Source organism: Misgurnus anguillicaudatus, chromosome 16 (assembly GCF_027580225.2).
Source record: "Misgurnus anguillicaudatus chromosome 16, ASM2758022v2, whole genome shotgun sequence".
Lineage (NCBI taxonomy): Eukaryota > Metazoa > Chordata > Actinopteri > Cypriniformes > Cobitidae > Misgurnus > Misgurnus anguillicaudatus.
The window spans coordinates 19,177,828-19,440,840 of record NC_073352.2 but is presented as its reverse complement, the minus strand read 5'-3'; the positions used below and the strand labels follow the sequence as shown (position 1 = coordinate 19,440,840).

General features: G+C 37.8%; 12 protein-coding genes and 1 long non-coding RNA gene across 40 annotated transcripts; 4 read left to right on the top strand and 9 right to left on the bottom strand.

The window, feature by feature from the left end:
- Window positions 1–29,461: 29,461 nt before the first annotated feature.
- Window positions 29,462–59,908, bottom strand: LOC141350050 (uncharacterized). The gene is made up of 3 exons (XR_012357970.1): window positions 59,639–59,908; window positions 59,394–59,456; window positions 29,462–29,678 (listed from the first exon to the last, which is right to left on the bottom strand). It is a non-coding gene; the product is annotated as an uncharacterized lncRNA (long non-coding RNA).
- Window positions 43,551–48,146, top strand: adrb2a (adrenoceptor beta 2, surface a). 2 transcript variants are annotated; one of them, XM_055178042.2, is made up of 2 exons: window positions 43,551–43,831; window positions 44,007–48,146. In XM_055178042.2, exon 2 carries the CDS (start codon window positions 44,010–44,012, stop codon window positions 45,252–45,254), a length of 1,245 nt encoding a protein of 414 aa, XP_055034017.1. In that variant the 5' UTR covers window positions 43,551–43,831; window positions 44,007–44,009; the 3' UTR covers window positions 45,255–48,146. The 2 variants fall into 2 exon arrangements, with proteins under 2 accessions (XP_055034017.1, XP_055034015.1); XM_055178040.2 differs by having other exon boundaries at window positions 43,556–43,812.
- A 1,462-nt stretch (window positions 59,909–61,370) lies between the features above and the next one.
- On the bottom strand, window positions 61,371–76,454 carry sh3tc2 (SH3 domain and tetratricopeptide repeats 2). 8 transcript variants are annotated; one of them, XM_073854299.1, is made up of 19 exons: window positions 76,258–76,454; window positions 72,412–72,829; window positions 71,850–71,948; window positions 71,025–71,141; window positions 70,548–70,675; window positions 69,849–69,954; window positions 69,631–69,774; window positions 68,604–68,799; window positions 68,367–68,440; window positions 68,063–68,258; window positions 67,614–67,747; window positions 67,455–67,505; window positions 65,660–67,378; window positions 65,397–65,574; window positions 65,129–65,279; window positions 64,829–64,947; window positions 64,181–64,335; window positions 62,486–62,682; window positions 61,371–62,149 (listed from the first exon to the last, which is right to left on the bottom strand). In XM_073854299.1, exons 2-19 carry the CDS (start codon window positions 72,434–72,436, stop codon window positions 61,691–61,693), a joined length of 4,248 nt encoding a protein of 1,415 aa, XP_073710400.1. In that variant the 5' UTR covers window positions 72,437–72,829; window positions 76,258–76,454; the 3' UTR covers window positions 61,371–61,690. The 8 variants fall into 8 exon arrangements, with proteins under 8 accessions (XP_073710400.1, XP_073710399.1, XP_073710401.1 ...); XM_073854298.1 differs by having other exon boundaries at window positions 72,518–72,829; XM_073854300.1 differs by having other exon boundaries at window positions 72,412–72,517.
- Window positions 76,455–81,831: 5,377 nt separating this feature from the next.
- ablim3 (actin binding LIM protein family, member 3) lies at window positions 81,832–150,762 on the top strand. Of its 7 annotated transcripts, none has more exons than XM_055178942.2 (23): window positions 81,832–82,392; window positions 94,783–94,920; window positions 110,631–110,814; window positions 117,616–117,725; window positions 119,918–120,044; window positions 120,390–120,483; window positions 124,160–124,247; window positions 126,774–126,832; window positions 126,902–126,973; window positions 128,253–128,408; window positions 128,871–128,900; window positions 134,767–134,896; window positions 135,801–135,899; window positions 136,199–136,249; window positions 141,846–141,959; window positions 143,650–143,720; window positions 144,662–144,815; window positions 147,218–147,244; window positions 147,604–147,659; window positions 147,837–147,897; window positions 148,005–148,012; window positions 148,546–148,626; window positions 149,384–150,762. In XM_055178942.2, the coding sequence occupies exons 1-23, from the start codon at window positions 82,380–82,382 to the stop codon at window positions 149,495–149,497; spliced, it is 2,037 nt and encodes a 678-aa protein (XP_055034917.1). In that variant the 5' UTR covers window positions 81,832–82,379; the 3' UTR covers window positions 149,498–150,762. The 7 variants fall into 7 exon arrangements, with proteins under 7 accessions (XP_055034917.1, XP_055034916.1, XP_055034915.1 ...); XM_055178941.2 differs by having other exon boundaries at window positions 148,002–148,012; XM_055178940.2 differs by having other exon boundaries at window positions 141,828–141,959.
- Window positions 150,763–151,025: 263 nt separating this feature from the next.
- afap1l1a (actin filament associated protein 1-like 1a) lies at window positions 151,026–186,076 on the top strand. Of its 9 annotated transcripts, none has more exons than XM_073854290.1 (20): window positions 163,672–163,865; window positions 163,957–164,001; window positions 170,221–170,346; window positions 171,364–171,447; window positions 171,538–171,626; window positions 172,190–172,316; window positions 174,092–174,190; window positions 174,288–174,496; window positions 174,585–174,764; window positions 174,940–175,023; window positions 177,264–177,339; window positions 178,322–178,471; window positions 178,671–178,882; window positions 180,282–180,427; window positions 180,524–180,581; window positions 182,324–182,432; window positions 183,138–183,305; window positions 184,755–184,930; window positions 185,008–185,124; window positions 185,358–186,076. In XM_073854290.1, the coding sequence occupies exons 2-20, from the start codon at window positions 163,965–163,967 to the stop codon at window positions 185,382–185,384; spliced, it is 2,274 nt and encodes a 757-aa protein (XP_073710391.1). In that variant the 5' UTR covers window positions 163,672–163,865; window positions 163,957–163,964; the 3' UTR covers window positions 185,385–186,076. The 9 variants fall into 9 exon arrangements, with proteins under 9 accessions (XP_073710394.1, XP_073710396.1, XP_073710395.1 ...); XM_073854289.1 differs by having other exon boundaries at window positions 163,948–164,001; XM_073854293.1 differs by lacking the exons at window positions 163,672–163,865; window positions 163,957–164,001 and adding an exon at window positions 151,026–151,182.
- Window positions 186,077–186,412: 336 nt separating this feature from the next.
- On the bottom strand, window positions 186,413–189,064 carry pttg1 (PTTG1 regulator of sister chromatid separation, securin). The gene is made up of 6 exons (XM_073854297.1): window positions 188,967–189,064; window position 188,789; window positions 187,260–187,409; window positions 187,065–187,137; window positions 186,832–186,984; window positions 186,413–186,558 (listed from the first exon to the last, which is right to left on the bottom strand). The coding sequence occupies exons 1-6, from the start codon at window positions 189,059–189,061 to the stop codon at window positions 186,473–186,475; spliced, it is 558 nt and encodes a 185-aa protein (XP_073710398.1). The 5' UTR covers window positions 189,062–189,064; the 3' UTR covers window positions 186,413–186,472.
- Window positions 189,065–190,220: 1,156 nt separating this feature from the next.
- gabrp (gamma-aminobutyric acid type A receptor subunit pi) lies at window positions 190,221–194,318 on the bottom strand. The gene is made up of 10 exons (XM_055178946.2): window positions 194,068–194,318; window positions 193,113–193,189; window positions 192,922–193,034; window positions 192,301–192,368; window positions 192,002–192,219; window positions 191,803–191,885; window positions 191,589–191,726; window positions 191,250–191,402; window positions 190,985–191,178; window positions 190,221–190,906 (listed from the first exon to the last, which is right to left on the bottom strand). The coding sequence occupies exons 2-10, from the start codon at window positions 193,163–193,165 to the stop codon at window positions 190,595–190,597; spliced, it is 1,332 nt and encodes a 443-aa protein (XP_055034921.2). The 5' UTR covers window positions 193,166–193,189; window positions 194,068–194,318; the 3' UTR covers window positions 190,221–190,594.
- An 18,465-nt stretch (window positions 194,319–212,783) lies between these two features.
- On the bottom strand, window positions 212,784–214,946 carry foxi3b (forkhead box I3b). The gene is made up of 2 exons (XM_055178294.2): window positions 214,077–214,946; window positions 212,784–213,946 (listed from the first exon to the last, which is right to left on the bottom strand). Exons 1-2 carry the CDS (start codon window positions 214,672–214,674, stop codon window positions 213,387–213,389), a joined length of 1,158 nt encoding a protein of 385 aa, XP_055034269.1. The 5' UTR covers window positions 214,675–214,946; the 3' UTR covers window positions 212,784–213,386.
- Window positions 214,947–215,429: 483 nt separating this feature from the next.
- syce3 (synaptonemal complex central element protein 3) lies at window positions 215,430–216,308 on the top strand. The gene is made up of 3 exons (XM_055178300.2): window positions 215,430–215,579; window positions 215,807–215,915; window positions 216,002–216,308. The coding sequence occupies exons 2-3, from the start codon at window positions 215,807–215,809 to the stop codon at window positions 216,181–216,183; spliced, it is 291 nt and encodes a 96-aa protein (XP_055034275.2). The 5' UTR covers window positions 215,430–215,579; the 3' UTR covers window positions 216,184–216,308.
- A 604-nt stretch (window positions 216,309–216,912) lies between these two features.
- lcp2b (lymphocyte cytosolic protein 2b) lies at window positions 216,913–224,766 on the bottom strand. Its single transcript, XM_073854286.1, has 15 exons — window positions 224,380–224,766; window positions 222,073–222,135; window positions 221,910–221,956; window positions 221,610–221,675; window positions 221,247–221,275; window positions 221,126–221,160; window positions 219,959–220,151; window positions 219,795–219,880; window positions 219,637–219,700; window positions 219,418–219,513; window positions 219,027–219,090; window positions 218,889–218,946; window positions 218,576–218,650; window positions 218,265–218,420; window positions 216,913–218,100 (listed from the first exon to the last, which is right to left on the bottom strand). Exons 1-15 carry the CDS (start codon window positions 224,452–224,454, stop codon window positions 217,975–217,977), a joined length of 1,233 nt encoding a protein of 410 aa, XP_073710387.1. The 5' UTR covers window positions 224,455–224,766; the 3' UTR covers window positions 216,913–217,974.
- A 2,132-nt stretch (window positions 224,767–226,898) lies between these two features.
- wnt8-2 (protein Wnt-8a ORF2) lies at window positions 226,899–240,628 on the bottom strand. Of its 5 annotated transcripts, none has more exons than XM_055178298.2 (7): window positions 228,808–228,931; window positions 228,668–228,687; window positions 228,529–228,562; window positions 228,206–228,341; window positions 227,999–228,124; window positions 227,705–227,847; window positions 226,899–227,566 (listed from the first exon to the last, which is right to left on the bottom strand). In XM_055178298.2, exons 3-7 carry the CDS (start codon window positions 228,556–228,558, stop codon window positions 227,012–227,014), a joined length of 990 nt encoding a protein of 329 aa, XP_055034273.1. In that variant the 5' UTR covers window positions 228,559–228,562; window positions 228,668–228,687; window positions 228,808–228,931; the 3' UTR covers window positions 226,899–227,011. The 5 variants fall into 5 exon arrangements, with proteins under 5 accessions (XP_055034273.1, XP_055034274.1, XP_055034272.1 ...); XM_055178299.2 differs by having other exon boundaries at window positions 228,839–228,931; XM_055178297.2 differs by lacking the exons at window positions 228,668–228,687; window positions 228,808–228,931 and adding an exon at window positions 240,493–240,628.
- On the bottom strand, window positions 229,074–233,426 carry wnt8a (wingless-type MMTV integration site family, member 8a). The gene is made up of 7 exons (XM_055178293.2): window positions 233,309–233,426; window positions 231,351–231,484; window positions 231,012–231,045; window positions 230,756–230,894; window positions 230,462–230,587; window positions 230,222–230,364; window positions 229,074–230,081 (listed from the first exon to the last, which is right to left on the bottom strand). The coding sequence occupies exons 1-7, from the start codon at window positions 233,327–233,329 to the stop codon at window positions 229,515–229,517; spliced, it is 1,164 nt and encodes a 387-aa protein (XP_055034268.2). The 5' UTR covers window positions 233,330–233,426; the 3' UTR covers window positions 229,074–229,514.
- tmsb2 (thymosin beta 2) lies at window positions 236,892–240,633 on the bottom strand. Of its 2 annotated transcripts, XM_055178302.2 has the most exons (4): window positions 240,493–240,633; window positions 238,533–238,635; window positions 237,719–237,823; window positions 236,892–237,213 (listed from the first exon to the last, which is right to left on the bottom strand). In XM_055178302.2, exons 3-4 carry the CDS (start codon window positions 237,816–237,818, stop codon window positions 237,176–237,178), a joined length of 138 nt encoding a protein of 45 aa, XP_055034277.1. In that variant the 5' UTR covers window positions 237,819–237,823; window positions 238,533–238,635; window positions 240,493–240,633; the 3' UTR covers window positions 236,892–237,175. The 2 variants fall into 2 exon arrangements, with proteins under 2 accessions (XP_055034277.1, XP_073710388.1); XM_073854287.1 differs by lacking the exon at window positions 240,493–240,633 and having other exon boundaries at window positions 238,533–238,683.
- Window positions 240,634–263,013: the final 22,380 nt, after the last annotated feature.

The following is a 263,013-nucleotide window of genomic DNA, read 5'->3' as shown; positions in this document are numbered from 1 at the left end:
TGCAAGAAGATAAAGTGAGCTGTTTTCTGTCGGCACAGACGCACATACACACTCAAATGCACAAACGGAGACTTGGCACGTATTCTCATAAAAACAATCAGTTATGTCTTAAAGTGAGTGCCAACAGTTCAGAGAGAAATCAGATGTGTGTGTCAGTGGTCTTAAAGTGGCAGTGTCTGAGTACCCTCAAGAAATTTGCTTATTTTTGTGTCGCTATATTAATTCAACAACAAACGACAAAAGGAAATCACTTATGTTGCTTTAGATTCATTATATTTAATTTATACAATGACGAAAACAGTGTTATTATTCATTTGTTTCTATTTCTGTGCCTAAATACTATTATTAGATCTACTCTATTTGTAACTTTGTTCTTTTCTATTTTTATATATTATAATTTTTTATTTGTTTTTATTTTATTTTCCCATCCCCAGATTTACTGATCCAAAGATTATTTGATCCATGACTCAAAACGTGATGTAATCCATTTAACCACTACTATGTTGTAAAATAATGTAATTTAAGGGTGTTTTCACATACAGTTCATTTTAAAAGAACTAAACCCAGTTCACTTAAAGTGAACCAGAAAAGGAACTAGCCGAATGTGACCTCAGTCCTTTTGGAGTTCCCAATTTAGTGGACTCAAAAGAGGACCCAGTTCTTTTTTTTTGGTCTTCTTCAGAACTGAAGTCATCTCAGACCCTTTCTTGATCACATCACAACTTCATGGTCTGAGTTCAGTTCACTTTTGGGTCCTTTTAGGGGGGTCTGAGATCACTTGGTTCGTTCACATATACACCCTGAACTGCCCCGAGAGTGTTTGGAGGGCTCAAAGGAACTAGGTGTGAAAACACCCTAAGGGTAGGCATTGAAGTCCACCTCACCAAGGTCCACTCAGTTTAAAATTTTTGGCCTCACCAGAGCTTCACACTGAGGGGTAAAAAATGGTTAGGGTTTAAGTTAATTTGGGGTGCATTTGATTAAAACCAGGATTACATCTTACTTTCACTCTATAATGATGGGGGTGGGGCTTAGCTAGTAGACCCCCTATAAGCTTTGACATAATTCAAAACTGACAAAAAAGTTGTGTTGACCCTATTCACTACTTTGCAGGCTCGTGATTATGTAATTTATTGTGCAAAAATGAATGGTTTAAAGTATTCATTCTGATTTACATGCTTATCACAGCTTCAATTTACCAAAATGTACTCCAGCAATGCTAAATGAGATCCATTAAACAAAACAATACAACATTTTACAATTCCTTTGTTCAGACGGCGTTCTAAATCATTAATGCTATTTTAATTGGCACCTTTACATAACCTTTCTCCAACCGGGACACAAAGCAATACAAACGCTGCAAAATTTGCTCATATCCATCCTTGATGATCCTCTCTGCATTCAATTTGTCTAAACAATATTGAAGTAATTTAACCTGCAGATAAAGCACTCGCACGCCCCCTCGTATTAGCAACCTACAGCTTCTACATGCAACCTGATCAATTGCGTTCAATGACAGGAAGTAGCGAATGGAACCATTTCAATTTGTTGTTCCTTAATGCTTCAAACAGGGGGTAGGGATGTAAGGCAACTTGCTGAGATAGTATTAATTATGGAGCTCTTTTATTGATGAACTCAACAGGCCATTGTTCCCTGCGAAACTAAACAGATAATGTGCTCCGAGGAGCACAATGTTCATAAAACGGCTTTGCAGTCGGATATTACTTAGCATTCAAATTGGCCTTGTATCCATTTGCCTTGTTAAGGAGTCTTGGAAAATTGCTCTAGGAGGAAACCTTCTGCATGTCATTACAGGGCAGTTCTAATTCAATATTCATTTTCTTTGGTAAATTATGGACCATGCACAAAAGACAGAAAACCTTTGTGGCTTAACTGTCGCTAAAGAGGAGAACAGACTTAATCTTATCCGTGCCTCAGGTAGAATAGGTGAGGCCAATTACAGAACATGACACATATATAATTATCATGACAATATGCATTTGCAATTATTGAGTTGTACAACTTTGAAAACAAAAAAACTGGATATTCTAGGCCACTTTACATTTTAAGTCCATGATCAAATGAACCCCAGCTAACCACATAATAGTTTCATCGGTTGTGCTAGATAAGACATGAACAAGCATGAAAAAAGTATGTGGTATGTCCTGATCTCATTTCCACAGTATGAGTCTATATTTATATTTAACCTGGGAGGATTCGCCAGAAATATTCAATTGGAGTTTTTCAGGTTGCAAAATGACTTACCATAAATCTGAACATTTAGACTGATCATGTGATCAGAGGCTTGGTAAGTAAAAGAGAATTTCACTTGTGTTTTTTAGCTAACAAAGCAATGCCTTCAGTTGTAAGGCAAGAAGATAAAACTATCTTAAGTTGTGTCTATTTGTGTACATGACGCTTGCAGTGCAATGTATGCATACATAACCTATATAAATACACCAGATAGAAGCATAAATGAAATGTAGTAATTCTTTACAGCAAAGCTCTTTTATTTTTCACACTTGAAATAGTATTCTAAATGCCGAGTACACTGAATCCTGGGTTATCCGTTTAACGTTTCACACTGTTCATACTTAAACAGCGGTTAAGAAATAACCCTGGGTATTAATACTCCACATTTCACATTGTGCATTCCTAAACCCTATATTAATGTTCTTATTTGCATATGTGACAAAATAAGTCAGAATGTGTGTGGTCTAATTTTGAGCTACAGGCAAAAGAAAGTAAAAAAGTTTAAGAGTGAGGTTTTTATCAAAATAAGTACATTAAGCCCTCGTCTAGTGATTTCACTGCTCTAAATATTCATTAAACACCTAAAATGATCTGATGAGGTATACCTTCCCAAATGCTTAACCTAACAGAATGCGTGTACACAGATATATACACAGAATTACAGTTTTAAAAATATCTGTTTTGAAAAGAATTCACCCAGATTTAGGGCCAGATTTTAGCCTGGGTGCCAGCCAATCTTAGCCCCGCCCACAAGAATGTGAAAACGGGAAGATCGGTCTGGCGTTTCTCCGTTGAGGAGCTACTATGCTTGGACAAATGCTGGTCGAACCAATCAAATTGTGAGGGCGGGCTTTATACGATGATGGACAGATAATCAACAGTAACGTAATGAACCACGTCACCAAAGAGCGCGTGTGTTGAATGGCTGCTGCTGTAGAGTTCAGATGTGTGGATTCTGACATTGAGTCTGTTCTAAAATATATCGACAGAGCATTGATTTTAAAAGAGGAACAGAGAAACGCGAGCAGGGCATTTGTTGATGTTTTTGCCGTCCTTCCTATTCGGCAAAAGTTGGTCGCAACTGAAATGGCTAACGTTATCACGGCGATGCAGCTCAGCGTGCACGACGAGTTGGATATAATTAGCGGTCGTTGCCAGCTTCTTTTCGGAAGCCCGGAATCGTGGTTGCTGAATAAGTGGAGGGACATGCTAGGCTCCAATATTTTCAAGCAAACGTAATGGGTATTGTCGTGGATGAAGTTCACCTAACGTACAAATGGTAAGAGATAGTCTTACTTTATGACTTAGTAAATACTTCATGTTGTGATATAAACGAAATGTTGTAAACATAATAGGTGTTGATGTACATTCGCTAACTCAGTATAATCACAATGTTAGTGTCATTGTTGCGAAATAACTAGCAGTTCGATCAGGCTGTAAAAGACGTAACGTACGTCACACACTCTGTTGCTCTGATTGGTCGTAGGTCTATCCAATTGAGTGCAGAGGCATTTTTCGGTTGAGACACGCCTCATAATTATAGCTCAATGGGGACTAGAATTGAGTATGACAACGTCAGGCTAGCCAGATTTACTAAACGGGGCAAATTAGTGGCAATGAATTAGTGGGAGTGATAATATCTGCGGGTTATTTACTAAAAAGCCGTACATTAAATAACACAGGTGCAACAGCTGATTTCCAAAATGACCAACACAATCTACTAAGAGCAGCACAAATTAGTTCAGGGTCCCAAATGAGCAGAACTGATGAGGTGCGGGTAATCTACTAACGCCTGATGCACTTGAGTTTAGCACCACGGACATCAGCTAACGAAGCCATTGGTACGGTGGCATGATTTCACCAAGAGGATGTGATCCTGGATCAACATTTTTTGTTGATCCTGGATCAACGTTTTAATCAAAGATACCCCGACCTACCCTTAACTCAAACCCTAACCATTTTTAAACCCTCAAATTAGTGTGAAATAATAGTTTGAGGAGTATTTCTTAAAAGCCCCTAACCCAATCCTTAACCTAAATCTAACATACACCCTAATCTTGCAATCTGATTGGTTAATGAAAATGTTGATCCAGGATCAACAATGGTGTTGATCCAGGATCACATCTTACTTAGTGAAATCACGTTCACCCCATTGGTCCACTGAAAAGATCTGGAGGACAAAAATTAAGGTTTACAAGAAGCTTTAAACCCCTGGTATTTTGTGACCTCACTGTAAAATATTTCTGTAGAAATTACAGTATTACTGGGTATTACTGGCAACTAGCTAGTAACTTACTGTAGATTTTACATTTATGTTATTTACTGGCAACAGTTTGTTCAAAGTTCAATGAACATGAAACATTTTCAGTCTTTATCTTCTACAGCAAGTTACTGGGAACCAGCTGAATAACTACAGCTAATTTTTTACAGTGCTCTCCTAGTGTGTGTGTGTGTGTGTGTGCGTGTGTGTGTGTGTGTGTGTGTGTGTGTGCGTGTGTATCTGGTAATTATCACGTTGTGGGTACCAATTGATAGGAATACCAGTATTTTTATGACCCCGTGGGGACATTTTGAGGTCCTTATAAGGAAACAAGCTTATAAATCAAACAGAATGATGTTTATTAAAAATCTAAGGTACAAGAGAGTTTTCTGTGATGGTTGGGGTTTTGTTCAGTATGGACCTGCAAAACGTAACTGTAACACCAGTAGTAAAACTGTAGCCTAAATGTTAGCATATAGCATTAACTAGCATATAGCACTAACTCTATAGCAGTCACAACTTTGTTTTTAGCATTGTAACAACATTGTAATTAAATGTGTAATTTAATGTTTAGGGCGTCTCGACTGTAACGTCACAGTTGGTGTTATGTTGAGATAGGCCTGATTTCCAGGGGTCTTTTGCATGCACGAGGTTTACATGAGGAGGAAACAATCGCGTTTGAGGTTCACGATATTGTCATTACCATGTACAGAGCTCATATTATTCATCTATGTCTAGGTAAATACAGTTTTACATTCTACGGCAGCTTTAAGCCAGGATTGATTCTTTAGTAAACCTACAAATGAGAACTTGTAAATGAAGAGTTTGGTTCCAAAACGCGATAAATGCCATTTTTGAAAAAAATGAGTTACTGCCAAAATCAGTATTATATCAGGTCAGTATTTAAAAGTAAATTCTTAATTTAACGCAAAATCCAATATCTGCAGTGTTATTCTGTCATCTTTTCTCCCTTTTTTCCCAAAACGCGATATACGCCACTCCTCCTTTTCTACAGAACGCAATAAATTCCCTCCACATATTACAGCGCACCATTCCACGCATTGTAAACAAACAATGGCGGCGCGTTGAGTACACGGAATCCTAGTTTTCCTCATCTACTTCCTCATCTATATGTTCTTCGTGATCAACAAACAAACAAAAGCAAAATAATACTTTAATGGCATTGATAAACCTGTGGTTGTTTTCTGTGACGGGAAAGATTGTAAGTCATCAACATCCAATGCGAGAGGCACTCGGAAGACGGGTGCTTGTTCTCCCAACAGCATCTGTGAAGTTTATGTGATTCTAACACATTGACCCCAGGGGATCTTATGAAAACTTTCCATTATTTTACTCAAAGTCAACAAAAATCGAGCAGAACCAAAACATTTAACAGCGGATCGCTTTGAAAAAATGTTAAGCGACGGCGTCAAGTATACCGCAGCAATGACAGTGTCATTAATATAATGAAGTAAGTGTTTTGATTAATGACATTAATGTTTATTTTTTATCAGTGTATACCACTGTTCAACTAAATATATATATATTATGGCAAAGATGAATGCACATTTACATTGACTGAATAGATTTATAGCATTTTGAAAAAAAACGTATTTATTGCATTTTGTGGAAAAAATAATTCGTTTTATAATAAATCTTTGAAAATCAAGTTATGGATTTGAATTTGTAATGTTTTTATAACCTAAAGATGCTATGTGAAAGTTTGTAACAGAAAATAGTGGTTTTCATCTTGTCACTTTCTTGGTATAGAAAACACGTTTTTACAGAAATTTGTCAAAATGGATTTATTGCGTTTTGGAACCAAACTCTTCAAATATACAAGCCAATAAACTCATCCTAAAGCCTGGTGCTTTAATGCACCCTAAATGTCATTTAGAAAATACTTTCTGTGTCTATTTCCAGCCACTGATTTTATATAAATATACCTTAGGCATGCACTCTACCTAATGGTATGAAAATAAGAGGGCTATTTACAACTATATACCTGATGCTGGTCCTAAATGGCAGCCTGCCTCCAGATATGCCAGCCTGATTAGCTCGTCTTTGATCTTTGAAAGGTGGTTTGTGCCTATCACAGCAGCATGTCTCTTAACAATAGTGATATGACTGGAATGTTCCCATGCCATGACCTCAGATACTTCCAGGACTGCTAGCTGCCCCATGACAGAACCCATACTGTATATATAAAGAGTTTAGTTTCAAAACTTTTTTTTTTTTGATTGTGCATTCCAATTAATATCACTCAAACTGCAGCAAATACAGCTAAGTAGCACAATAAAAACATGATTGCACAATAATAAGCATGTTTTGACAAAAATGGTAAATTCCTAGTTTTGGAACCATACTCTTCATATGTATATGTAGATTGCGTGCTACTGTATATGCGGCCAAAGGGGCCAGAATGGTCTTTCTGTACTAATGTCATCACTTAGATGTCGCTTCTGAAGCAACACTCGATACATTACATACATGGAAAGTGTCATTAAATCATGCTTCCTTAAACATAGCCCACTGTAGGTCTTTCCATGGCCGGAAGGTTGAAGCCTTGTAAGATTCACAGTGTCGTGTCATCTGTTTAATGTTCATCTGTAAACACTGATACACAAATGAAGGCGTGTTTATAACGTTCACATTTATTTCCTTGAAACATAGTTGTTGACTTTCTCAAACATAAATCATTTGAAAATGAAAATCAAAGCGTATTGATGACGCATAACGAGCATAACAACCACACCTCAGGCATGTTTCGGGCTTACTGGCAAGATCTCCTCTTCAGATATTTAGCATAAAAATCTCAGTATTGCCAAGAACAGAGTTCTCCTTGTAAAATAATCTAATCTAGTCACAGAAACGAGGGAAAACTAAAACTTGTGACTCACCACTTCTACAGTCTTTTGCTTGGACAACAAACAAAGGGAACGTCTGTCTGGACCACATCTATGTATCTAATATCTTTCTAAACAGTAAAAACAATGATTTAAAAGGCTTTTCTTTCTTTTGCATAGCCAAAAGGCAAATACTGTATCCAAATAAAATTTGCATGTGTAAAATGTAACCATATTTGCATAGATTAAATGTTATTTTCAGTTTAGAAAGTTGATTTGCATAGTTTTAGGATATACTGTACGCACATGGGCCAGAGATGTTCTGCATTTCCGTTTAATAACTTTGCTGAATACAGCGACTGATACAGTTCACATGATCCATGCTCCAACCAAACTACCGAAACCTTAAAAAAGCCTTAGATAAAATCTTGCATGAATTTGGAGGTTAAGATCTTCCTCGAGGGCACTGCTTACAAAGGAGTTATTTTACTCTGCACGTCACTCCTTAACAGAATATCAATAAACTGAAAAGCAAGCACAATGCACCATTATGACCTTTGGAGCACGAGTGACCTACCAGCCGTCTGTCTCCTATAGCGTTGGTTCAGCTCTACTGCCATTGTGAAGTGAAAGCACAGCTTCTGCTTTATTAGACACTTCCTGCATCCATCCTTATTATAATAAAAATGGTCACCCAACAAAGGTCTATGACCCCTGCCTTTGGGTATGCTCAGTGGTCACAGATCTTAAAGACAGAAAATGCTAATTATAAAGATATGAAAGAAAACAGGATTATAAGGTTCTGCATGTTTGGGCCTGTCTTCATGTAGAAGTTTAAATGATTGTTTGTTGGTAGAGGTCAACAAGCTTTTAGGTGATGCATTTGCAGGATTTAATTTTTTATTTATTTCAAAGATGTAATCATGACGATGGACGAAGCATATTGTAGTCTTGCTCCAAAACGTATAACCGTCTTCTTTTTTACTTGTAAAACTTTCTACAACACTGTCCAGAAAGTTTATGACCTGAGCCATAGATGGTGATATCCGACAGATGGATTATGAAAAGCAGAACAGACTGCTTAAAGATTTTGGAACGTGTTTGACACAGAGAGCAGGCCGGATGGGGTTCCGGTCACTTGCTTTCATGACCATTAAAGGAATAGTTCACCAAAAAAATGACATTATTTGCTCACTCTCATGTTGTTGCAAACCTGTATTAATTTCGTTGTTCTGCTGAACACAAATAAAAATATTTTGGGCAATGTGAAATTTGAAAAAAAGTTTAAAAAACGTGGCCGATTTTTCTACTATGGAAGTTAATGTTGCTTCTGTTTCCTGCTTTATTACAAATAGATTGCATTGTATTCAGCAAAACAAAGAGATTAGTATAGGTTTGTAACAACATAAGGGGGAGTAAATGATTTTTGGGTGAACTATCCCATTAAGGGTGTCTTTTTCACTGGGCTCGTTTGCTACGATCTGAGCCTGACTGCGAATGTTCCCCTGGTGCCCCCGGTGCAACATTGGTCTGGTTTCACACTCACTTGATTCTATCAAACCCCGGTGCACTTGAGTTAATATCACGTCATCACCAATGCGCACGTATAAGAGGATGTAAAACACAACGCGACTCAGCACAGTTTTAGTTTGATCCTGGACAAAAAAAAGTCAAAACCGTTTGCATGTGTATAGAAAAAAAGCCAAAAATATATTGCATGACAAAAATCATTAATATAGTATATAAGATCGTGTTCTTTGAAGGCATTTTGTAAATTTCCTACCGTAAAAATATATAAAAACAAAAACTTGCCTACAAACTTGCTCTCTTTGCAACCTGCTATCTGGGGATTTCCCATTCAAGTTTGTTTTTTGCATCCTCATTCAGTCCACAACGTCAGTTAAAGGGTTTGCCAGTACCTTTACAAACCTTTAGTAATTAGTAATATTCGTTGCTAAGGACTAGGCATATCATACCATCCATGATAACACCGCTATAATTTTTACATGATAAAAAAGTCATTTCACAATATAAATGATATAGCATTGCGATGATGTATGGCGCATTTACATTCCCTAACGTGCACAGCAACAACACCTGAGAGCAAGAGCAGCATGGTTAGCAACACGATCACAACCAAGCTGTGTAAAGACCGGGGTATACCTTTTTCCACGTCCGCGCAGCTTTCCAAGTATACTCCCCGCGGATGGCCGCATTCGACACTATACGCAATTCAAATTATTACTCTACCAGGCCATCGGGGTAGCACTAATGTGACATTTACAGCATTGAGACATTAGGATAGGTGAAGAAAAGTAACCGATCCACCATTGCAAACACAGTTTAGAACAAACATCAAGACAACAAAGAACAGGAATCAAACATTATGGTAACGAACATGCTCCACGGCTTTCTGTTCTTGGAAGAAGTAAAAATTAAGAAAAACAATAGTGTGAGTGCAAATGCTGTCTATTTCCTTTGTATAATTGTTTTTGTAGTGGAGTGTCCTGTCTAAATATTTTCACGTGCATGCGCTGTTGTACGCGGACTGTATGCGCACTGTCCGCGCGGTCTCAAATTTTGGGCTGCACACGGACGGTCCGCGCGGATGACGAAAATGACATCATGCGGATGGCGCGCATACGTGGACGTCCCTAGTATACCTTCGGCTTAAGGTACGTGTGGAGGAGATACAATGATGTCACAAGTCGGGGTGGACCCAGATGTAAATAAGGTCACGCCCCTTTTTCCACCTCGAGGAGATTCCCAAAGCCACCCCAATGACCAGACACACAAGGTAAGCATAAATTAAAATGTATTTTATTTAATTTACTTAAAAATAATAAATAGGGCAGGGAAAAGGGGAACTTAAAATATCGGCCCCTCTAGGCTCTCTTCACAGTTCGGTATCTCAGTGCTCACGCTGGCTCCCTCTCTCTTTCCACAGATGACTGCTGGGACACAAAGGCACAATGAATCGGTCTCCAATGGTTCTCTCACCTCTGCGCTGACTACAGCGTTTGGTAGGTAAGACTCTCTTCACAGTTTGGTCTCTCAGTGCTCACGCTGTCTCTCTCTCTCTTCCCACAGAGGACTGCTGACTACCGCTTCGGGGTAGGTATGGCTCTCTGCACAGCTCTCACACACTCCTCTTCCCTGTTGATTTAGCAGGTTTTAACAGGTTATGCTTTACTTAACAGGGTGGCGGACTTACGATGGCTGGCTATGCGATGTGTCAACTGGACAGTGGTTTCCTAGGTGGCGCCGGGGGCCAAAACCCTCTCGGCGAGCTCGTTTGTATACAGAGGGGTGAGAACGTCACGCCGGCACACCGGGTCGAGCGCTGCCCTTTCCTCGAGACCCGTTGGTCGATCGAGACTGGACCGGGGCGCCCTTTCGTCGAGACCTCGGGGCGGCGGATCTCCTTCACCTCAAGCTCTGCGATGATAAGAAGACACAAGTAAGGTAGCGATATTCTAGATAATACTCACGCGCCGTCAATAGCACAGTTCTTCACCGCCACTCCTAAACTCAAGTCCGCCGAGCGTTTAGCTGGGAAAATACTTCGAGATGCCACTTCGTGATTCTAAGACTGAAACACACTCACAGCATAATCATGTACAGGTCTTACTCTATGACCGTTTTTCTCTTCGTCGTCTCTGGAGCGAGTGACTGGAGGCGGGGGTACGTCAGACACGACAACAGCAATCCCACTGCAATACACAGCATTACACAGCACCACTTCAAGTGAATATTTCTACATCCAAGACTCACCCACCACTCAGTGCACACAATAGACGCCCGTCTTCCTTTCCTTCGCTCTGGACGGAGAGATGGAGATGGCAACTCGGCCTAGTGTTTGCTTTTCGTCACTGGAGCTGTTTCAAAAAGACCCTTCGGCTCACCCACCGCGCTGGCTCAGGGGTAACAGTTAGGGCCGCCCACTCTCTTTTGAAAGACACTCAAAGAGATATACAGGTCAAACATATGCACAATACTTCTATAAGAAGATTTCGTTACTCACAACTGTTGTACTTCCTTTGTCCTAGGTTGACTTCACGCTGTGATAATTCCAGATGCACAGACAGGGCGTTTTTCCAGCCGCCAACACTACTTTTCCACCGTCATATACTCACAACGGGGCGTCTTTCCTTCCTTCGTTGCTTTCATCCAAGGTCAGTATTCGTTTACCTCTTCTACCTTTAAGGTCTTCGGTATTTCCCTCCACGTAAGTCTATAATCCAGACGAGAGAGAGAGCAGTACAGCAATCCAAAATAGCGTACCCGGTGAGCCCAACTCAGCGCTACGACACACACCAACAACAGGAATAATCGACACGACTTCGGGGTGCTCCTTGTTTAAGATCCACGGCCTGCCTTCCTTTCACCTTCCTTGGCTCTGTCCTCTTTCCGCCCGCTTCAGCGATCGCCGGATCAACAGAGCCTTCGGGCTCTTCAAAAGGAGCGTGTCTTCGTTTGCCTTTGGCAAAGGAGCTTCCCCCGTGTCACCCGCTTCACGTGTACATCGCTCCGTGTCAATCGCTCTTTCGTGCCCGACTCCCGAACTGTGATCTAACTGTGCTTTTTCTACTCCTCCATGTACTCCAGTTGTCCAATTGCCCGGCGATCTCTTTAACTAGGCACAGCTGTGCTCAATCCGCTGATTACAGCCTTCGCAAAACTGCCGGATGTCCGGTGTTTCCGTTCTCCGGTCTGGACGGAAACATCCGGGCGGAACCAAACTTTCCCAACTTTTGGTTCCGCCCCGAAAAGATCGTCACCTTGTGACATCGACTCAACAGAGCATCACTGTTCAAATTACTTTAGTTGCTGTTAAACTGAAGTGTTAAAGCAATATTCCATTTTCTTAAAAGAAAAATCCAGATAATTTACTCACCACAATGTCATCCAAAATGTTGATGTTTTTCTTTGTTCAGTCCAGAAGAAATTATGTTTTTTGAGGAAAACATTGCAGGATTTTTCTCATTTTAATGGACTTTGATGGACACCACCACTTAACACTTAACTCAACACGTGGCAGTTTTTTTCAACGGAGTTTCAAAGGACTATGTACGATCCCAAACGAGGCATAGGGGTCTTGTCTAGCAAAGCGATTGTCATTTTTGACAGTGGAGATAGCAAATATACACTTTTGAACCACAACTTCTCGTCTAGATCCCGCCCTGAAAGCGTCAGCGTGACCCTACGCAATACGTCATGACGTCAAGAGGTCACAGAGGACGAACGCAAAACTCCGCCCCAGTGTTTACAAGTGTTGAGAAAGAGGACCGTTCCGACGTTGTTGTATGTGGAATGATACTAATTAATGTATTTGTCACCGGGTGACTATATAGGGCGGAACCAAAAGCGGCGGAGTTTGGTTCCGCCTGAAGATGGTTTCCGCCCGGACCGCATTTCTAAAAACACCCTTTCACTTCCTGGTTGCTGGGGCAACAAAATCAGGGCTTTAGAAGCAACAGGTGTGTGGAAATTCCGTGATTGGAGGATGCAGACAGAAAGGATACATAAATAGGCCCAGAAAAACACATGGGGGAGACTCAGTAGCGAGGAAGAGAGCAGCGTGGGCGAGCTTCGCTCCGCCTAAGGCGGACCACAAAACACCCGTTTTCCTGGGAAGCGCTGGGGGCACCGTTGATCCGGGGATCACTTATAGTGGACGGAAAGAGTGCGGGCCCGAGAAAAGCTGAAGGAGTTGTGGGTTATTTTAAAGCGAAGCGCCACTGGAAGAAAGTGTTTGTCTGCGGAGACACCGGGCTGTGTTGTTACCTGTTGCTGTATTGTGAGTAGCTCCATTGTATCACGGCCCCACCGGTGAACGAGAGGAAGCGTGGGTGAGCCGGGAGTCCATCCTGAAAGTAGAAGTGACACGTGAGTAAACACTACAGCTGATGTTGTGCGTTGTGAATGGTGAAGTGTTACCTGTTGCCGTATTGTGAGCAGCTCCGTTGCATCACGGCCCCACCGGTGAAATAAAGGAAGCGTGGGCGAGCCGGGAGTCCATCCTGAAAGTAGAAGTGACACGTGAGTAAACACTACAGCTGATGTTGTGCATTGTGAATGGTGAAGTGTTACCTGTTGCCGTATTGTGAGCAGCTCCGTTGCATCACGGCCCCACCGGTGAAATAAAGGAAGCGTGGGCGAGCCGGGAGTCCATCCTGAAAGTAGAAGTGACACGTGAGTAAACACTACAGCTGATGGTGTGCATTGTGAATGGTGAAGTGTTACCTGTTGCCGTATTGTGAGCAGCCCCGTTGCCTTACGGCCCCACCGGTGAAAGGAAGGAAGCGTGGGTGAGCCGGGAGTCCATCCTGAAAGTAGAAGGACACGTGAGTAACACTACAGCTGACGTTGTGCATTATGGATGTTGGAGTGTTCTTTGTTACTGTGTGGTGAGCAGCTCTGTTGCAGTACGGCCCCACCGGAGAGAGAGAGAGAAGTGTGGGTGAGCCGCAGAGCATCCGAATCACCGTAAGGGAAAGTCCCACGTTTCCCTTTCCGCTTCACCTTGTCCCCCCCCCCCTCCACCTTGAAATATTGTCTGAACTACCACACGCCGGGCCCGGGCCATGGTGGCTTCATCCTTAACTCACCGAGTGCGTGTGCTGTGCCATGGGTCAGCCTCGCCTGTATTTGTGTGTGTACACTTTACCGCTTGCAGTGTTGTGCTGTGTATGTCTCCTGATAGAAGCCATACGAGGCCGCGGAGCCGTGGAGAGAGCCAGCTGTGGGAGATGGTGGAGTGTGGGACGAAGACCCTCAGGAAGGGGGATGTTTTCCTTTTTTTAATTATTTAATTCCCTTGAAATTTTAATGTTTAATAAAGCCTTTTTTTCTAAATATTACTCAGCTTTGTTTGTCTGGTCATTGGGGTGTTTTGGGACCTCCTCGGGGTGGAACTAGGAGGAGCGTGACCCGCGACAGGGGCGGTCCGCTTCTCCGACCTGTGACAGATTTGGCGTAGTCGGCAGTTCACCCCGGGTTGAGCGACCAAAATCCCCCAATGGCCTACCACGTTTTTTAAAAAAAAGCCTCACTTTCTTTTTTTCTACCTGCCGCCCTACAAAGCCCATTCTAGGAACTAGAACGTTTTGGCAGGGGGGGATGTCACCGGGTGACTATATAGGGCGGAGCCAAAAGCGGCGGAGTTTTGGTTCCGCCTGAAGATGGTTTCCGCCCGGACCGCATTTCTAAAAAACACCCTTTCGCTTCCTGGTTGCTGGGGCAACAAAATCAGGGCTTTAGAAGCAACAGGTGTGTGGAAATTCCGTGATTGGAGGATGCAGACAGAAAGGATACATAAATAGGCCCAGAAAAACACATGGGGGAGACTCAGTAGCGAGGAAGAGAGCAGCGTGGGCGAGCTTCGCTCCGCCTAAGGCGGACCACAAAACACCCGTTTTCCTGGGAAGCGCTGGGGGCACCGTTGATCCGGGGATCACTTATAGTGGACGGAAAGAGTGCGGGCCCGAGAAAAGCTGAAGGAGTTGTGGGTTATTTTAAAGCGAAGCGCCACTGGAAGAAAGTGTTTGTCTGCGGAGACACCGGGCTGTGTTGTTACCTGTTGCTGTATTGTGAGTAGCTCCATTGTATCACGGCCCCACCGGTGAACGAAAGGAAGCGTGGGTGAGCCTGGAGTCCATCCTGAAAGTAGAAGTGACACGTGAGTAAACACTACAGCTGATGTTGTGCGTTGTGAATGGTGAAGTGTTACCTGTTGCCGTATTGTGAGCAGCTCCGTTGCATCACGGCCCCACCGGTGAAATAAAGGAAGCGTGGGCGAGCCGGGAGTCCATCCTGAAAGTAGAAGTGACACGTGAGTAAACACTACAGCTGATGTTGTGCATTGTGAATGGTGAAGTGTTACCTGTTGCCGTATTGTGAGCAGCTCCGTTGCATCACGGCCCCACCGGTGAAATAAAGGAAGCGTGGGCGAGCCGGGAGTCCATCCTGAAAGTAGAAGTGACACGTGAGTAAACACTACAGCTGATGGTGTGCATTGTGAATGGTGAAGTGTTACCTGTTGCCGTATTGTGAGCAGCCCCGTTGCCTTACGGCCCCACCGGTGAAAGGAAGGAAGCGTGGGTGAGCCGGGAGTCCATCCTGAAAGTAGAAGGACACGTGAGTAACACTACAGCTGACGTTGTGCATTATGGATGTTGGAGTGTTCTTTGTTACTGTGTGGTGAGCAGCTCTGTTGCAGTACGGCCCCACCGGAGAGAGAGAGAGAAGTGTGGGTGAGCCGCAGAGCATCCGAATCACCGTAAGGGAAAGTCCCACGTTTCCCTTTCCGCTTCACCTTGTCCCCCCCCCCTCCACCTTGAAATATTGTCTGAACTACCACACGCCGGGCCCGGGCCATGGTGGCTTCATCCTTAACTCACCGAGTGCGTGTGCTGTGCCATGGGTGAGCCTCGCCTGTATTTGTGTGTGTACACTTTACCGCTTGCAGTGTTGTGCTGTGTATGTCTCCTGATAGAAGCCATACGAGGCCGCGGAGCCGTGGAGAGAGCCAGCTGTGGGAGATGGTGGAGTGTGGGACGAAGACCCTCAGGAAGGGGGATGTTTTCCTCTTTTTTTTTTATTATTTAATTCCCTTTAAATTTTAATGTTTAATAAAGCCTTTTTCTAAATGATTACTCAGCTTTGTGTGTTTGGTCATTGGGGTGGTTTTGGGACCTCCTCGGGGTGGAACTAGGAGGAGCGTGACCCGCGACAGGGGCGGTCCGCTTCTCCGACTTGTGACATATTTTTGTCAGTTTATTGTTTACAATGGTCCGCAAATGTGCGTTTTATATATGTAACACGTGACCTCCCTACGTCACTACGCATTTACGTTAGGTTGCGCTGGACCAGACCTAGACGAAAAGTTGTGGTTTAAAAGTGTATATTAGTTATTTTTATTGTCAAAAATGACAATCGTTTCGCTAGATAAGACCCTTATGCCTCGTTTGGGATCGTTTATAGTCCTTTGACACTCCGTTGAAAAAAACTGTCAAGTGTTGAGTTAAGTATTAAGTGGTGGTGTCCATCAAAGTCCATCAAAATGAGAAAAATCCTGCAATGCCCTCCTCCAAAAACAATTTCTTCTGGACTGAACAAAGAAAGACATCAACACCTTGGATGACATGGCGGTGAGCAAACAATCTGGATTTTTCTTTTAAGAAAATGGACTATTCCTTTAAGAAGTTATGTTATATAGGGATAACACCACCAACTCGTACCACTGTGATGACAGTACTTTACTGACTGAATTTAAAGGTCATGTTCTTCCTGATCCCATTTTTCAAACTTTAGTTACTGTGTTATGTTGCTGTTAGAGCATAAATAATACCTGCAAAATGAAAAAGCTCAAAGGTAACTGACAGGCGATACATTTTTTAACAGTAGTCCCCTTTTAAAGCCTACAGCCAAAGGCCGGTTTGGACTACAGCCCTCTACTTTCCAATTGAATGACGTCAATAAGAGTTTTTGACTAAACTCCACCCACAGGAATAGTCAGTTGTCAGCTTTGGCTCAAACGGCTCTGGCTAAGCTAAGCTGCTGGTTGAATCACAACACACTAAACAAGCTACACAATCAGAACTCGTTACGTATTTCTGAAGAAGGGACTTCATATAACAAGAAAGCAGCGTTATAGAGATAAGTAAATTGTGTGAAAAATACACATGAAACATGAACACGTTATATTGCGCACTGTAAACACAATCAAGGCTTTAGAAATACAGAAAGAATGGGACCTATAGGGCGATAAGGCCTAAAAAAATGTATCACGTAATTTCAGTTGTTTGTTGCGGTGACGATAAAAATTAAGATAAATTATTCTCTTCTGTAAAATATCAGATAAGGTTATCAGGGAACTACACTAACCTTTTCCACTGGTGGCACTTGCGCTACTTACTTTTTCAGTTACTGGCGCAAAATATGATTTGGTCGCACGAATTAGTTATATTATGGATAATAGTGAACAATAATGAAACTGTATTGGATACAGATGTGCTTTTAATTTTACTTGCCATCTTTTAAACCACATGCCTTCTTGTTTTTTTTAACGTTGCAGTGTTTCCCACAGATCTGAAATTTACTTGTGGTGGTAGCCTGTAAAAAGGGCAATCATTCAATTTAATTCAATTCAATTCAATTTTATTTATATAGCGCTTTTCACAATTTGGTAATTGTATCAAAGCAGCTTTACATAATAGATGCAGTGAAAAGCACAGAAAATCGACAGATAGCACAACATAATAAACGACAGCACAAGCAGTTAAATTTGCTACGGCTATAAATCAACATTATAAACAAACGTATTACTAATGTAACGTATAGAAGTTAAGCCCAAAAAGGCTGCCTCCCCGGGTTGAAAAACCCCCTAGGAGAAAAAAAAAGTCATAGGAGGAAAAAACCCTTGGGAGGTATATATATATATATATCTATACACATTGAAACGGAAGGAGATTGAGCGGAGATTAAGCGGAGATTAAGCGGGTTCTGCCGGTGGTCTTTGGTCAGGCATCAGCTGGACATCACGTTGAAGAACAGCTAGTAGATCAGTTGTGTGCCGACTTTCACATGTACCGGAACTGGATCTGTTTGTCTCGTCCTCGGGATCAAGGACGAGACAGGGAGAGAGACACAAAATCTTATTAGCGTAGGGGCCGTTCACATAGAAAACAAGTGTCACACAGTAATGTGGTTTTAGTCAGCTCGGTTCCGGACAGGCTAACTATTGCTGGTTAAGTGTATTACATATAGTTAATGATTTTAGAAACGGAAACAGAACTCGTTTGACTAAGGCCAGAGGCCCCACTGCCGTCGTTAATGCTAACGTACAGTGGCAAACGGTTCTGTATAACATACTATTTTATGGTATTACATATAGTTAATGATTTTAGAAACGGAAACAGAACTCGTTTGACTAAGGCCAGAGGCCCCACTGCCGTCGTTAATGCTAACGTACAGTGGCAAACGGTTCTGTATGACATACTATTTTAAGGTATTACATATAGTTAATGATTTTAGAAACGGAAACAGAACTCGTTTGACTAAGGCCAGAGGCCCCACTGCCGTCGTTAATGCTAACGTACAGTGGCAAACGGTTCTGTATGACATACTATTTTAAGGTCATGGGAAAAGGCCAAAATTGCAAGCCGGCCATATTTGGCAGTTAAGACTCAGTCGAAAACCAATTCAAAGTTTCAGCATATTACTAAAGAGTATTAATGAGATTTACCATGCTTTGAAGTGTTGACGAAAAAAAAAAAAGGTTTAAATTTATTCATTAATTTATTTATTTATTAGGTTGTACAAGCTAGCTATTAGGAGATAAGTACCATTGTTAAAACAACTATTTGAAAGCCTTGTTAAAGAGAAAAGTTTTAAGTCTAGATTTAAAGTTATCTACTGTCTCTGATTTTCGGACGTCGGTTGGTAAATCATTCCATAGCTTAGGGGCTAAGTAGGAAAAGGATCTGCCACCTTTAGACACTTTTGATATTTTAGGGATAATTAAGAGGCCAGAATTTTGTGACCGCAATGCACGTGATGGATTGTATTCTGATAATAATTCTCTAAGATATGAGGGTGCTAGGCCATTTAAGGCTTTGTAGGTGATTAGTAATATTTTAAATTGTATACGATATTTAACTGGTAGCCAGTGTAAAGATGCCAGAATTGGGCTTATGCGGTCATACTTCTTAGTTCGAGTAAGAACTCTTGCAGAAGCGTTTTGAACTAGCTGAAGCTTGTTGACCTGTTTTGCATGGCATCCTCCGAGTAACGAGTTACAATAGTCTATTCTAGAGGTCATAAAAGCGTGGATAAGCTTCTCTGCATCTGATGCAGACAACATATGGCGTATTTTTGAGATATTTCTAAGGTGGAAGAATGCTGTGCGGCAGACATTGGAGATATGGCTGTCGAAGGATAAACTGCTGTCGAACATTACACCTAAATTCTTAACCGTGGAGGTTGGCACCACAGTGCAGCCATTTATGGGCAACTTGTAATCTGTCATATTATATTTGTAGCGATTCGGTTCGATAACAAGTATCTCTGTCTTATTGGAGTTTAGCATAAGAAAGTTATGTGACATCCAGTCACTTATATCGCTGATGCAGTCTGATAGTTTAGAAAAATTTTGTGTTTCACTAGGATGCGAGGAGATGTAAAGCTGTGTGTCATCTGCATAGCAGTGAAACTGTATGTTATGATTTCTGATAATATCTCCCAGAGGTAACATATATAACGAGAACAGGATAGGACCTAAAACTGATCCCTGCGGTACGCCGTATTTAGCCAGGGAGTGATGTGACTCCTCCTCATTTACATAAACAAAGTGATAGCGATTGGTTAGATACGATCTGAACCAAGCTAGCGCCTGACCACTGATGCCAACATAGTTTTCTAGCCTATTAAGTAAGATTGTGTGATCTATTGTGTCAAAGGCTGCACTAAGGTCTAATAATATAAGGAGTGATATTTCACCACGGTCGGATGTTAGGAGAAGGTCATTTGTAACTCTAAGCAGCGCTGTCTCTGTGCTATGGTGGGGCCTGAATCCTGATTGGAACTTTTCATACGTACTATTATTTGCTAAGAATGTGCGTAGCTGGCTTGCCACTACCTTTTCTAATATTTTGGACAGAAAAGGGAGATTTGAGATTGGTCTAAAGTTATTTAGATCTCCCTGTTCAAGGTTTGGTTTTTTAATGAGCGGTCTAATAACTGCTAGTTTGAAAGCTGTAGGAACGTAGCCTAGTTCTAATGATGAGTTAAAGACATTTAGTACTGGGTTAGACACTATAGGGAATACCTCTTTGAGGAATTTTGTGGGAACAGGGTCCAATATACAGGACGATGATTTGGATGATGCTACTAATTTAGATAGCTCATCTATTGTAGTAGGTTTAAATGACTCAAGATGTTCGTATGGTAGGCAAGCATTAAATGTATTACTGGGTAGAGTGGTGGCTGCTTGGGTACCTACAATGTTTTCCCTAATAATCATAATTTTCTTAGTAAAGAAGTTCATGAAGTCGTTACTATTGTGTGGGAGTTTATTAGTGGGTTCTGTTTGTTCTTTATTTCTAGTCAGTTTCGCAACTGTGCTAAAGAGGAAGCGAGGGTTATTATGATTTTCTTTAATAAGATTGCTGAGATACGTAGATCTGGCGATTTTTATAGCCTGTCTGTAGTGTTTAACACTCTCTTTCCATGCTGCACGCCATACCTCTAACTTTGTGCTTCTATAATTTCTTTCCATTTTCCTAGTTGCCTTTTTGAGTGCTGCTGTGTGATGATCATACCATGGAGCTGGCGTTTTTTCTTTGATTCTCTTTTTTCGAATTGGAGCTACGGCATCCAATGTGTTAGAACAAATACTGTTCAGGTTTTCTATTACAATATCTAGATCTTCAGGGTTATCTGCTACATGTTTCATTTGGGACAGGTCTGGAAGAGTGCTAATAAAGTTATCTTTAGTGGTGGAAATTATTGTTCTGGCTAGTCGGTAGCGTATTGTGGATCGAGTGATCATATCTAGAAGTACCGTGTATGAGACAAGGCAATGGTCTGAAACTGCATCGCTCTGGGGTAATATCTCGATTTCATTAATATTGAGCCCGAGTGACAGAATTAAGTCTAATGTGTGCTTACGAGTATGCGTTGGCCCTGTCACGTTTTGTCTAATATTGAGAGAATTTAGAATATCCATAAATGCTAATCCTAATGTATCTGTTGGGTTATCAACATGTATATTAAAGTCACCAACGATAAGAGCTTTATCTACAGTGACTACGAGGTCAGACAGGAAATTTGATATTTCTTTAAGAAAATCTACATGATGGCCCGGAGGTCTATAGATTGTAGCAAGGACAAAAGAGAGCTGTTTATGGTTACGATCAGTTATTTCCATATTTAATAGCATTATTTCAAATGAATTAAATTTTAGTTTGGATTTATGGTTTACTTTAAAAACATTTTTGTATATTGTAGCTACACCACCCCCTCTCCCCTTTAAACGCGGTTCATGTTTATAATAGTAGTCTTGTGGGGTGGATTCGTTTAAACTAATGTAATCGTCTGCTTTTACCCACCGACAAAAAATGGTCTACTATACATGTGACAAAGAACTAATAATGTGTGACACAACACAATACTTTGATTTATTGAACATTAATATTAATTTCACATTATAGTTTGATAATCTAACCACCCCAAACTTTCTTTGAACAAGCTGACACTGTTTGTCAAAGCACCACAAAAACACTTTGCTGTTTTTGCACTGATATATTAAGCAATTAGATGACCCCTTTATATTCAAACCTTTATATGTATAGTATATTAATAGACAATGCAGATTATAAATGTGACTGGTGTTATGATGGTTATAATTTCTATTAGATAGGCACTTTTATTGCTTCTGCTCTATCTGTCTCTCTTACCGATTAAAAAAGCTTAATCCACTCATTATTTCAAATTTAAAAGTCTACTTGCGGTCCCGGTGACAGGTGACTTTACTTAGAGCTTTGCGTTTTTTATATCTTGAGTCAGCTTGAGCTTTGCTCGTTCAGTGCAATGCTTAAAATTGCTTTTTTCTACCATGTATATGCAAACATTTTTTAGAAATTATTTGGTTTATTAATAATAATATTATAAAAAATGGGAGAAAGAAAATGCAACGCGTGGTCGTAACAAGAGCCAGTTGTGATCGCCATAGAAACCGGAGACAAGCTAAAACTGCCCTCGAGCTTTAGCGCGATAGCGCTCGCGGCCGTTCTCCGTTCGACTCGAGTTTTACACAAAATATTAATCAGACTTGGGACCCGAAGTAATTAAACTAGGACCGACCCCGATGCGACTGACCATTTAAAATATAAACCCGGAACCGCACGGGTCTCGGGTATTCCGTGAAGGCCTCTAATGGTAAAACTCTTTTCAAGTTCAGACACATGGAAGGATACAATGTGACACATGCTTCGCGTCATACCCAAATCATTGAGAAACAGAAAGCACGCGAACGCTCACCGTGTTGAAGGCTCAGAGCACGTTCTAAAACGTATTCTTAAAATACACATTTCTGTTTTAATAAATGCTCATAGTAAATGATAGCATATTGCCTAAAACATAAGGTAGGTACAAAAATAATTAGTGATACATGTGCTATTTGTGAACGAAAAATATAGGATTACCGGCATTTAGAACAGACGACGTCAGACAGCGCTGACAACTTCGGCCCAATCATATAGATGACGCGTTTACCCCCGCAATATTTACAGACGTTTCCACACATGTGCTGCTTAAAAATTGAGCACACCTTAAGTTAACATCCACATTTCTTCACCAAAGTTGTTTCAAACAGCTTACCATCTATTTGCCAAATTGCTGACGTCCTTAGCACACCCTCTGTGATTTGCAGACGGCCCCTAAAGCAGCCTAAAACTAACTTTACCTCGCTCCTCTGTGAAGCCTAATGTGCAAACGCAGATTCCGTTTGACGCCCCTAACGCAATGCTGTTTGGTCACAAGCAACTTTGCGACTGTCAGCGGTTGCCACAGATGTGAAAACAACAAAATACGGACCGTGGATATTAAGTAATAACCCGCAATTGTTTACAAATACGACACTGAGCTCACCGGCCGCGCGCCACATGTAACTTCCGCTTTTTCTTCGAGTTTACTGGTATTTTGATAAGTGTGATTGATGTCTTAATGGTAAAAATACGGAACGTCACTGCATGTGTGAACAGCACTTTTTTTGGTATTTACTGGTAAATTAATTCTGGTAAATTCATGGTAATAACAACAAGCACCTCCTCAGCCTCACGTCCGCCTTCCGCCATATTTGTTTTCACTCCGCACGTGAACAGTGAATTAGGCGCACACAAACTACCGCATCAACTAGATTTATCGTTGTTATCGTGAGTTGACAGATTTTCACCTCAAGGATAAATTTTGGCGGTATATCGCAAACGATAAGATATCGCCCATCCCTAATGGGACCTTTAAAAAATTCTTATTTAGGAAAATTTTTAAATTTTATTTGTAGCTACTGACGCATGTTTACTTAATATTTAATTAGAGAGAACCATATTTTCTATTAATTTTCCATTAAATAATGTGTTAAATGATTCTGCCACCTTATGAGAATAGCCAAATCTCTTATTGAGGAATAAAGAACTGGCTAAGGACACAACCTTTCCATATAACTTGTAAAAGTCAAAAAGAACTAAACAACATGAATCGCACTAATAAAAAGTCACTTGAATGTTCTGTGTAATGTTATGTGTTAGAGTCTAAGTGTTTATCTGGTAATAGGAGCCCAATACTGTTTATGAAAGTATCTTCACATGTGGCGTGTTAAACAATGGCCTGTTAAAATCATTCTGCACTACCCTACGCCAGGGATTCCCAAAGTGTGGTGCGCGCACCCCCAGGGGTACGCGAGCTGCCACCAGGGGGTGCGCGAGAGGAAAAATGTAATGGCGGTCTGTTTCTTTAAATGGGATTTTCCATACAAACAAAAAAAATAAATAAAAATTAACAGTAAACATTTCCTTTGTAATCGCTTTTATTTTAAATAAAAAACTATAAAAAATTAGTTTTTGATAGAAACGTAGAAGACAGCTGCTGTCTTTATACGCACTGCTCTTCTGTTATGCACTGCAGCCACCATATGCGTGCCAACTCGTTTCATTCATTCCATATATATTATAAATATGCTTAACTGGCTGAAATCAGGGAAACTGTCAAGTGTGGGACGTCTTGATAAAGTTGTTAGTCACGAAGGAGGAGAGGGACTAAGAGAGAGAGAAGTTTTTATGGCAAAAATAGAAATAATGAAATGTGACGAGACATGGGCACGTCTGATGCACAGGATACGCGAGCAATGTGTTTTCATGCATGGTAAAGAGACCGCCAATGAATTAAATAATAAAATACATAAATACTTACAAAGACACTGTAGAGAACTTATTAAAAGCTTTCATTTAATTTTGTTTTAAACTTGAGCTGTTATAATGAATCTGCAAACTATTATACACCTTTTGTGCGAACAGTAAAGGCTTTCGTGAATGATGGGTCTGCACGTTACGCACGCATCTAGAAGGAGAGCGCACTGCTAAACATGAGGACACTCTCATATATCTTCTATTAGCTGATGGCAGTAAGTGTAAATTTTTTACCATAGGAAACTCGAATGGCATCTAAATATCACAGTGGTTAAACGCATACACGGGGGCGCGCATCTACGCTGAGCATAGCTGCATCTGGTCGTACCCAGATAGCAAAAAATATCCGCATGGCTTCTTTATGTCGCCAGCCCCAAGCTGACGGCTATAGGTGCGTCCCACTGGCGGGGATGAAACTTTTGCCGCTGAATACGTCACTCTCATTTGTTGCGAGATGCCGCCAGCATGCAGCCGGCGGACCGACTGCTTAATTTATGCAAAAGCGGCTCCAGCGGCGATCCGCCGTCAGACCTGTTTGCGATTACGCCCTTATGACGCTTACTGCCACCAGAGCACCGCCGGTGGTATCTATCTGGATAGTTTCAGATGGTGCAACACACGTAAATATTTTTCACAATGTCAGACGTAGTTGCAACCGGCCCCTGGTTATTTGCGCAAGATTAAACATGAGTCTTTAAAAACAAATCTTTTTAGCTTTTTTTTTGAAGTGTGGATTGGGGGTGCGCCAACCCGGTTGGGGCATAGAAGGGGGTGCGCAGGAAAAAAAGTTTGGGAACCCCTGCCCTACGCCATAAACGACAAAAACTTTCCCTGATAGGCTTTACCTGCAGAAGCCTTAAACAGAAGATACTTGTGAACACAGGTAACAGTAATGCTACAGTACTTGTATTCATTGTTTCTTTAGTGGTCAGCTTTGGTCAGACCACATCCTGCTCTTATTCAAGGTCATAATACCTCATATACCAAGTGATCTGGTCTAAAAATATTATATATGATTAAAGGAATACTCAAGTTTCATAAAAAATCCTGATAATTTACTCACCCCCCATGTCATCCAAGTTGTTTATGTCTTTCTTTGTTCAAACGAGAAGAAATTACGTTTTTTGAGGAAAACATTTTTTTTTTATACACTTTATTGTACCTTGACAGTTTACAGTTGCAATGCAGCTTCAAAGGACTCTAAACGATCCCAAATGAGGCATAAGAGTCTTATCTAGCAAAACGATTGTCATTTTCGGCAAGAAAAAAATTCACTTTTAAACCACACCTTCTTGTCTCGCCAGCCGTTTGATGGCCGGCACCACATCACGTATTGAGTAAACACGTCTAAAGGTCACGCATGACATATGCGAAACTACCGCCCCAGTGTTGACAAGTGTGGAGAAAGAGGACCATTTAGACGTTGTTGTATATGTTGAATGATACTAATAAATGTCTTTGTGTCAATTTATTGTTCAAAATGGTCCGCAAATGTGCATTTCACATATAACCTTTCGACGTGCTTATGCAGTACGTAAGGTCATGCTGGCGCGTCCCATGGCTAGTGCAAGACGAGACATTGTGGTTTAAAAGGGCATATTTTTTATTTTTTCGTTTTGCTAAATAAGACCCTCATGCCTCTTTTGGGATCGTTTAGAGCCATTTGAAGCTGTGTTGAATATGCAATTTTGAAACTGTAAACGGTTAGGGTCCGATAAAGTCTATTAAATTCAGAAAAAAACTGGAATGTTTTCCTTAAAAAAGAGAGATGTAAACGGACATAGGGGTGAGTAAATTATCGGGATTTTTTATGAAAGTGGAGTATTCCTTTAATATCAACTTCGGCATGTCTGTCCGCAAAAGGTACATATTAAATATAAATAAATTAAATATTAATTTTTAAAAGTTTTAGTGTTTCATATTTTATCAGTAATGTAATCTTACTGTTTTGTGTTTAAACTTATGGCATGGCTATAACGGCATTTCAGAGTAAAGGATATTGTATGGTTTTGCAATGTATACATTTGTACTTTCATGTGTTTTTGTGGTACACACAAGTGCCCATATTACAACACCAGCACTGCAGGAAGGGTTCAGGTTCACTAAGAGATATAACCTACATGATTTGAGACCATTTAAGGCTATTTCTCTACGAGGAACTTTAAAATGGACTGTCGTAGAATGTTACTAATATTAAATATGATAAATAATCTGTCCATGATGTATGCACAGGAAAAAGCTTAAATATAAGTCTAATTTTTGCTCTAGTACTGACACCAGACTGCAAAATGATTGTTTCAATTCAAGTTTTAACACCACCTCTATATGTCATTGGTTAGACAATCAATAGGCTTTTTGCCCAGCTGCACTACTTCCTGAACTTCAGCCAGCTCCTTGTTTCCTGTCTGCCATTATTGGACAAACTGATTAATCCAGGTGTGTCTGGTTATTGTTGTTGTGACTACTGATTAATCAGTTTGTCCAATAATGGCAGACAGGAAACAAGGAGCTGGCTGAAGTTCAGGAAGTAGTGCAGCTGGGTATAAACCCTATTAAACACCATTGCTTGAGCTAATGTTATGTACGGTTGTTCAGTCAGGACACTCAAACAAACAGACTAGAAGTGCTAGTGGCGCACACATCACCCTAAAACTAACTGATAAAAATAACATTTGCCAAATCAAATCTGGGGTGTAGAACATTCAGTAACATAAAATTGAACTGCATGAGTGTTGAATTATTTTTGTGACAGATATAATCTGTACTGGGGCAAGTTCATCATGTTCTGTCATTTGTTTCAATCTGTGACGAGTGAGTGACCAATCATCCATTTGTTCTCACAATAGAACAAACATTCTATTCCCAAGACATAATTGAATTGATAATATCTCTCAGTTCAGCAAGTACACTAACTATTAGTTATGTTGAACAGACAAAATAAATAAAACTAGAAAAATTTTGAAGTTTCATGAATGGAAAGACATGAAGATCATCCTATCAGCTTTAAATACAAAAAAACATACAAAAACCTGTACCATGATTTCAATGTAAAGTGAGTGAACCAACCAATCACTTCCTTAAACAATCTTGAGACAAATGTAAAAATGTAAGGAATGTTAAGATAGCAGTGCACTTTTATCTCAGGTTACCGTTTAGTCCTCTAATTCCCCTTTATAGACATGACTGCAGTAAACCTTTTATCTTTAACACCATGAATGCAATCTAAACCTGCTTCAGGCTTGAGGAATTTTATGCTCTCAGGTACTGAATGTTTTAGAAAGCAAGATATATTGTCATACAGACTCACTGCCATATTCAGGGGAAAAACACGTTAAACTCCTGGGGCAACCATTGTCTATAGATCAGTCCAATCCACTAAATTAATTTAATAAAAGAACAGACATTTCATAAAAGAGACAACAATGGGTAATCTGTTCTGTCACAGTAATACAGCAGTGTTATTTTTTCAGTTCAATAAACTGTTCTAAGAAGGAGGGCCGGGTTCCAGGAGACCTCATAAAAGTTGTCTGTGGTGAGACCACGTAGCGTGTGAGGTTCTCAGATGAAGAGTTAGCAGGAACAAAGCACATGGCTGATTTTAAGTGTGACACCCACAGTACAAAAAAAGCATTTTGAGTGTGGCCAAAAATGATGAACAGGATAAGAGTTATCAGATCTCGAATAAAGAGCGAGAAAACCAGCATACAAGATTTTAACATTTAGTTCTTGTTGACAGTTGTATTAAAATGCATTTAGATAAATAAGAAAGATAAGGGTTGTATGAATCTCAACATGGCGGTATGCAACAAAAATGTATCACCAGCATAAATATTTCCAAAAGATCTTAAAACATCTTGGCATGGTTTCACAGACAAGGCTTAGCTAAAGCCAGGACTAGGCCTAAGTTCAATTCAGATGTTTAAAGGGGTCATAGTGTGAAAATTTTACTTTTTTCATGTTTAAGTGCTATAATTGGGTCTCCGGTGCTTGTATTAACATAGAAAATGTAAAAAAGAAGAACAACTTAGTAACTTTGTTTGGGTAAGCCATTTTTCTGCAAGCATGTGAAAAATCAGTTGTTTAATTTCACCTGTTTTGTGAGGTAGGTAGCACAAAACCTCCGCCCCTTAATCTGCACTACTGTATATCCAACCACGGCACAGCCATTTAGTGCAGAGAGAAAGAGAGAGAAAATAATTGAAAGCAAAATGTAGTTTCAATGGCAACAAACCACCATCATTGCGATAAGTGCTTGCATTTCATTAGCTCATTTGCATTTAAACTCATTTACAAGTCAATTCAACTTACTATTATTTATCTTGACTAGAAATTAATTGTTATAACTACAGGTGAGTTGTTATAATTTAAAAAATTAAGTTGACTTTTCTCAACTCTATTTTATAATTTGTGACAACTCATCTCTGTTGACATGACTTGTAAATCTGAGTTGATTTAACAAAAGATTTAAGGCAGCAAAGCATTTTTACAGTGTATGCACTCTGGGAACACTAAAGACTTATTTTACATCTTAAAAGTCACGTTCTTTCTGTGTTTTTGAAGCTTTGATTGTGTTTACAGTGCGCAATATAACATATGGTCATGTTTCACGTGTAAAAAAATGCTGTATTTTTTACACAATTTACTTATCTGTATAGCGCAGTTTTCACTGTCCTCAAAGCGTGCTGATGTCTTCCTTGTTCTATGAAGTCCCTACTTCATAAATACGTATTGAGTTTTGATAGTGTAGCTTGTTTAGTGTGTGGTGATTCGATAGCAGCTTAGCTTGCCGTTAGCTTACCTGGCGACTTGCGTATTCCTGTGGGCGGAGTTTAGTCTATTGATGTCATTAAAGCAGGAAGTAGAGGGCTGTAGTCCAAACCGGTCATTCGCTGTAGGCTTTTGAAAGGCGAATTCTGTTACAGAAGATATATTTAGCTTTATTATTTTAGAGGGATTATGCTATTATACAGTAGCAACATTACACACTAACTAAGATTTAAAAAATGGGATCAGAAAGAACACGACCTTTAAAAAAAAATTCATAATATGACCCCTTTAAGCATCTTTTAAAAACATGCCTTAGAAAAAGATGTTACTGGTGTGTATCGAGAGGTTTTATTTGGTTGTTAGTAAAACATGTCCTAATATAACTAAGGCCTAGTCTTGGACTAATCTTAACCCTGTCTGGGAAAAGATCACTATACCAGACAGACATGAACAGAACATGTGGATGAAGTAGATCGACCTCCCTGCTCAAAGCGTTTTGTATTCAGTCTGCTCCAGATCCACTCCAGGTTTTCTGCATTTCCAGACCTGCTTGCAACCTGCTGACTGGTGACTCCATGGCAAAAGATCCTGAAGTGAGAGAAAACACAGATGCTCTGACTTTCAAAACTAAAGTTGTTTTTCGCTCCCCACTTTTTTTTACTTACTAGTGCATTGAAATTCTGATCTGGAACCCTACAAGCACAGAAAAGCAGACAATAAAAATCCCAGTGCCGTTATACTAAGTATCAGCACTCTTAAAACGGGTAAAAATGGGTAATTTTGATATTAATCTTGGTCTTAAATATTGTTTTACATTTTGATGATGTCTTTTATCTTAATTTTACTACTTGTTTCTAATTAGTGGTATCTTTATGTAAATGTTGTATTTTGCATGTTGTACAGCACTTTGTTCAGCATTTATGCTGTTTTAAAGGGCTATATAAATAAACTTGACCCTTGACCCTAAAACATCACTTATCCTATGAAATAAGAGGACTGTAAATAATAATATAATCTTGCACTGAATACACTGGGCATATTTAAGGGCAATGCAGCAGGGCTAAATGCAAATTTACCCCGTGTGTACTCATCACCCATAGAGAGGCTCACCTCAACAAATAGCAACCGGATTCTGCTCTTTCTCAAAAGAGAGGAACTGTATGAAATGACTCCCTGCTATTTATAAATCTTGGAAGGCTGCCTTAATGTAGCAACAACAACAAAAACCTTTACTGTTTTCCAGCACTAAGAAATATAGAGAGGTCAGGAGGTAATTATGACGGGGTGTGGCTAAGGAAGTGTCTAACAGACAGGGAAATTCAGCAATAAATGGATGATCTCTTATTTCCTAAAACACAGGCCAGGGAAGGCATGAAGACAATAAAAGAGGCTGACCTCGTTTTATTTCCCAACACAGAAAGCCTGGCTAGTTCTTGTTATCGCCATGCTGTAAAGCTAAAAGTAGCAACTCTACTATCAGCATTTCTCAATAGCGTAACATCAAGCTGCATTAGCATGCAACATGCTTTGTCTCTTATTGGACAGTTTGACTCGCTTTAATGAATTGGATCGTTTAGACAAATCATGTACCACTTCAAATAATTGATTTACTGATCATCTGATTGCATCATTTTTGATGATTCACCCTAATGCAATTACATTTTTGTTTATTTTATCTGTTATAATGGTGCAACCCATCGAAAACTCAAAAATTCGACAACAGTATTATTAAAATGTATAATTGTTATTGTAAGTAATGTTGACTTTAATAGATTAAACATTTTTCTGCTTCACAATACGGACTTAAATGTGCAAAAATACTGACAGGCCTGTGCTCAGATTTGTACTTTTAGTTAATAGAGCCTAATGTTGTCACAGAGACAATAGTGATATTTCAGGATACCCATTTCAGTTGTACCTGCTGGTAACAATTACATAACATTTTCTGTGTGTCATTATGCAAAAATGCTTATACTGTAGTAACTTTGATTTCTGACTAGCTTTTAGTTTGCAAGTTTCGGTTTGCGCACTGCTCAAAACATTAGATGTAATTATTAGATTTGGCTTGAGTATGTCTCCACCAATTGGAAAAACAAAGGGAACCACTTAACTTGTCCCCACAGGCACCAGCTCAATTCCGATGAAAATCTATATGCAACAGTTGGGAATGAATAATGAAAATCAAATAGCACTGCAGGTGAAAGGCTGAGGTGCAGCCCCATTTATAATGTATGTGTTCACACGCTGGCTCTTATGAAGTCCATTCTCATATTTTAATGTTGGAAATTTATTCATTGCTCTTCCATTTACGATTGAGACAATTGAAGACGATGGTGATGGTTCACTCCCACCACCCTTGACTCTTGATAAATGAGGAGTTGTTTATTTATTGATAGTTTCATTTATTTTTAACAATGTCAATTAATCACTTTTGTCTTCTACAAACACATTACAAAAACACACTTGTGTGTGGCAGCTAGTCACTCAAGTCCCGTCCCTCTATTAGGTATCAATAATATTATTTGTATTTGATCTAATTTATTTACACAATAGGGTAGCTCAATACTTTATGGAGAGTAGATAACTTGTGATAAAAAATAAAGGGTTAAAAAATGAGCGTGCTAAAACAGGCTGAGAGAATCTGCTGTAAAGTTTACTTGGGAGGGAATGTGTCTATCTATCACTTAGACGAAATCTAAACTGAGATGGCTTATCTATACTGCTTATGAAGAACTCATCCTTAAATGTAGGAAAAGTGGATCTGTCCTATTGTCAAAAAAGCTCTATGGATTTTCAAGAAAAGGTCCTTTGTGTAAACAGAAGTCCATTATTGTAATGTTATGGATTTCTGTGGAACGTGCTACCAAAACAAAGCTAAATACAGGTGGTGTTTGTTGACATTAGTTGAATCCTTTGTAGAAACGCCTAGCCATTACAAGTTGTTTGCAGGCCAGGGTTCTGTTTGTGTAAAGAATTTGGAGCCATCTGTTTGCAAAAATCCAAATGAAGGTATGTTCTCACTTTATATATGCCTATAGATAATCTATTTCTCTATCTGCATTGTGTGTAGACATGGGCCAGTATGAGATTTTGGCAGTATGATAACCTAAAGCAAAAACACCATGGTTTAACCTACCCAGTCTCACAAAGTTTCGTGATATAGTCACGTATTTTTTTCATTCTTTTTTCGTGATATTATCACAAATTTCAACGGTTTTTCGTGATCGTATAACGAATTCCTGTTTTCGTGTGATTATCACTTATTGGTTACTCAACTGCTTTTTACTATTTTTAAACCATTGTCGCTTCCGTTTAGGGTTAGATTTGGTGCTTGCACTAGAATGTCACTTTATACATTGGTTTATAAAATTTTTTCTGATTTATTTTTTTATATGTCGCCTGGCATTAGGGTTAAAGTTGGGTTTGGGTAGGGATGTCATTTTATGTAAATCTAACCCTAAACCGAAGCGACAATGGTAAGAAAATAGGACAAAACAGTTGAGTTGCCAATGCGTGATAATCACACGAAAACAGGAATTCGTTATACGATCACGAAGAAACGCGAAATTCGTGATAATATTACGAAAAAAGAATAAAAAAATACGTGACTATATAACGAAATTTCGTGAGACTGGGCTGGGTTTAACGGTGTTGCGGTGTTGCCATTGCAACACTAAAATGTGTTTTTTTATGTCTGCGTAACAAACAACAACTTTTCAACTGGACACAATACGTTTAATTTTTAAGCAACGTACAGCATGTATTCTAGGTAAAAATAAAGCCTTTAAATTTTAATATTTAAAAAAATGTTGTAAAATATATTAAATGTAAACATCAAATTAATTATATGACTTATGTAAACATAGCTCATACCTTGAAATGGTATCACAGAAAATGTTAGTGGTTTTGAAACCTTGACTCTTTAAAACCTTGGTAAACCTTAAAACCGGTAACCGGCCCATGCCTAATTGTGTGTAATAAACACTGTGAAATAAACTGTTAAGTAGAATTATACAAAGAGAGCAGAGCATTTTGAAAATAAATTACCCAATGTAATTTCCTAATTAAGGGAAAACTAGGCAGACTTTTTATCCTGCAAATATACTGTAAGTGTATATAGAGTGTTCCAAGTTCCAACCCATATCCAAGATCGGATATTTCCCAGGTATCCTGAGAATGAGGGAGGAAATGACTTGACCATCTGTCTAGCAGATTTACACACATATATCTTTCAACAACGGCTGTAAAACTAGGGCAACCCTATGACACCTCACACTTGTTTTTTTTCCTTTATCTATATAAATCTATTCCCTTTCCTGCTTGGGTCCATCACTGTCTTCATGTTGGCACGTAGCCCTCTTCCCACTTTTACGCTTTCCCACTGTATCGTTCTCTAGCTTTATCTGTATTTTGTCTGTTTTATGAATTTTCACATGTCATGATGTGCAATATGTTGCCATTCCGTTCTACACCTCTCCACAAACATTTCTTGTACAGCATTTCTCTCTTTTTCTCTCTCTCTCTCTAATAAGAGAGTAAATGCCTGTGAGAGATCTTATTAAAACAATCTTCATCAGCCAGCATATCAAGTACATTAAGTTCCTTATTATTCATCATTGGACAGTTATGGTAGCAGGAGTGTTATTGCCAGAAGCATTATAAATAAACAGCAATATGTATTCTTCTGCAGGCCTCTTGATCCCTTCATGTTTACAGGCACCTGTTGTAGCCTCTGGTTATTATTGAGGCTACACTTCCCTGAAATGACTTTGTTCATTTTGAACAAGACATTGCATACAATGTCCTTAAATGTATCTTCAATATTACTATATAAAGTTTTAAAAATAAAGCTCCGGAGACATTTAATGTATAAACATTAGTATATAAACATTAATCCATTACCCAGTTCCACACAACATAATGAATTCAGTTTCAGGTGTCCCATTACAGAAAGATAGGCCTACATTTAAAATACCATATATTTGCTCATTGCTTGGTGGAAGTTAGTAATAAATGTACAACAATCTAAAACCATATTGCTCTAAACTCTCCAAACAAAACCAACCTAATTTCTATATAGTCCACTTCAAACATTCAAAGTAAGTAACTTAACCACTTACCTGTCACTCCACCCTTTTGAGTTGGGGGTGAAAAGTTGATGTGCAGCTTCAAATTAATATAACTTTGGCATTTTTTGGTCAAAAAGACTAATCTTGGTCTTGTTTTAAAGAAGACAATCTAAGGTTTTTCACTGATGTTTCTGGAGGTGAAAATATTTAACAGAAAAATTGTTATAGCAGTTTAAATTTATTATAATAATTAAAAATAATGCAATAGCATATTAATTTGATAAATAAAATTATAAAAATGAAAATGTTTCACAAAAGTAATAATGTAAACATGAGGCCATATGTCTCAAGCAGTTGTGATCCAAATTTTAAGTTAAAATCACAAAAAATGAGGTTTGTGTAACACTTTTAGTGGTTTTACCAACAACGGCCACTAGATGTCAACGGTTTGCTGCATTCTCTTGTCACAGATTGATAAAATACTGTCACTGCATTATTATAACTGCTAAAACGTTTTGAAATATGAAAACTACATTCTTGGAGCTTTCCAATGATACATAGTTTGTCAACATTTTTGAAGATTTATAATATGATATTAGAATTATGAATATATAAAATTAATATGCATTCCTATGGAGGGTGGGGTCATGTAACTAAAAACTGTCACTACATTATTTCTATCATCAAATCACCTTGAAATATAAAAACTACATTCTGAGAGCTTTCCAGTGATATATAGTTTATCAAGATTTTTTAGGTTTAGAGTAGGGGTTTAGTGTTAGACATATGTAAAAACATATTGGGCCTACATGTTGGCCTGTGACCTTTTAGAAATTGACTCTCACTACGTAATTTCTTTCCCAAAATTTTGATGAAATATGAAAACTACACTCTAAGAGCTTTCCAAAGATATATAGTTTGACAAGATTTTTTAGGTTTAGAACAGGGTATTAGTGCTATACATATGTAAAAACAAATTGGGTCCACCTGTGGCCCGTGACGTTTTAGAAACTGACTCTGACTACGTCATAATTTTCCAAAAATTGTGACAAAATATGAAAACTACACTCTTAGAGCTTTCCAGTGATATATAGTTTGTCAAGATTTTTAGGTTTAGGATAGGGTATTAGTGTTATAAATATGTAAAAACAATGTGGGCCTGCTTGAAGGCCCCTGACCTTTTAGAAAATGACTCACACTATGTCAATATTTTCCCAAAATGATGATGACAAATGAAAACTACACTCTTAGAGCTTTCCATTGATATACAGTTTGTCATGATTGGATAAGAATTCATATGCAAAACACTGAAGTAATTGTGGGCATCCCACCAGTGGGACAATGACATTTAGCAGGACATAAATGTTTTGAAGCACACTCTCTTCATAAAGTAATCAATTACTCTCCCTACACAATTTATTTTATAAAACACTGCTGAAATATGTATTCTAGAGGCTTAGACCTTTCCAAAAATATATAGTTTGTCATGATTCAATAAACATTTACATCCAAAATATTGAAGTAAAGCTAGGTGTTCCTCTACAGGAACAGTGACAGTTAAGTGATTTGCAAATACATGTCAGGTTAGGGAAGGGGTTAGGTTTAGTAGAATAAGTTGACATGTTTTGCAAAGATACTTATAGTCAGCTGTATGTCCAGGGCTCAATATAAAGGACTGCCCGGTGGTCCGGGGCAAGCGTGAGAGACATTCGGGCCAGTAAAAAGTATTGTCACTTGCCTGATCGGGCCAGTGCTTCACCCTCAGTCACTAAAATATATTTTCATCAATGTATATTATTTAACATCTCGGATGCAGACATTTACTTGAGTAAAATACGACGAAAGAAACGATGCAATATTTTGCACAATTTGCTGTCAGATTACAGGTAAAGCAGAAAAGTTGGGAGCCTTTTTTCGTTGGAACATGTCTGTTGAATATTATGTATACAACTATATTTGACTTTTGAATTTTTACTTTTAAATATGTGACACTGACATTTTTTTATTGGGGCCAATGAAAATTTTGCAGAGCAAGTGAAAACCTGAACCACTGGCCCAACCAGGCCAGTATAAAACATATTTGCGTTGAGCCCTGATGTCTGTTAGTGGATCATAATAAAGTACAGTATTATGGTGCATTCACACCAGCCGCGGTAGATGCGGCAAAAACGCGCTATTCGCGTGTAGTTAGATGCTTAAACATTTTGAGTTAACTCGCTTCATTCGCGCGTGAAATCCGCGCATGAAATTTTCACACGGAAATTTGCGTCATGGGAGGGGCTTCTCCGACTCCGCTGAGACTCTGCTCGCTTCCTGTGATCACGTCACTACTACAGCAAGGTCCTGATTGGTTAAAGCTATGTTTATACTTGACGCGTCCACACAGGCGCGTTGGTGCGCGTGGCAAAAATGACGTCAATCGTACACGTTGGGTGAGTGAAACCCCATTTCGCGTGGATGTGTGCACGCAAGGCAATTTTTGTAACTGCTCGCGCGCCTCCGCATCCGAAAATGACAGCGCATATACTTATCTGACACTCTGGAATTAAAGTATGGAAACTTTGCAGTTTAACACACAATGATTCCGAATTTTGGCTTATATTTGTGTTGAATGAACCACTGAACGAGGAATAAAATACAAACCTTAAGATGTCTGTACTGCTTGTTTAGTAAAAACGTTATTGAAATGTTAATGTTTAATAAAGACATATTTAAGAGAGTGTTATTTTATTCATGTTCTCATATTTATATATCAAGTTCTGATGATAGAAGCACCAGGGTTGTTCCTGCGGATGACAACTTTTATCCTCTTCTTAGTGTTTGTTTTAGACTTTATTGCTTGCGTCGCCCACTGGCGGTTCAAAGAATAGTGCAACAGCTAGTGCGTCGACTATAAGCATCTCGTCCGTTTGTTCAGCGGAGGCTTGCGTTGCGGACCGAAGTGCCACTATAAACAAAGCTTTAACATGTAAATCACTCGCGCTTGCCGCCTCTACCGCGTCTGGTATGAACCCTGCATTAGCCTATATAAAGCAGTCTATTAATACTCTAATGACTGGTAGTTGAAAAGAAGTTGTAACGTTACATATAGTTAGTAAAATGTCTAAAAAGGCTTTCAAAAAGTGTTACTATATGTATAGTTCGATTTTAAATTGTGACTGGATGAGACACATTTATCAATGCATGTCATTCTATATCCATACAGAAAGCTTTGTGTTGTGCCTAAAAACATCCCTTATCTGTGGTAAAATCCCTGTAATGCACATACTCTCGTGGGTTAATTTTATAATAGCACAAAGTCTCCTCACCTGTAAGTGTGTAACCCATTAGTTGCAGATGTAATACTGTGTTTTACACACAACCTCCCTCTCTAAGAACATATCCCCATACCCCATTTCTCCTGGAGGAGTTCAGCTCCCACAGTCAGAGGGCCGAGGCAAAAAAAAACACGCCTACAGTGAGATGAAGCCCCTGTGATGTTGAGCCAAGATACAGATTACTTCAAAACCAAAGGCTATTTACTGATTGCCATGTCTCCATAGAGCACATTCTGGATGGCCATTACTCTTTTATTTTACCAGTGCCCTTTATAATGTTGGCAAGCATTTGGAGTTCCTGATGATGGGGGTGTTGGAATTTATTTACGTCTGGGAGATCACAGAGATCAAAAGAAAATAAACAGTAGTTAAAAAATTAATCTGTCCACATGCACATTAATATTCAGCACTAAGATAGTGTAAGTTTATTCATAACAGTTCTCTCATGCTATTCATAAGGGAGAAAAGCCAATTGTAACAATGATAAGGCCACAGTTTCCCAAAAATCACTTCACACACAATTACACATAACTGTATTACGACTTATGTAGAGGAATTAAAACATTAATGACTTATAAGGACATACAGGATCTCTGCCCTAGATCAGCCACAGTAGATGAGTATAACAAAATATACCCTTAGCAATGTGGTATGCCCCTAAAGGATTTCAATGTAAGAGGTTTACACTTTATGAATGATCTGTATTTATAAAACTAAATTGATAAGACAAGGAAGTTGGCAAAAACATTGGAGACTGGACATGTTTATGTCTGACTCACATCTGTCCCTGTGGCCACACCATTTGATATGCAAACCAGTCTGCTTGATGGACAAGCATGATAGAGCTTTCCCTCCTAAAATGTTCCTGGTTGTACTTTTTGGAATTCAAATAGTTTATCAGGCAGGTCTGGCAGGTTAACAATTATAGTGTTTATGGTATTTAAGAGGATTTACAATTGGTTATCATGTTTATGAATGATCCAAAGTAGTAGAGCCTGAATTAAACAAGCATAGCCTGTTCCCTTAAGATCTGGGACCTCTTGTAGTCCGAAAACACAAGTTAACCACTAGGTCTCCAAGCCCTTAGATCACGGAGTGTGTGCTGGCCACTATCTCCTAGTCCTGCATTACACATCCCTTAGTACTATTTTAAGATATGAAATGTTTATTTTTTGTTATAATGCCCCCCTTGTCACTTTAAGCATGCGTGTGTATGTGTGTATATGTACAGTATGTGTGGGTGCGCATGTATCTTAGGGAGGGTCTCCAAAGAATTACTCAGGGGCCTTATATATCCATGATCTAGCCTTGATTGAACACAATGTTCAGTTCATTTGGACAATAAATCTGGAATTTGTTTATCAAGAATTACTTGTAAAGTTATTTATTACTATACTAAAAACACACCCCACTCTCCTTGTTGGCAGCTTAGGCATTTAGTCTGAAACCTTTTCATGTTTTTTTTTTAATGTTTGCCTTTTTAAATTAACTAAATTCATTTGTAGTTAGACAACATGAATAATTTTCTTGATTTTAACAGAAACAAGGAAAGGGGATTTTTAATTCCCAGTATCCTCTTTGTGAGTTTGAATCAGGAGAGTAAATTCAATGTTGTTTTATGTTTATGTCCATGATTAAAAAAATAATAAACTATTTATCGTTTAATGTTCTGAGACTAAAGAATCAGAGGTGGGTAGGAATGCGCTACATTTACTTCATTACGTTTCCTTTTTTTGGAAAGTACTGTATGTACTCTTACTGTGGGTTCACACCAGCAGCGTTTGAGGCATCAACTTCGCGTCTAATGCGTCTAGTTTGCTTGAACATCTTGAGTTTATTCGCTTCATTCGCACATGAAAGCCGCGTGTGAAATTCTAGTCATCGAGACATTCACACGGAAATTCGCGTCATGGGAGAGGCTTCTGTGCCTCCGCTCGCTTCCTGTAATCACGTCACCACTAGAGCAAGCTGCTGATTTTTTAACACGGCGTATTTTTTCCTGCAGCAATGCTCAATTCGTGCCATTTGCGCGAACTAGATGCGCGAATCAGGTGGAATCACGTCTACCACTAAACGCCTCATTCGCACCGCAAAACCTCCAGACGCGCGTCAACGCATCTTCACATTGATTTAACATTGAAATCACTCGTGCTTGACGGCTCTAACGCGTCTGGTGTGAACACAGCATTAGAAGTAGATTGGGTACTTTTACTCTTACTCGAGTATATTTTTAATGGAAAAATTTTACTCTTACTTCATTACACTGTGCAACGTTCCTTCGTTGCTGTATTTTAATTTATTATGAAATATTTTATTTTAAAATAGCCGTTTCGTGGTTCTGGGGCATTCCTGAAATGAATTACTTGTTTGAGTCGATTCCTTACAAAGTATTGCAAATAAATGAATTGAATGGGCCAAAGTTTGGAATTTAGTTTTTTTTTTTTTTAAATCAGTTTGAATGATATGTTCAGTTCGCTGCATAAACTAAATCTGATGCAGATTTTCACTCATATCATGAAACACTCTCTATTTATTTACTAAAAGCAAAACTTTACACTTGTACTATTGACCCTGCCATCATATGCAGGAGACCTGTTCATCGTCAGACACAGTTAAATGCGTGCAACCTCTAGAAATACGTATATACACTTGAAGCACAGAATAAATAAAATCCATCAATGATTGACGTCTGATTTGCTGTATACTGTGCTATATGTTTAGATGTAAGTGCTTCTCACAACACACGTGACATGAGATTTACAAAGCATGATTTTTGTCTAAAACAGTTTGTATTTCACATAAGTGTACACTGTCAATGTCCACACACCATCTTAGGAGATTCTCTGAGTTTAGTTAACTTAAATATGTGATTGCAAAACTCTGTCACTTTACTTTATTTAAATATTGTCTTATATTCCAGATAAACTGTATACATCGGATTTGAAACTAGTATTAATTTTCTTAAAATTCTTGTCTATTCTCTGTTTGTCAGTGTATGTTGCAATTTTTACACATTAATTCTGTTTAAGTGCCCTCCATAAGTATTGGGACAATGCAGGCAAAATTCCTTTGTCTGCCGTAGAGACAAGAAATTTAAATAAAAGGTAAACATGAGACAAAAGTACAGAATGTCACATTTTACATTTTCACCTGTTTTAACATACACAATATACCAACTCAATGGAACAACACATTTGTATTTTAATACTTAGGCCTATATCTAATATGGGAGATCATATTGAGACCATTGGCTCAGAAGTGATGAGCTGTGTCCTGATGCATTAATTGTTCACACATGAAAAGCAGAGAATGTGTCATATCAGTTTGATTCATATCTGAGTCTTGCATTTGGGGACAACATACGTCAGCATTTAAGGTTGTTGTTCTTTGTTGGTAAAGTATGTGTTGAAACATAATCTAATGTAAATAAAATGGAAAGTTGTGTTATCGTCAAAAAATATTTGATTAATTTATTCGTGTTCAGGACACGAATTTCCGCTGTTTTACGTGCTACTGAGCACGGATGTCTTTTTCATGTCAAACAGCATGAATTTCTATAAACAGTTTTTTGTGTCCGTGGCACGACTTTGTGCTCAGTAGCACAAAAAAAAGTGTAAATTAGTGTCCTGAACAAACTGAAAAAAAGTATTCATTAAATTTACTCAATTTTAAAGGTAAGTGGTTGCAATCAATTTATTTAAGCCACATAAAAATTAAAAAAAAACTTTTGTTTAAATGTAGCTTAAAGGAACAGTATGTAAGAAATGTATATCAATAAATCATAAAATGGCCCTGATATGTCACTAGACATTAAAAAATCATTTTTATTTCAAAAATTTATATCACTGACAACAGTGGTCTGGCCAGGATATTGTCATTTAAAAAGTGGAGTTGCAGCCCATCAACTGATGTTTATGTTGTCATGTTGTGTATTGACCACCAGTTGTGTGATTGCAGTACCAGTTTTAGCCAAAAGTTTTGTGATTGCAGTACCAGTTTTGACCACAATCATACATACTGTTCCTTTAAATAAATTGATTGCAACAAAAGAATTTTTGGTAAATTGAATTAATAATTTTTTTCAGTGCACAAATAAATTAATCAAATATTTTGTGACTATAACACGACTTTCGGTGAGATCTGGATGTGGGTTGGACATTCTGCACTTTGATATTTATGTTGCCAATTTTGGTGTCCACAACAAACAAGTAATTCTGTCTTTACTGTGCTGATACTGTACTTATGAAGGGCACTGTATGTTGTGTGTGCACGTGAGTGTGTGTATATGTGTGCATGTGAGTGTGTACTACCCACATCTGTGTAGGATTTAAAAAAAACGTATGTTGTAGTTTTGAATTGTTACTATTAAGCTGAATGTTGAAGCTTGTGTTTTTGTTGCGGTACCAAAGATTATTGCAATAAAGAATATTTCATAAAAAAAACAATTAACAAATTTATTAAATGCTATTGCATCTTTTTCGTGTGTGCTTTGTCAATATTACACATAATAAAATAATACATTTACCATGTAAACATGTGCCATTGCTAGCTATAGTTTCCTGACATAAACAAATTTCACTTGATATATTCATGTTATGTAATTTCATTGGGCTTAACGTAATTCTGTTTTGAGATCAGTTTAATGGTAATTAAATGCTAAGAACACACCTTTCAATTAAAAAACATTCTTTAAACGTACTTAAAACTACATGCTTCTCCACATAAACCACTGTAATCTCATTTAGGTGTCGCAATGAACCTTAAAACCATAATATTCTCTTTCTTCCACTCATCCACAGAAACATTCGGAGGAAGCCCTCATACCAAATCAAATTCTTCTGTAACCTCTTTGAACCTTACCTCGCCTTTTCACTGACCTCTGCTAATATGTCTGCAGACACAATCTAACCTGATCTCCAGCTTTAAAAACAATAGGTCCACCACCCTCTAATCCTCACACTGTACCACAGCCCTAAAAGCAATCCATGACCACCAGAAAGCCTCCACTAAAAATGTAACATACACACAGTACACAAAATGAAACTACACGCAGCATTTTCTAAATCTCTTTCAAAATGAGTTTTAAACAACCTTTACATTGATTATACATCTACATCAAGAAGGATCTGACCTTTTTTTTCTAATGTAACACCTTTTCTAAGAATATTATGTTACATCTTTGTATCTGAGAATACTAAGCAACTTGCACATGTCATTGTCTCAAACACAATGCTTGTACATTTTGTATGTTGCTTTGTTAAGATGGTGCTACGGCCATACACATTTTACCAAAATCGAAAAAGTAAAGGCATACACAACATTTTATCATTGAATCCTGAATGCTTACTGTAAAAAATTCTGTATAAATTACATTATTACTGGGTATATCTGGCAACTAGCTAGCAGTAACTTACTGTAGATTTTACATTTATGTTATTTACTGGCAACAGTTTGTTCAAAGTTAAATGAACATGAAACATTTTCAGTCTTAATCTTCTACAGTAAGTTACTGGCAACCAGCTGCATAATTACAGCAAATTTTTTACAAGGCGCTTAGCCAAAGCCTTTACCACCTCCGTCAATTATTTTTTAAGTCCATCAAATACTACTGCTTATAATCCGCTTAATCATGGCCTCAGGCCATTTCGAAATACCGGTTTGTTGGCAAAACCTATTAAGACCTGATAAAAATGTGCATTTACAAAAAACATGTCACATGAACTTAGAGGGTTTTGCATCTGAGCTCAACATATACTTATTATATATCATAAACATATATGTCTCAGCATTAAAGCAGACCTTAAAGTCTTTTGTGTATGATTTGCATGTTAGTTTGGTAGGCATAGCAATCCGTAGATGGAAAAGCACTTTTAAAAACTGTTTCTTAATGATGGGAAGACAGCTTGATTTATATGCTTAAATAGCAATGTTTTTTTTTTATTCATGTTGTTTTATTTTGTATTGATAAATTACACATCAATGTGTTGTTGTTAGTTCTGTATTGCAGTCAGCATGAATACAGTGCAGCTTAACCTCACTCTCCCGTTCAGGCAGCTCATTGGCTGGGAGTCAGTTGTGATGTCATCTCAGAATGTTATAAGGTCTCTGACAAATAGCCTGAGAGCCACATTCAACGTAAAACAGCTCAGCAGAGTAACTGCAGTGTGTGTGAGATGAAGAGAAAAGTGCTGTGCTGACAGAGAGGAAGCGTGAGCAAAACATAAAGAGAGAGAGAGAGAGAGAGAAGCACGCGAGACTTAATGGAGGAATCTACTTATTCATTGTGACCCTAAAGGCGTTTACGAACATACTAAACTTTGTGTGGGAGAAATGGAGGTAAAAGACTTTTTTGGAGGTTTGTAAAAACAAAAACATTGAGAACATTGATTTAAATATCATTTTGAACTTAAATGATGGATGCACATAAACACTTGTTGAATTACTGTTGATAGCTATTTTAGTGAACCAACTTCATGTGTTTATTTTTACTTCTTCAATATATCTCTCTACTCTGTTTTGATCTCTGTCAGATCATGGGAAGCACACAGCCCCCTGCAACTACAAACATCTCATTTCAGGCTTTAAACTCCTCAGCACCAGAGACACCCTCCGGTAAAGTACAGGTACTACTTGCCATTGTCATGTCTGTAGTGGTCCTGGTTATTGTCTTTGGCAACGTGTTGGTGATTACAGCCATCGCCCGCTTCCAACGGCTTCAAAACGTCACTAATTGCTTCATTACGTCACTTGCTTGTGCCGACCTGGTTATGGGATTAGCAGTGGTGCCCTTCGGTGCCACTAAAGTCATTCTGAACAAATGGCATTTTGGCAGATTCTGGTGTGAGGTTTGGACCGCCACTGATGTTCTGTGCGTCACGGCAAGCATCGAGACTCTATGTGTCATCGCTCTGGACCGCTACCTTGCTATCACTTCACCCTTCCGCTACCAGTCCCTACTGACGAAGTGCAGGGCTCGCCTTATCGTGCTGCTGGTTTGGGTCATCGCCGGACTAATTTCCTTCCTACCGATCCATATGGAGTGGTGGATTTCTGACAATGAAGAAGCGCAAAGTTGCATAAATATTACTTCCTGCTGTGAATTTTATAGCAACACCACGTACGCCATCACCTCGTCCATAGTCTCCTTTTACATCCCACTGGTCATCATGGTTTTCGTCTACAGCCGTGTCTTTCAGGAGGCGAGAAAGCAACTGAAGAAGATCAACAAAAGTGAAGGCAGATTCCATGCTCAGAATGGAAAAAAGCAGATGTCAAGCACTGAGGGTCCAATCAGTGCCCACTGTGAAGGAAGGAGCGCCAAGAAGCTCAAATTCTGCCTGAAGGAACATAAGGCATTGAAGACTTTGGGCATCATTATGGGCATCTTTACACTTTGTTGGCTGCCTTTCTTCATACTAAATATCGTGGGGGCGATACCTACATTTGAAAAAATCGAAAACATCACATTGACGTCCAAAATATTTAACTGGATAGGCTATGCTAACTCAGGCTTCAATCCAATGATCTACTGTAGGAGCCCAGAGTTCAGGTATGCTTTTAAGGAGATCCTAGGCCTGAATAGATCACACTACCCTAAAGCAAAGCCAGCAAATGGATTTAAGTATTCTGGGCATAGCTGGGAAAGTGAGCACAGAGGACGGAGCAAAGGAAATTCGGAGAACAGCGACCCAGCAGAGGGCAACTCAGAGAAAGAGTTGGCTGTAGATAAAAAGGACCCAAATGGGAACTGCAGTAACAAACTAATGAATGTGTTGTAATTCACCTGGCAAGTCCTGACTCATTCCAGTATGACTTCCCATTAAGTCACATAAAGACAGGTTACGCCTCTTCTGGTAAGTGGGCACTGAAGGAAGCATTCTAGGATTGTTTATTCGTGAAACAAGGCCATTTTTTAAATTCATTTTTATCATCTACCTCATAATGTATTGTATTTTCTTGTACTCAAATCTGCTCCATCGGTTTATTTTGCTCGGACCACAAGGGTAGTTTATTCAAAAACAAAACAGCATCATCAAAAACATTATTTAAAGAAAATGATCAGAGATTAAAACAAAAACGACTTCTATGTCATAGCAGAAAATAATAAAATAAATTGTCTTTTAGCACTAAATATTTTTCCTACAATATTTTAACTACAATTTATTTGCATACAGAGAGAGAGAGAGAGAGAGAGAGAGCAAAGCTTTATTATCTGTTTTAATACCAGGGTGTGCGAGTAGTACGTTTTATGAGATTTTATAAAATACATTAATTTATCATAAACTCCGTGTAATTAACCAACAGCATTGCATTGTATAACTTAATATATTTTGTTTAATTCAAAGTATGCGATTATTTTTAGTCATGAATTGGGTTTTTTTTGGTGGGAGGGTGTAAAGGGTTGCACCCTACACATTGGGGAGAGGGGTGTTGTGATGCAAAAAATTTGAAAACCATGGCATTAAACGAAGTCTTTCTGCAGCGTCTTTTACTAAAGCCAGGTCATTTCAGTGGATGCAGTCTGCAATGCAATGCAAAAACTTTTGCCATGGCTCTTATTTGTTCCATTTTGAATAACAAAAGTACATAATGACACGAACAAAATGTCATGTGGCAAGCCAATGCGGAAACCACACCTTGTCACAATCAAAAAATAGTGGAAGTATATGTATGTGGTCACGAGAGCTTCTTTAAGGAAACATGCGATGTGGTACGGTTCAGTCTTTTAGTCATGTGATTGCTCAAACTAAGCATCGCTAAATCCCTTTGTGCAGTCTTTTCACAGCATATTGACACACATTTTATCTTTTGGTTATTAAAAGCATACAGGAAACCAGAACATGGTGGTTAGATACGCCTGGTGTCATTTTGGGTCTCTCAGATGCTTCAAAATTCACCCTGAACATTTTCAAGTCTAACAAGCCAGCAAATAAATACATGATATTTAGAGTTTGTTAAGAGACATGTGACTCGCTCCAAAATGCTAGAAAGATAAACAAATTAGGAAGTATTGAGTTTCCTGTCTGCAAGCAATGGTGGGTCCATCTAATGCAAGCAGTGCAAACCACACAGTCATTTATCTGTTCTCCTCTGACTCAAATTTCTGACCTAGGCGTTTAATCTAATGTTCTATATACGCATTCGCTGTGAACGTGGCCAATACTTTCGATACGTGTCAGTGTTTGTCAACGATTAATTTTAGGTCAATTGTTTCCTTTGACATTTCGTTGTTTGCTTATTCCATTAAAACTGTGAACTTTGTTCTTTACCAAATGTATTTGTATTGGTTGTGGCTTTGTGGTCTTGTACTTTTGCACATTTTTTGTAATGCAGACACTTCTGTGTGTTTACTTTCCATTGCTACAATGTTGTGATGACCATTTCTGTTTTAAGAAAGCATTAAACCTAATTGCAGGAGTAGATCTACTGCAGTTTAAAACAAGCTTCAGTAAATGTAATACACTGTCAATATACTGTATATTCAATGCTAAAAAGACCACAGGTATAATTATAACGTAATTTCTCTAGAGACTAGTGAATATACATGTGTTATATGTGGATGTCATTGATCTTGATGTGAAGTGAAAATGACAGCTTGGACAGATTTGTTAACACTGCACTCTTCTGGGAAAGTTTTTTTCTGCAGGTAGCTTACAGTAATCGCCTGTGTTTCTGTCCTAAATTTGTTTCTATTGAAATTTTTGTGCAATTTTTGCCATGATTGTAGCAATGTAATTGACTGCTGTGTTGGACGTTTATATGAATTCTGCATTCTATGGACACGCTTAACCTGTTGAGTAAAGTGTTTACAAACATCAATGTCTTTCTGTAAGACATAGCACCTTCGTTGTAGTAATTAAGCAAAGTCTGGTCCCTGTACATTGATGTTGCTGTATACTGTACAGAAATGGCATCTTGGTGCCCCCTTCAGCATTCGATGTGCACTAATATATTTTCACTTAAAAGTTTTACACAAAAAAATACCTTGTAAAAATAATGTATGTTCACTTACACAAGTCAAAGACTGTTCATCTGTTTTATTTGACACAAGGGTGACCCCGTCATGATTACTGCCATGTTGATATCAAATGACCTGTCGAAGAAAATAAACAAAGTGCCAGTATGGGTGTAGATGGGGCATTTTTAAAATGGCAATTGTAATATTCTTTTGCATCATATCAGCTGACAAATGAAAACAAAATTAACTATGTTACCTTTAAGTTTATCAACTATGTCTGAAAATTTGGCACATATGGCAAATAAACCTAAAAGAAGGTAAAAAGCCTTGAAGGAGATCAGTGCAGATGAGATTCAAAATCAACATAATATTGCTTCAATGACAAAGCCTATTTATACTGTACATTTAAAAATCAATTCAACAATAAAAGTTAAAACTCAGTCAAAACAAAACCTCTCACTCTCCAATTCTATGAACCACTTTATTCATGGTCTGTGTACTATGTATAATGCTGTACCAGTTTAATGTTTACTTAGATCCCTTTAAGCTACTTTCGCACAATAATTATCATTGTTTAGTTCAACTAGGAAAGTATGTTGAATTATAATTGTTGTTTAATTGTATTTATGAAATATTAGTGTAATGTCATTTGAATTCTGTAATAAATGTTTGAATGAAAGCAAATTGTTTCTAAAAATGTCTTTGAAACCAAAACAAATGCATGGATCAAAATAGAGCTGCATACATTTTAAATGCATTTCCGTATAAATATAAAGAGTAATTTTTAACCAGTGCATATTTGAGTGGTTATACAATATTAAAGCATTTAAGCAGGTTTTGACATTGCTCCAGGGATATTAGATTCAGTTCCCAGCAGGCTTCTGCTTTGTAAATCATTACAAAGGCAATGCCCTCACCATGCAAGATTAAATCAATCCCCTAATCACCAAGGGTATGATTTGCATCCATCTTTCTTGCATAGCAAACAGTCCCTTAAGAACGAAACTTTATCGTTTGCATGCATTGCAGCAACTAAGCCATGTCTATTTCAGTATGGGAAAGTGTCCTTGCAGCATACAATATGATTGGAATAGACTGTGATATCGTAAAATGTTTCCATTTCGAGCCGAGGCTTATAATGTTGGCTTGAGAAATAACATACTGTTATTTGACTTAAATTCTTAAATTAAAAACTTAAATTATTTTCTTATTATTCTACTGAGACTAATCTTGCTGACCCTAACTTCTCCTAGAGCTTTTAGGCTATAGCCACCAAACTTTCCACAGATTTGTAGACTATCTTTTCTTACACATATATGTTAGGTTTACATTGTCCATAGACATAATGACTTTTGTAATGTACAAACAAGGGGTGCACAATTATGTCAAAAATCGTAATTGTCGAATATTCACTAGGGCTGCACGATAAATCGCATGTGATTGTCACGCGCATTTCGTCAGTAAAGCCGGTTCATTGATTAGTGGTTAATCGCCATCACCTACTTTCAGATGGAGCAGAGCCGTAGTTCACTGAAAAGCGAGGCAATCTTCTTGCATTCATAATCGCATTGCATTCATTCGCAATTATGAATGTGATATTTCCTCGCTTGTCAGTGAAATACAGCGCTGTGTAATAATAAATGCCGCTCCATCTGAAAGTAGGTGATGGCGATTTATTACTAATCAAGGAACTGGCTTTACAGACGAAATGTGTGTGACAATCGCGTGCGATTTATCATGCAACCATAATATTCACCTTAATATTGTAATTGGGATTATTCTTGCCGACTTATAGATTGTACATTGAAGTTGAAGCAGCTGCCTAGCTAACTCTAAACATCAAAAACTAAATATTATGCACAGAAATGAGCACAAATGGACAGCTGTAACTGAGGCTTTTGGCGATTATGTAATTTTTCAGCCATAATTGTAATCCTGATCCTGACTATACATGCAAAGAATTCTGGGAACCAGAAATCATCATCAACCTTTTTCTGTTTTTTGCTTCAGATTTTGTTTCCCAGAATGTTTTGCTTGATGCTGTTATTTTAGTTTTACTCTGTAAAGACAAAGACTTGTAAATGTTTAATGTTCATTTAACTTTGAACAAAATGTTGCCAGTAAAAAACATAAATTTAAATCTACGGTAAGTTACCGGCAACCCAGCGGCAATTTCTACTGATTTTTTTTACAGTGATCCGATCACATTTTTGGCAAACTTTATACTGTTTTGAACTTTTTAGACTAGGTTTTCCCAAGCCAACATATCTACAACCACAGAGTTACTCTATGAGATTCCAAATTTATTCTTCTTAATCTTATAGTCTGAAAGTGCAGCCTTAATACAGTAAATCAAGAGTCGTTTATGTTAAGAAAGACTACGTGTTTGGACAAAGCCTTGCAGAACCTCTGGGCTTTATATAGAAATAGTGGAACTATATAAGAGGTGTGCTAAAAAATGATTTATGATGTTATATTGGTAAGTGTTCCTTTGATTGAATGCCTTATACAGTACTCCTGGAAAAGGACTGTGGGAAAAACATGAATTTTAACAGAAGGTAAAAAATATGAAAGGTTTTCCCTGTCTTCCTCATTACTAATGGCAAAAGGATTTAGGCAGTCAAAAACAGTAGGCGTGGGTCAGTATAAGATTCTGGCAATATGATAACCTTTAGCAAAAATACCACGGTTTCATGGTGTTGCGGTATTGCCATTAAAACACTAAAATGTGTGAACTTATTTTCAAATGCCAGGTAAAAATAAAGCCTTTAAATTATAATATACTTTCAAATATATATATTACATTTTTCGTAACATAAATTAAATGTAAACATCAAATCAATCCCATGACTTAATGATTTAATGAATTTTGTATAAACACAGTATAAACCGGCCCATGCCTAATAGACAGATGATTATACATAATAATTAAGAACACAAGAGAAACTAAACGTGAAGTAAGCCACTTCCTTCTCAGTCCAGCACACCACAACCTTTGCATGCATGCTGTCTGGAGTGGTTTTATGCAACACCCACAAGAAAGTACAGAAATTGTGAATATGCACACATTGGTTGCAAACAGCCATACATGCACCCATTTAATCTAACACCTGCTGATCCACAGAGAATTCATTTTATGTTCCTGTTGTCAGGCTTGAATTTGTTTGAGATTATATTTACCTTTATGCATTTGGCAAAGCAACTTACTCTAAAGTGCATTCAAGCTATACATTTTATCAAAATGTGTGTTCTCTATAAGCATTGAACCCACAACCTTCGCTCTGCTAATGCAATGCTCAACCAACTTTGCTCTTGAGATCCTTCAATAATTTGGATCTACTCCTTATAATATAATATAATACAATACATACAAATGTAATGCAATATTAGGACTGCAAGATGCATCTTAATAGGAAATTGCAAATATGCATATCGCAAAGGTTAATAACTGAATAAATGTAATACTTTAAACAGTTATGTCAAAGTTTTGGGTCGATGCAGATAGCAGAGAGATTGGTTAGACAGGGAGAGAAAGTGATGTTTTCTTTTACAAACTTAAATCATTATTGTATTGCATATCATATATTGCATCATTTAGCAAGCAATCGCATATTGTATTTTTCTTCAATGTTGTGCAGCTTTAAATAATACAATACAATACAATACAATGTATTATTGGCCATTTTATTCTTTCAAGCAAATAACTAACAGTAAATTAAAATGTCTCTTATCCCACCAAACATCAGTAGCCTCAAAACATATAAACCGTTGTAAGTTTGACCCTTTGACCCTCTCTCCACTAAATCAATCATTTTATCCCACCGTGAGAAGGTTTTTTAAGGACACAAGACCTGAGCATCTTGGGAACGCTTTGGTTATAAAATGTGATTTAGATTGAACAAGGGCGTGGTTGTTATTCATGAGTGCTCTCCAAACTGATCTGATAATCTACTTCAATTACGCTTGAGCCTTTGCTAAGCTATAGGAAGCACGTCTCTGTTATTTAATCATTATTTGCCTTCAACCAGAAATAAAACTGCCAAATTAACTGGCTCCCGTTGAAGTCCTTATCACTGTCTGAAAGGCACACATAAGGTTCCCTAGGTTACAATCTGAAACATAATGTCTTTCACTAGGTCCAAATCTTTCAAATTTTAGTTTCGACATTCAAAGTAGCTACTTCAATAATGGACGCATGTTGTGAATGAGTGAGATACAAAGAAGATGAGCTGAGCTGACTTAATGAGAGACAAGTGCTACTCTTTATATTTCTATGGAGCAGAGAGGATGTCTCCGATCGTGGCACCGCATAGTCTGCTAACAGCAGAGACCTCCAAAAGCAAACCAAGTAAAAATCATTCTGCTGCCCTTTGGGGGTTAAAACAGCACAGCATTACTGCATGGTTTCATTCAGCCCCCAGAGTCCAAGAAAAATATCTAAAAAACACTAGTCAAACAAGCAGTCCGTGGCCACATACCGTGTCCCTTTCCCACGTTTGATACATACAGTACAGTAGGCCGTTTTTTGCTACAGTATAAGCTTGTTGCAAATGACCAAAACCTCTGAATTGGATAGCGGCAAGCCACAGCTCTTATCATAGACATAAAGAACAAAGAACCTTCACACTGTAATAAAGCTGAAATAGAGCTAACACGTTAGACAAGCAACGTGTTGCATGCAGACATGAACATACACCCTGATGCTCATACAGTCACACACTGTTTCGTATTACACAAAAACAACTACCCACAAACACACACACAAATGACCACAGGGGAGCTGAAATGAGACACCACAAAAGCACTCAGAGGAGAGATTATGGAGTCACTCTCAGGAGCCATTTTCACAAAGTAAGTGCTGAAGGCCCCTCTTGTGCTTAATGATTTTGCCATTAGAGTAATCCAGTGTCTCATTTTCTCCCTTCAGAACACAGTGTCTGCCATGTGATTTTAACACTGCTATCAATCAGGCGTGACTCAAACCCTCTATGCATCTATGTATTTTTAATTGACACAGCATGCTAATGACTATAAACAAACATGATATAATTAGTAATAATGTATTTATTATTGAAGTGCCTTCCTGAACCTCATGGATGAATAAAAAAGATCCATTTTGGAAGAACACAAGAAAATTAATTAATGAAAAAATCAAGATGTTACTTCTTCAAGAGGGGAACAAATCATAGTGTTATTTACTATGAATAGATGAGGTCTAAAAGACTTCGCAGACATATTGCAATGTACCTTTAAGAGTTTTATTAATAAATTGTATTCAATATACTATATGACACAATAGGTAACCAGTGCAGATTGTACAGAGCTATGGCTGGGTTTTGAACGTAATCTAGTTTTGTTGGAAAAGCCAATGAAAAGGTCATTGCATTAGTTCTCTTTTTTTGTGTGTGTGGAAAAACAAAACACAAGAACAGATTAGATTGGTTATATTAGTTTATTGTTGGCTTGTATAATTTAAGTATCAATATGATCTTGCATTACCTTCAGCAATAAATAAGGTTTGCTCTGATTTTTTTTAGGTAAAAAGGCAGAGGTAAACGTGCACTGTCTTTATCTGGATTCCTTGTACACAATTTGTAGTGGAAGATTTGTTTGTCAAAATAGAAAATCAATAAGGCTTTACTCTGGGGGTTTAATGATGAATGACTTGCATGAATCCTGTCCTTCTTTTGTTCAAGGTTTTAATACTACTTCAAAAATTGACTCATTTCCTGTCCTATTGACGTATCCGGCACAAAGACGTATGCACTGCACTCTACGTTTTCACAGAAATCGGATAAAACCCTGATTTTACAGAGGACCATTGAGCATATGAATAGAGAAACAGTCTATAGTCTTCCAATCAACGCTGGTTTGCTCCTCATGCATATCAATGACGTTAACTTATCAGATATTAAAATGATTACATAATACGTTTTTAGCCGTTCATTAATTCATTCTGCTAAGATGTTGAACACATATTCAACGTGTAGCCTTAAAATCCTATTTATAGCGAGGTAAAGTTGCCTTTTCATGACAATCTCAGATATCTTGTTAATAAGCCTTTAGTTTTCATTTTGAAACAAGACGTAAGGAATACGTTTTGCAAGATAAAAGTAACAGTTCACCCAAAACTAAAAATTCAAACATTTCCATTACATTTCCATTATACATTTCCCTGCTCCCTCTCGGGTTGCCCGAAACATGCATGAGCACATTAGACTATTGAAAGCATAAATATCTGCTCATTTTTACGTTTGCAATGTTTTTGTTGCCTACAAATAACAATGCCGCACGTGTGGATTTTTATAACTCATTTTGGCGATAGCATCCACCGGAGGCCGCATTTATGGGCCATTGCGGTCTCATTTTAGCAAACGTGATAACTGCCCAGCAAGCAATTTTGGCTAAAACAAGGCAACCATAGCACAAGAATAGACAATGTGTAACATGAAAGCAAACATCTTGAACACCTGTTGACTTTGCTTACATGATGGAATATCGTACATCTCCAAGTTTTTTACAAGTTACAATCACAACATGTAACCAAATTCAAGGGTATTTAGGGTAGAAGTAGTTTACTGTACTATATTGGGTCTATAGTTAGCCGGCTCGGTTTTTGCTTGCTGGTTGGCAACCTGGCTGTTGAAATACACTATTGGGTAAATTGGCAGTGGGCATGATCACAAAGACCAAAACAAACAGCAGACACTCCAGACCGGAAGGTGCATTTCACTTTGGCTTTAAAAAAGTTTTTTTTTATTCAGCTCTATTTTTTACATATTTGATTTAAAAAAAAGAAAAAGTATCGCAACGGACCGTACTGTGCTACATTGTATCGTGCACCATGTAGCGTGATATGTATTTTGGTGAGGCCCTTGCCAATTCTTGTGTAGTCTATATATATTGTTTGGTTCTCATTTTAGTTTTTATTTGTAGTTCTTCATAAAATTTGTATTATTTAGTCTAGTTAAGATAATTAAATTATCTAAGGTTAAATATGTGTCTTGCCTATCCAGTGGTGTGCCCTGTGTTGTCCTATGCAACACCTTCATCCTGGAGAAATGCAAGCTGTATAAAACAATACAGGTACTCTTATTCTCTGACTTTGTAAGATGCACAGATAAAATGTAAAAAAAAACAATGTAAATGATGACAGAATTTTCATTCTTGTTAAGAAATTACTTTAACGTCCTTAGATAATGTAATGTACAGTCTTTGTGAAACATAACTGGTGTAAATTTATACTAATAAACATCAACATCGCCATTGTCTTTTTATAACAAGCATGTCATTTTGGCAGTCGGCCATATACTGTACAGAAATCAGAGCCAGCAGACAATGAATCCCTATGGTATGTTATTCCCTCTCACTCCCTCATTCCCCTTTTGTGTTTATTTCTCAGCCACAAGCCCAAGAGCTCTGAAACCCTCACAGTGTGTAAGCAGACTAAATAAATGCAGAGGATTCACTGTCATAGAGCAGTACACAAAGGCCATACATGGTAACAGATAGAGAGATGCAAGTGTCTGTGGAATTGCTCAAAGGGAGGCTAAGTAGTGGAGATCGACAGGAGGTGTCGCTCTGTACTCTGTTATCACGTGGGGTTTTATTGCTATGAAAACCATTTCCAGGTCTCACAATCGAATGGGGGCACATAAACCTAAATGTTTTCATTGCAAAGAAAATGATGCCATGCGATTCTTATGTCTTTTATTGCAAGATTGCTGAGTAAATGTTTAGCATAACTGAATAACATTTTCAGAGATAAAAGCAAAGGTCACCATTTAACTTCAAACAGTGCAAAAATGTCAAAAATTATAACAGATAATTACAAAGTTAAATAAAGTAGAAGTGGGGCCACAACCAAACATTTTTTATTTTTACCCTAAACAACAATATTTATCATAAAAATAGAAGCAGTATCATATCAAAATAATAGACACATCTTACGCATCTGTTTATCATAATGCACACCATCATGCAGAAATGCGAAATTATACAGAAAACAAGAGTGCTAATAAAGCATTTTGCCAACCTTGAGCTTTTATTTGCCTAAGCATAGTGATTAAGCAGTTCCAGGTGGGCCGCTGAACACTACATCAATGATAAAATATTTAAAGGAATAGTCCAGGTTCCAAACACTTTAAGCTTAATTGACAGCATCTGTGATATAATGTTTATTTCTGTGTAAATTATGTCTAATGCAACTTTGTTGCCATGCCGATATAACACAGGAAATATGTAAACTTTATACACAACCATTTTCATTACACTATCATAAAAAACCTTGTGGCTGTATGCTGCTTTTTGATGTATTTTATGTCCCTTACCGTATGTGTGATATTTAAATAAATGTATACAACGGAAATGCTTTATTCTGGTTGGTTGAGAACTATTCTACGGGTATGTATTATTTTTCGATAAATGCACACCTGACCTGCCAAACCAAAATAAAGCATTCAACAGTCCCGTAGTATAATTGAAAATAATGCACACCCGTGCATTACCACCTTGAGTGTGCATTATTTTCAAATAATTCAATGGCCCGTCGTCAATTTTTACTTATGTATTATTTCTTTTTGTGTGGTAATCAAAATTATGCCACAAACACTGATGATTGAGCTTAACCTCAGAGTATTTCCTTTACATTTACCGTAAAAAGTCCATACTGTGCAACGTTCAGCAACGATTAATATGTTACTATGCTTACAGCAATCTCAATTATGGTTAAAGCTGTAACATAGTTCTATTTAGTAATCTAAAAACTACACACTACATTTTAAACTTAAAAACTAGTCTACTGGTACTAATGACTTAGTTAAGCTATCACATTACATCACTGCATTAATGAACAATCAATAGGAAATCCCAATGTAACGCAAGAGAGGATGACCGAGAATAGCTGACTAATTAGAGGTGTTAACCCATCCTGAGTATAACCTCTACCTCGTATGTAACACCTTTCAAGGGCTTTAAGTTGGATATATCACCTTTTCACAGACAGTATTTGCAGCAAAGAGTAGCTGCAGAAGAGATGTGCTGTATAATGAATATAGCACATTATAATAAGTGCTCAATGAAGTTAAAAGTAAGAGCCACCATTAAGATGTAATAAGCATTTTCTTGGCAGCTATAAGCAAAGAAACACTGCTGATTTCCCCCAGGAATCAACAGCCATTCAGTACGTCCTTCCTCCTTATCTACAAGTTGATTCATTCAAATTCAGCATGACATAAATTCCCACAACTAAGCTTACATGTTATGCTTCATCTTAAAGGTGACATAGGATGATTGAACGGAGTATTTATCCTTGTTCTGTGATGTGACATGTAGACAAATTTTTTTTATTTTTGTTTGGGTCTGTAATGCCTTAGAAGCTTCCTAAAAACCTCTCTCAGATAGCTCTATTAGGATGGGGGATTTTAAACAAGTGGTTTTGCACCTATTTGGCTCCCCCTACTGGCTTAACTTGCAATCTCATTACTGATTGGCTGACTTTGCTGCTACTCAAAAAATGTAGCCAATTATTTTAAAGCGGAGGGGCAGTTAGATGCCTGTGATGTCATAAGCTTCAGTTTGTCAGATTGGGCTGTTTTCTGGCTGACATTTCTAAAAGAGGAATTTCTATGAGACTGAATTTCTATTTAATTTCAGGACATACACTAAAAGTTGTATCAGAATATAAATATTTAGGAGTTCATATAGACTCAAATCTTACATTCAAAACACACATAAAAAAGGTCTGTAATAAAGTAAAGTTTAGTTTGGCAAATTTTAGGTATATCAGAAACCACTTATCAACTAAAGCAGCTAAGGTATATTTCCATTCACTGATTCTCTCTTACATTACTTACTGTTTGATAAGTTGGTCCAATGCGCACTCGACTGTTTTAAAACCACTGAAATCATTATACAATCAAGCTCTCAAAATTTTAGATAAAAAGCCAATTCGTTACCATCATTGCCAAATTTTAAAAAAATATACATTGCTTAGTTGGGTAAACATCATAAAGTACAGAAATGTTTGTTTAGTTTACAAAATTTTACATAACTTAGCTCCCCCACCTTTACTCGGCCTTATTAATTTTAAATCGAATGCAAATAGAGTCACAAGAGGCGCAGCAAGGAGGGACTGTATAATTCCATTAAAAAAAACGGCATTTAGTCAGGCTGTATTTTCATTTACAGCAGTACATCAATGGAACTCAGTTCCACCATCAATTAGAGAGTCGCCATCCTACTACACTTTTAAGGTTAATGTTAAGAAATGGTTTAATGATAATCAACATTGTCAACACTGAACATTCCCATCTATTAATAGTAATTGTATCATCTTTTATCTTTTATCTTTTTTATTTTTTTATCACTTCCTAAATGTGTATTTATATGTGTAGGTGTATATGTATGTATATTATGTGTGTACATGTATATATATATATATGTGTATGTATGTATGTATATGCATGTGTATATATATATTTATATATTACTTGGTCATTTGATTGGTTGTGATTTTATTATAGTATAAATTTACCTTTTGTATTTTCTTAACAATTTTATTGTATCACAACAGTTTCTGTTTTAGGATGCCTATTAACATCTGGCAAAGGGACTGCCGATGAAAATTAGCCTGTGGCTAATTCGGGTTCACTTACATTTGTTATGAATGTTGATACGTGTACATTGTCCCTTTTCAAATAAACAAATAAAAATAAAAAATAAATAAAAAGATGTTTAGCAATGTAAAAATTCATTAATTGCTGGGTAAATATTGAACAGACATGTGTTCATTGGACATGAACACATGTTATATTGCGCACTGTCAACACAATCAAAGCTTCAAAAAAACACAGGAAGAATGGGACCTTAATAACTGAGTTTGTTCAGAACATCTTGCCAAGATTCATGTTGCCACACTCACCTCACGCAGTGACACAGATGGATTACATGAGTTTAGTAAGGATGGTATGTTAAGTTCTGCAATTAAACAGATGTTACTGGCATGACTATAGACTACATCCATGTATGTGTAGAAGTTGATGCTAACCTCCACAAACACATAGCAAGGTTGCAATTTAGCCTTTTATTCAGACATGTGGGTAACCAGCCAATTCACTTTGCATGTCATATGAGCCAAGCAGTAATGATGACGTCCCATCGCCAACCAAAACAATTACTGAAAAGACACGTGGAGTGAACGCACAGTGCAAGCCTATAATTTACAGCATTTAAGAATGACCTTCCTTCTGTGTTTCCGTTATATTTTTCTCTAAAAAGAAAACATCTCAAATGCAGCACTAATGGTTCTGACTGTGTAAAAGATAGACCACATGTTGAATTACAGCAGGAAAAACACAGGAATTAATTATGGGACTAATGCTCCTAATCGCGTTAAGCCTCCTGATCAAAAGCACTTTTTAACCAAGTCCCCTCAGAAAGCTTTTAATACAGTCCGCTTTGTGAATATATTATCTGTTCAAGTAAAAATTTATACAAGCAGACAGGCACATCCACACAGCTCATAATGATACAAGGCTAAACGGTTTCAAATGAATGAAAAGGGTCAGACTGTGATGTTTTCTTCTGTAAATTCATAAAGTACCAACTTAAAAACTGCTTCTGAAGCTTAAAAAAATATGTGTTTGTTAACTGTCCACATTTGGACTGTTTCATTTGAATATGCATATTGATAATGCATCTCATTTGCATAATACATCGCTGACTACAGATAATATTCAGTCAACAAGTTTTCTAAACAACTGGATACTAGTGGACTAACATTGGTGCTAGTGGACTAACATTGGTGGCCTATGTCCAAGCTCAGGACCATCCCTTCCACAAAGCAGAAGGAAGGGTACTCAAAAGTGGGTGCCTAACTATTTACCGATATAACACTGGAAGGTATGTAATGGTATGTAATGATATTTTTGACGCAAGGAAAAATCAAGTCAGGAGTTACCCTCAAGTTTTCCCGCGCAGAAAAATATGCTAATTGATAACACGCTGGAAACGGTAATTCAAACTGCATGATAAAGGAAAATAATTACTATATGTAGACTGTTAAAATAACGTTAATATAGTCTTTAAATTTTGTTTTAGTTCAGCATTTGCCACATATGCTGTCATAGATGTAAATGTCAAACAAACTTTAATTGCTGTTAGCTTGGAAAGCAATATGTAAAACAATACTGAAACTATACTTACAGTGTGGAATTGAACGAAGTCTCGCGTTTCTTTATATGAAGAAATACTTCGATTCAAAAGGCCACAATAAATCTTTTTAGATAAAGGATGACGCAGCGGCATAGTAAAGTTTCAGCTGTTTGTCATTTTAGCTAGCAGACGGGTACGAGTCAATACGGCCAATGTTTCCCTCTGCTGGAGGGTAATATTACTACAACAACAGTACTGTGGATCAAAGACCTATTTAAAATATAATATAAATTACAAAAAAGTAAACATTCTGTTGGCTAATGTGTACGTGTATAAGGCTATATTCTCCTGAGAACCATTAACAAAAGTTCTGGGGTGTTGGGGTGGTAACACATTGCAAAAAAATGTGCAATTTAAGGTTTTAAGATTTTAATTAGATATTTGATCAAATATGATATTTGATGTAGCATTCAGTCTTTTTGGAGACACACAGAAACATGTTGCTCCTATTTTAGCTCAAAAATGTTTTGCTTTGCATCCGGGCATTCTGCATCTAGAAACATTATGGAATGTTGAGCATTTGAGGCAAATGGGTTGCATTGCATTCCATAATTCCTAATTTTCTCATCTGGGTGTGGCTTTCTTTTAAATTCTTTTAAACACTTTACAATAAGGTTGTATTTGTTAACGTTAGTTAAAGCACAATGAACTAACTTGAACAATTGTATTAACATTAAGTTACATTAACAAATATTAATAAATGCTGATAAACTATATTGCTCATTGTTGGTTCATGTTAGTTAATGCATTTAAAATGTTAACAAATACAACTTTATTGTAAAGTGTTACAAATGATTTTATTCAAAAACTTCTCAGCACCTGTCATAGAACTGCCTATTACAAGAAGTAAAACAAACATAAGAACAAAGTCCTGGTGTCCACTACAAAGGACATCAAATAAAAGTTGTGTTTCGGAAGGGTCATAATTATTGTACATTTCTGAAATACTGCTAAATTTTAAGTCTAGACTCTTATGTTGTAAAAAACTATTAATGATTATCAAAGAAACATATATTATGCAAAAAGAAAGTATTACTTACTTCCATTGTTGCCATAAAATTGGATATTGCAATTATCCTTATTTTGAAAAGACAGTTTGTGTTCTCTGTATACATATATATCCACACAAATATGGTATTACTAGAAAGCCCAGGATGTCATCTTGACTAGACAGTAGGATTCAAATAGGTTGAATAAATGGCGCTTGACTTAGCGGTCTGAAACTCATGTCAACTACAGAGGACCGAAATACATTCCTGGGTCTCAGGAGAATATCATGGGACTTTCAAAGTAAAAAGATTGCCATGGCAAACCTTAAACTCGGACTACCAGCCCTCTCTGTGAAACCAGGCCACACTGGTTAAAAAGCAGGCTATAGTCAGTCACAAGATTTTTCATGTCTCCTGATAGTGTCATGAAAATGCTAGCCTTGCTGTATAAAGAAAATACTGTTACTGTATGTCAGCATGCACTGTAAAAAATGTTTTCTGTACTTACATTTTAAAGTATAATCAACTTGGATTTACAAGTCATTTCAAACTTTCATGTTTTATCTTGACTCGTGATGAATTGCTGTACCTTAATGTATTTATCTAGTCCAGAAAATTTTGAATTAATAGTAGATTTTACACTATTATACGTAATGCCTTTACTGTACACTGTTTTGTATGGTGATCATGCACGCAAACAGGCTCTTGTGCAATTTATAAATTGCTCAGGGAAATTTATAGAAATTTTATATTTTTAATTAAAATGTATAAGTAGAGGTTTTAACAACCCTCAGAACAAAAAAAGGCACATTAAACAGCAGATTCAGACAGCCAGAGCAAATATAAATATACAGTAATACAATATACATATTTACAATTATACAAAATCATTCAAATTTATCTTGAAACAATATCAATAGAAAACATCTAATTAAAGGAGAAAAAGTCTTATTGCACTTCTGTATTAAAAGAAATGCTTTTAGAGTAAACATATTCTGAAATGACCCCCAAAAAAACTTGTGGTATGCTGCATACTTGCACATCCAACATGCATCTACATTATAAACGTCACACCCTCTGCAAATGTACTTCCATTAGTGTGGTTTGTATCATCGGTGCAACTAGTCTCTGGATCGGTATGATCAGGAGGCCCTGAGTCTGTTTTTTCATAAAATCTAGTGTCCGTGTCTTCTTTGTTACTGATGATTGTAAGGCTAGCTTCTGTGCCACTGCCGGAGTCTGACATGTCAGGTTTGGTCTGAGTGACAGACTCAACACAGTCTTCATATGCATGATCCGGATGTGGGTCAGTAGAGTTTGTGTATCCTGCCAGTTCTCTCTTCAGACTCTGTGCGCAGTCCATGTAAGTCTTACATAGCTCAGCATCAGGCATGTGGTTGGCATGGATCTCTGCCAGCTTCATGTAGATGATGTAGATTGTGCTCAGGCTTTCTTTGTCCTCCAGTGCTGCCGCCAGGGCTAAGTGGAAGTAGCCCATTGCATCAAAGGCATCCTGAGGCAAAAATACCAACATATATATTTTTTAAATTTCTGGCAAAAAGACTGCCTGACACTTTAATCCAAAATGATTAAAGAGCATTAAATCTACATTATACTGTATCAGTATGTATGTTCATGGGATTGAATCATAACCTTTGCATGCGAGCACAATGCTCTACAGGAACTTTTTAATTTTTATTAATTTTAATTGAATTTTTATTTTAATTGGCTGTTTTCTTCTCAAATAAAACTACCTCAGACTTAAATGAAAGAATGCAGGAATTGACACCTTCATGCTTAGTTTATTGCAATGGTCGTAATTTTTTAGCTGTATTTGCAAGTGTCTCACCTTTAATTTGTATAGTGTCAGATCAGCCAATCTACAGTAGACTTTAACATAGTACCGAACTTCAATGGGATGTTCAAGTTCATTGGGCGAGAGTGAAACAGACTTAAGATAGTAGTTCTCAGCCATCTCATACTTCTCTAGAGAGTAGTACACTGATGCAAGACGATGGAAGGACGCTCTCTCATTCAGAGGCACACCTGTAAAAAATACACATAGATGTAGAAATTATCTCATAAATTTAAATATATACCACTGTGTTAACCACTGCATTAACTATTAGACATGAATGTTGTACAGTAAAGCAGGGTTTCCCATACTGGAGTTCGCGGACCCCTGGTGGATCGTAGGAGAATTGCAGGGGGGGTCGTGAGTTAATGAAATAAATAAATCAATTAAAGAGATAGTTTACCCAAAAATGAAAATTCTGTCATCGATTTCTCATCCTCATGTTGTTCTAAATCTGTATGAATTTCTTTTTCTGATGAACACAATAAGATATTTTGATAAATGATGGTAAGCACCAGTGGCGCCCGGTGACTTCTTTTTTCGAGGGCACTCGATCCGAAGTTCGTCACATGTATGTAGCCCGTCATGTGTGTGGTTCCTTATTTCAAAATATGTGTTCTGCGCTTCGAGAGATCCTGTGTGCATCACGTGTCTTGTCAAAATAAGTGCCTGCTGCAGATGCGTCTAAAGGGTTTATGATAAAAGAGACGCTCGCATTTGCCAGATACTCGCATAATCTTATGCATAATCAGAGTTTACTGTTAAGAGAGCAGGCAATAATTTTGACAAAACACGTGATGCACATCGTTCACATGACGCAACAAACATATATTTTGAAAACGCAAGCAACACACGTGACACTCTGAACACCCTCAGATGAGCAGTCACAAGCCGCCACTGGTAAGCACAGCTAATTGTAACCACTGACTTCCATATTGGGAAAACCAAATATTAAGGAAGTATTGTGATAAACGATGAAGATATTTTTATAAATGATTGTAAGCACACAGTTGATGCTACCACTGAATTCCATCGTATTTCTTTTGCCTAATATGGAAGTCAGTCAGTTGTGTGCTTACCATCATTTATCAAAATATCTTCTTTTGTGTTCGTCAGATACAAAAAAATCATACAGGTTTAGAGCAACAAAAGGATGAGAAAATGATGACAGAACTATAAAATAAATTAAATAAAACACTAACAAAAAATATATTTTATTTTTGACCATTGCACAACACTACAACATCAAAAAACTGAGAACTTAATACCAGAAAACAAAATACCAGATAAATGTCCACTATGTTGAAAATAATAACACAAAATATGTTAAATATTACTGAGAAAACTTCAAAACTGTTTAAAAAATAAATGTTAAACATGCAGATGTGGTATTAAATTATTGAAATATTTACTATAAATCTCAGGGGGTACTTCAAATAAATAATGTAGGTCAAGGGAGTTTGGCTCAAAAATGTGAAAACCCCTGTTGTACAGAGCAAGTGTCTCCACCAGGGGGCTTCATAGTCCAAGAAACAAAACAAAAACAAATAATCATGCTCATATTTTGCTTACTGGTTTAGTTGTGTTCCTTGGATACACAAGAAAACAATACTAGCTTTAAAATTTTATAAAATCATTCTGAAATATTAAAGAAAATTCTTTATAAACCAAGAAGTTCAAGCGTCTTACCAGTGATGGTGCTAACCTGCACTGCGAGTGTGGCATATTGCAGTGCCTCCTCATATTGCTTCTGCTGCATCAGGAGCTCTGTAAGTTTACTCAGCAACCTAAACTCGGAGTGCACATCCTTAATGCTCCGGGCAAATGGCAGACTTCCATCCCTGTAAAAACAAAACACAGCAAAAAATTAAGCTTATGTATGAAAGCATGTGAAGTCACAAACTGTATCCCACACTTATATAATCCATCTCTATGACTAGTGTGGCCATTCGTGCCAGTTCCACCGGACACGTCCCGAACATGTTTTCGGGTTCGTTCTCCGGAAGTCGCGTTGGTCGACCGCATACGTCATCAAGGTTTAATATTTCGGGTTTCGTTTCAGAAAAGCAACCGTTACCTTTCAAGGTAAGAATTAAACTACAATGATTGTATGTCTTAAAGGAAATAAATCTTAATTTTCTAATGTATTTTAACTGAAATGTGAGAACCTCGATGACGTATGTGGTCGAGCAACGGGACTTCCGGAGAACGAACCCGAAAACATGTTCGGGACGTGTCCGGCGGAACTGGCACGAATGGCCACCCTATCTATGACTGGTTCTTAAGAAATATTTTTACGTGGCAATATGTTGTGAAATCAAGATGAAAAATACCCTGAAAAAAGGTAAGGCAGCTAGGCGGTTTCTGTGTCCTTTGAAAAACACATCTCCTGCCTCTTCATAAATGTTCATAGCGAAGCACGGGTCAGCCATCTTCAGTGCTGTCTTTACTGCTGCCTGTAAACATTGTTTATTGAGAAAAAGTAACTGATATTTAGAGAGTAATATGATACAGTAATATCTTACTTTCTTGATAATCAAATAATGATGATTGAAGTGATGACATACTTGTAATATGTAAAAATGATAAAGCTAAACAATCATTAACATCAAATATGCCCTTTCAATCCTGTCTTACCTGAAGGTACATGTCAGCCAGTTCATCCTCATGGATCAGATAGTAGATACGGCCCACCTGCAGCCATGTCTCAGACTCCTCCTGTCTTTTTCCCAGATCTATGGAGATCCTTAAACTTTGCTTTGAGTAGTCAAGTGACTTCCTTGAGGACCTGCAATTTCCAAATAGCATTGTTGAAATGACTAACTCCTCTCATAGTGCAACACTCCCAATAATTGAAAGCATTTACAAAATTCAAAGCATTTATTGTTAACAGTGTAGCTCTTACTTCTCAGTGTTGAGTGAGAGATAGAGGTTGCTGAGGAGCTCCAGGTATTCGCCTTCTTTTTGTTTGTTTTTTAGAGTTCTGCATAACCCCACACAGTGCTCATAGTAAACAATACTCTGTCCGTATAGCAGCAGGTCACCATAATGACGACTTAAGACTTTTGCCACAACCATCTGACCTGCATTTGTGAGGAATTTGATCATTATTCATGCATTAGTGTACCCAGAACATGGCCCACAAAATGTGTATCTTCTTATACTTACTATGCAGATTGTTGGCACTAATGCCAATAAGAAGGCCCATCTCGTAGCACAGCCTGACCTCCTGACTCCCTCCTCTATCCTTGTAGCTCCTTCCCAGCCACAGCAGAGTCTGGACATGCTCCTCATCCGTAGGGCTCTCTGAAAGAAACTGGTACAGGTGTAGGGATTTAAGCAGAAAACACTCTGCCAGTCCTGGAGCCCCTATAGATAGAGACAAGCAACCCATATTAGCCAGGGCCAGCGCTTCATTACGCTTGTTTCCATTCTCTCTGGAAATCTGCAGGGCACAATGAAAGTTTCTTGCTGCCTCCTGAACCTTGCCCTGTTTGCGGAGGCACAAGGCTAGGAGGTTGTAGACCACACCACGCTGTGCAGGACTGTCCGTTTCATTTAAAGACTTTAGCAATGGATGCAGGTTGGACTGAGCTTGTTCGGGTTGCCCTGAAAGAACCAAGAGCCAGGCCAGCAGTACAGATGCCTCAAAGCCCTCCTCTTCATTAATTTGGCTACCTGTCTGTGCTGCCTGTTGAGCAAAGGGCACAGCCTTCTCTAGAGCTCCGTTCTGCTGGTAAACACTAGCCAGGGAAAGACACAGGTCCCTTCGAGTCTTTAGATCATCGCTACGACTAGCTATGGACAAGGCCTGCTGAAGATAGACCACAACCTGTGCAGAAGGCACTGAAGTACTTTCTCTACAGTGAGGATTTAGCCTTGCTGAATTTTTGATAAAGATTCTAATTTTCTGGAATGCATCTTCCAAGGAATGCTCTTGTCCTGAGTCTAGGCTCAGAGAGGCTAGTGTGAGAAAGGGCAAATACTTTTTATGATACAGCCTGCACAGCATCCAGTTGAGATCCACTGGAGCAACAGCCCTCTCTTCCTCAGCAGACAAAGTGATGGTGAGAAACTGAAGCCTCTCCACAAAAGGCAATGCATCCTCTACTTTCCTTAAGCGAAGAAAGAGAGAGAGACAGAGGTAGCATGTCCGAGCTTCGAGGTACTTGTCCTTTTCGATTATAGCTTTGCGCATGATTGGTTTAAGCAGCTCAAACTCATCCGCAGAGCAAAAGTTGTGGCATGGGAGACACAGAATCAGAGCACTGGCCTTCTCCAGAGTAAATGGCAACTTGTCCATCATCTTCTGTTTTAAATAAACAGCGGTGAGATTGGTGTATAGGGCTATCAAAAGTGGTTGATCATCAAAACCATTTACAGGTACTTTCAACGCCTCCTCAAAATATACTCGTGCCTGTGAGTATTTTAGTTTTTTGGCAGACAGCCTGCCTAGAAGGAAGCAAGCTCGCCGGTGGGCCCACAGCATCCTGCCTTTCTTTGCTACTTCTCGTAAGTTTTCCAGATGCTGAAGAACCTCGTCCTCTGACAGGCCATTAAAGACAGTCTCCAGGAAAGAGTAGCAGAGGTCATAAAGAGTCTCAAAGGAGTCCTCAAAATATTCCAAGTTGAGGAAGGTCAAGATTGGGTCAGACCTCTCCGCTTCATCAGCATCCCAGATACCCTCATCTATGAAGTTTAAGGGATCTTCCTCATATTCATCCATCTCTCTAAAGGTGTCCTCCAGGCTAAAGGAAAGAACTTCGGAGTCTCGCTCAAGATTATTCCGAGAGGCATAGAATGATGGCCGTGGGGATGAGTGGTATGGAGGCGTGCCACTCTTTTCTGACATGTTGCTCTTTCTTAGATCTACTGGAGTTTTTGGCTCTGCAGATTACAGAAGTAAATGTCAGAATTTTGAATACAACATAAAGTAAAAGAAAGGTCAGAAGAAATGCCTTACCTGACTTTGGATGATTTTTAATATAAGGGAAGTCAGAGTCATCCAGTCTGTCTGAGTATAAAAGAGTAAAGCTATAAACACCATCAAAGATTACAAATACAAAGTGATCCCCACTTAATGTTAGGGGATCTCCCAGACAGGCAATGCATCATCTCTTACCTAATCTGTAAACAGTGCTTATGTCAGTAGAGAACAGATTACCCAGTACATCAGTCTGGCAGGGCTCATAGCAGGGGTTAAGCTTAGACAGGGCTGCCCTTTCCTCTTCACTCAGAAAGACCAATTGTCCATTGCTGTGAACGGCAAACAAAGGCAACATTATCAACCACATGACTAACATTGGGACCTCTTCATCACATCATCACATAACTCCACTAGCCCCCACCTCCAATGCCCACATCACCACCAGCTAGACAGAGACACATTCAGCAAAGGTCAACAGAATAAAATAGTGTTTGCCAGCTGGTTGCCTTTATTTGTTATGTCAGTGTCCCTGAGAGGCATGTTAGATAAATGGTTTATCAAAATTGGGGAGGGAGGTGCACCAATCTCAGTTATGAATATAAATAAATAAGATTGAAGTTCTACTTCTTCTGCTGTTTACTTACAGAGGTTTGATGCTTTCAGGTTTGACATGGGCCTTGTGCACAAATCCTAGCTTTCCACTGGTGAGGTGTCTTCCTATGAACATGTTTAGAGTATTAAGAAGAAATCCTTCAATCTTGATTAGGTCTCCCTGGTGTAAATGCAGTTCATCTGAAACCACCGGGTAATGGTCTACTATGGCAACACATGTCCCCACCACTAAAAGACAGGTGAAAAGGAATGACAAATTTGTAGTAACACCAAAAGTTAGTCATACAATTAAAGGGGTATCTTTAAGAATGCTTATCCTTCTTTGAAGAACCTTACCAATAGGATGATCAAAGAGGCTTTCTGTAACTAGAACCCCTCCTGTATTTCCAGGATATTTCTTAAGGAACCACCTATAGGGAAAATTTATTTTATTTGTATGGCATACACAAAAACAGTATAATTCCAACATAAAAGATGACCAATCAATTGAGCATGTAGGTGGACAATCTGCCGCTAAAGTTTTGTCTTTCCCCAAAAATAAGCCATGTGCCTATATACAGCAGGGTTACTTACTGATAAAAAGGATAGGGCAGAGGTTGCATGTCATGCACAGGCACTAGACCATGTTGACCTGTGGACAGCTGTGTTGCTTCCCACATGGCCTCCTGTCCAATGTCTTTCATCATGATCAAGTCATTCCTCCTGTAGGTCAGCTCCTCTTCTTCCTCTTTGCAATCACTGTTGCATAAGGCCTTGGCAAAAAATGTACCTGTAAATGGTTAATATGCCATTTTATACCTTATATTCACTTATTGTTTTTATTCCATATCCTTTTGTTGGCACCAGATCAATGTTTTTGGTAACTGTGGTATAAGCTGAATAATTGACTTCGGTCTTTTGAATTATTTCAAAATGATCTGCATTGCGTCATGCGCATTACCACATTGGGTGTTCATTATTTTTGAATAATTCAACATCCCATCGTCAATTATTCCTTACGTAACTGCTCTGAATACAGTAAATATTATAATAATGAATAGACTTTGGCAAGTTGTTAAGAATGTGGCCAGTAGTGTTTCTCAAAAGACAGATATTGCGTATATAAACAAAATTCAAGGAAATGTTGAGACCATAAACGAAAAAAAGATCTTTCAAAACAAGTGGAGCCAGCAATCACTTCACATTTTTATCATATCTTGTTTTTCAACAATGTGACCTCTGAGCAGTTTTTCAATGATGGACTTTAGAGCAGAAGATTAACGTCGGTATCTAGCTCTATCAGTTTTTACATTTTTGGTCTGGTTAAAGGTGATTCTGTTGATTGTTGACCACCTGGGAAAGGTCTCTATTGAAAAATCCAGCTAAGACCAGCATAAGCTGGTAGCTGGTTTAAGATGACAGTAGTGAGCTTAAACTGGTCCTCCCAGCCTGTCAAAGCTGGTCTTAAAAAGAACCAGCTTAATAAGTGACCAAAACACAGCTAGATCAGCTTGCTACACCAGCAATTCCAGCTAAAACCAAGCTGGGAGACCATCTTAAACCAGCTCACCAGCTTATGTTGGTATTGGCTAGATTTACAGTAGGGTGTGGGACTCCTTACCTTCCTGTAGTAGGAGTCCTAGGTAGAGAGTAGCTAAATGGTCTTCATCCACTGTCACAGAGATCTCTACATCACTTAGCAACGCAGGGTCCAGCCACAATGACTGGTCACAGAGAAAGTTCTCAAGACATCTTGCCACATACCCTGGATCACAATAGTGAAAATTCAACTAGATCGGTTTTACAAAGGCATATTTTACTAGATTCATTGAGACTAACCGAGTGCCAGGTAAGTAGAAAACTTCCAGATCTCCTCGACTGTCTTGAAGGTAATGACAAAGCTGTCCTTCTCAGCATGAACGGACACCAGTCGTGCAGACAGATCCTGCATGTGGAGCACCAACGACAGTTGAATAAATACTGATAGTAACTCCTCAAGTAGAGCCATTCCACCGAATTAGTAACATTACGGCACAGTCACACAGGGCGAAAGAGTTAACGCTTGATGGAAGGCTTGTCTGAAGCTTGGCCAACAGCAAATCACAGTGGCCGCAACACATGCTCCAGTCTTCCATAAACGTAATTGGTTGGCTCTGCCTAGGTTATTTGCATAAGGCGAGCTGATTGGCTGACGCACACGTTGCCGCTTGAAAAGTTGAGAAATGTTCAACTTCTGCCGCGAGCAACGGCAGTGACGTGGCACCGACGGATCCACAATATCGTTCATTTCATTAAAAGTGAATGGAAAGCATTAACCCTTACGCCATGTGTTAACGTACCGTTAGTGTCCCCAGGACCTTACATGTATAAAATTGCAAGATGCAACATTTTATTATACAATTTTTAAGCAAGTGTCCTGCACATTAATCTCAGAGCTTGTTTACACCTGGAATTAGGATTCTTTTTGGTCGAATGGCTCAGTAATAAGTTCATCAATAATGCCAGTGCATGCCTTGCAAGCATTCTTCAATGCCTGACCTTGAAGAGCTGTGTGACATCCTGGCTGTTGCTTTCTACTACTCTGAGTCTTGTGCGTAACTTCTCCTGAAGCTCACCGTCAGGCTGGACACGAGATCGTCGTCTTCCACTGAACAATAAGACGACATCTTCAAGACACAAATGAAAATATAGTTAGGTATCCATCAGAAAATCTAAATTTACTATTAACTGCATTAGCCGTAACATTTACAGCATGCTCTATTGATGAAGGGTGCGATAATTGTCATGAAGATATGCCGATAGGATTTTTTGCGGTAACAGCACTACGAACGACTGCATCACTAAAAACAGACCATTAGTGCACACAGTACATTCGACTGAGTGTACACATTAAGGAAGTCTGGCATTAGTCATTAGGGTGTGTTTAATAAGTGTAGCCATTAAAGGCTATTATGTACTGTAGAAGGCCATTATTTCCACCCAAGTCTACAGGACAAAAAGCCACGCTGCAAATACCTGAAGAAAAGCGCTCTCCGGAAGATATGGTGCCGCTTCCACTCAATGCCTCCTTCCTTCTCCAGTAACTCTCTCTGTTTGTGCCTTCTGCCTCCACCTCAGCCTCCGCTTCCTCATCTCCAATGCCAAAACAAAGGAAACTGGGGTCAACACAACTTTACAGGACGCAAATGTGATTGTCGTTAACTTAGTTAAATAGTACTTCAGTAAATGCTTTTGCTTACAGTGGTTCTCAAACTGGGGGCCGTGGAATGGTGCTGGGTTGGGGGACCCATTTTTATGGCATTTTATAAAATACATTTATTTATCATAAATTCTGTATTATTATTAATGTTTGTTTAATTAAAATAAAAAAATATTTGGGGGGTCGCTAAGAGATGCACCGTACCCAAAGGGGGTCACACGCCAATAAAGTTTGAGAACCACTGGCATAGTACATCTACAGAAATAAAAAACATACCAGCGGCTAAGGACAATATAGTTCCTCATTTCAAAACATGCAATTGATGCTAATAGGTTTGTAGATAGAAAATTTACCAGAACTGTATTTACAATCACAATAAACAGGATGTGCAGGCCATATCATAATAGCTCTATAAATATCAGCCAGATGGCTTAAATAATAGCCTCTTTCTCATTTCCGCATGGCTATGAATTTCCCAGCTTTGTCCATTGAAAAGAAAGGATGTTCCAAACAGTTCCTCAGTACATCATTTATACAAAACAACATTTTATGAATACAAAAATTAATGATGGTGGTCTTATAAACGTATACACTGGAACAGCATTGTGATTTCTAAACACTTATTCAAGAAGTCCTCTTACCAGCTGTCATGATGTCATTTGGTGGAAAGAGCTCACTGATGGCTGCTAAAGTGTACGGAGGGTCATTCCATAAGGCATCAAGCTCAGCAGATGAAATCGCTATTGAAAGGGAGTGGGATGTTAAGGGAAGTGTTATTAAATTAAACGTATATGAGAAATAAGCAGACGCTTCTGGGGGAAATGTTCAATCAGCCTGACAATGAGCAGGAGGGAAATGTCATTACCTGAACAAATTGTAAGACATAATTACAACCCTCATGCTGAAATTTGAGAGTACAATGTGTGCATGCAAACAATGACAACACTGAACTGTTAGTCCTCGTACTGAAACGAAGGAAACAACATACTATACATTGTAAGTATTCCAAATGCTCACGTATCACCAAATTGATACAATTTATCCATTTGCTAGTTATTAGTCAACAGCTAAATAGTAGTGTATTATCTAAAACCACACAAGCAGCAAAAATACAATATACCATTATCAGTAAAACAGTACACAATTACGCAAGCATTAAGCGCAGCAAGGCACCAGGGAGGTACTGTACACAACCAGCATTACCTTCATGGGTAAACCTATTACCCATGACTGACAGAAACACTGTGACGTCTCCCTGTGAAAGTTACTCCTCATGGCACAAATCTATGAAAGCCAGGACGAGACCAACCTGAAAACGAGAAGCAGTTTCTGAGGCACGGTACAGGACAACAGCAGCACGCCATCATGTAAAGAGTCAGCTTCAGTGAAGTCAGATCCACTTTAACTCCATTGAGCGTTATTGATGGAGTCGCTCCTCTCTCTCCCTCTCTGTCTTCCTATCCATCTTCCTTCTGTACATAAACCGCACGCTCTCTAAACTTCCATCGATAGCTTTCTCTCCCCTTTCCTGTCTGCGTCCGCTCCGCGGATGAGTGAAGCACTCTGTGCTTCTGGCATGTTTGTGTGGGTTTGTCAGTGCCTCTCTGTGCCAGGATCTCTTCTGGAAAGTGAGAGCAGCAGCATTCTCACATCACTGCTGACATAGGGACACGAATGCCAACAGACTCGCGACAAATAAATGCGCAGGTATTTATTAAACTGTTGTTAGAGTTCACTCTGTTGTAGTGTTTCTTCCCTTTCAGCTTCAGGTTGGCCATTCTAACATGTCTGTCTCTCTTAGAGAAGCTCAGCCACCTGCGTGCCTGCCATGGCTTTTCTCCACCATTTCCCAAATTAGAGGATTTAGATGCACCATCCCCTACCCTATACAAGCTTCAAATGCAGGTTATACTCTCAGAAAAAAATTACCGTGGTGGTACAATTTTGTTCCTAGAGGAACAAAACATTTAACTGTACCATTATAGGTACAAAATATGAATCCAAAACAAGTTATTAAGGTAAAGATACAAAACGGTACCCGTAGGGTGCCAGTGCCAGTGATAGCCAATTGTACAATTGGTATCCCCAGAATGTGTCTGTAAAGTTTCAGCTCAAAATACACCACAGATCTTTCATAATACGATGTCAAACATGGCCATTTGTGGCTGCAAATGCGCTGTTTTTGTGTGTGTTTCTTTAAATCCAAAGAAAGCTTCTGTTCCCCTCTCCGTATGCAAAGTAGGGGCGCTTACACGTGTGCTTTGAACTATATCAAAACATGTGTCTTTGGCATAAGGTTGAACTACGCGCTCATAAGGCGGAGTCTGTGAGCGGTTATGGTTGGGGCGTAATCAATGTGACATCACATTGATAGGGGATCCCCAACATCCTGTTTTGTGTGACTGTTGTGGTTTAAATGAGATTACCCAAAGAAGAATAGATGGATTTGTATAATAACAGGATGTTTCTGCACACACACTCGTGACTCATTTTCTGATAGAAACACATTTAAAAGTGCATTTTCTAGGATAAGGCTGGTTCAGACGGGACGAATTTAAATTGTCGGACGATTTTCCATTCCTGAGAGGCCGCACACATGGCGATAAAACATCACGTGTCTAACAGTTTTGGTCGTACAGTGAGTGGTGCGCAGCCACATGGCAAAATCAACGCACCACACACGAACCGATTTGACTCCCGCGCATTCCCAGGTCAGACGGGAAATCTCGCAAAATCTCTCGAGATCAAACGTGATTTCAGAGTAAACAATCATGGCGGATGAAGAGGATGCAGTGGCAATAGTTTGTAGTTTGTTTTTAACTGAAAAAAAACCTTATCAAAAGAAAAGGCGATGTTCAAAGAAGTGGAGACAATGCGAGCATGGACTATACTTGCTACATCATGATATAGAGGTGAGTTGTTGTTTTTTTCTCATAGAAATGTTGTTACGTACTACACAGATCTTTCATCTCTGACGTCCACCAGACTTTCTGGTGCTGTTTTGATTTTGTTTCCCGGTGCTTCCTCGCTGCCTCGTCATTTCGCTTTCTGATTGGCTACACGTCACAGTCCACAGGCTGCGTGCTCATTTGTCTTCGGGAGACACCAAACACAACAAGAAATTGGGCCAAAACAATCCAACATGTTGGATGTCCCCGATTTGAGATCGGAGCGTTCTCGAGGTTCTTCCGAGTAGACGAGAGCAGTCTTAACAAACCACACACGGCAGGAATATCTGTTCAGATTATTTTACGGTAATCAGAGCATTCTTATAGGCGCTCTAAGCGAATCTGTGCGACGTCACTTTTTGTTTATGTTTGAACTGTTTTCAAAGAAACGGAGCGTAGCTAACTCCTCCCCCTCCCTTCCGTGCTTTCATGAACGCGCCCAACCCCCACCCCCAAATCCTTCTTGTCGTTTATTGGCTGGAACACTTTGTTATGATTTCTGTTTGTAGGTTTGGCCACTTTGTTTTTATTGCAGTTTCTGGAGCCTGGGCTGTCTACAGAGATCGCATTTTTTTTACAGTTTGATCAGCGGACAGGCAGCAAGCAGATAGTGAGGAGATATTTGCGGTATGTGACAAAAAATTTTTATGAAATGCATGAATTCGCTTAGAGCACCTTTAAGATTGTCGGAAGGGTGAATCGGAGCTAAAATCGGCCTAATTGCCGTGTGAACCAGGCTTTAAGTGAAGTTCTGTTGACTTAAAGGGATAGTTCACCCATAATATTAAATTCTGTCATCATTTACTTACTCTAATGTTGTTACAAACCTGTACACATTTCTTTGTTCTGATGAACACCAAGGAAGATACCGAGGAATGTTACTGATCATGAGCCCCACTCACCTCCACAGTATTATTTTTTCCTACTATGGAAGTGAGTTGGACTCATAATCGGTTTGGTTACAAACAATCCTTAAAATCTCTGCTTTGTGTTCATCAGAACAAAGAAATGTAATCATGGCCTTCAACAACATGAGAGTGAGTTAATAATGGGTGAACAGTCCCTTTAACATTGTACCTGCATTACTCTTATGCATGAACCTAAATGCATATGCGAAAGAAGCTTTAAGTAAAAATAATATTCATAAATCATATTTTATTCTTCAGCATTGCAGTGTATTAAACAATATCAAATTATCTAAACCGCATTGAATGCATTTTCCTGTCTTAAGTGCACAAAGAGGATCTCTATAGAATAATGCTGATCATCTCATAGCGTTCTGTAGAGAACTCAGTCAGATCCTAATTCAATCTGTGGTGATCCCGTGAGCATGAACAACTGTAAACAGCCAGAAGGCATTTCTCAGCATACCTCCTTAATACTCAGAGCATTGTTTTTCTCATTCAGCTCAATTTCATGTTTTTTTTTCATTACCTCAAATAATGTTACATTTTACAAAACTCACACCATGCTGAAACCCAACCCGAGCACAGAAAGGTACCAATACAAAACCACCTGTACACAGTGTTGTCCTATTTAAACTATTGTGGCTTGGCAGCACATTGCAGAGTCTAGAAACACGCTAATTAAAAGTCCTTTTTACTTTTAATCCTAACTGTACAGTAGAGTGGTTTCATTGTGGGTTACTGACTCAATGTGTGGCTGTCAGTGAAAAGAACTGGAATCTGTAACATGAGTAAAGAGGCTATAGACTCTAAGTATAGAACGACTCCCCCCAGAGCCCAAGTGGCACCCGCTGTTGCTATTAATTTAATAGGGTGAACAACACGTTCTCGTATCCAGTAAGTAAAATGGCTTGTTGAAATTATAAGTACATAAAAGTTTGTAAAACAGTCTGACACAGTGAGAGAGAGAAAGAGAGAGAGAGAGAGAGAGAGCAAGTAAAATATGATAAAGATATTAAGACAATTATGTCTTTTTAAAAATCTAACTAAAATAGAAAACTATACTGTCCAATAACTTATCATTCTTTCAAATGACTGAACCATGAAACACAACGACAACAGCAATTTTGACAAACACACACACACTTTAACCAAAGCACATTTGCCTTTGAAAGACCTAGAAAGAGAGGGCATACCTCTGTCCTGTTGACTGCCGGCTGTGTGTTCGCTCCTGTCAGTCTGTGTTTTGTGGAGTTGGGGAGAAACTACTCTCAAACTGACTAAAACCAATCATCATGATCCCGTGTAACGCTCCTGTAGGACAGTGAATTCAGCACGAGGTGTGTATATGTGTGTATGTGTGTGTGTGTTGCCCTTGTGGCATGAGTTTGGAGAATTCGTTGAAGGAAGTAAGTAAACTCCTCCCCTAAATGCTTTGATTCTTTCTTTCTCTTTTTCTCTCTCTCACTTTCTCTCTCATTCTGAGTCTAGGACTCTCACCCCCTGTTCGGTTGGACTCTAGGTCAGGTCAGAAGGGTGTTGGATAACCTTCAAAGAAGAGCAGAAACAAACACTCACTTTAATGGCTCAGCAAATACAGAAAATCTTTCTACGTCATGAATGAATCCAACCAGGAATCTTTTCTTTGAAATTGTACAAAAATGAAAGGAATGTGTTTTTCCCTTGAAAACACAGTAATCTATCTGGTTGGACTTGTTTTTCTTACATCGCAAGAAAACACAACTAGATTCTCTATCAACCTCAATACAGGGCGTCAGATACGCCTTCTTGCTCACATACCAAAGGTGCATTCGACAGAATCAATAAAGAACTTAATAATTAATTTAGTAACACTTTACAAAAAGGTTAATTAGTTAACGTTAGTTAATTTCATTAGTTAACATGAACTAATACACTGAAAAAATGATTCATTGAATTTAATCAATTTTTTCAAGGTAAGTGGTTGCAATCAATTTGTTTAAGCTACATTTAAACAAAAGTTTTATATTTTATTTTACTTTACTAATCTTTTTTGTTTAAATGTAGCTTGAATCGGTTGATTGCAGCCACTTACCTTGAGAAGGTGGATGAAATTCAATGAATCATTTTTTTCAGTGTAATGAACTGCACTTATACAGCATTTATTAATTTTTGTTAATGTTAATTTCAACAATTACTAATACTTTATTAAAATCTTGTTAACGTTAGTGCACTGTGAACTAACATGAACAAACAATGAACAGCTTTATTTATATTAACTAACATAAATAAGATTAATAAGGACTGTAACAAATGTATTGGTCATGGTTTGTTAATGTTAGTTAATACATGAACTTATGTTAAAGGTGCAGTGTGTAAATTTTAGCGGCATTTAGTGGCGAGGTTGCGAATTGCAACCCATGGTTCAGTCCACTGCTCTTCCCTCGCTTTTGAAACGCATAGAGAAGCTACAGTAGCCGCCACCGGAAAAACATGTCATTTACGGAGACAACTTAGTGAAAAAGTTTGTCCGTTAGTGGGTTCTGTAGAAACAGGGTGGCACAAAATGGCGACTTCCATGTAAGGGGACCCTCGGTGTATGTAGATAAAAACGTCTCATTCTAAGGTAATAAAAACAATACAGTTCATTATAAAAAGGTCTTTATACACCCTTATAATATAGTTTTGTATATTATTTAGCATTCCTGTCAAGAGATCATTTAAAAAATTACACACTGCACCTTTAACTAATGAACCTTATTGTAAAGTGTTACCATTTCTTCTTTAAATCATTACTTTTGTGTTTTTTTCTAAGAACCTTCTAAGCTTGAAAAAATCTCATTAAAAGACCAGATAACAGACTGAGCACTGGCTCAGCTTGTCATTTCTTGTGTTTTTTTTCTAGTTAAATATAAACCCTGGAACAAGGTCCATATTCCAAAGACTGCTATTCCAAAAGTCACCCTGAGAGAAAGTGTTACTGGCCAACAGCAGGCCTGTGAACAAAGACAGCATGTGAACTCGACTCACTGAAGTGTGGCTAATGCCTGACACACCTTGCTTAGATGATCTGGGTAGAATATAAAACTTTTCATACAAAATAAATTTGTGTAGCAAAAATTAATAAAAATCCAATAAAGCTGTGGTTAGTAAGTGTACCGCAGGTCTGCAAAGAGGAGGAACATGAGATCATTCCGGTGCCCCTTTGTACCGGTGCCCTAAGGAAGAGCAACATCCTGTTGTTGTGGACTCTGTCATATTTCAGCACAATGGTTTGCCCTGACTAGCTGCTTGTCCCACGACATCTGTTCAAAACCCTCATTCTTGGTACAGAGTGCACTTCAGTAAAGATATGCAGGTTGTAAAACCAAAGCTATGCAGGTTATACATCTCTGTAATGAACATTAATGCGTATAAATAGACTTTCACCTATGAATGATCCTCTTATATCAAAGGTAAAAATAGTATCAGTTTGCACTTTGCACTTATTTAATCACAATTGTTTAACTGTGTGCTGTGTGATAAAGAGCTGAACATCTACAAAAATTCATAGAAGGGTTCATAGAATGACCCTGGTACATTTGCCTGTACTGCTATGTACTTTTAATTTAAAGGGGACATATTATGAAAATCTGACTTTTTTCACGTTTAAGTGCTATAAATGGGTCCCCATTGCTTCTATCAACCTAGAAAATGTGAAAAAGAACAACCCAGTAACTTAGTTTTGGTAAACCATTCTCTGCAAGCATGTGCAAAAATGGGTCATTGAAATTTGGCTCCCCTTGTGATGTCATAAGGAGATAATACCGCTCCTTAATCTGCACTATCCAACCACGGCACTGCCATTTGGTGCAGAGATCAGCTCATTTGCATTTTAAAGGACAACGAAAAACGGCACATTTTTGCTCATACCTACAAAGTGGCAATTTTAACATTTTATAATATGTTATCTATATGGTATTTTGAGCTAAAACTTCACATATGTACTTTGGGGACACCAAAGATTTATTTTACATCTAAAAAAGTCTTGTGAAATGTCCCCTTTAAAGCTGCTTTGCTGCAATGTACAACTGTGAAAAACGCTATAAATAAATTTGAACTAATGTTCCCAGTCGTCTGCCCTGTCATTTGTCCTGCATGGTTAACATTATACAGTACACAAAAAGTACTCACAGATACTGGGTGGAAGGGATGCAGCTAACAAGAGAGACTGCCTATTCCCAACAAAATGCTGATGCTATGACAGGCAGAACAATGCTGACTGCTTATACTGTCTATCTCAGACGCCAACCTTATGGCCCTGTCAAAATATCTAACAGCGTCAGGCTAAGAGCACTGCATGGTCAGACAATGTGAACAGGGAGATGTAGGGGGGAAAATAAAGTGAGATAGAGAGACAGAAAGAGGAAGAAATGCAGAATGCAACAGGCGCCTGTCACATCCCTCCATTGTGCTGTTTCCTCTTGGCTTTGCTTACACATGACAGTAAATGGGAAAGTGAAACACATAGCATTTAGGTTAGAACGCAGAAAAAAGAAAGTATTCCTGACAAAGTGTTTGTCACTTACTTCAACTGCCACAGTACAGAACTGGTTACTAGATTAACCTAAACAAAGAATATGCAGGTGAATGTGGAATATTGTCTTTCTAAATAGCACTGGCATACAAATTGACTTGTATGTCTAAGTAGGCAAAGTGAAAGCTGTTTTTGTTTCTCATAAACGAGTGAAAGCTTGCCTAGTTAGTTAAAAAGCATGTAATGACTTAGCGCCCACTAGTGTACATCCAGTTAATGGAAATTGGCAGGTATGGATCCCTCTACAGGCATTATCATTGAAATGAATAGAGTAACAAACCTTTTAGAAAAAAATAATAGAGTAAATTCGGAATAAAAGCTTTAGATAAAAAAATAAACTAAATTATATCATATTTTACGGAGTATAAATAAATAAAAAACAGCAAAGACGAGGTCAGTTTTCTATTTGGAAATTCACGGGCTTTTGTGTATTTGATGTCAAAACCTAATGTATGCTTATATAGCTGCACAAAATATAATAACCAGTTGCAAGAGTGCCAGTATTGTTAGCAATAAGGTGTACAGTAAGCCTATTTTTATAACACAAAGGTTTTAACACAGTTTTATGTAGCACACAATAAGAATATGGATTTCCTCTATATGACTGATTGACAGAGATAACAATGTGTGTTTATTATTTCTATAACAATGTTTAAAATAACGATATAACTAAATTATTTCACTAAGTAGCCCTATGCATTGTCATCTAAAATGCAGTAAGAAAAATACTAACATTTATAAACGAGACCTCAAGTACATCCAGAATCTATTTACCCAGAAGAACTTCATCAATTTAAGCACAATCCTTTAATCCTACATTTTGCCGTTTAATTTTGATAAATTTTATTTATTTAAAATAAATATTTAGATTTTTGGATATGAATAATACATAACTTTAATATTTATACAATATTTATTCACATAAACATGGGACTTTTTACTGTATAAAACAATACTTGCAACAAAAGAAAACAAAGGCAGCTTACACGTACCTGTCTTATTAGTGATGGGAGAAACGAAGCTTTTCGATGCTTCGAATCAATTGAACCAATTGCTTCGACAATTGATTCAGTTTTTCAAAGCAGTTCGAAACACCACGCACGCTGGCGACACCTGCTGGTCAAAATAGTGTAAAAGCAGATCTGTCCAAACATTTTAAAAATTTTTTTTTTACAAAATAATAGCAAGATTTTAATAAAAATATGTTTAACATTTTTTTTACTTAATCAAGACATGAGTAAATGTGTATAGTGTGTTTTTAGTTTTATTTAGGGCAAACAAATCATTAAAACCAACCCTTTTAATTATGCACATTTTGTCATTAAATCTGTTTATAAACAAAAAGTAGATGGTAGTGTTACAAGGATGTCACAAGGATGAATGTTTTATTAACTTGCATAATAAAACTGACCCGAGTTCACGTGGTCATTTGTGATCACCTCCCCCTAGTGGTGAACCGTTTTGAAACACGCTCCTCCGAACCAATGATTCGAAACAAAAGATTCGTAAAAGTTTCGAAGCCTCATGAAGCAGTGGTTCGAAAGCGACAATCACTATTAGGACTTCCTTGCCCGGTCCAATATGGCGGAATCGTTGACGTATCAATGCAACGGGCCGATGGACGTATCCTTCAGACTTCCTAACCAAACCCCATGCAGGGGCGACAGTTTGTGTTGAAAAGTGGTGGAAACAAAAGATCAAATGAAAAAACATTACAGCAGGATGAGAAAAATTTGAATAAAGGCGCATCAAAAATGGCAAAAAATTGACTCTTCAATGTCACAAATCCAACTCAACAGTGTGGCTGTTTGTCATGTTCACAGAGAGAGAATGTATAACTTGGACAAGAAGAAACGGTGTCAAGAATTTATTCAATTTACTGACCGCCACATGCATGTTTTTGGGTCATTTGGGACAAAATCAGCCATTTCAAAAAGTGGTGGGGATGTCCCCAGTGTGAACGACACCATGTTTACCTAAAAAATGAAAACTACGCCTATGTTTCTATTAAATCTAGTCTTATATTTTTATTAAATGTTTATTTTAATAAAATAATAAATTATAAAAAGAGCTTTGCAAATTACAATGTGTTCATTAATTCTGACTATGCGCAAGAGGGCGCTATACCCCCTTATATTGTATGGCACAACCAAAACCCATCCTTCAACTTTCGCCCTTCGTGACCTGATACCCCACCTGCTTCACAAGCGAGCGACGCGACAAAAGTAAAGCATTCAGATAACCAATGCACACTCAGACATACTGACCACATGGATAATAAAGTAAACGATCCAGTTTGACGCGTCGTGTCTCAAGCAGTGTAGATGGGGCGTGAGGAAACACGCCGCACAGCGCTCGCTTGCCAGTCCGCTGGCTGACGTCACCCCGGCGAGCGCCCCATAGATGTGAGAGTACAGTGACAGCGCTTCGTCCACTGTACGCAAGAGCGATCTCAGGCATATACACGAGAAACAGCAGAAGAGCACGCAATGTGACTAGACAACATTCCGCTTTATTTTCAAGCCGCCATCCGCCCTATACTCATCCAACATTGTTAAACGGGGTACATTCACTGGAAAAAACCTCCGTTCATATTATCAACCAGGTGTTCATTGCTCTTTTGTGGTCCGGGGATCATTGGGATATTTAAAAGAAAAAACTAAAGGCTTAAGCAGAGATTCAATAACTGGATTGGTTGTGGAACAATAGACGATCGCGTAATCTGGATATTAATTTTTACTCTGGGATTATTGCCTCATCATCATGAATACGAGTGGTGAGTAATTATTTTGCATTCTTAATATTGTCGTATTGCAAATGCTAATGCAATATCAGTGCGAAATAATCTCAGCAGAAACCTGTCTCCTTGACCTTGTGAAATAATAGCAAAAAGTGTTTGACTTATTGCCCTTCACCTGTCCCAAAGCCATTCTCACTGAATCAGGTATTTATTAGTAATTCCTTTAATCTATATTAAAACCAACTTTTTGGATCAAAGACATTTTTTAGAAGTTGCTAGCTTAGTGTAAGAAGGATGCTTGGTAGTTTTGCACTTGGTAGACTTGACCAAGAGACCAAAACCCCACTACAAAAATAGGAAATAAAATAATGCTAGACTGTGATTGACAAAGGTGACTTATCTGCATCTTAATATAATGTCTTATAATCTAATCTAATCCAAAAGCACGTTTCAACACTCAGGTGACATCTAGGTGAGTCCAGTTTGGTCCCAGTCAGATACGCTTTGTTCCACCTTAGTTACAGTAATAACTTTCACAAGTAATGTTAATACAACGATGACTGCGGTTAGGTCACGTTGGTCACCAGCTTTCTTTTGAGGCTTGTGTGCTTCTGTCAGCTGATGTTGCAAAGGCATGACCGCTGGATCTGACAATGATCCTTTCATAGGAAAAGTTCAGCAGAAGCTAACAACACATCCAAAGTACAGTACGAACCAAAGACGGATTACTTCAAATTACTTCAATCCTGTTGCACAACAAAGCTGATTCCCTTGTTTGTTGTGCCATCTTGTGAAATGTCTTACTGGTCTGTGGCATCTAGCAATTAAAAATATTTGACCTTTTTTGCAGTAAGCTGTTAAACTGCATTCTTTACATAGATGGGCAGACACACTTCACACTTATCCCCTTCACCCCCATCGTTCCCCTGAGTTCAGTGCTCAAAGATGCAAGCAATGCTTACAGCACCGGCCCCTCTAATAAAACAGTATCACATTGGCCGATTGAACTTGCCATATTTATTCTTTTAAAGCCATTTGCTTGTCAGCTGGGGACAGGGCTGCTACCAACACAGCACCTTATGGAGGGCAAGTGTTTTCAGATGCACACAGATGGCAAGTCATTGAGTGCCCAGGCTCTGTCTCATGGCAAGCAAAAAGCACATGCTGGAATGCTTCCAACAAATGAATGGGCATGTGTGGTCCAAAAGAGACCCGGGACGTTTTATTCCCTAATTGTATGTGTACACAAAAGCTCACAGCATAATCAGGTACATTTCTAATAGGCATAAATGGATTTGTAAAACATCCAAAATTAGTGTAAAATGGCACGTGTAGTACCACAGGCTTTTTACTGCAGTATTTCTTAGGTCTTAAGTGGACAGCCATTTACCGATTACATGATTGACATCCTGTCTACAATTTACCTGCTGGTCATCCAAGCAGACACTTGGCATTTGAATGGAGCTGCAGCCATGCACAATGCAGTGTTGTACGCTACATTGGACATGATAGCCTAGAGCCAGCGAAAACACAGAGCAATTACGCAGAAGTCACTCAGTCGCTCTTCATTAGCTGCTCCTTACATTTCTTGACATTATCGACAACTGCCCTATACTGTACTTTCTGCACCTTGGAGAGATCATACAAACCAAGGACTAGCAGAATGCTATATTCCATCTGCTTTCTGTCTGGAAATTGTGACATTTCTTGTAGGTCTTTTCAATACAACAGGATCTAAAAATATCAAAATGCAATAGAAATCGGAAAGAAAGTCAAATAGGGAAAATAACAGGTTTTGAACGACACGCTGACCTCAAGGTGTTTTAAGTCATTCTAACCAGCTGCTACTAGAAGTCTGGACATAGTTTGGATTGCTGAGTCGTGCATTTACCTCTCAGCAGCCTTCACATCAATCACATCCCAGTACACAAAGGCCTACAGAAGTGTCTCTGTCACCAGCGTTCTGTCTTCCCAACCTTGTGAAGATCAGTCTTCCCAGACCTCTTTAACATCACACCAAATCTAAAACTGCACCTTCAAATATGTATTTGAAGAGTTTGGTTCCAAAACGTGATAAATGCCAAAAAAATTGTTACCGCCAAAATCAGTATTGTATCAGGTCAGTATTAAAAAGTACATTCTTAATTTTACGCAAAATCGAATATCCGCGATGTTATTCTGTCATCTCTGTCCTTTTTCCCAAAACGCAATAAACGCCACTCCTCCTTTTCTGAAGAATGCAATAAATCCACTCAACAAATTACAGCACACCATTCCACGCATTGTAAAAATCAATGGCGGTGCATTAAATACACACGAATCCTAGTTTTCCTCATCTACTTTGAACTTCATGATCAAGTAACAAACAAAAACGAAATAATAGTTTTGATGGCATTGATAAACATGTGGTGGTTTTCTGTGGCGGGGAAGAAACGTAAACCATCAAATCTAATAATTTACGCAAGAGGCACTCGGGAGACGGAAAAATGCCAGCTGTTGCTTGTTCTCACACTACAGCATCAAGCTTCTGTCATGCTAACACATTGACCCCAGGGGATCTTATGAAAAACTTTACATTATTTTACTCAAAGTCAACGAAAATCGAGCAGGACCAAAACATTTTACAGCCTATCGCTGTCAAAAAAGTTCACCGATTACGTCCCAAGGATGACCGCAGCAATGACAATGTTATTAATATGACAAAGTAAGTGTTTTGATTAATGCCATTAATGTTTATTTTTTTTAATCAGTGTATACCACTAGTCAACTTAGTGAATGTAACATGGCAAAGATGAATGCACATTTATATAGTGATTCAATAGATTTATAGCATTTTGAAGAGAGAACTTGTTTTTATAATAAATCTTTGAAACTCAAATTATGGATTTGAATATTTAATGTTATTATAACATAAAGATGCTATGTGAACGTTTGTAACAGAAAATAGTGGTTTTCATCTTGTTACTTTCTTGGTATAGAAAACACGTTTTTACAGAAATTAGTCAAAATGGATTTATTGCGTTTTGAAACCAAACTCTTCATTTTTTATTTTATTTACATTTTTGCATTTGGCAGACATTTTCCGGAACAGAAACATATACAGGAACACCACTCTCTTTTTTTAAAAGTTTTTTTTAGAGTTTCCAAGCACTCTTTTCCGGAAGTTAAAGTGGTCACCATTTAGTTTGTATGGAAAAAGAGCTTGAATGGTCTTTACACAATAAAGTAATACAATTTTGGAATTACGTAAGGCTTGAAAATGTTGATTTTTGAATAAACATCTCTTTAACCATGATGGTGTTAACCCACTTGGCAACACTTTTCCCCCAAAATCCATTTCAGGCACTTTATTGACTAACTTTGGGTACTATAAGACATAAGTGGATAAAACAGTAACTTAAAAAAATATGAAACACTACATAAAAATTTGATTGTCTTTGCTAGCCCTAAAATTTGACTGATAAAAATCTATATTAATCACCAAACAGCTATGTAAACAAAAATGTTATGCACTATGAATGTGCCTTAATGTCACACATAATGCATATGATCTACTGTACAATGACGGCTCGTGACTGCTCATCCGAGGGGCACAAATTCAAAATATGTGTTCGGAGTGTCATTTGTGTGGCTCGTGTTTTCAAAATATGTGTTTTTTGCATCACGTGTCGTGTTTTGTCAAAATAAGGGCCTTCTGCATACGCGTCAAAACCATTTATGATAAAAGAGACGCTCACGTTCACAAAAAACACGCAAGACACTCCCTTAACAGTTAACTCTGATTACACATGAGATTATGCGAGTATCTGGTAAACGCGAGCGTCTCTTTTATAATAAACCCTTTAGACGCGTCTGCAGCAGGCACTCACCTTGAAAAGACACATGATGCACACAGGATCACTTGACGTGCAGAACACATATTTTGAAATTACGAACCACACACATGACTGGCAACATACATGTTATGACGAACTTCGCATCGAGCACCCTCGAAAAAAGAAGTCACCGGCCGCCACTGCTACTGTATCTTAGAGTTGATTTGATCTGAGCTAGTGTGTCAGTCGACTTGGACTTATTGTAGCTCTATAGACACACATCCCATCTGGAGTGCAGTCTAGTTGAGTGCCAGTACCCATTTGTCATTCCTGTAGTCCACATTATGATTTAGCAGCCCTGGGAACAAATGGAAAACCTGCACGCTCCCTGCAGATCCATTTTTAAGATTTAATTCCCAATGTTTTCCCTTAGGATACATATGCAGGACAATTGATGGAGCTGTGTCTGTAGGGAAATGTGGATACTAGAACTAAAAGAAAAATCTGCTATTGAATGTCTTCCGCTTCTGTAAAAGAAGTGCTGTAAAACCTAATCTACAAAGATAAAGTATCACTTGTTGGCATTGGCTGTCAACCTAATTAGATTGCTATTATTTATAGTAACTTACAAGAAATGAATTCATAATTAGACATTTAGCTTTGAAAAACAGATACAGTATTTGCATGCAGGGGGAATTGTTTTGTCATGAGACATCTGCTATCTTGTCATTACTCGGCATTTTAAAATCATAAACTGCCAAGGATGGCATTTTCTTGAGTAGATTTTGTGCAGCTCTGTTATTTATCACACACTCTGTGTTATTTATCTTCTCTATTGTCTCAAGTGCTTTTCTTGTCTGTAACTTTCGCAAGCCCTGTTAGTATGCCAGGTGTTAAACTGTTTTGCATGTACAGATTCCTAGTATCCATCTTTAAGCTTAGTGAGCAATGCTAAAACCCAGTGTCTGTCTATGCATAATGTGCTTGTAATCATTCTTCTGTTGGAAACATAAGGGTAGATTATTTTCTAGGGCTATACTCAACAGCTTGTAACTTATTCATTGTATTAAATGATTGTGCAATGAAACATTTCTCAAATCTTCGCTGAAATCCCAGATTATTGGTATCCCTGAGAGCACAGTGGGGGCAAATGCAAGTTACAGAGACCCTCAGACCTCATTCTGACTGACCTTGGGATTGGCTTATTTGAGTGATCATCAAGCTGACAGGGTCAGTTCAACTCAGGTTGGCTCTAATGTAACAACAGGCATAAATCAGTTTTGATTAGGATCTTCTCATCTATATGATAGATGTTCTGTAGGCAACTTACTAAACTAAACTGAGATCACTGTAATTGCATTTAGCCTGTGCAAATTAAAGTTGCAGCGTGTAAATTTTAGTGGCGTCCAGTGGTGAGGTTGGCAACTGCAACAAACGGCTGAGTCCACTGCTCACCCCTCATTTTGAAACGCATAAAGAAGCTATGGTACCCACCACTGGAAAAACATGTAATTGACGGAGACAACTTATTAAAAAAAGTTTGTCCGTTAAGGGCTTCTGTAGAAACATGGCGGCACAAAATGGCGACTTCCACGTAAGGGGACCCTCTGTGTATGTAGATAAAAACGTCTCATTCTAAGGTAATAAACACATAACAGTTCATTATCAAAAGGTCTTTATACACCCCTGATAATATAGTTTTGTATATTACTTTGTATTTCTGTCAATAGATCCTTCTAAAAATTACACACCGCACCTTTAACTCTTTCCCCGCCATTGACGAGATATCTCGTCAATTAAGAGAAAACGCTTCCCCGCCAATGACGAGATTTTCCGTCTTTTCGCAATACCGCTTTTATCCACTAGGTGGCGCACTTCCGCAACTTTTAAACCCGGAAGTATTGCCCTATGACAAGCTGCTGCATGTCCGTGTCTGTTTTAAAGATCGCTCTGAATGGGATCTCTATGAAAAGTCCGTCACAAAAATGGAATTATCTCTGCTTTTTCCTCAAAATGTGGTGTTTTTGCAGAAACCTACCCATATTCAAAAGCTGATTACAAAAGAACTACTCAAGGTAGGAAGAAACGTTTTTTTTTTTGTTTGAAAGCAGAGGGTCTGTTCTTTCCTTTGGTATATTGTATGTTTATATATTCAAATAAGAACATTTTCTGGAAGGCATTAAACTTTGGTGAAAATCATGAAAAACGCTGGCGCTGGCTGGCAACTTTTTTTAAAAACACTGGCGGTGAAAGAGTTAAAAGACATCCAATGGAAAACGTCAATTATGCAAAATCTCCCATATATAGCATAAAACGATTTTATGTTCATGTGAGGTAGTTTGTCACGCAATTCTACAAAGGATCATTTTGCAAAACTGCAATAGGAACAGTTTATTGCATTTACTGATCACCTGATGTCATTTCAGAATTTTTTTTTTTAATTGTCATTTACAAAATATTGCAAAAGTTTAGCGCAAATCTCTAAATGGAAACCAGGCTACGGTCTGGTCAACATCAGTAAATTGGAAAGGATGAAAGATTAGGGGAGAGCGGGGTAAGTTGTCACACGGGTAAGTTGTCACACTGTTAATAACTCCAACACTAGAGGCTCTATCTCAAAAATCAAATAGCCACTTTATGTGACTTCTTCTTCTATAGTGAACTTCCTGTTCACATGTGGTCAAGATCACTGTAATCTGAGGTTAGCACAATTTTCTTATTTTTCTGCTTAAAAAGTAAAAAAAAATCACTTTACATTTTATGCAATACAACTTTGTTAGGTGTGAATGTTTAAAATGATTATTTTGCACAAAATAGAGGAGACCGTAAAGTGTCTTTTGATACTTTAGCTAAAGTGATATGATGAGCTAAACTTGAGATTTAGACAACATTAGCACACAAGTAAGTATGGGGCAAGTTGTCTCAATGACTTTGGGGCAAGTCGTCACATCTGACAACTTGCCCCTGTACAAACAAACACATCGAACATGCTCAGAAAACATGATATAGAAAAGAATAAGCCTCAATCTAGCAAAAAGCTGTTTCAAAAGAAAGGGAAGCAGAAATCTGGACCTATGAAAAACAAGGCAGCTAAAAGAAGAAAAATCATGCAAGAGTCATCATCAGATGATGAAGAGTGCTTCTGCCTCGTCTGTGTACAGCCATTTTCAAAGAGTCGTCCAAAGGAGACCTGGGTAAAATGTGTAAAATGCAACAATTGGGCCCATGATGCTTGCACCTCAGGCCAGGCAATTTATGTGTGTCAGAATTGTGATTCTGGAGATGAGTCCTATTAGTCATACAGGGCATCTGTTTTGTTCAGAGGTTAAACATGTTAAGTTAAGCAAGTTATCTGCAGCGTTCCATTCAGTTATCTGGTTTTATGTGAAAGCCATAGAACATTTGAACCAAAGTTCAAAGTAAAGTGGTCTTGCCACTTAATTGAAATGTGCATTATTTGGATTGAAATAATTGTTTTTCCAGATTCTCCAGGCACGGATGTTTATATTTCCAGTTTGGTTTGAGTAAAAAATTAAAATCAATATTCACAATTAAGTAGTTGTGTTCTTATTTTTAGATAATCTAGTGTGACAACTTACCCGCCCTAGTGTGACAACTTACCCTCCGATGGGGCAAATTGTCACAAGTGCACAGTCACTATTCAACAGTCTACAACTCTGTAATGAGATAAGATATAAAGATGTTATGAATACAACATATGTGCCCAAGACTTCCTTCTTTCATTTGGTATGAGATTTATACCATTTTGATGTATGGTGCTCAGTAAATGTTAGACAGTGTGAAAAGTGTGACAACATACCCCGCTCTCCCCTACTATGTACTTGGAACACTATTTCAAATATTTAGGATTTTACTGCATTTACAGATGATGTATCAAGGAGGCTGTTTACACTTGCCATTAACATGCATTTTCGTTGATCGGATCACAAGTGGACAACGTTAATGCAAGGTGTAAACGGTGTTCAAAACCTTTTGAGCTCGTCCACTTTCGACCACTTCCAACCACATTCAGAGGTAGGCAAAAACCCTTTCGATCGGATTGCTTTTGTAGTGTAAACGCACATGTGGTTGAATGTGTTCGAACCATAGACTGTAAAAAAAAGATGGACGTAGTGTCTGTGACGTCACCCATAGGTTTCTTGGCCGTGTGTCACAGCGCATCACTCGCGGATATCCAAAAATGGATAAAAAGATGGGACATGGGTGAAGCTCACCCCCCTCACAGTTTAACATGGAGGTCTATGGGAATTGACTCCCTTTTGGAGCCTGCCTCTAGCGGCCAGTTGATGAATTGCAGTTTAAGTCACTTCTGTATTGGCTTCATCAGAGAGATCGGAAGGTTGCCCCTCGGTTCCAACAGCCACACAGACCACCTTCTCTCCGCCCATTTATCTAATACCGAACACAATGTTTTGTGTCTTTTCTGACTTCTGGCACGAACACATGGTGTACACGCGCTATTTTTAGCCTTTCATTGATAAAACTAAAGCGGCTGCTCTGCGCAGTTTCATTTTGCAAGCGCGTGAAAGTTGCCAATCTTATTTCATCAATTGCGCTGAAAATTCAGAGAAAGCTGTAACATATGCACACACAAAATACTGTGCAGCATGTTTACTTACAACACAAGCAGCGCACTCCGACATAATATTAGTTCTCGTCCATATAAACTCGTCATTACTACCACTTGCGTTTAAATGACAGCAGAGAGACTTGCCCACAGTCTGACAGACCACCCCATCACAGTATTCAGGACAGAAGCATTCAAAAGTGGACAAAAGAGACAGATTTAAATACCAGGTGTACATGTGATGTGTCTCTTTTGTACAATTGTGATCCGATCGATGAAAACTCATCTTAATACCAAGTGTAAACCAAGTTATTTTCTGGTAAACACCTAAACAGTACAATAAATTCCAAAACATTAACTATAAAACAGGTATAATTTATTCCATTTGCGGTTGGACAATACTCCAGTCTACACGCCACTGTTGATTTGCCACCCCATTTTTCAATCTCATTAAATGACTGCACTGAATCTCATCACAAAATCTTTCACAGTCTTTGTCCCATAAAGATTTTAGTTATACATCATCATATGTGTTTTACTATGTCTAATATTACATCTGAATCTGATGCATTCTGAAAAAGTAACTACATACTTTTCATGCGCCTCTCCCCAGTGTAAAAATATGTTTGTTATTCTAACTTCTAACTAAGTCTACTAGTATACAATTCTTTTGTTAACTATAAAGTTGATTTAATAAAAGAAAGTTGGGGTGTTATTCAGAATGAATTCTAGCACTAGATCTTTACTGTTCATTACTGTGAAGGATAAGTGGACTCTGTCTGGCCACAAGGTCTTGTTTACACCTCTCTTCTGCTCAGCTGTTGAGGAATTGAGAACAGGCCTGTCACCTTCGCTCTCCCACAATCCTCTATGACTGTAATCCTCAAGAGGCTCCTCTGCCGAGGGCAGAAATAGATGCGGCCCCTTAGGTCCTGTGGTTATCACCTTACACCTTGGGCCGGATTTTACTGTCCGTTTGCTAAATATTGCTCATCATTAGTGCCCTGAGTTTTCTCAGCTAGGATTATTTGACCCTGCATTGTGTCGTTTGGTACATTTAATGCTTTTTGTTCAACCTAGAAATGTAAAATGTATATTTATTTTAGAATGTAACTAATGTTTTTGTGTAAATTACTGTACCAATAAAAAAAACAATGTTGGGATATTCTACAATATTGTTGCTTTAAATGGTGTCACTTCTACGGAGCCCCTAAGGTGGCATGGAGCAAAAATTAAATAAAGTTTTCATGTGCGCACGCGCTAGTTTTATGTGTGCGTGCGAAACTAAACTTAAAACAAATTCTGCACATGAAGGTTTCGCGTGAGCACATGAAACTAAACTTTAGATTTTTTTACTCCAATGTCATCTTAGGGGCTCGGTACAATTCTGTATTAGGGTTGTAATGGTATGAGATTTCCACGGTATGATAATCGTCTCAGAAACTATCACGGTTTCGCGGTTTGCCGGTATTAAACACATTGTTATTATTATTATTATCATTAGCTACAATGACCCTTAAATTATTAAAAAAACAGATAGGGTTTTGGGTTGAACATATATTACATTAAACTTTTTTGGGGGGAAAATACACTTTCGAAAAAAGTAAACTTTGATTCTTAACAATTTTTGATTCTTTTAATTTTATTATTTTAAGTAAAATGATAAAATACTCATTAAATTCTCTTAGAGCTGCTCTATATATTACATCATCATATAGTGAGTGAAATGTATATATGGCCTAAGTATAATCAACTTAAATTGATCTGTAATATAAATCACTTAAATGGGCTTTAGTGCCTCTTTTTGCAGCCACTCTTTGTCCACATTTGCAAACTGGATATACTGGATAAAACTTTTTTTCTGGTAGGGGATAGAGGATAGAAATTGTAGTCTCTTATATTTCTAGCTGTCACACCGAATGAAGTTGCATGTGCGTAGTAGCGCACTTGAGATCTGCTTTATTTTTTCCCAAAACCGTGTATAAGCAAATGTTTACGGTATGATAATCGTAAAAGTTAATATCAAGGTATTCCGCCATACCGGTATACCGTTACAACCCTATTTATTAAAGTAAAAATTAAGTAAAGGAAATTCTTTATTAAATAAAGAGTTTTTCCTTTTTTAAAACTTGTTTTTTTTTCTAGATGTTATTGTAAATGTAATACTTTTCAACAGAACATGAATGGAAGGTATCCGTGTAATATAGATGCTAATCAAAACTTTAATCCTAAAAAAGATTTAAGAACAGTGTATGTATGTGTGTGTGATCTTTAAATACTGTAAATGCAAACTGAAAACATTTTTTTTTTAACTTTTAATTGCATGCAGTTACTCTCTTTTCATGCGTCACCTCCATTTATGTGTTATTGTATGCTTAACCCTGTTGTGAGCCGTGAAAGTCTTTCAGGCACAAAGCTTTATTGGAAAATAGCTGTTAAATATTACCATAAATGCTTCCGGTTATGACATAGCAATACGTCTATGAAATGCACACCTTTGTACAAATTTTGTTATCTGCTTTCAACAGCATCATGACTATTCAACACTCTAGTCTGCACTGATAAGAGACCATAGACTCACCGAGGGCCACACACAGGATTCAGAAAACAGTGTTGGCCGGTGGCCAGGCAGCGTGTAGCTCTGCCAAACGAATAAGTGCTTACAATATTACCAATGTGGGATTGAGCTACTAGAGGAGATATAACAGCATTAATGGATCATTGTTCTTTAGCTGAAGATGAAAAAATGTCAATGAAACTCAATTCCAGTAGGCTGAGAAAATGTGAAATGATTTAGAAGTACAAGACACTTTGTCACATTAAACTGACGGAGGCTCTTATCACATTAATCTGCCCTCAAAAACTTTAATTAACATACAATGTGTTTATACTGTTCATCTAGATAATACTACCAGATTTCCTTTACAAGTTTATCTGATTAATATCACTTCCCGACACATTTTGTTGGCTGATACTTTTGTTTTTCCAACATACACAAAAACACATTAAAACTCACTTAACGGTATGCATTATCTGGTATGCATTTTGTTTATCCTGGCTTTCGCCTCACTTTATTTCTCAGGTAGCTGTGAAAACATAGTGCTGATGAATCTTGATTTCATGCCTGGTAATTCTTCTGTGCTGCCAACATTGTAACAATAGAGACCATGTAAGGGATAATGGTGGTCTTGCTGCTATATCTCCTGGTTAAATAGACTAAAGCGATGACAACACGTTATAGTGATTTCATAAAAAGTAATTGATTAGAATTGCTTTATTGTTACTCTATGACACATTCAGGTGCACTACTCAACAGATATACATATCTAACACACATACACAAATGTATGAAAGATATGAAGGAGACGTGTATTCCACCGAATGACAGATAAGTAATAGATAAGATATTGCAGCCAAATGCATAAATATAAATGATTATTACATATTTTTCCCTTTTCAAAAAATCACCTGTTAAAGCCCCCCTAACCTAAAAAAAATGCACCTTTAAATGTTCCCTCAGAAAATGAGTCGCCAGTGTGTGTGCAGAAACATCTTGTTATTATACAAATCCATCTAATCTTCTTTATGTAATCTCCTTTAAATTGCAACAGTCACACAAAACAGGCTGTTGGGGATTCCCTCGCAGTGTGATGTCACATTTATGAGCCCCCAACCATAACCGCTCACAGACTCTGCAAACCTTATAAGCAAATAGTTCAACCTTCTGCCAGAGAAACGTGTTTTGATGCAGTCCAAAGCACATGTGTAAGCGCTCTACCCCCTACTTTGCATACGGGGAGGGGAACATAAGCTTTCTTTGCATTTAAAGAGACACACACAAAAACAGAGCATTTTTCATTACAGCCACAAATGGCCATGTTCAACATCGTGTAATGAAAGATCTGTGGCGTATTTTGAGCGGAAACTTTACAGACACATTCTGGGGATAAACTATTTTAATATTTCTGAAAACACCTAGTTTAAGGTTTGTTACTTAGTGTCTTTTTGTCTTTTCTTCAACAGTACCCTATCCGCAAAGCTCGTGCGGCAGTGAACGGAGCTCTGGACCAATCCGCTGCTTTCGCTGCCGGGAAGTGTGTAAAGGGGAGGTGGTTCGAGTGCAGAGTGTCCACTTTCACATCAAATGTTTCACCTGCCAAGGTAAGAGCCTCTTGTCCATCTGCTATTTATTGGTTTAAAAGCACAATTTCCACCCAATACACAACATATACCAATCACCAGCAGTGCTTGTCGTTTTAGCTGTGAGCCCTTAGATTGTGTTAGAAGCTTGGATTTGTTTCAGATATACAATACAGTATTCAATAGATGCTATGCGGTAATAGCACTTCATTAAGAAATAAAGCAGTGCTCTCTGACCTAATAGCAGTCTGGCATCAGTGGTTAAAAGCAGTGCAGTTCTGAATTAATGATCCTGGCTGTACTCCTGGGACTCCATGGCTGTCTGAAGTCGGGACCTGTTGCACAACGAGATCCTCTATACAGCATGACATCATCAAGATTTTAGCTCAGCAACTTCTAGCCACAGATCAATGCCCTTAACATTGACATAGCATTGATGGAAGAAATGTAGGCTACGTTTACACGGAAACGATCTGAAGGGAAACGCAAAAGTGGTGTTGCGTTATCACTTTTCATTCCGCGTTTATACGAGCGTTTTGTGGGGGAAATCTGCGTGCATATGGTGATGCAAAAGTGTGTGATATTAGATCTAGTACCTCCTACGAATTGGCGCATCAAAAATTTAATAGAGGTATTTAATGTGCCTTCCCTGATCAGCTGTGAATATTTCGTACAACTGTTAGAAAGACTTAGCCTGGCTAACACTAGACCAGGCTCATAGAGAATGAGACGTGGTCTGGGAACCACATGTTAATTTTTTTGTATTTGAGGCATGGTTTACGAATGCCCAGAGCCGTTTTTTGGGCGCTACTAATGTCTATCAAATGCGTCTGTACGTAGCTCATAACCAATCGTTGTGTCGCATAGACGTCCTCATTGTCTTGCTGCCCCCTCCAAATTCTGTGATTGGTTCCCTATGCCGTTTATTGGGTGCTACGAATGTCTATCAAATACGTCTGTACGTAGCTCATTGCCAGTTGATGTGTCGCAAAGAGGTTGTCATCGTCTTGCTGCCCCCTTGCTTTACCCTCGAGCGTTCTCATGTAAACAGGGCCTTAAATTAAAAAAAAGTTAAATCACCTACAGATAAGGAAGCCTACAAAAAATGTTGGAACCCTAATTATACCCTATCTAAGAAGATGACTTTATTGTGGCTAGCTATTATTAAGGTTTAGGAGTCCTTAAGGTTTTACTTGTACCACTTTTCTTTGCTTACACTAAACTTGTGTTTTCACATGGCCCCTGCATTGCTTTTAAGGGGTTGCTGTGGTAACTGTGTGGAGGGGAACCGTGCCCCTGTTGGTGGTTATTCTCAGCAACACTATCAAACCAGCAGCCAATAGGAAGGAACCTTACCCACGGCAAACCCTGGGGCATAGTTGGTAAGCAGGAAGGTGGGGTAAAAGGGGCTCATACAGAAAGGTAGAGATCGAAAGGGAACGGCAACCTCGCTCCGTTATGACATCACGAGAAGCCCACATGAAGCTGTATTCCTCTCAAAATCGTCCGCTCGCCCTTATCTCCACCGAAAATTGCAGCAAGCAATAATGTAATTTCACCTCTAGCTCAACCCCACCCCTTCCCTCACAACTGTACTGTGCACGAGTGTGTTTGCCGTGCGCTATGTGTGTAGGAAGTCCAGCGACAATCAATCTGCACCCACAGCTCATATCTTCAATGTTGTTGCGTTGCGGCTTGGTGCTTTGTTTAGCGTCTCTCTTTGCACTCCGCTGACTGACAGCTTGGCCTCCATGCATGCTGCGCTTTGTTTGGTTGGGAGAACAGAGCGTTTTGATGAGCGGAGAGGCCTTGGGGCTTTGAGGCCCAGCTAATTGGATGAAGGGGCAGCATTTGTGGGATTTTTCACAAGAATCCCCAGCTCCCTCAGTATGTAGTGTCAAAGGTCAGCGCTAGTGATGGTAAACACACTCCACTTTTACATCTTTCCTTATATGTGGCAGATTCTTGTAAACTAATCTTGTAAACAAAAACTCTGCATGATCTCTCTCATACAGAACATGTCTATTTGTTTGCCCACTATGTTGGTTTGCTTTGTTTTCCACCACTGCCTTTTATTGATCTGAGCTGAGCTTGAATGCAAAAAGCAATGAATGATTAGCGTAAGTGTTGAATTGGTAACCGGTCAGGAAATCAATTACTTGTAGTGGTGTATTTGGTTTGGACAACAATCAAACAGATTGGATAGGTTGGCTGTACTTGACAATGTGCCTTTATAAACAAGGATGTGAGGAAAAGGCAATGCCTTTGCCATTGTACTGTACAGTAGCTAATTGAAACAGCAAGCACTATAGCACACATGATGAAGTATATGGGCCAAGGTCACATAGATACAGCTAAAACTGAGGCTGTTTAACATGCACTGGCCATGAGAACAGGCTGATGCTGTACTCTCAGGTATGGATGAACCAGCTGATTCCAAGGGCGCATCAATGGATAGTTTGTGTAAATGGGAGGCAGCCTCTCATCACCTGTATATCCTTCTTGTGTACACAATTACACACAAACATGATGGAGGCTTCCTTTTGTCCTTCGTTTTTCTCATTATATATGTCAAGCACACACATACACATGATCATGCAAAGGCAATTTTATTTGTTTTTGCACTGCCATTATGGGCATCTTGTTAGATGTGCAGGCACAGAAAGCTCATTAAATGCCCATTTGGTTATGCATTTTTCCCCTATTGAAATAACAGTCAGATTAAAGATTGCTCTGTAGGAGATGAAAGACAAACACTTGTGTGGTGGTCCCCTGATTACAAGAGATATACACTGACCCCATAATTAATTTGTACACTAAAGCACTATACTTAAAAATGCATGCAGGTTTCGTTGCATTAGATGAAACCCTAAATGACCATGTGTGTGTAAACAGTTGGTTAGACAGGTCGTTGCATAATGGCTTAGAAAATAAAGCTCGAGCATCATTTGTCTGAGGATGACACTTACTTTGATGGTTTATTGTGTAATGCGATAACACTCAAAATCACACATCATTCATTTTTAAGTATGAACAAATACTATTTGGGTTTACTGCCATTCAGATATGGATGTTGGCCTCTTTTAGATGCATGTATTGCTTTGATGAAGTTATATACCAGTATCTTAGGCGGCTATCTTATTATTTGTTTTCCAGGTAACTGATATTTAAATACTTTATATGGGTGATTTTTAATTAGTGTTTCGTTTAAACTTCTTGAAACAGTCTAGTACAAAGCAGGAAGACAGTGTGTCATTTTCAAAGACAAATGTTTTTGAGAATATGTTTGAATAATATTATCTTCAATATAGTACAAAAGAACAGCATGTGATCCGTTTCTATAATTAAACCGTATGTGTGGGGTATTTGAGTTGCTAGTACATCTGAGTGGTGTCACCTTTACCAGCAGTTGTTTCTCTGTAGTGAGTGAAGCACAGGTACAAGCACCATCTATGAACTTTAAAGGAACAGTGTGTAGGATTGTGGCCAAAACTGGTATTGCAATCACAAAACTTGTGGCTAAAACTGGTACTGCAATCCCACAACTGGTGGCCAATACACAAAATGACAACATAAACATCAATTGAGGGCTGCAACTCCACTTTTTAAATGACAATATCCTGGCCAGACCACTGTTGTCAGTGATATAACTATTTGAAATGAAAATTATTTCTTAAGGTCTAGTGACATATCAGGGCCGTTTTATGATTAATTGATATACATTTCTTACATACTGTTCCTTTAAGTACCAGTAACAGTTCCAGTGGCGGCCGGTGACTTCTTTTTGGATGGCAGCTGATGCGAAGTTCGTCACAATATGTATATAGGCTGTCATGTGTGTGGCTCATCATTTCAAGATATGTGTTCGGCACGTCATGTCAACCTATGTGCATCACATGTCAAGTCAAAAAAAAAGCCTGCTGCATACGCGTCTAAAGGGTTTATGATAAAAAAGACACTCACGTTTGCCAGATCCTCGCTTAATCTCATGTGTAATCAGAGTTTAGTGTTAAGTGAGTGTCTTGCTTGTATTTTGTGAATGTGGAATGAAGGCCTCGCTCGTAGTCTCCGCTCGAATTCGTCTCCAAAGATGTTCTATTGGGTTGATGTCAGGACTCTGTGCAGGCCAGTCAAGTTCCTCCACACCAAACTCCCTCATACATGTCTTTATGGACCTTGCTTTGTGGACTGGTGCACATGTTGGAACAGGAAGGGGCCATCCCCAAACGGTTCCCACAAATTTGGGAGCATGAAATTGTCCAAAATGTCTTGTATGATGAAGTATTAAGAGTTCCTATCACTGGAAATGATTGGAACACCTGAATTCAATGATTTGGAGGGGTATTTTAAAATGACTCATGATGCACATGGTTTACATGACGCAACAAACACATTTTGAATTGGCATCCCTCGGAAAAGAAGTCACCGGCCGCCAGTTCTCTCTCCACTGCTCAAGGACATTGTTCTGAGATAGCGGTCCAAAATTACTGTTATATACATTTAAAAGTTTTGAAACACTTCAAATGTTTCTCAAGTTCAGGGTTCCCACGGGTCCTTGAAAACCTTGAAAGTTTGTGAATCTAGGGGAAATAATTCAAGGCCCTAGTAAGTTTTTTGAAAATATACATACATAGATACAGGTCATTGAAAGTGCTTGAAATCTATTTTATGCAAGAAGTTTTCTGGAAAAAAATCCATATTGTTCCCTGTGTAGTGTTGAATAATATCATAAAATTTCTAGCCTTTTAAGCACACGTGCTAAACTGTTCGCTTTACATGCTTGTATCTTATGTATGCGAATGTTGATTCATAGTACCAAAATGCTTTTTTGCATAGTTTCGTTTAACACATGAAAATGTCTCGGGTTACTTAATAACTGTTGTTCCCTGAGAAGGGAACGAGGCGCTGCGTCTCCCTTGCCATACTTCCTGTGTCCGTGTAACGCTGTCTTTGGCAATATACTTCCTGGCTCCCACGTTACTTTTGTCGTTAAGCCTCAGCATTGGTTGAATTTGATATACACATTAAGTTGCACTTACCCCTGGAAGCGTCCCCAAAGTGTCATTGCAGTGACGCAGCGCAAGTTCCCTCGAAAGGGAACTGTAACAATGTATCTTAAAAGGTTACACAATGTAACCTTGCTCTTACTTGAAATGTGTCCCCACATTTAGTCCTTGAATTTGAGGGTATTGGACCTGGAAAGTCCTTGAAAGGTCCTTGAATTTGACGTCAACTAAGTTGTGGGAACCCTGCAAGTTCTTACAAATCTACAGAATTAGTACACTTTAAAAAATGGCTGGGTAGATATTGAACAGAACACAGCGCTGGGTAAAAATTTACCAAATGCTGGGTTGTTTTAACCCAACTGCTGGGTTATTGTAAACAATCGTTTATAGTTTTAACGCAACATGTGTGCTGTCCAATATTTACCCAGCATGGGTTAAAAATAACCCAGCCATTTTTAGAGTGTTGTTTAGACTGAATGTGTATGTTTAAATTTTAAAATGACTTTTTTAGACAAAAAAAATATAATAATGCCATCACAATAATGAAATCCATGTACTGTAAGAGGCAGCCAACAAAAGCCCACAGTAGATGGGATTTCCTTCAGTACAGTTTAAAAATCATCCCAGGGTGAGACCTCAAGATAAAATTCCAAGAATATGATTTTGCTGAATTTAGGAAACAATGATTATGCTAAAATTGAACATAGTTTTGATTTATTTTGGATGCTTTTGTCACACCATAATTCTCATATTATTCCATAGTTTACTATAATTCAAATCCAACGAAATACTTTTTAAATGGTGGTGTATATTACTTTGTGGGAATTGAACCCATGATCTTGCCATGACCTGTGTCATCCTCTGCTGACGGTGCAGCTAGAAATATGTAGTATATAATATAAAGAGACTATAAGCCTTCCATACATTATTAATCAAATTCGTCTCAATCTGCAAATTAGCTGTAATTTAAACGTCAGGGTACTTAACCACTAAATATAGACAGCTACAGTTTTGTTAGAGTCAACAAATTCCTCTGAACGCTGCCATGTGGTCATGAGCTGTTAGTTTACTTCACGAATCAAATAATGCTGCTCAGCACTGCTTCTTCTGAAAAGGATTGACAGCTCATTAGGAAATCTGCCAACGTAAAACCCTTTATAAAATGATGGTTAAATAAAGAAGACTTAATAGTGTGTGTGAAATTTAGTTTTTTCCCTAGCGTATGCAGATTCTTTTCCTATACAGTGTTTGTGAACCGGTCTGCGACTTGCCTCAATATTTTAGTTGACTTTCAGTCTTTGCATTTGGAAATTATAATGCATGATTACACGCTTGTGTTTTCAGTGCCTTGGTTGAATCAATAACAGTTTAGCTACAATCTCTGACTGTTGATCCAGAAAACTAAATGTTTGAGCACACAGAAAAGCAAACAAAAGCATTTTTAGGTTAAATGCACAGACGAATACAGTAAAAATATTCAATATAAAGCAATAAAGCCACTGTAATAAAGATAATACCAAGGGTCAGTAGCTGTATGTGCAGAGTGAAGCTATTGCTGAGCTGTCAGCCAGTGGAGGAGGAAGACTGAGCAGGATGGGAGCTTCTCGTAGCTATGGCAACATATGCCCGTCCAATCATTAAGCCTATTCTATAGTTGCTGGGGAGACCTTCTCTCACAGTCAGAATGTGTCTGCCTGAAGATCTGGATGAGATCATAGATTAATCGAATGCATTTCAACCCAATTAAACTCCAGATGTGCCACCTACAATGATGTTAAATGCATGAATATGCGTTTATTCTTGTGACAAACAGGAAAAAACAGTATTAGTGTTAGAATGGCCAAATAAGCTCTTTTTAGTTCAATACAATAAAAGCAATGTAGGTTTTATAGAGCATCGTCTGATTCACGATTATACATTTCCTTTGGTATGTAAGTGTGTATGAGTACATGTTAACGATATGAAAAAGGTACAAACGTCAAGGTTAACGAAGACGCGAGTTATCGTTTCCAACGTAAATTTCTTTTCTTGGACTACAACAAACACATGGATTGTAGGCGACAGTTTACTTCCTGGGCCTGTTGACGTGGACAAGACCGACATTATCATAATTCCTCTCGCTTCGGACTCAGCCTGTATGTTAACTCCTGTTAGCATTGCATTGTGAGCGAATCTTTCAAACATGGTAAGGAGCGTCACATTTCCGGCTGACGTCAGAGGTATTCAGGCCAATAACAACATACAGATCAGCTGCCCAATCAGGGACACAGCGCTTTTCCAGATCCATGAGCTTTGTACAAAATTTACAGTATGTGGAAAATAGTGTTTTTTTAACCATAATCCATGCAAACACATTATATTATACCAAATACATAAAATAAAGATTTTTTTAGCAATAAAATAGGTGCTCTTTAAGAGGTCAAAAGACTGTATTTGAAGAATAAAATCATATATTCCCCATATATAATCATATATAAGGCTCTGCATTGTTATGCATTTCTCAGGTGGGGATCTTGGTTTCTGATAGACAGTAAACTTGCCAAAAACATTACATCTGTCTGTTTAAATCAACATTAGAAGAAACAGTCTACCAGCATTTGCCAGTGTTAAAGAGATTTTTAACAATGCATTATTACTGCTGTATTCAAACTGATAACAGTGACTGTTGAAATCTATTTGACTCGTGCATTGTTAAATAATAGCATATCCAATCGGGTGGGTATAATGTTATCTACATACTTCTACTTATGCTCAAGAATTTTATATTGTGCCCCATATAGAGAACAAGCAGTAAGTACTAAATGGGCTTTTTAATGAGTCAGACTGGTTCGCCTCTAGCTGCACTCTTCTGAGGAAACTTCAGCCTCTCGGATTTATTTAACCGTTACAACACATGCATCATGCCTTTGTTGTCATTCTCTTGATTTCTTGCTATTACGATCCAATGGAGTCTACAAAAGACCATCTGGTGCTCAGTGGAGGGCCGTGTCAGGCCCTGAAGGGGACTAATCACTTCCTCTTCTCTCATTGCACACTTACTCCATCTTTCAGTCAAAACGGCACGTTAATTACAGCTGATGAGTTTCCCATTAGCAGCAGCAAAGTGGAAGAGAAGCATCACGGTGGTAAAAACAGGTGTAGACAGATAAGGGAGCCATTGTTGTGTGTGGTCCAACATGCTATGTTGTCAACCAGATAGGCTTGAAGTGAAGTGGAGAATAGATCAAGATTTTTTTATTTTGTGAAGTTTCAAGGCAAAAAAGGGGGCCAAATGGATAAAATAATAACAGGACACTTTTATATGTGTATATAAACACTTAAAGGCAGGGTGCATGATCTCTAAAAACCAATGTTGACATATGAAATCACCTAAACTGGAAGTTTAGGACAGAGATGTCTGTCTCTCTCTGCTCTACCTCAAGAAGAGTTGAAGAAATAAAGACAATGAGAGAATGCTATAATGAAAGGATCTTAGAATAAAGAAAAGGAGAACTAAAGGTGAGGAATAGAGTGGGGCTGTATTGAGGTTTTGGAAAGTCCTGAGGAAGGAAATTTTAATTGCATCTGTTGGCTACTGATAAATACATAATCAGCCAACCTCCCGCTGGTCCCCAATCAGAGAGAGAGAGAGAGAGAGAGAGAGAGAGAGAGAGAGATATTTATATACAGCTTCTATATAACTTGTGCTCCCTGAACCAGCTTCAGACGAGTAGGCACAAGAGTTTTGCTGGAGGAGTTGGATGTTATTGAAGGGCAGTGATGGAGACTTTTCAGTAGGTGGGTGAAAGTGAACAAGCCTGAATTGGGTGCAGTATGCAGGAGAAAATAGATGAAAAATGGCATTTTTAACGAAGTTGTCACTTTCTCTCTAGAATGTCACAACATATGTTGCAATGCTTGCTTAATTGTCTTTTATTCAATGCGACTTACAGTACATTTAAACTAGGGCTGTAATGATTAATCGTGCAAATGCGCGTTTTATTAATGAATTAATTTTAATGAAAATGCCGCCACATCCAAAAGAAAGAGGGCACTCTCGAGCAGAAACTCCAATTGTGCCACAGAAGAAGTAGCATTACAAACGCTATTCCAGAATAGAGGGAATGCATTGACGTCACTTTTCCACGTGACCACGCCGATACTCGCCCCGTCGAGTGGCAAACGTTCAACAAAATGGCTGGTTTTCATAGCGGCTGCTGCGAAAATGCCAGTAGAACTGACTATTATCAGCTTAAATTGAATTTAGTTGGACTTGATAGCAGAGGTGGACAATACTTACATTAGTTACATTTTCCAAGCATCTGTGCTTTATTAGGGTGTTTGTATTGGGAAAAAATATAAAGCATATAATCATACTGTGTATTCTTTAATATTGGATATTAAAATGTATTTAATACCTAATTACATTAAAATTGTGTACTTTTACTTGAGTAAAAGTTTGTAAATGTACTTAAATATTAAATGTAAAACAAAAACTTGTATTTATTAAATGTAATAGAGTAAAAAATATGATAATATGCTTTGGAATGTATGTTTTCCAAAGAAAAACATGGATAAAATAAAAATACTTGAAAAAATATCTCTGCTTGTGACCTTAGCAGCTTGTCAGCCCACCTGTGGTCTGTGGACGTTGGCATGAACGATCTATTTACTTCTCCTTTTGGTGTTTTTTGGCAGTCTATAGAGGGTATGCACATGATGTCAGCGTCGGCGGGAGGGTAAAGTTTTTGGTAAAGCTGATATATTGTAGGGACTTGAGAATTTGCTCTCCATGTGGTCCTAATTTAAAAGCACACAGTGGTTACAACAAGCCATCAAATCCCAGAGAGAATTTTCACCCACCCGAACAGACACACCCTAACTCGGTACAAGCTTGATGGAAACTTGAACACACGCCATACAAGTTCCTTGGTAGACATCACAATAGACATTACCGATATAATAGACTATTGATTAGTTATATTGAGAGGTTATGTTTTTCATACGGGGTGAATGTATACATTGCCTGTTATTGAAAAGTGACAGTCACACAAATAAGCAGACTCACACCTCAGGCATTTTGTATGGGACCCTGCTGTCTCTAGGGCAACCGTGGAAGGTTTAGGATTCCTATGGCAACTGTGTTAGGAAGGACGTCCTCTTTCAATCTCCCAACCAATGAACGGCTGTTTTGCGACCCTTTTATCAATACTGAAATGTTTTTCACTAATTTCTGGACCGGTCCGTTTAAAAGCCATTTTGATTTTTTTAAACAAATCCATTTCAGTCAATCATACTGTAAATCTATTATCTTAATTAAATTTATTTTTTTGGTGAGGTTTTTGACATTTTGCCGTTTTCATGACATGCTCCTGTAGAGATGGTGTGATATGGCTTTTGATGGATGGGAACTGCATTTTTATTTTTTAAATACTTAAGCGTGCATGACCGAATACAATCAATTTATTCATATAAACAACATAATGTGTAACGATAAGTGCCCTAAACACCATTGATATTATCCTAATATTCAAATCAGTGGTTGTGTCCTATAGCGTTTTTGTTTTCAATAGTTGATTCTTAAACTACTACACATCATACAGTTGACACTGAGTATTGAATCGCTTCATCTTCTTTATCGTTCCAATGGAGATCAGGATTATTATCCTGTGATCAGGGATGGAGGCATGCCCACAGAAGAAATGGTGGGCCCTCTGGGTCCCTTTTAGCTTCTGCTCTCTGTCTGAGCGTCTCACAGTAATACACATCTCAGCACGTCTGTCACTTTTTGCTGTGTTTCTCCACAGAGCTGTCAGTGTAAAAAACACTATGAGCCAACAGCAGCACAGTCGGGATAATGAGTTCCAGTTTCACTAAACAGCAACCATTCACCAGCATTCAGGTCAAAGGTAGAACGTATTGTTCTTGAAATTGAGACAATTGGCAGTGTTGGGAAGTAAATAAATGTGCAAACTTTAAAATAGTTAATAGAAAATAATGTAACTTTTCCAGTAATTTGCTATTTTTTCCAACAGTTAGCAATATAGTGTGGGAAATGCTGTATAACTGTTGTTCCCACATTGTACTGTGAACACAACTTTACAGCCGAGCAAACCGAGTCAATATTTAATACACTTCCCTGAAATATCTCCCATATGTAGCATTAGAAAGTCTGTATCATTGGATGCTGTATGCTTGTTCAGATGTAAAGTGTATGAGTCTCTGTGCAGAGGTCCCTTGGTCTCACTGTTTAGTACTAAAATATTTAATACTAATACTAAAATATGCATGTCTCATAATTATGTTTTGTCACCCTAATTAAGAATATTGTTTATTCATTCAAATAAATAACTTTTTGTTTGAGGCAAATATGGATCTAATTAAATTTTAAAATGTATCATGTTGTCGGATGAAAAAAATTACCTACATACAGCTTCAGAGTAGTTTCTGTCAACTCTTTGTTGTAGTGTAGCAAATACATTTTTTCCAGAAGGGACGCTTCCAAAAGTTACTGTACAAACTGCTTTGGATCATTGATTTCCAATATGGGGTGCTGGTTTGCTGGTATCCCCATTTGAATTCCCCAGCTAGACCAGCACCAAACCATCATAAAACAACATGTTGTCCTTAAGCTTGATTTATACTTCTGTGTAGAACCTACGCCATAGGCTGTGCATAGTCTGATGCGCACCTCTCCAAAAATGTAACAATGCTTTAATTCTAGGCGGACTGCAAACGTTGTGTTTAGAACTCCTCCCTCAGGTCAAAAAAGTATGCGTCAGATTTCCTGATGTGCATTTTTTCGCTTGCGACATTAGAAACAAAAATTGACCAAGTTGAGGAGCGATAATCAACTCACAGAGTAAAAAAGTTGCTGTCTATTTCCAGGCATCACAGCTGATACTTTTTGTCTTGATACTTTATGCCGAGTTTAGACTGCATGGTTTTAGCCCTGATTTTGACTTGCTGACAGGTTTTCAGAAATCGCAGACAAATGCCCGAAATCACAGGAAAATTGATGCTCGTGCACGCGAGTGACAATCACACCGTGTGAATTATCATGACGTGATCTAAGAGAATGGCCGACGAGTTGCCTCAGGGTTTCCCGCAGCATATTTCAGTTGAGGCGGCCTACCTAAGCTTGGAAACCCTTCTGCCTTTACTAGGTCGTCCAAAAAAAATAAAACATTTGCTGCACAAAAGGCCGTCAAGTGCATCTCGGAGAATAGCACGTACGCGCATCACACCGTGAGCAGGGACGCGCGCCACACGGCCGAAATGAGAAAGACGTGGTCCGGACCATCACTGTCTGGAGTAGCCACTTGATAAAACATCTTGGAGAATAGCGCAGACGTGCTTCACACTGTGAGCGTTCACACGCACCACACGGCCGAAATGAGATAAGACGTGCTCTGTCATTTTTGGAGGATAGCCAGTTGATAAAACGCGTGTCCATGAAAACTGTAAGTGGACTTATGTTTAGGGTTATTTAAGCCAGTCTGTTATTGTATTAGTCTAGTTCTTGCAAAAAAGTAAGTTAGCTGGTGATTTTGTTGTTTGAGCAACCTGCTAGCAACCTGCAACCTGGTTTCACGTGCCTGTTGATTAGATATAATTGTTGAGCGCTTTTGCTCACTTTATTTATGTGCATTATTTACATGCTACAGTAGTTACACTTCTTAAAGATAATGTAATTAATAGTGGAAAATAATATTTTTTTTTAAATTTTTGCGCTATCTATCATCGTTCGCCAGACGTTCTACAACATCTGCTTTAGTTTGTGTTTATTAACCCTTTAGTTTCACTTTTAAAAAGTTAAAAACATTTAATTCATTGATAATCTAGTATGTGTTCATTTTTTGTCATAGTTTCTTCAAAAATTAAGTTTTATTTGAGTGTTTTAAAAATAAATATTTTATTTATTTATTTTATTTAAATATTTTAATTTTCATCATGACGCATACGCCCCGCCCCTTTGATTACCACGCCCTCGGCCCCATACCACCTTAACTAACAAATTTTCTGCGGGAAAACCCTGCGCCGACACCCGTGAAATATTTGGCATGGTAAATATCTGTAAATATCTGGACCTGGTGGCGATTCAAAATCATGCCGTGTGAAATGTGTTTTGACTGAAAATAACGTTGGCGATGACCTACAGCCAATGAGAGAGCAACATACAAGACAGCTGGAAGTTGGGGGAGGAGTCTCTCCAACAATTTCCTCCTTCATAATCTTTATTTCTTCTTCTTTCTGCTGCAAATGAGCACACATGCAATTTTGAAAGCTTCTTGCGGGCGACCATTTTTATTAATAATCCCAGTCTCACATGAGAACTCCGGTCTTGCATGTGTGACTTTGCATTGTTTCCTTGTCACTTCTCACGTGCGTTTGGTTGTGAGACATAGTTTGCATTAGGTTACCTACACATCGAGTAGTTTTTCCTTAGGTAGTAATATTAAAGGAATAGTTCACCCAAAAATGAAAATTCTGTCATTTACTAACATCGTTTTAAACCTGTATGAGTTTCTTTATTCTGTTGAACACAAAAGAAGATATTTTGATAAATGATGGTAAGCACACAGTTGACGGTACGCATTGTCTTCCATACTATTTCTTTATCCTACAATGGAAGTCAATGGGTACCGTCATAATTTATCAAAATCTCTTCTTTTGAATTCAGCCGAAGAAAGAAACTCACACAGGCTAAGAACAGCATGAGGGTGAGTAAATGATGACAGTATTTTCATTTTTGAGTGAATTTTTCTTTAATGTTCTCTGTCTTTCTAGGTAATTTGAGCTAAAAGGGCCTTAAGATTTTTTTCCCATTAAGCTTCAAATATTAGTGTTCTCCATTTTATTGCAGGGTTTCAATCCAGTTGGGCCATTTGAAGCAACATGCCATTGTGTTGTGGTTGTCTGAGATCTGGCTGCCTGGCACTGACAGACGCACAGACGCACACATATCCACATCAGGGCTATAATTTGCACATGTGGTAACACTCCACCAAAGACTTCAGAATTCAGTCAAAATCTCAGTTCTGTTAAAGCCGCTGGCACACACTAAAGATCTCTTTGCCCTGCTAAAGTCCGCAGGCAACACTATTTTGAGAGGTTTTTTGGTCTTTTTTCTCAGGGTCTGAGCTTTACTCTTGACCGATTCTTGAAGATTCAGGTCGTTCATTTTACTTTTGTAGGTCATCAATCTATAAAGGCAAGAAAAATACACATTTAATAACGAACTTGAATCGTACAATTTTCTGGAAAGTGGAAATATTCAATTGTTTTAAAAGGCACTTTTTAAAAAAGCAAAGTGCAAGACAACTTAGATGACATACAAGTGACTTATGAGGGAACAGTGTGTGACTTTAAAATATTGATTTACAGTGACACATTTTGCAAAAGGCAATCATTGCCGATTCTGCGAGCCAATATCAGCTGTCAGTACAAGGATGATGGATGCCGTGGGCTGTGAGACAGGGTGTGTGTGTGTGTCTATGATGCAGATGCAGTAACAGTATGCCATGATGATTTGAGTCTTGCTGAGATAAGGGAGATTCTTCAGCATGCTATGAATGCATGTGATCTCTTGCACTGATGTTGAAATATGGTTATGTCTGCACACAACAGTATCACATCTCACCCCAGGTTCAGTTTTTTAGAGAGTTAAAGGGCACATATGGTCCGATTCACGATTTTACATTTCCTTTGGTGTGTAATAGTGTATTATTACATGTTAACGCTATGCAAAAGCTACATACCCCAAAGTAAATGATGACATGAGTTATCATCTGCAACATAAATCTCTTTACTTGAACTACAAAAAACATACGGATTGTAGGCAACAGTTTAGTTCCTGGGATTGGTGATGTAGTAAAGACCGACAGCCTGTAAGTTAACTCCTGTTAGCATTGCATTGTGAGTGAATCTTTCAAACATGGTAAGGAGCGTCACATTTCCGGCTGACGTCAGAGGTATTCAGGCCAATCACAACGTACAGATTACAGTTTTGTACAAAATCTGTGCGTTTCAGGAAGAGAGTGAAATCTGGAGTTACAAAATGTATGGTATGTGGAAAATAATGTGTTTTTTTTTACCTTAAACCACGCAAACACATTGTATTATTCCAAATACATAAAAGAATGTTGTTTTTTTTATAAATGAAATAGGTGACCTTTAATACTAGTACCTGTGTAAGTAGTTTTTATTAAATTTAATGTCAATATGTGGACATCTTATAGAATCAGTATAAGATCAATTTATGTGACCCTGGACCACAAAACCAGTCATAAGTTGCACAGGTATATTTGTAGCAATAGCCAAGAATACATTGTATGGGTTAAATATATATTTCTTTTATGCCAAAAATCATTAGGATATTATCGGTAAGTAAAGATCATGTCCCATGAAGATATTTTGTACATTTCCTACCATAAATATATAAAAGTTTTACATTTTAAAGTACCACAGGAACTATGCTGAATCTCAAAAAGATCCATTTGGTGTTCTCCTTGCGCTGTGATTTTGAGACGACCAAAACTTTTTAAACAGTCCCTCATAAACTCTTGACTGGTTCTGCAGCTGTTTACTTTTTATCTGCATGTCAACTCAATCTCCTCCTGCAGTATATAAAAACTTAATGACAGTACACATACTGTAGCACTTCTTCAGTTTTCTCTGCACTTGTATATAAGACAGTGTTTTAGCATTAAATAAATATTTCCTGTCTGTCTCTTGTGCTTCCAGTTTGTGGTTGTGACTTGGCACATTCCGGATTCTTCCAGAAGGGTGGCGAGTACATCTGTACAGCAGACTACCAGCGGCTATATGGCACAAAGTGTGACAGCTGTGGGGACTTTATCTCAGGGGAGGTGGTCTCCGCTCTGGGACGCACATATCATCCACAGTGCTTCGTCTGCAGCGTGTGCAGGTGAGCCCCGTACAATTTTGTAACACCTGCCAATAGCCAAAACAGTTTGCATAATAAATGTTTATTTTTACTTGGGTACCAGTTGGCGTTGAAGTCATGATTGACTGATTTTTTATTTTTTTTTTGATAGATATTTGATTGATTATTATAGGTAGCTCCTACAAAATTTTGATCAAATTTCTAAAGCAATTTTTATGGCATTTAGTGCTTGGCTAGAGTTGTCCTCTTTCTTTCTCTCCTTCTCTCATCTCTTCTTCCTTTCTTTCTCCTCGCTCCTGTCTTTTCATCCTCCCTTCTCTTCTGCTCCTCTTGTCCCTCTTTTCTCAGTGGAGAGCAATAGATCAATACTGGGAAATACGGCAGATCTGAGCAGGATATTGTAACATGAGTCAAGACGGAAGCAAGCTGAGGTTTGAGGCTCAAAATGTCCAATAATGGCTAGAAAGGAGGGGGCAAAGGAAGAAGACATGTAAATTGAGAAGTTGCCAAGGCCAGAGATGGATATTTGCCTCACAAAGAGAAATTAAGTTGAAGTTAAAGGCAGTGGGGAACATTTCTGTGTAGCTTATATGGCCTGTCTCACACTGAAAGACAATGAGAGGAACAATCCTGCGGGGAGACTTTACCTTTCTGCCCTATACTAAAACAACATTATACTTTATACATCCTTTGGCAGCAAGAAGCGGAAAAATTTATATTTTAATTAGGGCCGGGACTTTAACGCGTTAATTAAGATTAATTAATTACACAAAAATAACGCGTTAAACATTTTTAACGCATTTTAATCGCACTTATTTTTGCACCGCGGAACATTTCTCATGAGTTTCGGCGGACCGATTATACTGGAGCACCAACTAGCGTTCATGACTTCACAACAAACCACAGTGAACATGAACCAAGAGGCTGATGAGATCGCTTTGGTTGGCCCCGTGGATGGGAATTTTTTTTATAAAAAACGAACGGATGTAAGCGTCGATAAGAGCATGGTTGTGTGTAAGCTATGCAACAAGGAATTCACATATCACCGCAGCACATCGAGCATCTATATGCAAAACATACAGCAGCTAGCGTGGACATTAGCCCGACTCCGGGTAACTTACAACGACTTATTCGGACGGGATTAGTTTTACATAGGGATGTGGGGTAAAGCAAGTTTTTATCAGAGCTTCTCGGTGATTTTAGTGCAGTCCGAATGCTCCATGTCAGTAATCATTACGGACAATGTCAGTAAAGATTACGGCGTCTTTTACCTTCTGTAAAAAGGTCCGGAGAAATTACCTCAGGTAATACAAATCCAGTGCGAATAGACCAGCTGTAAATATACACGTAAATCGCGTCATTTCCTTTTAATTTGCGTGTTTCTTTTAAATATAAAAGCGCTTAAAGCGTAACTAAACCCCTGTTCAGAGCCTGACTCCACCCACTGGCATTATTTGAAAAATGCAAGAAAAGTGGGCAGATCCCAACGGAGATAGAGGGGACGAACTAAGCTCGTACCAAGCATGTGGTGAGATCGTAACAAGGGCGTGGTGAGCTTGAACCTGCTTACGTCACGAGTCATTTTTTGGACCCAACATCCAATAGGAAAATTCAACTGCAATAGCCACCGTTCAACCTGAAGAGGGCAGCACTCAGACGTTTTTACACCATATATTGTAGTATTGAAACACTTTATATCCAAATGTCAAAAAACTTACTGAAATCAATGAACAGCACTAATAAAGCATTATTTTTACAGATCATTAACTAAAAAAAGTTGGTTAAGGGTTTAGTTACTCTTTAAAGAAGCATTTACTTGCGTTCTAGACGAAGAAACAAGTCAGTTTCTGAATAAAACACGACACAAACTTTAAAAAAAAAGTCAAATGTACTTCTCAGAGGCATGGAACTGTTTATGAAACTGACTTTCTCCCCAAACTGAAATTAAACACAGTGTTTCGCGTTTTCCTTGTCTGTGTCATGTTGTTTGCACATCTGATATCTGGAAGCAAGGTAACGTGCACGTGAAGACGAGAGGTGACGCGCTGCGCCAACGAGTTACCCCTCCCACTTCTGAATGTTTTACAGAGATTTCTAATCCCGTCCGAATTGACCATTAACATTACCGACGTCCTGTGGTAAAATTACATTACGCCATCTACCCCTGTAAAACTAATCCCGTCCGAATGTTTTGTTGCTTACGCTTATGTATTCAGTCATTATTCATGGTACACTCTAAGAACGAATGTGTTAAAAACAACACATTAGTGTTGATTCTGGGACAACACACTAACTGCGTCGTCCTGGAATCCACCCATCTCTGTGTTATTATTGAAACAACACATTTTGTGTTACTTTTAACACAACATGTGTTATACTTGAACACAAAATCAAGACAAAATGACTCATAATGTGTTAAAATTACACATAATGTGTTAAAAGCTTACAGCACAATGATGTGTATAAAATTAACACATCCTTTCTAAGAGTGTATACTAAAATCCATGTAAAAAATTACTTCTTAATGTTCTCAGGTCAAATATTTATATGCGATTAAAATGCGATTAATTTAGATTAATTAATTACAAAGCCTCTAATTAATTAGATTAATTTTTTAATCGAGTCCCGGCCCTAATTTTAATGCATTTACAGCTTTAGCTGTCTGCTTTTGTTATTTAACCTTTGCTCTGTCTTAGTGTCTGTAGTTGTAGGGAATTTGTCAGGAAGGTTTGATGTTAACTGCTAATGCGTCTCTGTTATCCTCTGCTATATGTGTGTTTTGTTTGTTCAGATCTACAGGATATTAATTCCACTAAATAACTCCTTTTGTACCATATTATCTCACAAAGAGAAAAATGCAGTATTCATGATAGATGTGGGAAGAAAAACATTTTTCCCACTAGGACTGGGATTGCTCTGTTGGACTACATTGCCAGCTGAGGTGCCAAAGGGCCCATTGGAGTTATCTTGGCAGGAATAACTGTCCAAGATGTAAACAATAAACATGATGCAATATTACAATATTCAGGCCATCTGTGTGTGACCAAGATCTAGTGGCTTTTATCCCAGTAGTAACCTACTGCCAATTTATTGTTCAGTTACGTTCAGCCCCATTCAGTTACATTCATATTTGTAATGAGTACAGCAAGGATATTTAATATTAACAATGCATTACTGCTATTGCTATGAATAGGGCAGATCACAACGGTCAATATGGCCGCTCTCTAGCAAAGGAAGTCCAGTAAAAAGAGCCAATCGTCAAGCATTAAAGAATGACATCCTCTGGGGAAGGGGCTCTGTACAGACTCGCCTGTTCTTTGTGACAGTCCCTGTCGATTGTTTGCGCAATATCTTGAGGCATTGCAAATTTGCCGGGACAGTGACGTGCCTCCCTAAAATAATTTGTTCCATATTTGTGCACTTTTTTAAATAATTTATTTGAACATGTTTCTGCTGTATGTTGGGAGGGAACAGCAGGTGACGCAACTTTGGATCCTTCATAGGCTAGACCGTCTCATTTCAGTTCGCTGGGTGGACTTCGCAGGCTAGCCCCTTAGAAGACCGAGTCCTCACCTTTAAAGGTTGCGTCCTTCGAAGGATCCAGCCTTCGAATGAGACACAGCATGGGCCCTATTTTAACGATCTAAGTGTATTGTCTAAAGCGCATTCCACTTTTGAAAAATGGTTTGTGAGCCAAGTGCATGGCCTAAAAGGGTTGTTCCTATTCTGGTAATGGGTGTGTTTTAGGCGTGACGTCCAATAAACCAATGAAAGTCTCAGCTCTCATCCCCTTTTAAACGCCAGTTGCGCTGGCGCCATGCTGATTTCCTATTTAGATGGCAGCAAAATTTGTAAACTGAAAAACTAAGCGGAGGAAGAAGACCACAAGTTTAAGATTGCTATTAAAAAATTGCGTTGTTTTCATTTGTATTGAAACTAAAATTATTTTTTGGTATTAAAACTTTTAAAAGTCGTTTTCTTTCAGTCATGGAGGCAAAATTAGCAGGCTTTTAATTGCTGTAAATGAATGGATAGCCTACATGATCTGTGTAATCTCAAAAAATAATTTACAAATATGCCAGAAAAGGTTTGTACTCTAAAAATACTTTATTCGTAACAAACAGGAGATAAAGAATTTACAAACGTCACGCGTGGAGCCTTCAGCACTCGGACAGCGCAGTGCTTTGAAAAGCATTACTTAAAAATGCTTCTCATCTCATGATATCCACAGGTACAAAGTCATCATATACAATAAAGCATTTAAAAAAAACATTTAAAAATATATGCAATATTTGCATTTGTTTAAAGCAAAACATTTAATTACTTCACCAGGCTACATGTGAAGCAGCTCTTTACGCCTTCTAACGTCTCATAATCAATCCTCAGGAGACTCAATAGTAATCTGTTAACATTTTAATCTTTTGATTTTTCATATTTTAAACCGTTTATGTGCTGCTGCGCATCCACGTGATAAGCAAACGCGTGCTGTCGTCCCGATTATAGGCGCATATTAGCCTACTAACGTGCTCATTAAATAACAAAAACAATATTGCGCCATTGACTTTAGACTTTAGACCAGGTTTTTGTTGGTCAATGGCGTAGTCTATTTTAGTTGCCTCAAAATACAGTAGCAACGCGCCAACAATGCGCCTGAACACACCTTGTTTTCAGACCAGACACCCATGGGCTCAAAATTGGGCGCAAATGCATTTGCTATTTAAACAACGTGGCGCTTAACGTGAAAATGATAATTGCGCCAGGTTCAAACTGACAAAAGACACTTGCGCTGCATTGCGCTGGGTGTATGATGGAGCCCTTTATGTGTACGTCGCTAAGAATGCTGTGCAGTGATATTCTGAATCATTGGGTCCAGCCGTCATAGCTTTGGTTTATCTTAAAGGAACAGTATGTAGGATTGTGGCCAAAACTGGTATTGCAATCACAAAACTTGTGGCTAAAACTGGTACTGCAATCACACAACTGGTGGCCAATACACAACATGACAACATAAACATCAGTTGAGGGCCGCAACTCCACTTTTTAAATGACAATATCCTGGCCAGACCACTGTTGTGAGTGATATAAGTATTTGAAATGAAAGTGATTTCTACTGACATATGAGGGCCATTTTACGATTAATTGATATAAATTTCTTACATACTGTTCCTTTAAATAATAAAGGTATTTAGCAATCAGAATCAAGAAATAGAAATAAATGACCATTTTATATGTTTTTTGCTACATTTTGAGTAATAAAGGCACACTCTGCAAAATGCTGGGTTAAAAAGAGACGAGCCCTGCCTTTGTGTTAAATTAACCCAGAAATTGTTTATTTGACCCAACAACCGAGCATGGATTAAATTACAACCCAACAGTCTGGGTTCTTCCCTTTTTGACCCAACGCAGTGTAACAGGGTAATTCTGACGTCACAGAAACGTGCTTGTGTTCAAAAAAGCAGAGTCGGTTAAATTTAAAGAACTGTAAATTTTTAAAGAGCAGGAAAAGCTGACAATGCTGTGCGTGTCTCGGGGGGATTGCATTGAGTAGTGTAATGTCAAGGTCACACAGAGACTGAATGGAAATACATGCACATGCACTGCCTCATATGCCCACACAGTTTTCACATATAAATATAGATCGAAGTAGGTTGTGTGCAAGTGAAAATAAATACAGAAACGGAGATGGTCCTGATATTATTGGCTTAAGATGAACTAAACACTGAAGAAACCAAAAGAATTATATTCCACTCTTGTGTCTCATACTGGCCTATATAAGTGCCTCTATTGTGTGTCCACCTACCCTGTCATCTTTCACTCTCAATTCCAAAGACATCTTTGTGTCTGGCCTTTAAAGTGGAGGAGGCTGTCGTGCCATGCTCTACATAGTTCAGTGAATTGTTTAACGTGTTGGTGTGTGTTTATGTGCAAAATGTGACAAAGCTGTGTGACAAGTGAAAGCTTTAGAGTACATTGCGGCTAGTAACCCCTGCCGTACTTTGTGATAATATTAGCCTGGGATATTTTTGTTTAAGATTAAACAGTGGCAGTGCAACAGACATCGCTGTTTTATCTCTATTTAAAGTACCTGTCTGATAATCTTGTAAAGTGGCAGAGCTGATGTTCCTCTAAGGTCATGGTTCACTGTAAATGGATTGTTTTATAATTGTTGCATTAGTAGAGGAACAGTCTACTGTAATAGGATTTGACTTTGGAAGCTTCCAGTCAGTCTGATTACTGTATAGATAAAGCAGACACACTGGATTATGCTAACTGAAGTTGTTTTACATGCATTTTTCTGTGAATAAATGAGAAACGGTGTGGGAAACATTTATTAAACATAATCTTTTTACCATACGCATGAGGTTAGAGTGGCATATGGCTGGGTTTGGAACCAATCTAGGTTTGCAGAAGCGTTTAGTTAAGGACAGGAATAGTAAATGCTGATCCTGCATGTAAGAGCAGCCAAAACTAGACTGTGTTACACAATTATTTTATTTTTCTGGTGGTGGTAGCTGTACACTTTGGTGGAGACCTCAGTAGGCATCCAGCAAAATCATGCTTGTCAGTAAAAGAGAAAGACCCTATCCATGATCTATTTTCTTTTCTTGTCCTTCCATAGCCCAAATTACTAGACAGTTATTACGGGAAGACTTTAATGCTTGTTGGGCCTCCCTCAACTATATTTGAAGTTGAATGTTACCTGAACCTTTACATCTATACTCCCACACAACTCTGCTCCACTCTTAGTAAATCCTTATTTGGTTGCTAATCTATGTATATATATAAATATTAAATGTTGTCTGTTTGTCCTTCCCTCTTTAGGAAACCTTTTCCAATTGGAGACAGAGTTACATTCAGTGGCAAAGACTGTGTCTGTCAGCAGTGCTCTCTCAAGATGGTTAATGAGCCAGTCAAAATCCACGGGCCCAGTCGTAAGTCCCACCCCTTAATTAAACCATCGAACTGTTTTAATATTTTTTATAGTGGGAACATATTACAACTCACAACAATATAAACGTGTGTGTGCGCATTAGTGTAAATATAAAACAAGAGAATTTGCATTAACAGATTTGTTTGTGTCTAGTAGCTTGTTGTAAAACATTAATAGGAATGTGTAGCCCTTTTCACCAAGTACTTCTGCAAAATGGGCTTTCATTAGCCTCTTTCACTCAGTAATTTCGGTATATTACCATGAATTTACCAGAATGAATTTACCAATAAATACAAAAATGTGATGTTCACACACGCAGTGACGTTCCGTCTTTTTACCAGTAAGACATCATTCACAGATCAGTATCAAAATACCGGTAAACTCAGTGAGAAAGCGGAAGTTACCTGTGGTGCACTGCGAGCTCAGTGTTGTATTTGTAAATAATGACGGGTTATGACTTTATATCTACGGTCCGTATTTTGTTGCTTTCACATTTGTGGCAAACGCTGACGGTCGCGATGTTGCTCGTGACTAAACAACATTGCATTAGGCGACGTCAAATGGAACCTGCGTCTTAAACAACAGTACTGTTTGCACATTAGGCTTTAAAGAGAGTGTGCTAAGGACGTTGGCAATTCGGCAAATAGATGGTAAGATGTTTTTAAACAACTTTGGTGAAGAAATGTGGATGTTAACTTCAGGTGTGCTCAACGGTAAAGCAGCGTGTGTAGAAACTTTTGTAAACACAACGCGTCATCTGTATCCAAACGTTATGATTGGCCTGAAGCTGTCTGCGCGGTCTGATGTTGTCCATTCTGAATGCCGGTAATCTATACCAGTAGTTCTCAAACTGGGGGCCATGACCCCCTGGGGGGCCTTGAGATGGTTTCAGGGGGGCCCCGGTTTAATGACATTTTATAAAATAAATTAATTTATCATAAATTCTGTATAATTAAATAAAAAAATAAGGCTAAACCATCAGCACTATATTCAATCATTTAATATGTTTAGTTTATTCCAAATTTTAAGTTTTGTAATATTTTATGTCATAAATTTTCTTTGGTAGAGCTACGAAGGGATGTACCATATACAAGGGGGGCCCCACGCTGAAAAAGAACCACTCATCTCTACTTTTTGTTAATTTCATTATCTTCAATGACAGACATTTTGAAGACAAACTGATTAGAGACCTTAAATTGCCAACTGCATGTAGTTTAGGATTATATACGTTTTTTTATTTTATCAAAGTGAGCCATGATAACAAATATATCTTAAAATAAAACCAGTGGCAGCCGGTGACTTCTTTTTTGAGTGCGCTCGATGCGAAATTCGTCACAACATGTATGTAGCCGCCATGTATCTGGTTCCTTTTTTTAAAATGTGTGTTCTGTGCGTCGAGAGATCCTGTGTGCATCACGTGTCTTGTCAAAATAAGTGCCTGCTGCAGACGCATCTAAAGGGTTTATGATAAAAGAGATGCGAGCGTTTGCCAGATACTCTTATCTCATGTGTAATCAGAGTTTTCTGTTAAGTGAGTGTCTTGCGTGTATTTTGTGAACGTGAGCGTCTCTTTTATCATAAATGGTTATGATGCGTGTGCAGCAGGCACTTATTTTGACAAAACTGATGCACATGGTTCATATGATGCAACAAACACATATTTTGAAAACGCAAGCAACACACATCACACTCCGAACACTTATTTTAAATTGGCGCCCCTCGGAAGAGCAGTCACGAGCCGCCACTGCATAAAACACTAAACACTATTGACCGAGTATGATAATGTAAAAAAATAACATTATAAAAAAGCCAAATAAGTCATTATTTAAAACAATGTAATGTAATGGAGTGGGACTTGGTGAGAAAGGAATAGAAATGCTTACAGTTCCGTTTCTCTGGATTGAACAGATTAATCGGGAATGTCAACAAATGATGAACTGACCTTTCAGTGCTCAAAACTTCAGCTCAATATTGTGAGTGTGTGTGTGTGTGCGTGTGTGTGTGTTTTGGACAGGTTCATTTCTATATTTCTTATTAGGATAGAGCTGAACATCACCTTCACGCTGGATTTATCATTACTATTGATTTTCATTAAATGTGTTTAACCAGCTGTCAAATCCAACTAGGACACAGAAAAGGCTTTTGAATCCTAAGTCCTTTTTGCAACTTTCTATCCTATCCTTATGTTTTTAGAATGTGCAGGTTGTAAGGAGGAGATCAAACAGGGTCAGTCTCTCCTGGCGTTAGAGAAACAATGGCACGTTAGCTGCTTCAGGTGTCAGACATGCGGCATGGTGCTGACGGGCGAGTACATCAGCAAGTGAGTGAACGTTTCTTTGCTAGTTTCTAACAACTATGAATGAATGTTTTACATGAGACATGCAAATCCCAAACTGTTAATCTGTTAAATACATTATCACACACACCTCGTGTTACACAAAGCATCCTGTTTCTCAAGTTTGATACTACAGATCTTTGGCATTTTATGATTACAAAGGTGTGGTTTTATCATTTGTACATGTGTGGATTTGTATGCAATAATTATACACAGAAAACATTCTTAACAAGATTTTTTAGATGTTTGTGATTTCAATACACAATATACCATGTTTTATTTTAAGCATCTGTATAGACGCTCATTCATGTGTGTTTTATTTACATACAGAGATGGCATTCCTTACTGTGAGTCAGACTACCACGCCCAGTTCGGGATTAAGTGTGAAACTTGCAACAGATACATTAGTGGACGAGTGCTGGAGGTGAGTGTACTGTCCTGTATCTTAACATGATACTGTAAACATCAGAGACGGAAGAGCTGATGTGTAATGGCAGGGTCACAATAGTCACTGTCAGAAAAATGTATAAAAATGATCCTATGCTGTCACTAGGGTCCCTTTGTGTAGTGTAGGATAATATCATAAAAATTCTAGACTTTTTAAGCACACATGCTAACTGTTCGCTTTTAATGCTTATATCATCTGTATGCGAATGTTGATTCATACAAAAATGCTTTTTTGCATAGTTATGTTGGACACATGAAAACTCTCGGGCTACATATGTAACTGTTGTTCCCTGAGAAGGGAACGAGGCGCTGCGTCTCCCTTGCCATATTTCCTGCGCCCCTGTAATGCCGTCTTTGGCAATATTTCAGATAGCGATATACTTCCTGGCTCCTGCGTCACCCTGTCTTTGTCATTAAGCCTCACTATTGGTTGAATTTGATATACACATTCAGACACTTACCCTTGGAGGCGTCCACAAAGTGTCACCGCAGTGACGCAGCACAAGTTCCCTCGAAAGGGAACTGTAACGATGTATCTTTAAAGGTAACACATTGTAACCTTGCTCTCACTTGAAATGTGTCCCCACATTTAGTCCTTGAATTTGAGGGTATTGGACCTGGAAAGTCCTTAAAGGAACACGCCCAGATTTGGGGACTTTAGCTTATTCACCGTATCCCCCAGAGATAAGTCCATACATACCTTTCTCATCTCTGTGCGTGCTGCAACTCTGTCAGACTGGAAGTGAATGGCTTTAGCTAGCATACTGCTCCCAATAAGTGACAAAATAACGCGAACATGGAGCCATTGCTAGCTGGAGCCATTCACTTCCAGACTTTGTGCTAAGCTAAGCTAGCGGGGGCTGCGTCAGACAGAGTTACAGCACGCACGGAGATGAGAAAGGTATGTATTGACTTATCTAACTCTGGGGGATACGGTGAATAAGCTAAATTTCCAAAATCTAGGCATGTTCCTTTAAAAGGTCTTCTGCTTCTGCTATAAAAAGATCAAGGGCTAAATATGAAGAGATTGCTGAAGCCCAGAGAGACAAGTAAGAAATACAGCGTTTGAAGCGTCTGATTAGAAATACAAGATCATCTCTCTTTAAAACACTCTCGCCATTTATGGGTAACAGATGGCAAAAATACACCTTAGAGAGACAAGAAGAGAAAAGAGCATACCAGCATTAGGATGCAGTAAAAGGGATATAATTGCAAAATATTTAATGCAACCATTACTGTTATTGTTATTGCTTCTTTATCATACGAATTGAGCATAACTCCGCTTCATCAGATCTTATTAATCCAAGTTCAGAGATCCAAACTTGAAATTCAGGCAGTTAAATTGCATGACTCTGTGATTTCAATATCTAAAGTTTCTGGTTGAGCTGCTTGACAAATAAGCCCCAAACTTTTTTTTAGAGTTGCTCAAATCCTTTACCACTAACCTTTTACTGATATATAAAGAGTGATTGAACTAATGAAGGCCGAGTGGGTTGCCCTGCCTTTGGTTTGCCGTCCCTAATGGCTCATACTTCAGAGCATATGCCTACAATTCTCTGCTTTGACACTTAATAATCAAGAATGGATTATTTGGCAGTGTACCCCTGGCACTCTTCCTTTTGTTGACTGGTTGTTTTCATTGACACCACTGGGTGGTGAAGTCATGGAGTCAAAGAGAAAGAAAGAGTCTGTGCTATGTGGCGGTCGCAGGGGAACAGAAACATGATGAGGTAGTTTACATACAAATAAGAAAGGAGATAATTTGCCAGCAGAGACTTCCAAAGCTGATGAAGCTTAATGCTAATACACGACACACAAGAATCTGTGTGAGAGCGTGTACTCGTACACATACTCACTCACTCATTCCAGTCTATGTGCTTGCTCTTTTCCCAGTCTGAGTGGCTGGTGTGAAGTGTGCTGTGTACCGGCAAGAGCTCAAGTTGGGTTATTTATAGCTAGTGGGACACAGGCTGATTTATCTTTATCCTGCCTGTTTGATTTGCACTCATTCCCCGCGAGACACCTAGTGATACATCGTGCCTTCGAGCGCTTAGAAACTGACAGCTCTCTGATTTTTGGACCAGCATACACTGTTTCCATAGCTCTTATTTTGGCCTTCTCTTGCCATCTGCTCTGTCCCTCCTTTCTAATTCGCTTGTTTAACCAATAAGCTCTGTGCTAAAACATGGTGAACTGCATTCACAAGCAGCTATAGCAAGCTTCCATCTACGGGGGAAGTATGCAAGCCGCGGTAGAGGCAACAATCGCGAGTGATTTCAGTGTTAAGTCAATGTGAAGACGCGTTGACGTGCATCTGGAGGTCTTGCAGCGTGAATGAGGCGTTTAGACGGTAGACGCGATTCCGGAATGGCGCAATTGACCGTTGCCGCCGCAAACGCACAAGTTGAAAAATTCGAACTTTTGCGGAAAAACGCGCCACGTTAACCATTTAGGAACTTGCTCTAGTAGTGACATGATTACAGGATGCGAGCGAAGTCGCAGAAGCCCCTCCCATGACGCGAATTTCCACGTGAATGTCTCGATGACTAAAATTTCACGAGCGGCCTTCACGCGCAAATGAAGCGAGTAAACTCAAAATGTTAAAGCGGCAAACTGGACGAAGTAGATGCGAATTTGACGCCTCAAACGCGGCTGGTGTGAACCCACGGTAAGGGGTAGGGTTGTGCCGATAGACGATACTATCGATTATTGATGATAGTCAGACATATCGCTCATAGCAGGGTTTCATGACGATAGTTGCCGATAGTTAATATTATTATCATCGTAGTTTCACATTAACATGCGCATTTGCATGCTTTTCCTCGCATAAGAGGGTTTGTGGGCTTTACTTTGCGCGAGAAAGCTTGTAATGCACGCAGATTCCTTCTCGTATGCACATGGACTCGCGAGTCTTGGAGTCTCCTAGCACCTGAACTTGTAATACGCGCGACTCTGACATTTTCTTGCACTAGAGAGATTGTTAGGCTTGCAAAGGGTTAAAACCAGCGAGTTTGTTGTTTCCACTCCCTGGCACGCAGGAAATTGGAGTGCCTGGACTTTAGCTGGGTTTTCACAAACAGAGTCACATATGCATAAAATGTGCATAAACCAGATTTCTGGCCACTACATAATACTCTGTATTTTGTAGTTTTGCTTACTTATTGCTTACTATTATAGTGTTGTCACCACAATTTTGAGCATTGTTGAGATACTTTTGTAAACTTGTTTGTATTTTTCTCTCTGCTATATTACTAAATAAACCGTAGAAATGTCTTCAGTTCTTTCAACAAGCTGTTATTATATAAACCGGCCCGGTGGAACAGTTCTCTCAATTACTGATTCCTGGCAGTACAGGATTCCTGTAAGCTTTAAATGTGCGCTCGGTGAGTAAGAGAGCCATTAAATGAGCTCAAATGAGTCCTGAGCGGCGTTTAAAAAACAACAATAAAGGGAAAGCGCTCTGTCGGTCAATATGGAGTACGTTGTTGAAGACGAGCTATATGTTTACTGCCTTTATTACACTTGTGATAATAGGCTCAACAGCTGGAACACTTTTGTGCTTGTTCATGATGCTTTAATATCCCAAGAGTATCCTTTGACACTTTTTTTGTTTTCATCTGAATGTCAATTCCCTGTTGTCTTTCTCTGCCCAGGCTGGAGGGAAGCACTATCACCCCACCTGTGCTCGCTGTGCTCGGTGTCAGATGATGTTTACAGAAGGAGAGGAGATGTACCTTACAGGTGAGAAGTGGCTGTGGTGTCTTAACCAGTTAAAGACGGCCCACTTTACATCACACAGGAAGTGTTGACCAGTCAGCATTACTTTAGGACAAGTTCGGTATTTTACACTTAAAGCCCTGTTTTCAGATTGTTTATAATGAAATAGAACGGTTTTGACTGAAATTTCGACATATGTGGCTGCCCCGAGAATTTTCGGGTGTTTGTTTTTCACCTCCCAGGTCTACAATGGCTGTATAGGTGCACTGGAGCAATCCTTCCTAAAATGCATTAAACTTTCGTTTACAAAGACGTGAAACTCACTGAGTGGTCAGGGGTGTTCACTGATATGCTCACACAAAAATCGCTGCCAAAGATGCTTTCCAACAGGTTCTACCATTCGTTGTAAACTTGTGGACCTATTTTTCCAAACGCCTCACACCTGTATATTCTTCCGTTGAGAGCTTGAATAATAGACACTCCCGCCCAGTTGGTGGCGATAATCCGCCTTTGCCAATTGCAAGAATAGAAACAAAGTTCCCGGCGCGGAGTAATACCGTACCTCACAGCACATCTAATACAAGTCAATGAAGTTGGACAAAAGTACGATAAAACCTGTTGGAATGCGTCTTTTGCAGCGATTTTTGTGTGAGCATATCAGTGAACACCCCTGACCACTCAGTGACTTTAACATGTCACCTTTAAAGGAAAACACCACAGTTTTTCAATATGTTCTTCCCTTAACTTAGACAAATAAATACAAAACTCTCTTTTATTTATGTATGCCCTTAATCATTGTACAACGCGTTGTGAATATGTTAGCATTTAGCCCGGCCCCATTCATTCCTTAGGATACAAACAGGGATGAATTTAGAAGCCACCAAACACTTCCATGTTATCCCTATTTAAAGACTGTTACACGAGTAAGTATGATGGCAAAAAATTTTCTCAGTGTATAAAAAAGGAGAAATACATTGTATGACGGAAGAGCACTTAGTCTGTGTTCACGTACGAGTCATATTACCCTGTATCCCAAGACTGGTTGCCCAATAAAGCTAAGTAGGGTTGAGCCTGGTAAGTACTTGTATGGGAGACCTCTTGGAAAAGCCAGGTTGCTGCTGGTAGAGGTGTTAGTGAGACCAGCGGGGGGTGCTCACCATGTGGTCTGTGTGGGTCTTAACACCCCAGTATAATGATGGGGACACTATACTGTCAAAAAGCATGGTCCTTCGTATAAGATGTTTAACTGAGGTCCTGACTCTCTGTGGCCCTTAAAAATGCCAGGATGTTCATCAAAAAAGAATAGGGGTGTGCCCCCGGCATCCTGGCCAAACTTACCCATTAGCCTTCTAATCATCCCCTCATATACTAATTGGTGATATTACTCTGTCTCCTCTCCACTAATAAGCTAGTGTGTGGTGGGCATTCTGGAGCAATATGGCTGCCGTCGCATCTTCCAGGTGGAAATATTTCACAACAACTTATTTCAGTTGTTTAAGAGTTATGAAAACAGCATTTAAACATGACATATTAGGGTACAGGTGTTTGAGAGACTTTTTCTAAGCAGTTATTGCAGATATTTGGGCAATTCTTGTGACACCATTAGAATCTCTTATGAAATTTTTGGTGAGACAGTAAAAATGCATTTTCTCTTGAGCGAGATAGACTTCAACAACAACAACAACAAAAACTTATTTTAAGCTTAAATTATGTTTTAAATAACATCTCATCCGCCTATGAGTCAGACGGAATTCGCCCTTGCTTAATAAAGAAGCTCTTTTACAGTTTCCATGTCAATCCTTTACAATTAGCTGTTTCCAGCACATCATGAACAATTCACGAGATTCATACAAGAGATAAACGATTTAGTGTAAAGGCTTTGACGAAGAAAGTGATGTTGTTCTCCAAGGACTTATGCACAGAGGCTGGATCAAGCTTAATGGTCCATTCAGTTGATTTCCCCACATAAACCGTGTGATCGCTCATATGACTCACAAGGCCCATGGCTGGTGCACATTAAAATGCACCATAGGTCCTGTTTTGTTCGACATTTGGTGATGCCAAGACAGCCGGATAATTTTGTAACCAGTTAACTAACATGCATCATGGTGAATAAGTCAGCAAAGCCCAGCATCAGCATTATAATCAGTCATAATATCCTTGCAGTGGAATAGGCATACAGAACAAGAGATAGAGAAAGAAGAGATTGAAGAGATATAAAGGGCATGAATGAACCACATACAGACTATGCAAGAAAATCCATCTACGGTATTTAAAATCGAAATACCACGGTTGAATAAACACAGCACTCTGGTCTTTTATTCTTCTATGGTGCTTACATTGGCTGTATTTGGCTTAATAGCTTTAGTTACTCATCTCATTCTAAACTCTTTTGAGAGGTCAGGAGATATTAAATAAGATATTAAGTACCTTTTTATTAAACCATGTCTTCTTAAGATGTTTTGACTGAATACCTGGCTTACAGTATGAGAGATATTACAAAACCATGCATTAGCTTCAAAAGGTTTCTCTCTCTCTTTTGTCTCGCAGGTTCAGAGGTATGGCATCCTGTGTGCAAACAGGCATCTCGAACAGAGCGGAAACTTCGAGTGAGTGTAAGCAGTGTAGACTAAGTGTCTGAGTCTCTGCTGTTTGCTAATTTATTTGTCCTCATACAGCTCAGGCGCACATCAGAAACCTCCATCTCTCCTCCAGGCTCCAGCATAAGTTCACCCAGCAGGGTCATCTGTGTAAGTAGCCAATCACTGTGCAGCTGTATGGAAAAGGACATTGCCCATTATACACTTAATCCAATGTGGACATACAGTAGACATAGCAAAGTGCTGTTATTGATAACCAAAATGATGAAGCTAGGTTAGTATAACACAAGAGTTAAAGGTGGGGTGCATGATTTAAAAAAAATCATTTTGGAAAAGGGAGTCGGGCCGAGTACCAAAACACACTTGTAGCCAATCAGCAGTAAGGAGCGTGTCTACTAACCGACATCGTTGCCTGGGTTGCGTATGTGTGGGGCGGGTCTATCAAAAGAAGGTCCAGATTCTTTTAGGGTAGGGGTGTGTTTGTTTAGGTGATTTCAAATATCAACATTGGCTTTCAGAGATCATGCACCCCACCCTTAATCAAAGCACCATCCACAGAAGCGTGACTTTTATCATAGGGGTAGCTTGACATTTGAGCATGGGGGGCCAGACTGGTCTGTCATAGTATCTATAACGGAACATGTGCTTTGGGTTTTACAGCTGGATATGGCTGGATACCACCACGTTAAATGCACATATTATTAACACATGTTTTACAAAGTATCCTACAAAGTAACATTTTAACCTAAATTAATATATTTGTTGTGGAATATAATTTCTATTTTAAAAATTCTTTTTGGGGGTCTTGGCCCCCCTGGGCCCCCCGTACGCTCGCCTATGACTTTTATGCTTGAGTTTATTGGCTTGTGCATATTGTGTGTGTGTCTTGCAATAGTCCAGTCATTAACATCTCATGTAGAAGTAAAGGTTGCCTTGTACGTGTAACCTTTGTGCTGCGATTGATATATGCATAACGCAGTGTAAGCGTATGTGCTGTCCGGTCCATAAGAGGTCAAGCGTGAGAGCACTGCGACACACACAATGTGGTTGTGTGACATGAGAACGCAATTAACCTGCTGCTTTGTAATGAAATCCTGCTACCTTGGTATAAAATCCTGACTTAAAGTATTTGTGTACTGTATATAGGTTATGTGTGGATGAGATAAATAGAATACACCTTTAATTTCTGCATTACAAGAAAGGCTACACACTTTAAATAAGGATTTATAAGACACTAGAGACCATGAGCTATATTACAATTTTACAATGAGCGCAGTGGGTTTTTTAAAATGATATTGCCAGTGCACAAACTCTGCCGCAGGCTCATTCGTACACTTAATTGTCTTGTTGATGTTGTCGTCCGTTATTACGGCTGTTCTTCTCATTGTGTTTGACATATGCGAGTGTGTGTATCTGTCCCTCTTCTCAGGCGAAAATGGAGGATGAGATCCTTGATTACAAAGACTTGGCAGCACTGCCTAAAGTTAAAGCCATATATGACGTGCAGAGGCCGGACCTCTGGTCCTATGAGCCCAGTCACAGATACTGCTCCGATGACAGGCTAGAGCGACTCAGCTATGGGGAGGTACTTCTTATGTGGTCCATTACTAGAACCTCTCTGGGTCTACTTTTAGCATGTCTTTCCCATCCCTGGATCTTCTGGCTTGGTCTTAGCTAAGCTTAGCATAGCTTTGCTTTGTATTCCTTTAAATTGTGTTCCGTCCGTCGGCTGGCTGTGTGCTTTTGTTTGGTGAAACAAACAGTTAATGTATGTGTCTCTCCCTAGAATTAATTTTCCCGAAAGCTTTCTTCTGCTTTTAGAAACCGCGTTCATGCAGTGCTGCCTAATTCACACCTGCTTAGACAATTCATGCTGGTAATATCAGTACTGTGGGAGGAGGTGGGCACTGTAGGTATGAACGTACCGTAGGGTCTCTTTTATCTTGTCCCTCTCTGTTCCTCAAACATCATGTCATGAAGAAAGATCTAAGATGAAGGTTGACTATTTTCTGATAATCTGACCCCAATATACTTTTTATCTCCACAGTCTTTGGGCACACTCTCCCCTTATTCTCAGGTATGTATTTTGACTCTTGCACTGTTAAAGGGACACTTCACTTTTTTTGAAAATATGCTCATTTTCCAGCTCCCCTAGAGTTAAACATTTGATTTTTACCGTTTTGGAATCCATTCAGCCAATAAAAACAATCACCCACAAAGAAGGGTCTGGAGGACTACGGGTTCAAAACAGTATCCAGAATGTCAAAAAAGTACATATAAATCGAAGGTGCTCTTTGACAAAAATATCAAAAATAACAAAAGGACACCAAGGCACTCTTCTTAATAATAAAACCGCTTTAATAAAGGTGCTAGTTAAAAATACCAAATTGTTTCGGCCTACATCTAGGCCTTCATCAGGGCAAATCTCTGGGTCTGGCGGTACCACTTTTACCATAGCTTAGCATTATCCATTAAATCTGATTAGACCATTAACATTACGCTAAAAAGAGTTTCGATATTTTTCTTATTGAAAACTTGACTCTTCTGCAGTTACATCGTGTACTAAGACCGACGGAAAATTTAAAGTTGCGATTACGCAGTGCCAATCTCCTTGGTAACTTTCAATGACAGAGGACTATTTTCGGGCACTGCATAATATCATTGCGCCTCCTGCAGCCATGTTACGGCAGCAAAGTCCTTGATTATTAACCCAGAATTATCTATAAAATCGCAACTTTTATTTGTCCGTCTGTCTTAGTACACAATGGCCCTCATTTATCATTCGTGCGTAGAAACGGGCGTATATGTTGGCGTAAGATTATGCTTACACTCCTCACCGCCTGATTTATGAAACTGTGCGTACCGTTGATATTCAGGTGTACGCAATATCTGCCCTTCATAAATGCCGCGGCTGAAAACGATCGTCATTGGAATAACAAGCCCATATAAATTCAAGTCTCCGCCTCCCCCACCCCCTCATTTTACGCCATTGACACACGAAAGACGGCAAAGAAGAGAATCCGGGGAAGTGAAAAGAAAAAAAAATTGTTTTATTTGGGAGTTTAAAGAGTGGGATTACAGACACAATTGGATGACAATTTGTAATATTCTTCTTATTATTTTTATTATTAATTGATATTTAGAAGAAAAATTATTATTTATTGTTATTATTTACTGTTGACTACATCTAAATTCTATGTCTGCTTAATGGTTCAGTTAATTTTTTTAAATAATATTTTAAAATGATGTAGTAACTTTTGTAGTGTGTTGTTCTTTATTTACATACAGTTGTTTGTTAGCTGTATCTTAGATCCAGTTTGATACGGAGCTCCGGATATAATTCAAATTAACAATTTGTTTCCATGACATCCACATTTTTTACTAAGCTAATTCATAATTTGAAGTAATAATAATTGTAATAGTAATTACGAAATATTATAATAATTAATTCCAAGGAACAAACTGTTGAATATTGGGAACAAATTCTAAATTTATGGCCATACTTTAGACTAAATAAGAAAAAGAAGTGTCCATAATGTAGCATAAAAAATAATTTGTGGCCATAATTTTGTCCGCATGTCATCATGATCGGATTTACGGCTCCATTCAACACAAGCATTTACCATTTACCTCATCTGTATTTACTTATCATCGAATGGTACGTAACTAGCTTACCTTTTATTGCATTACCATGTTTTCGTAGCACATCCTTGTGCTTTCTTGCAATGTGCCGCTTCAGATTCCAGGAAGAATATTTGCTAACTCTTTACAGTCTCTCCGCAGTCCCTTTCAATTTTTTTTTCCTGCTCAATCTTAACTTTGATTTTTACTTTACATTTATGTATAAGGCTTGAATTCCATAACTTATTGCTAGACGTTTTTACAGATTCTCGAACTAGCAAATTATCAAAGGGCGTTCTGGGTTCAACGAGCGGTGCTGAGGAAGCGAAATTTTCGGAAAGGCGCTTTGATGGTAATATTACCGCACCGTTCACATGCTCGCTCTGAAACATCAGGTAAAGCGCACAGGCTCTCAACTGAAGGAATACATATGCATACAAATCAAATGCCTTGGTAAAGTCTCACAAATTAAACATTGAACATTGTTGCATAAAAATAAACACTGAAGTTTATAATTACTATGTTTTTTTTTACAGTGGGTCATAATATATCATATATTTTAGTTTGTCAGTGCGTTTTGTGGTGTTAGGAAGTGTTTGCGCATTTCTGCACTAACTCAAAATGTGCGTACACCACCTCCTGAGCTGGCGTAGGATTTGAGCGTGCCGTACGCCAACGTCCATATTGATAAATCTCAAAGTCACCGTGGTTTTGGGTGTACGCAAGGATGCTAATGGTCTAATCACATTCAATGGATTGTGCTAAGCTGAATGGATTCCAAAACAGTAAAAATCAAATGTTTAACTCTAGGGGAGCTGGAAAATGAGCATATTTTCAAAAAAGTGGAGCGTTCCTTTAATGTAATTAAAAACATAACATAAAAATGCAAGTGTATTGCTTATTCAGTCATGTTTGGTCTATATGGGTATAGAGCAAATTACGAAAAACATTTCTTTTTATTTTTCATCGTCCAATTTAGACATACTTCTAACTATAAGAAACTGTGCAATTTCATGTCGACTTACACTCATAAGAATATAAGTAGATGATAATCGGTTTGGGTACACTATAAACATTCTTCCTCAAAATATCTTGCTTCGTTTTCATCAGAACACAGCACATCTTTTCGTGTCGTTTTATGTATTGGTTCATCTTTTTTTTATGTTTTTTAACCCTATAACTGTAACTCCACCCATTTGAGTAGGGTGACCACCCGTCCCACGTAGCGCGGGAACGCACAGCGTTTGAAGCCCAATTCATGCGTCCCGCAAATTGAGACCGTGTCACGCATAATCAATGCTTGCTTAAAAAAAGTTGGTCGCTCTGTATCCTTGAGCCCCAGGCAGCCAAACGAACATTACTAGACAGTTCAGGCTCGCTCGCCACTCGCTACTCGCACGCTGTTGTCAACTTTTTGTTGTTGTCATGACAGCGCAGTCCGCACACAGCCACGCACGTGCATCCATTTTAGATGCGCGCTTTCTAATTCGAAAAATGGAGAAAGAGACTCTGCACCGCCATCATCAATTAAAAAGAGAAGGTGTGGGTACAAGAAAGACTGGGAAAATAAATATTTGTGGCTGAAAGTCCTAAAGATGTTTCCAGAACACTGAACAGTTTTTTTCCTGCGCCTGCCTTTACTAACATGCAAGTTCACCATCCTTCCTCCCTCTTCTCGTTCCGTGAACCCCTGGAGTTGTGAGTTAAGACTTTTTTTAACTGTTTCTGTGTTGCTGAGCAACTTCAATTCCTGTTAATTCTATAAATGTATATAATAATTTATTTAAAGTGAATAAATTATAATGAAAAATAAATTAAATAGCTAAAATAAATCGTAAGTGAAAGTGCATCTGTCAATCATTGAATGTTCAAAATATTATGAATCTTCATTTTAAAAAATACACATTGGTTGGCCTATTCATGAGCATACATCATGTTTAGGGGAATAGGGCATTATTAATATGCCATGTACACTGCAAAAAATGATTTTCAAGACAGAGAGTCTTGGTATTTTTGTCTTGTTTTCAGTAGAAATATCTAAAAATTCTTAAATTAAGATGCTTTTTCTTAAGGAGCAAAACGACCCAAAGAAAATAAGTCTAGTTTTCGGACCAGAAATGTCAAATTTGAGTGATTTTGTGCATAAAACAAGGAAAAAAAATCTTGATTTTAGTGTTTTAGAAAAATGTTCAAAAAAAAAAATTCATTACCCCATTGGCAGATTTTTTTGTTTTGTGCACAAAATCACTTAAATTTGATATTTTTTGTCTAAAACTAAACTTATTTTCTTGGGTCGTTTTGCTCATCAAGAAAAAGCATCTTCATTTAAGAATTTTTAGATATTTTTACTGAAAACAAGACAAAAATACAGGATTTTTTTCCTGGAAAATACGTTTTTTTGCAGTGTAAGGTGGTATGTGCTAGAAATGGGTAAGCCACTATCAATAAGTCGGCCCATAGGTCGGATGCACCGCCGGGCCAGGGAGTGTCCCACATTGTCCCTCAGAAACACACCCCTTGTCCCCCCTTGGGCTCATTAGCAGGTGGTCACCCTACTTTTGAGTGGGGGGGGGTGAAAAGTTGATTTGCACATTCAAAATAATTTGACTCTGGCAATTTTTGGGCTAGAAGCCTAATCTTGGTCTTGTTTTAAAGAAGACAATTTAAGGTTTTTCACTGAATAAATGTATATATTCATTTTATAAAAAAAAATATAAAAATGTAAATGTTTCACAAAAGTAATAATGTAAACATGAAGCCATAAGTCTCAAGTAGTTGTGATCCAAATTTCAAGTTAAAATCACAAAAAAATGTGGTTTGTGTCACTCTTTTAGTCGTTTTACCAACAAAGGCCACTAGGTGTCAACGGTTTGCTGCATACTCTTGTCACAAATTATTCAATTACTCCCACTGCATTATTATTACTGCTAAAATATGAAAACTACATTCTTAGTTAGCTTTCCAATGATATATAGTTTGTCAAAATTTTTGAAGATTTATTCTAGGATATAGTGTTATGAATATATAAAATTAATATGCATTCCTATGGGGGGGGGGTCATGTAACAAAAAACTGTCACTACATTATTTCTATCATCAGATGACCTTGAAATATGAAAACTACATTCTGATAGTTTTCTAGTGATATATAGTTTGTCATTATTTTTTAGGTTTAGAGGAGGGGTTCAGTGTTATAAATTGTATAAAAAAGTTGGCAACACCTGTGGGCCCATGACCTTTTACAAACTGACTCACACCACATAACTTTTATCCCCAAAGTGGTGATGATATATGAAAACTACAATCTTAAAGATTTCAAACGATATATGGTTTGTCATGATTAGATATGAATTCATATGCAAAAAACTGAAGCAAGAGTAGGCATCTCGTAGGCGGAACAGTGACATGTAGCAGGATTATCAATGTTTTAGGCGCACTCTTATCATAAATGAGTCAAATACTCTCCCTACATAATTTATTTTTATAAAACACTGAAAATATCTGTATTCTAGAGGCTTAGACCTTTCCAAAGATATATAGTTTGTCATGATTCGATAAACATTTACATCCAAAATATTGAAGTAAATCAGGTGTTCCTCAGGAGGAACGGTGACAGTTAAAACCATTGTAGCTTGTGTTTGGGGTTAGATTTGGGATTTGCTTTAGAATGTCATTGAATATGAAGAGTTTCGTTGCAAAACGAGATAACCACCATTTTGTTAATTGTTCAGAAATCTTGTTTTTTGGTTGTGCATTCCAATTCATTTCAATTCAACTGCAGTTGGTTTGTTTTGATTTAAACCTTCATAACTTAAAAAATACAGCTAAGTAGCACCATAAAACAAAATAATAACACGATAACATAATAATAAACATGTTTTGACAAAAATGTTAAAAAATGGATTTATCTCGTTTTGCAAAGAAACTCTTCATATATAGGTTTCTTTCATGTTATGTCTATTTTTAAACCATGGTCACTTGGAGTTGAGGTTAGAATTGGGGTTTGGATGTCATTTTATATAACAAAATTTGTTCTAACCTCAAGCCAAGTGACAATGGTAAAAAAAACTAAAAAAAAAGAGATACCAATACATAAAAACGATATAAAAAGATTTGCAGTATAAGTGAATGGGAAGGACTGGCATATCATAGGCACGCAAAATTGGATGAATTACGTGACTTTTCACACTGCGTTCTATTTAAACGCATTTCATGGTCTACTAGTTGAAAAGAAGGTACAAAGTTACTTATAGTCAGTAGATGTCTTAAGTGGACTATTGAATAAAGCGTAACCACAAATAATGACATTGTCTATGCTGACAGGACATGTATGACGGTATGGACATGAGGTTAAGAAGATCATCCAGTCCAGGGTACATAGACTCCCCCACCTACAGCAGACAGGGCATGTCTCCCATCATGCCTCGCTCACCACAACACTACTATAGATATGGTGAGTTCCTGTTGTCTGAAAACTACAGTATACAAAATATATACAATCTATTGTATCTGTGACCCTGCCTGTAAAAACCCAGATAAAACCATTTTTTGCCATATAATATTTTCAAAAATCATGCTTCGTAATGTAAAGAACATTCTGTTAAAATGTTAACCTTGATATCTTTTATATTGACTGAGAGGTCATGATTAAGATTGAAATCAATGAAAAATCAGTGATTCTACAAATTTCATAATTATATTGTGAGACTTTAGCCCGGATTCACAGACAGGGTCGCATATATTATCAATAAGATTCTGATCTTGACTTGCTTTTAACCCTTGAACTAGTATCTCAAATGGTTGGTACACAATAGCTTAATAGCAGATTCAAAGAAGATAAAAGAAACACTGAAGTATAATATTTGAGTCTTTGAACTTCACACTGATGTTAAAGACATCCTCATAAAATGATGTTTTAAACAATACATGCTGGTAGAAGTCTTATTTAATTAAAGATTTTCATAAGGAATAAAGTATTTTATGTAGCAGCAGTTAAAGGGTTAAACCCGCAAGTGTGGTGCATTTGTGGCTATACGGCAACATATTTTTTATAGAAACTAATAATCACTTTGGTTATTAGGCAACAGAAATAACCAAATTAAGCCTATCATCAAGCAGAACATTTTTGGCTGTTATTAGGGGTCCTGCCCATCCCACCCACATCCTGTGCACCTGTCTGTCTGGCACAGTATGGTTTTTCTCCGTTTTGAAATGCATACTGTCCCTGCCTGGCTAATATCTGTCCATTGACGTGAGGATCATTGTTGTGATGATTGAGAGTGTGTGGCTAAGGCGCGCAGGAAGTGTGCACTCATGTTCTGGTTCTGTTACTGTCATTGGCTTGGGGCTTGATGCAGGCACTGAGAGTGGCAGAAGTTCACCCTATTACAATCAGCTAGATGCCCGGCCCGGCACGCCCACCACAAACCAAGCTCCCAAGCATTTCCATGTGCCAGGTAGGCCATGCCGAGACATTCACGTCATCAGCTGCTTTCATCTCTTTCATACTCATTCAGCAGTATATTTAGATATGTCTTATATATAGCATATTCATCTCTGTCTATACTATACACCTGTAGTATGGCACTATATGTTTTGGTATCTCCTTTCCCTCACAATCCCACCTTGTCCTGAAGGTCCCTGGAAACCTGAACAGGAAGTACATTAAAGCATTTGCCACCTCCCACCACCCTTTACTTTTTTCTGCCTTTCACTTACTCCATGTTTAATTTCTAATGTCTTCCTTTCTTCCCAGCCACAGGGGAGCCCAACATCTACAGGAAGCCCCCCATCTATAAGAGACATGGTATAGTGCGCTCAGCCTGACCGGGCCTGTTTTCGCTCACACCCAGTCTTGCGGCTGCGTGAGCCCATGGGAAAAATGTGTCTGATAAGCCGTGTTGTTCTCCATGGGTGTCGTCGTGCAAACCCTCAAGTCACCCTTTAGACTAAAGACACATTGACTTTCTGAGGAGTAGTGAGCAAATGATAGAAAACAATAAGGCTCAGTTTTAAAGACATTCTTGAGGATTTAAATTGGCTGCATGATTCACATTGGCAGCAATAACACCAAGCATTTCATATAATTGCAGATCAGACCTGTTCAATAGTGCACAATTCTGTCTTGCAAATCTCAAAATTGTTATTTGTGTAAGCAGACTGTATTTGTGGTAAGCGGATTTAATTTATGCAGAAATCCAATATTAGAGAATGACAGGTCACAGATAAGTCCTTGTGTCTTCTCTGTTCGAGCATTAGGGTTGTGTCCAGCTTTCAGTTCCTGCATGACAGAAGTCTGTAGAATTGGCATTCGTCATCCTTCTTTCCGCAGGAGGGGGATGAAACAGGATGAGGCTTGCTGAGGCATGATTAAAGCCTGCCATGCCCCCCTCTGCTTTAGATTGACTGAGACATGGCTGCATAAGATGCCACAGAGACCCCCTCACTGAATGCTAAGTTGAGCTCTAACCCTATAGGGAGACTGCTGTTAGGAAGGCAAACTTGTTTTAGCATGCAATAAATGGGTGTGAAAGTGTCTAAAATCTATTTTACACACTTAAGGGTCGTGACGTGTAGTAAAATGGGAGGGGCTAAACATGCTTAGGTTAGTAGCAGCGGATCAGGTACGTTTGAAATGTAGCTTCCCTTAAAAAGATGCAGAAAATATTTCAGTGTACTCTGTTAGTGTTACCTTTGAGATTTGGGATACAACTATTCAATGTCACATTCAGTCTTCGGCTGTTATTGCCAGATTTGGGCACCGGGCAATACAACAGACTACATAGAGTATATATCAGTTATCAAAAGATATGATTGATAAATGTCTACACATTTTCTACACAAGTCTATTCACTCAACATGCCATTAATTCTTACCCTATTATCTAAATAATAACATTAGTGCATCGTTCCCTCTTAACTGCATGTGTGTACATTTATGTGTATATTCTACTGTATATGTTTGTTCATTACAGGCTTGTGACATGTTCATAATGATGATGAGTTTTGTTTTATTGGTATAGAATAACACTAATAACCAAACTAAATAACAAGTGACAACATAAACAAACGGCTTTCGTGGGACAAACGTAACTTTCGCTAAACTTCGCAAAGAATCTGTGTTAAATGTGTACTATAATGTATACAATCTTAACTACAGATCGGCTGCCAAACCTCCCTTTACATAGCGGTGATCCATGATCGCCATCTCCTATCGTCTTTAGGAAATCAAAACATTTGTTCAGTTTATCCACTAGTCAGAGTTATCCACTAGTCAGAGTCAGACCATTAAACAAACAGAGACCAGAAGTTAAGTTGCCAGGCATAATGTTTTATAATAAACGTTATAATATGTTTTATCGTCTGATAAATAATCACATGATTTATAATCAGTTACTCAAAAAAGTTATTAATTACTAGTTACTAATTACATCTTTAATCATGTAATTAGATTACTTTACAAATTACTCTCTCCAAAAAGTATTTTAATTACGTATTACTATTTTTTTCTAAATCCTATTTAGTACATGATACAAGGATAGGCTTGAAATGGCTCGAATAAATAATATATAAAAGTACATCAAATATTCCCACTTTAGGGTCCAATTAGGGTAATTAAAGGCAGAGTCCACGATGTTTGAAAAACGCGTTGGAAAAGGAGACGGGCCGACTACCAAAACACACTTATAGCCAATCAGCAGCAAGGAGTGTGTCTACTAACCGACATCCTTGCCGGGTTGCGTATGTGGGGGGCGGGTCTATCAACAGAAGCTCCAGATTCTGTTGGGGTGGGGGCGTGTTTGTTTGGGTGATTTCGAATGTCAACATTGGCTTTCAAACATCGTGGACTCCGCCTTTAACTAACTATTAACTAATTTTGCCTAAATATACTCCAACTACTGCTTATTAATACTAAAGAGTTTTAGTATTAATACTTTAAGTATTGATAGAAATGGGGAGGGTGAAGGATTTAGAATAAGGTTTAGCAGAATCAGGCATTAATATGTGCTATTTAAGCATTAATAAACAGCCAACATCTCAGTAATATTAATGCTAATAATCAACCAGTTTATAGTGAGAAATGTAAACTAAAACCATGTTAAATCCACTATTGTATTATTGTATACATAATAGTTTTACAGTCCATACACAGTATTTAGTTACATCGGAAGTAACTGTAATTAGATTACAAAAAAATAAGAGTAATCCCTTACTTTACTTTTTCAAGGGAAAAGTAATTAAATTACAGTAACTAATTACTTAGTAACTAGTTACACCCAACACTGTTTATAACACATGATGAACTCCACATAGTTATATTGTATTATAAGTTTTATATCTTGACAATATCTTACTACATCTTGTGAGTGGTCTTTCTCTGTAGAATCACTAGCGATACAACTAGAAGCAAATTATGAAAGTCAGAATTCGAAATGTAAAAATGAAGAAACTGAACCACACGTTAGGGGGCGCTGTGATGCAAGTGGCTGCCACATTTGGGGTGTATTCAGGTTTAAAGGCATTTAACAGAAACAAAGACATTTAACATTGCAACAATCCAGATGTTATGTCAGTTAAATTTGCTTACACTCACGCAGTGTAAAACCAAACCCATATTCATTCACCAATCAGATACGATTGTTTCGCCCCTCTCTTCTCTTCATTTGCGGCGTTTGGCTGTCACTCACGTAAACACATCGATTTACTTGATGGATTTGGAGCGGCAATTTTCAAACAAATGAAAGGAAAAACGTGCGCCATTGCGGAAAATCCTGGTGGCGACGGAGAGAGTGACGATGCAACAATATTGGTTCCGAAAAAAGGCAAGGAAATAAGTTACCTCTGCCCATTTTTCAATCGGAAGGCTGCAGCCTCCGTAGGTCGCATATGCAGGCCGCATACGTCATCGAGCCTGGTTTAACTTAACTAAGCATTACATTCGCAAGTCATAAACGTATTACAACAATTTACGATTAAATAAGAATAATAATCAACTTTAGAATTGTTGATATTCTGAAATAAGATGACGTATGCAGCTTAGAAATGCAGCCTCCGAAAGGCTGCAGCCTTCAGATTGAGAAAAGGCCTCTGTATCACTGTTTAGCTCTTGAAAGGTTTCGTGTTTTCAAAGTTTTTAGGTTGACCAGTTTGACCTGTGCTTTTTGTACAATTACTTTTATTTATTAGTGTCAACATTCTAATGGTAATGTTTAACAGCTAACACATTTTAAGTTACTCATCTTTTAAAATAAGGAAAAGAGACTTTGAAGACACTTTATTATAACTAAAAGTACGGTGTAGCACATTTTTGTTACTTAAGTGCAATAAAGGTTTTTTTTTATTTATTTTTTATTTTTTAAAACATGAGGATCGTTTGAGAGAATCGGGATCTCAATTCTCATGGAGAAAAAAATTGTGATTCACATTTTAGCACGAATCATGCAGCCCTATTTCTGAATGGCCTGAGGCCGGGGATAAGCAGGTTTAAAGCAATTTTTGAAGTATTTGATGAATGTATAACACGTGCTGAGAGCATTCGGTCAATATTTTATCTCATTTTTGATGGAGGTGGCATTTAGCGGCTTTTGCATCTTCAAGTATAAGGATTTAAAGGCGGGATGCATGATCTCTGAAAGCCAATGTTGACATTTGAAATCACCTAAACAAACACACCCCTACCCCAATAGAATCTGGACCTTCTTTTGATAGATCCGCTACACACATACACAACCCAAGCAATGATGTCGGTTATTAGACACGCCCCTTACTGCTGATTAGCTAAGTGTGTTTTGGTACTCAGCCCGACTCCATTTTCCAAAGTATTTTTCAAAAATCATGCACCCCGCCTTTAATAGGACAAGATGGAATTTTCCAATTTTTGGGGGGGTTTTCGGTTGGGATTTTTGTGGATAAACTGAGAGTGAATTTATAGATGGCAAATGGTGTTTGAATTTAATGGAAATCTGCAGAGCTGTCTACCATGTTTTGTTGCTCATATTACTCAGATATTTAGAGTTTGTCTCCTAATAAGAATGGAGAATATATAACCACAGAGATTTATGTGTTATGAAGAGATGATTTCCTTTCTGTACTTAAGTTTTGCACTAACAGCATATATTTATTTACTGATCAGCTTAAATACCTGCTTATTCCATTAAGTGAGGTCTCTGAGAAAGGTCAACTGTTTGGCTCAGTTTACATTAGTGTGTGGTCAGATTGATGTGAAGACCACATAAAGGCCAAAAAATGATGTGGTTAAGGAAATGCATATCCTTTCACAGCACACATTTCCTGATACCCGAGAGCAAAAAACACTCAAACAATAACTGAAGCAAATGTGTGATTTAAAAGTGGGAACATGAAAGAATAGTTGTCTATGATGTGTCTATTATAAGCTGTTCTTTTAAGTATAATGAAAGTAAACGGTGATCAGAACTGTTATGATTTTAGTGACTAATGACACAATTTTTTATACGGCTTAAGACTTGGGATGTAGCTCACTATTCATTTAAAGTACTTTTATGATACTTTCATTGAACTTTTGGCCTCGCTGGTACCTAATAGCCCCTATTCCCTATTTACTTTTATTGTATGGTAAAGATGAGTTTGCACATTAAATGAAAGCTATTTTATTTTGTGTAAACTCTCTCTAATGTTTATCTATATATCACAAGCCAGTAATGAACACCTTACAAGAATATTTTGCTACCCATATGGTCGATCAGTATGTGTAGTTATTGGTGTGTTTGTATAGCGTAGACACATACTCTGAAAGCATTGCTTCTCTGCCATGTGGGTACCAAAGATCTCAATGAAAGCTCTTTGAGATGCAAATATTTTCTCCCTTATTCTTTTTCCCTCTTTTTTTCTCTTACTACCCTAAATACAACCCCCTCCACCTCCGCTGTCCTCGGTCACTATTCACTCTGTAAGTATTTTCTCTCCCTGTGCACTTGCTCATCTAACTATCTGTTTTAGCTTTTGTTTGTTCAATCTGGTGTAACCCACTGTTGGTTTGTTTTTAAATCTGTAAGTCTTTTAATATTGTGTGAAGTCTGTGCTTTGGTATTTGTCTAGGGTCTTCATTGGTGTGCTTTGTATTGATGGGAGTTAAATGCAGTGGTTTGATTCTGTATCTGCAATGTTTTGCATTTGATATTATTCAAATGTATATTGAGTGTCATTAATTTGGTTGAACTTTGTGTTGAAGTCATTTCCTACTCTTGAGCTGTTGTATGTGGGCACTACAGCTGTTCTTGAACTTGGCTGTTCTTTCTTTCTTTCTTTCTTTCTTTCTTTCTTTCTTTCTTTCTTTCTTTCTCATGTCTCAGTGCAGATGTTGTCATAAAATGTTAAAATCATTCATAGTGAATCTTCTCTCCACAGACAATCACTGCAATCCAGCAACTAAGAGCAAGACCAGTGAGGACATCCTTCATTCCTCCAAATTTACATCAGCCTACTCGCCTGAACACTACCAGCACTCTGATTACTATCATTACGCCAGCTCTCCTAAATGTAGGTTAAAAATATACATAATGTACAACATTCATTGGCATCACAGAGCATTCCTGCCATTTATTACATACAGGGATATTGGTAAAGGTCCTGTAATCCCTTATTGTGGAAACAGTTGACATGACTAGTACATAGCTGGTACACCATCATTTTTTTATAGGCTTATTGCTTAAAAAACACTTTACTTTTGAGCTGTCCATCACACATAGCAGTTTAAAGCTTTTTATTTATTTAGTATTGTGTTTTTGTTTGTGTATTTTGAATCCTTGACTAAATTTTGCCCAAAGTATTATTTATGTTTAAATTTTAATGAAAGACGGCATATATATTTTATTTAGCATATTTTCGACAGCTGCCAAGGCTGTTTGGTGTGTAATATGCTAGGCATCTCTCTTTAAAAGCCTGAACTGATTTTTATTTAATTCTTTAAGGAATTTTCAGTTTTTCAATATTTTACTATGTTCTTTCCTCAACTTAGACAAATTAATACAAACCTATCTTTATTTAATATGTGCACTAAATCTTTGTACACCGCGTCCTGAATGTGTTAGCATTTGTCCTAGCCCAATTTATTCCTTAGGATCCAAACAGGGATGAATTTACCACCAAACCATTCTATGTTTTTTATATGAGTACTTTGCACGAGTAAGTATGATGGCACAAAATAAAACGTGGCGATTTTTTAAGTGGATAAAAAATTTGAAATGTATATTGTTTGACGGAAATAGTGTTTTCCTTTAAAGGATTACTCCACTTTCTTAAAATAAATCCAGATAATTTACTCGCCCCCATGTCATCCGGGATGTTTGTGTCTTTCTTTGTTCAGTCGAGAAGAAATAACGTTTTTTGAGGAACATATTCCAGGATTTTTTTCCATATGGTCGACTTTATTGGACCCCAGCGGTTGCAGTTTAGGTGCAGTTTGAGGTTGCAGTTTCAGCACAGCTTCCAAGTGCTCTAAACATTCCCAAACGAGTCATAAGGGTCTTATCTAGCGAGATAATTGTCATTTTTGCCAAAAAATAATAAAAAAAATGCACCTTTAAACCACAACTTCTCATCTTGCACCAGCGCGACCTCACGTAATTGCAAAAGCATGTTGAAAGTTCACACGTCACATATGTAAGACGCACAATTGCAGACCATTTTGAACAATGAACTGACACAAAGACATTAATTATTATCATTCAACATACAACAATGTCTGAACGGTCCTCTTTCTCCACACTTGTAAACACTGGGGCGGTAGTTGCGCATACTTCATCCATGACCTTTTGACGTGATGATGCATTACGTGAGGTCGCGCTGGCGCATCACACTGCTAGTGCAAAACGAGAAGTTGTGCTTTAAAGGTGCATATTTTTGTTTTTCTTGCCGAAAGTGACAATCGTTTTGCTAGACAAGACCCTTATCCCTCGTTTGGTATGGTTTACAGGAAGCTGCGTTGAAGCTGCAGTTTTGAACTGCATTGGAGCTGTGGGCTGTTTGGGTTCAGTGAAGTCTATTAAATTGAAAAATCCTGTAGTTTTTTTCTTAGGAAGCGTATTTTCTTCTCGACTGAACAAGGACGGACATCGGCATTTTGAATGATATGGGCGTGAGTATGTATTTAAAGGATTACTTAATTTTCTTAAAAAAAATTTAAAGACACTCTTCCCTCTTTCACTTTCTCAATCTTTTTTCGGCGCAGCTTTACGTGCTCCTAGGAGAAGATATTCATCAGGTGGAGAAGAGGATGGCTGGGGTCATGGTCTTCAAAGAGTAAGACACTCAATTTCTCTCTTTTCTGCACTCTGGTTTGTAATTCAAGCTTACGCTCTTAATGAGATACAGCTTGCATGGTTTATGCTATCAGAAATCAGCTATTAAGTTATTACTTATTAATCTGCTCAGACACTCACAGACCAATTAACTTTTAAATACTAAATCCTACCGATCTACATCCAGGTTCTTTGTACAAAAAAGGTTAATTGGGGTTCTTTATAGGTCCTAAGGGTTGTTTGTTCAACTTCAATTTTATATATTTTGCCAAAAGTTTTTGTACTGAAGTAAAAAAAACTTTTGGCACAAAAGTCTTCTGTAAGCTTATTTATGCGATTGCAGTTTATATATATATATATATATATATATATATATATATATATATATAAACTTCTACAGTTTTGAATTTGAAAACTATATTAGAAATAGTTAAATAAAAAAAGTATTAAAAATGCATAAAATAAAATGTGACCCATCCTGTGAAAACCCAGCTAGTAAAAAATATTGACTAAATAAGGGTTGTTCGCGTTTAAAACCGCATAGAAAACTTATCTGCCATTGCTAAGCAACCATGACCACTCCCTATTTGAGCGCGCCTGCCCATCATCTTCATTTAAAATAACATACTTGTGTGCGCAAAAGACACAAAATGTGAATGGCTCCTAAGGTCATGTTGTCAGATTAAAGTCAATGTGAAGTCTGTGATCGAAGCCAAACATTAATACTCCAAATCTTACAATCAGATCATGCAATGTTAGCCTGGATTTCACAGAGGGGGTCACAAATGTTAGGATCCCATATTTGTAAGTCCTCAGAGGTCTTATATACAACCGGTTCACCTTGCAATCTTATTCTTTAGGTTCTAAAAATAATATTGTTTAAAAATGATGCCATACACTATTTTCTTTGTATCTTTATGTTTGTATCTCCCTGTATCTCAGATTCAGGGTGGCATCGGTAGGTTGATCCTGAAGGAAGAGATGAAAGCCCGCTCTGGTTCCTATGACAACGACCCCTGGGGCAGCGCGCAGAACTCCCGCAGTGGGAGCAGGGAGATGTTGCACAGCATGGGCCACAACAACACTGTTAACGGCTGTAAGTGCTGATGTACAACCACGTATCACAGAGCGCCTTTGCGTTGCTCTAGTAGTGTCATCGATTAAGTCATACTTTAATGTGGCTTTACCATCTCAGTCACAGTTTTTGGTGCTTCAAAGGGTAAATCTACCACTTGTGTTTATGCGTGACCCCCGTTTAGCCTCCCACAATGCTCTCTGGGGGCAATGCATGACGGCAACAGGTGCGGTGTGGTTTTGACTATGTGCAGTATGGGAGTTGGTTTACTGCGCTTCAGTATGTCATTATTTAGTGTGAGGTGGTACAGTCAATAAAGAGGTGGCAATGAGCCATCTCATTAAGATAGTGGAGCTCTGGAACGCTTTACTATAAATGCAAGTTTGACTCAACAGAGTGACTCAGGCAGCATTATGCTGATACAGTGGGAGGAGTAACTCTGAGGGGTTTCAGGAATAGTGCAGACACAGCAAAATATAACACTATTACACACTAGAGCAGATGCAACGTTATACACCTCTCTCTCTCCTGCATTTAATGTTTCTCGCATTTTGTTATTTGCATTGCACACACACACATACATAGTAGATGCTTCTTACACTGTCTCACTCTCTCTCACAGGAATACAGTCACTTACTGTGAAATGTTGTATATCAAACAGAAATGCAAAAAATAATGATCGATCCTAAACACGTTAAAAATCCTCTATCTGCCATTGGTTGGACAAATAGAATATGGATAGGTTGAGACAATGTTGTTACGTTTGACTTAATCAGAAATGACTTTCCTCTCCCTTTCTCTCTCTCTCTCTCTCTCTCTCTCTCTCTATGTCTCTCTCTCTCTCTCTCTCTCTCTCTCTTTCTCTCTTCATAATGTACATGTGAACAGGGCAGCTCTCCTTAATTTTATTTTTGTGTATCTCATGGGAAACTTCACAAAGCATATGAAATTTTTCTTTTAGCCCCCACTTGGTTTTCCATACATGGATCTTACTTCACTATTTCTATGGTTTCCCCTTCACATCATTGGTATACATCCCAATGCATGTTGCAGCATGTAGATTAGAAATAAGCGACAGACTATTTAAATTGTGTTCCTAAACATCACATTAAATAGAAGAGAACAAAGTAGAGAATTTTAGAGACGTTAATTATTTTGTGTCCGTATGGTTCAGTTAAACGTAAAAGGTTTAAAATTTCCTAAAAAATTAGCAGATTACTTGCATATGTTCTTTATTAGTTAATTTCTGGGGGGTTTTTTTTCATTTTGAAAGAATATTTGTGGGATAACTGCAAAAATGTCAATGTGGTGTAACCGGTCTGTGTCAATTGGTGTAACTAGCATTTTTTTAAATAAAAATATAAATATATCCATAAAAAATGTGGAATAAAATATAATCATCTAGTTTAGTGTAATATGATTTTTTTACATACATTTTTACATAATTTCTCAAAGATTATTTAGAAAACAGAGCTTTTTTCAGAACTAATATAACAAAAACATTAACATTTACATTTAGAAATAACTAATAAAATTATATTTTAGAATTTTTTTTTTTTTTTTTTTTTGATGACTACGCTTACATGCCATCAAGGTGGATAAAATAATTAATATTTCTCATTTTTTGGCACAATTGGCGGTTACACCATTTGACATTTTCAGGTCCATTCAGTCTAAACTTTCATAAAAATGGTGCAAATGTAATTTTTTATTGCATAACATTAACATAAATACACTGTGTGCATTGAAATAAACCTGATGCATGCTTTTAAAACAAGTTTTTTTAAAAAGACTTGAATTTCTCATCTTGCCAAACCATTTTTGTCACTGACCCGAATTTGTAGAGGTGACATCATGCGAAACAGAAAGCTAATGCAGCTGATGATGTAAAAATACAGTAATAAATTATATAAATGTACAGTATACTACTAATTCATGTTCAGCTTTATTCGTTCATTGAAGACGCTAAAATTGCAGAAATTAGGGACACGTGATATTACCTTATTCCAGTTTGTTTGTGAGAGAGGCGCCTTATTTGCATCCATTACATAATTGCATCCTTTTGTCTTTCTCCTTTTTTTTCTTTTCCCTTTCACTGCCACTCATCAGCATTCTTCAGTCTGTCCTTCAGTGCTTTGATGTGCTGTTTCAGTGTGCCTACTGAGCAGTTTGCTTTCCTCTCGTTTAATTTACAGTATTAAGACTTTTCAAATTGGTCTTTCAGCGGGCCAAGTGCCAGGGGTCTGATGGCAGACGATAAAAGCAATCTACATCATGATGCACATTATACTTTGTTTAAGGGAAAAGTTGTTTTCATTCGAAAGAATGCACAAAAAGCATGACTCTTGTATGAATCACTGTTCATTTTAGTTCATTTTAAAAAAAATACTTTAGGTTATAATTTTCCTTTCTTTCTCTTTCAGCTCCTCGGACAAACTTTGCAGCAGATGGTGAGTGGCTTTTAAGCTCGGATTCAACTTTTGAAAGGTTTTATAAGGTTTGAAAGGTGCTGGGTGTCTCTAAACCCAAGAATAAAATGAATCGTTAAAAAATGTATCATTTTTGGGAGCAATTTTAACTACAGGGAAAATATTACTGCTGTAGGTCAAGTGTCTACTAAACAACAAACAACCAATACATATTTGCAGTGTAGGCAACATAGTTTATAGCCTGGTGACTGGCGCCCTCTACTGTCCACTTATGTATGAAGCTGTCAACTTTAATCAGCCTGTTCTCACACATACAAAACAAAACAATGTTTAAAAAAGTGTTTATTAATGTAATAGATTTTTTGTTTTTTATTTTGAAGACTACATATCCAAGTCAGCCTCTTTACCAGGATATGGCAGGAATGGATTGCACAGGGTAATGTACCATTTTTGTTTCTCCACGCAATGTTTAAATTTATTTAATTGTATCTGTTTATTTTATACTTATGTTCATGGAATTGTAAAAGTAATTGGGAGGACTGAGTCTGGAAGCAAAGAAGTCACATGGAGGAGTTTTATCCAAAATTCGTTTGCTGGTTTGTTTGTTTTGCAGCCACAAAGTGCCGACTACTATCAGTATGACAGCGGCAGTGAAGTCAACTGGGGAATCAGAGGTAAAAAAGATTATTTATTATTATTATTATTATTTTAAAACATGCTTATTTTAATAACATATTATAAAAATATGTTTTGTTTTGACAAAGTTTTTCTTTTCCAGCAGAGTACAAGGTAAGGGAGATGCTATTACACAACAGAGGACTGCAGAGAGACACGAGAGATTACAGTCGACTCATTTTACAGTATGTCAGTCTAATGAACCCTGATGGGTCAAAGCAACGTCCTGATGGTCACAGCATGTAGAAACTAGAGGATGAAGAAATCAGTGTTTCCAGGTCATAAGGTCAACTGTGTAATTTCTCATCTGACCCTCCATGGGTCGGGGACTACTGGATAGCCAGGGGCCATGAATGGGTCAGGGGGTTGTTTGACCTCTTTGTTTCTGGTTGGGCTAGAACTGGTCTTTCTGGTGCCGCTTCCTGTCTCTGTTACAGCTACTGTGTCAGTGGGTTTGAACCACTGTTAAGTCATTTCCTTACTTCTGTGGTTGAGAGGAAAAGGTGGTCCACCTATGCACAGCCTGCTTTGAAAACAGTGCTTAGCTTTTCATCACTTGACTATGAAAAACAGTTGTTTTAGTTTAAAGGCTTAATACATTTTTTTTTAACTTCCACAGTAAGATTCATTACTAACTTTTATTACAGGTCTACCCATACGAAGCGCTTCTAGTGACCACAAGGGGGCGCAACAGGTTGCCAAAGGACGTAGATCGGGCCAGATTGGAGGTACATCAGAGGATTCAATCTATTTCATGACATGCGTAATTTTAAAAGAGACTGCCCCTAAATTTACAATGGTTTGAAATTTAAAATGATATTTTTATCTCATACTGTTACACATGAATATTCTATACAGGGGAGGACATTTCATATTTTTAAACGCTTTATCTTAATGGATCAATCCAGATAGCAGTGGCGGCTCGTGACTGCTCTTCTGAGGGGGGCAAATTCAAAATAAGTGTTCGAAGTGTCACGTCCGTGTTTTCAAAATATGTGTTTGTTGCGTCGTGTGAGCCATGTGGATTGCGTGTTTTGTCAAAATAAGTGCCTGATGCACATGCGTCAAAACCGTTTATGATAAAAGAGACGCTAATGTTCACAAAATACACGCAAGACACTCACTTAACAGTAAACTCTGATTACATATGAGATTATATGAGTATCTGGCAAACGTATGCGTCTCTTTTATCATGAACCCTTTAGACACATCTGCATTTTGACAAGACACGTGATGCACATAGGTGCACTCGACGCGCCAAACACATGTTTTAAAAATACGAACCACACACATGACGGGCTACATACATGTTGTGACGAACTTTGCATCGTGCACCCTCGAAAAAAAGAAGTCACCGGCTGCCACTGACAGCTAGATTTTCTGTATGTATGAAGATTAGAAGCCATTGCATTGATACAATTAAGAAATCCATTTTGAACCCAAACTTCACATACATACTCAGTCACAAGTAACTTTTTATTTCAGCGACATCTTTCCCCTGAAGAGTTTTATCAGGTGTTTGGAATGACAATGGCCGAGTTTGACCGACTGGCACTGTGGAAGAGGAATGAGATGAAGAAACAAGCCAGACTGTTCTAACTTTCGAATTCCACACACAGAGACCCGAATACCTGTTCCAGTCAAACTAAACAAACGCATCCTAATTCTCCAACAAAAAATCATGCATCGACTGCACCTTCGAATTGTGCAATTGTGCCGTATGATGGGAGCATATAAATGAATAGACAGTCTAGAACACCATATGAAGGAACATAGGGATTTTATTTATTGTATTTACTTGAGTAAAGCGGTTTGAGACACATTTGAAATTGAATTATGCCTTATGTTCTCTGTTTATTTATGCACCAGCAAAGTGAGTGAACAGAATGTAGATATAATTATTATGATGAATCAGTGAATGATGTGACAACATCCATCTTAAGATCACCATTTAAACAATGTAATATTTAATTTTAAATAATATTTTTCAGTCATTTTATTTCACTATTGTACCAGAACTACATAAGCTTGGATGGGGTAAAATCATAGCGATGATTTGCTCGACAATGAATACCAAAGTTTGACTGTTATTGTAAAGTTAGCAGATGAAATTGAGCGCAGTTTGGTGCTGTGCTTTGTTCAGGTCATTTCCATGAAGTAATGAGCACTGAATGTATACTTTTCTCACAAAAGGATTTAGGATTATTAGAATAAGTATGCTGAAACCTACATTGAATATTGTGATGGTAGAAATACATATGTTTAAGGAAAAAACAGATACTTTAAAAGAATTATGGTGCAATGCTTTTTTTCTCCAAATGTTATACTCTTGTAAAAAAAAAGGTTTGTTAGACTAAGACAGTTCACTTAAAAAAAATGCTGTGATACCTTAAATGAGTTTGGTGATTTCTGTCACATGATTTGATAACATTGATGCAGAGGGAGTAAATATATAGATCGTATGGACAATGACAGGGATAGCATGTTCATCATCGCATAATATCTGACATGTGAGCATAACAGCAAGTGACCATTAACAAACTGTAACATTCATTTGGACCTAAAAGTAATCATGGGTTTCATCCTCAACAGATTACTGTAGCTTTGTACCTCACTGACAGGTGAAACAGGTGACACCATCATGTTTTCTGCCTTGTGTGTAGTGTTTACAACCTGTTTGCCCAATAGATTGTTTTATGAAGTGTTCAATTAATTTCATAGTGAAGGAAGAGAGTTAGACTATAATCATATTTTTGATTCCCTCTTTTTTAATTACTACTGCTACCTTCCTAACTTTATTTATCTCTCGGTTTCAAAAGACTATGTACATCTTATACTGCAATAAAGGTTTGTTTTCTTGTGTACACCTGTGATTAATTTGATTTATGACATAAAATTACTTCAATTGCAAAACAAGTATTATAATAACTACAAATCAACATATTTCTTAGTGTTTGGGTATAAGAAAAGCCAGATATGCCTAGCTTTATAATGTTTATTGTGTAGAAATTGTGAATGGACGACCTTAAAATAGTATTGAGCTTTAGTTTGAAGTCAAACGTGTTCAGATCCACTGATATACAGTATAAATAATGTGAGTGGAGCATCAAATCCGGCCAGGGGCAGCACTAGGACCCAGCAGGCTACTGAGGAAGTTTGTGCTACTTCATTGAGAATCTTTATGCAGTGTGTGTCACTGAAGTGCATACACGGATGGGTGCAATGAGCTCTTCTGAAACATCAAGGGGTTTCATTGGGTTCTGATATGGAAATAAACAGCAAACGTAAGTAAAATAGCTGCATGGCTAAATACTGCACATTACATAAATAGCACGAACAAATCCGAATATAATAAATTAAACGTTGCAAGATGAATGTATTTACCTTGTGTAATGTAGAAACACGTTTTACCAAAACTAAACCCCTAAAGCGTAAATGCTACGTTTAACAAATGTTAATTTTGTATTTTACTTGACATGCACTGCAGAGCATGTAACAATACTGGCTAACTTACGCGTGTAAATATTTAAGCGCAACTTTTTGTATTGTTAATGAAGAGACCAACCGCATCCCTTTTTGCATATCAGTTCCCCCTGCTGTCCCTTATGTGCCTTGCTCTACATGATAAAACCCTGACATTTATCATTATTATGTTCCTATGGGATCCATGCTAACTATTTCATACAGATCTTCAAAGTTAAATAAACCTGCTGTGGGAGGCGCTGTGATTTAGGCACTTGCAACAGTTTAGTTTTACATTTCTCGTGGACATCTCACGTGACTTAATTTTCTGTCTTGTTTGTTTATAATAAGCTTGTCTTTACTGTATAAAAAGCAGAGCTTTAACAGGACCCCTCTGGTGCAATGGTAGTACTTTTCATCTTGTGATAAACTGTTTGGGTTGTTGTTTTGGCACGTTGCTTCTTGTCTCTTGTATTTTTCTTTCCCTCAATGAGAGCATAAGATAAATCCCGCTGGGTCTCTCAGAACAAACCGGCTGCTTCTGGTCAGCCAGTGACCCTGAGACAGAGTGTGGTGGGTTTTTATACAAGTCCTCCCTACAGTGTGGCTCCCACCAGAGTTTTAAAGCTCCAGTCAAGCACCAATAAAAGACTGGAGTTTACACAACAGATCAAAGATAAAAGGAAGGATTAGAGGGTCTCCTGTTTAGTACCTAATCTAAACGAAAAGTTAATGATTCCAAAAAAGAGTAGAGTTTCATTGCAAAGACATCAAGTGTAGAGGTAGAAGAGAATGTTGGGTAAAGCTAGGTGTATTTTTTGGGTATGAAGATGTTTTGGTTGGTATACAGATTTGTATCTGCTCTTCTGTTGGTTGCTGCAGTCTTTAAATGCACATTGACTTCCTCATGGATTAAAAGCTTATTTAGTTTATCCTCATGACACAATTCTCTAGACATCTGGAGGTCATAAAACTGTACACACTTAAAAACTGAGAACTACCAGGTAGACATATACAGGTAATTATAGGACCCCGGTTTACATTAAACAACGTATGGGGATTTCGCTCGTTCACTTTCTCCAGAGATAAGGGACAGTTCACCCAAAAATGAAAATTGTATCATCATTTACTCACCCTCAAGTTTTTGTTCTAATGAACAAAAATACGAATATTTTGAGCTTTAAAGGGGTAATATTATGATTTTTTTTAAAGATGTAAAATAAGGCTTTGGTGTCCCCCAAGTGTGTATGTGAAGTTTCATCTAAAAAATACCCCACAGATAATTTATTATAGCATGTTATAATTGCCACTTTGTAGGTGCGAGCAAAATATGCCGTTTTTTGGATGTGTCCTTTAAAATGCAAATGAGCTGATTAAATGCAAAACAATGATCATAGAGGCAGGTTGTTGAAATTAAAACTCAATTGTGCTGTCAATATTTTTTTCTCTTTCTTTCTCTCTGCACTAAATAGCAGTGTCGTGGTTGGATAGTGCAGATTAAAGGGACACAAGGCAGCATTTTTATGTTAATAAATCATCTTCGTAAGTCAGTATATGCTTAAATGACTCATTACCGGACGAATGAAGACTCTCTCGCCCGCCCCTACCGTCTGTAGGAAGAATACCCCACTTGCAAGTTTGCTGTATCCGAACCGGTGTCCTTCAGTCTCGCAAAGTCTCAGATATCGCAAGAAGCAGGATCACTTTACGGCAAACAACACAGAGGCAGGCGAGCTAAACACGGCTAGGGATTGTTGCAAATGGCAGAACCAGGGAAGAAGCATTGAGGTCCCGCGGCGCGGAAGAGGTGTTCGGCGCGGCGTGGAAGACGCGTTTCCGCCTCTTTCGCGCATGAAGCTCGCGTGAAAGGCGCAAATTGAACGTTGTGCGCGGTACGCGTGAATGTGCTTTTTGTGCATTTTACGGTTCACGCGAATTTGCGGCTAACGACCGAGTTAAAAAATTTGAACTTTGGCGGAATTTCGCGCCGCGTTAACCAACCAGGAGCCTGCTTGCTGCTGCGGTGGCAGCCCCGCCCGGAGTCACTCATTTTTAATCACGTGACGTTTATCGACCCACGCTGTCTATTTCCCCCTATAGTAAGGTTACCACATACAAACCAGTAACTCTCTCGATAAATGCACAATCAACATCAGTCATCTTGCAAACAGACAACCGCATAGCACTTGCCCCTCCCACAAGAAGCGGAGTTTGCCTCTGACACACGTCAAATGCTTGCTTTTTCCGCGCGTCTACTCCGCTTTACACGCGCGAATGCATTCAAAGTGTTCAAGCGGCAAACTAGGCGCGGTAGACGCGATTTTGGCGCCCAAAACGCGGTTGGTGTAAACTCAGCATTAGAGTCAGATTTTCACACTATGACCCCTTTAAGCAAACAGTTTGAGCACCTTAGATTTTCATAGTATTTCTTTCCAACTATGGAAGTCAATTGTGCTCCTGCTTTATTACAAATATCTTAATTTGTGTTCAGCAGAACAAGTGGTTTGGTTGAACAACTTGAGGGTGAGTGAATGATGACAGAATTAAAAAATGATGTTACTACTGTATACCTTTTAGTGTATCACTTGCCAAATTTGTTGTAGGTTTTCATAGGTGTGTGTACATATGAACCACCTGATATAGAAGACAATTATATTACTTTTTTCTTGGGAATAAAAGATTATTTCAGGACAGTTGACAGGTCAGGTGTGCGTTTATTGACAAATAATGCATACCCGTGGAACGTTCTCAACCAATCAGAATAAAGCATTCAACAGCCCCGTAGTATAAATTACAATAATATTTAAACACGAAAAATAAAAAACTTTATCGAAATAAGTTTTTTATGTTTGGTGTTTCAAATCACTAATCTATAATGTTTTCTTACAGTTTTAGGATGCTGTCTTAGAAGTTGCTTAGAAACCTCACAAGGTTTGGAAACGCATCTAGTGTGTACAAATAGAGAATCAGATGTTTTAAGCCAGAGAACCAGGTAGGCGTGAAGGGGGCTATACCTCTCCCCACTGACTCATTGAGTAAATGGGATTGTCTCTTTATTTTAGAGACTGCACCAAATTATGATCATTGTTTCCCTCAGACTGCAAGCATGTGGAAGAGCTTAGGAGTGTCAAGAACAAAGATCACTTGTTCTGCAAATCTTATAGTAAACATGAATTTGCACTACCGCATCTAGAGGTATTAAAATCGGCAAAATGAATAGCAACAGTGTTTTCTAGTTCTTGCAGCGTAGACATGCCTGATCTGGCCTTGTTGTATGTCATGGCTGCAAGTCAGCACAAAGCAATTCGTTCCCTTAAGCCTTCAGGAATTCCACTTTTGCGCTACTACATAGATATGGATGCTTTGGTGGAATAACACAACAATCTGTCATCCGTCGACTTGACTATAACCTGATATCTTAAAGGGGAAGTGCCACTCATGCATTGTGACTTGCTTTAGAAAAATCTTTGTTTGCTCTGACAATCAATTATATGTCTCGGACCACCCATTCAATCTGTTCGAGCATCATCTGCTTTCTTGCCACCAACTAATATGGACTAGACAATAAACGCCCACAAGACTCTCATGAATGACAATAGAAGTGTTTAACGAGTGTTTAAGAACTTTAACAAGTCTCCGGTGAGTTATTATAGTGGAGGTTGTGCTCACTGATCTCCATGGAGAACTTGTGGTGTACAGAGGGTGACCTGGTGACACCCAGCACATGGTGAATAGCTATATCTGCTAGTTAAGAGCTGTGCAGAGTGATGTAAACCTGTAACACTGGTGGTGATGTGGCATAGTATCTGGGCTTGATCCATAAAGCACACCCCAGGTGTGTTTACAGTATGTTCTGGTCCATATACAGTGAAAGTAGTCTAGTCATTATGGATTTTCTTTGCCCCTTTAATTGATTTGCAAAGCGTCCACATCTTCATACAGGTGGAAAGGGTGCGTGACAGGCTTGATTTATCTGTCTGCTTCAGAGAGAATTCATCAAAACAAAGTTATACAGTAGAGAGACCAATAAAGTTTAGTGTGTATCTGAAGCTGAATCTTGCTGACTTAGTAGATTTGTTCTGCTTCTTGCTTATGGAGGATTTATACACACTGCAAATCATTATCAGTATAGTCTAGTTTTACATTCATGCCTTTGGCAGACGTTTTATCCAAGGTAAACATTTTTATCAGTTTGTGTGTTGCCTGGGATTCGAACCTATGACCTTTTGTGCTGCTAACGCAATGAAATCAATCGAGCTGCAGGAAGCTTCCTGTAGAAATTGTTTCTTAAAAAGGTCTTGCAAGAACAAACAACCTGCCAATATGGAAAAAACAAATGAATACAATAATTAATAATTTGTCAAATTAATAATGATCAGATGTAATTATTAAACTTAGTTAAGTATTATTGGGCTGGTTTCACGGACAGGGATTATCCTAGTCCCAGACTAAAATGCATGTTTGAGCTGCCTTAATATAAAATCATTTTGCCCTGACATATCTTAACATATATCAGTGCCATTGTTTTATCCCAAGATGCAGGCCAGTATTGTTTTTGTAACTTTATTTTGACAACTTTAAAGGAGATTTTCCTCAATATTTAGATTTTTTTGCTTTTAAAGGAATAGTCAATTTTCTTAAAAGACAAATCCAGATAATTTACTCACCACCATGTCATCCAAAATGTTGATGTCTTTCTTTGTTCAGTCGAGAAGAAATTATGTTTTTTGAGGAAAACATTGCAGGATTTTTCTCATTTTAATGAACTTTATTGGACACCAACACTTAACACTTAACTCAACACGTAACAGTTTTTTTTTTCAAACGGAGTATCAAAGGACTCTAAACGATACCAAACGAGGCATAAGGGTCTTATCTAGTGAAACGATTGTCATTTTTGACAAGAAAAATAAAAAATATGCACTTTTAAACTACAACTTCTCATATTCCTCCGGTCCTGAAAGCGTCAGCGTGACCCCACGCAATACGTCATGACGTCAAGAGGTCACAGAAGACGAACGCGAAACTCTGCCCCAGTGTTTACAAATGTGTTGAAAGAGGACCGTTCCGGCGTTGTTGTATGTCAACTGATACTAATTAATGTCTTTGTGTCAGTTTATTGTTTACAATGGTCCGCAAATGTGCGTTTTATATATGTAACACGTGACCTCCCTACGTCACTACGCATTTATGCTAGGTTCGCGCTGGACCGGACCTAGACGAAAAATTGTGGTTTAAAAGTGCATATTTTTTATTTTTATTGTCAAAAATGACAATCGTTTTGCTAGATAAGACCCTTATGCCTCGTTTGGGATCTTTTATAGTCCTTTGAAACTCAGTTGAAAAAAACTGTTACGTGTTGAGTTAAGTGTTAAGTGTTGGTGTCCATTAAAGTCCATTAAAATGAGAAAAATCCTGCAAGGTTTTCCTCAAAAAACATAATTTCTTCTCGACTGAACAAAGAAAGACATCAACATTTTGGATGACATGGTGGTGAGTAAATTATCTGGATTTTTCTTTTAAGAAAATGGACTATTCCTTAAACTCCAGATTTTCAAATAGTTGTATTTCGGCCAAATATAGATCCTAACAAACCATACATCAATAAAAATTGATGATGTATAAATCTCTTTTATGACTGGTTTTGTGGTCCAGGGTCACATATAGGACTTTCATATATTGTGTACTGAAAAAAGCCCAAAATTCTTAATTAAGAGAGATTTCTTGAAATATGACATTTATAATGTCAGTACTGCAGCCCAAACATCTCATCTCTGTGTACGCCTGTTAACGGTTAGGCAGAGGTTAGGGGTCAGGGTTTTGCCTTAACTCTTAGACGTCTTTCTTTTCTCTGGCATAGCCAGACGCACACATTGCAATTAATATCCTCTATGAATATTGGCAGACAAAGCGTCCAGTCTTTCAGCAGCCACAATACTTCGGATGCCTGCACAGTCTTAACAGTGTCAGCGAAACACTGCGGCTCTTTACGATGAAAAAAATGAGCGCTGAAGGAAGAAATAGCTGCAGAATGAAATCATGGGGGTTTCTGGGCGATAAGCAATATGAATTAGGCTGGCAGAACTAAAGACATTCTTTGTCTTGGAGATGGGCTGACTCACCCTCTCCGTGCCATATTGGTGGGGGTTTGCTGTCCGGGTCAGAGCAATGACCTTTATGACCTCACTGTATCAAAATCAGAGCTGCATTCACCCCTTCACCCCACCCCACTCTGGGACAGTGTGCTTTACTGTATTGATGTGAGTCCCACCACCTGCCTGACCTATTTACCCTCCTTCTCACTGTCTGTGCCATGCCTCCGAATGGCTCGAATGACCCCAAATGGACTGTTGGGGGAATTCCTCTACTCCTTTTCTCTGGCTGATGTTAAACAGTGGCACAGACCTTACAAGAAGGAGATTAGTGCTGCAACAGTTGTGTTCGTCAATATGTCTGCAATGTACCAATGCTATCTCATGGCAGTTCGTATGTATTTTACGAGGTGGCTAATACGTATTTATTTTTACGACCACATTTGTACATTTTTGTACAATTTGCCTTGACCCCTGTGACGTTGGGGTTTCGTTATTGTTTTTTTTTTTGTGGTAATCGTATGTTTTTGCACAATTAACGATTTCATATGAATTAGCCATCTCATAATCATTGTGGAATTATATCAAGGTTTAGGCCATCTGATACAGTCTCGTTTATAGACGGTTTCAGCTGTAACAACATAAACAAGTGGCTTTTGTTGAAAACACGTAACTTCCGGTAAAGTCCGATAAGAATAAATGACAACAAGGTCCTTTTAAAGTAGTTTATTTATATAACAAGCAAAATAAACAACACAGAGATTACCTAGGAAACCAAAACATTTGTTATTTTCGACAAGGTATTTGTTCAAGAGTTCCGTTTAGTAACTAGTCATTAAACAAACAGAAACCGGAAGTAAAGTTCCGACCAGATGCTTTATCGCAATCGTCTATACAGGCACTGCAGCTCCCCCTTGTGTTTTTTAAAGAGATTTGCAATCATTGCGGTGATCTGAAATCATTGCGGTGAGGTCAAACAATCGCAATGAGATGATTATTTAATCATTGTGACTGCCCTAGTACGAATTCTCATGAGATCAGGCTAAATATACTTGAGTAACTAAATATTCACATGCAAATTAGAAACTATATTACTGTATGTTTATTTTATTTGCAAAATTGTTTAAATGCTCTGAGTAACAATTTTAAACGCAATTTTAAGAATGCTTTGCTCATATAAAATTATTTTCCATTAAATGTGTTTTTACGGAACTCTAATGCTTATACAGTACAAGGACCACCAGACTATGTGGACCCCCAGGCGACTACTTTAAGAAAGAGACAGTGTCAACATAAAAGCTTCCTGCTTCCCACTGAGCCAGAGTATTGCCTTTAAAGCTGGTTAATGCTTAAACAGGTGAGTGGGAGTTTCAGGGACCATAACTCTGGCGCTGTGTGTAGATACACAGAGCACTGTGACCTGAGAGAGGCTCCATCCTAATGGCCAACTCCCCTTGTTTTCCTCAAACCAGCAGCCAAGCACCATCACTAGAGCAAGGGTCATTAACCACACCTCCTCCCGCCACAAAGCACTGCGGCATTAAAGATGCACTCTTTCAGTATTTATTTTGCTTTATCGATGAGCCCTGAAGTGTGCAAGATCGTTTTCTCTAAGCTGTTTATCTATGTTTGAACTAATCGCTGGGGGGCACATGTTAATATCAGACGTATATGTAATTAGATTTTGCTCGCAGTTGGTTTCTAAACCAAAAAATAGAGATTATGTTCTAATGTTCCAGGCCAGCTAGAAAAATACAGTGTGGTTGAGATCGCTGAAAGCTTTCAAAACAAGAGATCGTGAGTAGATGAGATCCGCTCGGTTTATTCTTGCGGTGTGTGGATGCCATTTTATTTTATGATAACCTAAAGCATGTTCTCATCTGTTATAAAGCAGCAGGGGTGACATGTAATTTCCCTTTTCCCACACAAACGTGCACAAGCTTTAATACTGTATATGACGCGGATCTCGGAAAGAGATTTATAGGCTAAGCTTTTCCACATGTTCACCTGCTAGCTCTCTGCGATCTCAGAATGTGTGTGTAGTTTTTGGTGCAATGGTATCAAGAGCTACAAGATTTTCTTTTTTTGTTTAATGTGGGGATATGAGTTTATGACCAAATGCTTAAGGGTGTACTCACCCTATGTGAACCATACCATCCCCTAGTACATTTGACCCCAAAGTAGGGTTCGTTTGGCTAGTGTGATTGCTCCATACTGTACCAGGATGCGGTACACTTAAGCAAACACGGGTATGGTTTGCAAAGGTGGTCTCGGGAACGGTTCGCTTTGATTCGTAGGCAGGGCACGCACACCGGAATGTGAAACTTCAGCTGTCAGTGATATGCACAGCACAAATAAATACAGCCGTATGTCACCGCATCCCAAACGACCACAGATAACAAGTAATTTTTTGGGCCATTTTTGCCTTTATTTGATAGAAAGTATTTAAAGGAGATGACAGGAAAGTATAGGGTGAAGAGAGGGGTGTGGGATTGGCAAAGGACCTCGAGCCGGGATTCGAACTCGGGTCGGCAAAAGTGCATCTGCACCATGTGTCGGAGCACCGTCCACTACACCATTGGCTCCGACATCATTGGGTGTTTTTAAACAATCGCCTGATGTCCAATAGTGTGGAAATGTGCTTTTATCTGCTGATACCGATTATAGGCCGATACATCGGTGCATACCTAATTCATACGTTCATTAACTTAACTTTGTGTGAGGTAATAAAATAAATGTCATTTCTTCCAATTCTCAAACAATGTTACGTTTGTAATATGACAATTTAATTTGAAGATTAAGTCAGTGTTGATTGTAAGATTAAGGAAAGAAACTGAGCATGTGTCTTAACTAAAAATGTGGTATACTAATACAAATAGTGATGAGCAAAATATTGTCTCACCATATGATTATAAATCACCATATACTGTAATGTTCCATGCAGACTTGGGTCAATGTGTGATCTAACCGAAATCATCTTTCATTGGGATCATCTAACCCATAATGCTTTTCATCAGTTTGGCCCCTGCAGCACACATGGGTGTGTGTTGTGTTCGGTTTCAATGATTTGTTTTCTTTTGTGATACACTTTGAGTTGTAGATACGCTTAGTACGTGCTAACAGATGTATATGTGACTGTAACATTTGACAAGTTCAGAAAATGGTTGTCAACAGGCGCTGTAATTTGTGGCAGACGCTCAAATATACGTTTCCCACCACGGCGTCCCACCGGGCCAGAAACCTCTTGTGCAAACATCAATATTGCAAGGTGTCCAAACAAATGAGCTTTTGTGTTTGTTATCTCTGGTGTGACATCATCACGAAATGTGTGCATGGACTCGCCCCTTTCCCGTGTGGACACCGATGATGCGAGTATGCCTGGAATTCTGAGCGAGATTTTCATGGTTGAACTATTTGATTGCTGTGTGAGCCCTGAGTCGGGAGCCCTGATGTTAGTACAGTATCATTTCAATCTGATACCTTTATGACTCAAAGATGTTTTCATGTTCTTCACATCCCGGTGACGCAGCCAACGTTATGCATTCTTATGTTATGAACGTAAGAATAGACAGATATGGTTTAGATTTCAGACACCGCAGTCCATATCTACAAAAACATCTCTTTTGAGTCACTTGTTATGTCCATCACGCAGAGATGCGCGTCAGGTCGGTGGGACAAAACAAACATCTTGATACAGCTCCAACATCTGTTGCTCCACAGGATGTCCATATTTGATGACATTAGGGTGTTTTATGTTGGAGGGGTCTTCCCCGCTATTGACTTTGGGAGCGTTTTGCCTCTTTTATCTCACTGATGTCAGATAAATAAATGTGGTGGGAGATCCTGAGATGAAATATGAGCCACGCCCATAATGCCCTCCTCAATTCCAATTTGTGTTATTTATTATGGATGAATTGCAGCTTTTGGTGTTGTATTCCTTCATGTACTGTGTGTGTTGGCTGCTTTGTATTCTTCAGTATGACAGCAAGGGTCAGTGTGTGTGTCCTTGTGGACATCTCTGGAAAGATCAGAGGTCAACGTGCTTCCTCATTGTGCTTGTAACTTGGCCAGAGAAGCATCTGTAGGGTCCGGTCAAATCCATAGGGTTGAGCAAAAATCTGACATGAAAGATTTATATGTTTAAAAGTTTGGCAAACTAGATGATAAATAACTCTCACAATCAGATTTACGTTTTCACGGGCAGGGTCACAGTCAAGATCATACTTGAAGGACAAAAGATAAATAATCAGGATTTGCAAATACGAACTGTTGGCTTTCTTGTCTTGAACATCTCTTATCTCCAGTGCCAGACAGTCTAGCACCATGTTTGCAAATGTTAACTACACAAACCTACAGCTACTCATCTGTCTCTCCAGCGTGACACAACATGCCCCCAGGAGCAATCAATAGTGAATGGACAGAGAAGTGTCCTCTTTCAGTGACGAGAAGATCCAGCCGCTGTATCGCTTGAGCATCCAACTACTCCCTATCTGCATAAAATTGTGTTTGTTGAAATAGCTGAGTGGGTTGTAAGATATTCAGCGTGTTGGATCATGCAGAGTGGTCTTAGGTTTTGCCTGTGGCTTTGAGATTTGTCAGTGTGAGCGTGTGCTGATATCCGTCCGTGCATGCCAGCACCCGACTCCTCTATGCATGGGTGAATATAATGAAGAGCACAAGACTCCCTCTTCTGTTCACTTGAGCACACCGGCAGAATGGCTCATTGTATTTAAATACAATCTTTAGAGGCACTGTAACATACTGTAATGCATAGGGGCGTATACACCTAGTGAGTCTTTCTTAAGGATCGTAAGTCACAAACGGTGCTCAGATTTGCCAAGATAGCAAAGCCTGGAGGTCAATAGTTTGAGATGTGATCTCAGACATTTCTCATTATTGTCATCATGCCCAAGAAGACCAAATTATTCAATGTAGGCTTTACATTTTAATTTTATACCTGCTTTGTAGGGGAGAGCGGGGCACAACCTAACACTTTTTGGTTTTGGCTCAATCATTCAAAAAATATTTGAGTTTTAATAATTATATTTTTACTCAAGCAACACACACATCTTTGCTACAAATGAACATTTGAAGTTTGTTTCTAGTACTTACCATTCTTGGACAATTACACCAAACGTGACAGAAGTGCAAACTTTACAACTTACCCCATAGGTGGGGTTAATTGTAACAATTTTGTAACAACTAACCCCCTGCCTGTTACAATTAACCCCACCTATGGGGTAAGTTGTAACATTTGCTAAAAATTAAGTTTGCCGGCAAATATTTCAATACTATTTATATATCTGTCTATATACAGGTATCCACACTGTATTCATTCATCCAGCCGTTTTCTAACAATAGTTCAATTAAAAATGGATACAAATGTCTAAATATGTGAGAAAAAGCGGCTCAATTATGACAAAACATTTTTTTTTATATATGTCACCTCGTCTGTAACCATACTACAGTTTCAAAATCTAATTCTAAGATAATGAGCAGCAAAGTCTGATTTTAGCCATTTTATTATGATTTCAATCTTTGAAGTGAACTTATTCAATCAATATTAAAGATATGAACAAAAATAAATTTGACACACGATTTTTGATAAGAAATTTTTTTGTTGTTGGCAGCCAGCAATCATTCGTGTGTAGCCTATTTAAAACAACGGCAAGAATTACGCTAACATTAGAGGTTTTCATATCGTAAGTGCTGAGGGGTTAGTTGTAACACAGCGTTACAATTAACCCCGCTGGCTCAAAATGTACTTGCATGCCACCAAAACACTCGTTCATCAATAACTCTTTGGAAAAACAATATACATTTCTTATAATTTGCAGGAGATCGTCTTTTGGCAGCGTGAAAAAAATACGAAAATCGAAACGCTCAACCTTGTGCAACAATCTAAACAGTCCGCGTTACAACTAACTCCCACATTAGTTTTTGCTCAGCGCACCCCTACCCTTTTACAAAAGGTACTAATATGTATCATTTGTGAGGTACCAGTATATGCACTCAAGTATGTAATTTTTAAAAGAGTACTGTCCCAGGGACTGCTTTTGTACTTTTCTTCTGCGTGTGTTCAGTGTCAAAAATGTTGATTAAATTGAAGCCCCCTAAAAGCTGGTGGGTCTTTTGATCCCCTGCCCTCCCCTCTGTGGGAGGAGTACTGTGTATTTACTCAAGAGTCTGTCCCAGGTGCTATTGAATCCCCTCGGATTACATCAGGACTGGGTGCCTCCCCTCACTACTCACACACAGACATCACTGAGCACTCCACCCCTATACAGATACACCAACAAACCCGAAAAGGAGGAAAATTCCTCTGTTATGCCTCAGTCACATCTACTCTTGGAAGTAACATTGGAGAGTAAGAAATGTACCTTCACTGAGTGAATTCATCGGTTGATTATGTGGTAAGCCTTTGTCACTGGATAGCAGGCTGGTGTTGCATTCAGATTGTCCTCCAGGAACAATTGTATGACTTTACACATCCAGTTGTTTCAGGACAGGAGATGGTGGGCCTGGCTGCCTCCTCAGCAGCTGTTTATGGTAGGTGTTTTGTTACTCTGCCTGTTTTTCTCCCAGGGTGTAATTGTATTACTGGAAAGTTCATGTAGTTATCTGAATGTTTTCCGTAGTGGATAAAGTGAAACGCATTGGTTTTAGTCTGGTGTAAATGTTATCAGTCACACTATAATCAAGTGTAGTAAATCCATTTGCAGCTGTATCTGTATTTAACCATATAAATGTTTTTAGTGTGGAGTTGCATGTTTTTGAGTTTTGTTAAGTAGCACCATACACTCTTAAAATAAGGATTAAATTAGGGTCCTAAATGTTTCTTTTTTGACCAAAAGGTTCTTTGGGGATCCAAAAATGGCATCATTGCAAATAACCCTTTATTTATAGTTTAAGACTGTAAAGTTTAAGTTTTTTAAGCAGAGTGCACATGTAAAAACAAAGTATTTCACATAGTTGCTGTGTTTGGGTTCACATGACTATCTCTGGTAGGCAGCTTAAATCTCCTAAGCTGCGCTTTTAAAGAGGTGAGGAATGTTTCTTCTCTTTGCGTCTATGTGTGAGGTGCTGAGTGCTAGAGCGCTGGTGCAGTCGACGGACCCGCCTTATTGTCCTTTAAAACACAGCTTTCAACACCAGCTTTAAATTCCTCAACATGGCTAGATTGTGTTGAAACATCAACGAAGGTCTTTCAAATGAGCGAGAAAGATAAATAGATAATTTGCCTGTAAGATCTTACAGAGAGATGAAAACATCGTATAGTATGAAAAAGCAACTAACACCATTGTCATGAGAAAAACCTGCAGGTTAACTATGATACACAATGGTGTTTGATGTGGTATTATCAGAGAAGACCACATGTGTAGCTCTCTTGAGGGGAGTGGGCACGTAGCCTCGTGTTGTGCTTGGCTTTGGAAGTGACCCTCCACAGGTGCAGCTGAAGATAAAGAGGAGTCCAAATATGTTTGATCTCTAGTGAGAGCATATCTTGGTAAGAATCATCTGTGCTTTACTGTGCTGAAGTTGTTTTAAGATGGTCTTGACTGCCCCCAGAAGACACACATGTGTTCATTAATGTATTATGTTACTTCACCTGACTCTTGTGATCTTTAGCACACCAAAAATGTAAGTGCTGGCCAGTATAAAACATCATTGTATGCTACACTGAGAACTCAAGAACTAAATCAGAAATACAATATCAAAGCAAATGAAGGTTTTTTTGTGTTTCAGGTCCAAAGATTCCAAAGAAAGTGTACTGTAGAAGTGTACTTGATTTTTAAATGAAGTTTTGTGTCCTCACCTGTTTGGCGCTTTTTCATTGCAAAGTACCCCACGGTTTGGTTTGGGTCAGGTCAGCTCACCTCACTTTGACTTGGTTAGCTTTTCCATTAAGTTTGGTAACACTTCGGAGTGGGAGGGATTATAGGCGTGTCGTTATATTTGCGCTGCCCACTGCTGTGACATCATACATGTGAGAGCGTCGTTGTACATTCCCATACATTCATTTATTTCTCAGTCCGCCACGAAATTAAAACTGACTACCACAAATAGGTGTTTGCACTCACTTTATCACTACCTTTGTCTCACATGACAGTTTCTGTACAAACATCCGTGGCAGTGGTCGACACGCTCCGCTGAGCCTCATTTAAGTTGCATTTAAGTATATATGCAGACATGCGCGTGAATGCGTCGGCACAAACTGCAAGTCTGGGGAAAAAAAACTGTTATGGTGTTCCTGATTTCGAACCTGTGGATGTTTTTCATAGCTAAAAGGGAGTTTGGGAACTTACAGGAAAGCACAGATTACAACAGGTTTACTCGTGACAGCGCAAGCTAGCATGAAGGTAAAGCTAATCTTTTACATTATAGCAATGACGCTTAATCTTTTACATTATAGCAATGACGCTGGTAGTGACGATTCTCTCAGACCAATCAGTGATCTACAGTGTTTTCGCGTCATGTTTTGGTATCAACTCGGGTTGCTTGGAACCCAAACCGAGGTGGTACTAAAAAGTATCGGGTCCTACGTAACGCACCCAGTGGAAAAGCTCCCAAAAGTAAGCGGACCCAAACCAAACCGTGGGGTATTATGCAATAAAAAAGCACAATTATGAACTCAATAAAAGTTGATTCTGATTGATCTTATATTAGCGTTGCTTAGTAAGCATCCTTACTATAGTATGTTAGATTTCCAGATAAACCAGCACCAACCACCCAGACTATAAAACCATATAGTGCTTCTAAACACTTAAATATAACAGGCATTTTTCTGGCTTAATAAATCCTTTACGTAATGATGTTTCTTTATTGTAGACACATGACTCTATTATGAAATGACATCACTGTCCTAGTTTCATTCTCAGTTCCAGAACAGTGACTAGTAAGCATAGATTTCACACAAGAAGTATGCATAGCTAACACATTTTATTACGGTCTGTCTTCTTCACATAGACGCTGCATGGTGATTCCCCACTGGGCTGACTTTTTACACACCAAGTGGGCACATGTAGCACATTTAGGGTGCTTACGACCACTGTACCACTTTGATTTGTTACCCAGCTGTGTCTCCTGGTGTAGGTCATGTTGAGGGCAACACTTTAGACATTTTGTGATGACAAGGGCCTTGTGAATCGAGGCTGAACACTCAAACGTAATGGGAGTGCCTGTAAGGGGGGCATTGAGAGGAAGTGTGATGTTTTGATGTATAATAGTGAATAAAAACAAATATTTAGCAACTGTGGCAGATTAAAGAAACACACATTTTGTAAGTGCAGCAGCATGCTGACCCAAATTTGAGATGTATGTGTGAGAAAGTTTGTGTGCGTTTAAGTGTTTGTGTTTTTGTGTGGCTTTTAAACTCTTCACCTTCCCCATGGAAAGATGTGAAGCTGACTCATTTTGACATGTCCTGGACCACGGTACTTTCTGACTGGAAGCACATTGTTCATTAAGTTTTCTCAGGGGGATGTAAAACAGGGCGGTGGTCATTTATACATATATACAGTACTGAGTGAAGACTGTGGAAATATGGAGAGACATGGAATAGGGAATACACTGGTGTCTTCTCAAACGTTACTATCTCATATTGTTACACTATATTTATTCTTCTCAGACTTGCTGTGAGTGATGGTTCTTATTTTCCCCAACAATATATAAAAAAAGGTCAATATTGTGAGGTAAATATTGCAAGGTAAATATTGCAATACTTTAAAATGTCATACCACTCCCCTCAACCTAGACTTTAACCCTTTATTACTATAGAGAAATGCTTGTTTTCTTACAAGCTGTTCACCCGCAGAATTCATATGTAGGAGGAGCCCAGATGCAAAAGCCACTAAATGTCACCTCCTGATTTTAACCGAATTATATTAACACGCATTATATCTCGTATTATACGTTCATTAAATACTTTCGCTTAAAATCCACTTAATACCAACTTGAAGCCATTCGGAAATAACAAGTTATCTCGTTAATTAAGAGAAAACATTAGCCTGAAAAAAAAAAACGTGTTTCTGATGAGTTTTTATAGTAATCTGTAATACCGTGATTATCCACTAGATGGAAAATCTTACCCAAACATTATTTATTAATTTTACACTATGTTTATGTTTTAATAATTGTTCTGAATCCTAACAAAATTCCTTCACAAAAATGGTATTATTTCAGCTTTTTGCTAAAAAGTTTGGATTTTTTAAGAAAAATACCCATATTTAAGAGTTTGTAAACAGAGAAAAAAAATATTTTTTCCCCGTTTTTTTTTTATTGTTTGTTTGAAAGCAGACGGTCTGTTCCTTCATTTGATATATTTGTGTTTATATATTTTTAGAAGAAAATTTTCCCGAAGGAATTTTGTGAAACTTTTGTAAAAATCCCAAAAAATGCTGGCGGGCAACTTCTCAAAAAAGGCTGGCGGGGAGTTAAAAGTCTGATAAAAAATGCTAATTTACAAATAACATGTCACTTAGAGGATTTTGCATCTGAACTCTTTATGTATATTTTTTATTTGGTGTCACTTTAGCATTTTTTCCTAAAATTTACTTGAATAGCCTTTTTTTGTAGGATAGTTATGCACTATAAATATTTTAATTAAAATTATAGTATATAAGTAGAACTTCACTGCAGTTGAAAAAGTATACTAAATAAGTTTTTCTTATCTTAAGTTTATCTTAAAAAGTACTAAAGACATTTTTATATATATTAAGTAGAAAATGAGTGCGTGACAAAAGTACATTTACTAAGTGTAGTTAAATGAAGTGTATTTTAGTGCACTTTTTTCACCTGGGCAAAGGGGTTTAATATTTTTGACCAAGTTTATAAGTCTTGTACATAGATGAGTACTAGAGTCTTGATCCACCACACCTGTTAATATCTGAAAGCCCAAAGGGCCCTGCCTGAGGTGGATACTTTGGCTAGGTTCACCCTTTTTCTAAGCCAGATTATCCAGCTGTGTGATGGACAGGGTCGATCAGCCCCATTTATACTCATTTTTACTCACTTTACATCATTGCCTTTCTTTCTACTCTGATGATCAGCATTGATTATGAGCTCATTTTTGTTGGGACAAGAGGTGTTCACGTGCCTGTGTCCTTCTGCCCGAGTGCACACAGCCCAGGGGCTGCTGACGAATCCCCTTTGGTTTTTACTCATCCCTCAAAGCAAACTTGCAGCAAAGGATTTTTGGTTACATGTTTCTAGTCATTTGCTGACAATGCATTAGGCCAAACTCATAGACTCAGCATTAGAAGTGCTGGGTCATTAGTAATGGTTTGGATGAGAAAATGTGGCTTAGATGTTTGGATGAGAAAACGGTGTGAACTCCGGAGCTTACAATGTCCAGTGTCATCCAATAGATCCAAGAGTTAACCTAATGTGTTAGCAACAAGAGATGGGGGAGTGTTTAGATATCAGGATATGCGTGTATTTATTGAGCTTGGACCTTCTTTTGATGCTTTGATGGGATGGGAGGCTTGGAATACATCAGAGGTTTTTGTCTCTACGTGGGGGTTTTCGGTTTTCCTAGCATTACTTTTTTTATCCCACAGAGATCTGACATGGAACTGAAGCGTGAAGTTCTGATATTTAAACCTGTTTGAATTTATAATCCTGGTGACCTGTCGTCATCCCTTTGCCCATAACTCATATTGTGCACTGACATGTGTGTCCATTATGGTGCGACCTTGTGGAATATAACGTTACAAAGATCCATACATCAAGATGCAGTCATTCCAACCTTTTACAAACTTTCAAGAATCCAAAAAAAATGATTGATGATTAAGAGTTGATCTTAAAGGAATATTACATTTTCTTAAAAGAAAAATCCAGATAATTTACTCACCACCATGTCTTTCAAAATGTTGATGTCTTTCTTTGTTCAGTCGAGAAGAAATTATGTTTTTTGAGGAAAACATTGCAGGATTTTTCTAATTTTAATGGAATTTAATGGACACCAACACTTAACACTTAACTCAACACGTAACAGTTTTTTTCAACGGAGTTTCAAAGGACTATTAACAATCCCAAACGAGGCATAAGGGTCTTATCTAGCGAAACAATTGTCATTTTTGACAAGAAAAATTAAAAATATGCTCTTTTAAACCACAACTTTTCGTCTAGGTTGGTCCAGCGTGACCTAACGTAAATGCGTAGTGAAGTAGGGAGGTCACGTGTTACATATAGGTTTCGCGTTCGTCCTCTGTGACCTCTTGACGTCATGACGTATTGCGTGAGGTCACGCTGGCGCATCACGACCGGATCTAGACGAGATGTTGTGGTTTAAAAGTGCATATTTTTTATTTTTCTTGTCAAAAATGACAATCGTTTCGCTAGATAAGACCCTTTTGCCTCGTTTGGGATTGTTTATAGTCCTTTGAAACTCCGTTGAAAAAAACTGTTAAGTGTTGAGTTAAGTATTAAATGTTGGGCTCTGTTGAAGTCCATTAAAATGAGAAAAATCCTGCAATGTTTTCCTCAAAAAAAAAATAGTTTCTTCTCGACTGAACAAAGACATCAACATTTTGGATGACATGGTGGTGAGTAAATTATCTGGATTTTTCTTTTAAGAAAATGGAATATTCCTTCAAGGCAGGTACCACTTTCCCTCAAATCCTCTCAGCTGACACTTGTTTTCGTTTGCGCTTTCATGCCGGGATGCTTATTGTCGGTCTAATTGATCTAATTGAGTTGTTATGACAAACACTGACAGTTGTATAGTCTGGTTTCTATCGACCTTTAACCCTGAGCTTTGACCTTTAGAGATGGAGCTGCTGGTGACAGAGTTGAATGTGCTGTTGAAGCTGTTGGACCACGAGACCCTGAGCTCTGCAACAGAAGAAAAGAAAATGGCTGTAAGGAACCTGCTAAGACGATTACAGCCCACAGGTAAACATCACTATTATATGTAACCCTGCTGGAAAATCCAGTTAAAAAATTTTCACTTGGCTGGTATCACATATTGCTTAGTTACAGCAGGTGCAAACTGGGTGGTTGATCAGATGTACAACCACAATGGATAAACTAGGGGACCTGGGTTGCAAAGCTCAGGAATTTTGAAAACTAGTTGGAATTAAAGAAAATTATTTGTACATTTTGAAAAATTTACACAAAATGTATCACATCCAAATCTTATTCTTCCTCGACATCTGACTCATCTTCATCCATGTGTCACACTAACCACATATTACTGTGTAATTACCATCGAATTCCTAGAATTTTGCAACCCATTTTGGATCTCATGGTCATATTATAAAAAATCTTCTTGACCACCTTGAGACATAATTGGTTTTCTTCACTGCACAGTTGTTTCAAATAAGCAAAAATGTTTTTTCTTCTAATGAATTCCCGTGGTGGCCGGTGACTTCTTTTTTCCAGGGCGCATGATGCAAAGTTCATTACTACGTGTATGTGGCCCGTCATGTGTGTGGTTTGTAATTTCAAAATATGTGTTCGGCGTGTCGAATGAACCTGTGTGCATTACGTGTTTTGTCAAAATAAGTGCCTGCTGCAGACACGTCTAAAGGGTTTATGATAAAAGAGACGCTCGCGTTTGCCAGATACTCGCATAATCTCATGCATAATCAGATTTTACTGTTAAGGGAGTGTCTTGCGTGTATTTTGTGAACGTGAGCGTCTCTTTTATCATAAACGGTTTTGACGCGTGTGCAGCAGGCACTTATTTTGACAAAATACGTGATGCACATGGTTCACATGATGGTACGCAACAAACACATATTTTGAAAACACAAGTTTTGAATTTGCGCCCCTCAGAAGAGTAGTCACGAGCCGCCACTGATATAACACAGATTTTATTAAAAAGAAGCACATTTTCGAAGAGGGAAAAGGCTTTTGCTTATTGTCCTACATATATGTTTTCTCTTTCTGCATACTCTCTCTTCACAGTCACTGGAAAAGACTACCTGTATGTGAACACGTCAATGTACAGAAATGGGACAAGCTTTGTCGAGTCTCTTTTTGAGAAGTTTGGTAAGTGGGGGGTAATTAAATGATCTTACTTCATCCTTCTCTATTATCTTGGAGCATTAGGCTCATAAATGTGTTTTTACATTTCTACAGATTGTGACCTCGGGGACCTAAAAGTTGAAATAGAGGATCACAAAAAAGAGCCAGAGACAAACATCACAGACCACACTCCCTCTAAGCCGGTAAGAAAGCTTCTCTCAGAGGATTACCCATAATGCTCCGCTCCAAAGCATTCTCTTTTAGACTAATATATGGCGCGTTATTAACCTTGATGTCAGCGTGCAATAAGGGCAGTGCTCTGTGACGGTGAGGTATGGCGGGAAGATTAATCATCCTGCGGTCAAACGCTCTCTTCTCCAGCTGCATTGCAAATTCAGGGCCAGGCAGTTATCTTATTTACATCACCATTAGTCCTTTACTGGGGTCTCTATAGAGCCATGATGCATTATTAAGAGAGAGTGCTTGCCCAGCGTTTGTGATTTAAAAAATAAATAAATTATTGTGTGTGTGTGCCATTATTACCAGAGTACAAATTATAAATGGACAATATCTGATGTATTGTTCAGCCGGCATGCAGGTTTTGATCGGATGGAGTGGTCACATATCATTTGTTATTATTAGTGGAAATGAGCCACGTAACTTTCTGTTATCGCAAACAGTCGTAGAAAAGCAGATGTTAAGAAAGAAATAATATGATGTGCCAGGCAGATGGATGGAGTTATAGTGTGTCACTTTTTTGGGCCAGGGCATGGCAGATTCTCCTCCCCCTTTGCCCAACACACCCCCTCCAGAGGAAAACTACGAAGAGGCCGAGCCACTCAGCCCTGGCAAGATGCCAGAATATATCACCAGCCGCAGTGAGTCTCGATGCTGTATGTTCATATATTTTGGAAATTGATTGTAGATTATACGAACTCATATATGTGACCCCGCCTGTGAAATCCAGGATAAAGTCTTATAATCTAATTATAAGATTATAAGCATCACATTTTTGATTTTTTTCACATTCATTTTAATGTTCAACATGCCCTTACCCAGTCAATATTAAGGATGTCAAGGTTATATTTCTATAGACCCCTTAATCGCCTACGTCACTGTGATGTCATCGCTCTAGCTGGAGGCAAAAAATAAATAGGAACCCATAGCAGGCACGCTAAAAGTTTGAGGTTTTGACTGCCAGAATAGAAGGAACAGCACTTTTGGTTCAAGACAAAATATTTACCAGATCCTGGCAGGCATTCCTTTACAGAAATCAAGATGACAGTTGTGGTTGAATGCAATACGGAGTACAAACTGGACGGAGACGATCATAAATCGTGTTTGCAGTGCACACTTCATATCAGGTAAAATAATCTATGCATATGTACTGGTGTGTTGGTTTTATCTACAAATCAGGAAGTTTCTATTTTATAGGTGAAAAGCCGCCAACAGCGCTATTGTTTCGCTTAAATATTAAACAAACATACAGCGATAGATGTGTGTGCCATCCTTTGAATAGTCTCTTAAAATAATCCACATTGCTAATCATAGTTAGCCCATCGATAGGTTACAATAAGCCTTGACAAATTTCCCCAAACCACCCGGAAGTTAATTCATAGGCTGTCTAGGAAATATCCAAAACTTGGTGAAAATCGCAAGAGTTAAGATACAAAAATAGCTGTCACGGTCCCGCAGAATCAGTGACTGTACATATTCGGACATATTCCTAACCTTCTTCTTCATCCATGTTTAATAAATCCCCCCTAAAACGTGCTAGCTTCACTCTAAAAAATTTGGTGTAATTTTGCAGCTGGTTGCCAGTAACCAGCAGCTAGTTGCCAGTAATACCCATTAATACTGTAATTTCTACAGACATTTTTTACAGTGTACGCTTGTCAACATTGCCTCTATATGGCTCTTTTTGCCTCCAGCTAAGCCCCGCCCACCCGGAGACGATGCAATGTTTACAAACTTTTAAGGGGTCTATTATATATGTTATGTATTTACATTATGCAGGATGAGTTTATGTAGAAAACAAAAAATGACATTAGCTGGGTTTTCGCAGACTTGGTCACAGATGTACAATAACTTTTTAAGACTGATGTTCCAAAATTGTTGTACAAAAGTCAAAGCTTTGGCAAAAAAATCTGTTTACTTTATATGTAAATTACTTTTTTTAAGAGTTTGCATTCTTTGTTTATCTTGTAAACAGGTGCATAGGGACTAAAAGGGAGCATGTTATGTAATTTAATAGCTTGACTCGTATATAAAATAATAATAATATTAAAAATGTAACTTGAATCACATCTAAACGTGTATGTCTAGCACACAAAAAATATAGATAAGTGATAGACACAAATGATACATGTCAACCCTCTGCAGAGGCGGCTTCTTGGTCTTACAGTTTTCATTTTCCATGGCTAGTTTATTATAACATTTAAATTTATGCATTTGGCAAACACCTATCCAAAGCCATTTACTTTGCATTCAATCTATATATTTTTTGTATGTTTGCTCCCTAGGGGATCGAACCCCAGACATTTCTTTTAAGCTACAGGAACATATAATATTAGTTATTTTTATTTTTTCTTTATTATTTCAATTTTATCTCTTACAATATGGAAAGTGCAAATTGCCTGATTTTTGTACACCTGTCCTATTCCAACAGGCAGCTCCAGCCCTCCGAACTCTATTGAAGATGGGTATTACGAAGAAGCAGAGAATAATTACCCAACCACCCAAGTGAACGGGCGACGCAAAAACTCCTGTAGGCGAGGATCCCTGACCCAATTTTCTGTGTCATTTCCCTACATTTGATGTAATTTCTTATTAAACCTATTTGTACGGCGCCATCTTTTACACAGATAATGACTCGGATGCTTTAAGCAGTTCTTATGAGTCATATGATGAGGAGGAGGAGGAGAAAGGCCAGCGTTTGACACACCAGTGGCCCTCGGAGGAAAACTCAATGGCCCCTGTGAGAGACTGCCATATTTGTGCCTTCCTCCTGCGGAAGAAACGTTTCGGCCAGTGGGCCAAACAGCTCACTGTCATCCGTGAAAACAGACTCCAGGTGAGCTGACAAAAGCCAGAAGGTATTGTTTCTGATTCATACAAAGAAACATCTGATTCACTGCATGGCCAACTGCTTTCTTTAATAGTGCTATAAAAGCTCCAAAGACCAGTCGCCCTACACAGACATACCACTCAGCCTGTGCAATGTCATCTACGTACCCAAAGATGGACGCAGAAAGAAGCACGAACTGCGATTTTCTCTGCCCGGAGGAGATGCTTTGGTGCTGGCTGTGCAGAGCAAGGAGCAGGCCGAGAAATGGCTCCAAGTAAACACACTCCCTCACTCGACAATTATATGTCCACACAACAGTTGTATTTGGCTGCCAGAAATAATATTGCACAAGAGGGGAAAATCTTTTGTATACGGGACCCCCTGTGTGCTGGAATATGTTTACATGCGTGGAGAAGTGCTGATGTGTGAATGTCTTTGTGTCATTGCAGGTGGTGCGTGACGTTACAGGTCAGGGGAACGGGTTGGACAGCCCATCTCCAGTGATTCCTAGGAAGATTGAACTGGATAAGTGGGATCCCAGCACACATGGCCTCGTACATCTCATCATCATCATTACTGACACATGAAGTGTGCACATGAATAATTGGAGGAACATTCTGGGGATACGATTATTATTTTTTACATGGTCTGGCTGCAACTAGAGTTTGTTTGAGAAATATAATTTCTCCATTATGAGCTGAATATACTTTCACCTAGAACAAGAATATTTTTTCTGTACAACGATGGAGTCATTTTATCAAATAAGTAAGGGATAATATATAGGCAGCCGGAAAAAAGCTCGGACAGTGTGATCAGGACCTGAAAATGAGGGTCTTGTATCACTCTGAAGGGGCTTATTTCGTGACAACAACCAACTGCCTGTACATGATCCTGTTTATTACATGGCTATTTACCTCATCAGTAAGGTAAGGAACATTTAAATATTGACAAAAGTTCAAATCTCACGTACACACTATTTGGTTTAATCATTTGTAAATATAATGTTAAATATAGGCTATTAAAATACATTCATATTTAATTTTTGTGTAATATTCAACTGTACCTGTCAAAATGATTTGCAGCATCCGTGTTAACGTGTTATTAGTTTTGAGAATCTGGGAATAACAAACCTGCAAATGTCGCAACTGGCCAATCAGAATCAAGCATTCCAACGAGCCATGTAATACATAAGAGATCATGTACAGCCAACCGGTTGGGTAACACTTAACTTGAAGTGGTGTTCATAAGACTGACATGACACCTTCATAATCATGACATGACACGTGTCATGAACATGAAGGAGATTTTATGACAGCTGTCATTAAATGTCATTTGTTCAATTATGTCATTTTGAATGCAACAATGACATTGTTTGAATTGTCTTTGTTGTGACAAGTTGACATAAACCAATACATCATAACTTGTCATAAATCTGTCATAAACATGACATAGTAGAATTATTATCAAACTTAAGAACTACCTAGCTTTATGGTTTAACATTACATTAAACTGTCATTAAAATGTCATTAAGTGTTGTCAAATAATTTTAAATACATTAACAAAATGCACATCAAAAGATTATACTTAACTTCATGTATGTGCACAATACATCAAAAACTGACAATAAAGCTTGTTCTTCTCACACAAGGGGTTGTGAAATTTTCTGAAATAGAAAAAACGAACAACTAACATTTAATTAATTAATTTATATAACTGTATGGACCCAACGCTGCATGGCTTAACCCATTATTGTACTGTTTTCATTTTAGGTGAATCGGTCTCCAAATGCAATAAAATATAATTTTATCAATTTTAATTATTATTATTATTGGATGATTGTTTTTATTTGTTAAACACATGGAGGAAACGTAAAAAAACATTATGAACTAAAGAATTTTCATGATATTGTTAAAAAAACTATTTGATGGAGTATTAACACTTAATGACATTTTAATGACAAATTATATTTGTACCACTGTAGTTGAGGTCAAGAAAAATATTCATGACGCTGTTTTAAAACTATATGACAGAGTATTAACACTTAATGACATTTTAATGACAAATTATATTTGTATAACTGGTAAACAGTGGTCAGTTATGTTGTCTTGATAATGTCAAGTTATGATGTATTGGTTAATGTCAAGTTGTCATAACAAAGACATCTCAAACAATGTCATCTTTGCATTAAAAATGACACAATTGAATGAATGACACTTAATGACAGTTAAACATATAAAATCTCCTTCGTGTTCATAGCACGTGTCATGTCATGATTATGAATATGTCATATCAGTCTTATTAACACCCCTTCAAAAGTGTTACCGCCAGTTGTTATCACCAGAATAAATCCAGACAGGGTGATCAGGACTTAATTTGCGATAACAACTGTCTGGCATTATTCCACTTACTACACAGCTAATTTAAAATATTTTATTAGATAATTTGTAAGAAATGCAAATCTTTTTACTTATAAACTTGTTGTTGGCTGAGAACATCACTGGATGTAATTACATCCTCGCTGCAGTTGAGGCTAAATGTTCTGGGTTCTGCTTCGATGTGTAAGAGCAGCTGTTGATTATGAAAGTCTTAAAGTTAATATTTGTAATATTATTAAAGTATTATTAATATTATTAAAGTATGTGTCTGACAGGAAGCATATTATAGTCATATTAGTTGATAAAGATGTTGTTGTTTAGTTAAGGATTTGTATGTTTAAACATTTGACATAAAGTATATTTATTTTGGCCTGGTTGTGCTGTTTTCTCTGTAGTGGCCTTCTGCAGAGAAGCAAACCTCTGATTCTGACAGCATGCCAAGTGGAGAGAGCGCACGTGACAGCCGGGAAAATGGTGAGATCTTCAGTTTTACCCCAATGTTCTTCTCTTATTACACCTTTGTTAGGGGTGTTTGTTTAAGCAAGTATCAGTATCACTGTATCTCATATTTGCGGATTATAGATTCAAACAAACAAAGGATTTGCTTATTGGCACAGTTACATTGGCACAGAAAGGTTGGCACTCAATTTGTATTATTATTATTTTTTTTAATAACTATACTATTTTGCCTGGATGACATGGAGCACACAAAGCAAACAACAACAAAAAAATGAATAGGCATTTAGCCTAAACCCAAATCCAAGCAGAATCAGCAGAATATCAAACTTGGTGTTGGGTTCTGTTGATATGGGACCACTTATTACATTTTACATTCCTTTAGAAATTGTAAAAATCTTATCTCTCATTTCTGTTAATTCTTACTCTCAAAGGTGCATTGTGTAACTTTTCGAAGGATCTCTTGACAGAAATGCAATATTATATACATAACTATATTATCAGTGGTGTGTAAAGACCTTACAAAATGAACAATATTGTTTATATTACATTAGAATTAGCAGTTTTTATCTCCAATATGGTGTTCGCGGGCAGTTTGTGAGTTGCCCGCCAAAGCACATTATATTAATAGCCTAAATATTAATATTTATTTATTAACTATTTTTATATTATATTGGATTATTTTATTTATGTTAACATTTGAAACAATGCTAAAACATATCAACAAGCAAAATAAAAAAAATCAACAAGTAAAATAAAAGTTTGTTCTGTGGCAGCTATAGCTTCTCTTTGCGTTTCGAAAGTGAGGTTGGTTTCAATTCATAATCTCACCGCTAGATGCCTCTAAAAATCCACACCGTACCTTTAAGTAGATGGATGGGTTGTGTCTTTCATTGTTTTTGATAATATTTATGGATTAATTCCAGCAAATTTCTGTGCACCGACCACACACAAAACTTTACATTTCAATATACCGACAGACCCCTGTGTGTGTTTACAGGTAAACCCAAGCGAGGTGCGCTGTCAGAGCTCACAGGCACCGTAAGCCGAGCAGCAGGAAGAAAAATTACAAGAATTATTAGTTTTTCCAAAAGAAAGCCCCCTTTACCAGGAGACAGTCGCGCCTCACTTGATCAGGACCCTCGGTGTGGTAGGAGACCCATCTTTCCCTCTCATCTCTGGTTTCTCTTCTCATATTACAAAATGAGAGAATCTCTCCACCTGTTCTTTTCAACTTGTCTTTCTTAGCCTTTGATGTCAGACAGCGGGGTGGAATAAATCTTTACACATGAAACAGTGGACGATGTACTGTAATAATTGCTCTAACTCTTTCGCTTTGTGTGTGTCAGGTTATGTGGGTGTGTTGTTAAATCAGTGCTGGAAGGAACACTGGTGTCGTGTGCGGGCCGGATCTCTTTACCTTTACCAGGAGAAAGGAGAACAGCGAGTCCCCCACAGCATTGTGGCTCTGAAGGGCTGTGACGTTGTTCCAGGCCTGGGGCCCAAACACCCCTTTGCCCTCAGAATACTGAGAGGAGGTGCAGAACTGGCAGCGTTAGAGGTAATAAAGAGGTCATGTTGAGCTTTTACAGAAATACTTATATTTTTTGTTAAACGTTGACATTCAGAGATGATCATTATTGATCTTTAATAAATTTAAAATTATAATTTGTTCTTCTGTTATTTTAAATAAATAGCAACAGACCAAAAATAGGAAAATGTCATTGCTTTAATTCACATTTATTTATATAAATTCATATTTTTCCTTATTATTATGTTTTCTTGTCTTTCAAACCTTTTAAAATCACTATTGTGTAACTGAAGTACATTTACACATTTGGCAGACACTTTTATCCAAAGTTACTAAAAGTGCATTACATTTCGGGCACACATTTCGTCATTACACTGTAAAAAAGGTTGTTTTAACTTAAAAAAATTAAGTTACATGATTGTCTTTAAATATTTAGTCAATTTTTACAAAACTTCTTTGAGTTAACTAATATTTATAATTTGAATTAACTCATTTTTTTAAGGCAACCAGGTAACATACACTGAAAAAATAATATGCTGGATTTACTAAAAATGTACTTTAAAAAACTAAAAAAATTAAAATATTTTGCATCCACTTTTTTAAGTAAGTTTTACATGGAATTTTAAACAATTAAAGCAATTGCAATTTTTAAGTAAGTTTTAAAAGGAATTTTTAAGCAATTTAAGCAATTGCTTAAAATTCCATGTAAAATTTACTCATAAAGTGAATGCAAAAATGGTGCACTATATTTTTAAGTAAATCCAGCATATTATTTTTAGTCCGCAGCCTAGTCACTGTAAAAAATGATTTTGTGGCTTAGTAAGTTTAACTAAATAAATTGAGTAAATTCTATAAAAAATCTTGTTTTTTAACAAAATTTTATTTAAAAACATAAAAAGGTGAGTAATTCTAAATGAACACATTATTTAATAAGTTCAATTAAATGTTATCGTGTAAAATTTGTAAGAAGGAAATTAAATTACTAATTCTTGGTTAAAACTACTTGAATTACCTAGGCAGTGGACTAAAAATAATAGGTGGATGTACTTAAAAATACAGTGCATCATTATTGCATTGCATTGCATTGCATTGCATTTGCTTAAATTGCTTAAAATTCCATGTAAAACTTAGTTTTTTTTTATTGGATGCAAAAATGATGCACTGTATTTTAATTTTTTTAGTAAATCCAGTATATAATTTTTTCAGTGTACTTTTTTCTTAAATCTTTTTTACATTGTATGTATTGTATTGAACCCATAGCCTTTTGAGCTTATATCTCAATGTTCTATCATTTGAGCTATTAGAACTTCACAGCGATGCCATACAAGAACCATTCAGTCAAGGGTTTTTAGAACCTTATTAGCCTTTTCCGTGTTATTTTGTTGTTGTTTGTGTTTATAGCTCATGTCTTTCTGTGTGTTTCTGTCAGGCCAGCTGCTCGGAGGATATGGGCCGCTGGCTGGGAGTTCTTTTGGCAGAGACCGGTTCCTCAGCCGACCCCGAATCCTTACATTATGACTATGTAGACGTGGAAACTATTGCCAACATCCGCACAGCTGCCCGTCACTCTTTTCTGTGAGTTAGTGAAGTGAAAAGAAATGAGTGACACTTCTGATGAGGTCATCTCGGTAACATTTACTTACTGTTGTTTCATGTTTGCTGTTTTTCTAGATGGGTGACCTCAACCGATACAAGAACGTATGATGAGGTTCCTTTCGAAGCCACAGAGGTTTGTAGTCATAAACAAACATTTGGTTGCATACCAAATTATACACTTTTGCACTGGTATTGCTTCAGGACTCAGATTTTACATTGGGCATCAAGTTGCATCATTTTGTTTTTTAAAGATGTGGCAAAGAGTTGGCTAATTCGTATTAAGTCATACGTCCACATTCGTACGTTTTGGTACGATTTGCCTTGTCTCCTGTGACGTTGGGGTTAGGGGTTCGGTTTCGTTGTTGTTTTTTCATGAGAATCGTACGATTTTACACAATTAACTTCGTATGAATTGATACGAATTAGCCAACTCATAAAATATGTACTTTTTCTTGTGAGATCAGGCTGAACCTGCCCTAACAAATAACTGATACATTTAAGGCCAAAAACATATCCACACTACTGTACACTGTCAGAAATAAAGGTACAAAACTGTACCTTTTCTGTCACTGGGGCTGTACCCTAAGTTTCCGTTTGGTATTATTACAGGAATACAAAACAGAATACAATTTTGGGTAGCTTACCGTACCTTAAGGACCCACATTGTTAGAAAAAAGTTGAAATATGTACACTAGCTGTCTGTGGGGCGGCACCCTTTAAGAAGGTAATTGTATGAACCATTAGTACAGATATGTAAACCTTTAGTACTAATATGTATCTTTGAGATACTAATATGTATTTTTGAGGTACTAATAAGCTCTCTTTGGTCCCAGTATGTACCTCTGAGGTACTAAAATGAAATCCGTAGGTGCAAAGCTGTACTTTTTGAAAGGGTACAGCCCCAGTGACAAAAAAGTTAGTTTTGTACCTTTATTTCTGACAGTGTAAAGGTACAAAACAATATATTATGGATTCTTGGGTTGCTGGGGTGGTACCCTCAAAGGTTTACTTTTGCACCTTTATGGGTATACAACACATTGAAATGTTGTACCCTTTGGGTATTATACCCTAAAGACCTATTATATACCGTAAGGAACAATTTTGTACCAGTTAAAATATAGGGGATCAAACGTATACTTTATATAACAAAACGGGACCTTAGTGTACCCCAGCGACAGAAAAGGTACAAAACTGACCCAGGTGGACAAACTATGTCCTAATGTATTGCTAATGTTTGCCACAATTCCTCCAGAGGGTTTTAAGTTTGAAAAAGGTCATTTGTATGAGTTTCCTGTCCCAGCTCGATTTAGAAAAGGGGAGAGTGATATGTTTGTGCTTCTGTGTCTGTTTTTCACGAGTGCTCTCTAAATGAAAGACGAGAAGTGTGTGATGATGTCTCCGTGTAATAATCAGGGGTTACAGCAGCTTTAGTCCTCGTGACCTCTGGCCTTTGAGCAGCTTGTTAAACCTATACTGAACCCTTAGATACCCACAGAGAATATCACTTTTTCCCCCAAACACTGCTGATCAGGGCATACAATATATTATGGATTTTTTTATATTTGTCCTCTTACCATCAGGCCTCTATTTTAATAAAAATAATATACAGTAGTCAACAAATGTATTGGACTGCCACCCAATGTTAGGTTTGTGCCACAGCTGCCCAAAACTAACAGTATTGGTAATAGCCAAAATCCTTTTTTATGTTTCTTGTATTGAATTATCCACCAGTTTGTGTAAGTCACAGTAGTATTTCTAAATTTGCTCAAATATAATTGTTGTTATTCATGAATTTTAGAAGAAAGGCAGACAAAATTGCAAAGCAGTTTTTTGATTTAAACAGTTTATTGATAAAGTTGCTTTAATTTTTTTCAGCAGGAAAATAAGAGGCTAAGAGGAGGAACCCAAATAAAACGTCACTCTTTCTCCAGCAGTGACACAGGAAAACCCAGTCCACAAATCACCCTAAAACGCCACGGCTCCAGTGAGTTCAGTTACAATTTGTGCTGTCCTAGGTGTACTTATAACAAACACAGATGTTGTTAGACTTTTTATCTTTTTATTTTTCTTTAAAGTCATTTTGTGGTTGACCCACTAATGTTAATTTCTGTGGTTACATGTATTAAGGGGATAATTCAACCAAACATTCAACACACACACACACACACACACACACAGACACACACACACATAGACACACACACACACACACACATATATATATATCTTTCCAAACTTATATGACTAGTATAATATGATCTGAAAATCCTGGCTCAAATCTTGCTTGACAGACATGTCCCTGAACACTTTTTTATTGCATGAGGAAAAAGAGAAACCGTATCTATATAAATACTACCTATAAATAAAGCATGTATATATGCTTTAATGTACTCAATTTGTGTTTTTTCATAAAAAGCCACTTGGCTTTCAAAACACGCGAAGGTGAGAAATTAATTTTCACTATTAGTTATAATAAAAGTACTCTTCAGAGAATAATGGTTTTGGGTATTTATTTTATCAAAACATGAAGCAGTAAGAATAATGTAACCTGATCTTAACAAGGCATTTGGTGTGATCTGGATTTTCACACTTTTACTCTCACTGTTATGCTGCAGATAAGTGCTAAGAGCTTTACCACCTTCCCACAACCTTCCAGGGTCTGACCTCTGACATTTTCCTGACATTTCAGACGCAAATCAGTACGGGAGGTATGGGAAAACCCGGGCGCAGGAGGACGCACGGCGCTACTTGAAGGAGAAAGAAGACCTGGAGAGCGAAATAGATGGCATCAGAACTGCTCTGATCTCACTGCGGAAGAAGAAACGAGAGGCCAAAGAAAAACTTAAGGGTGCAACAGGTGAGAAAAATAAATAGTGATTACATAAATAGTGAATACATTCTCAGAAAAAAGGTACAAGAAGGTAAAAAAGTTGTCACTGGTGCGGTACCTTTACAAAAAGTACACTTTTGCACCTAAAAGGTACATATCTGTACCAAAATGATACACTTAAGGACATTTTTAAAGGTACCATCACAGTGACAACTTTGTACCTTTTTCTGAGAGTGTACACGTTGTTGCTATTTCATTTAAACTCTTGCTTAAAAATTCTGCTTTTGTTTGGAAAGGAGACTACTCTAAATAATTTTCAATGACTGCAGTCATCGCATGAAATATCCTCTATTACCTCCTAATTTTACCACAGTTGATTTAGCTTAAAAAAATAATCATATAAATGCCCTTGCTAGATAAATATTAATGTTTGCTTCTCGTTTTACTGCCTCAAATTATGGAGTAACAAAAAAACAAGCTCATCAAGTAATAAAATTGAATAGGGTGAATTTACTTTAATATTTAGATGATCCATAGTATTAATAAAACAAAACTAGCCTCTCGAACCAGTCCCTATAGCTTAACACTTTATGTATTCTCATGCCAACACTTATAAAGCAATATGCTATGAAAGACTGTAACATTATTTTACAATAGTAAAGTGAAAGTAACTTGGCCTCATAAGTAATTCATACATTTATTAGAATTATACCACGGGTCTGTTGAATGCTGCATTCTGATTGGCTGAGAAATGTTCTATGGGTGTTGATTATTTTTCTGTAAACCGCACACCTAATTTTTTAAATGTCTTAAAAATAGGGCACCAGAGCAATGTTTGTGGTAACCGTGGTATAAGCGGAATAATTGACTCCGGTCCTTTGAATTATTTGAAAATAATGCACACCTGCGGTGTAACGCATTACCACCTTGGTGTGCATTATTTTCTTATAATTCAATGGCCCGTCGTCAATTATTCCTTACATAATAATCATAATTTCAAATCATAGTTCATTGACCCAACATGTGGGTTTAGCTGCATTTTACAATTGCAAATTAGTCAAAACTATCCATTTTATAAACCAGTGGTTCTCAAACTGGGGGCCGCGAGATGGTGCCAGGGGGGCCCCAGTTTTATGACATTTTATAAAATACATAAATTTTCATAAATTTGTGTAATTAAACCCAAAAAAATAAGGCTACTAACCAAAAGCACTACTTTGTATACTTTAATATGTTTTGTCTAATTAAAATGTTATGTTTTAGAACAAAATTGTCATACATTTTCTTTGGGGGGGGGGGTGCAAAAGAATGTACCGTACATAAAGGGGGACTGCATGCTGAAAAAGATTGAGAACCACTATTATAAACTATTAATTGCACTTTGCCATGTTTTGTATTTACATGATAATGCATGTGGCACATGTCAGCATACATGTATAAATGAACACATGTTATTATGTACTGTATGTCATCTAGATAAGCAGAGACTGGCCTTAGAGGAGTATGTAGCTCAGCTGGAGGAACGCTGCAGAGTCAAAGAGGGTGGGCGTGTTGATCTTGAGCTAAAGCTCACTCAGGTGAAGGAGAACCTGAAAAAATCTCTGGCTGGTGGAGCATTGGGGTCACCTGCAGAGTCTAAACCTACAAGCAAGGTATTGTATGGCCATGTGGCCAAATGTTTCTCATTTGGAAAGAAAATGAATGTTTCATTCTAAAATTTCTTTACCAGACTGAAAAGACTGAGTATATTGAGTCATTTCATCCCGTCAACTGTGCCTCTGAAATGCGGAAGCGCCCTCTCTCGATCTATGCATCCACCAAGGGAAACGTTATGCAGAAAGCCAAGGTAAAACATGTCAAAACACATCAGTATCCAGCGTGATCCAAGCAGAACAGCTTGCCACATCATGTTATCCATGAATTTGAGTTTACCGTTTTACAAGCACCTAATTTTTTTATTCAGATTAGTTATTTGCAATCCTTAATAGAAAATTGAGGTTTTGAATGGTATTTATATATACACGTTTAAAGGCTGCTGATAAACCTTTAACATGTTGCAAACTGATTTTTTTCTCTTAGGAATGGGAGTCAAAAAAGAGGACATAGGGAAACTGCTGAACACAAAGACCTAGAGACAATGTGCCATATCAAGGTTAACAAAATCTCTCCAGTCCTTCTGAAGTCTGCGGTGTTCAGATCTAATGACTGAAGTCACTACCACTTTTACGAGCTTTTATTGCAATGACAAAGCAGCAGCTTTATTATTATATTCTTGTCAAATGATGTGCCCTAAGATGGTCTTGTGAAGGTTCGTAATAATGGAGCAGAGCAATGGAGGCATCATTGCGGAATAAGTTTGTCAGGTGAAAGTACAAGAAAGGTTGTAAAGAAAGTTGAAACAGATGGGAGTGTGCATGTCAGACAATCAATTCAAATTGTAGGAGTTGCCCACTTTAGGGATGGGGTCCATTGACTTTTCATAGTAGGAAAACAACTATGGTGGGTCAATGGGCCCCATCTTTGAAGTGGACTACTCCTTTAAGCAACTCTACTTTTGAAAGTTAGCATAACTGCTTTGTTAAAAGTGTTTACTGTATATTATTCTTGCCTAATTCCAGCTAACCAAATGGTGCTAATACTAGTGTACATGTGACAAATTGTAAATATTTTCTTTAGCTTTATGGTATCTAATAGATACACGTTTTAACCACCTTTCAAAGTGAGTAACATTTGCACTTTAATGTCTTTCGACATGGATATGGGTAAGGGAATTCTCTTTAATAAAAGATCAAAAAGTACAGTGTTGTTTATTTAAATTATAAAGTGAGCAGAAAACTACACAACTTGCCCAAATAAATGAGATTGCAGGCACAAGAAAAGTGTGCAGACCTCATGCAACAAAGATATAAATTTTCACTTAAAGACAAGGCTTAAGGCTAGCCCTAGACGAAGACATGTTTGGGTTATCACAAATCACTTCAACACTTGCACTGACGGATTAAAATTAAAGTACCATAAATCTTTCTAAGGGATGTATACGCTTATAGCTTAATTTAACGAAGGCTTAGTCCTGGCTTTAGCCAAGCCTTGTCTGTGAAACCAAGCCTATAAGTTTTCAGAATCAGAACAGCTGCTTTGAAACAACAAAACCTTTATTAAAACGTTTAAAAAAAAACAAGTCACACAAAATGCATTTAGAATTCAGGTTCAGGTGGCAAGTCAATGGTCAGCTCTTCAATCGTCTGTAGGAAAGCCTTCATTTCATCAACGTATTCAGTTTCTGCATTCAAGGATAAAGAAAAGTTTTGGAAAATAAAATGGCAAGTGACAACTTTTAAAGCTATCAGGGCTGTTTGAATCTTACCCTGGAGGGCCGAGCACTACATAGTTTAGCTCCAACCCTAATCAAACTTAACCACCTGTGATCATGAAGACCTTGATCAGGTGTGTTTGATCAGGTGTGTTTGATCGGGGTTGGAGCTAAACTGTGCGGTGCTCTGCCGTCCAGGCTGGGCTTTGAATAGCCCTGCTATACATTCAACATACAAGTTACCTTTGGGCATCTTTAAAGGTGATAATGGCAAACATGGATCCAGCACAAGCAACTGTTCCACAGGTGGGGCTGGTGGCCATGGCCTTTTTGCCAGACCAGCCAGAGAAAAACGACTGAGGCAGACTTCATCCGGAACACTGTACGTCTCAAACTCTACAAAAAGAATATTGTCGATTATCAACTGATCAGAGGCAAAGACATTAAAAGAAAAATTAATCGGCAAACAGACTCACCGCTTGGATTGTATGGGAAGAACTTCTCAATCTCCGGGTATTCCGCATCTGCAGACTGAGATGGCACACTGCACTAAAGGAAATTTAAAAAATAAAAAGGTTAAGACAGAGTTAATACTAATAGAGCAGATTGTGTATAAAGATGTAATGATGCATTTTAACAAAAAAAACACCCTTTAAAATTTAAAAACCAACCATAGTTTTTTCAGCAGGTTTAGCTTTCTCCTCTACTTTTTTAGAAGTTGCTGAAGTGGTAAGAATCTTATTTACAGCACCTAAAGCGGTCCGGTTTGATTGCAGGGGAGTACAGAGATGTGTCTTTCCTGTCAGAGGTGTTCTCATGCACTGATCTGGAAATAGTGGAAAGGGAGACTATAACCATCAACTGTAGCAATGCATTTTGGCTTTTGAGACCATAGAGGTCACAGAATGCAGTGACCCTCAACTGGCCAATTACAAAACAGAGCCAATAAGAGATTTGACTTTCAGCAAAGTACAGCGAGAGCAAAGATGTGCAGTGCAAGGGGTTTTTAAAGTTGTTTGGCTGTAGCAGTGAATGTCAAAAACACAGTTTAGTCCAACTAATGACAAGCAATGACAAGAATTTGTACAACAATGTACAATGTTGTACTTTGATATCGCAATTACAACTTACATTTAATTGACAAGGAAAATAAAAATGTACAGATTTTATCATATCTAAGAGGGTCGCAAAATGAAATGTTCAGGAACTCGGTCATTTGATATCATACGCTTCATAAGTTTGTCAAACACCTTAAAGGTGCAGTGTGTAAATTTTAGCGGCATCTAGTGGTGAGAATTGCGAAATGAAACCAAAGGCTCAGTCCACTGCTCACCCCTTTCTTTTGAAACACAGAAGCTACGGTGTCATGAGCAATCCAGTCCCCCCGAGCAATTCGATCTCCCCTAGGACCCCGATTGGTATCTAGCACTAATGCCTGCTCAAAAATGTGTCATTGCAATATCTCGTCTGCATACGCGGCTAGCAAGCTAATTATGTTGTACAAAATAGAAACATTACATTTTTAAAAAATAAAAGTTAACTAAAAAAAAACAATATGATAAACTAATATTCATGTTGCAGACACGTCAGTACTTTTGTGTCATCATCTGCTTTACAAAAACAATACTTTTATTTTTTGTAAATTATTAACATACCTTACGGAATATATATTTTTAATAGTAAAAGTGTAGTAATCAATCATGGCTTATAATTATAATTTAAATGTGTGATTCAACTATGTAGTAATCATGTTTTGTATAAGTAATTAATAAGTAATTGTATAAGTAGACAGTCAAAAGTGTAAATGGTACAGTATGATAATCTAAATAATAAAATGACACAAGCAATGTGTAGATCTCCCACCTATAGCCTCATTTATACTACTATATGAAACATATCATTTAAAAGACATCAATTGTAATTTTAACAACGTTCTAACTACATAAATCATAACGCGATTTTGTAGGAATTGTAATAAGGCGCTAAGAAAACTACCCATGAGGAGTTTTTTCAGCCAATGGAGTCGCGCGGGGTCCTAGGGGAGACCGAATTGCCCGGGGGGACCGAATTGCTCACGACAACGGTACCCGCCACCGGACAAACATGTCATCGCCAGAGACAACTTAGTAAAAAAGTTTGTCCATTAAGGGCTTCTGTAGAAACATGGCGGCACAAAATGGCGACTCCTGTCTAAGGGGACCCTCTGTGTATGTAGATAAAAATGTCTCATTCTAAGGTAATAAACACATAATGGTTCATTATGAAAGGTCTTTATACACCCCTGAAAATATAGTTTTGCATATTTTGCATTGCTGTCAAGAGATTCATCTAAAAATTACACATTGCACCTTTAACTTACTATGAAGTTGAACATGCACTGATCTGGAGCAGAGTGCAGTCTTTTCTGGCGAGATTTGATGGCAGGAGTTGTCAGTCTGCCATTCTCCTGATCTACGAAAAGCATCGTGTCCATGTTCATAGCTGTGCAAAAAAAAAAAAATCACGTCAAAGTAAAGGTAGAGACACATTATCACTTAACGTTTGAAATGTTGGCTTTAGTTGATCTTAAGTTAACAACTGAAACATTAACTCCTCCTCGTGCCGTTTAAAACCGGTGATGATTTCTGCTTTTAGATTTTTTTACACAGAAGTAACTTTAAAATTAGGACAATTTTGGGCAAATATAACCCAAACTACAAACGACGGGCAGGTAAGGAACGCCACATTTGTCCAAATAGTCTGACTTGTGTAATCAGTACTTTATTTAACTTTACTTTTCATTTCTGTTGTTTACTTTCCAAAGTACTTTGACGAAATTTGAGTTTAGAAAACCCCAAGTTATGTGTTCATTAAGAGGTAACGAATGCTACACAATATTATTTTGAAAAGCACATCTAACGTTACTCGTTTTTCTTTTAAGCTAACAGTTACCCAACTGAATTGCTCTTAACTACAAACGATTAACCATTATAAAGAAAGCGTAGCGATCTTACCGTTTTCTCTGTTTAGCGTTTTTCAAGCGTTTGTAAAATACCAGTACAAAATGACGTTTGTTTTGGTTGCGAGTTTCCCGGCTGTCTTTTAAAAGGAAACGTGCTTCCTGATTGGCTGATGTTTTCTTCTCTTTGACTACACGATACTCTAAGCTTTACAGCGCCACTGTATGGTCTGATTGAATGAATGGCGCGATGCGTTTTTTTTATGACGATATGTTTCCCCCATAGATAGATAGAGACATTTTTACATATATTAGATATTGTTTTTTATTTTACACACAAACAGAAATGTATTGAATTTGTTACCAATTTTTTTATACTTGTATCCAAACATTACATTCACAAACAGAAATTCAAAAAAGAAAAACCTATATTTAAAATGTTTCTCATTGAATTTCAGTACCTCTTATCCACGCTTCGAAGAATTAACAACAAGAAAAACATGATGCTTCTTTCTTTCTATGATGAACACTTTGCTACTCAAACTTGATATGAACTGACTTATTGATACCACCCCCTTTCCCTCCCCCTCCCTCGTATGTTCATGTGACAAATTGAATGTTGTATATATGTACAATAAATGTTCATTAATAAAAAAAAAAGATATGTAGGTATGTAGGCAGACAGACAGACAGACAAATAGATGACAATTTATTGACAAAGGTAAAAATTACCTTTAATGTGGTCAGTGCTTATAGAGTTTACAACATCACCATAATGCATTACATTTTTAATCATACAATAAATAAAGCAATAAGCATTGGACCCCTTAATAAATCAGCAAGGTCAAAGCAATTGTTCTTCTCTCCTTTGTCCAAATGAGTCCATATGAAGATTTATGTGTGTCCGTGTAATCTTTCTTGTTGCTTAGAAACAATGCAACAATAAACAACATAATGTGGCACTGTTCATCTGGAATTGATGTTGTAATCAGCAGCTCTTTCACTTTTTAGTCATTTGTGCAATACTCAAGTCATTTATGAAGATGTGAAAGGTTGATTTTCCATCCATTAGAATAAAAGGTAGTACAGCCAGTAGAAGACATTGATGATGAAAAATGCCATGGGGAACAATATGCGCGAGTGTCTGTCGATGTTGTGAGGATTCTCAACACTCATCACGGAAGCTGACTTGCGATACATTTGCTTTACAGAGGACAAGCCACACCCTTTCTCCTTCTCTGCTACCGACTCATCTCCATCACACATCACAGATTGGTCATTTGTTTCTTGCTCTGCAGTGTCTTGCGTTTCTTTCTTTTTGGGTGATGATGATTGGACCAGATGTGTACCATTTGATTCCTTAAATTCTTTCAGAAGTTCCTATGAAAAGATATTGGATAAACAAATGCACATTACAAAAAATATTTTGAATTAAATTGATATTTCCAAATTTCTCACCCTCTGCACATCTACAATAGTCTGGTGTTGCATGGTGCAGAAATGAGCACAAGCATATTCCAGCAGAGCTCCGAAGATGAAGGTGAAACAGATGCCGAGATAGACATCAATGGCCTTAATGAAACAGTTGGCATTGGGCAGTGATGTCCTGGCACCCATCATTAGTGTGGTCATCGTGAGAACGGTTGTCACCCCTGTTAATTTGACAGAAAATAATTCATCTTGAAATATTTTATAGAGACATGTTTTCTAGAAAGTCACTCACCGATGCAGGTGCGAGCTGGAACAGAGGACTGACTGATCCAAAAAGACACCCATGACAGAACCACCAGCAGTGTTGATGGCACATATGTTTCCAAGATGAAGAAGAGAACATTTCTACGCAAAGCAAAATGCAGCACTAGCTTTGGGTAAACACCTGCAACACACCCATAAACGTAAGGTTACACAACAGTAGTCCGGTTGGTAGAGCTAGCAGTCCGAAAATGATGGGTTTGATTCCCCAAGCATAAAATTAGTGATATAACATACATTATAAATGCACCGAAATGTGTCGGGCTACCAAAGTAAGTGGGCAAGATATTTGTATTGATAATATACGTACCTGTTTCATACACAGCCTCAGACACAGTTGTGTAGTAGCTCTCTATACTGTACTGGGCCAGACGCAATGTAGTTAAACCCTTCACTGAGTCATTCCCTCGGGTCCAGTAAAATACCACATCCTGTATATTATAACCCCCTAAACACACACATAAAAAACATAAAAAAAGATCAATTCTATTTTGTAATACATTTTTGACAATAAAAAGGCTTACAGCTTTCTAGTTGCAAGGTGCATTCTTGTCTATCCATTGGATATTTGGTAAGATCCATGTTGCAGGCGATGGTTGCTGTTATACTGTAGAAAGAAGAAGGGATATCGATTAAACCGTTTTATTGAAAAGGTTGCACTGATTGCCTGCAGTAGCTGTTCAGCCTTTAGTAGGAAGCTGTAAATTTTGAGACACTGCATACCGGAGAGCGTACAGCACAGTTCCGTTGCTAAAGATCCGGATGAGTCTGTTTTCCACAGTGACATCGTGGAGGAAAGAACGTTTAGAATCAGGGATGAACGTATCCGGAATCCACAGCAAGGAAACTAGCCTTCCGTCCAGACTCACACTTTCATTTCCAGGGAATACAAGCCGGGAATCTCGCCATCGTTGCCTTAGAAAAATAGTGGCTGTGTAGTCCTGTACAGAATTATTCATTGCCTTGATCAATCTGATCATATGAACGTTTTAAGAAAAGAGATCATAAAGAAAGAACATTACCATGTTAATCTCAGAAATGGCATCAATACTGGCGATATCCAAACTCATTCCGATTTCAACAGGACCCTCTGTAACAGAAAACAGAAATAGTTTATTCAAAATGTCGCTTATCAGGTAACCTAGGTTAAGCGTGTTAAGTTGCAGTGGCAGCCGGTGACTTCTTTATTCGAGGACGCTTGATGCGAAGTTCATCACAACATGTAAGTAGCCCGTCATGTGTGGTTCCTTTTTTCAAAATACATGTATGTATTCTGCGCGTCGAAAGATCCTGTGTGCATCATGTGCCTTGTCAAAATAAGTGCCTGCTGCAGACGCGTCTAAAGGGTTGATGATAAAAGAGACGCTCGCGTTTGCCAGATACTCACATAATCTCATGTGTAATCAAAGTTTAGTGTGTCTTGCACGTATTTTGTGAACGTGAGCGTCTCTTTTATCATAAACAGTTTTGATGCGTCTGCAGCAGGCACTTATTTTGACCAAACACGTGATGCACATGGTTCACAGGACGCAACAAACACATATTTTGAAACACACATGACACTCCGAACACATATTTTGAATTAGCGCCCCTCGGATGAGCAGTCACGAGCCGCCACTGTTAAGTTGTAAGTTAGGACGTACTATTAAAGTTTGGCCTCAAGTATCGGTTATATCCTTTCATCAGCTTCTGTATTGTGGGCTGAAGTTGGGAATCATTCCATTCTCCATACTGATTCCCTGAAAACCCTCTTTCACTATGAGACAGAGGGAATGGTTATTATTGTGAATGGCTAGTAATCGATTCCAAAGCTTTAGAAGTTTTTTTTACTTACCCATTTGTAAACAACAGAAAGAAACTTGTCCAGAACAGAAGATACAGCAGCATCGTGTGATGATGGGTTAGCAGTAGCTGTGGAGAAGATGTGAGAAAAGCATTTTGTTACCCACCATGGACAGATTGTATCCACTGGCCCTATTAAGCATGCAAAGTTTCATGTTTTTACCACAAGATGGCAGCATGCCTTACTTCCACACTGCACTATCAACAGCCCTGGTTGCTTTAGCTGTTTATTTAATGCTCAATTTACCAATCAATTTTTAACTAAGCTTAAGGGCGTGAAGGTGATTACGTTTGCCGCAAGACACCAGTAATAACCACTGCAGTTATTATCATGGGACCTGAGCGAGGAACAGTCCATAATGAAAGGCACTAGACCATTTTTGGCACTGATCAGCATCAGTCACACATTACCCACTCCTTCCTCTCTCTTTATTTCTTTATAGGTCTCTCTCTCCCATTCGTTCTTTTTCTCAATGGCATACTTTAGATTAGAGTGATCTTTCAAAATGCCATGCCCTTCTATTCCCAAGTGAATCACATAAACAAAACCCTTTTGTGCTCTGCAGTGTGACATACTACAAATTTGAGATTGTCACGTGTCAGCAATTTTAAAACAATTTTCTATTTTGCATTGATTTCAACTGCCGTACAACAAACTGGCAAATACTGCACTGTGCTGACATCATGACAACCAACGTAAACAATGTGTAACAAAAGTAAATTTTGCAGCTTTAAACCGACATGCATTGTAAAAAGTGCTATTCAGATCAAAAAGGATTTGAACATAAGATGTATTTTCACCTTTTAGCTTTGTTATTTTATTATTCTTCTCATTTTCTTTCTATTCTATTTTTCTGTTATTCTTTATCCTCCACCTCCATCCTGTTCCCCATCTCTGTTCCTATCTCCCTGTCATGCCGCATGACCATCACAATGACAGGTGTTACCTGCGCAGATCTGAGATGCAAAGGAGTGTGGCTGTATCCTAGACCTCTTGGTCTCTTTCACTGCAAGTGTCCCAGTCAAATGGATCCAAGGTTGTTCTTAATCCTTACTGAATGTTTTCTTTGAGTCTTTTTCTCCAGAGTTTTCTGTTTTCTTGTATCTGAAGCCCTTACTGTTCGCATCTATTCACAATCCAAGCATGGCTTCTCTTACACTCATCTCGGCTCTGAAAATTCCCTCTCTTCCTCCCCCAATCCCCCTTGCTCTTTCTTGCTCTCTCTCTCTCTCTCTCTCTCTCTCTCTCTCTCTCTCTCTCTCACACACACACACACACACACATACACACACACACACACACACACACACACACATACATGTCAAATGCTTCTGATATCATGTAGTTTTATAGATTAATCTACTTTATTGCTTGGGTCCCTGAATCAATGTTATTAACAATCCCATGTGGTTAGTGACAGACCAAATTCGTCCCCATTTTATCTCTCTCTTTCTCAATTACCCCCTCCCATACAATTTCAATCACAATGCTGATTTTCTCGGTGTTCCTTTGTCCAAATTGATATTTCACCTGCTGCTTGCTCGTTTTCTGTCTATCTCTCCGCTTTTCATCTTTGAGTTTGTCTTTAGGCTTGTTATTTTTGCCATGTTACTTTTGAAGTCTGAGGATATGTAAATTTTTTCTCCTTTTTATTTCAGATTGTCTTGTCCGATGTCTCTTTTTGTAAAGTGTATCATGTTGTGCCACCTGTGGTCATTATTCACATTCACTGTTACAGGGCAATGTTTGCTAATGAATCCATTCTCTGGCTTGAGCATTATTTATTATGTAGCACAACCTTTGACCTCTGTACATAACAAGCCTCATCTAACCCAACATATCAATTTGACCACATTCTGTTTCTGGTGTCTGTGTTTTCCCTTTAATTTGAAGACAGACAGTGGTTTAGGTCGTAAGAGTAAAAGCCGCCGGAGGGAAACAGTGGACCTGCTTTAATCATTTCCATGCAGCTTCACCAGTTTTCCATAATTGAAGCAGACTTGTCAGCATCCTCAGGCTTAAAACCCACAATATTATATAAACAAAGATGTTGAATTTACACCAGCGGCTAAGAAATATTTTACCGCACAGTCTCACAGGTGACGCCTCGGCAATATCAATTATATAACATCTGCTCTCCAGCTCAATTAAAGCAGAGCAATACACCTTTGATTGTCTTATATTTATTTTAGATATTTTAGAAGAATTTGAGGTCAGACCTCTTCTAAAAAGGGTCAGTATTTTACACATATAGTCATTTCTTATGCCAGTTTTTATTCTTCTTTGCTGGTGGACAAATTAATAATTTAAACAGTCAACTAACATACACTGTCTATGTTGGGTTGTTTCAGCCAACAAACCTAAAATTTGGGTTAAATTAACCTATATTGACCCAAACATTTGTTGAATCAACCTAGCATTTTTAAAGTGTATTAATAATTTAAAACCATTTATTAAACCATGCATTAGTAATGTAAACCAGACTACAGAAAACATTTAAAGGGACAAACCTCTTATTTTTACTGGTGCAATTAGAGAGCCATATTTGATGCAAACACCTTTAAGGCCTCTTTAGCTACACTTAATGATTTACTTCATAATGTTCATATTTCATTTAAAGACCCTGACGTGAAAATCCATGCTTCCTCAGAGATTTAGGCTATGCCCTGAATATCCACTGATCAAAGATCCGCCTCTGCTTGCACGAATGTTCAGTCTTGGTGTAATCTCTTATAAGCTCTGACTGGTCAATGACTGAGCACCCTGCCAGCAGAAGAGCTTAGATCAGGATAATTTTCACTACAGTATGTTAAAATGTTAGTCTAAGCCAGTGATTAATGCCAGAGAGCGTGAGAGGTTTATGGAGGTTGGCTGCCACCAATCACTACAGTAGCAGTCATTTCTTCTCTCTTCATCAGCACCCCCAGTCTCACCTTCACCCAGACAGTCCATAATTCAAGTTGTCTTCATCTGTTCTCTCTTCATTCTTTTTTTAAGTTTTTAACATGCAGCTTAGTCTTGTAATTGTTTCATCTCCTCTCACTTTAGATCGCTCAGACAGTTTTATAATTTCAAAGCTGTGGCAGCAAAGCGTATAAATGAGATTGAAAATTGAAATGTCCTCATACGTGCCTCATGCCCTCATTTGTCATCGCATGACAATTTTATGTACTGCATTCAGCTTCAGATGTAGTTTACATGCAAGCTACTGTAATCTGCTAAACCAACTTGAATACTTGCATACTTTTTTAAACGCTCATACTCCATCCTTTCATCGCCCTCTCAATCTTCTTGTGAGGATTCTTTTGTTAGTCTCAGTCTTTGTTCACACCCTCTTTCCTGTATATGGCTGAGCCCCTCTCTCTCCCGCTCTGTTTTTACCATCTCACTGGCTGGACATACTCTGGTATTGTTGCTTAGCAAAAGATAGCATGTCTTGTCTCCATTCCAATATCAGGGATGATGAGGTTGACGCTGCAGCTAAGTAGGCTACATGGCATAAGTGGGTCTTGATTTATCCCAAGAACATCATAGAGGAAAATCAACCATATGTAGTTTGTACGACTTTTTTTTACTAAAATAAGTTTAAAACCATTAGATCATTAGAAACATAAATTATTTTCTGATCTCAACATCATATTGAGTGTTGCCAAATGAAAACGAATTTTTGTAATGCTCTTATGCACTAAAACAGACCTTTGGTATCACTATGATGTGCAATTTTATAAATATTGTATTTTTTTAATGTGAATGTAATGAACTTAATTCTTTATATTCCTAACACATAATCAAAATCAGACTACTAAAATCTTAAAGAGCACCTATTGTCCGATTCACGATTTTACATTTCCTTTGGTGTGTAAGTGTGTATTAGTTCATGTCAACGTAAATCTCTTTTCTTAGACTACAACAAATGCCCAGATTGTAGGCAACAGTTTACTTCCTGGGATTGGTGATGTAGTAAAGACCGACATTATCATAATTCCTCCCGCTTGGACTCACAGCCTGTAAGTTAACTCCTGTTAGCAACCGAATCTTTCAAACGTGGTAAGGAGCGTCACATTTCCGGCTGACGTCAGAGGTATTCAGTCCAGTCACAACGTACAGATTAGCTGGCCAATCAGGGACACAGAGCTTTTAAAATCCATGCATTTCAGGAAGAGAGTGAAATCTGGAGCTACAAAAATGTATGGCGTGTGAAAAGAATGTGTTTTTAACCATAAACCACGTGAACACATTGTATTATACCAAATACACAAAATAAAGTTGTTTTTTAGCAATGAAATAGGTACACTTTAAAGTATGTGTAAAGTCCGATATTAAATGTGTTCTTAGCAGGTCTGCCTCATAAGTCTTGAATAATTAAGCCTATGGCTCTTTGATCGGCCCCTGATGGCTGGCTGCAGTGCAAGTCATAAACCCCGCCCTCTCCATTCAAACTAATGGGACTCTAAATAAAAAAATATTTACACTTCCAATAAAAGTTTCCGAAAATGGTTTTGGTCCTTTGGCTGATATATGGTCAGGTCAAGTGTTCATTTTTGTTATAAGTTTAATTTTAGCTAGTAATTTCATGCTATAGAAACGGCGCGTGTCGTTATTATTGGCATGGTTGAAAGGGCGGACGAGCGTTTGGGCCATGTCAAGGCTGAACGCAGACCCAAACACAGAAATGTGGGAAAAAATGTTTACTCCACAATTCAGTACTACGCAGTTCACAGTCTTTGTAATGTGTTTCAGCATTACATTTCTGACATTTATAATGTGTTTACTAGAAACAATTGTCTGAAATGGCACAGACTTTAACAAGGTGGCCAAAGAGTTGAACCCGCCAATTAGGATTCATCAGATGAGGAGCCAACCCAACCAACATCACTTTTACATCAGGCTTGTGCACAGTTCAGAATTGAATTGAGAATGACTCCTGAATTCCAATTCAATTCTTGAATTTGAATTGAATTTGAATTGATGTCATAAACAGGATCTAGAATTACAAGAAATTCATATACATATTATACAGTAAGTAAAGTGTTAAAAATGAAGCTTTCAGTATATGTCAGATATGATTGCATTACATATTCTATAAATTATATTAGTTTGAACTACTTGTACAGATTACAATAACATGAAATGTTTCCCCTTAGCAATTAATGTTAAAAACTCTAGTCACATAACAAATAATTAAGTTAGATTTTTTTATAATTGTAATTTTGTGGAACATGATGAAACATGACTTCATTTCCCAAAATGCTTTACTTTAACCAAGTATTTAAAATGGTTGCCAAACAAATTTCCAATGTAACTTTCCTAACGCTAAATGTATGTGAGATTCTTTCTGTTGTGTGACTGTGGAATTTCTTTGAATTGCCATGAATTTAATTCCACTTCCTGTCATTCCAATTCCAATTCCAATTCAACTTCCTGTATGGCGGAGTCAATTCAATTCAAATTCTAATTCATGAATTGAATGGAGGCCAGTTCTGAAATTCTGAATTGTGCACAAGCCTGTTTTACATAAGTCTAAACAAACAGTCACTTCCCTTATTTTGTATTCCATATTTTATAGGCTATCACCTACAAACAAAGATTTTGTCCTTTTTCTTGTCACTGTTAACCTTTCCTGAGTGTCACCTGACAGGCTGCAGTTTAAATGCATTGCAAATACAAACACGCTCCCAATACCTCTAAATCTTGACTATATAGGCCTATACTACCTTTAAACATGATTTGCAGTTAGAGCAGTCAGCTGGATAAAGTAAAAAATCTGTCGAGGCTTCAGACCCAATAATACCAAAAATAAAAGGATTTCACTGAGGGAAGTGAATAAAACATTAGCTGATAATGAAGTAAGGAAACAAAGGGACTGAAAGATCTTAACATTAATGTGTTAACAGGATCTGATATCAGGCAGTAGCTGCTGAAGAGGAGAGCAGCTGTGCGGTACCTTGAGACCATTATTGACATATTCATTAGTTTTTTGGATTGCAGTAGCATGAACAAACATCTCATTTATTATAGTCTTTCTCCCATGACCAATTTGGCAATTCTACCGAGCAAAGCATTCATTTCAAAAGACTGGCACATTCAACGTTTTCCAAAACTGACAGAAACAGATCAAATGCTGCTTGTTACTGGTGAAGGAAACTCAGATTTGAGCTGCGCACATTCACAAACCAGCAAATGCTTTGATCACATTCTGAATTCAAGTTGTCTGTGAATTTCGGTAGTATGTTTGTTTGGGTGAATGTTTATTTTTTTTAAATTGGCTGTTTTGTGTTAATTTACAAAATTATTTAGTAAATAATTATCCACCAAATTACAGAAATTGGCACCCAATGCACAGCCATTTTTTATCCTTTTCCCTTTGTTTTGGAAAATGTATTTCTGGACTATATACATGTATCTGTATTCTTGACATACTAGTCACTAGTCTCCAAGGCACTACCCCACAGACGAGGTCACTGAGGTATCTGACAGTAACCTGGCAACAACAAGTCAAGGTTAGAAGAATTTAATCTCAGCCATTTTGTTGACGGTTCAATTTGTTATTTTCTACCTGGTGAAATACTGGAGTCCTCCGAGTCCTCCTAGTTCTCTGAATGATTTCTACCCTTCGTAATGGTTTAGTAAGTAATGGCTTTAAAGGCGTGGTCTGCACATTCTACCATTGATATCTCTATCACATGTACCTTTTTACTGACAGACTCACTCAGTTTAGTTTAGTTCATGAAGATCTGAACTGGATGCCATCAAGGTTCTTTAATTTTAGGAAAATAACATTATAAAGATAAGATTTATTCTCGCTTTACAGAAATAAGAGCAGACATAACATAAACTGATGACTTTGGCGACCACCAAAAAAAACGCATTAAAATAACACACAGCTAAAGTAGCAGTGTGTCCCAAGACCGGAGTTGAAAACCACTATTTTTACACACATATGAAAGTTCTCATAATTTGTTCACTCTCATGCCACCCCAGATGTATATGACTTATAAATTATATGAATGATGTCTTCAGTTGAACACAAACAAATAATTTTATATTAAAGGAATGGTCTACTCATTTTCAATAATAAAATATGTTATTACCTTAACTAAGAATTGTTGATACATCCCTCTATCATCTGTGTGCGTGCACGTAAGCGCTGGAGCATGCTGCGACACTTCGATAGCATTTAGCTTAGCCCCATTCATTCGATGGTACCAATCAGAGATGAGGTTGGAAGTGGCCAAACACATTAACGTTTTTCCTATTTGGGACGAGTAGTTATGCGAGCAAGTATAGTGGTACGGGATGGAGCGTGGTGCTTTTCTGGGCGGATTTGGGAGAGGAACTGTATTGTATGGCGGGATAGCGCTTTTGGGAGTACTTCGACTCGGCGCAGTAACACCCTCCCTCTCCCATTATGAGAGTGAGAAGGGGAGCGGACTTTCCAGGCGAGTTGAAGTACTCCCAAAAGTGCTATTACGCCATAAAATATAGTTTTTATTTTAAATCCGCTTAGAAAAGCGCTACGTTTGATTTTGTACCACCAAACTTGCTCGTATAACTACTTGTCTTAAATAGAAAAAACGTTGATGTGTTTGGTCACTTCTGGCTTTGTCTCTGAATGGTGCCATTGAATGAATGGGGCTAAGCTAAATGCTATCGAAGCGTCGCAGCGCGCTCCAGCGCTTACGTGCACGCACACAGATGATAGAGGGATGTATAAACAATTCTTAGTTAAGGTAATAACATATTTTAATATTGAAAATGAGTAGACTATTCCTTTAAAGTGCCATTCTAATGGAGAGTTTACACCATAACCGCGAGTTCGGCGATTTGCACGAGTAGATACATACATAGTCAATGCAAATACGCGATCAGAAGCTTCCTCACGTGGGGCGATGCGAATGACGCGAAATGGGCGGCGCGTTTGCCGCGAAAACACCCGTAATTCGCCTTAAACGCTTCTTCGCCCAAGTTGAAAATATTCAACTAGAGCGAAAAATTTGCATGACACGAAGTTAAATCCCACGAGTAATCTAGAGCGAGTATGCGATGCTACGCGTTTGGTTTGTACGTAGCATTACTGTAGCTATGTGAGGGTCAACATAGTGAAGCTCAAGCATACACTTGTAATTTGAATAAGTCCAATATGTTAACAAATGTCTCCTGAAGTGAAACAATGCATTTGTGTGGAAAACAATTCATATTTAATCAATAATTTTTTTTATCCATAGAGAGCACTGCAAATTCAAATATGGCGGCACAGCGATAACACCGAATCGCTTTGATTCTCACGTGTCTTGTGACTAGTTGTCATATTTTGTCACAAGAAATGCAAGAACCAATTATTTCATGCAACTGATGTGTACAGAGCTGATCAGTATGCATCCATGAATATCAACATATCAATGGCGTATTTGATCCTGATGCATCTGGCAACATGGTGAATAAATTATGAGAGAATTGTCATATTTTGTGTAACTATTCTTTTATGTTCAACAACCGCTTGCATAAAGAGAGCCAATGGCATTATTTGTTGCTATTTAATATTCTCAATCATCAAACACTGATCCATTATTTCATTACTTTGCTTATTATTAATTTATATGAATCTTATTTAACCTCATTTTCTCACATATATCTGTCCTCACATATATTGTCTTTAGAGACAAAGATTATCCCCAATCGAAATCACCATTAAGCAGTGTAAATGAGCAAAGAGACAGCCATGAATCTATTTGACATCCAGGGTAGGAGCACCGCATATATTTCCATAGGAATGTCCTTTTTCCCGCACCATCACTGTGGAGGGATGTTGGTGCGTGTTGATAAATGCTGTACTCGGTGGCCACATCTCACCCTAGGCTAAGTGCGTGCACTAGAATGAGTATACCAAGGGACCAGTCAAATCAACACGCATCAGTGCAGAAATGTTTTTGGACTAATCATGTGACATAGTAAAGGTCAACAGGCATGGATGGAGACAAAACACAAATTAATTTTATAAAGAGCACTTTTATTTACATACAAGCACCTTGGATGTTTTAGAAGAATATTATTTCATGGATGACCGTTTTCTTGTGCCTAATAGCTTAATTGAATTGAAATGAATGCATGGTTAAATGGTTAAATCCCAAGTCTACAAACACAGGTTATGTGGTCCAATGATTGTCATTAGTCGCAATTCATTTTTACCCAGCATGTTGACTCTGCAACGTAATAAATAATTCATTCTGTGCTTGTGCAGCTGTCATTGAGATCACTTGGAGTGTATTCTGCATGCATTATGCAGACCTCATTGTACTGAACTGATTTCTAGTAGCCTGGTCTTTTAAGAGGGTTAATTTTAGGTGTCCAACAAGATCATTTAAATTCACATTTTGTTCTCACACATTGCTGAACTGCCAGTTACTGCATTATTTAGTGTGACAAGAATATAGCCTTAGACTAAATGTTAAGTGCTCTCCTATTTGTAAGTCACCATTGGATAAAAGCATCTAAATTAATAAATGTAAATATATATATGTGTTGGCTATCATGATATGCATAATTTAAATGTCTGCTGTACTCATGGGTGTACACGTCTGCATCTAGCACAAATACCTGTTTGTGGGTAACCAGTTTGAAGCTGTAGGAAATTTTTGTCAGGTCAAATTTGTTTGGCTGATGGTACCACAAAAGCATTCATAACTGTTAATTAACATCTATCATGAGCTGTAATGTGAAAGGTGGCAGACAGGAAAATATTTCCAATTTAATGCGTTTAAAAGTCTCCCCCACCCTAAAACATGGGGCAAATAGCCTACTGTTAAAAGATAGTGTGCGAATGCAGATTCATTGTCAATAACAAATCTATTCTTTCCCAGCAGAACATCTTTATTCTGGTCAACAATAAAGATTTAATTTACGTCACTTGCAATGCTTTCTTGTGGCTGTCAACTGATAATAAAACCTTTCTTGACAGCACTCCACACACAATATTACACCACAAGGCAATTACTATGCATTACACTTGTTTTGTGTGATTGATAAACTGTGTTATAGTTGTGTTTATTTTATATATTTTATATTTAGTTGTGCTATTTGTGTTTAGCCTTTTGCAACACAAGCAAATTTAACCGTCTCATCTGATCTTTAAGGTTTTGCCGAAAGAGTGATTTGGGCATTCGGTTTAGAGAATTGGGTTCAAAGGATTAGTCCATTTTCTTTAAAAAAAATCCAGATAATTTACTCACCACCACCATGTCATCCAAAGTGTTGATGTCTTTCTTTGTTCAGTCGGGAGGAAGTTGTGTTTTTTGAGGGACACATTCCAGGATTTTGCTCGTTTTAATGGACTTTAATGGACCCCAACACGTAGCAGTTTTAATGCAGTTTAAAATTGCAGTTTCAATGGAGTTTCAAACGACTCTAAATGATCCCAAACAAGGCATAAGGGGCTTATCTAGGGAAACGATTGTCATTTTTTACAAGAAAAATGAAAAATGTGCACTTTTAAACCACAACTTCTTGCCTTCCTCCGGTCCTGTGACACGCAAGCGCGACCTCATGCAATACGTCAAGTGGTCACAGAGGACATATGCGAAACTATGCCGCAGTGTTTACAAGTGTGGAGAAAGAGGACCGTTCCAACATTGTTGTATGTGGAATGATACTAATTAATGTCTTTGTGTCAGTTTATTGTTTAAAATGGTCCGCAAATGTGCGTTTCATATATGTAACATGTGACCTTTCCACGGCATTACGCAATTACCTGAGGTCGCGCTGGCGTGTCACAGGACCGGAGATAGACGAGAAGTTGTGGTTCAAAACTGCACATTTTTTATTTTTCTTGTCAAAAACGACAATCGTTTCGCCAGACAAGACCCCCATGCCCCATTTCGGATCATAGAGTCGTTTGAAACTATTTTAAACTGCATTAAAACGGTTATGTGTTGTGTCCATTAAAATAAGAAAAATCCTGGAATGTTTTCCTCAAAAAACATAATTTCTTCTCGACTGAACAAAGAAAGACATCAACATTTTGGATGACATGGTGGTGAGTAAATTATCTGGATTTTTTTAAGAAAATGGACTAATTCTTTAAACAAATCAGAAAAAAATAGTGGCTATAGAAAATATGCATTTTTGGTCAGAGCATCTTTTAGCAGAGGCTACGGACCATTCATGTCAGTGTCACTCAAACACTAGTTGATAAACTAAACAGACACTGCACTCTTTATCCACAAGGGGGAGCAGTAGACATTCAACCAACACACCAAAGATACACCACACTGGCATTATTAGCAAAACTGATAATCATCCCTGCAAAGATCACATGTAATGCTTGCGGTAGCTCTGTGGGCACTGTATTTGATTATAAACATCTCTGCTGTTAGCTGTTGAAACTAATAAACAACCACGATGTACGAAACCAGCAGCCTGCAGAGTCTGGGCCAAATGCCTCCTTAAACTCATAGAGTTTTGTTTTTGTCATGTTGACATGTCAAATATTTTAGGGGGAAATAACACAGAACACTCCATTACAGTAAATTGTTTGTTGTCTCTTAACACTATTTTCACTAAATATTGTATAAAAGCCGTAGTCCATGTCACTTCATTTCAAGTGCCGAGGCTACCAGAGATACAGGGGCTAGATGGATTTGAAGCAATGTATCTGAAAACATGAATGCATTCGTGTTGGGATGAAATTTGGATTAAAGATAAGGATTTTCTTCTTTAACAATATCTTGTTGGATTCAGTCTATGGATGAGATGACGTTTTCGTGACGGACTGTAAGAAAGGACCATGGAAGCCAATCCAGGCTATTTTTTCTATTTTTTGCTGATTTTATTAATTATTGTTTGTCTTGCTTGAAATGATTTCCTGTGAGAGGATTCGATCTGCAAGTTGAACTTAATTTAAAGTATAAAAGTTTACATTTGAAACAATTTAATAAAATTAATATTACTATGATCATTTAAAATGTTTTGTATACCTAAAATTATGGTAAATGTAAAAAAACATATATAACTTGTACCATTGTAAATGTGTGTATTTTGATGTATGTGAATATTTAAGGAAGTAAAGAAATGAGAAATGAGTCAGCGTCATTCAATCTCTCACATGCAGGTCAAAAGAACGTTGAAGTGAGAAGGTTAGTTGTGCATACGAGCTCCAACATTTCAAGGACAGCCACTTTTTCCTCCGTCTCCTTGGCATGTGCCCGAAGTGTGTGAGAGTATTTACACAAAACAGTAACCGGGAACTAGATGGTCTTTCTCCGGCTTGATACACTGAATCAGAGCTTCATCTCTTTGCCTGACATCTTCAGGCTGAGTTTACTAAACATCACTAATCAGTCAGGACTGTTTAGCGAACAACAGAGCAGCGCGTGGTTACTGTTTTGGTTTTACTGCTACTTAGTAATTGGCAGCAGTGCACCATGTTCCCCATTTCAACAAGAAGTATAGAACAAGATAAAAATTCAACAGCCTAATAGCTTATCAGTTCAGTCATCACCCCCGGCAGTTCATTTTCAGTTCATCCGGCCCCTCCCCCTGAGCACGTCATTGTCCTAATGGGCTTGTTCATGTCTGTTTAGAGTTTACAATATCAACACTACACAGCAAGGAGCTGGAATGCACCACAACTTAATCTCATGCTTGACATAATCCTCTCCCACACAAACAATGAAAGGAAATATTGAGAATTTTACCTCAAATTAGAGCTATTTTTGGTGTACAAGTATTTGGATTTTCCATTATGGCTCAAAGAATAAATTGACTTGCTTGAAATTATGGTTGGGCCCACAACAAAATACTATGGCTGTGGTACAATAATGTCAAGAGATGGTACTTTATCGTGGGACCTTACAATACAAAATAATAGTGAATGGGTAACAAATTTCTAGCACTTTCAGACTCTTAAACTTTGTTAAACTTTTAATTTTTATGTGTGCTACTTTGTGTATAGATTTTATTTTGCCAGATCGTCAACTGTGAAATCTATTATAAATATGACAAATGTTTTATATGTGCATGATCTACTGAGAGTCAAATAATCATAAACCATGTAACCCTGCCTGCAAAAACCCAGCTAAAAAGCAGTTGAGTAACCAATCCGTGAGAATGCCACGGAAAAAGACAGTCCGTAGCAGGGCCACGGAAAAATGCGGAGATCCGTGAGAATGCCACGGAAAAATGAGCACAAAATTCCGTGACTAGCCCACGGAACTTTGTGAGATCATGTTGCAAAAATCACCCTACATAGTGTAAAGAAAATATAACTTTGATAACTTGGTAACACTTTACTTGAAGGGGTGTTCATAAGACTGACATGACACCTTCATAATCATGACATGACACGTACCATGAACATGAAGGAGATTTTATGCACATTTATGACAGCTGTCATTAAGTGTCATTTATTCAATTATGTCATTTTTAATGCAGAGATGACATTGTTTGAAATGTTTTGTTATGACAACTTGACATTAACCAATACATCATAACCTGTCATGACAACTTGACATTACCAAGACAACACAACTGACCACTTTTTACCGGTGATGCAAATATAATTTGTCATTGAAATGTCATTAAGTTTTAATACACAGTCAGTTTCATAACAGCGTCATGAATATTTTTCTTGACCTCAACTACAGTGGTACAAATATAATTTGTCATTAAAATGTTATTAAGTGTTAATACCCTGTCAAGTAGTTTTATAACAACGTCATTTAGTTAATAATGTCTTTTTTTTAAGTTTTCTCCATGTGTTTAAGAAATAAAATTAATCATCCAATAATAATAATAATAATAATAATAATATAATAATAATAATAATAATAATAATTAAAATTGATTTAATGCATTTGGAGACCGATTCACCTTAAATTAAATGAAAAAAGTACAATAATAGGTTAAGCCATGCAGCGTTGGGTCCATGTCGCTGGAAAAACAGTAAATTACATTAAATAAATAAATAAAATAAATTAAATACATTAAATTAATTCAATTCATTAAATGTTTTGTTACTTTTTTCTTTTATGATAGAAATTTTCAGAACCCTCTGTGTGAGGAAGAACAAGTTCTGTTAAGAATAATCTTTTGAAGTGCATTTTGTTAAGGTATTTAAAATTATTTGACAAAGTATTAACACTTAATGGCATTTAAATGACCTTTTAATATAATGTTAACCCATAAAGTTAGGTAGTTTCTTAAGTTTGATAATTGTTCTGCTATGTTATGTTTATGACAGATTTATGACAAGTTATGATGTATTGGTTTATGTCAAGTTGTCATAACAAAGACAATTCAAACAATGTCATCTTTGCATTAAAAATGACATAATTAAACAAATGACACTTAATGACAGCTGTCATAAATGTGCATAAAATCTCCTTCATGCTCTTAGCACGTGTCATGTCATGATTATGAAGGGGTCATGTCAGTCTTATGAACACCCCTTTAAGTAGTGTTACCGAAATCTTTAATATTATTGACTGAGTAAGGCCATGCCAAATATCAAACTCATTTTTTATTTAATGGTTAGAATCAAACTTTGATACTCTTAACTCCATAATAGGCTTTATGCCCACTTCAGCCAGCTCCTTGTTTCCTGTCTGCCATTATTGGACAAACTGATTAATCCAGGTGCCTGACCTCAGTAGTCACAACAACAATAATCAGACACACCTGGATTAATCAGTATGTCCAATAATGGCAGACAGGAAACAAGGAGCTGGCTGAAGTTCAGGAAGTAGTGCAGCTGGGCATAAAGCCTATTGGAGACTTCATTTAAACATTTTTAGTAGAAAAATGTAATAAACAATATAAAACTGTAATATAAAGCCATTTAATACCGCAAAATAAGCAGATGTGCACTGTAAAAAATGCAGCATTTTTGTCAAATCAACATATATTTTAACTTTAAAAAATTAAGGTAAACAATTTCACTTGTTTTTATAAGTTATGTCAACTGATCAGAGATCAAAGCTTATTGAATTGACTTGCAAAACCAAGTTGTTGTTTACAGTGTGGTTTATTTCAGTACAGAATGTGATCAAGAAAAATAATGAAGCCATGTTGTTTTTCTGGATGTCAGTGTTTGCTCCAGTAACGGCTGTTATTGGATAAAGCAGCATGACATGAAATCTGTTCCTGGAATACTGAAAAGGAGAATCCCTTATAGAGACAGGTACCGTTTGAAAGACAGGTGTGTGTCACACAACAGGCAGCAGGTGTAAAAGATCATTTTTAGATATTAATCACATTATACTGTGTGTTGAGCAATAATTCCTCCCCAAGGCTACAGGAAAATATGTGGTTGATACATGGATATTGAGCTTGAATCGAATTTTTTGGCAAGCAAAAAATCATGCAGTATATTTGTCACTCGTTTGCATTTATCATCAGTGATTACCAACCACTTACAGTAAATGTTTATGTTTTATTTTTTATGTTTATGTTTTGTCTCATTTGTTTGTCGAGGGTCAAAATCTTGTGTATTTACATTTTGAACATATTTTAAATACTGTTGTTTATTTACTGCACACACCCTTACATCTTTTGTGCAACATCACTTAAATACAAATGTTATTTTGGGTCTACTTCGGATAGTGTATTTCTATTCATGCGTTATTGTTTGAGATCCGTACAACTCATTGTGATCTGATATGCATTTGTATTCAGATATGTGACCCTGTCTGTGAAATTCAGGCTAAAGTCTCATAATATAATTCTTATAGGTGCATCAAAGTTTAATTTTAGTCATGTATTTCACACTCATTTAAATTTGTGACATTATTTAGTTAATATGAAATATATCAAGGTTATGTTTTTTTATTGATGGTATGCAGAAAACTGTAAATTACTACACTACACACACAAAAAATGTTGGGTTATTTTTAGTGCTGGGCAAAGATTAATCGCGATTAATTGCATACAAAATAAGTGATTTTTAGCAAAATATCCAAGTGTGTGCTGTGTGTAATTATTATCTATATATAAATACACACACATTCATGTATGTACTTATGAAACATTAACATGTATTTATTGATATTTTTATATATTATATATAAACAATAAAAATGGATATATAAATAAAAATGTTCTGAAATGTATATAAGTATGTCACGAGTGTTTAAATATACATAAAAATTACACACAGTACACACACATATATAAGGCCAAAAAGCACTTTTATTTTGTGTGCGATTGGTCGCGATTAATCTTTGCCCAGCACTAGTTATTTTCAACCCAGCATTGTGTCAAAAAGGGACAAACCCAACCGGTTGTAATTCCATCTATGCTTGGTTGTTTTAACTCAAAATATTTGGTTGTTTTAGCCCAATGTTGGGTCAAACATTTCCCGGGTTAATTTAACCAAACTGCTGGGTCTGCCCCTTTTTGATTCAATGCTGGTTTGAATAACATTATGTTTATGTGAAAAATTACTTAGAGTTGGGTTTTTGGAAAACTACATAGCTATTTTCCTTACATTCCTAACGAGTTCAAAAGAGGGAATGAACTGTATATGAATATATCTTACCTGGTATATTACACTTCTCTTGAACATGTCAGCGTTAAAATACTTGGAAATTTTCATCTGAATAGTAAACAGTCATTAATTTCTTCACGCACATGCCAGAAAAAAAGAACAGTGTGATTCAAGTGATGAAATAAACAGTTGGTAATTTGCATCATTACAGTTTAGTGAGAGGGTAAAGTTTTCAATCAAAAGCCAACTCTCCTTACATTTGTTTTATTGTCAGTTTTATTAAGAGCATTGCTTCTGTTTCTTTTGGCACATATTATGCGGACGATACAAAGCACAACAAGTTTTTCTCTGCCTTCACCTGCTGCATCTGCTTTTAGTTTGATACTCGCTTGGCATGGAAATATTAAACAATATCCCATGAAAAAGATATACTGTAAAACAAAACAAGCATAAATATGTCACATGCAAATATGATATCAGCAGAGCAATCACTTGCTCTGTTATAATAACTTTCATATATCAATAATAATGTTGTTTTTATCTCTCACAAACCTCTATAGTTCACAGGACAACGGGAATGGTTATAGCTCCTCTTCAGAAAAATCCTTTCACAATATACCGCAAATTACTCTTTGATGTGCCAAGTAATAGTATGAGATTTGCATGTTATATTAAAAAAAAAAAAAAAAAACATCCTAGTTATAAATCTTTCTTTATCCTAAGAAAGTCCCTTTGCTCAAGGCCATATCCTCTTTGTATATTTGAACTTCTGCTCCCACACATTAAAAAGAAAGTAAATAGGAATACAGAGAAATGTAGAAATTTTATTTCATAATCTCCTGAGGTGTACCGTGAGCTGTTATGCAAAACAGTTGCTATATAATATGAGCTGAAGGGTCTATGGCAAATTTGTACCTCCTTTGGTGCACTTAAGTCAGGTAAATGTCACCCAAATTGACTCTCTTCTGTCAAGACAACTGATTTACTGATACAACTTGTCTGTTGGTGACCTCAACAACTTCATCATGTAGACACAGCATGTTTATGGACATCTCTTGACAGTACAAACAGACACTCGCATACTCGTAGCACCACCGCTTCAGAAATGGCTCCGGGCGTTATATGGCATAAACAGAATGTGGCCTCAGAAACAGGCCTTAAAGTTCAGTTTATCTTAGCAAAGAAATCAGTTTTTCGTAGTTTATCTCATTAAATACAAAGAATAAAGTAACCAAATAATAAAGATAATCACAATGAATCATGTTTTTAGTTTTACACTGTAAAAAGTGAATTGGGGTATACACAGGTACACTGTCAAAAATGTACAAAGCTGTCACTGGGGCAGTACCCTTTAAAAAAGGTCCTAATATGTACCGTTTAGGTACAAATATGTATATTTTAACAGCCAATATGTAACTTTGAAGTACTAATATGCACTCTTTGGGTACAAAGGTGTACCTTTTTGAAAGGGTACTTCAAACTTCAATTCATTCATTAGATTATATTAGTAAATACTGAAAATAACATAAATTCAGATTAATTAAAGCTGTAAAAGTATTCACAGTTCATTTAATGCATTTACTATGTTAACAAATACACCCTTATTGTAAAGTGGTGCCAATCTGTGTTGGGTAAGTTACTCAAAAAAAGTAACTTTAGGGTCCAATTCTCTCTATTAACTAACTATTAACTACTTTTGTCTCACTATACTCCAACTACTGCTTATTAATACTAAAGAAGTTGTTAATTTCAAGTATTGGTAGAAATGGGGAGGGTAAAGGACGTAGAATAAGGTTTTGCACAATCAGACATTAATATGTGCAATTAAGTATTAATAAACAGCCAGCATCTCATTAATATTAATGCTAATAATCAACCAGTTAATAGTGAGAATTGTAAACTTAAACCATGTTAAATCCACTATTGTATTTTAGTATACATAATTGTTTTAGAGTCCATACACAGTATTTAATTACATCAGAAGTAACTAGATTACAAGAAAAATAAGAGTAATCCCTTACCTTACTTTTTCAAGGGAAAAGTAATTAAATTACAGTAACTAATTACTTACTAACTAGTTACACCCAACACTGGTGCCAATACAATGAATTTCTGTGGCATAGTCACGGAATTTTTTACAAATTTTTCCGTGGCATTCTCACGGATCTCCGCAGATTTTCGTGGCCCTGCCACGGACTTTCTTTTCCGTGGCATTCTCACGGATTGGTAACTCAACTGTTTTGTCCTATTTTCTTACCATTGTCGCTTCGGTTTAGGGTTAGATTTACATAAAATGACATCCCTACCCAAACCCAACTCCAACCCCAACGCCATGAGACAATTGATTAAAGTTTAGAAAATATAAAAGAATGCATCAGAAAAAAACAATACTTAAAGTGACATACTAACGCAAACACCAAATCTAACCCTAAACCGAAGCGACAATGGTTTGAAAATAGGAAAAAGCAGTTGAGTAATCAATCCACGAGAATGCCACGGAAAAATGAGCAAAAAATTCCGTGACTATCCCACGGAACTTTGTGAGATCAGGTTGGTTTTGGTTATGTTTTTGTAATTGCTGGTTAATGCATTTGACCATATTTAATTCAAATAAACTATTAACTTACCCTTTTTCTTTTTTCTGCTTACACTGTATGAACAATATGCTGTATTAAAAAGTGAATGCATCTGCTAAGCAGTCACTGTCTAGCTGTGTTGAATATCCCGATTTCTAAGCAAACACTGATCTCTCTCTCTCTCTCTCTCTCTCTCTCTCTCTCTCTCTCTTTTTCTCTCTCTCTCAAACAACTATTATTTGCTATCTTACAACATATCATCCTATGTCATCATTACATTAATACAAATGCTGACAATTTTTTTAAAATATGGCTTAAGGACTGCCAAAAACTGTGGGCTCAGCAGTAGCCTTCATAGTACAACAATGAGAAAAAGGAGTGACAGTTAGAGTGACCTGGTGAAACAAGTTCTGTTTCTTACAAGGTCATCTGTTTTTCATAGACACTTTCATGGTGTCTGAGTCTGGGTTTGCTTTTGATATAAATACCAAAGGATTTTTTTTTGGCTGTGTTATAATTCAAATAATATTATTATTCAGATCAACAAGTCACCAGAATATAATAATACATTACAGTTGAATGCTGTTTTAAATCTTTTATTTAAAAAACAAAAGGCATTTATCGGCTCTTAATAAATAGATTTCAATAAAACATTAAAATCCAGCACTTTTAAAAATATTTTATTTAAAATAAACAGAAGCCATTTATCCCCTCACAATAAAATACACTCCAACGTTCACACATTCTCAACTTTACAACTGTACACAAAAGACAGAAATGCGTTTGACTTAAAATACAAAGACCAACAATGTGTCATGTAACAATGTAAGCATGCAGCAAACCAAAATCTGCTTCACTGCATTCAGTTTCACTGGAGTTTCTGTCCGAAATAGTCAGTTCGTTTTCATTTCAGGTGTTTGAATTTGGTATCGGTAACATGAGTTAGTAAGCATTAGAGATGTGCAGAATGTTTCGCTGTCAGCAGATGGCCTCAGATCAGATCTGCTGGTAGCAGGGGCCTTTGCTAGTGTCAGCCTGTCATATCTCATGCTGACTAGGCCATTCCTGTGGGAATTCATTCGTTTCTTTCACCCACAGGACTTACCGGAGAGAAGTTCATAAAAACAATATTGTCTTTTTTAGCCATCAAATTATGTGGTGTGAACTGATTATTCAAACCCAGTCTATTTTTGATGTCACCCATTTTCTCTTTTACACCTCCGTGCCCTCCCGGGAGTAAAGAATACCGGTCGAGCTCAAACCGGGGTAGAAATGGCCATTATATTGCCCTAGAGGGCCGCTGTAACCTAAAGTGGAGTGGGAAGATGTTGGGGAGATGGGAGGTGGCGGGGGAAGAGGTGAAGCCCACTCAGACATCGCAGAACTGGGAGAGTAGGTGCCGAAACCTGTCGGTTGTGAAGATCTCTGCGGTCCATCCAAAGGAAGACCGATGGAAAATGGGCGATTTAAGGGATCTCCTTCAATATCCAGAGACCCAGACGCTACACCAGACATCTCAGTCAGGAAGTTGCTCAAGCATGGGGATGGACCCGTGGATGCTGGTGAAGGACCCTTTTCGGGAGAATTGGAAATGTCAGCTTGATTTTTCGGGCTGCCCCTGCCATTGCTGTCTCCTGACTCAGGGCTGAGATTTCCACCAGAGCCGCTTTTCTCCAAAAGACTGTCAGACTTTCTTTTTCTCTTGCGTCTGAAGTTGCCATTGTCAAACATTTTTTCACAATTCGGATCTAGGGTCCAGTAGTTACCCTTACCTTTGAAATAAAAGACATAAATGTTTAAATATGCTTACTCTTAAACATAATTTGAACAACGTATTAGGTTTATTATATATATATAATAAAATAAAATAAACATACAAATCACAGAGATGCACAAACTTACCAGGATCATCCTCATCTCGTGGAACCTTTTTGAAACAGTCGTTCAGTGAAAGATTGTGACGAATAGAGTTCTGCCATCCCGCTTTGCTCTTGTTATAAAAGGGGAAGTTATCAGCAACATACTGATAAATCTGACTTAAAGTCAGGCGACGTTCAGGCGCACCATGTATGGCCATGGCAATGAGAGCTGAGTATGAATAAGGTGGCCTAACCAGCTTCATGAGATCCTCCTGAGATGGCATAGAGAACCAGCCCAGATCACCACCTGGACCACCCGAACCCCCAGGACCCAGATATGGCCTCTGCATGCCATAGTGCTGGGGAACGAATGGGGGTCCCACAGGGCCAGGGGTTCCACCTGGGAGATAGGGAGCGCTGTTCATCCCTGGGTTGTTGAACCACAGGTAAGGGTTAGGTGATGAGGCAGCATAGTCTCCAAGTTCATAAGAAGAAGGGTTTGTTCGCTGTGGACTCGGCAGCGATGAAGGGGGATAGTAGCTGTCGTTGTAGAGATTCAGTTCTGGAGCTTCTTGTCCCAAGCTGGGAAACTGAGGCCCACATCTCGTCGGAGACTGACCTTGAGATTCATAGGACGTCATTGCTTAGTGATCCTCTGCGCTCCACTTGTAGTTTTGAAAGGGTGTTTTATTCTCGGATTCGTTTTTGTCCTGTAGGTTGGTTGAATATTTTCAAGACTTCTGAGTTGTTTCCTACTGTTGTGCTCTGGCTTGTGTCCTCTCACAGTGCTACCCTGTTGTCTTCTGCTGTATCAACATTGTCACCTGTTGCACCTGTTTTATTTATGCATAAGTAGCACCGCCTTAGTCCCACCTTATTGAAATCCTACACATGTTCAGGCTCTTCCCAAGACAGCCCCACCATTTACCCAACCACCCACCCATCTTCTCCACACAAACCAGCAGCACCACTATCACCTGCAGGCATTCAGCCTGACACACTGGAATTTTCTGTTACAAGCACTTTAAACTCATTTACCAAAAATTATTTATTCATTATTTTATAATATTACAAGTCATTTTAATTGAAGGCAAATAAATGCATTTTATTATTAATTATGTTTCTATTGCCTTTTAACCTTTTTATTATATATGTATAACCGGCTATTTAAGAAATTATATTATTTTACTTTTATTTATTTTATTTTTTAATTTTGTCTATTTACTTTTTCCTTTCTAAATTTTCCCATTTCTATTTTTTATCCAGATTTTTCTATTGACTTTAGCTTAAATTTAGACCGAGGAAAGTGCTCTGTGTAACAATAATAGAAAGCTTGTAAATAATAATAATAATAATAAATAAAAAATAGATTGATACAGCGGTGTCGATTAAACGTCAATCAAATTTGTATCTCCAGAGAGCAGACATTTCAGGGCGAGTGTGTGCGCGTTCACGCGAAAGAGCCGTTAAATCCGCGTGCATTGCCTGAATAACTGCCAACAGTCGATATTAAACAAAATTGTCAGCATTTCTCAACTTTAACAAGGTAATGTTGTTAAATTTTCGATTATAATTTGAATTATTAACCATACCTTTATAATAAAACAGTTTATTTCAATTCGTTAATTTTATTTGGACAAGCAATATTTTTTAAACAAGTACCCGATCACAAAAGGTTCAATTTTACTTTCCGACGTCTGTAAATTACACCGAAATGTTCATTAAAAAAAATAAAAAAATCCAGCGGAGTTATGTTAGTTTGCTGGTTTTCAGATGTCTGACGATATTTCAAGGGTGAAATTTTCCGAGGACTTTAATCGCGAGAGTTTACAGCTCAACCAACATTTAGAGAAAATGACGGAGGAAATGGAAAACATTTCAGGTACGCAATGCATAAATCTAAAAGTATGTCACGTGTCATAAGAATGAAAGATTTCCTGCATTAATAATCATTGTCCTTTCCCTCAGTGAAGTTGTCTTGGATGGCCTATGATATGGTCGTCCTGCGTACCAGTCCTGATCTTTCTGAATCCATTAGGAGTCTCGAGGATGAGTTCCTAAAATGCAAAGCTGTTATCTGTGGTCCTACAGTTGGACAAGATCAAGAATTTCACCCTGTTGCTGAAGACCAGAATACCACCCAACAATAAATCATTTTTAAATGTTGATTAGTTAAACTCCTATGCAACATTAGCAGGAGTGCTGTATTTGATTCATTGTTATCTGAGATTATTTTGTATCCTGACATATCAATAAAATGTTGCCACAAAACAAATGTGCTCTTATTATGAATCTGATCTGTTGGATGCTAAATAGTGGCCTAAACCTATTTAAAGTCGTAAGCACAGATATTCACTGAATTGGTTTGTTTAGAGCACATGTGATTATCTGCAGATTAATGGCATAAAGTGCACTCAGAGCAGATAAATATCTTAGATCTTAGATTAGAATCATTTAATTCTTCTTAGGACATTGTTTCCTTATGCAGATTATCCAAGTGAGAACTATTTACTTTCTCTGGCTTATGTAGATTTATTCTGTTGACACATTTGGATCAAGTGCTAAATCCTTTTACAAACCCATTAGAAATAGCTGAACCTGATGATGCTTGTAAAATTTGTTCCACATATATACATTTCCATTAAGATATGTTTCCCATTTTGAAATGCTCTTATTGTGTGTATCTTGAAATCTGTATTGATGTATGCATGTCTATGTGTTACAAAAGATGGAGATGGATGATAGAAATGCAGCCAACATCAACGCACATACATCTACAGCTGTCCTGGATTATGTTTTAAAACAGTTGGATTTAATGTCAGAACTTATAGACAAATTGGAAGGTAATGATACTAATATTTTTGATTACTTTATTGACTGTTGGTCCCAGTTCTTGGATATTGCGTTTATAGATTTACAACAGTATTGAAAAATAACCTAATAAAAATGAATGACAGTGTACGGTTTGAAAAGTCCACAGGCTCATGTCTTGACACATTCTGATATGTGCTGGCAGTTTAAAAGTCCCTGTATTTACAATTTTGGCATTAATACGTCAGTTGGCGTTATTGCATGAACACATTTTAGGAAAATGTGGCATGTCTGCCAATGGCAGCCATGACAGTTTAATCTGACTGACTGCCGCCAGTGCTAACACAAACATATCAGCGCTCAAAACCTCCCTGACTCCTCCAGGGCTGTCATTATTGTATTTTATTATGTGATAAAGACTCTATAATCCTAAATGAGCATGAATAAATGTCATATACAGTAAGCGTTTCCTGGTGCAAAAAAGTTTGACTAAAACATAACAAATGCTTCTATTTTTATACTTTGGTTACAGTAAACATAGCCTGTTGTACTAGTCATGTTTCATTCAGTCATATGGAATAAAAGTGCTTTATTGTACTTGCATTGTCTTGTTGTTGTATGTTCAACCACTACACTCATTGTTTTCAGTGAAGACCCAGCTGCTGCTGTGTAACATGGCCGAGTGCTTCAAAGACCCTGACACATTGATGTGTCACCAGGCTGACACGGAAACCCGAGCGTGGCAATGCTCAGATATTTGAAGAAAAGGTGTAACTCAAAGTAAATTAGTAGGGTGGATTTATTTATAATATGTGCCGTGTTACTGTAACAGTACAATCTCATAGGAAAAGCAAACACTTGTTTAAACCTATATTTTGCATTAAAGTTTCTTTTGGAAAGAAATATATGCATGGCATAATTGTAGGAAATATTTTAAAACCATATTGAAAGAGAATCTGAATATGATTTACTAACGCAAAGCTGAGTGCATATGTACATTGTTAGATATAATATTTAGTTTGAATAAATTAAAGTTGTTACAGTCTAATCACAAACTGCTACTGATCTCCATGTCTGTTTAATATTGGAACCCAGTCAGCATTATGTAGATTGCTTTACTACAGTCTGTCTCAAAAACCTGCTGGGAACAAAAGACAGCACTGTCGCTGAGGTCCAGCTCCACGATCCATTCCATCTATGAGAATTAGTGGGGCCTTCATGTGATGCGTGACGATATCCATGACGCTTGCGAAATTCTGCGACACATGAAGTTGACTGGTTAAGAAAGTTAACTGGAGCAGTAAAATTGGGCCTAATCTCATTTGATAATCTCAAACTCAGTCCACACTCTGATTATTGTGATTTTCATCAGAACATCATCCATGACAGACATTGTGTCTGAATCAACAGATCCCATTACCTCAATGCCTTTCATGCCAGTGCCCAGGGAATAGCCATCCTTGTTTCCAAGGAAACGAATCTGGATGTTGTACACTTTGTGCTGGTACAGCACCATTAGTGTGTATGGCTGCTCTGTGCATCCCTTTGAGCTGTCTCTTATTAAGAAAGCGCCATCCTGAAAGGATACCGAGTTATACATATTTAATTTGTTGACATATTCTGAAAAATGTGCAAACGGATGTAGAAGGTGCAGAATATATATTTTTAAGATTATTTAAATTGTGTGTATGCAAGAAAACATTTTATGACTGAAACATGAAAGGAACTCACTTTATTTACGTGTCTAAGGGAGACTTCGGCTTCTCCTCGACTCATTTGACCTACATACCACTGGGGATCCATGTCCTGTGTGTGTGCACAACAAAATTACAATTGTTTTTCATTTTAGGAAATATTATTTGTATGTCCTGTGATGACAGGAAGGGTTAAGATTAATGAGAAAGAATATACAAGGAGAGTCAGGCATGTTTTGCTCCCTTTAAAAAAAATGACAAGATCTGTATGGGACAACAGCGTCATCTTGTGGTTGCACAGTCTTACTGCAGTTTAAAGGGTGACATTTGTTTTTGTGAAATGTCCTTACCTGCCCCGTCATCATTGGAGGTGGGGGAGGAAAGTCTGTGCTTGGTGGTAAGTTAAATCTGTGTTGAAAGATTGCAAAATAATAAAAATAGGTACTGTATTGCTGTCGGGCATGTAAGTTGTTGGTAAAGATAAGTACCGTGGTTCAGACACTGGGGGAGGCATTGGTAAGTTGTTAGTATTTTTTTCACTGTGACCTTTTACTGCAGAGATAAAAATAAATTACAATGTTAATATGTAAAGTTTAGTGATTAAATAGTTTAGATCAGTGGTTCTCAAACTGGGGGCCAAGATGGTGCCAGGGGGCCCCAGTTTTATGACATTTTATAAAATACATTCATTTTCATGAATTCTGTGTAATTAAACCAAAAAAATAAGGCTACTTACCAACAGCACTACTTTGTATAACTTAATATGGTTTGTTTAATTAAAATGTTAAATTTTAGAACAGTTTTTTTGTCACCGTACACAAGGGGGGCCGCATGCGGAAAAAGTTTGAGAACCACTGGTTTAGATGGATTAAGATTTACCTGGTTTGTTTGAACTTTTTTTGGACGGAAAAGGAAAGCCGGGTTTCTTACTGCGATCCACCTTTGGCACAGCTGGGGCAGGTGTACCTGTGAATGCTATTAAATATATATGTATTTGTACAGCGTGATCTCTGACTGTGTTTTGTAAATAATTTACAAAACACAGTCAGAGATCACGCTGTACAAATACAGGGATGCCTTGAAATCAAACAGGCTTACATTTACTGGAAGGAGGCATAGGCCTGTGTGGAGATGGATCTGGTCGTGCCGAAGGCTTAAATATCTAGAAGTAAATAGAAAGAGTCATATTAATCTTAACCTTAAAGTTATATACAGCATTCTAATTAAACAGCTAAATGTTTATACTCATTACATACATTAAGCCCCTTTGGAAGAGATGCAGATTTGTTGGGTGTAGTGGTGGGTCTTGCGTTCCGATCACGGGAAGCACAAGGGCCGCTGTCTACACATCAAAATAGAAAACTGATGCATCTTTTATTTGTGCACTATATTTTGTGATAACAGTGGTATTATGATTTACCCAAATATTCTCCGTCGCCCAGAGGCTTGGCAACACGAAAGTGACTTGGTATATCTAACGGTTTTTCAGTGGGGGGTGGTTCATAGTCATCCTCGCTGGAACCATCTTCATTACATTGGTCTGCACAAATGTAGTTGTCCTCACAGGTGTTAACATCTGGCTCCTCATAGTCACTTTCGCTGTCTTCCTGGTCCTATGAACAAAACGTTATAGTTCAAAACAAGTCTTTTGGGGGACATTAAAGGAATATTATATTTTCTTAAAAGAAAAATCCAGATAATTTACTCACCACCATGTCATCCAAAATGTTGATGTTGTTCTTTGTTCAGTCAAGAAGAAATTATGTTTTTTGAGGAAAACATTGCAGGATTTTTCTAATTTTAATGGACTTTAATAGACACCAACAATTAATACTTAACTCAACACTTAACAGTTTTTTTCATCGGAGTTTCAAAGGACTATAAACGATACCAAACGAGGCATAAGGGTCTTGTCTGGCGAAACGATTGTCATTTTTGACAAGAAAAATAAAAAATATCCACTTTTAAACCACAACTTCTCGCCTAGACCTAACGTAAATGCATAGTGACGTAGGGAGGTAAAGTGTTACATATATAAAACGCACATTTGCGGACCATTGTAAACAATAAACTGACACAAAGACATTAATTAGTATCAGTTGACATACAACAACGTCGGAACGGTCCTCTTTCAACACATTTGTAAACACTGGGGCGGAGTTTCGCGTTCGTCCTCTGTGACCTCTTGACGTCATGACGTATTGCGTGGGGTCACGCTGGCGCATCACGACCGGATCTAGACGAGAAGTTGTGCTTTAAAACTGGACATTTTTTATTTTTCTTGTCAAAAAGGACAATCGTTTCGCTAGATAAGACCCTTATGCCTCGTTTGAGATCGTTTATAGTCCTTTGAAACTTCGATGAAAAAAACTGTTGAGTGTTGAGTTGAGTGTTGGATGTTGGGCTCTGTTGGGGTCCATTAAAATGAGGGAAATCCTGCAGTGTTTTCCTCAAAAAACATAATTTCTTCTCGACTGAACAAAGAAAGACATCAACATTTTTGATGACATGGTGGTGAATAAATTATCTGGATTTTTCTTTTAAGAAAATTGAATATTCCTTTAAGAGAAAAAATAAGGATACTCACAAATTCATCAGAATCCCAAGCGGCAGCATTAGCTTCTAATTTTTTAAAAAGAAAATACAATGTGTTTTAAGTCATGCTCTTTGAACAGGCTAGTACATTTTGTTAGCTGCAAAAGTATTACCTGGCTTTGGAGGCTTCGGTTGTTCTGATCTGGGCAAAGTAAAAGTTTCACAAAAATGAGAGAAAGCATTCTTAACAGACCATTTCAAAAGATGTACACTGAACACTGGTCCAGAAGCACTTCATGTTTCAGTTTTTTAACACTGGATAAACGTTGGAATAAAATAAACCAACAGAACATATAGAACTGAATTAACTGAAGTTAAAGAAACATCTTAAAGGTGTCACAAAAAATACTGTCACAAACTGTAACAGGAAGTGTTTCTGGACCAGAGTTGTTTACATCATTTGAAATGGTCTATAGAGCTCTGTTTTATATTACAGACATGAAATTGCACATATATCTAATGCAATATGAACTTACCGATGGAATAGGTTTTTTCTTTGTTTATTATTCTGATTAATATCTTTGCTGATCTTTGTGATATATCTGAAAGTAAAGAAAGATAATTAGGCTTAATTGTATGGTGAGTGTGGTGTATGCATACTTTGAGTGTATAGTGGGTTATATTATGATAGTATGTATCTATTTTACCCATGTTTGGAGGCTTGCCTGCATACATTTTCATTATAATAAATGATGGTTGACTTTGTACTTTTAAGTACACGTTTTTGTCTGTCACACATTTTTACAAAATTTTTAATTTTTTTGTTTGTTACTCACGGTATGTGTGCTGTAGGAAACTGCTTGAGGTCTTTATCAGACATGTTCTGAAACAAGACACAAATAGAAATAACTTGTTTTGTGGTAGAATGTTCTTCAGTATATGCATGTATAAATGTATGTAATAATTTTATTGTGTGTGTCAAAGGGCGACTGGACTTACCAAAAACCTTGCGCCAGTCATATTACTTTTCTTCACCACTTTGTCACACCCCGCTAGTCTCATCTGATAAAATAAGTGTGAAAGCAAGAGAGCAAACTCGTGGTCACACTTCATATTTTAGCTCAGTCTTAAACAGTTCTCTCTTTCTTGTGTTCAAAGGATAGATACAGCATGTTTATTCAACATAACTTTGCAAACCTGTTATTTCCTATCCATTACTGATGCAAAAGATTTAGATCTGGTTTAATTTTAATAAATATGTTATTGTGCACTTTATGAGAGTGCGTTTGTCCCAAAATAGACTTGAAAGTGAAAGTGGCAAACGTGTCAAGTATGCAATGCATACTCGAAATGTTCCTTCGCATTTAACCCATCCTAGTGAGTAGTGAACACACGCACTGCAAGGTGTGAACACACGCACTGCAAGTTGTGAACACACACCCGGAGCAGTGAGCAGCTATCCCAGTACCCAGGGAGCAATTATGGTAAGGTGCTTTGCTCAAGGGCACCACAGTTGCAACCTGTCCACTGTGAGAGTCGAACTGGCAAATCTCGTGTTACAAGCTCGACTCTAACCACTAGGCTATAACTGCCCCCTAAAGGAGGCTACAACTCCCCCCTTAAAGTTACAAGCCCGATTATCTAACCACTAGGCTACAACTGCCCCCTAAAGGGGCGCTACAACAACTGCCCCCTTAAGGCCGGGATATACCTTTTTTCCGTGTCCGGTTCGCGCACGCACGTGTCCTCGCAGCTTTCCAAGTATACTCCCCGCGGCTACATGCTGAAGGCCGCGTTCAACACTATAGCCTACGCAATACAAATGATTTCTTATTCAAATTATTACTCTACCAGGCCGTCAGAAGAACGACAGTGTGTGTGCAAATGCTGTATATTTCCTTTGTACAATTGTTTGTAGTGGAGTGTCCTATCTAAATATTTTCACTGAGTGTACGCGCACTTTTTAAATTTTGGGCTGCACGCGGACGGCCACGGACCCTCCTGATGACGAAAATGAGCCCGACTATCTAACCATTTGCTACAACTGCCCCCTAAAGGGGCGCTACAACTGCCACATAAAGGGGCGCTACAATAACTGCCCCCTTAAGGTCACAAGCCCAACTATCTAACCACTATGCTACAACTGCCCTCTAAAGGAGGCTACAACTGCCCCCCTAAAGGGGTGCTACGACCACTGCCCCCTAAAGGGGTGCTACGACAACTGCCCCCTAAAGGGGCGCTACAACAACTGCCCTCTTAAAGTTACAAGCCCGACTATCTAACCACTATGCTACAACTGCCCCCTGACCCCCCAGTCACATTATCTACAAGAGACAGAGACAGAGCGACAGGCTACCATTCATTTTCAATGGGAGTGGCCGTTTGCCAGCGACAAGCGACGAGCTTGCCGCTGCGCGAGCAAGATGGGGCCAAAATAGACAAGGCGGCTATTTTTGCAAATGCTGAGCGATGCGACAAAGCGACTGACAATCTGTGAAGGGGCAGCGTGATGTAGGTATGTGGCCGAGTCCGAAGAAAATAATTCAAGATGGCGGAAAATGCGTATTTCTGTATCTGATAAGTTTGGCATTTTATTGCATATATTTTGTTACTTTTATCGAGAAATAAATACTTTTAAATACAAAAACACTATTCTTGTAACTTAACAATCCCTCTAAAGTGACTTTTGATACCGCTTTTAGATACAAGCCAAGGAACGCCCATCAAGCGAGTGCGCGTCGCTCGGTGTCGCTCACTTTTGTAGCTAATGTGACTGTAGGGTAAAGGAGGCTACAACTGCCTCCTAAAGGGGCGCTACAACAACTGCCCCCTTAAAGTCACAAGCCCGACTATCTAACCACTATGCTACAACTGTGCGACATCGTTTTTGTATAACAATCTATTAGGCTTTGATAAAGTTAAAGGTCAAAGGGGTGGTTTCCCGGACAGCGATTAGCTTAAGCCAGGAGTAGGCCTTAGTTTAATTAGGAAATATAAGTAGTTTTAACATACATGCCCTAAAAACATTACTGGCGTGCATTTTGAGGAAAACAAAGAGCTGTGATGTATTTTAAGATATGTCAGTGCAAGTTGTTTTCAGTTTGGACAGTAACCCCTGTCTGGGAAATGGCCCCAAAGAGTTTAAAATAAAATACTTTTTAAATGATGAGTGTCATTAAGGTTGGAAAGTCAATGTCAACAAAACATGAGAGATAAATAATAAACCCTCATATCATTAGTTCCTTCTAACTAAATGCATGTCATTAAATGTACACTAGAAATGTATGATAGGAAAGTCATACTCACTCTTTTAAGATAGTCAGCCAGGCTTGCAGAGTTCCAGCCCATCACCTCTGACTTGGATGGTAGATCAGAACTCATTGTGGTTATAAAACCTGTTTTTGCAATAGATTGAAAGTCAACTGTTACAACTGAAAATGAAGCAGATATGATGACTTGCGCTACAGTATGACTTTGATGAGAATGACTGTTTGCGAAGTTGTTGACCAAAAAGAAAAACAGCTATCTGTATTTCCTGTAACGTTGTAGAGAGGAAGTGCCTCATCACTAAAGACATGCAAGTCAAAGAAGTAACATTAAGTGACATTTTGCGCCAAAGTTGCATTGCTTTACATAAAGTCATACACAAACTTATGAGGATGTTAAGGGTGCATGTTTTATAGCATGACAAATAGGGTGGATCATAGCTGCATGTAAATAAAAGTTTACAGTTGCAGTACATTGACTTGAATGCATTACATCCATTCGCCAGTTATGCATTGTATTTTCCAAACACAGAAAAGGGAAACATCCCTTTTGAGAAGAGAACAGCATGCAATCTAACACCGAGGTGAGAGAGATGAAGGCACTCATCAGTCAGCCGCAGGCCAGCAGGACTGCCATAGTGAAGTTGTTGCTTCCCCAGGGTGCTTTGCAAAAAACTTCCACCTTGCATTTAGCCTGTAAAGCAGAAGAGACTTTTGTTGTAGCAAGATTTAGGTGTTAAATATATCTTAATGATCATGTGATCTTATTTTTCACCATTTATGGTCAACCACATCTTAGTAATGTACTGTATGTAGTCATTTAATTTCTGTTGTGTTCTTTTTTGGGATGCTAGTTTAATGTTTGTGATTTAAAAACACGTGCTTCTGTTTTTACAAGCATATACAGCAATAAACATAATTGTATATAAGATAGTTTCGATCAAATGACCACAATCCAACAATAAAACATGATCAAATTACTGATATAATCCAACTAAGGCGGCATTAATAAGTCAGAGAGTCAGCACATGTGTCAGAACAGATCTTCTGATGAAGAAACACGGCATTCCTCGTCTTTGTCATGCGCAAGTGAAATCTTTAGGCTAAAAGGAAATAGGTCTTTTGTGGAGGGGAACAGACTGGGATCACTGTTAGTGCTGAGGTTTTGAAGTGGGTAAACAGAAGGGCTCGACTGAGATTACAACCTGATTCTATCCATATGAAAGGTTAGTAAAATAAGATACAAGGAGGGGATGGGATTGGGGGTCATGGCTGAGATGACAACAACATGGTACAGTATTTAAGGGGATGGCCACTTTGTCTCTTATTCATCAGAGCACAGCAGGGTGGCCTGGGAAAACAACATCCTGAAAGGCAAATGAGCTTTCTTTAGTGAGGGAGTATTTAACAAAACCACTTTCTGTTGATTGGAGGTCAGTTTTACAGATGTATTTATATTGTCATTCATTTTAAACCAAGGAATGAGCAATAGCCTGATGTTCAGTGAAAATCTGTATTGTTTTTCAAGCGTTTGTGACTAGATGCTTTATTCTTTGCATTTTTTTATCACCTCACTAAAGTCAGTTACTTTTTTCTAGCAAAGGGAAACAAAATAAAATAACTTTATTTGACATACTTCAGCTCAGTCTATTAAGAGCTCACCCTCCCCACCCCCCTTCTGTGCCAAGACCCCCATTGGAGCCAATATCCCATCATTCATCAGGCCAGACACTTTGGCAGATTTATGACCTTTCCCACTGAGCAAATTGACTAAGCATTAAAGGAAAAGCCAAACTAAGGGTAAAAGCAGATGAAAAGCTTATGGAAAAACAAATGCCATCATTAAGACACAAACATGAAATAGTGCGCATTCACTTTACGCTGAACCAGACGATTTTAAAAATCTCGTTTGTTTCCTCGTACGTGACAAATAATTGAATTTAGAAGCTTGCCTTTGATTTATTTACATGCATCGCAGTGACTTCCGCAGGTGTGATTATCTACACCAACACCGCGGATTAACATGCCAAACACCTTCCAGCATGACTGTGTTTCCTACGGGCTTTGTCTGCACTTTTGCTACCCAGGGCAGCATTCTGTACGCATATCAAAGTGCACCAGGTCGAGGCAAAAGAGGCGCCCAGGGCGATGGGCCAAGTGTGACATAAAGTTAATCCCTTTAAGAGTAGGCCTATTCATTAAATAAACGCCCTGCACTATGTTAGTTACTAATTGAGACCCGATCATTTATTTAAGGGCTTTTCTTTGTGACGCGTGTCTGGAATACAGGGATAGATAGATAGATAGATAGATAGATAGATAGATAGATAGATAGATAGATAGATAGATAGATAGATAGATAGATAGATAGATAGATATTTGATACCTTTTTGTTATATAAAGTTTTATTTATGTATATAACTTATATATAATGTGGTACTTTTTATAACTATTATGACTTTATAACTTATTTCACTCACTTTTCAGTTTCATTTTCTTTCACTTCCATATATATTGACATATAGCCTAGAATTAGAATAAAACGACACCACAACCAAATTCATTTGTTTAATTTCATAATAATACTTTAATATATAAATGAATCTGTACAGAAATCACAAATATTAAAAAGTGCATGTGTGTCCTCTCAATAAAATAGTATTTTTGCAGTTTTATTTTGGTCCTCGAAGTCTACGCCTTTGGTGTCCGTGATTGCCGTGTCTCCGGGCGCACACATGTTTGACAGTGACCTGTGAGCAGTTCTCGCACTTTACTGTGCAACACCAGTGAAACTTGCAATTACAACTGCTTACAACCTCGGTGCGCCTCTCTTCCACGCGCAAACCGCACTCATGGCACAGTCTGCGGCAGCTGCGCCTTTCCCACTGGGTAAGACTTTCTCCGTGTTGCACGCATTCACGACCCTCGGTGCCCAGAAGCCCAAGGCTCAGATTCTTGGCACAGTAATCTGGTGAATCCTCCAGGTATATGAGCTCTGTCCGGGCTATGGAGCTGAACGCGTCTGCCATGGCCATGCGATTGTCGGCGCTGTTTCCCGCGCGCATCCGTCTCTTGTCAAGTTCCAGTTTCTGAGCCTGGTCGTGCTTTACTTTCAAGTAATTGCCGATCTCACGGAAGTCAGACAGCTGCATCCAACATGTCTGCATTGAGCAACTTTCTGACATACCATGGCACCTACAGATTCTCTTCATTGTCGCCTTTACAGCCTAGAACACAAACGATTGTAAATATTTACGCATTTTTTAAGCATAAAATAAAATCAATCATATTTAGGCTACTATCATATATGGTATGATATGATTAAACGATAGGCTGTCTAGATTTATCGTTCAAATTTGACTTACCAAACGGCCAGCTTCATTATTGTGCAGATTTACTGCAGCTCGAGAGTCTTGTCCTGTCTCCAGCGCATCCACATATTGTTTTGAAATTCTCTCTCCGAAATCCACATTGTCGCTACATCCTCCCCAAAGCCAACCACGACCCCCTGGAAAAAATAGGATGTAGCTATCTAAGTAAATAATGAACTTAAATAATGTTTATTCTTTGTTAACATATCCAAAGCGCCAATTGTATTGTTTTACAAGAATAGGTCAATAAGCTCGTTTATAAAGTCATAAATAGCCCAATATGCGTACCGATTTTGCCGTTCCTTGAACCGTCACATCCACAGTCGGCCAGGTCTCCGAGACTGCAGTTTCTGGTTAAAGTGTACATAACTCCGGCTGCGCTTATGGCATGGACAAATGACGTCTCTCTCGTTGCTAAAAGAGTACACGGTATAAATCAGCTTCATATTTACATTTTAAAAATTGAAATAATATACATTTTGGACAGTATCTTACCACTTCTAAATCCCTTATGTGTAAGTTGCAGTGCGCTGTCCGGACAATTCCACCTGTCCCAGGCAAACTGATGTTTGCACTCCTGTATCCCGCTCTGGGCACCAACCTGTACACTACTTGCATAAGTAAGATACGCCTAAAAGGAAATAAAAGGAGGTTGTTTATTTTATTTAAGTTTTAAAATGAAATTAATTTAGTAAACAAACTTTTTGAATAGAAAACGGTTGTTATTAAATGTATACTGGGTTTTAGTAGTACTTCTTTCGACTTTAAAAGAGTTTTTTTTTCAAACATATTTCAAAAATGTGAAACCAAAGCTTTACCTTAGGTCCAGTCATCAGCAGGTTGTTCATTGCCCTATGGAACGTAAATGGAATACAAATTACGCATTTTACGTTATCAAGACCAGTTATGTTTTCATTACAGCTATAATTATGTAGTAATTCACAAATGCCTCCTTACCATGTGTGCCCAAAGAGAACCTTGTCACAAATAAATAATAGAAAGACCCAAAGGAAGTAGTAAGCCATCGTTAATAAACTACTTATAGATTCACTCTGATAATCTTTCAATGTAGTGACTCTCCGTCATGGATTTTATACCTTCCCAATCTGGAGTCAGACGGCAGAATACCTTTTGTTTTAGGATTCCTGTCCAACTATTGGTCAACAGCTACTAGCCAAGTCAGGGAAACGCCTCCAATGAACTTCAAAGGAAATCAATACACGACAGTTTATTCTATGTCCGCGGGCAGTGTAGCAAGTCGTTGGGCCATTAGGTGTGCGTGGACATTTATTCCCCAATAAACATTTCAAGCTCTAAATAGATGACAAGTTGTTCCATGAAATTGACCATTCAGAGACTGCAGTTATGTTTAAATATTTAATGTTCTTCCCATGAGAAAATTAGTGAATATATAAACAATGTGATAGTTTAAAAAATAATTGCTTTAAATAAGTTCCATAAAACATAACACTTCAAACCCCTTGTGAAACACTGTCAAACGAACTTCAATAAAAAACAATATCGGTGCAAAACATCCTTTTAACATATTTCAGTAACAAAATCTGTGATCTAAAGTAAAGAACGAAAAAGTGCATTTAATGAACATCAAGTCGTAAATTTTTAAGTATGTGAACTATCCAATTGACAGTGAGAGAGAGGAAGACCTTAGGGGATGAAATTACATTTTTTTTCTGTCAGCAATGTGCAGAATAATTTAAGTGAGAAACAGCATATCTTAAAATATCATTTAAAATATATTTACATATTACAAATGTACAACTAAATATAATTGCAAAGATGAGTGTCATCTATTACGCGTGTGTTGCCTTCTGCGTGAATGGTTGTGCGGTCGACGGCTTTTATTCCTTTTTGCGCAAAAATACTTCGTAACAGTCTGAGTGCATGTGTCGCATTTGACTGTGCAACACCAGTGGAATTTGCAGTTACAACTGCTCACAGTCTCTATCTTTCTCTCTTCTACTTTCAGACCACATTCGTGGCAGAGCCTCCTGCAGCTTCTTTTCTCCCACTGGGAAAGATTTTTCCCGCTTTGTAAACATTCGCGTCCTTCTGTCCCATGCAGTCCCAGGCTGAGGTTCTTTGTACAGTAGTCTGGCGAATCTTCCATATAAATGAGCTCTGTGCGCGCTACAGTGCTGAACGTGTCCGCGATTGCGCCACGATTGTCGGCACTGTTTCCTGCTCTCATCCGTATTTTGTCCATCTCGAGTTTCCGTGCTTGGTCATGCTTGATTTTCAAATAGTTACCGATCTCCCTGAAGTCAGCGAGCTGCATCCAACATGTCTGAATACTGCAGCTTCCAGACACACCATGGCACTTACAGGTTCTCTTGAGTGTTGCCTTGACAGCCTAAAATAAACATAAAAGTTTTATAGTGAGCCTTTGTAACCAACTATTGATATCAATAAACTATTTCGATCGACTCAGAAAAATGCATATTAAAATAATTAATATTGCACATTATAGATATCAACAATAATAATACTTACCAGTCGACCAGCCTCGTTGTTATGCAGATTTACTGCAGCGCGAGAGTCGTGACCATTTTCCAGCGCATCGACGAATTGTTTGGCGATTCTTTCTCCAAAGTCAACATTGTCACTACAGCCTCCCCAAACCCAACCACGACCACCTTAAGCAAAAAGTAAAAAGTAAGCATTGATGCTATAGTTTTAAACACATATATTAGTTTTAATCTAACAAAGTATCATATAAAAAAAATCTCGTACCAATTTTTCCAACCTTGGAGTCGTCACAGCCACAGTTATCGAAGTCTCCCATGCTGCAATTCTTGGTTAAGGTGTACATGACTCCAGCAGCACTTATAGCATGCACAAAAGCGGTTTCTCTGGTGGCTTAAGTAAAAAAAAAAAACAGTTAGCTATTAGATATTTTTGGTCAATAAAAAAGTTTTTAAGTAAAGTCCTATAATGGAAAAAAACGGTACACCAGAAAGCTACTATTAAACCGAAATGAATCGTAATATTTCTTAATATTAGGACACTATTAATAACAATGCTTACCAATCCTGAGGCCGTTGTGCGTGGATAACTGGAGTGCGCTTTCCGGACAGTTCCACCTGTCCCATGCAAACTGATGTTTACATTCCTCAATACCGCTTTGTGCGCCTGCCTGCACACTGCTTGTGTATGTAAGATAAGCCTGTTAAGACGAAACAAATATTACTTACATTTCAAGTAAAGTTTAAATGAAGTAATATCAAAATAGCATTTAAAATAAATGACGTTTAAGTACAAAAGATGTTAATTTTTAAATTACCTTTGGTCCTGTCATTAGGAAATTATTTACTGACCTAGGAAAAAACAAGGAGAAAAAGACGTTAGCAAATATTTTTGGTAATACATCACACTGAAAAAATTAATTAATTCAATTTACTCAATTTTTTAAGGTTAGTGGTTGCAATCAATTTATTTAAGGTAAATTTAAACAAAAGTTTTTTGTTTTGTTTTTCAATTTTTTTTGGTTTAAATTTAGCTTAAACAAATCTACTGCAACCACCCACCCCAAAAACCGAGCAAATTGAATTAATCTTTTTTTTTCAGTGCAGTGACTGATAATGAAATATGATTTTTTTAAATTCTGTAAAAAATACTGTACCATGCTGTTGTCGACAATATGTGACAGCACATAGACATCACCAACGATGCAAAAAGCTGGCAAGGGTTCATTGCTGCGTGAGCGACCCCTGATTCTTCAATGTTCCCTTCTTGTTGAGATCCAAGGCACAAACACTGAGATGGATACCCAGAGAGAGATAGAAAGAACTGACTAGGTGCTTGACCGAGCACGGCATTTATACCTGCCGCCAACTTTGAAGTGACGACCTCTACGTCTTTTCACGACGATTTGACAAAAAAGAGATACCTGTCACTCAAAGCTACTATTTTTATTAGGTCCCTTACTATGTTTTTATCATGAGGGTTAATATGTTCTTAAAAGTTACAATTATTATTATTTGTATATTTGTAATGGTAGTAGTGTTCAAGTAAAAAAAAAATATTTAACATTTATATTAAATTGGCATTATAAGTCAACTTATTATTTTATATTGTGACTGGTTGCTAAAACAACTTGGAAATGTCTTAACTTGTTTGATAAGTTAAAGTGTACTCAAAATTAAATAGCCTACTATGTATAGGCTATTTGCATACTTTGTTGATTCGTCAGACAATTTCTGTTGGACTGTCCAAAGGGATCAGATTGTTCAGCTAATATCCATTTAAGACTTGTCTGTTTAAAGTGTCCAGTAGTGTATTCCTGCAATACACTGACTGTTGATTGCGCATTAGACATGCCGGAGTGACGCATTGTTTTATCAAATGGCTCTATAGTTTTTAAATAAAGTTTAAGATGTCTGAAATTAATAATAGCATATTTTTTATTTAAATGTATTTCCTATTTTAACCACAGGGCATTTCTACAGCTTTCAAAACTGGCTGATTTAGGTTAGCCTATCAATTTTTCAAGAAAATTTTCTTATTTGACCTCTCACACTCTGGGAAGGTTTTTGACTGGGAAAATGACACTAAAATGTAAAGGGCAGCTCTACATTGTATACAAAAAGCCATAAAATCATTCGGCTCTGTCCGCTAAGGGCCATGCAAATAACGTAACACGTCTGCGCCACTGACACGGTGGTGTTAACAGAAGACCACGGCTGATGTCCTGGGAACAGCGCTGGTGTGAAATTTGTCTGGAAATGTATATGACACATATCTACTTACTACGCAGCATGTCATGGTACTGACATACAATATAAATACAATAAAACAATACAATAAAAAAATAGCTGTTATATTTTAGTTGTCAGTACATTTAAATAACGTCTATTGTGGTTCCCAGATCCACTGCACATTAAAAGTCACATGCTTTGTTTTTGAAACAAAATGCACTAATCAGTGTACTATAATAATTAGAAAAGGTTTTCATAACGCTTGCTTACTTCCATGTTTAATGTGCCATATAAAACTAATTAAAAATAGATAAACTCAATTCACACTAAGTTATTCGGGATCAGCAACTGAACCACGGCTCAATGTAAACAAAAGACTAATTATCATGAGAACAATTATATTTCATCAATTTACTTTCGATGACTTTTACGATTAATTAATACGCGATGAAGATGTGATTTCATATTGTTGCGCTGGGAAAGATTAATTGTTGAAACCACGTATTGACATCTTCGAATCAAATCGTTAACCACTCAAAATCCCCATTTAAAACAACATTTATTCGATGGTGGGATAATGGATTATCCAGTGCTGCTCGCGGGAAAACAATAGAAGGACGTTCAAGTGAGGATAATCCCCACTAATTGGACATCGCCATCATCAAATCTACAAGGTGCCTGAAACCTAAATTCCCACACCTACTTGTCACCAAACAACCCCATATTACGCGGTGATCTTTAACGCATAGACCTAACTTTCTTGCTATAAATGCCCTGTTGCGCACAATCCATGATGTTTTTTTAATAAATACGCAACAGGGATGCGCAAATAATCATTTAAACAAAGTCAAAAAACCCATCACACCGTTGCGTACCAGCATACCTTGCTACACAGATGATCCATTTTGACGAGTCACAAACGGAAGCTCACGTGCAGCTCATTAGCCCATGCTGTGTTAAACATTTCGCCTTGTTTTGTGATTAAGATACGTTTTTATACATTGATTACATATCTGTGAATGGGTAAGTTTATTTGTTTTCATGCGCAACACAAGGTTAATTAAACCAATTATTGGCGTTTAAAGTCTTTATCAGTTTACTTCATTGGTTTTATTCATGTCAGTAATGCAAGTTATTTATGTCCGTTCAATAAAAACGATAAGGGTTAAGGAAGAAATGTGGTCGTGGTAGACGGGTGGCAAGAACAGAGACGCCAACCCAGCCGAGCTCCACAATAACACTTCAGCCATGGTTGAGTTCAAAGGAGACTAGGCGCGTCCTCTAGCACCTCATCAGCAGGTGTTAATTGTAAAAAAACAAGAATAGCCCTGTAAAATGCATGTATTATCCAATGCAATCCACAGCTTGCTGTATCAGTATGCGATGCATACATTTTGATACGGTGGGGGAACAGGAGCAGCTTATAGTGATCTTGCTCTGCAACAATTATAATGTATTTTTATATATAAATATATTTCAGAGGCTACTGATAAACCTTTAACATGGCTGCAAATTAACATTTAGGGGACTTCTAAGACCTGCTTAATACAAAAACTGTGTCCAGTCCTCCTAAAGTCTGCGGTGTGTTCAGGTCCATTGACTGGGGTCACTGTCACATCTACGAGCTTACATTGACAGCAGCAGCTTTACTATTATAGTCATGATTTGCCCACTTCAGACTTCTTTGGAATGTTATGAAACAATGAAAGAACAGCATGGCAGAATAATAGTTTGTTATGTGAAAGTACAAGTAAGGTTGGTTGGATTGTAAAGAAAGTTGAAACAGATGTGAGTGTACATGAGACTATCCATCCAATTTAAGCAATTCTGTTTTTGAAAGTTAGGATAACTGCTTTGAAAAGTTTTTACTGTCTTTATATTAATTCTAGCTCACAGAAGGGTGCTAATACTACATGTGGCAAATGTAAATATTTTAATCAACAGTATTATTAAAAAAATCAACTTCACTGTCCAATAGATATGCATTTAACCTGTTGTTTTATTTTTACTACATTTTATGTGAGTAACTTGAACTTTAATGTCCTTAGTCTTTAGTTAATTAATATTATTTTAATAATAAAAAAAGTTTGGTTTAGTTGTGAGAATTCCTGCTGTCTTTTAAAAGCAAACCTGCTTCCGGACTGGCTCATAGAATTTTCATCTATTCTAAACTACACTCTGAAAGTAACAGCGCCACCATATGGTCTGAAAAAGCGAAGCGAAAGATTGATGAGATAGTATACTTAAACTACCCATGTACCATAAAGCCCACCAAAATCTATTTTAAGTGTTTTTCATAGATATGCAAGGTGGGGTGCATGATCTCTGAAAGCCAATGTTGACATTTGAAATCACCTAAACCAGTGGTTCTCAAACTGGGGGCTGCGGATGGTGCCGGGGGGCCCAGTAAAAAATACATTAATTTATTATAAATTCTGTGTAATAAACCTAAAAAAACCTAGGGGGCCGCATGCTGAAAAAGTTTGAGAACCACTGACTTAAACAAACACACCCCTACCCCAATAGAATCTGGACCTACTTTTGATAGACCCGCAATGATGTTGGTATAGACATGGCCCTTACTGCTGATTGGCTAAAGTTTGTTTTGGTACTCAGCCCGAGTCCCTTTTCCAAAGTATTTTTCAAAAATCATGAATCCTGCCTTTAACATAGTTTATAAGAAAATTTGTATCTCTCATTTGAAAGTGTATTAATTAGTACTTTAGTCAAAAGTCTGGAATGGACTTAATTGGTACATTTAAGCCCACATCTGTTCCAAATAAGCCCCTTTCATGAAGGAAATGTTAAAAAAATCTCTTTACTAATGTTTCGAGTGCCTGTACTAAAAAACAGTTAACATGGAAAAACATGCATTATTCAAAACTGTTTAGTTCCCCTTTGCAATAATCATTGTGTTGTTGCTGAGAAAAATTCTAGCATAGACAATGTTTAGTGCCTCAAGGTGACATGATTTTTGGACAGGTGATTTTTCTCATCCTTTTCATTTTTTAGCTGGGATACGCATTAGCAGACATCTATTATAATGATGCTGTATTATTCGTGTATTAATCTATCTAAATATAGTAAAATAAGGTAAGTAAGGTAAAACTTTGGTATGGTGAAAGCACACAAAGATCTGTTATTAAACACTTTCAGAAAACCATCAAAGTTTGTAATGTATGACAATGTTTCCCTTTAAAAATATAAAGTATGTTTGCAAAGACATGCAATATACTGTGGACTAAGCATCATAGTAATTGTTTTTATTCAATGTTAGCTTGTGTTGGCTATTTGCATGTGTTTTCTGGTACTGTATTATTTAAGCCCATCTGTAAAAAAAAGTAATACAACTCATCTTTCCATTTAAAGAAAAATGATATGAAATTATAAAATACTAATTGTAAATACACAAAAACAATACATTTATCTCTTGTTTGACATAATATAAATGCGTTTACCAAACAAATGGCTAAAAAATGACAGCAACCATAATTTACTTATGCATAAAGGAGTACATTTCTTTATACCTAAATCACTTACTTAGATTTTTATTATATCCACGTTTTTGAATTTAAAAGGCTTCTTGTGCTCATAAGATACATAAAATTCACACTTAGAAATCTAGCTGGAAGTAGTAGGTCATCCGGGTTCTTTTCTCTGTTTTTTGAATACTAATTCTGCCTAATTGCCTCGCATGCTAATTTTCACCTATGATATGAAAGTAGGCATCCCAAATTAAACAAACGCTTAACGATTTTTGTGTAACCAGAAGTACAAGTTGTTTTAAGGCGAGGGTAAATAATGTCAAACACACAACACAAGTCAACAAAAATTAATTTGTTCAATGTACTGTTGATGTCAGTGATATATGTTTGCCCAACATGAGCTCAGACACCATCAATAAAGTGTAACAGGTGAATTTGGTACCACAGCATCTGATAAGCCCGCAAATTGGGAATTTATCAACATAATGAAAAGGTTTTAGGTCGGTAGTACATTTACTTTACTATATCTATTTAACATACAAGGATTTTGTGTTTGTTTTAAACATATTGTTTTAATGTAATATTCTTAAAGATATTGTGAAACCACTTTGCCATACATTAGGGCACAGGTCAATTTATTAATAGTTATAAATGTGAACTTTATTCACAGGACATGGGTATTTTTAACTCGAGATCAAATTAGCATTAGGAAACTATTGTATAGGTCTGATTTGTGACAACTTATAAGCAAAGACTGCAGTGGACTATATGCCTAAGCAGATGCATACTGTAAAATAAACTGTATCTTTTCACCATAGCAACAATGGTAAAAATGTTTAAAATTACACAGAGACATATTTCTTGGAGTAAATGTATGACGGTAAACTGCAGCCTCCCATACTATTAAAATATTAGCAAAGTGTCACTTTTGGTCATGTCTAATGCTGTCATGTTAACAAAATGTCAGTTTAATACCAGGAGTCATTTTTGGTATTTTATTTGTTTTACATATCATTTGTCTTTATTTCATGAAGAAACACTTTTAGAAAATAAAAAAAATCACTGCACCTTACAGAACTGGGTAAAATAACTAGTTTAAACCCTGTCACATATCCTCCCCATCAATCACTCTCCCAATCAGAAGCCCCAGTGACTCCAATCACCATGGTAACCATGCATCACATGGGGCAATAGCACCCTTAAAACAGAAATAGGAATTGTAATGTCTGTCATCATCTTTTGTGCTTGTCATCTGCTCCCATAGGTCATGGGGTGGCGTCTCCTTTCCTCTCCTGCTCAATAGCTGAAAATAGAGAGAGTTTAAATAAAAATGGTTTAATATTTATGCTTTGGCAGCATAAGTGCATTATCATGCCAGAAAAGCTTCTTAAGATCTTGAGGGGGGTGGGGGGTTGCGTTTAAAGGTTGACTGTGCTCTCTTCCCATCAGGGAACCATGGCATTATTGCAAATGTGATGCTTATTCACATGGGAAATTTTGTTCTGCTTGGGCTTAGGTCTGCACTGCAATGCTGATGGAGGATTTTGACGGCAGTGAAGCTGACACCCATCTGCTGACATAAGATGCTGAATAAAACAAGCCGCTTACTGAGCAGTGTTTAAAAGAGTACGAAAAAGAAAGATATACATTATTTCTAAAAATAAAAACATAATACTGCATACTCTTATTGAAAGAGACAAATAGGAGGATGGACAAAACACTGCAGAGGACAGGAAAAAAAGACCTATAGGCTACCACACCCCAAGATGAATGAACACACTGTATGCAGTAATGTCATGGATACTCACTTTCTTTGGTGGGCAGAGGGTTCTTCTCTTTTGTCTCTGTCTTTTTCAGCTTGGTTTTGTCAAACTTGGCGATTTCTGTGAGGTCTGGCTTGTCAGACATGTTTGCTGTCAACAGAGATAACAGATGTGACTTGCAGCCACAGACTATTGACCTTGCTTTGTCTTCGGCATATAACAAAAGCTTGTTTCTTCACTTGTAATTTAACTTTACGGCCATTTTTGTGTATCATATCTAAGATTAAACAATAAATATTATTCAAATACTTGTAATGCAAATATTTTAAACCAACAGCCCATGTTGAATGCCAGGGAAAATAATTTGCATGCTATCTGTCTTCATGTATGTGATGGTGGCATGTAAGCACACGTGTGCAACATCTCAGCCATTGGCCATGTATGTATCATGTTACAATGCTAACCGCCCACCTAACCATCTCGCCATGTGCCTTAAGATGTATCTACCAATGCAATGCCTGTCTATTAACTCCGTTGTTTTAAATGTGCATTGTTCTTTTATTAGGTCTTAGTCTTTGTTATCCACATCAATTCATTCACATCATGAATGATTCTCTCATTTTGCCATATGGGCAGTCTGTTCCTTTTCGCCTTTTGAGGTCCACCACATAAAAATACTGCATTTTCTAACCTTCAGCTCAGTCCACGTTTCTATAACCCTTATCTGTCCGCATTCTCTGGTTGCCGCACCCACTAGCCACTGTAAAATCGCAACCTCAAACCATCACATTAACAATGCTACTGCTTCTACCCACACAAGCATGAGATAAGAATGAGTATTGTTATAAAAAAGCCTTACCGTAGGGCACAAAGTGGCTTTATCCACTGATTGGTAAAAAGAGAGAAGGATACTGTGTCTGCTATGATTATCCAGACTGCGTCTGCTGGTGTCTGCGTGTCCGCTAGGGTGTGGAATTATGAGAGAGAGAGATCAAGATGGGAGGAGAGAGAGAGCGCGAGAGGGGATGCTGAGAGGTTTTGTCTGAGCAGCCTATCCTTTCTTTGCTTTCTCATCCTGTCTACTTAATATTCATGCTCCGTATAGATGCTTAAGTGATGCATTTATAAAAGATAGAATATGACAAATATAGTAGACATGAGGGCAAGTGCCTTTGGAGAACAGGGTTAGCTGCAAGCAGGATTACGTAATGCCAGTGCGTTTGTGGCAGCTGTCAGGGGTGGGGGCTGGGATGTCAAATTGCTGATTCGTTATAATACGAGAGCTTGAGATCCTGAGTCATCTCTCAGTTTAACATGCGCTCTGGTTAAGCCAATAGAATTATAGAACTGTGCTATGAGTCTGCTTATCACATTAAACGTGATGGAAGCTGTAGGTTCAGATCAAAGAAATTAAACCTTAAAATGGCAAGACGAAGGAATATGCGATGATGATTAAAATTATCTTTAATGCTACACTGACATGTGGTACTGACATCATTTTAGGTAGGCGTGACTACTTTTTATTAGCTATCACATCAGCGTGACATCATTAGACCATTTTAGTCAGAATCGAGAAAAGAAAATAATTTTGAATGTGACAGTTTTAAATATAAATAATTTTTTTAATTTACTTAACACTTATTCATTAAAAAGGAATAGTTAGTCATGTATAAGAAAATAATACGACAGCATTTTAATATAAAATTCTTTGTTTGCCTTCAACTAAAAAAAATGTAATGCACGAGTGAGTAAATTTTGAGACATTTTTTATTTTTGGGTGAACTGTTCCCTTTAATAAAGCAATTAAATTTTTTATAAAAACGTTTAACAAAAACATCTGTTCTTTTCACTTTGCTTGTCTGTTCACATTTGTGTTCAATTTCTTTAAGCCAATTTCTTTAACCTTTACATTTTTCAATTTACCTTACATTTGTCACTCGGGAACACACCAATGATCTCTTGTGCTCCATTCAGATGTGTTCATATTGGTTTCAGACACCTAGCTCTTGCTTCCGACATGTGCCCCTCCTTAAAAATTAGTTTCTAAAATGTATGATCTTTGTATCTCAAGGTTTCTTGAGATTCTTGACCACACTGTTTGTATAGACCAGCAGATGGCGATATTTCACTTTGTTCAGCAGTCATTTTACGTTAGCGATAGTTTTCAGTCACGTGACCCACCAAGTGTGTTGCAGGGGATACAGCTACGGCCATAATCTCGTGAAATCTCGCCGGATGAGCGCTGTTTTCATTCAAATCCTACCCACAAACCTAACCCTAAACCCAACATTTCACGGGATTTAGGACGTAGCTATATCTTAAATAGTCCGATTCCGATCTGTTTTCATCCTAATCCTACCCACAAACCTAACCATAAAACCGACATCTCGCGAGATTTGGCCATAGCTGTATTCCCTCAAGACAGAACCGTGTTGCAGGGCAAGAAAGCCGCCAGATTCTTGACAGACCTCCACTTTTGGTGATTTCGTGGAAAATCCCCATTCCTCGTCTTATACTGCCACCAGGATTATATTATATTATATTAAATTACTAAAAAGTAATAGCGTTGTCTGTACTTTTAATACAACAAATGATCTAACAAAGGTGCAAAATGTTTAGCAAAGATTGCATTTTCACTCTTTTTTTTTTTTTACATCACTTCTGTAATTTTACATGAAGTCTAGCTAACTTTAGAAAGTTAGTGTAACAAATCAGTGTAGCCTCAGCAGCTGCGACAACAATTCAGGAAATTACGCACAAATATGACTCACTTAAGGGCTAAAAATGCAACGATATATCCAGTGTTTACGTGATGTTACCTTTGATGAAGTGGTCACTGTAAATACGAGTGTATTGATGGCTGCCATCGTTTCCCCTCACTGTGGATAGAGGCACATAACGTTACGTTTATGGCACAACATCCACAAATTTCTCCTTTCTGGGGTTTCTCTTAAGGCATTCTGTAGAAGCATAACCCATGCGTGTCTCCTGTTAGTTAGTGCAGTTTATTGCACAACAACTATTTAGTATTTAGTCTAAACAAAAGAAATCACTCGCTTGTAACCTGCAGACAACAGCAGGCTCACGTCGTGCATGACGTCACATCTCAATAGCGTAGTAGAACGTCATTGGAAATTTTTATATTTATGCAAAAACGAGACTTTTGTAAGCTAGTGTTGTTAAAAGTTGTAATAAATACTTTTTCTTTAAGTCCTTAAGTAAATGTATCACAAAAATATTTCATGGAATATTATATTGCAATGTGATCATGACCTAAGGCTAAGGCACTGATTTTTAATTTGTTCCAGCTAAATAGGCTTCCAGTAGATGTTTACCATTATTTTAGGAAAAAAATTGGATAGGTCAAAAAGACCAAAGACTGCTCATATCTTCTGTTACTAAAACAATAGGTACACCTTTTAATAAATTAGAAATAGGCCTACATTTGCTGGATAATTTTTTAATCTCTGAGCACTCATTTAAACAATTACAATATATTTTTTACAAGTTGATTTATTTTCATATTTAGATGTTTGAGCCAAACGGAATACAGTCATGTCATTTAAGAATAATACATGCAGTGGGTTATATGTCAGTAGGCTATAACTGCAATGACATTGTTTTAAAAAAAGTTGAATTTGCTGGTCCTCTGAGGTGAAGACTTGAGGACGTGTCAGTTCCTGCTTGTTGTAGTTGCTGTAGATGACCTGACCTCCACTGCGCTGGCAGGAAGCTGAGAGCTCTGTCCATAACCTTTATTCTGACTCCAACTCCTACCATTAACCTTTGTGCTGTAAATGCTAGCAGTTAGGAGGTTTGGGGCCAGAGTCCATTGATAAGGTCAGTCAGACATCCAATTTACCTCATGAAAAGGCCAGCCAATGGACTTTCTTTCTAAAGTGCCAACTCCAATCCCACGTCACTCCATGTTCCTCATTAAGACTGTGTCTACATTAATTCTGGATTCATCTTTACATTTATTCTTTTTTGAAACACCATTTTGTTTTAGTCTTCTATTCAAAGGAAATTGAGCTTTTCTTAAATGCTTATAAAACAATGATTTGTATGTTTAATTAGCATAATCATTATGTTTCAGAGGGATGAGCAACTGGGTAGACACCCAGAGGAAAATGTTATTGCTCAGAGGTTGTTCTTTTATAATTTAAGAAAGTTTTCAGTTGTGTTTTATTTTAAGTATCATCTAATCTCAGATGTCTCCTAAAATTGTTTAGGGAATATTATATTACCTCTTAAAAATTAAAGGACATGTTCAGTATTTTAAACTTAAAGCCTTGTTTTCAGATTGTGTATGATGAAATAGAACGGTTTTGACTGAAATTTCGACATATGCGGCTGCCCCGAGAATTTTCGGGTGTTTGTTATTTCACCTCCCACCTCTACAATAGTTGTATAGATGGATTTCAGTCATGTGACTTTTTACGTCATGCCGCCATCTTGAGGACCTACTGAGTACCAGTATTGACAAGCATTGGCTACCTTGCTACGATTTACGGATTTCTTATCTTTTACTGTCTATGATTCTTACGGATACAGTAAAGGGCTACGAAAGACAGCATGTCGCACCTCGACTGTCATAAAAAGAAACTTTAAAAAATATCTTGGTAAGGGTGTGATGCTGATGCGTTCTTCCAGCCGCTGTTCGCTGCTACCACTATTTTACAACATAAGAAGGCGCGACACAACATGAAACTTTGCTCGAAGTATGACCTGGATCTCTACACATGAACGCGAGCATTGAGAACATTGTTTGTGTACACAGATTTTATTAAAAAGAAAGGTTTAGTACAACTTACTTTGCCTGTTATAGTGTCCTTTCGTCATCTCTGCCAGACGTAAATAATCGATTTCCGAATGCGGATGAATGAGGCTCCTTTTTCAACTAGAAGGTCAATATTGTTTTGCGACAAAACAACAAATTATGCGTGCATTTATATGGAACTATGCTTTGGGAGATATCCATCTTTACCCTCCTTCCTCCTTACGTCGCAATTGGAGATCGATACATCTTGACTGGGAAGAAGGCGGCGAGCGGACGGCAACTCATCCAAAGTCAGTTGTTCAAAACGTTCTTTTTAGTTAACTCTGTGTTCAAACAATGTTCTCAATGCTCGAGTTCACATGTAGAGACACAGGCGATACTTCGAGCAAAATATCATGTTGTGATGAGCCTTCTTAGTGTTGTTAAAATAGCGATTTTGATGCTCAAAGCATATTGAAGGCATAGCTTCTAGTTCTTTTGCGACCACTTCAGGTCCTCAAAATGGCGGAAGACAAGTGAGTGACGTCAGCTGATATTCATGTATAGGTTCACTGGAACAATCCTTCTTAAAATCCATTAAGCTTTCATTTACAAAGACGTGAAACTCACAGAGTGGTCAGGGGTGTTCACTGATATGCTCACACAAAAATCGCTGCAAAAACGCATTCCAACAGGTTTTATCGTAGTTTTTGTATAACTCCATTGACTTGTATTAGATGTGCTGTGAGGTACGGTATTACTCCGCGCCGGGAACTTTGTTTGTATTCTTGCAATTGGCAAAGGTGGATTATCGCCACCAACTGGTCTGGAGTGTCCATTATTTAAGCTCTCAACGGAAGAATGTACGGGTGTGTGGCGTTTGGAAAAATAGGTCCACAAGTTTACAACGAATGCTAAAACACCTGTTGGAAAGCATCTTTTGCAGCAATTCCTGTGTGAGCACATCAGTGAACACCCCCGACCACTCGGTGAGTTTCACGTCTTTGTAAACGAAAGTTTAATGCATTTTAGGAAGGATTGTTCCTGTGCACCTATACAGCCATTGTAGAGGTGGGAGGTAAAACAAACACCTGAAAATTCCCGGGGCAGCCGCATATGGCGAAATTTCAGTCAAAACCGTTCTATTTCATCATAAACAAACTCAAAATAGGGCTTTAAGTGTAAAATACCGAACTTGTCCTTTAAGGAACCTTTTCTGTCTATATGGTTCTTTAAAGCACCTTTAACATCTGAAGCACCTTTCTGTTTCAAGGGTTCTTCAGATCATAAAATGTATGAAAGAAATGGTTCTTTTAAGAACCTTTGACTAGAATGTTCTTTGAAAAACAAAAAGAAAAAAGGTTATTCTATGGTATCGCTGCGAAGAACCTTTTAAACACCTTTATTTTTAAGAGAGTGTGTTTTTTGGAGCTGTAATATTCAGTGATTTCTCTGTCTTATGGCCAGAGTGTTTTGCAATATTCTCAGGCCTATCCAGATTAATGTGGACCTTACCTACAATAAATGTAAGCACTGAACATCACATGAGTATGTAGTATATGAGCACATGGTGGCAGTATAAGAATGCTTATCATATCCTAAGCACTGTGCGGCCTGAGTGCCACATCTAAACCATGGAACGTTTTTCATTGTCATACATATGACATTTTTATGGCTGTTTAGATTCTTTACTGTAGACCACTTGATCTTCCCTCATCACACTTGACAGATGTTTTTAGCATGCAAAAGCTTTTAGTTAGAGTGTTACAACTACTCAACAAATTATATTTAATTGTTTTGGTAACCACATCTCTCATCAAGTCATCAGTTTTATTGTTTTGGAATCCATTCAACCGATCTCCGGGGGCCTCATTTATAAAATACTTGTAGAAATCCTACATTTGATCTTACGATCATTTATCAAAAATGTGTACGTGTGACTCATAAACCGAACGCACAGAAAACGCATTTACCCTTTTCTTTCAGATGTGAAATTTATAAATCGCAAATGATCTTGTACTTGTGCGCTTCAGATCTCCGCCTTTAAACGATGCCTAATTAATGTCATAGACATATAAAAAAGCGCTTGTCAATGCATTTAAACACAATTTCAAGCAGCAAGAATGGCTTATATTTCCAAAAACCCGCAGCAATCAAACAAGCAAAAGTGCGTACATCCGCTCAGACCCTGACGTGGCGCTAAGCACTTTTCCGCGTCAAAGATAGTTTTTATAAATATAGATGATTACAATGATATTACGCAGCACCCAAAAATAGTCCTCTTGGTAACTTTAAATAGCTGAGGACTATTTTCCGGCACTGCATAATATCATTGCTGGAAAATAAGCCTATTTTCAAAAAAGTGGAGTGTCCCTTTAAGCATTACCACTTACTGTACAAAAAGCAGCAATCTTACCTGCAATCTTAAAATATTTTACTCAAAAATGCTTATCTGTCATTCTCATGCTCAGTTGGCCACAGTCTATTATTTTTGTCTGATGTATTGCATACAAAACCCCAAATCTAGTAAATGTACAATTGATTAACTGAGTTTGCACAGCTTTGACTGCATGTACGTTCACATTAGTTTTGTACTGTACTGCAGTGATGTCCCTGGATGCTTGATGATGTAAACCCAATTGGCTTTCTAAATGTAAAATCAGTGTTTTGTTGGAGCTGTTGTTTACCAACAAGCGCCTGGGATTTAACACGCTGACCGGTTATGTGAGTTTCTGGTGTGCAACACTTTTCTTTTATCATCTCTCTACAGCATTTCCTCTTCTCTCTTCACTGTGCTTTTAACAAACAAAGTGGCAAATGGGAAAAAGGTCATTGTTTTAAATTTGTCAGAAAATGGATGCAGTGGAAAAAACAGACCCCTTTATTATGTGTCGGAGTGTTTTCGAGACAAATGAGACAGGTGAACCTTAGTCTTTGCCCTAAGTTTCAATTGCGTACCGCTGCAAGGCTGTGTCCACTAAGAGAATTATGTTGTGCTGACCTGACAGCAGTCAAGGTTACTGTGGAAATAGAAAATGGGCATTGGTATTTACCCACAAGGTTTTGAAACAATAAAAGTCGGGCAGCATTTAAGAGATTATAGACATCCGCACACATCGGTGGGCAATTCTTCCCTCTTTGTTTATCTTGATTTTCTGCTTTCTGACGCTGGGTTCACATGACATCCCACCGCTGGGATCGCTGGAGCGAAGGAAAAGGACAATGTTTCCCACATCAGTGAATACAGCCTGCTGCCATACACTCTCTTGGAGAGAGTCAAAATAACCCAATGCTGGGTTGTTGTTACCCAACCACAGGTTAAAACAACCAAGCATTGGTTCGTTTTTAACCCTGCGGTGTGTTCTGTCCAATATTTACCCAGCACAGGTTAAAGGCAACAACATTGCGCTCAAGCATTTTTTTTAGTGTAGTGATAAAGTATGTTTATAAGCTGTTACAATTAAATAAAAAAGATTAATTAAAGCTAAATTAATTAAAACGATATTCTTAAAATCATCCCATGATGGGTATCTTTTCTTTAAAGGCTGTATATATGTAGCGCCTGACAGAGCATTTTTAGTAAGGGATAATGTATATCGCCGCTGTCCGATGAAAACCACGTATGTCCATTTTGCCGATTTTGAGATTTTTCGACGGATTGAATGTCCAGGTTCATTTCCATATACAGTATGCTTCACATATCTAAATGGCCAATAAAAAGTTGTGAAATCATGTCATCTGATTTTCACGTATATTTATTTGGTGTCAAAGCTGTCAATCACGCCGCGTATCTCCCGCCCTGTGGAAGCATCTCGCCGGTCTTGTGAAGTTTCATCAAAGCTCAGCACTGGATAGCCGAATAAACATAGTCTGGTGAGACAATGACTTTCCTTCATCGAGGTAAATGTTGCCCCCCTGACGCCAGACGTACGTCTAGGAGTGACAAAATTACGGTAGGACTGTGCAAACAAAGTATCTGTCTAGCATTACCATGTCAGTGTATTGATTCATTGTCCCTTCATAGTTTTCAAAAGACATTTTATAAATGTATATTAATATTAAATAAAGTAAGCGTATTTAATAAACTAAGACGTAGGCTATTTAAAAAACTGAGCGTATTCAATTGTCAATATGAAACGCGACTTGGCCATTCTAATTAATGATCGGAAGAACGCGTATCGACCACCGTTACTGTAAAATATGCACGTATGTCCATTTAACCTCAATTTTGGTCAAATATGGATTATATCATTACACTGACAAGAATATGGTTACATGTAAAGATGCCGTACCAAGTATGACAACGCTACATTCAACTGCTTTTGAAATACGGTGTTTTTTTTACTTCCTGAAAAGTAACCGTTTTTTACATACGTGAGTTTCAACGGGCAGCGACGATATGCAGAATACAGAAATAAGCCCGACATTGTGATCAAGACCTGATGCGAAGCTTATTTCGCAATAACAACCGTCTGCCTGTACATTATCCTGGTTATTACGTGGCTATTTACCCAAAATTATTTACAGCTTCCAGGTTAACGTGTGGCCAATCAGAATCAAGCATTTTCGAGTGCCTATTGGAGCTTTAGAGTTAGTTCTACCAGGAAAACTATAATTCTATGTCATTCTTCACATTCTTTCAACTCTTGGTTTTGTACTTACTGACACCAGCATTCCCCCTCATCCTCCCCACCATCACCAAGTCTGTCCCTGTTCATACATAGGGGGTAGGTTCTGCCCTTGCCTTTTCCAGGTATAGGAACAGATAGAATCTGCAACCCTCTGGATACGAAATGTGGACGGGGGTATGCAAAAAAAAACTTTATCTAAAATCTATTCGCCACATTTGCTGTTTGTTATTTAGTTGTTCTGCAGTCATTTCAACCTTTACTTAAGTGTGTATAAATGCAGATTTGTTTGACTATTAGTGAGAACGCCGCGCATACCTCTAGTTTTTCTACCAGGCTGATATTTGGTGTTCCCCAAATCTATCCCTAAATCTAACCCTCACACAAACTTATTGACATTTTTAAATCAAAGCATTATTTGCCCAGTTCATGAGCCTTAGTGAGTCCCCCTATATCTTCATTAATCAGTCTTTGACATTTCACTAAATTTGTAATGACATTTTCAAACATTTGGCCCTCATGAGTCAATTCATGTACACAGACACACCTTCCATCCTTTCATTGTGAAAGAATGACTTATTTTTTGCATAGATTTTTCTGTTAGACACTAATTTCATTTGGTAACAAAATAAAATAAATTACAAATACAGACATGAATGAATGAATGCCAAATAATGATGTGAGTTGCTTACTTTCTGAGTAAACCTTCAGCTCAGATTCTACAAAGCTGTATTTATTCTCTGAATCAGCAGTTTGATGTTATAGCTGCAATTAGTGACATTATGCTTCTGTTGCTAACTTTGTTTAAAATGTTTAGCTGCTTGGCATTGACCACACAATCAGACCCGACAGTTAACATAACTAATATAAAATGATAAATCCTCACTATAAGCTTTCCTTTTCATCCAAACAAATGCATTTATTGCCATCTCTGTTTAAAACACTCTTCTCTTCTACTTGACATTTGCCACAAAATGTGACCTGACAGTTTTAATCCATTATAAAATGATTAATTATTATAAGCTTTCCCTTAACCAAAACATAGTTTAATATGATTTCATTTTTTTATGTAAGGCTGCTTTGAAACAATGTCACATTGTGAAAAAGGCTTTGGGGTCTCAGAGTGTGAACTGAGGTCAGTGAACTTTCGCTTCGAAAGATATTAAAAAGAAAATGCTGACTGTGTTATGTAACTGGAGTACACACACGTAAACACACCCTGCGCCCAAAACTACATAATATGAGAGTATGTGGGTTACTGAATTCTTCGTTCTTTATTCCTCATGCCGTTTCAACATATGGCTATATTCATGGCGAGAAACGGTTAATCCATACACAACTTGATCCACACAAGTCAATCCATACACACTTTGGGGGAGGTGCAATTTGGTATCTCTAGTAACTAACTTGCATGTTTTTGTCCTGTGGGAGATAACTCACACTGACACAGGAAGAACATGCAAACTCCATACAGAAAGCCCCCTTTCTTGCTGTGAGGCAACAGTGGTACACATTAAGCCACTTTGCTTCCTAACGTACTTATCGACTGAGAGACAATGGGCCCTATCATACACCTGGTGCAATGCAGCGCAATGTGCAACGCAAGTGTCTTTTGCTAGTTTCAATGTTCATTTTCATGTTTAGTTCCACATTGTTGAATTAGCAAATGCATTTGCGCCCAATTTTGTGCACAACGAGGTGTGTTCAGGCGCATTGTTGGCGTGTTGCTATTTTGAGGCAAGTCTACGCCATTGACCAACTAAAACCTGATCTAAAGTCTAAAGTCATTGGCACAGTATTGTTTTTATTATTTAATAAGTGCAATATGCGCCTACAAACGGAGCGACAACGAATTGAATAGAGCAATGTTAACCTTTACCAACCTTATATATATATATATATAATGATGCCTTTTCTTCTTCTTCGCTCGGTGACTCGTCTCCCGGGGATTCATGGGATAGTAAAGTGTACATCAAATGCACACTCCAAAATCTTGTTTGAAGTAATCGTTTATCCGGGTACTTTTCGGCTACACTGAATTTTTTTTTATATTAAATTAATATTTTTTTTTAAGGTAAGTGGTTGCAATCAATTTATTTAAGCTACATTTAAACAAAAGTTTTAGATTTTATTTTACTAATCTTTTCTGTTTAAATGTAGCTTAAATAAATTGATTGCAACCACTTACCTTAAAAAATTGATTAAATTCAATGAATCATTTTTTTCAGTGTACTGTTTTTCGAATAATTTCAAACACACTACTCGCCTTTTCACCTATTATATATGAGGGAAGAAGTTGGTTTCAGACGCAGCGATACTTTGAACACACGCACGCACGCACACGCACGCACGCACGCACACACACACACACACACACACACACACATTCTGGTTTCCATGTTTTGTGGGGACATTCCATAGACGCAGTGTTGGGAAAGTTACTTCCAAAGTGTAATACATTATATATTACAAATTACTGTAATTTGAAAGTAATTAGTTACATTACAATATTACTGTCTCTGAACTGTAATGAGTTACACTACTTTTGCGTTACTTTTGAGTTACTTTCATCAAAAGAACAGAAGTATGACCAGGCATTATAAAATGTTAAAATGTAGTTTATTGATGCTTATAAATCTAGAAGTTATGTGTTGGCCCTCGAGCTTTGAATAGGCACAGTGAAAACTTATGGCAAAATACAATAACAGTCACTGTCAGAATCATAAACATAGACAAATGATCTAGTAAAAGTCTGGTAAATTATGGTACACATACCAAACACAATAGAGCTAGAGCCCACTATAATGCAACCTATAGCCTAATAACATGGAATACAGCTCATTTCAGTACAATATAAGGATTACATGTAGACAAACATATAAAACACAGACAAAAAGAGGAACACTGCTTTTTGCCAAACAATGAATATAGGCTCCCATACAAAGGTTGGTAAAAACTTTAAACAGTGATGTTTAAATGTACTATTTAGATAACCATGTTTAAGTCTTCACTAATGTTATGTTGTATTTTAGGGGCTTTTTACACCTGGTCACTTCATGCGTTTTCTCTGATCGGATAGCTATCTGATCGTAAAAAGACCAGGTGTAAATGCCCTCTGAAACGATTTCGAGACGGATTTAAATCCGATCGCTCAAACCACTTCAGGAGGTGGTCTGGGATGCATTTCAGAGAAGTGTAAATGCATCTGGTTGATGAAACCACATACGTCGCGCTTTACTCCTCCCAAACGTGAACACGTCACTCGCAAGTAAGCTGGAAGAGCGCCAAACAAACAAAGATGACACGCCTATTGCTTTATGGAGTGATGACAGCGGGTAAAAAAGCTTCCTAGAATCAATAAAAGAGTCTAATGACAAACTCAAATGATATTTAACAAAGAAATATAACTTTAAGAGAGAGTTTTGTGAATGCTTTTCCCGACATGGACCTGCATTAAACTATCGCGCTGTCACTCTCCTGCTGTGCTGTACTGCGTGCTTCAGCTCATGCTGAGCAAGGAGAGACGCGCGTCCCCTGCCCAACATAGAGTACAACATGCTGCATATTGTTGCGTAAACGTCATCTTAAGTTTTTTTAAGGCGGAGTAATAAATAGTGTATTTGCATTTTGGGCGGGGGTAAAAGATCGGATTCATATTCGTTTTGCCAAGACGCATTTATGTGGCCAAATGTAAATGGAACAGTTTTAACAAATCAGATAGCTATCCGATCAGAGAAAACACATGAAGTGACCAGGTGTAAAAAGGCCCTAGGTTGCTGTTTGTAATAAAACTGTAGATAGCATAGGAATATCCTAGCAATCTATTATTATGTATATGGACTGTTATCATAGCAAAGCTTACCTTGTCATTGCTGGTGTGATATGGATTTTACTGGCAACATTTGTAAAAGTCTCTTTACTTCTGAGGTTCAAGCAGCATGGAAGACCGATAGAAACTTTCTGTTGCTTTTACTTGCTCTTATTCGCAAAATTATGCGTGAGCGGGCTACCGGACCTGATTGCGACCACTTTAGTCAATGCTTATAAAGCCGCAGACTTCCCAGATTCGGCTCTTTAAGAAACATGTCTATATTTGACGCGCACCGCGTCCAAATCACATTTCAAATACAAAGTTAAAGTAAAAATGAACATGTTGCATACAGCACGTGGAAACAGACATACGCTACGTCCCAAACCGCCTACTTCCATACTATATAGTAGGCAAAGAGTACGAGAAGTAGTGCTTTTCGCCCACTATATAGTATAGAAGTATGCGGTTTGGGACGCAGCCATATACCCACGCAGCTTTTTCATGTGTGGATGCTGGTCGCGCGCATTGGTCAAAAATAAAAAAAATAAAATAACACGGTCTAATTTTGAAATGCATTGTTGTAACGCGCTCGTTACTAAGACTGTAACGAGTAAAATATTACCAACATTTTATTAGTAATGCGTTATATTACTGCGTTACAGCAAAAACAAATATATTACTGTAATATATTATATTTTGTAATGCGTTACTCCAAACACTGCATAGACGTAATGCATTTTATACCATACAAACTGTATATTCTATTCCCCTTACCTACCCTATTCCCTAACAACATCAAAATGTCCCCACAAGGTCATAAAAACACTGGTATTCCTATCTTTATGGGGACAATTGGTCCCCACAACGTGATAATTACCAGGTACACACACACACACACACACACACACACACACACACACACACACACACACAATGTATGTGCACGTGTAGGAGTATGTAGTATAGCCCAGGAGAGGTATTGCAATTTGCAATTCTCACGTACACTTTAAAAACTAATGATTTCTGCTTTGTATACACTGACATTAAGTAGCATTTGGATATTTGTTGTGCCTAGTACGTAGGTGTATTTTCCATTCATTGGTACATTGACAAGCTCAAGGTTAAAGAGATCTGGTACAAAATGTTGCAGTGTGCACCAGATTGGACTGTGGATAGCTGTGTATTGACTGGCATAGCAGAGCCCAAGCTGTTTAAAACTGCTATGAAGAAACGTTTGTGCTATGCATGGATGAACGTGTACATTTGTTAAATTAATGTTAATTATAATTACAGATTGTGTGTGGGGGCTTTTAAGAGAGTCATTTCTATGATTTATGTTTATTACACAATTATAACTGCCTTTGATTTGATCAAACACAGTAAATGATGCAGTATGTGTCCACATGGACCTACTGCAGAAATGGCCAGACATTTTTAGTTTTTCCCCCAGTTTATCTGACTCAACCAGCCTGTGAGCAGAAGAAGAGATAAAGAAGAGGGAAGACCGTACACATGTACATTGAGAACACACACTCCCACTGCGCTTTATCAGGTTCAGACACAAACTGCTATCTGGAACATCACTGTATACTGCTCATTTATTTTGGGCCGGTGTGAGAGACTGAGATTTGTTGACATTCTATTATAGCCTAAGTTTTGTTTGTTTGTTTGCAAAAAGAACTACGAAAAAGTGCAACGTCTTAGTGTGCCTTTCTATCATGCGCTTCTATAAAAATCCACAAAGGGGTATTAAAAAGAAACACGGAGGAGTGGAGCAGTGATATAAAAGTATTTATTGAATCTAATCTGCTTTATAGTATTGTTTAGGCTGAATCGATGTTTACAATGTTTTTGCTGACATATATGTGACACTTTCTGTGAAATTAAGATATTAGGATATCAAGGATATATTTTTACAGAATGCCAATTACATTATGTAAGATGATTTTCTGTAGAAATCAGCAAATAATAAAAAAAAACTTCACAGACTGGGCAACCTGATTTTACTGGAATTTATACATATTTTACGAGTTGGCTAATTCATATGAATTTGTATGAAGTAAATCATACAAAACGTAAAATCAGTGGCGGCTGGTGACTTCTCTTCCGAGGAGCACGAATTCAAAATAAGTGTTCATGGCGTCATGTGAACCATGTGCATCATGCGTCTTGTCAAAATAAGTGCCTGCTCTTTTATGATAATAGAGATGCTCACGTTCACAAAAAACTTGCAAGACACTCGCTTAACAGTAAACTCTGATTACACATGAGATTAAGTGAGTATCTGGCAAACGTGAGCGTCACTTTTATCATAAACCCTTTAGACGCTTATTTTGATGCACATGGATCACATGCAGGACGCATCGAACACATATTTTGAAATGACGAGTCACACACATGACGGGCTAAATACATGCTTCGCACATCGGGCACACTCGAAAAAGAAGTCACTGATGGCCACTGCGTACAATTAAACAATTATGATTTCCTGTCCTTAAACCCAACTTCATGGGGTGAAAGCAAGTACAAAAACATTTTAAGTTGGTACAAATTCATATGAATTAGCTACCTAAAATACATATGAAATGCCATGAGATTGGGTTGGAATGAATCACATACTGTATATTTATTTTACTGAAACCCTCTGGAGGCTTTATGATGACTGAATTTGGTTTATCTGGTATGTTGAAACTATTGTGGGTTTATTATTTCATAACTTATTTTGTTATTAAGATTACACATAAAGAGCTCAAATGCATAAAAGTGTGTCTGACATGTTTCTTGAAAATGAATGATGACGAAAACACACTTGTAGCCAATGAGCAGTAAGGTGCATGTCTACTAACCGACATCGTTGCCTGGGATTTGAAGTGATAGTGTTTGATGAACATATAGTAGTCTATGTGTCAAGAGCATTGTTAAAATCATTATCCCATTTTTCAAAGCTATATTTTCTTTATTCTTTATAGGCCTATGAAAGAAGTCACAGATTTCAGCAGTTGTCATAAAACTACAATTTAAACTTAAAAGGTACCACAACTAATGCTTTAATACTTTATTTGCTTTCAACTACTAAAATTCATTGATAGAAACACATTAAATATTTTCTTACTTAAAGGGAACAGAGAATGAAAAACCATTTTTACATTGTCTTTTTTGAATAATTGTAGTCTACCCACATTCACAAACATACAAAAAGTGCTAAACATGCTAAACATCTCAGTCTCATAGAAATTCCTCTTTTAGAAATGTCAGCCAGAAAACAGCCCAATCTGAAAAACTGATGCTTATGACATCACAGGCATCTAATTGCCCTTCCACTTTAAAATAATTGGCTACATTTTTTGAGTGGCAGCAAAGTCAGCCAATCAGTAATGAGATTGCAAGTTAAGCCAGTAGGGGGAGCCAAATAGGTGCAAAACCACTTGTTTAAAATCCCCCACCCTAATAGAGCTTTCTGAGAGATGTTTTTAGGAAGCTTCTAAGGCATTACAAACCCAAACAAATTTTTTTTGTCTACATGTCACATCACAGAACAAGGATAAAAACCCCGTTCAATCATTCTATCTCACCTTTAAAAAAAACAGCATGCAATACTCATTTTAACCAATTTCCGCCATTATGTTTCGCATTCTGAAATTGATGACGTGTAATGGTTGTTGTCAAATATTACTACAGTTTACTATAGTAAATACTATGATATATTCTAAAGTTTTTCATCTGATAATTTTTTATTTCTCACACATTCTTAGGATCACCTTATTTTGATATCCTTTCATTAGTATGTTTTCTATATTATTCTTCATTTATGTAAGTCTTTTTGAATGGACCTGATGCTGGATTTTTAATGAAATGTGGACAAAATACCGCTACCTGTTGTCTTTGTGCATTTATAACTTCTGTTTACAGCATTTTATAATCTACTGATTGAAGACTTGTCTATTACCTCGCTAAAGCATTAATAGAATGAATTTTATTGCAACCATATGACTTCATGTACAGTAATGAAAAACAAAATGGCAGCCTCCGAATAAAAATATTGTTTCTTTGACAGTTGTTATTGTCACATTCATAGTGCCAATCCCAGTGTTAATCATACATACATACATACGTATACCTTTAAAACACAGAAATCTCATTTTAGCATTTTGCAGAATTACACCACTGTGTGAAATTGTGTATGATAGGACTGACCAGCCATTGTGTGTATATGCTAGCTTGTGTTTCAGTGCTGGTAAAGAATAATAGATTCAGTTTACATGGCCTCAGGTGTGACTTTAGACTCAGCTCAATGCATTGCTGCTCAGGAATGTTCTTTTAGTTTGTCACAGGCCATTCCCACTGAGAGTATATCGATTTGTCCCCTCCTTCCCAAAGCATTGTTTCAATATGCTAGATGAATGATAAAATGTATCCCTTTCTTCAAATTGCTCTTAGCTGGCTTTTTTTGGCATGCTGTGCCGTTTGTCTAAATCTACTTAAATGTAAAATAGGATCATTAGAGGCTCCTTAGCTTGGAGTTCTTTAGAAACATTTGGCAGTACAAATATATCTACCTTTGCAATCTTGTGATTTAAAAGATGTCTATATTGAACAGAACCCTAACATGAAAAATCAATGAGATTCTGGCATCCCACTTTTCTAGGGCTATATGAGCAGAGGCAATAAGCAGGCGTCCATTATAAGAAGACATGTTATTTGTTAATAAAATGGGAGCTGGCTGTCCCTTTCAGGCATTAAACAGTACGCCCTTGATTAGGGCTATTATGCATCTATCATGGGGATGCAGTTATGGTGTTCCTGCTGTTGCCTTCTTCACGAAAAGTTGATGCATTTGAATAAGAGAAATGATGTAACAGCATAAGCTGTCATGTATTTGTATATATCTTATCCATTAAAGATATTAAACACCCTTAAATAAATGTACTTGAAAAGTAAAATTGTGTAGGGGAATATTAAGCTTCTAGAGAACATCTTTGTTAAGTTTAGTAAATTAAGTTTACCACCATTTATCTTGTTTTAAGATCAATATTTCTTTTCTGAGGTTTAAGCTTCAGATGTGCTAATGATTAAAAAAATAAAGAAAAAGTATTAAGAAGATGATTATTTACAACTTGATCTATTTTGGACTGTTAACCATTTATAATTATGCCTTTTATTGGCTCATTTGCAATGCTGACCTGCAAAACTTTTAAATACTTTTTTCACTTTTTTAATACAATATTTTTTGTTGAGAAAATTAATAACAAGGTCCAGGAATTAATTGTAACTTTGACATCTTGTCATGTGTTATTTTATAGGCTCTTTGTAGGACTCACTTTCAGCTAATTAGGCTTATTAAAGTTGCTTTAACATAAATGACTTCACGGCAAGTTAGATTAATTTACACTGTAGGGCTAATACATCTCTCACTGACACAACACTTTAGATTATGATGTTGGCCCAGATTACAGAAGCATTTTATATTATGAGCTGGTCTTAAAGGGACACTCCACTGTTTTTGAAAGTAGGCTCATTTTCCAGCTTCCCTAGAGTTAAACATTTGATATTTACCGTTTTGGAATCCATTTAGCCGATCTCCAGGTCTGTCGGTAGAACATTTAGCATAGCTTAGCACAATCCATTGAATCTGATTAGACCATTAGCATCGTGCTAAAAAATATCCAAAGAATTTCGATATTTTTCTATTTAAAACGTGACTCTTTTGTAGTTACATCGTGTACTAAGACCAACGGAAAATTAAAAGTTGTGATTTTCTAGGCCGATATGGCTAAGACTATACTCTCATTCTGGCTTAATAATCAAGAACTTTGCTGCAGTACCATGGGTGCAGCAGGCGCAATGATATTACAAAAAATAGTCCCCTTGGTCACTTTTAATGGCAGTGGACTATTTCCGGGCACTGCGTAATATCATTGCACCTGCTGCAGCTGAAACTCTTTGGTTATTTTTGAGCGCGATGCTAATGGTCTAATCAGATTCAATGGATTATGCTAAGCTACGCTAAAAGTGGTACCGCCAGACCTGGAGATCAGCTGAATGGATTCCAAAACTGTTAAAATCAAATGTTTAATTCTAGGGGAGCTGGAAAATGAGCCTTTTTCAAAAAAGTGGAGTATCCCTTTAAGGTTATTGGTCACAAACTTAATCAATGGTCTTATAGTCCAAACACGTGAAGTTTCACCTTCCAAAAAGTTTCGATGAATTCCGTGCAGTAACACTATTTGTTTCACTTAGCAACAAGAATAAAGGGTCACCTCTGAGGTGCAAGTGCTCTTTTGACAAATGACTTCTTTTAAAGTTAGTTTACACCCAAAACCCAAAAACATGCCGGCTTGTCTCAACGCATGGTTGGGACAAATATGCATGGGAATTAAGGTTAATTTTAAGGTAATGGTTGGGAAACCACATTTTGACATTATTTAAATTGTACCCTGTTCATGTAATCAGTGACATTCTTTGTCTGATTGGGATTAAGTGCTGACCAGCTCTGCTTGGATTCAACTTTTGCCTTTTTGATAAAAAACTGCCAATTCTAGAGTTTATCTGCCTGTACTGTAATCTTGATGAGATTCCTGGTTTAATTACAGCCATATTTTCTTGAATAAAACCACACTTATCTAGTATTACTAACAGTCTCTTGTTTGTGATGCCCCCCTCCAAATAAGAGGTTTTGCACCAAGGGTGGTCATTTGTCACAAACTACACTGTCACTGAATGACCTCAAAATGTCTCCTCCACAGCCTGGACCTCCTGCTGGAGAACCGAGCATCCTAACAGATGTAGTGGGTGGAGCTCCATTAAGGCTCCCACCACCAAATCTAAACTAGCAGCTGACGGAGGCAAAAATGGGTCAAGATGATGTTACCTGGTGCTTCAGCAGAACTTTTTAAACCAGACTTTCCTGGACAGAAATGGATTAGGCAATTACACAGCTGAGACTGGGCTCTATCTCTTAAGCCTGTTAGCTTTGCCTGCACAGGTTTCTGTAGATTAGTGATCATTCTCTCTCTCCTCTCTCTCTCTCTCTTTCCTCAGTAAGTCCATACTTGGACTACAACTCTTAAATCATCCTTATAATTGCAACTTTCCCCCCAAAGGATCAGATGCACATGTATGCACATCAAATGCATGCCTAGGAACTAACACCAAGGTTTCCAAAAATATTAATATTAGGTTGAAACTTCATGACATTTCTTAATATTTAGATTTTGTTATTTTAAAATTATGATTATTATTTCTGGGACCCCAACATAAGGTCAAACCAAGGACCACAAGGGTTAAACGAGCTACATATCTATTGCTCTAGTTTTTTATGAGCCTCAAATATATGTGTCATGGATTTAAAAAATACAACTGAAATGAACAAACGACATCTACATAGATGTTAAAGCATATTTCTAGTTAAGCTTTACATAAAAAATACATTTTTCCCAGAGAAGCTGTTGTGTGTTTAGGCTTATAGGTTAATGACACGCCTTTTGTCAAGGTGCCGGGAGAAGTTTTGATGTTTTTAATACTCTCTTTAAAATACACTTAAATATGAATTTAAAGGTTAAAGCAACACAAAGGAGTAAATGGGGTTTTTGAATAACTTGCATCTGACAGCTGAACAGTCAAGAAACACAGCGTATTAAATGCAACAATGGCATTACATTATAACTACTTTCCTGAAGAATTAAACTTTCTACAAACTGTCTCTGCAGAAAAAACACAGCTAATCCACAGGATTAGTACAATTGGCTTTTTTCTAAAGTATCCACTCGATAATCCTCCAATTCTTTAAGCCAAGTGCTCTTTCAGACAGCTGTGGATGTAAGAAAAGGCAAATTGCTTGGCAGTGGGCAGAAGCGAGTAAGTGCATCTGTGCTGTCTAGATTGGTCCGCATGCCAACAGGAAGTGAAGTCTTAATGGCGGCTCAGCGTTTATCTTGTCCCCTGGCCTATTGAGACCAATTACCATGGCCAGCCGGGCCTGACAGGGAGATTTCATGCATCAGAGGCTCAGGAAGTCAAAGGTTTCTTGTATTTTTGGGTGGAAGAAATGATTCGCTGACACAAGACACTTGCCTTGGCAATATAAAAGTAAGGATGGAGATGGAAAGAAAACAAAGAAAGTAATAGTGCATCTGCTTTTATTTTTGCCTGTTCCAGGTAACAATCACTCCTGTTACATTTTGTATGCACTGGCAACCTTTAGAGTGGGCATCAATAACTCCTGCGCTTTCAGAAACAGCCAAATGCATCTAACAGTAGACTGCTATGTTTACCTTTCTTATACCTAAAATCTTCTTTTGTGATGACATGCTTGTCAGCAAAGAAACCCTGTCAACAGAAATCCCATAATGCACTGTGTTTAGCACAGTGAAAATATAAATCCAAATTTGCTTTTATTCAGCATTTCTATATGATGAGCTCAGATGCAAAGCCGCTAAATGCCACCTCTGTCAAAAAGGAAATAATCATATGAGAACCCATTTTAAAAAGTACACATTTGCACCTAAAGAGTTCATTTAGCACCTCAAAGTTACATGTTTGTATCAAATGTATACATACACTATATTGCCAAAAGTTTTGGGACACCCCTCCAAATCATTGAATTCAGGTGTTTCAATCAAACTCTTAATGCTTCATCATACCAAGACAATTTTATGCTCCCAACTTTGTGGGAACAGTTTGGGGATGGCCCCTTCCTGTTCCAACATGACTGTGCACCAGTGCACAAAGCAAGGTCCATGAAGACATGGATGAGCAAGTTTGGTGTGAAGGAACTTGACTCCTGACCTAAACCCAATAGAACATCTTTGGGATGAATTTGAGTGGAGACTACGAGCGAGACCTTCTCGTCCAACATCAGTGTCGGAACTTACAAAGTCAAAAATTGGTCAAAATTCCCATAAACCCACTCCTAAACCTTGTAGAAAGTCTTCCAAGAAGAGTTAAAGCTGTTATAGCTGCAAAATGTCATTCAGGTTCATGTGCATATGAAGGCAGGTGTCCCAAAACGTTTGGTAATATAGTGAGTATCTGTACCTAATTGATAAAAGGTACTGCCCCAGTGATAGCTTGGGACCATTTTATTGACCTTTTTTTCTTACAGTGTAGTGTCGATTGAACTCCAACAAAGCAAACCTCAGTAGTGACAAAATGTCACCCAACAGCAATGTGAAAAACTGACAGAATGCCAAAACACATGAAAGCTGTGATTATAAAACACGATTATTCAATCAGATATTATTATTATAATTGTTTTTTGATCTCCTTTTTAATATATTTAAAAAATGTTGTGGTCTATTGTTATAATCAAGGTCTAAAAACATAAAAAAAATTTTTATTTTTTTGACCACTTTGTCCAGGTTTCATTTTCTGCCAATAAATGCTGACATTTTTATCTATATTCTGATTATTTTGTCCAATTAGTATGTCCAGTGTGTGCCCTGTGTATTTGTAAGATGCTACGTAGGTTGTATTTGTAGGTTGCTAATATTAAAACTAATAGAGTGATGGCTTAGTTATTTTTGGGCCAACCCGGAAGTTGGCGGGACCCTTGCTCCATCAAAAAAATGCCCATTGACTTTTTGGCATAGACTTTTGGATTATCACAAAAAATAAGCTTTGTGTTTAACAAAAGTTAAAAACACTTACACGTTTTGTCCAACAAATTAATCTTTACAGATAAGTACATGTATTATGAATTTTGAAGTCTAAATGTGTTACTAGAAATATAAATATCCAAATTTTTACTTCAAAATTTATAAAAGTTGTATTCATCTGTTTGGACTATCTTGTTGGACAAAACGTGTGGAACAAGTATCCTGATAACTTCTACAACAATACGTCATCCCAGCTGCACTCTATTGTCAAGTCTCCCATGCCCAGTGTTATATGAGGATTTGCCTTAAAGGTGGTGTGTTTAAATCTTAGCGGCATCTAGTGGTGAGATTATGAATTGCAACCAACAGCTCATCCCTCAATTTTAAAACGCATATGGTAGTTGCCACAGGACAAACATGCCATCGTCTTAGACCATGTCTGCATTCCACTCCAGTTTTAGACACGCACTCTCGAACTTCTCTAAACACTTCCCCTCGGGGGAATCCCTGTCGCCATTTTGAAGTGTGTTCCAGTTCGTCAAGTGGACAAGGGAAGTTTATATGGATAGACTCTTGCTCCCTCGATTTTGACCGAGGGAGCAAGTCTACTTCATGCACACTTCAGGCAGTTTCATTTACCACAATGCAACACGATTGTGACGTCACTTCAGCAACTCGCGCTTTGCACAGTTCAAATGATGGAGGGGGCGGTCTCCAATTTCCATATGATCAAGGGCTTAGGGCAATCCATTTGAACCCACTTCAAGTGTTCCAGCAGTAGTGGGCACTCGTACAACGTAAGCAATGACGTACATCCGAGTGAACAAGACTGAGGGAAGTTAGCGAGGGAAGGTCATAAAAAAACGAACTGGAACGAAGGGAACGTAGGGACGAAACGCGCTCTGTAGATCAGTTTGTCCGTTTAGGGCTACTGTAGAAACATGAATGCAACTTCCATATAAGGGAACCCATGGTGTATAGATAAAACGGCTCATTCTAAGGTAATAAAACAATACAGTTCATTATGTAAGGTCTTTATACACCACTGATAATATGGTTATGTATTTTATATCGCATTTCTGTCAAGAGATCCTCCTAAAAGTTACACAATGCACCTTTAAAAGGCAGCTGCCTGTGAAGGCATCCAGGTAGCAAACTAGGTTTTGAAACAGAGCTTGTAAGTCAAATACGAACTCTTCTACACCTGCATGGGCACAAGTGAAAGAGCAGATGTTGTTTATGACATGAACAAAAGCCCTCAGAGATTCAAAGCATCATAATTCCCGCCTTTCTCCAGATGCCATGCTCTAACCCTCACCTCCATCCACACCCGTCTCTGCGGGAGCTCCGTCAGGTCCTCCGAATACACACGTTAGTGCGTGCTCCCAAGAACCCCTCTCCAGTAAAGCATGAGATGACTTGAATACAAGGCAAGCACGAAGCGTTCTTGTCAAAGCAAAGATTACAAGAGTCATGACAGATGCTTCCATCATCAGGTTCTCTCATGACTCACGCATACACTTGGCTCAGTTTGTGGTTGTTATGAAATATCAAGACAGAATTGCATGCAGCTCGCTGTTTGTCAGTCTTCTTCTCAGAGGGCTCTGTTACCATGGTAATACCACTAAGAGTGAAAGCGGGGTGCTAATGTTTATTGGTATAGCAAAACAGGGGAGGAAACGCAGAGGTAATGACTGTGGCCACAGATGTTTCCAAATGACCCGTTCATAACCGTTTTCCACTTTGGCAAAAATTCGAATAGGCCGGATGTTTCGTTTCTCTCTTGTGAGGAAATTAAGGAGGTGTGAAGTCTGCAGGGAATATCACTTCCAGTGAATCAACACTAGATTTAATATTCATCTGTGGAAGAGAAAACTCAGCTAAATATCTTGCTTTTTGACAGACAGCCGTATTAGAACAGACAAGTGCAGCCTTTCGCTTTCTCTCTGCGAGGCACACACACTCACTTCCTCACAAATACACTTACATATATCACTTTAGCACCTGCCTCAGGCCTTCTGGAGGGATTCCAGCTTGCATAGCAATGGGAGACTGACGGCATGTATCCACTGAAGGGGAAGGGGAGGCCAAGGCTCTCCGAATATCTAAAAACTCTTTCCACCTGCACCTCACTGAGAGAGAAAAAAATCACGCTGTGACTCCGCCTCTGCCTCCTACATATATGATCAAATATAGTATGGGTTTGACACATTTATATTTGCGATGTTGAGAATTTGTTGAATAGTAACAAATTAAATGTAATCTTAATTAATCAGACAACTGACTACTTCCCCTTTCGCTCAAACTTCCCTCAATATTACAATATTACATGAGGTCGAAGTGCTGCAAACTAAGTGCTCTTCCGCAATACAATATAGTTCTCATTTTTATCTGCTTAAAAACCGCCACGTTTTGTTTTGTGCCACCATACTTACTCATCTAACTACTCATGTAAGAGCAGTGGCGGCTTGTGACTCCTCATCCGAGGGGCGCTAATTCAAAATAAGTGTGCAGAGTATCACTTGTGTGGTTCCCTTTTCCAAAAAATT

Bases quoted from the DNA above. Each gene is read 5' to 3' on its own strand.
- syce3 (XM_055178300.2), top strand. From the start codon at position 215,807: ATGTCTGACGATATTTCAAGGGTGAAATTTTCCGAGGACTTTAATCGC. The intron at 215,916-216,001 runs GTACGCAATGCA...CCTTTCCCTCAG, and splicing joins GGAAATGGAAAACATTTCAG to TGAAGTTGTCTTGGATGGCC.
- gabrp (XM_055178946.2), bottom strand. From the start codon at position 193,165: ATGCTGCTGTATCTTCTGTTCTGGACAAGTTTCTTTCTGTTGTTTACA. The intron at 191,403-191,588 runs GTACGTATATTA...GGTGTGTTGCAG, and splicing joins TGAGGCTGTGTATGAAACAG to GTGTTTACCCAAAGCTAGTG. The intron at 190,907-190,984 runs GTGAGAAATTTG...ATCTTTTCATAG, and splicing joins CTATTGTAGATGTGCAGAGG to GAACTTCTGAAAGAATTTAA.
- ablim3 (XM_055178939.2), top strand. The intron at 128,409-128,870 runs GTACTTCTTATG...TTATCTCCACAG, and splicing joins AGCGACTCAGCTATGGGGAG to TCTTTGGGCACACTCTCCCC. The intron at 141,960-143,649 runs GTAGGTTAAAAA...TTTTCGGCGCAG, and splicing joins TTACGCCAGCTCTCCTAAAT to CTTTACGTGCTCCTAGGAGA.
- tmsb2 (XM_055178302.2), bottom strand. From the start codon at position 237,818: ATGTCTGACAAGCCAGACCTCACAGAAATCGCCAAGTTTGACAAAACC. The intron at 237,214-237,718 runs GTGAGTATCCAT...CTCTATTTTCAG, and splicing joins CCCTCTGCCCACCAAAGAAA to CTATTGAGCAGGAGAGGAAA.
- lcp2b (XM_073854286.1), bottom strand. From the start codon at position 224,454: ATGAGTTCTGATCTACCATCCAAGTCAGAGGTGATGGGCTGGAACTCT. The intron at 222,136-224,379 runs GTGAGTATGACT...TTATTTTATCAG, and splicing joins TGGCTGACTATCTTAAAAGA to ATGAGACTAGCGGGGTGTGA. The intron at 221,161-221,246 runs GTAATACTTTTG...TTAAAAAATTAG, and splicing joins ACCGAAGCCTCCAAAGCCAG to AAGCTAATGCTGCCGCTTGG.
- sh3tc2 (XM_073854298.1), bottom strand. From the start codon at position 72,575: ATGATGGCGTGCTGCTGTTGTCCTGTACCGTGCCTCAGAAACTGCTTC. The intron at 69,955-70,547 runs GTCAGGCATTGA...CTCCACATGCAG, and splicing joins ATGTCACACAGCTCTTCAAG to GATCTGTCTGCACGACTGGT. The intron at 68,441-68,603 runs GTAAGTAACCCT...TTTTCCCTATAG, and splicing joins CTGCCCTATCCTTTTTATCA to GTGGTTCCTTAAGAAATATC.
- wnt8-2 (XM_055178295.2), bottom strand. From the start codon at position 228,735: ATGGCTTACTACTTCCTTTGGGTCTTTCTATTATTTATTTGTGACAAG. The intron at 228,342-228,528 runs GTAAAGCTTTGG...ATTTCCTTTTAG, and splicing joins TGCTGATGACTGGACCTAAG to GCGTATCTTACTTATGCAAG. The intron at 227,567-227,704 runs GTAAGTCAAATT...TTTGTGTTCTAG, and splicing joins ATAATGAAGCTGGCCGTTTG to GCTGTAAAGGCGACAATGAA.
- afap1l1a (XM_073854290.1), top strand. From the start codon at position 163,965: ATGGTGGGCCTGGCTGCCTCCTCAGCAGCTGTTTATG. The intron at 178,472-178,670 runs GTAGGAGACCCA...TGTGTGTGTCAG, and splicing joins TGATCAGGACCCTCGGTGTG to GTTATGTGGGTGTGTTGTTA. The intron at 178,883-180,281 runs GTAATAAAGAGG...TGTTTCTGTCAG, and splicing joins CAGAACTGGCAGCGTTAGAG to GCCAGCTGCTCGGAGGATAT.
- pttg1 (XM_073854297.1), bottom strand. From the start codon at position 189,061: ATGGACACGATGCTTTTCGTAGATCAGGAGAATGGCAGACTGACAACT. The intron at 187,138-187,259 runs GTTGGTTTTTAA...AATTTCCTTTAG, and splicing joins AACCTGCTGAAAAAACTATG to TGCAGTGTGCCATCTCAGTC. The intron at 186,985-187,064 runs GTGAGTCTGTTT...TTCTTTTTGTAG, and splicing joins CTTCCCATACAATCCAAGCG to AGTTTGAGACGTACAGTGTT.
- wnt8a (XM_055178293.2), bottom strand. From the start codon at position 233,329: ATGGATCATCTGTGTAGCAAG. The intron at 231,485-233,308 runs GTATGCTGGTAC...TATCCATCTCAG, and splicing joins TGGATCATCTGTGTAGCAAG to TGTTTGTGCCTTGGATCTCA. The intron at 230,895-231,011 runs GTAATTTAAAAA...TCGTCTTAACAG, and splicing joins TCCTAATGACAGGACCAAAG to GCTTATCTTACATACACAAG.
- foxi3b (XM_055178294.2), bottom strand. From the start codon at position 214,674: ATGACGTCCTATGAATCTCAAGGTCAGTCTCCGACGAGATGTGGGCCT. The intron at 213,947-214,076 runs GTAAGTTTGTGC...TTTATTTCAAAG, and splicing joins ACGAGATGAGGATGATCCTG to GTAAGGGTAACTACTGGACC.